Source organism: Labrus bergylta, chromosome 14, assembly GCF_963930695.1.
Source record: "Labrus bergylta chromosome 14, fLabBer1.1, whole genome shotgun sequence".
Classification (NCBI taxonomy): domain Eukaryota; kingdom Metazoa; phylum Chordata; class Actinopteri; order Labriformes; family Labridae; genus Labrus; species Labrus bergylta.
The window spans coordinates 16473409-16761766 of NC_089208.1; the positions used below are offsets into that span (position 1 = coordinate 16473409).

General features: G+C 38.8%; 1 protein-coding gene across 1 annotated transcript; it reads right to left on the bottom strand.

Annotated features, from left to right (window-relative positions):
- Positions 1-22050: 22050 nt before the first annotated feature.
- fstl4 (follistatin-like 4) lies at positions 22051-207873 on the bottom strand. Its single transcript, XM_065963116.1, has 16 exons — positions 207574-207873; positions 191428-191579; positions 182201-182234; positions 132413-132655; positions 88819-89009; positions 85278-85398; positions 54546-54712; positions 50403-50523; positions 47449-47610; positions 43222-43356; positions 42483-42509; positions 41143-41261; positions 38818-38967; positions 32986-33093; positions 26278-26387; positions 22051-26060 (listed from the first exon to the last, which is right to left on the bottom strand). Exons 2-16 carry the CDS (start codon positions 191569-191571, stop codon positions 25358-25360), a joined length of 2535 nt encoding a protein of 844 aa, XP_065819188.1. The 5' UTR covers positions 191572-191579; positions 207574-207873; the 3' UTR covers positions 22051-25357.
- Positions 207874-288358: the final 80485 nt, after the last annotated feature.

The following is a 288358-nucleotide window of genomic DNA, read 5'->3' on the forward strand; positions in this document are numbered from 1 at the left end:
TCTAGGAATACTCTCGCATTTGGCATTGGCAGAGTTACAAGAGAGCAGAATTATTCCTCCTTAAAATTCTACCTTACTTTCCAGTGAAATCCTTTGTAGTTGTAAGGTCTTGCCAAAAACGCCCTCGTATTCAAGGATTTAACTCCTGAGCACGTTTGGTCCTTATAAGTATAGAAAGACATGAACACACACGACACACACTCTCTCTACTCCATCTTTCCCTCACTCGATCAGCAGCTCCCCTCTCTTCTTCCCTTTGCAGGACATGTGTGAAAATGTTGAAAGCAGCCCCGCCAGGCCATTTGGATTGAGAAAAAACAAAAAGCATAATTCAGGAGAAAGCCCCCCCAAACACCAGGCTGCTCGACCTCACCAAGACCCCCCCCCCCCCAATGTAATTTAGAAATAGTTGAAAATGCAAAAATGCAGCTACACAGAAGTGTGACCACCCAATAAAATGTGGAAGGCAAGAGCGAGAGGCAGATGGAGAAAGAGAAGGTGCAAAGATATGCAGGCATGAAGATGGAGCATAAGAGAAGGAGAGAGGGAAAAACAAACAGTCATCGGTATGATTGAGCGTGCCTGTTGAACCAACAGATTTCTCTCTCTCTGTTCATTGTAAATACTGTACATTTTTCCAGTTAAGGCTTTTTATGAAGCATGGAAACTGTTGAATTAGGCTGCTCCTTATTGTTTTCTTTGCGTATTATACTGAAGCGGGATGCTTAGCTTACAAATAGTAAAATAGAAACATGATGCTAAGGGGTTCAGTGTAGACATGGCTAAACACGACATGTGGTGGAAGAAGAATGAAATGCTTTAAATCTTAAATTAGTAGTTTCCTATTATAAGAGATTTTGTTATGGACAATTTGAATCATTAATCAAAGAGAGCTCGAGTCAGCTGTCATATTTAGATAACTTTCTGTAATTGATTTTATTTTGTGCTTCGTCATTGAGAACGGGGCATATAGGAGCAACAGCTTAGTGGATGGTTTCAAGTGTCTAATACAAAACGTCTCTAAATCATTTATCATATAATTTCCATGTTGACTCATCATTTTCAGAGAGAGACGCTTTCTCTGTACTCTTATAGTGATTTATAACATTTCAGCTTTTGTCAACTGACTCTAAAAAGAATTCTCAAAATCAATACCAGACTAAATGACTTACGATGGACAATTTTCTGCAATGTAGTGAACCTGCAGGTGCCCTCTTTCTGGGTTTCATTTTTTCTGTTCGGAGTGATGCCCCGTCAGTCGCTCTTGTCCTGACCTTATCCTACGTGCTGATTTGACATTTCCTCTTAAAATGCCACAGATAGATCATGTGTGTGTAGAATGGGTGCAGGAAGACTGCTTTACAAAGAGTAATAAGTCTTGCAATACTGTGAGGCAAGCTGCTGGAAATCAGCTGTGTTCTAGTTTTAAGAGCGGCCTTATGTGTCAACACTGAATATAACTCGGGGAAAAATCCACACAGCTATGCAGATAATAGTTCATGGAGGCTGATAATCACTGTTGGACTTAAAGTCAAACGCCATGATGGGACTGTATGGTAATGGTATCTGTTGTATTCACAGTATTATTTTAGTTTATTAGAAAAGACACCAAAAGCAAGTCGTTAAAATCCTATATCAAACTGATTATGATATAATAATACAAAAATACCTACAATAAAATTATATGTTCCCCTCTTTTTATTTTGCTTCTATAATAAGAGATATTATTTTGATTTAAATGTATTAACTGCTGAAAGATTACAATTCTAATGCAAATGAAAAACTGATTTCTGAAACACTATGCGGTAATAATCATCTGTAATCAGGAGGCAGCTGCGTTTTGAAGATTACCTGTACCACTCTGTGAAACACACATTTTCATGGTGCAGTGAGTGTTTTCACGCACAGCAGGGGAGGTATAGAAACTTATGAAGCCCACAGAGATTTCATTCAATTTCCTCAATTTAGTCAGCTCTAATCTCAGAGACGGCAATCTCATCTAGAAAAGCAAAACAGGCTCCGCAGAAAAAACAAAAACAGCACGACGGCGCTCTTTTAAAGATCAAAGCAAAGATTAGCCGGTGCAGCTTTGTTGAATTTATACAAGTAACCTCAAATCCTCCGGTCTGTGTTATTTTTTCATTCGTTTTTTTTTCACATCAGCCTCAGTCTACAGTTGCAGATCCATGAGTGTTTGTTGACCTCGGCTCCTCTGGAGGTCCTTATGTGTGTTTGTACTTGTGGATGAGTGTGTGCAGTTTGAGTGTTCGAGAGAATATAGAGCGGAGGAGTGATGAGGGAGGGAGAGTAAGAGTGATGTGAAGTAGAGTATAACTTAATAGATATAAAGCTAAACAACCTTATTCAAAACCAAGCTAAAAGTGAGCGTAACTGGTCTTCTTTTGGCTTATTTTATCTCTGATATGCTGATGTAACTAGGTTTATTTAATTAAATTCAGTTCTGGCCAATAAAGACTTTGGTTCAACTTTTAAAGAAATCTAGTCTTTATTATAAATCCTTTTGACAAGTATTAAATAACAGCATTGGAGGGATCAACACAATAAATCTGTTTCTGTATCCATCTATCTAGCTATCCAGAAAGATTGTAGATAGATCTAATAAAGATATCGGTGAATATATCTACATTGAAATAAAATGTCTCCCTACAATTGGTGTCATTTATGGCCCAAAAAATCGTTCTAGCCCTAATTTAAACAGATGAAGCTATGAACAGAGCTGCACCAGCAATACATTCTTTTTAAAACAACAATGTACTGTTAAACATTTCTATGGGTCCAAGGATCCATGGGTTTCTTTGAATTTGGTTTGATTCAGAAACATAGTTACAACATCTTTAAATAAACCCATGAAGATCCACCTGTATAAAAAGTTTCACTCACACTTCAATCTTCCTGAAAATAGTAAAGCTAGGTCTTGTGCTAGTGTCTTGTCATCCAACTGCATGTGCCATTTACATGACCATGACTCAGATCTGTGGCTTTTGACACTTCAAAAGAGAAATAAAACCTCTGCTACTCTGTAAATTCACACTTTATAGTAGACGTGTCAATTGTCTAACACATGGTTGAAAACAAATTGGACACAAACTAATTGCTTGAAATGCATTAGTGTGTGTCTGAATGGAGTGTAACATTGGTAACAACGACTACTCTGTAAGCCTCGTAGCCCAACCAAACTTGATGTGTTTGAACTTGAACATTTTTTCAGGAATTGTATCTTGTATAGATGTTTCCCAATTTCCCAAATTCCCACACCTTTTCTTTCGCACACTTTTTTTCTCCCTCAAAATGCTTATTTTATTTTATCTAAAGTCTAATTTGGGCTCCCTTATGTGATGCAATGTGCAATGAATAATAGCATTGTAATCAGTAGATTAGATAACTACAAAATAGAAAGCGTCAATGACAGCGTTAATGTACATACAGCCTTTTAAGCACTGAAGTGGTACTTTCTTGACATCAGTGAGGATCACTTGCCAAACCAGGTCTATAACCCCCCTGTGGGGGTCTGAACAGAGGCAGACTTGGCAAAAAGGCTCAGAAGTGACTGCCAAGAGTTACCACACACACAGACACACACAGACACACACACACACACACACACACACAAACACACACACACACACACACACACACACACACACACACACACACACACAAGGCTTGCCAAACACTAGGGCCCTGGCATGAAGAGTGGCATGCTGTCTGTCTGTGGGTTTGGATCAGTCCCCTCTTTTTTATTCTAACCACTCTTGCTCTCTCCTCATCCTCTCCAAATCTCTACTTTCTTGGCCATGAAGCTATGCCACCTTGAGATAAAGAGGGATAGAGACGGAAAGAACATTGTAGGAGGTTCAGACATGGCCTATCAACTTTTCTCAACAGGGCTAATGGGACTGTTTTTTTGTTTTGTTTTACAAACTCATGCGTCTATGAATTCTGTATGCAATTTATAATTGTAATGCCAGACATTGATTATTAAAAAAATAAAAAGAATGATGATGTTGGGTCATGAAGGATCCACCAGATGGATCCTTCATTTACCACGGTTCTTCTTCTACCTGCTGCTGTAACATAATCGACCTTCAAATGTGCACTCTGAAGGTTGCAGCCCTTTGCAGCCCCCCCCCCCAACGGACCCTGGATAAATTCTCACAAAACCTCTGCTTGGGAAGAATAAAATGCTTACTTATATCAAGACCGTGTGAGTCATCTCTTATTTCTGTTTATGTGTTTTATAAAATTACCAGCTCCCTTGGATGTGCTGTAAATTGTTTTTTCCCCATCATCTTCCTTTTGATATTTAAATTGTGTTCTCTGAGTTCTTGCAACATTAGCTCGTCTCAACAACAGCAGTTGCCACACAGATGATTCAGTTAAACCTTTTACAGGCCCAAAGAAACCATCAGAGGAGGAAAATCAGATAACAGGCAGACAATTGCATTCATCATTCAAACTCCAAGACAAGGCAGATGACACCTGCGTTGCTTCTTTGATGTGAAAAGGTTTTTGTTGTCAGTTAAGGAATGATTTTCTGGCTGTATGAGTTAGAGATATCAAGGAGGGAGAAATTGAGACAGACCAGGGAAGGGATTTAGTGTCAAGCTGAGATCAAATCTCTCCCTGTATTTTAGGGCCTATGAGCTGTCAGAGAGAGGGGGCTGCACACAGGGGTGCCCCTGACCTGTTGGGGGTTCAGTGCCTTGCTTAAGGGTACCTCGGCAGCGCAGGGGAAGTGAACTGGCTCTTCTTGGGCAACCAATTCCCATACTGGTGAACCTCCAGTTCCCAACCCAAATGTAATTCAGTGTTCACTCACATTAGCAAAAACACCTATGCTGCTGAGATGGTGTTTTTTTTGTGTGCATTTTTTTTCCATTCTCAACAGCTGTCTTACATTGTTTTGCCATAACTCTGTAGAGATAAAGACAGTATTAGAATCAGAAATACTTTGTCAATCCTAGGGGGGAATTCGGATCCTAACTGTCTCTGCTGTCTGGTTGCTAACTGCACTCTTTAACAGCAGTTTACTTGAATGACTGTATTTTGGTTCAAATCGGATTCATTTGATTGTTCGGGGTAAAATTGGTCATTGGAAAGATGTTTTACATGCTTACAACTGCTACAGATGACAGATTTTCTGAGTTGCTGTTTGGGAGCAATTCATTCATTTCTGTCAGAACTGAAAGACAATTTCAACCAAAATCTTAAAAAAGTTTATCTGGAGAAAATTACTAACCCTGCCTTTGATTTTTGTGAAATCGTCTTCCCCCATCAGCCCTCCAATCATAGAAACTTTCTCTCTGTTTTCAGGAGCTCTTTTCTGAACAGCATCAAGCAACGAGGGCTGACTTCCTCCCTACCTGGCTGTTGTGGTGTCAGACTGGATAAGGAGACTCACCTGAGGGAGGTTTAGCAACTTCTTTGAGAGGATATCACGCAGAGAGAGTTTGCATCTGCAGAGAGTTCTACCAAAGCCCTGTGTGCTACCCAGAGATGTTTTCAAATCACTTTGGATCAAGTCAAGGAAATCAAACTGCTTTAAGATTTTTTTTTAGATCCCATCTTTAGAAATAGCATAATAACAACCGCCTACTGAGTATTAAGTGTTTATAACCAGTGAGATAAACAATGTGTTTATCAAAATGTTTTAAATTACACTTTTAAAAAGGTTAAAATGCTGTTGTTTAACATCTCTTCAGAGCTTTGTCTCTAAACTGTCAACAATGTAAAGATACAAAGATATTAAAATATAAGAAAAGCAGCAAGTTGTCAGTTTTAGAACCTGTAAAAAAGAAAAGGTAATATTATAAATGAAGTTTTAAAACAAATGCCGCCTACTGCTTTTCTCTGATTTCTTTTAAAGGAAACAGAAATGAAGCTTCATGATGTGAAGCCTTGGTAATAAATGTTATCCTGATAAAACCCAGTTAAAGGAAATATTGAAGAGGTGGTAAAGAAGGTGTTGTGTGAGGAAAGAGCAAAAAGTTAAGAAATGTCATCCTTAAACTGCTACAGAAATGGGACACGTGGGTTATTAATGAACTGACTTTACCTCATTGTCAAGAAAAATAACAAAAACCACCTTTAAAAGTATAGATTTGAAGAATACATAATGTCAGCTGTGTAAGGTGGGTGAGTGGAAATCATGCTGTATTGGTGTTGTGCGGTAACACACAAGTCAAATAAACCAAAAACAAAGTTGTGTTGTAAATGAGATCTCTCTCAGACTGAGTGTTGATGTAAGGCCGAGGCACACCGGCCATCTTCTCATTACCTCCCACCAAGTCTGCATCCTTTGAGACAGAAAGCAAGCATCAGTCAGTGCAGAGGGGCCATCACATTTCAATTACCAGTTTTTAGAATTAGCCAAAATATTTGAATACAAGCAGATACTTCAGCTTTTCTGTTTTGGATGTTGTGTTTTTTGTACTGCTTTGGGCTTGAATTTTGTGGAATAATTCAGAACAATAGGCATAAACTAGGTCAATTTTGAATAGCATTGTGTTTATATTTTTTTGCAGAAGGAAATGTATCAGTTTTTAAAAGTAACAGGCTGGAAGCTTCGACTATAATGAGAACTCCAGGTGAAGTTTGAAGACACACATTTGGGAGTATTTGGATTTTTCTCTGCAAACCCCTTCGAGGATCAGTCGGTCTTCTTCGATCATTTGGCCATCAGTCGTTTTGGCTCCTCTCTTGTGTGCTGTCAAACATTTGCTGAATTCTGGGCTTTCATTCTTCCCTCACTGTACCGTTGTGTATTATCCGTGTATATACAGTTGTTTCTTGGGTGTGTTCGGATACACTGTGGTTGTGTATGTATGTGTGAAGGTGTGCACTTGTTTTTGGAGATAATAGGTAAGTGTGTCGCTGTGAAAAGATGTGCAGCTGTGTTCCTGTTCACAGATGACTGCCTGTTTGTGTTTGTGCACTGTGTCCTGATGAGGTATTGACTGCTGTAGTCAAACCTCTGTAAGCTGACACATCCTATCTGTGGAAAGCTTCCAGGATCATAAGCCTCTGTAATTACAGAGCAGGCTTTACAACATGGATCGTCTTTGTAATAATTCAATTGCCGAGGTCAAAAGAAGAAAAGGTGCAAAACATGGCCGCAGCTCCTTCCAAGTTGATGCATTTTGATAGGAGTGCTAGTGTTCTATTTATGCACATAGCTTTTTTTGTTCTCAATTTTGAATGCATATCTTCACGTCAATTGAAAGTTGAAAGTAATATTTTAGTAATATCAATTTTGTAAGCTTTTCCATTACCTCTAAGGACAAGATGGCAGATGGTTTAAAACCAGGGGAACATAAGAAAATAGTTAAGATTAATATGGTCAATTCCAAAAACACAAATATTGCTGTAGTTGTTACTTTTTTACCCTCATTGAGGCTCTCTTCTGAGGCGACTGAGGCTCTGGATGTGGAGCTGGTCGTCCTCCATTTCTTCCTCACACTCTCTCCCTGCCTGCTCACCTGGGCTGGTGACAGATTCAATCTGTCCTTACACTGGGCTGTCCTGGCACACCAGTACGCTTGCTATTTATCTTGTCAGCACACATTCTTCACAGTTGTCCTATCTCTAACAGGCTGGATAAGTGTCTCTGTCCTTCCCCCCTCCATGGCAAAGTCTTGGATGGGATGGACATCATCCTTACAGTGCCCCATTTTGTTGTGTTCACGATTGTTTTGTTGTTGTCATCGATGTACGTTGATGTGTGTTTGATCTACTTTACTCATGGTAGGCTCTGACTTGCTTTTCTTCCCTGGATTTCTCAACTAAGTACCTGACCTACACACGGTATTCAGCTATTCAGACTAATCAGCAAACATTACCTAGTGATGGCTGGATAATTTGAAAAAGTTTCGTCAAAATAATCTAGCAATTTCTAACAAGACATAAAGAAAGCTTTGCGTAAATACCTGCTTGGCAAATTACGATAACAATAAATCCACTGAGCTCAAAAATAGTCACGAAATCAGATCCTCAAATCAATGTTTGTGTAAGAGTTAATACAAACCCTGTGTATTCTATAAATACTGAATATGTGACAGTCAATCACGACAATATTTCAGGCTGTCAGTTGAGCTGTCATTCTGATAAAAAGAAAAACTTCAGTGAAAAGCAAACTTGAATACAGAACTTGAGATTTTTTTTATTTTGAGCACAAACTTGAGAAATCTGTCTACCTGTGAAACTTACTTTTGAAGAACAGGCTAATGTGCAATCACAGAACACGCTGGATTAATTGATTGTCAGTGGGACTGTATCACCGCTGTGATACACTGGACAAATATAACCCTGTGTGACAAGAAGATTAGACTGTCATTGTTATTACTATTGTATATGTAGCTTGGTTCTATCATCCCTGTGAAGACTTGCAATACCATATAATCATCTGATACTATTAATAATACACTTTTCAGCAAGAAAGAAATTGACTGTGCTGTTGTCAGCAAAGTGTTTAGCAGCCGCACATTTTATCACATTGAAAATGCCGGATGTGTAACTCTGTTTTGAATGAGGTGATAATACTATTCCTGCTGAGCAATTTTCAAGTCTGTGATTACCTGTCAGAGCAGTTTGCGAGTAGCTGAGGTGGAGATGAAGGGACGTCCAATCAACTCACTTGTATACCGTAACATCAGCACACAGCTCTTGCGTTAGCAGTTGACTGAAAGATGAAGCAATTATCTTTGTCCACGCATCTGACAAAAAAATGTCAGGCCCACATATGTTCAGCTCTTCAACAGTGTTACTGAATTTATATCTAGCTCATGAAGCATCTGCACCTGGTGATACAATTGCTTCAAAACCAATACAACCAGTCACACTTTTGTTTTTTTCAATGAATCAAGTATAATTAGTCTGCTTAGTTGTTAAAAGTTTGAGCTTCACAATGCTGAAAGGTATATTTTTGTACTTCTTTCCCTGAGCTGGCGTGTGAAAAAGACTCAAGGGTGTAATTGCAGCCGAGTTCATTTTGAAGATTATACCTGCTTATGCTGAGTTGTCTGCACACAACATGTGGCAGAGATGATCTTGACAGGGAGCAGTGTCACAGCTTTTCTCAGCTGCTACACAGCTATCAACCAACAAGTCATACTTTTTTTTTTCTTTCTTTTTTGTCTGTGGAAGCTTTGGGTGCTTTTGTTGGAGAGCTTCTGACATATTCTGGGGTACTTAAGTACCACTTCATCCTCACTTTTTTTTAGACATGGTTGTTGACTGCTGCTGTGGAGAGTTACAAGTCGAGAGACATCATCCATTATCTACAGTTTTTAGTGCAACTCCGAACTTCACATTTCCTAGAAAGATAAAAAGAAGTGCAGAAATCTCTTGCAGCATTTGACACTTTATTTTCTTCATGTCACCTTAGTAGTGGTAGTAATATGTGTGAAATGTACTGTAACTGACAGCAAAGCTTTGGGGTATCTTGGTGCTTATTGTGAAGAAAAAAACATTGCTTTCTACTCTTCGCTCTACTACTGTACACCTTTTTCCATCTCTTATTTTGTTCTGATTTCCTTGATTAGAGATGTAATTATTGAAGATCCTTATATAAGTGGCTGTCAGACATTTGCGAGAATAACCTTTGTCACATTTTTTTCTTTTTAAATCTCCTTTCATGCTCTAAATCACTCAGGAATTAAACCCTCAAGTGTTTGTACAAAGCTTGAGTGAGTCAAGGTTTTTCCAAGCAGGCCTCTTGAGCTTACCTGCTTCATCTGCTCTGAGGTAAAGACTTTGGGGATATCAAAGTGCTACACCTCAGATGGCCCCCAATGCATTTTTTCTTCTAAAAATCCATTAGATGACATCGCCCTCCACCTGCATCCTCTCCTCAGTTGTCCTCTCTGTGGTTGTTGTTTCTGATTCGGTGAGGATAGATTAAAAAAAAAAAAAAAAACATTTAACAATTTCTTTTACCCTCAAATGGTGCCAACATGGGGCTTGTCTGCCATGCCATAGAAGCAAAGAGTTTAGTACTTTGTTCACAAGTCAGTGACACTAATTTGTTTATTTTTAACTGCCTTCATTCTGTTCTCTAACACTGTGTTTGGCATCCTTCTGTATTTTCTTTTTGTTTTTTCAACTGCACTTAGGATCTTAATGTTATTTTAATGTCAATTACAACTTTAGGGCCATTACAGAGGTCCAGCCAAGGGTTGGCAATGTAAAAATATAAATACTGTAAAAATGATTGATGAAGTCCTTTAAATTATAGACTTGTAGTACCTTTGGGCACAAGTCTAAGATCCAACAAACCATTGATTATTTTAGAGGGGCATGATTTACAGAAGAGACTCGACAGTCATGTTAGCAGCTCTTTTCAGGTACACAGTGATACTTTGAGCCTGATAATAGGCACTGGATTATCAGAATTGATTAGGAGGTACTGCTATGACTAGGGTCTACACAGATTTTCATAGCAATCTCTTCAACTGTCGTTAAGTATTTGAGTTGATTTGTTGGCTGACTTTGTAAGAGTTAAATAAGACTGGAATAAGTTCACTCTAGAGATATGGCAGTAAATATTAGTTTGCAAAAGTAGCTAATTAGTGTTAAACTTTATGTTGTTCTTACCCTTTAAGGAGAAGGCCAATAAATCTTCAACCTTTTCGCATAAAGCCTCTACAACAAGCCACAGCTAATTGTAGTCACTGCAGAGTCTAATGACAGTTAAGGCCTTTGCACACTTGAAACCCTGAAAACCTTCTTTTTTTTTTCCGGAAGAGACAAATGTCTCGTACTCATCACGCAGAGCGATTAAGCAGTGAAGTTGATTTCACGGTTCTTTCACTCCTTGAAAAAAAACATCAGGGTCTGTCCATGCTTTGGGGCTTTTTGCCTTTATTTAGACAGGGCAGTGGATAGAGTGGCAAATCAGGAGAGAGAGTGAGAACTGACATCCTGGAAAAAAAATGCAGGTCGCACTTTAACCTGGGCCGATTGCTTGGAGGACCCCTACTGTGATATTTTCTTAAATTGAAATGCACTTCTGGCCTGCGTACAATAAACGACCTCGTCTGACACAGACCTAGACGCAACAGTGACAGATGTTAAAAATACTCTTAAGATGGTTGTCATCACAATCTTGACTGCTAATGTAGAGGCATTATTATTTTTCATTCTGTTTTAAAACCTGATAAAAAAACTCCTCACAGGAGCATTTTCAGTTAGAACCAATTGCCTAAACCATCATCTCTCTTGGACAAAATCTATTAATGTGAGATCTATAAGTCCATGTCTGCAACTTAATTCTCTCCTGGTCTCTTCTTCTCATCCCATGAGGCTAAGACAGCTGGGAGAAAGCTCACTGTCAGCGCATCAGCAAAAACATTACTTTCATTAGGCCCCATTACATCACAACAGAAATCCTTGTTAAAATGTCATTTGCTAATTCCATTCAAAACTCATTTCCACCCAGCTGTCCCGGCAGGATTAACATGTCATTTATTGGGATGTGGAAGAAAATAAGCTCAAAGTTTATGAGCAAAAGTAAATGGAGAAGGGGGAAAGAGAGGGAGACAGGGGCTCAACATCCTATCCAGGCAACCTCCTAGGTTGGAAAATGAAGCCAATGCTGAAGTGCAACAAAATCTGATGTTCCTCAAGTGTCCACTTGAGACTGGCTGCAAAAGCAAAGGGTCCCCCATTATTGCAATATCGTATATTACAGCACCCATTAAGTAAACGATTACAGCCTGGTCGTTTGAAAAACACACTAAGTATCAATAGTTCCTTTCTTTATTGGTCAACACTGTAAGGGGTTCAATTTGTTTTATAACTCATCCATTTTCATAATTTATCCCAAGCGTTATTCATAAATATAAGAACTGAATTACTATTAGTGAACTAATAGTGAATTACTATTATGGCCCTGACACACCAAAGGGATCGTCGGTCCTAGTTGGACCGTCGGTGAGCAGTCGTTGCCCTAGTTTTTGCGGTGTGTCCGGCTCCTTCACTGCCAGACGGCTGGCCAAGGGCCTTTTTTCAGCCGTTTCTACGTTGAATCGACATCGGTGAAAGGAATCGCTCTGATTGGCTGTTCGGAGGTTTCATTTATTTCCAGCTCTCGACGCAGGTTTGGGTAAAGCCCCATGAGCATGCTGCTGTAGTATCCATGCTTTCACTCATTAGTGCGGTTTCTCCTTATTTGTCGCCTCCACCTCTTCTTTTCTTTTTTCACTAAAACACCAAGGACAACGCCAGTGCCAATTTTAACTTTTTATCAGACATTATTCTCGATTAGCATGCTACCTATTATATGAGTGGTGCCTGGCAACGGTGTGAAAATGGTCTTCTCATATCAAAACAACAGACTACCGCCACCTGCTGGCTTGGAGAGTTATTTCCTCTAATGCATGCGCAGAATGTACGTAGTGGTTGGCCGACGGCTGTAGTCTTTGCGATGTGTTCTAGTACAACTTTGTGGTTCTTTGCCGTCTGCTTGGTGCATCAGGGCCTTTACAAAGCATGATAAGATGAGCTTGACAAGAGTATTTATATTTCCTATTTGCGAAAAGTAGTGTTCTGTTGATATGTAAGTTAGGTGGATTGTGCTCAGTAGGGAAACATATTTATGGTGCTAGCTAGGAGTTATATCCATAAGCCAAGAGTGTGTCTGCTTCCAAATGAAGACTGTTGCAACTGCCATTTAAAGAAACGTTTTTTTTTTTTATAAATGGCATTTTAAAATGAATGATTTTCTGCTCTAAAAGTCTTGTCACCCTGATGTTCATGTCCCAGAGAACATCCAAGAGACAGAGAAATCCTCTGAAATAAAAAGAAGTGAGACTAAATGTCTACAGGGCTGTGCTTACAGCTCAGTGAGGCTGTAAAAAGACTGACAGTGTTTTCATCTACTGCTGCTGGAAGGCTTTCATCTCACATTGACAATGTAAAGATGCTGATGCTCACCAAGTTAAGTGCTTAACATGTTTGACATCATAGTTTAGAGTTCTAAGATGATACGTTTGCTAATTTACACAAAAAAGCACAATAGGGGATAATATGAATGTCATATATCTTTATAACTCAAAGTATTTTGAAAACCAGATTTGACCTTATGTTTGCGTTAGATAAAAAGCTAAGGAAATACTTAAGCTACAGTTCATCTTTAGGGGTAATAACTGTGCTTGTGAAATTTCAAGGTAAAGCATCCAGAAGTTTTTAGGGCAAGCTCAAAACCTTAAATGGTGCTCGAGAGAAAGTAGAGTGAACATTTAAGTAACAAGATCACTTCATCTTGGAACCATGAATATGTGTATCATTGTCTTTGCCAACCCCTTAATAGTGAGCTCTTACCCAGGATTACTGGAAACTTTGATTTGAAGAAGATCACTCAAGTCATTAAGATTCTTTCAGGGCCATGTAGGTCAGCAGTGTGTCTGCTAAATCACTGTTTTCCAGAATGTGAAAAAGTTGAGATGATGTTAAAGACGTTTGTAAGTGCAGTGTAATATTTCTGCCATTTCTTGTAAACTTATAAGCAGGTTGTTCTGAAGCATTGAACCCGTACTGCGCCCCAAAACTTGTAGAATTAAGATTTAACTGAAAATAAATAACTGTTACTGAGTAACTGATCTAAATAAAAAGATCACCTTTTTAACAAAGCCTTCTGCTTGTGCTTTTAGTTTCATTAGTTGCTTAGTTGATTAAATTTGTTTTTATTTATATTTTTTCTTCCTGTAGCACTTTGAGAGTTTTTTTGCAAAAATGTAAAGTGCGTTACAAATTAAATGTATTATTGTTATTATTATCATGATAATCCCAAATGACTTTTTTTAACTAATAACTAACTTTGTCTATTCTGGGCTTTAGGATGCTTTTGTGAATTTATTAGGATTTCAAGTAGCTCTGTGTGCTATAAACTGAGTGTGCCCACTCTCTCTCTCTCTCTCTCTCTCTCTCTCTCTCTCCTATGAAGCACACAGTAGACTGCTGTATGTAAAGAAGCTCTCTGTCTGGATGGCTGCCTATTGAAGTGGGATAAGCCAGAAGCTTCAGTTATTCCAAATAGGTTTGGGACTGCGCCACGGCGAAGCACATTTCTGAGTTTGTGCTATTCCTGAGTTTTTATCATGAAGTGAAAAGTACTCCTTCTTTAAGTTGTTTTTCATCAAACAATATATATATATATATATTTTTTAACTTTCACATAATAAACAAGTTATATCAAGGGTATTCCTGCTGAAGTACATAAAGTGCACTTTTTTTGTTGTTGAAACTTTTAAATAAGCCATTGATTATATAAACGTGCATAATATTCCTAATGCATAAAAGTACTTGCTCACAATATCTCCACTCATGCTGTATCTTAGGGTGCATACACACAAATTCAAGCAGCTGTTGACTAAAAATGATTGCTTGTTGTTTGAGATCTCATAACACATATTACAGAATGATTAAACAACCAGTGCAACACTCAAGTATTGACGTACATATCTTCTGCTTACATTTAATTGTCAACAACTTATTTTTATTATTTACACACACAGATATTGTTAAAAGGCAAAAAAACCATTTCATTCACAAAGCTTATTTGTATCTCTTAGATACTCTTTGTTTTGTGTACGGCGATTTAAGGTAATGGGTGTATTTACTTTGCAGTTATTATAAATGGCTCTTGACAGGAACATTATGTTCAAGCCTAAATGGAACGCTCTCATCAGAAGCACACATCAGCTCTTAGAAGGGAAATATGCACTTTAACAATCTCAGCCATTATGAAACAGAATCAAGGTGCTGGATTTGACAAACAACCCCTCTGCCTCTTCTACTAAAAGGACATAAAAGTGTTTTGTTTTCCCTGATTTAATAGCCATTACTTATCCATGCCTCTGCAGGCAGTCTTAAAGATAAACTGAACACTACAAACCCCTGGTAAGTAAGAAGCGGTGTTATGCAGGGCAGAAGGATTGCAGTCACTGGCTGCTCAGGTGTGTTAGTGTGAATTGTCAGTCGGCTCGGGGGCCCTGCATGAGGAGTGGAGCTCCTCTGCTGCTGATTATTCCATACTGAGCTGAATTATAGTGTATCTTTGCATGGAGACTCACAATGGCACAAAACAACATATCAATTATTCCCCTCTAAATCGGGAGTATCAGACTGGAGATCAGAGAAATGGAGGGGGGGGAGAGTTTTGAGTTTGGTTGGTGTCCAACTGAGGGATAAACATGCAGCTCTGTGCCTCTTTTAAGAAAATAAAAACAGGAATCAAAATCTTTACTTTTTTCTTTTTTACTTTTCCTCCCTGCTCTGCTCAAATAAATATTTTTGGAACACATTTGCATACCTAGTATTTTCTTGGGATAAATTACAACACATTTTGAGAAGATTTTTTTCCGCTGTATTTGAGCCCTCCTAGGATGGTTCTTCAGGTTGTGCTTTTATACATTTCCAAACATATTGATGAGACTGCTTTTTTAAATTCTGTCAATAACTGTGTCGTCAGGCACTAAAAACAAAAGTTTTCACTTCACTTAAAATATATGCTCTCCTGAGGTCACTGGATATTCCATCAATCTAGTTTCAATCAGTTTCAAGATGGGCTTCAGTTTTCACTTCAGCATTTTAATTATTTAATTTAATGGAGTTGAATTATTTCAATGTGAGCTTTAACTCTCTTAACTTTGAGTCTTCAGGTTCATATTGAACCATATTGAGGTTGGATATTCTCAAAGCACAGAGCTAAATTATGATTAAATAAGTATAAATGATGTTGTGCAGTGCAAGCTTTCAGATGATTTACATTGATCAATGAATGTCTTCTTTAACTAGTTATACTTCAAACATTAGAGAAGTTTTTTACAGCATTTGGAAATGTTTACATCTGTGCAGTAATGTAACTGCTGCAAATATCTTAAAGGTCACATATTATGCAAAAATACACTTTACCATGTTTTTTCTCTAGCCTGTCACCAAACCCCCCAATTACAAGACAAAGTCCACCCTCTCTGTCCTTTGCGGAGGAGAGGGTCCTGTTTTCAGATAATGTGTGCTCAAACTGGACATTTGGAGATTTTCCCTTCATGACATCAGGGCAGTAACCCTGCTCACAGCTAGGTGTTTGTTCTGCCATCTGAGTCTACCTTCTCACCATAAACATTTGGGCTCATTGCAGAGGGGGCGGGGACCAATAATGGGCCCTTAAACTGTCTATAGGCTATATAGCATATGCTGTAGCCTATATAGTAATATAGTATAGCATTTATGGTATAATATCGGCTGTATGGAGATACAAGACGGGGCGGGACGAAGAGAAATGCCGCTGCAGATTACAAAGGGTGCTATTACAGTGACAGGGACTTATCAGTGAGTGATCTGCTGATGTTTAAGCAGAACAAGTGCTGATATGTCTGTGCGCATATTCCACCGATTAAACAAGTAAAGCAGACTTAATTAGCAAGACGGGAAACCAAAGATAGAAGGCAACTACAGTTCAACATTCAGTGAAGTTGGATGCTCATCCAGCCACACAGCCACACAGACAATACAATAAAACCACACATTATCAACCCACGCACGACAACAAACTTTGTAAACAGTGTGACAGCAATGGCCTACCGTTCATACACCCACAAACAAAAGACCAGCACCTAAGCGTAGTCTCAAATAATGATGAAACAACTTACCAATTAAGTTTTCATCAGCACTGTTGCTTTCCTGCAGCTAGCTGGGTGCTCCTCGCTAACATATTTATTTGCTTGGCTAGTTTCGTTTACGTTAGTGGAGCTAGCAACGGGAGGAGACTTGCCAGGTTGAGTTGTTGAGGGTTGAGTTGTCAATGAGAAAACATTTTTTTATTTAGTTTTTTACACTTTTAATGTTACGAAAAACTGCGAGGTAAACATAAATAAAGCAGACAGACGACTAGGTTTTTAAAACTCCAGACAGCAGCGGGGGCCCAGCAAAGGGGGTGCTAAGAGGTGGAATCAATGACATTACAAACAGGCTACAGCACCCCGCTGGTGCTGTTTGCTGCCGAAGTTGAGAACCCCCTTGGCAGTGGAAGGGGGCCCCTCTCTGCTATACAAAATACATTGTGTGTCTTGATTGCGGCAAAAGAAAAGAGAGACTCAGACCTAGTCAAACTAACTTTATTTGAAAATTCAGCTAAATAACAAAAATGCATGTTAAATTTGGCTCAAAGTGGGCCCCTTAAGACAACAGTGGGCCCGGGGCGGCCGCACCTTCTGCCCCCACACTCGCTCCGCTACTGGGTATGGCGCAAGAAAGACCAAGCCACCAAAGCCCTTCCAGAGGGGCGTGGTCAGACACAGCTCACTTTCATTTAAAGCTACAGACACAGAAACAGCCTGTTCTTAGCAGGGCTGAAATAGCAGGGTTTCATAGCCATGCTAAAATATAGGATCAGAGTGGATTTTTGGCAAGAAACTTCACTAATATGTTTTGGGGAGCTCTGAGACTTATGTAATCTTGTTGGAAAGGAGGATAGTATGTGACCTTTAAGAATAAACTTACCTACTGTTTGTATAACGGGTCTACATAGCATTACTCAAACGCTGGTTTCACAAGGAATGTGTATCAATGGAAAAACATTTTTGCTCAAAAGTACAATAAAGAAATAGTTTAGAAAATAATAATAATGAAATGGTTTAACCCCATCACCTAAAACTACTAAGGATGTAGTTTCACCATACGCTTATCACAGTCTGTTCATCATAACCAACATCCCATCTCTACACTAATACCTGTCATTATTTCATGCAACTCCAGTGTAATGATAGTCATTTGGTCCTGCGGTGTCACAGCGTGTGACTGCACTATAAGCTTCTCTGTGACATTTTATATGCATGTTTTTTTTTCCATTACTTCAGCTCTAATGGTGGATATGTTCTTTACAATGAAACCTAGTTTACTTTACTTTCTACACCAGCATCAGCCTCTGAAAACACAATACATTTCAGTAGGGTAACTGCTCCTGAAAATGCATTGCTGGATTCATTGACTTTTTTTCTTTAGATTAAGTAGAAGTCATGTACCCTAAAGATCTCTACAAGGACATTGTACACCATATTTTTTCAATACACTGAGATTTTTGGTCCCCTTGGTAGAAAATAATGTATTATATTCTTCAAGCTTTGAACAGAAAAAAAACATCACCTGGGTATGCCTTCTTGTAGCTGTGGTGAATGATCCATTGATGAGATTTCTGACAGGAGCAGGCCTTTATCTTTGCTACTCAGTGAAGTGCTGTTCACTGTGAGAGGCACATTAATGATGGAAACATCACTTCTGATCCATAGTGTGTCAATAACCATAGCAACAATTGACAGAAAGAATAAAGTTTAAACATCCCCATGTCTGCACTCATTATACCACAGGGTTTTATTTTCAAATGCTGTCAGTGATACATGACAGGCTGTTCTGTTGCTGCATTAACCACAATTAGCCACAAGTATTAGTTACTGCCTTCAGTATCTCCAACTTTTCTGGATTTATCGGCTCACTGCTTTCCTCAGGACTAAATTATCTCAACCAATTTGGATGTTTTTCCATGAACAAGTATAACAAGGATGAATATGAATAGTTTTAATGATCACATGTTTATCCTCAAGCATCTCCATCTGGTCCAGTCTTTGAATAATACAGGTCTTAAAATGTGTATTTAATTCTAAAAGTGGCTGAGCATTGGTCCCAATAAAGTTTAATCAAAGAAGAAGAAGGTACCTGAAGGTATTATTGTCATTTCTATTGATAATCAGTCTTTCAAAATGCCCCTCACATTTTCTAAGAAAGGGGAACAAATCTAAATGGAGCAGGACAGCGTGCATACTGAGTGCATACCATAATAAGTACTGTAGTATTTTGGTTGAAATCGAAATGTTTTTATTTGCAGGTGGTTTGATTTAAATAGAAATAAATTCCCCTCTGCAGTTAGATGGCCTTTCTGCCATTATATGTCTGCTTTATTGCATTTTTATTTAACCAAAACCAAATTATTTCTCTAAAAGATGCCATACTCTAATCCTAACATTAATCCTGATTAAACCAAAACTGTGAAATTTCTAAAATGTCAATGAAATGTTATCTTTCTTTTGTGCCAGAAAAGTGACGCTGGCCTGTCTGGTTTTTGCTGTAATTACATTAAAAGACGTACTAATAATATAATCTATGAATCCACAACACAATATTTCTCTCAGTGATTGGATTCATTTAACAGCAGTTGTGGTCTGCTGTACATCATTAAAATTGTTACCTTGTTGGATTAGTGCATTGAAGACATATAGGTTTCGTCTAGTTTTGCAGTTTTGGTAGAATATATATATATATATAACAGTGACATATTATTTTTGACTATATTTACTTTGAAGGTGCAGAATTGAGTTCTATGACTCTCTTGACAGTTACTGTAAAGTACATGTATCAAACCTGACACATCTATTTCACCAGAGTGGAAAAAAACACACATTAGCAAGTCATATTTGACCCTGGTCTGCTGGACTGCTTTCCACTGGGTTTGATGCTACAGGTTAGTAACCCTGTTAGTCAGAGTGAGAATCTCCAAAATGAGCCTGCTGAGGCAATTTAAGCCTCACTGACCCTCATCTGCTGCTGGGGCACACACACAACCAAGCTCTCTCTGGATTTAATTCTCTTCACTGAAATCGAGAGTTTATCATATCATGGCTGTACGGAAGTCCAGGGTTACAAAACATGCATGACACAGATACCACAAAGTACTTATGTCACCAGGTAACAGGAACTTGTGGGATTCAGCTGTAATAAATTTGCTACATTAGCCAGCATTTTTATTTAAATAATTCCCATTTCTAGCCACTTAATCATCTGTTCTTTTAATTCAGAGGACTATTTGTGGCTGATTTACCTTGATTTACAGCCTTTTGAATGTTCCCTGAATAGAAGTAAAATGATTTAATCATAGTTTGCCCTGTAGGAGTTTGGTAAAAAAGACACTGAGGCTTGTAAGATACAATTAAACCTGATAGTAACAGATGTTACTTTTGTCCCAACTAGCAGGTACCTTTTTCCTTGTCTAGTTAGTGCACTAATTATGTGCGTTCTAATAAGGTTACAGTAAAATGATTGCACTAAATCACAATGTTATGATAGGATAAAACATCTCCAATGATTTTTTTTTTTAAACGGCTATTCAAGCTCTTGATCCCTGATCAGTTTTGCCTCAACCCATGTTTTGGAGACAGAGATTAGTCAGAATATGGGACTTTTATGTTGCATGAAGAAAAGTAGTCCAAACTCAAAATGTTATACTTGATCTATGATTTAGTCGTAGCCCTGAGCTGCTGTCGGCTCATATTAGCGTCGCATTGCTAAACAATTGTTTGTTGGCAGCTCTGAAGAAGTGGTTGTGGTGAATTGAAAAGTTGTTATGTTGTGGTTCGAGTTTTCTTCACACATTTCAGTGAGCTTTTCGGCCTCGGTCAGATTCACAGGAAATTGAAGCAGGTGTGAAAACAATGTAAAGTGTCTGTGTGATTAGATTCTCTCTTCTCACTGATCTTTGTCTTCAGGATCTCTTTTATTCTCTGCTCCACCCTTTTTGTCTCCTCAACACGGATGGATACAGTATTGACAGCGTCCCTCAGTGGAGCAGTGTTGTAAGTAATGGTCATGGATTGTTGGGAACAGAAAGCCAATTGATCAGATGAACTCATAAAGGAGTGAAGGCCGGCTCGATGCTGCTCATCAGTCTACTGAGAGCGTAAATGACGCTGGCTGAGACGTGGGCAGGGACGGGGGCGATGAATGTCACATCGCAGCCATTCGGGACTTGTCGCAAATGTCCAGTAATTTTCCACAAGCTAAAATTGTTACTCTGTTAAACCTTGTCAGCTGTAACAGGCTCAAGGTGCAGTGATGAGTGGGAGGCCTGTGATTTTGGAGGTCTTGTTTAAGGACTCTGATTGAATGCCATGAACTTCATCTTATTGAACCTTCCAACCAGGGGCGGCAGGAAATGATTGATATCTGAATTATTCTACTACTAATGTGTCTAAAAGAGAACTATTGATTAATGGGCCGTAAAAGTTACCAAAACCCTGAATTTGATATCTTCTGATGTCTTTTTTAAAAGCAGCAAAGAGACGCTTTTGAGCCATCGCTTCTAAAAAAAAAAATGGCTGAATATTGTAAATGATTATCAAACAGAAGGACATTGATTATTTTGTTGGAAAAAAGAAGTTCCAGCCCTAATCTCATGGGAAATTTTGTATTTGAGAACTTTTTAAAATATCAATAAAATTATTAGTTATATATGTTTATATGTTCTTTATTTTAATAATTTAAAACATTGATGAAAAAACATTCGTTTTTAATCCAATTTTAAAGTTTTCTAGCTAAGATATTCGGTCCATACTGCTAAACTGCAGATTTTAATGGAATTTTCTTAATGACTTCAGTGAATTCATAATCCATCAATCCGTTATCTAAACCACTTTTCCGGTTTGGGCACGCAGGGAGGCTGGAGCTGATCCCAGCTGTCATTGGGCGAGAGGCGGGGTACTGGACTTTTTGCCAGTAAATTACAGGGCTGACAAATAGAGACAGACAACAAGCCACACTCACATTCACACCTTTTAGAGTCATCAATTAGCCTAACGACTATGTCTTTGCACTGTGGGTAAAAGCTGGAGGGACGCATGCACATGCCAACTCTTTACAGAGAGGCCCTGTTGGCGGGGATACGAACTATGAACCCTACTCGTTGTGAGACAACAGCTCCAACCACCGTACCACCGTGCAGCTTTGAATTTATAACACCTATCTCAATTGTATTTTTTTTACAGCAGCTCTGTGTACAGTATAATATTGCAAAACTGGGGTATGACTTTGTACAGTTGCATGAAAACCTTCGTATTTGTGGACTTCTCATTTTGTGAAGACATGTGAAGAGTTACTTCAGAGGGCTATTATTGTTTTTCAAAGCAAAGACAAAAGTGGTATTTTGTGCATGTATATGTCCTGTGGTCATCAAACTAAAAGTGTGTAGCAATCAAAGACATAAGGCAACCATTGGTTTTTACAATATATTTAATTCGATTTTTTTTTTATTACAAAACAATTCCCTCATAAACCAGAACACACAAAATGCATAAAGAAAACTGTACAGTCAGTTGTCATGTCTGAACGTGTTCTAAACATGAACAATGTTATCTACAACAGTGGTTCTAGAAATGTCTATCACACCAAGCGGATCAGCTCTGCAGCCCCTTACTGTCAGGGTTAAAGGAGAGGTATGGAGAGAGGCATGTGACTCTGAAGGTAGATCCAAACAAACAACATGAGCTAGTCAATAATGTAGTTGTATCATCAGGTTGCAGGTACAGTCTCTTTGTTCTTTGCTCTCCTTGGCTCTAGTAGCAATGCGATACTGCTGAATTGACCTGAAGAGATAAGCTGACAGATGTGATAATGAGAGGGCAGAAAAGTGACTTTTTCACTAGTAACTGTGAACCATACGTGACAGTGAGTGATCACTGAGAGGTGGTAGATATTCGTTTTTTGAAGATCTATTTCATCACATGCATGTCTTGGACAGATTACTCACTTTCGGGCGTGGCTTTGGATAGGATAGTGACTTTAAGAAGCATCAGAGCTTGATATTTTCATTGATGCAGTGAGAAAACTGGGCTACCAATTAGCAAATGTCCATCCAATAAACATAAATATATATTAAGTATTATCTTTCTCTCCTCAGTGCAACAGTGGTCTAAGAAACATTATCATCATCTTTCATGCCAGAAAAGATCTTCATGGCAGATTAGCAGCAAATATCTAAATCACACACAACAATGACATTTCTGATTCACCTCTGTGTTAACTTTTTCTTTCCTTTTCATACACAGCTTGGTTTCTACCCTACACATTGCATTGCAATGAGGAGTTACAGGCACAACTACATTTGAGAGTGATTCGTATTCAAATCTGCTTCTGTTTTGTATATTTGTTTGTTGCATGAGCAGATATATATTTAGCTAAGACTTTAGCTGAATTTATAGCAGAACACTTTCCTCAAAGATTTTTTTTACATCCTTAATTCGGGCTTTCACATCTTGCTCTGTTTGTGGCCTCCAGGATCAAACTTAGATTTAAAGTCACATCAATGGGTTTGACACAAGGTTCAACAAGGAGTCGACAACTGTAACATCCTAAAGGCTGTGAGTATTTGTTCAGTGATAAGATAACCAATGTGGGAAAGATGTATCCTCTATCAAAGCAGAGGTCTAGCATGATTGCTAGCTGGCCTTCAGTCCTCCTTTTTTTGGTCAGTTTATTTTGACTGCTAATTTTGTTCTCAAAAATGGTCTTGGCAGACTTTTTGCTTCCTGCTTTTTTGCTCTGGGTGGAAAAGCTCGATTGAAAATAGTTCAACAAGTTAGATAGTGATTTTACCAAAACCCCCAGAATTTTGACAATATAAAGGCCTCTTCATATGTCGGGGTTAAATTGTAATCAAATGCTCTAATTTGACTATGGCCTGAAAATGAAGGCCTTTTGACTCGTTCAAACAGAGAGTCCAAGAGCTTTCTTGTGATTTTACATCTATTTGTACTTAAAGAGTAGTTTACATGTTCTTTATTGCTATGAATACAAATTAAAAGCAATTAAAATGATCCAGCTTTACAATAAGTAGCAGGCTTATATAACCAGAAATATTTGATTGAAGGAGAATACAATTATGCCTGCTATAGGAATACGCTTATTGAAAAATAGCTCTAGCTTTATTTTATTATATGGAGGAACAAAGGTAATTATGACGGCTGGATGTTAGGAGATGATCATCGTTAGGTGTAGTTTGAGGCCAAAAGGCAGAGAACATATTCAGCTATTGCCCCTAGACTGGCACCCATTATTACTCAATAACTAAGAGTCATCAAGGGTGTTTGGGCTTGGGCAAGCAATGTATTCATGTGCAGACCTCTGCACTGTTATCGAGGGCCAGAAATGTTTAAGAGACACTGAGGTTGAACTAATTACTGATGAGCGTTATGACATCTGCAGAGCAGCAGCCGCGTTGTCCTGCCCCTAATGGATTCCCATTACAGCGATGGTTCGTGGAAATGGCTAAAGAAAATGACACAGAACATGATTTAATCCCGGCGAGAACATATCTGCTAATTTAATAGACCAAGAGTTGCTGGTGTTTATTCGGTTACTGCGTCATGGCACATTCTCCCAAGTTTTTCAAACAACAAATATACCTTTGTTTTCATTAAAAGATGGCCGAGTGTTAAAAAAGTTATTGTCCAGAATGAAAATATTTTGTTGTGGATTAGACAGACTCAGAAGGTATGCTGATCATTGCCAGAAAAATCTACCTGCCTCTGAGCTTGATCTCGAAGCACAGCTCTCTGGGAGAATGAACAAATGCTCACAGCCAGTCAGACAGCGCGGTTGATGCCACTTTGGCGTGGCCTCAGCATGTGGGTCAGCCTGATTCAGAGTCATTACCCTGAGGGAATCTACTAAGTGGCATTTTCAAGCTCTGCAGCACACAGTTGTGCTGCAGGTACCAAATAAATGTGAGAGACAGCAGGGGAAAGATTTTACCTCTGCAAGAGACCGCAAGATGTGCTGCTCATTTCTGGTTAGGCCTCCTCTCGGAGCCAAAACATCCATTGTCAACGGCTAATGGAGCAAACGCGCTCTTTGGATAGACAATGTAAATAGAGGGTATTACACATGTGCATAAAGCCAACCTCAGCCGGCATGAGGTGAATGAAAGCTTTCAGAGGGAGGATACAGTACAATAACGGTGACAAAGGCGAGTAAACAGATGGGTCTGTAGCTGTTAAAAGGACTCAAAACACACATACACTAAAGGCAGACAGAACAGACGGGACAGTTTGTGGTGAGTATATGCAGCACTGGTGGAAACGACAAACATTGTTGAGATAAACAAAATCAGAAAGCTTTTTACTCTAAAAAAAGTGAGCATTGTGCATAGTTCATAGTTCAGTAATTACCCCTCTTCAGGTACCTATTTGATGTGATAACATGGAAGGAAGTGCAATAATGTACAATTCTGTATAGTAGAGTGCACATAGATCACTGTTGCACTGAACGGCATTGACACTTTCTCCCAATGGAAATATCACAACAGGGATTCTTTAAGTTTTCTCGATTACTCTATTTTTAAGTGTACTTTTGTTAAAATAAACCAAGACACGTTTCCCTCTTGCTCAGTCCCAGGGTTGAGTCCACAACTTATGTTCATATTAATCTTTACTATTGGTAATTTGGCCTGATCTTACCTTTTCTTTTTCACCATTTTTGACCCAAATCCTATGTATTTTTCTTTATTTTTTTTAATCTAAACTCATACCTCACCCACCCAGACAATTGTGTTCCCCCTCTTGATGTCTGATACCTCGCAGTGCGGCGTTCTCTGTTTGCCGTTCAGGACAAAGAGGGACTCGGCTGACGGCGTCACCAGGTACTGTCCAAACAAACCACCAGACACCACCACTCTGTTGGGGCCTCCCCAAGGCCAGGCTTGGAGGGCCAGGGGCTCTTTAAGGCTCTGGAGAACCTCGGTGTGGCCCGAGGATAGATCTGCAAAAAGAAGGTCTGTGCCTGAGCCTGAGGTTGCCACAACCACATGCTGGTTTGACTCTGTGAAAGAAGGCTGGAAGGCCAAATCTGAGACAGCTACAGGCTGGTCCAGTTCATGGTACAGACCCAGCTCCCCCTGGAACGACACTGTCTGTACTACCAGCGTGGATCTCTGCTGGTCAGGGGTCACGATGTAGCGACCATCTGGAGATACAAAAGGCTGCCCTGTTACATTGCGGTTCGGACCAATCACTGCGTCTGTCACACTGTCGATGAGGAGCTGGGGTGGGGCTTGCAGGTGGCTCTTGCTCTGGCACTGGATGAAGTAGAAGCCGCTCAGGTGTGTGTAGGCCATGCTGAGCGGGATGCAGCTGTAGTTCTTCAGGCTGATGGTCTTGACTCTGTGGAAGGTCTCCAGGTCGATTTTGTGCACCGCAGGTTCATTTTTGAGAAAGACAAATGCAAACCTACGGCGACAAAGTTCAAAGGAAAGGTTAATGGCTTTTCTAGATTTTGAGGGGTGGCAGTGATTAACACACATCGAGTGTCTCATTAACATTCTCATTTGCTCTTTTCTTGATTGCTTCATGAGGACAGCCATGAGCAGGCAATGAGGTCACCTGTTTTAAGATCAAAGGTTGCAGATTGTTGTGTGTGTGTGTGCGTATGTGAGTGCTGTCTTACCTCACGTGAGTGATGATGAGGTTGGTTGGAGGAATGAAGAAGTCGTTGACCCTTTGAAAAGTTGTGCGGATGGCATGATGCACTTCTCCCACACTTGCTTGAGGAATGACCTGTTACCAGTGACACGAAACAGCAAATATTTAATAAAATACAAAGATTTAAAAATATATTTACCATGATAGAGTTACTTCATACTTACTACATAAACATATATCCCTGCCAATAAACACAAAAAATGTACATTTTATATTATGGTTCCTATCTGAATGAACACCTTTTATCTTCTTGCTCTTTTCTGCACAAACTATATACCTGACCTAACACAGTAAAAATGTGTTTTACATGCATCCTCGTTGTTGCAAACACAGAAATTTTACAAAAGGATTTCTGTCAATTGTAAAAAATAATATATATAAAAGGAAAAAACCCGTAAATTATCTGTCGGACTGACTTTAATGAAGAAACTATCTATTGGTTTGCTTACTCATTGCCTGCCACAGAGGTGATCTGGGATATATATTATATCAGTAATTAAACCAAATAGTTATTAACAAAGATAAGATCTGCACTTCAGTGCTGAGAAGACTTCTTCATTCTGAAATTCTCATCAGGAAGGTGATTTCCAATTACAAAAAGTAGTATTACCAGCAAAACAACACAAAGTGAATATTTGTTGTACATTTTCAGGTATACTTCCACAAAAAAAAGATTGAAGATTACAGTAGGACAAGAGCAATTGGTTGTCAGATCTGACATTTATCAGAGATAATTCATTATTGGTGAACGTGCCAATCAGTAGCTAGAGATTGCAGCGCAGAAATGCCAATGTTAGCTTTTTCAGAGGTGACCCCCAACAAGGCAATAAAAAGTTTACAATTCAAGTGTACCAATTGTGAAGCAGACATACTGGTGTCCAAATGTTGTCCAAGTTATACCTCCAAACTTTTAGCTTCAAAAGAGTGCTCCTTACTTTGTGTGAATGGAATAAAGGCTCATATCTCAGCCGGAGCTGCGCTTGGTGACACACCCATACATCCTGGACAGATAAACATCTACTGTATATGCCTCCGGCTGAATGCTGGCCCTCCTCACGCCTCTGATAACGTATCTTATTCAGTGATGGTTGTCTCACTCACCACGATAAAAGGCCCATCTTTCACGTCAAACAGCTGGCACTGAATCAGCATGTTTGTAAAGTGCAGAGAGGGGAGTGCATACACTCTTGATGGGCTTTGATGCACTGCCTTGTCCATGACGCACGCTTCATCATGCATGCCGCAAGATTAGGTCACACTCAAGGACAAGTGAGGCGCTTTATGGGACTTGCACATGTCAGGCTGTGCATGTATTTAAGGCAACCAGTTTACTTTATGATCCTGCATCCACAGTACATCAGATTCTACACATTATATATTCCCGTGGAAACTTTTCTCTCTTGAAGTCGCTCTCTGTGTAGACAACTCTGCAAATGCAGCTTGAGCACATATAGAATAATGTTTTAAAAAGGACAGAACTAAGTGTAGATCTGTATTGATGTCTTTTCCTATGCCGCTAAAGCTGAACCCTCTGTCTGATGCCCAGTGGGGGGCCAGATGCCACACTCCTTTCTCAGATATATCAAATGCAAAGAAATAAAAATAGAGTTGCAGAGTTGTTACTCTTTCTCCACTGTTGCACTACTCCATAAAAGATCCTCCTCACTATCTCATCCATTTTTAACCAAGCAGATCCAGCTTTTCTTCACTGCTTGCAAGACATAAAAAGAATCCTCCTTAAGAAAAAAAAAGTCATTATAATAGTTGCAGAATACAATGACAGGAGTTAATGAGGTTCAGTGTAGTATACCTCATGTATTATTAGGCAGCCTTTGTGGTCTCCAGGGCTGCAGGTGTACTCAACTTAATGCCACAAGCGTCCCTTTGTCATCGCTCATCCTTGGATTTCATATCCACACACTCAGCAACAAGACCCAATTGAGTTCCACTCTGCTCAGGCCTCGCTTGCTGCCCTAATACCTGGGGGGGATTTGGCTCTGAGTAGCTTTTCTTTTTTATTCTTTTTTTTAATGACATCTTTCTACAGTGAATTGAAATGAGAGAAAGTGTCTCACATACTCTGATGCATTCACACCATTTAGGGAAATCAATACATCTTACAAAATGCTTTAATTCTGTCCTACATGTTACACGGTTAAAAAAATAGTGTCAATATATGTTAAGTATATATATAATAGACCCAGGAAGACACAACCTACATGAATTCTAAATGGATACTCTGTGTTACATTCCCTTAGACATCAATGTAAATGTATTAATGCAGGCTAAAGAAAGTCAGAGTGAGGAAAGAGAGATGTTTGCTTATATATTGCTTATAAGTAGATATTATTGTCCAAGGTTACATTTATTTAATTATTTTGAATGTCACACAATTGTCTAGATTGACACAGTTGTAACTTGTCAAGAACCAAAAGTTGACATCCAATCACTTAAGATTTGTAGTCTGTCTACCTGTGTCATGTATTTAAATGTTACCACAAAGTTCATTTGCATTTTCTGGAGCGTGAAAACGCAATAAACACTATTTTGGGGCGGCAGTAGCTCAGTCTGTATGGACTGGAAACAGAGGGACGCTTGTTCAAGTCCCAGTGATGACCAATCTGGAAGCTGGTCTGGTAGCATGTTTGGCCACTTCCCGAGTACTGCAGAGGTGCTCTTGAGCAAGGCACTGAACCCCCCAAAAGCTCTGGCGCACATGTAAATGTAGATACGGCTCGCAAAACATCTCAGACAGCGGGACTCGGGTGTCCAACTCATTGTAAACAGTCATGACCCAGAGTTATTTTCAGAGGACAAACTTGATTTCTGCTACATTTAAGTGTGAAAAATTGCACATTCTTCCTTAACCCAACAACAATCAGTTACTTAGTTCTTGCAGAGTTAGAAGTTGGTGAACTGTTGTCTGTTTAATGAATCAAATGTGCATTATCCTTAAAGTACCATCTGAATAGTTTAAAAGTTAATCTAGATAAATACATTGATACATTTGGAGTTAAGAGAAAGGACCATAAAACAGAAAAGACCAAATGAATTAGAAAAACAGGCTTTATGATGAAAGATCTTCATTATGAAAGGTTTAAAAGACTAAACTGTAATAGACAAAGATGATTCTGCCAGCCTTCACTGAATGTGTTGTTTCCTGTGGTGACAAATTGCTGTGGTAATAATGATTTAATTTATGATAATAGTAATCAGTCTTAAACATCTATTTGGCAATCCTCATAGAGAGATAAACGGGGAGAAAACAGATGGGAAGATCTGTGTGTGTGTGCACAGAGAAAAACAAAGTGCCCACGAGTAAAATGTCTTCTTGGCACGTAGACGCAGAGCGGACTGACAGTCTGAAAGGCCATGTCTCTCACTGCCCGCCAGAGAATCCACCATTTGTCTTCCCTAATGAATTGACAATCACACTCCCTCTGATGTTTACACAGAGATATTGAGCCATCCCAAAAGTTGGCTGCTTTAAATTACCACACACACACACACACATTCCCACAATCCTACAAGTACGTTTACACATCCTGAGCGTTTCAATTAGCATGCGAACACACACAGACCCACACTCATGCACATGTATGATCCGCTGAGGCAAAGCGCTGCCTCTGGTAGTGACCGGCTGCTGCTGAACAGGTCAATTACCTTTCAGTCCAAATGATAATGACATTATCAGACCATTTATTTGTGGTGTGATCCACGTGGGCACTAATCCATTATGCATTTTCCCTGCAATTGCATTTTTGAGTGATTCATGCCCTGTTCTCTAATTTTCCATTACTCCTCAACCACTGCAGAGATAGGAGGACATTAATAAGATGAAAAATATCAAAATGTGTTTTCTGCGATTCAGGCAGGAGCCTCAAAGAGAGCCATGTTACACAAAGCATGCTCCATGAACTCTGTTTAGAATTACACAAGTAGAGAATTGTTTTGTCTGTAAGAAAAAGAAGGGTTTTCACTGAATGTTCTGCTTTATTTGAGAGTAAAAGTCTCATAGAAGTTTAAAAATGACTCCAGCAGACACCCAGAGTGTGCAATGTACTGTCCCAAATACACAGACATAAATCCCCTGCTAGCACACCTACGCTCGGTAAAGGAATGCTGCACAAAGAGGGACTTGTATGCTTACACACGCACACACACACACACACACACACACACACACACACTACATGCCCATGCAGAATTTACAAACCTGTTGAAGGTTGTTAAAACCCCCACACAGAGGGTAGAATGTCTTTACTCATTTTTTTGTTGCCAGAACATAGAGACACCTTAATTTATAAATAATCCATCCTCACAGTTAAATATGTGTATTTTTTTTTATCTGGCATGTTTGATAGAACAACTTAAAATATGGAGGGTATTTTTAACACCTCCAAAGACACTGATTTATGGTTATATTTATTTAAAGCCTTTGAAAACAAGTCTTAAAATAATACATGTACATTTGTGGTATTTAAGCTGAAAGTCTCATGCAGTATTCACAAAAGTCTGAGTGTAAAATCAATGTTCATAAATACTACAAAGCTTGTTTAAAATGACTGTGGAGGTGTGGATTAGCAGATCATATTTGGTTGACATCTTTTATTTTGAAGGACATCTTTGTCATGATAAGTTCAATGCTGACATTAACAGTATGTTCATGTCATCTGAGACAGAATCAGGCAACACTTAACTATTGCAACTGTCAATATTCATCAGCAATGGGTGCTTTTGCTCGGTGTAAATAGCTCAGTAGTTGTCATGTGGCATGATTGGTTTATGGAATAAATTGCATAATATTTGTAAAACACATTAGATCTCAAAGAAACCTATTTCAAACTTGATAGAAAAGTAACTAGTAAAAGAAACTAAGATGAAAATAATTTGATTACAGATTGATAAAATAAGGTCCAATCTGTATTAAATGTCTGTATTATGTGTGCAGGGTCAAAAATACATACTGTAGTTAGAAGGATTTTGTTGACTCTGCTTTCCAGTGTTTTTTAAACCTCTAGTGTTTAAAACACCAAGGCAAACAGCGCCAACAAATGTATGCAATGAGTTAATATACTCCAAAGAACCTCTAAAGAAAGCAACATACATTTGAGAGCCTCCATCCCTGCACTCTGTGTAATGAATAGATCCAGCATATTATCATCAGTAAGAACTGAAAACAACATCTCACTTGATTGTAAAGGGATCATTCCCTCCAATGGGACAAAGCAGAACAATAAACATGTTTGTGTCTATTACAGAGATTGCAGTGGGATCCCTTGGTGGTGTTTCTCGAGGCAGTGTTGAGACAAAAACACACACATAAATACTGTCCCTTTAAAAACAGCATCATACCTCTCTCATGGGCACCAGCTTGGTTCCCCTCTCTCCTCCCCTTCACCTCCTCAACCCTGCATCCTCCCCATCCTCCCCTCTCCTCACCCAATCCCCCGAGGTGGATTAAATACAACCACACCTGTGATCATTTCTCATTTGTGAAGCCTCCAAACCCAGTGGTCTAAAGGGACACCAGGCACCAGCAGACTGTGCTGCAGCTGTGAATTGCTGTTTTTGCTGGCTTGGTAAATGCGCTAAAGCATTTATAGATTAGACGTTGTCAGATTAATACTTATCATGTAGAAAGGGACGGAGGTACACTAAGGAGCTCAATTAGTTATGTTACGCTTGTTTTCCTCGCATGTTTAACTTTGTACTGCTTATATAGATTATACTCTTCCAGGAAGACAATCGCTCATCAGAGTTTACATGTTCACAAACGGTAAAGGTCTGTGTAGGGCAGTTTAGATATACCACAATAATACAGATGGACAGTTTTCTGCTTGTAAAGCTGCCTTAGGCTTGTTTTTATGTACAGTAATCTACAGCTTTGAATACAATCATGACTGCAACAGAGAGAAACTTTCCTAGCTGGGGATTTTTCTGGCGGATATGTCAGTTAGGCCTTTCAGAGTAAAAGAAGAGATGACACAAAAAATATCAAATAAAATACCAAAGTGTCTGTAAAAGTAGCAAACAAGCATTCCAAGCAGCTCATGAATTGTCTTTTAGCTGTTTTGCTGTCTAGTGCAGCTTCAGGGCCTGTGTCCGTTGACGGCATACAAAACCAATGAAGTTCAACGTTTTCAGCATTGAATGTCCTGAGCTAAAACATGCCCATGGCGTCAGGTGTTTTTTGCTTTCATTTGAAAATAGTTCAACTTTTGGAACACTTCTGTGCTCGTCAACTTCAAGACATCTGATATCAGCTTTGTAAACAACAAAGGCGGAGAAGAAGCTATTCTGAGTGGTCCAATCTCCAGGTCTAGAGCTGCTTCTGATGCCAGTACAGGAATCCTTTACATGTTTTCTTTGTGATGTTTCCTTGAATAAAAGCAAATATAAAGCACACAGAGCGTTCTAAGAAAGACCTAATGGACACTTCTGAGGGAAGCAGAAGTTAACTTTGGTAACCTAGCAACAATAAGCACCGGTGAAAAGTGCTCTGAAAGTGAGGTCGTGAGCGCTGCCAGTGCACAAAGCGCTGTTAATGGACACAGACCTTTAAGACATTTTGCTTTTCTCTGCAGAGGAACCTCTACAATGAACTACACATAATCTAAACTGATATATAACCCAAGAGAGCATTTTATCCCAAAATACCACACACACTCACCTGAAGTGTTGGATGAGTTCTGTCCATATCCCCCCATGTTAGCACCCACACCTGGTCATGTGACTTGTCGTAGAGCATCTTTACTGGAAAAGGATCCGTTGCTACTGCCTAAAAGAGATGAAAAAAGTAGAGAAAAGATCATATTGAATGTTATACAGCTTAATATTTAGTGCTCTGTCCATGGTGCTGAAAAGTTACAAAAGATCACCTTATATTAGTGTAAAAAGGTCAAATACTTGGCTAGCATACTACATTTAGAAACTTCAAGTTAGACAGTCATAACAACAACAAACTTTGTCAAAGCAAAACATCTCAAAAACAATGAGCATGAACAAAATAAGAACATTTAGAACAATCATTTAGATTGAGTTATTTTACAAATGAACTAGAGGGAAACGTAAGTTGGTCAAAAATCACAACAAACCTATTTAAAGATATCAACACTGTTTGTAATGTAAAAAAAATAACAACAACAAACATCAGCAAATCAATCATGTATCTTTTTCAACCATGTATTAAAGCCCCATCAATCAATTATTGGTCAGGCTATTGGCCTGAATGATAATACACCTTAATATCAAGGCCTGGTAGCAGGAAGACAAATGATAAAGTCCTGGTTGGTCAACCCTCCCCAGTAAGCAAATGATCCCTCAAATGACAGTCCTCTTCTATCCTCATGTCTGGGTACAAGGGTGTTAAATTTGTCCGAGCCAATTTCTTCAAGTAATCTTTTTTTAAGTTTGGTTGTTGGGGTGCAAGCAGCAGCTTGGCCATAACAACCCCCCAACAATTTTTTATTACACCTGATTTGCAAATCAGCTGTGAATGCCAAAAATGGATAGAGTTTGAGATGCTGCAGTGATATCATGACTCTCATCAGTTAAAAGCCCAGAAATAATATAAAATATCTTGCTTATAATGTGACAGTGAAAATAAAAAGCAAGAAGATATCAGTCAGACAGTGAAAAGAGAGACGTGGGGGTGGGGTGTACTCAACCTCAGGCCTGCTGCAATGTCAACAACAAAGGATAAAACAATCCATTACCCTGCTTCTGGCTGGGTGGACAGAGAGCTGCTGACACCCTCACCAGTGGAGCGAGTCCACAGGCTCTGTGTTCAGTAATGGGAGGTCCAGCCCTCTGCTCTGCACTGGTCAGCCCAGTGCCAGCTCAGCATGTGTGTTTGTACAGTATGTAGAGACTGCAAGTGTGAGTTTGTCTTTGTGTGTGTTTAGCTTTCTACATGATGGGAGCAGAGGTAAAACTGAGGTCAGACCTCAATGCAGCTGACTAGGAGGCAATGGAATTGATTTTTTGTTTTTAACTCCAAACACACTGGAACTGTTGGAATTCAAGGAACTTATAATAAAGGTGATATTAATATTTACTTTTTTTTAAGCTGATCAAGTTTTGACATTTTATGTTTTAGGAGTGTTTGTTGTTGCTTGTTGCAGAAACAGATCTTAACTGTTAGACCAGGCAGTGATCGTTAAAATTACAGTCGGAAAAATCCCCAAATAAATAGATGTCACATTATAGAATGCAATATTCAGATGACAGGGTCCAGAAGAGAAACCTCAAAGTATTTCTTACAAAAATTGAATTTAAAATACACATAAGCCAGAGCACCAGTGGCCTAGTATTTAGTTTGCACACCCCATGAGGCTGTTGTCTTTGAAGTGGGCGGCCCAGGTTCAAATCTGACCTGTAGCTCCTTTCCAGAATGTAATTCCTTAATCTCTCTCCCTGATTTCCTACTCTATCTACTGTCCTGTTTCTCCAAAAAAAGGCTTTAAAAAAACTCAAAAAACAAATTAATAATAAAAATTAAAGGAAATAAATACTTTTCGAAATACACATGAGTCATGTTTATCATTCAGGCAACTGGAATATAATTTTGTTCCAAGGAACTTAACTACTTTAAAGCAACAAGAAGCTATTTTAGTGGAGCAACAAGAAAAGTTGATCAGAAACCTCAATGACAACTGCAGACCTCCGTCCTCCTATTTACTGCGGCATAAAAGAGACCACCAAAGTGACAACAAAACCAGAGGTCTTTGCCATCTGGCTTTCTTTTTAATTAGCTGGTGTGCAGTTTTTCTTCAGATCCAAAGGGAGGCTGAGCTAACAGGAGTCTGATGCATCCCAGTCAAGGTTAGATCCCTTTGTTGGAAAAGATGAAAAAGGAGTAATGTCTCTGTGTGCAATGACTTTAAAATCCATGAAAGCCTTCATTTTTTTGTGATTTGCTCTTTATATTTTTCTCTTAATATTTTAAGCCTTTTAATCTTTTGTCTTCTGGAGATCATGGTTGTGCAAGAATACTGACGGTGACACAAAAGTATGACGGAGTTGTAATGTGTAGAAGAAACGTTCCACCATTGGGAGCAAACGCATGCGATCATAATAATGGAGATAAATCATGTGATAATGTTCACAATCAGCAGTGTCTGCTTTTCTAGAATTTCAGATTCTAAATTTAAACTTTTGTACATTTCTCATTTGTTTTCGAGATGCAGCAACTATTTATGAAACTTGGATTTTTGTTACTGTCAAATGTTGATTTGGTTGAAAATCTCCTCAAATGTATCAAGTATCAAACCTCCTTTGACAAGGACTTCATTTTTACAGTCCAAATGTGACTGAAGACAAATAAGTTGGCTGAATTTAAAAACAGTAATTGTCTTGCTCTCTATTATTCAGACATAATCAGTGTTTGGAACTGTCCTTAACAGACCTTCCTTTGATCACTGGGTTTGGTGGCCTCTCGTGACAATAATGCAGCTCTCTGACTTCACTTAAAAAAAAATTTAAGGTATTTTGTTTGTTCTTTCCTTCTGTCAGGTGTATAAGTGCATTTATTGCAGCCTGCCATCTTCCCTATTTTTCTAAAGGCCATTGTTGAAAGGCAGCTACAAATGTCTTTGAAGAACCAAAAGCTTTGAGCTAAAAAAGAAAGAGAAGAAAAAGGAAAGGGAAGGATGCATTAACCTCCAGCTCCCTGAGGCCAGACAGGGTCTTCAAGAGAGAGAGGGAGAGAGGGAGAGAGAGAGAGAGAGAGAGAGAGAGAGAGAGAGAGAGAGAGAGAGAGAGAGAGAGCGAGAGAGAGGCAAGTTATTGACCAGTTCAACCAAATGTTTCCCTGCATAATTTTTCTAAATGCACAAAAACTGTACTGGTAAGTTTAGCCGATTTGAAAACAAGTCTTTGTCTTCAGCAACAATCTTTTGGTCAATACATGTCAATTAAATATTTGGCTGGCACCATGCACATTTTGAACGTTTTCTGCACCACTTTAAAATGATGATTTAGTATTGTGTCCTCTTTTGTGTCTTTGAATCTATTTTTAGTGTTCATCAGGTACATTTTCACACAGTGATGCATTCATTTAAAAACATGTGGACACAAGTTCTTGTGTTTCTGTTCTATTGTAGCCCTGCAGTATTCCTACAACTGTAGCTTCATAGAAGAAGAAGCCTCTGTTCATAGGATTTATTTTTTTATGAGGTAACTGGACTAACTTTCGCAACAACAAACAACAACAACAAAACAACAAAAAAAAAGATAATCAGAACAATCCAGAATGTGATTATTCTGTGACACGTGGTCATAGTAAGTTTGACTGAATCTTGAGTCTAATTCAGACAGACAGTCACCATGGTTACTCACTCTCACCTGCCTGCTGCACACTGAACAAGAGGAGAAAGAGCTGCTGGCTGAAAACACTTCAAGCAGCATGCATGGAAATAAATGATTGTACTGTTCACAATATTTTTCTGAACAACCGAGGTCCGGACCTCACTGATATTATCGCCTCTCTCCATTTTATGACGTTGTTTCATTCTCAATCCCGTTATCACAACAGGTTAGCTATGAGTGGAGAGGCTTGTTAGAAACTTGTAAAAACCAAGAGAGAGCTAAAAACACCAGCAGTTTAGACAACAGGATCATATCCCCCATTGCTGACTGTTTGACTCTCAGCAGACTATTTAGGATGACGTCTCTTGGTCGTTAAAAAGGTTTGTTGTGTCGCCATAGAAAGTTAAAACCTTAACTGTGCAAACATCTCAGGCAGTTCCATATAACTGAGAGGGATTTATTTTTACATACTACTCTTCAATTCGTTTTCATTTTCAGTCATAAATCTCGCTCTGCTGCAAGGCAAAAAGGGAGGGGGAGACGCGTCTGTGTGGGAGCATAGAACTGAATCAGATAGAATGAACACTGTAGCCTGATACTATGGTCACTCTGCTTTGGCAGATCATCAACACATTCTAATCTTTCACAATCTAAGATCATCTTATTGCACACTTCTAGTTGGGAGAACATCTTGTGTGGGTTCTTCCTTTTATTTTCTCAAATCCCATTCTTACTGTTTTTTTTCTAAAGTAATCTAATCTACAGTAATAAGTATTGGTTGAACTTTATACTGTGAGTACTATTGAGTCTGTTAAAATACATGGGGTAATCCATTAAACTGATTTTCAGACTTGTCTCAGTGTGTATCATTATCTAGCCTTCAGTTTCCTGTTACTTTAAACTGACACCAAGGTCAAGTTGGTCAGGTTTAAAATGACTTTTCTACCTGCTCACTGTCTCATTCTCCCTACTCAGACTTTCACTTATATCCCTTCTCCTCACTCGCCTCCTTCTCCTCCTTGAGTTAGGCCTATTTCCTCTCATCCTGAGCCGCGGTATAAATGATGTTGACCCTGGGAAAAACCCCTGAGGGATTCAGTCTCTAAACAGCCGTTACAGCCAAGATGAATGGCGAGTCAGCCAGTACCCACCTGGGCACCATATTGTTTCTAGCGCTTGAGGTGTATTTGATTTATTTTACCTTGCATGTGGTCTTCTTACGTTGCTGGTGTATTCGACACAACTTAACCACGCTGGTATAGCCTGGTGAGTTGTGCTAAACACACAATCATCCAAATGTTGGCTGCATACATTTCTACTCTCTAAATTCTGTTGTCTTAATTTTGTATGTGATTAAAGTTTAAATGAATCAAGCTTTTTTTCTACCATTCCCAGTTATACATGTTAGTGTAGTAAAGCTGCCCAATAATAGGTCAGATTTTATATAGAATATGTTTTGCCATCATAAATCATGAAGCGTAACCACAACAAGTGAAACCATTTAATCTTGAACAAGCTGTTTGGCCTAAGCTGCAATAGAGTGAGCTTCCTAAATCCATTGGAGACTAAAACAAAGCCAATAAAGGTCACCCCAAACTCCAATAAAGTAACATCCAGGTTCCAGCAGAAACGGCTGATGCTGGCAAATATGAGAAGCTGCCAACAGAATGTTTTATTTGCTGATCATTGTTTATGATGAGTTTTGCCAATGAATTCATTTTGCCAACCTGCAGAGATCTATCCTGGTGTGCTGGAATCATTCTTCAACACACTGTCATTTTCACTGACATGGAGAAGGTAATACTACAGCTGTGAAGCCTTGGGGGTTAGACAGGAGAGGAGTGCTGCAACACTGAATGGTTGAGGAATAAACCAAAATAAAGGATCTGTAAAAATTTGAGCCCGTACAGACGACTGGATCGATCAATCACACATCTCTAAGAGAATAAACACTCGAGATTGAACTCACTTAACAGTAATGGAAAAAGAAAACTTTTCCTCACATCTGTTTAAAGTGAACTTTCTCCTTGAACATTATTCAGACGGATGAACTTTCGTTAAAACTTTATCAATATGCAAAATGTTTCTTCAGAAGCCATATAATGTCAGTCACTAACTCATAGATGAATACTGTCAGTGATGTTCCACACACTTTGATGTTTCCCAACATCAGCCTTACACCGGCTCCACCCACCTGCACCACCTTCTGCGCCTGGATATCGACAACCAGCAGTCGGCTCAGGAGGGGCTGTGTCACGTAGATGTACTTTTCTCTGATGTTGACTGCTGAGGACCACACGCAGTGCTGAGGTGACACCCCCTCACCTTTAGGGCACATCTCCTCCTGCGAAGAACCCAACAGAGAACAGAGAGGATTATGGGAGGAGAAGGAGTGAGGGGAGAAGAGGAGGGAGGAAAAGGTTGGCATGACTCCCTGGTGTATCATACTGTGGGTTAGCAGAGGGAGGCATTTTCACCCCATCACCCCTCACCAGTAATAACTTTAAAGTTGAAGATTCATGATGTGATGAATGGAATATAATTGAATTTTTTTAAAACAATCTTGTTGAATAATTATTCAATGCAAACTGTAAGTGAAAACAAGCAGAATGAGTGATTCAGAGTTGTGTTTAACCTGACTTTAAATGTTGTCTCATCTAATTCATTCTTTTTTAAAAGATCATTCAGGGACAATTATGCGTTTAACTGACTGGAAATGTTTGAGGAGAGAGAATGGATGACAACAAATAAGGTCTCTTAGCTATTTACTTTAAATCCAGCAGGTACCATTTCACACTGTGGCCTTGCCTCAAGACCCTGTTTGATGTATAAATACTCAGTGTGTAAAGTTGCTTTGTCCGGTAAGAAGATAACTAAACCTGCAGCTATTGGTTCTATTAATTATGAATATCTGTTAATTATTTATTAAATCTCATGTTAAGTCCTTAAAATGTCGGAAACAAGTAGAAATTGCAACATTTCCTGAACCTAAAATGTTATGTTTTTCATTGATGTCTTGTTCTAGAGGAACTAAAGCCTGCAAATATGTCTATAGAAATAATCAATGATCGCAAATGTTAGTTATTGTTTTCTGTTAATCACCTACTCGGGTTAAAAACACATTTATTACAAAATCTAACATGAGACAAACAACATTTAGATGGTTAGAAAAAACAAACAAACAAGTTAAAATAGCAGTATTGCAACAGTGAAAAAATAAATACATTCAATTCAAGATAATGAAAGCAAGTGGCAAAGAGCAAAGTTGAAGTATTGATTTAACTTCAGCCTCAGGTTCAGGTTCAGGGGACTTTATTGTTCCTGTAGGTAGATTTGTTTCTCTCACTCACTGCCTGTAGCTGCGTGTAAGTGTGTTTGCTGCTGCCTTCCAGAAATACCACTTTAATTGAGTCTACTAATTATTATCTTTATTAAAATTTCCACTAGAAAACAGCCCCCCCCCTCTGTTAGAAATCAGCCTTCATATCAGTTTCATATGAAATATCAACACATACATATATCACAACTTATCCAAGTATCATATCGCCCCCACAGGCCCTGTAGCCCGCAGTCTTTGCTGACAAGACGTTTGTGCACTTACTCACTCTTACACACACACACACACACACAAACACAAATGTTGTGTTTCAAGAGTTACCACCTCCTCCCCACCTCCCCAAAGTGGAGAAAGTGCTGTTTACAGCAGGAACCGGCTAACACATGGCTTATTGAGTTTGTATTGATCTCTAATACAATTACAGGGTCCTGTAAAACCCAAATCCCTCAGAAGAAACAAGCAACTTTTACCATCTAAAGCCCATTGCTCTGAAAGAGGGATGTTCTCCAGTGGATTAAAAGCCTCAGGGTCTTTGGGATAAACTACGGACAGTGTACCGGTGAGAGAGCTGTTGACTAATAGACATGAGTAATCCCATTACAATAAGTGAGGAGAAGAGCCCACACTGACATCAGAGAGGGGAGGGAGTAAGGAAGGATGGTCATCATTTAGGTGCCGATTAGCCCAAACACTCGAACTAAAGACAGACAGACTGACCGACTGATCGAAGAAAAGAAAGGACTCTGTGATATATCTTAATGTCTGAGCTGTGATTTTAATAACTTCCATTATATTATAAACACCCAGTATTATTATGTATTACTGTCCAATGATGACTGATGACGGATAATGTGTTTTGTTATTCTGGTTTTGATGATGGTTTTATGGACGTTTTTATACATTCTCAGTTTCCTGTTGTTACCTGATGAACTCGTTAAATGTTTTTAATGTCGTTCACAGTGTTTGTTGTTTCTATTGTCTGAGTATATTTGCCTGTGTTCTAGATGTTATTTTTTCATATTTTTCTCACCTGGCTGCGAAACAAATTTCTTCTTGGGGACAATAAAGTTGAAGTTGATATTAACTATACTATTTATTTGTATTTAGTGCACAGAAAAAGTTCTATTTATATTGAATCTACTGCAATAATTTAGCCAAAACAAAGACTTTATATCCACTCACATAGGTAGCAACAATCCTCTCCGTCCGCTTCATGTGTCTGTGTATCTCACATTCGCTGGGCTGCAGAACAGTGATGCCTTCATCAGAAAACACGTAGAACATGTTTCCCACACTCAAACCTTGAAGACAAGACAGGAAGACAGGAAAATATTGACTGACATTCTTGAAAGCAAACAACAGAAACAAATTGCAAACAGCCGAAATGTCCCTCTCTTCATCTTATCTGACATATGTGATGGGCATTTCCATTTCCCTGGCTGGAAGAGAAACAGCAGGAATGCTGTTAGCATTTTATCACATTAGTGGGAGTGGACAGCGTGTAGCTGACAGCCATTCTGACAATGCCTACAAAGGGCTCAGTCAGCAATATGTTCTCAACATACCGTAGCGAGAGGGATCAAATGAAAGGCTCCGTCTGTATGAGGAAACATTTCACATTTTTTCTGCACTGTATGAACAGCTGCTGATGAGTTAGCAGGGATCACAGTCTGATGTTAAGATGAGGAACGAGCTGATAACGCTGTCAGGAACATCACATATGCAGAGATGATAAGTATGGGCTCGTATACACGCTTGGAGTATGCATAAACAAGAAGATGCATGAAGAGGCAAATCAAGCTGATGATGACTGATTTGCCAGGCTGTTATGACATCATATTTACACTTCGATATATGACAGAGAAAACATTCCAGAGAATGAGCAGTCCTCAACAATCTGATACACACTGTCAGGAAAACACATACATAAAAATGCAAAGATGCCAGATGTATGTATAAACTAACACATACTCCCACAATGAGTCAAAATCAACCTTTGAGCAGTGATCAACACTGACATGATCTGTTTCTCAGACTGTTTTTGTGCCATTTTTTCAATTAGAACAGCTGAAGAGAAACAGGAAATGCTTAGAGGAGAGAGCAGGGGACGACATGAAGCAAAGGGCCGAGGTCGGATTTGAACCCACCGCGTTGCAACGAGGACTTAGTCTCTGTACATAGGGCGCATGACATAACCGCAAGTCTATCAGCGCCCCATGTTTCTCAGACTAAAGTCTGAACCACCTTGCCTTTTATGGATTATGTGGTAAAAGTGATGATTTGATGACTCTTTTTTGAAAAACCACACCAGCTAAAGAGAGAAACACCTTGGGCGTGCAAGAGGGAAGCAGGATTTGAAGTTAACTTTTGCAGGAGAGAAAACAACTTTGAGATTCTTCTGGGCAGCTCAGCAAACATCTTTGAAAAGAGCTGAGATCCAGCTGCTGGACCTGAGGAGCTGCAAAACATTACTCCATGCTTCATGTTTAAAAAAATATCTTTTAATAAGTGTAATGTATTACCTTCTTCTCGCCACAGAATATTTGCAACTGCAGAGTCAGCCAACGAGCAATCGGAAGAGGTGGAGAAAAAGAGAGGGAGAACAATTAATTATCTACAGAGAAAAAAGACACATCTCCTCCAAGATAACAGAGGAGGTGATTTCTCACATGCCATTACAAACAAAACACATCTGACAGCTACAAAACGTTCGCCAGCATCTCTGACAGGATCATATTTCCTCTTAAATCAAGAGATCCCACTTGCCTTGAGGAAGGACAAGTCATCGATTATTCTGTTTAAAATCCAGTGGCCTGATATTCTCTTTCTAGGTACAGATGATTAACTCGTCAAAATGACGCAATGTAACGAAAGACCCGGTATCAAAGAAGCATAAAATATGTGATTAGATTGTTTAAACTTTGAAATGTAACGAGCTCGCCACAGATAATTGAGCGGAGCCTCATTTCACCACAGAGAGTCAGAAGAGAGCATAGAGGGCCTCCACTTAATATTTACAGTGTAAAGGTTAGACATTAGAATTGCTTCTCCATAGCCCTGTTCAATATATATATTTGTTTTAATGGAGAGCTCAATGCTCATGTAGATCAATGTTACAGAAACATGAAGATAAAGAAGGTCGTTCTTTTTTAGCTAAAAAAAAAAGTTAATTTCTAGGTCTCATTATCACAGAGATGAGGTTTATTTTTTGTGAATGTATCGTTTCATTATTAACTTTAAATTTGGATCACTATTACTTACGAGTTTTCTTGGCTGAGTCTTCAACAAACAGAGACGAGATATCCTCGTCCACTCCCACCTCGTTCTTGGCGATGCAGGTGTAGGCTCCGGTGTCCTCGTACCGCACACTGCCGATCAAGAGCTCACTCCCGTTTGCTACAAGAAGACAGGACAGAAGAAAATAAACTTAAGTGCTACTGTAACAGTTTAATGATGCTGCTTTATTTGAAAATAACATGAAAGATACACTTGAGACAGCTAATTGACGAGCTTCTGCAAAAATTCCAAATGTACTGATAATAAAAGGACTCACAACAAACTGGATTCTGACTCCTTCAGTACAGCTGGTTGAGTCAGACTTATTATCAACTTTAGGTAAACACAATCTATCTAGACCAGGCTGACGTACTGTAAACCTCTGAGAAAGAAATGCAGTGTCACTCAGAGGTCTATCATACATGATAGACTACATATTGTCAAAGTTGGTTAATCTTGTGTCATTAATTAAAAAGAGAAACATCAGGCAAATTCTATCATAGTGAAATAAATAAATCATGTAAACGCTGGACCAATAAGGTCTCTAATCTGTCGGGTTGGATGACATCACTGAGTTGAGGAGAATCATTGCATTTCTTTTTCTAACTAAGATGGCTGTACTTATGTGCAACAATCAGTTTAGTCTACTGTCATAGCATTCAAGAAACAGTCTCTATGTTGGCTGTACCTTCGACTGGATTTGGTAAAAAATGTAATTTAGCTTAGCAAACGCAACCTCAAGACTTTTTCAACTTGCAGAAACTTCACATTTGTTACTGAATAGTTTGCGGCCCTGTAAAACTTAATGACAGATATTCTGCTTTTCCTCCAACATTATCATGCATGCTTACCCATTTCAAGCATTGTACTGTGATATAGTCACGTTGTCTCACTGAGTGAAGTCTTGTTTCACACTTCTGTTCCCCACATACAGTACAAAGCTGCATTGTTTGCCTGGAGTGTCAGTGTTGATGCTGGCAGGAGGTGACAGGTGATGTTTAGACACAGAAGTCATGATCAGAGGCGGACTCTCTGATGTTTGCTGTAGCATGGAGCTCTGTGATGTACAGCTGCACTCTGATCCTTCTTGTACTGTACGTAGCGTTACCATGAGCACACCACACACTTAACAGCGTGTGTGGAGTGCACTGACGTGTGGTGCACTTTCAAGCCGTGTTGAATAAGAACATGAAATAACGTTTGCATTGCTTTCTGTACCTCTCTTGAAGCATCTATAGCCTTTTTGAACTTCAATAAAACATATTACATTCATACTCAGCCTCTCATCTCTCCATCATTGTCGCTTTCATACTGTTGGTGTTTGCTCTCCTGCAGAATATATATTTACTTAACAGTAATACTTTCCAGAGAGCCTGTTGTTCTCATTTTCTACATTGGAAACCATCCCTGCCGTCTGATTCACGCCCACTGACTTGTGAAATAACAATTACAGAAGTTGATGTAAAGCTTCTCGCATTAGTGAAATGTCTTCTTGGATTGCGATAATAATTCTCTTTTATCAGGGAAGGAAGTGTGTAATGCTTTGAAGTGAAATCTGCCTTGAAGCAGCCTTCTTAGAATGGGACACCACTTTAATTATGTCTAATTCGTAATTATGTTCTGATCAATTCTTATTGAAAACCACTGAATCAACCACTCATTTAATTAGCTTTTATATCTTCAATTTGTGACGATATAAATGACAGGAATGTTTTGTGGCATTGGTGTAGTCTGAAATTAAGACTGCAAGTTTTCATAATTCCAACTCATGGGTGTAATTCTGCAAGGGATGATGGGTAATATGCTAGGGGCTTAGGAGGTAATGGGGCCTTTTGCCTTAAGTGGCTTAACACAACTCCTATTCAATTTCAAATGTTACACTCTATCATATTTATGTCTATATAAAGCCTACTGTTTGTTATCATGTTAGCTATAAGGTATGGGGATATGTCAGTGTTGTTTTTTTACAGCTTTCATTCTCTGCCAAAAATAGGGTAAAGCCTCTTTGGAAAGTAAGGTTTCTAAATGGTTCTAAATCTACTCCAGTGCTGCCGATCTAACCAGATATGTTAAGAAGATTCACTGACTATCACTTGTGACGACCCCTTCACACTTGTAGGTGTTTCTGTGTTGCTGGTTTTTCTGTCTGTTGCAGGTTCCGGTCAAGGCGGGGTTGTAAATCAGGGGATGAGCTACACCTTACCTGGGCCTGCTGAGACCTCATATATTCCTCCTCTGCAGACGTCCTCTCTCTCCTCCCGTTCCCACAGCCTGTGTGAACATCGCGCTGCGGCTGTTTCTTTTTTGTTTGACAATTAATTGTTATTATATCGTAAAATACATTTTGGTGTTATTTTTTGATATACCGACTTCGACTCCTATTTTTGTTGTAGCCAGAGACAGGTTGTAACACACTGACCTGCTAACTTTGGTCTTTCACATTAGTACACTGTAGACAGCAAACATTTAAAGTCTTGCTGTGGTGTCTGTTGTCTGGTTAAGTATTAATATAATATTTTGAAGGTATATAACAAAAGTATTGTATATCTGTTATTGCAAGTTTACATTTTCTTTAAAGCAGGTAGAAATGTAAGCTAATTAATCTATTGATACATTCTCCTGGTATATTGCCGAGCTGAAAAAAAGTATAAAGAAATATCAAAGAATTTAGTGACTTTTTGTCCTGAGCTATCACCACTAGATTGATGCTACCTGTTAGCCACATAGTGTACAGGGATGGTCAACTAATTTGCAACCTCATGCATGATGTGTTTAATGAATCTGCATCAAACTTTCTATGTGCCTGAAGAGACTATTGACCGCAGTTTGGGTCAGTGCTCATGAAACTGTCTGTGCTCCCACTCGACTTACTAATAGTTGCCTTCATGATCCTAAAGATTATTTACTCTCTTGCCTGAGAGTTACTACAAAACAAATAAAATAAATGTAGCTCGCAGTTTTAAATTAATGTCTCCAAATGCAGCTTGCAGCCATCTGTTGACTTTAATAAACAATGAGTTTGATTGGAGTGAAAATGAACTAAAGGAATGTGCTGAGCCTTCCTACCATAATGCATTCTGGTCCGACAAATGATCCATAATGTCGCCTATCAAGTTAAACCTTCAGCTTTAAAGAGTTTTGCTGTTTATCAAAGTAAACAACAGGGTTGAGATCTACAACAGGCTGGAGAACAAGTTTCCATCCAGTCAGCAAAAAAGAGAAGCAGTTTCCCTCTTTACTGTTCAACTGTGGCTTACGATCAATACTTCTCACCACCAAATGTCAGTGTGTGTGGCTCAGGTTTTACAGAACCCAAATATGAGGATAGAGGCAACACTTTTACTGTGTCTTTATTACACTCCCGACATTAAATATGATATGTGGACGTGGAAATCGAATCAAAACCTCCTCTGTTTTTTCATCTCTGTTTGGAAGCATTGCTGAATAAAAAGGATAATCTACACCACTTTTCCACTCTGTTATTTCACTTTTCTTGGTATTTGGTGAAAGAAATCAAAAATGCAAGTATAACTCCTGCTCCTTGCCATTGCTTGCATTAGCTTGACAATGTGTAACCAATGGCACTGCAGTGTTTATGTGCTGGTGAACCTTGCAGAACCTCCCATGTTTGAGTGTCTGAGGGTTGATAACAGGCTATTACCACAGGTAATGACCCACACACAGCCAATAAACTCTCCCTTAATGAGAACTGGGCCATAAAAAGGAAAGTAGTGCTCCATTCTGCTCCTTCTCTCTTGATATTGAGAGTGTGTCCTTAAAAGCGGCCTTCCAGACTGGATAAGTAGCTGCCAACTCTTGACACACACACACACACACACAGTATATAACACTTCATTTTCTCTCCCTTAATCTCCCTTTTCAGTCACTACTCAAGAATAAGAAGGTTTATTTTGAAGACTGAAAGAGGTGAGCGCAATCTTGATTTCATCACTTTGGTTTTGAGTGTGAATTAATGGATAAGAATACTAAATACGTCTGCTGACAAGTGACATTGATGGAAGTTGGTTTGTCAGAGCATAAGCTTGAAAGTAACACTTATTTTCTTTGTCTACTCCCAGTTTCCATGTTTATAAAGTTGTCTGCAGTGTAGGAATAGTGCAGGACTCTTGGTATGTAACACTATGCAATTGAAAAACACTGCACCAACGAGATGTGACAAACAGTATCTGCTACACTTAAAACACCCCTCACCTATGAGAGAGAGCTGTTTGGAGGATCTGGGCTGCAGGTCCATGCCGTTCTTCAGCCAGAGCAGTTTGGGATTTGGAATGCCATCGGCGTGGCAGTGGAGGCTGGCAGATACACCGGGCTCCTGGGCCTGCGTCTCTGGATAGACCAGGATCACTGGAGGGACTGGACGCACAAACACAAACAAAAGCAAAGACACAAATATGGAGAGAAGAGAGAGAAACGAGTGAAAAAAAAAAACATAATTACACAGTGTTTCATGGTAGACAGTAACTCCGGGGGGAATATAACACAAACACCCACACACGCAGTGGGCAGAGAAGAATTTGTCTCACCCCAGCATGGAATATATTCACACATAACAAGAATCCAAGAGCTCTGGGGCTGCTTTATTACAGCTCGAGTCCTGCATGAAATAGATGTGGAGACGTATCTACCACTTACTAGCGCCTCCAGGGAGCAGACCGCAAATGAATGTGAAGGAATCGAGGTGGGGGGAAATGAAATATGAGGTAATAGTTTACATGAACAGGTAAGATGTCCTGTTTCTAGTTGTGATGCGGGGCACCCTCTCAAACCTCGAGGCCGCCATTAAATCCTCTCTTCGCCTGTTCAACCTGTAACCTTTCCCCTCAACCTTTATGCAATATTAATGTTGCAGCTGTTGCTTGCTACTTGCTTATTTATGTGTTGTTGTTGTTGTTGTTTTTTTTTCCCATAGATTTCTCCTTGACAAAGCTCACACATGATTAGTTTTAAGTTATTAGAAGCAATATTTTAATAATAAGCAGTGGTGAAATGTGAAAGAGGTATTTACTAAAGTTAAATACTGGAGTTTGTCAACTTAATATTTATTTTATTTTGGTTAAGACAGCTATTTCACATCAAGATTTTACTTCAAAACAAGATATTTTTTACAGAATGTAATGAACTGTTTAAAACAAACTAAATTAATTTGGCATTGAGAAATAAAATACGAATGCTCTCTGCCAAAACCCACTTCTCCAAAGAAAGTTGTTCTTGCAAAGATGGCTCACTGTCATCCTCATAAAGTCTCTGTGATGTATTTGTGTCCCTGTTTGCCTCTGTGAATGCACTTCTTAAGTTTATCTATCAGACAGCACTTTGCTCCTTTCTGTTTTCCTTTTTATTACAATGCATACACTTTACATTACACAAACATTATTGGTAACACAATGAGACCATAAAAGTATTACCATCACTACGACTACCTTGCTGACACTTGAACTGCAGTGATGTCTTTTCCTTCATCACAGTAAGAAGAGGAAGTTGTGTTAGTGGTGTTATTATTCTATCACAGCCCCATGCAGCCCATCCATTTAGCCTAATGTGTCACTTGGATTCCATCCATTTCACCCTTAACTCATCCATCCTATCTAACTGGATATACCTTAAAACCCTGACAGAAACATTTTGGTAATTGCACTCTCCTGATAACTCATCCCTCAGGACCAATATTCAGCCTCCATGACACCTTTCTATCACCCGCCCACTTGAGTTTAAGGCCTAAATTTAGGTGGTTGTTTTATTCAAGCAGCATTTCAGGCAAATGAATCTAGAGACTAGAATTCATTTCTCCAGTGTGTGCCGTACTGTTAAGAATGTAGAGAAATTAGTGCTGCATCTTTGATTTGTCACGTTACAAGTAGGAGGGCTTTTTAAACTTCGTCCTCCCTGGATTTCTTTGGAGAAAAGCCAAGTAATAACTCTGGAGTGTAAATGCAGGGGAGAGGAAGACCGTTATGTAGATGATTAATATGAGCAAGACAGTGCTTTGATAAGTTCAGGCTGCCAAAATCAGCATGAGTGGAAACTGTGTCTGCTGGTTTTCAGATAAGCTTAAGTAGCTTTTATCCACTGCAGTGAACAAAGTGAGTTCGCTCACAGCACCCATTAGATTTCAACCTCGTGTATGATGTAATTTTGAATGAAAAGAAATTCACTTTGATGCTGTGTTAAGACACTTGTTGTTATCCTGTGAAATACCAAAACAACACACTTCATGGAAGCTTTTCTCTGTACAATAACTTATTGTGTTGACACAAAACAAAAAGGGTAACTCAATTATGAAGTTTGTGATAATGAAAATGTGAGAATAAAAAATGTGTGCGTTAATGTTTAATTAATTATGGGACTAAAAGAAAATGAATGTTCAATTATTTTGTATAATGAATAATCGTTTTAGCCATTCTTCAAGCTACTAATGTCATACTATATCATTTTTGTACTGGTTTGAGATCATGATTTACTTTATGTGTGAATAGACGTACTTCCATCTGTTGGTTTTCTGAACTTCGGAGGAGATTTAGTTGACCTTGACTACTTTGTATTGATGACTTCTACACTACATTAAGATTGTAGAGACGTTGAACGTAGTGATTGTGCCGTTGCTGCTGTTGGTTCTGAACTTAAAGAAAGAGATCGAATTTAAATGTTGCATGCTTCTATAGAATTCTAATATTCTGTGGTTTGTACACTTTTTTGCTCATCATCATTTTTAATTTTATTCATCCTGTTTTTGTCTTCTTTTTCTCCCTCTATGAAGCACAGGGGTATTTCTGAATATCAAGAATCAAGAATCCACAACAGCCATTGTTTTCTTCAGCAGTGAAAATTAAATCATTAATCAAACTCATCTTATTCGGAATATGTATGATGCACATTACAGGAAACATAAGCCTTTCTGGAAGGGTTTGTTAAGTGAAACAGACAAAAATAAATTTGGAGTTACAGTCATATGACAATGTCAAACTCAATGCAACCATCTTTTGTTTCCAAACACTTAAATCACCAGTATGTTGCCTGACTATTTTCACTATAAGTATGAAGGCTATGAGAAAAGTCTCAGAATAACCAGAGAGCACAATAAAACAGAACTAAAGCATCTTTTTCCCACTTTTCCCACCACTGTATAAAAGAAATGAGACGCTACTGACCATTCACCTGCAGCACATGTGTCTGATAGAGGTCTTCATAGCCGTAAGCATGGCAACTGTAGTTCCCCATGTGTATGGTTGTCACCTTGGTAATATACAGGGAGCCATCATCTCCAAAGTCCTGTAGCACATGGAAAGAGAGGGAAGAAGAAAGTTTAGTCAAGATAGAAGAGGAGGGAGTGGTGGTGAAAAAAATCATGAGAGAGAAAGAAGAGAATGGGAAAAAAAGAGGAAGAACAAGTGTGTTTGTAGGAGAGGGACTAGTGGTGAAGGATGGGGGGCAGGAAAGAGCCACAGGGAGTGAGGGAGAGAGAAAGGCAGCCTGATAGAATACATAAGGACGCTTGGAGAGGGGATGCACACAACAGCAGGGAGTGATGGGAGAAGACAAGAGAGAGAAAAGAGTGATGTGAAAAGGAAGAGGGACCATGAATCAACGGTATCCCTGTTGAGCTGAAGCAGGCGTTGGGGAATTTGAGCCTCTCACCCTCATCACGCTGCCTCAGCCTGATAAATGGCAAGGGTTAAAAATATAAAGCCCATTAGGTTGATGAATGGAGCGGGTTGTTGTTGGTGCAGCGTGCGACAGTCACCAGGGGGTTCAAGCCACAGCTTAGGGCGGATTAAGGCATTAAATAGTTTGCTGTCCCACCAAGTGGCAGAGCAGATGTCCTGATGCGGCTCAGTCGTGACATGGAAACCACAAACGGCTGCTTTCTTTCTCAGAGCTTAAGAAATCTCCGTGACCCGGTGGAGAGTGTCTTAGTGACATGAGTGTGAAATGACTTTCATGGAAGTTTAGACAGCTTCTAATGTTCCAAATTTAAAGTTCAAAATACAAGAGCAAGGGCAATCACAAATGAACAGGTGATTTGTGATAAACCATAGGAGTATTATATGTCGAGTATATTTTCATGTGTAAAAGTGTTGGTTCCTTCTTCTCTGCTATGATAAAAGGTACCTCTAACCAATGAGTCATTGAAATGGAGAATTGAGAGAAGTGTTTTAATTCTTTGACTGATGTTTGATATCTCACAGGATAATCAAAATTGCTTAACATATACACTGTCTGCTTTGTGTAGGTGCTATACTGTAGTATAATGCGCATAATTCATGAAAGTTATAATATATCTCGTGTTTCTAAGTGAAGTATATAAATAAGAGAACCTCAGTAATAATTTCACTTCTGTTGGAAAGTGAATTGGCCAAAACTGGGGATATAATGTAGTATTGCCTTGTTTGCCTTTCACGTGTTCACTTTATGTTCACTTTATGAGATACTATATGGTATGAGAGTTTGGTTATCTGAATGCAACTCCATTCTTTAATTTATTAACTGAGCCTGCACTGTGTGTGGACGTCTGTTTTCTAGGTGTTTGTTAATGTTTTGGTTCATGAGGTGTAGAAGTGCTACAGAGACGGACCGAATTACAGGCTTTTATTTTAAACCAGGTTGAATTATACACTAATGTGGTGGAAAGACTAGTGGATAAATGATGCCTTAAGGTGGCCAGCAGCCATGATCAAATGAATAACATTCAAGTCCCTCAGTGAAGTTTCGCTTTGAAGATGCAAATTACAAAGCCTCCTCTGACCTATTCTCGAACACTGATTCTCAGAGCTTTTTTGTAACACTCAATATAACTGATGCAGTGAACATCAGCTTGCATAAACTTAAAAGCCTCATTAACTTTGTTAAGTGGCGAGATAAAAAAAAAAAAGAAGAGCTGTCCAGTTATTGTTTTTCATAAAGGAAATATACATTATTCATTTCATTTCTGAATGAGTCAGTTTCCAATCTCACACAGTCAACAACTACCTCCCTGATGGACAGTTTCAGCAGCAGCATAAGTAGTTTCAACAGATTATATTGCGGTTCTGTCTGCACCTGTTTGTAGTTCTGACTATCTTTTTTGCTCTCCTTCAATCAAACAGGTCTGAATCCATCAATATACAAGAGCAGTTCTATTTTTTGTGAAAAACTACTCCACTCAAAATGTAAAATACCCAGTTTGATTGAGAGTAAAAGAAGGAGAGAAAGACATAGAAACAGTGCAGGGGATTGAGAGGCTGGGCAGATACAGACAGGGGAAGAATAAGAAAGACTGGAAAAAGGGCAGAAAAATAAGACTGATTGTAATAGAGGTTCAGCTGTCAGGTTGAGGGGGAAAAAAGATGTTTCAGAGTGTAAAAAGATTTCAATCATCGGTGTACAAAACTTCTGAAAATCAAGCGTGTTTCCAATCAACACAGTTCAATAGAAGAAAACAGAGTGCTGACAGGCTGCTGACAGAAAAGTGAAGCCCTGTGATTGACTGATGACCTGTCCAGAGTGTACCCTGCCTCGCACTACGGCCCCCCACCTGCCTCTGAAGGACAACGGGTATAGCTAATAGAGAGACAGAGGACCCTCCCTCCGCTTACCCCGTCAAATATTTGACCTTTAGTTTTTAACGCCAACTTCAACAAAATGTTCAACAACAGGCTTAAAAACATGCATCTCCATTCTTTATTTATTTTGTTGTTTGTTTCCATCTTTACCATATTCTTCTCTTTATTTTGCTGCTTTTAGAACTTTCTTACAGTTTCATTGATTGGTGCATTATACCTTAATGGAGCTGCTGGATATTGGCAGACAGGTCATCTACTCTTGCTGCTTTCAGACATATAAAAACAGCTCAATTGTGATTTTCAAACTGCCTTATTAATTTATTATTGTGCATATTTTAAGTATAAGTACTGTACACATTACACCTTTTTTTCTTACTAAAAAACGCACAAATCCAAGCAATCAAAAATACATTTTATCCACCATTTACAGACTTTGCAAAGGTCTTTGTTCTTTCTGGAACTGACATCTGGTGTGCGCAGAAATTCATAAATTCATAAAGAAATGTCGTTTAAAACAAATTACTAATGTTATTTATTTTCTTTAATTTAGGGATTCTTTGTAACTGTGACAACAATAAACTCACGCAGATGGGGCTCCTCTTTCCTCTCTCCTTCCTCCACTCAGACCACTGCAGTCTGTGGAAATTCATTATGCACGGTCATGAGCCTGGGGGACCTCTGCTGCCACCACCTCCCCTCCAGTTTCCACCTCAACACTTGACATTGTTTATCGGCTCATCATCACAGCAGACCAACAAGGCCGCTCATTAACATGCAATTAGCGGATAGTGATCCGGAGGTGGGTAAGGTAAGGCCAGCGCTGTGCTGTCACCTGAGCAGATGTGACTGAACAGGAGCAGGGCCACGTAGTTCATTAAGCAGTGAGCAAACTCTAACTCTGCAGTTTCATGGGGAGTGCATTTAGGGGAGGAAAACTTTTCTTTATTGTCTGATCCTTGGATTTTTTTTTTTCTTTAAATACTGTCAGCTTTACTTTACTTTTCATGTTCCGTCTTGCCCTGGGCAAATCATGGTCTGTGGCCTCTGGCAGCTTTACACAAACCTGTCAGCTCCTGGGTTCTTCTAATGTCCACACACTTAAGTACATCTGATTATTAGTGTCCATCCATGCATCCATTATCTACTGAATAGCGCTTTTCCCCGTTCAAGGTCATGGGGGGGGGCTGAAGCCGATCCAAGCTGTCATTGGGCGAGAGGCGGGGTACAACCTGGACTAGTTGCCAGTCAATCACAGGGCTGACATGTAGAGACATATTACTAGCCACACTCACATTCACACCTACGGGCAATTTAGAGTCACCAATTGACCTAACTAGCATGTCTTTGGACTGTGGGAGAAAGATGGAGTACCCGGTGAGAACCCACGCATGCACGGGGAGAACATGCAAACTTCAAACAGAAAAATGAGAACAGAGCTCCCAACAATTTAAAACAGAAATAATATCTTCAGATTATTTTGTTTCAAATTGACTATAATTTGTTTTTGTGAGGAGCCGGACACTTCAGTCCCTTGCTGCTTGGAGGACAAGCCAACATACATGGTGCGTAACCTAACCACTAGGCCATCATCTCCTGAGGTCTGTGTGTCTTTTGTGACCAATGAAGATAATTTAATCATATTCATATTAATATGACTTGTCTACACATGATCTTAAGTTATCATAACCAGATGGATAAGGTACATGTTGCTTAAAAAAGTAGAAAAAACAACAACAGTATTAGAACACTTACATTGATATCCTCGAGGTCTAAGAAGTTAAGAATGATGCCGTTTCTCTTCCAGATGATTGGCGGGCGTAGTGTCCCCTGGATGGCACAGGTGAGGACAGCACTGAGGCCCACTGTTACTGTGGAGACGCTGATCTGCTGGTCCTCAGCCAGGCTCAGCTGCACCACCTCTGTTAGGATGAGAGCATGAAGAGAAATGATTGGTGTTGGTTCCAGAGAACAGATTCCACAGGAGCAAATGTGAGACGAGAATAGGATGATAAGATGAGTTAAAAAAGAAAAAGAAAAAAATGACTACTGAGATTGAGGGTGCTGATATAGTAGAACCAGGCTAAATACATTTCTAAGCAGCCATCTCATTACTAGTGGGCCGAGGAGATAAACACCTGTCCACTGGGGAATGATATCCAGGATGAAAAAAGAACCACGTGTCAGAGGACACACAGCTAGCCAAATATCATTCTTCTCATTAAGCGAAATTTATGATCATTGAAATGGCCATCCGAATCAATTCACCTTTACGGCAAATTAAGAATTACTCTTCACCGGTTCCCCTCGGCACAATAAATAGTATCTGTGGCCAAGCTGTGTGGTCACGCTAGAAATCTACAGCCACAGTGTGGGAACTTTGTCATCTGCTGAACATTTTTCTCATGTCAGTGTACATTTACAATGAGTCAAGTGTTTTAACTATCCATGTAGCGGTGTCTTGGCATCAGAGGGGGCCTTTTCAGCAGTTTGTGCCATATTTCCTCACAGTGATCGTTTGACCTTGCATTGCACTGCACTACATCACTTGTCTTTCTCCACTGCTTTATTTTGTGGTCTGTGCGTAAACTGAGTCCGTTTTAAATTAGGGTTTGTGTCAATCTGAGAAAGGAGTATCACATATTCCAGTGATGCAGAGTGAATGTGGATGTGGACCATGTGTGCACTGAAGTGCTAAATGTCAGTGTATGAACAAGGGTCAATATTGACTGGGGACAGGATATACCTGGATCAATAAATAAAGAGGCCCAGACTCCTGATAGAAATCTGAATGGAGCCATTGGAGCATTACAGCGTGCAAAATACACAGAAGGACATACAAACACACACACACAAACCAACACAGTCAATTAATGGACTAACACTAGTCAAGAACCGGCTTTTACTGAAACCTTTACAAAAAGGATATTGAAAAAGACAGAAAGAATAGGAAACAAGAGCAGGGAATGGTATCTGTAATTATGTTTGGATCTTCAACATACACAAATGTTAAACATTTTGTGATTTAGAAAGTAATCACTTATATTTTAAGGAAAAAAAACCTTGGAAAGCAACATAACAGAACATTAAGCAGACTAATTTGAATATCAAGAGAATTTCCCTGACACAACAACAACAACAACGACAGCAACAACAGGTGTTGTTCATTTATTTCAGATCCTTTGATAAGCAAAGCTGTGTATCATTAAATATGTGCCAAGTGTACAACACAGAGCTGTTCTGTGTCAGGATGAATTACAGCAACGTAAATTATTGTTTTGAGAAGCTAACATTAATTTTTACCATTTTCCCCTTCAACATGTTTGTGCTCTGGACCTTTTGAGTTTGCTGACATGTGCTTCCAATTCTCAGCACCCCAACTCCATCAGATCCATCTCTACCCATAATGGCATGAAAATGTATACGCAAATAAAGATCTAACAACAACAAACACTGGCTTTTATCAGAACTTGAAAACAGAAGGCCAGTATCCCAAAATTTTACTTCTACGCCCAGAAAGAGACAGTATTGAAATGTCAAAACAGATTTTAAGTAGACGGCTAACAGACTTTGAAATGTTTGTGGGGAACCTTCTGTCCGGTTCCAGACTTTGACAAATGCTGTTGTAAAGTACCCCTGGATATTAGCTGTCTGTTTGGCATAGCTCGCCAGGTGATAGATGTATCCGGGGTGACAGCTCAGTCTGTCAGTGATATTTCAGACTGCCTTGGGTACAGTATACTGCCAGATCCAACAAAGTTATAATTCAGCAGAGCGGTAATTTGGGTGGCAGAACAGCTTTGAGTGCCATGTGGACAGATGAGGGATGAAGGGCATTGATCTGACATGGCTTGGAGGACTGGTTTCAGGGTGGCACTGTGAATTTCAACCACATGACTGCTCACATTACATTTCATACAGAGCATGGAAGTAAGACTTGTACGGGCTGCCATGTCTTGACTGTTCAAACGGACATTTATACAACTCTTTTTTTGGTCTTGAAGTACAGATATAACTTTAGTTGTATGCTAATGAGGGCCATTTCTTCAAAGTTAAATCGGAGCAGTAATAACTGTATACAATAGACTCTGGTAGATGAAACAATGGCTGCTGTTAAGGATGATAATTTTAACTATAGTAGGACCCGGTTACCCGGTTTTTATCCCCCGGTTACGGCACAACCTCCGCACTGTTACGGTCTAAGTAAGTGACACATCCCCTGCACACAAGATGATGATTTTTCAGTGATATTTATGGGCTTGGTCTTGTCTCGTCTCGCCCTGCCTTGGTCTTCCTCTTGACTCGGTCTCGATCACTAAATGTCTTGGTCTTCTCTCGGTCTTGGAGCACTCTGGTCTCTGGTATGTCTTGGTGTTGGTTGGTGAGGTCTTCACTACAACACTACCAAATAAGGAAGTGGTGGTGCCTTAAAATTAGGACATAATCTTGAGTCAAAGATTTGACACATTAACAAAAAAAAAACAAGAGAATATTTCCGAGTCAAATAACTGTCATAACAAAGAAATAAAAGGTTAATATCAAAGTTATGAGTCATTTGTAGGCTTTGTGTTTTTGAATGAGTCATGTACAGTTCATGTTATATCGCCAGGTGAGTCTCAGACTCCACTGTTTTTAGCAGGTTTTTGGAGTGAATACCTTCATTTCTCTGTTGTGAAGCAGCACTGACAGCGGTGGAAAGATAACCTTCAGCTCTGAGCCCCTAATGCAGGGCTGTAACACGGCTTTCCACAAACTAAATCAAACAGGAAAAGCACAATCAATTCAAAACTGTTTGAATTTTTTGCAGGTGTTCTCTGCCAACCTCTTATACGAGGTCAGTCTAAACTTTCTGCTGATGTATTAGCCCTCAGTTTTAATGTCTGGCAGGAAAGGCCAGGGTAAAAAAAAACACCTAGCTTTGTGAAAGATGGAGCAGTGGTGAAATGAATCCTGACACCATGAAATTAATCCTGATGCCATCCAAACCCTACCCAGTGAGATTACAGTTAGGAGACCAAGCCAAAAAAATGCCCTTACTTTTTATTGGATGAAAAAAGCTGTGTAGTAAATAGTTAGAAAGTTGGCTGATTACAGTTGATATAATTTATTTTGGGAAACAGATGATGGGAGAGTCATTAGGGGACAAACAAATGGCAAATAATCTGCTGTTGCTGTATAATTAATAATAGCCATCACTTGACAGCAGATTGTTCCCAAAGTTTGAAAGCTTCCAGTCACGGTTAATGAGTTGAAGAGACTGATAATCACAAATAATAACTTCAGTATTATGTTGAGAGAAAGAACCTATTTTCCAATATTTTCTTTACAATGAGACAACACTGTTCCCCCTCCATTAACTTCTGGGGCTTATGGTGCTTATTTACCTGTGATAAAAGTACTAAAGTTATGATATATATAACTATAAAAACACAAAAAATATTAGAAAAAATATAAAACTGAAAATCTGTTTCAAATAGGCTTTTCGTTTAGACTGGGGTATGGTCTGTTCAGGACAGGATTTAACATACACATAGGCTCAGGTTTTTGGATTCTTTTTAAGTTGATGTTAGCTAACTAGTTAACGTATCCCATTGTATTTGAAAACAGTCAACTGAAATCATATAATCTAAATGACACATTAAGAATTTCATCTGTGTAAAAGCCTGAGTGCAAACACAACATATGGCCAGATGGATGACAGAGATAAGCCCCACCGAGAGTCAGTTGTTGGGGGTCTCCCAGAGAAAAGAAAGTCCCCTTGCGTGACAATTTCCATTGCGTTGAGCACAACGTGCCGTTTCTGTGCAGCTGTGTAGCTCTTTCTGACATTTGTTTTCACCTTGTGGAGTTTGCAATCCTGCTAGCTAAGCTACCGGTACAGCAGTTGAGCCCTCAGTCTGTACAGTAACATTGGTAGTAGGAAGGTACACACACCCACAGCTCAGAACCAATTCGCCTGGAGTCGCACTGTGCACCTCTGCTTGCCCTTGTCTTTATTTGAAGAGTGGTTTCCAAAAAAAACAGCCCTCCAGAAGCTTTATTTACTAAGCAGTATACAGTGTACCATGGTTCGCTTTAAATGCATGACCCAATGCGGGAGAAAAGATGTGAAATATGGGCACCACCAGCCTGGTCTGCATTGCTGTCTGCTGAGACCGTGTACCTGCTGCCTGAAGTTAAATGGCTGTATTGATTGTGTATCTTTCCTGAGGTGACAGTTTCCTGGGTTTTGGTACCAGCAGCACAATGTTTTTATATATTTTACCATGCTTAGTTTCAAACAGATGTTTTACTGAGAGCTAACATGGAGTTAACCCTATATGTTCCACCAGTTTCTATAACACGTATCATCTTTAAATCAACACTCAAAGTTGAGAGTCATATTGTGTTTGGAGGTTTGACAAAGGAGCAGGGGGGTGAGATAGGTTTGTCATTTATTAAGGTTACAGACATATAAGGTCACGTGGGAACTTGAATAACTGTTACTTCATAATGCTTTTTTGGTAAGATTTATATTTTATAACCTATTCGCTTGATGTTAGCATTGTGAACAGCATATTTATTTTATTCAGGTCAGTATTTGAGGATATTTTATTTATTAAGTGAATGAAACTGAGTTTTTTAGTTTAAGGAACACAAATGAACAAGGAACAGAAGTGCATATTTAAGGTTCAACGTTGAAATGTCTCTTTTTTTATTCTGTGTTTTATCTTGACATATTTAATTTATAAGGAACACATTAATGAGAAGAAGGACTAATTAGCACACTCTCCGGATGCTTCAGCGCCCGATTTAGTTTAAAACAATCCCAAGGAAAAACTTTCTTTTGCAAATTAGCAAGGCTATGATTGAATACAAATACTACATCTGCTCATTCCGTAGAAGATTCTGAACAACATTCAGTGACAGCTGTTGACACTTTTTGGGAAGTTCTTAAAGGGTATGAGCTTCGCAGCTTAGCCATAATAACTACATTCATGTTCAAATCAAAGACAGAGATTACTTCCACTTTGAGCAACATAAGAAGTGTTCAAACATCCTCTCTGGTTCTGTCCCAATTCCCACATGACCCAGACAAATTACACATCCACAAGCAGTGCCTGTTCTGCCCTGGCTTGCTGGGGAAGGTTGTCAGGACATTATCTAGCTAATGATTCCTGCAGCTTCCCCATCCTCCAAAAATAGCTTCAATGTGTAAGTTAGTAATTGTCTTTCAGGGGAATTCAGGAGCTCCACCGATTGATCAGCGCTGCTAACTGAGCTATGGGCAGGCTGACAGGGCCAACAGGGAGGATTCTGTATCCAGCTCTGGAGGGAAATACTGTATACTTAAAGTGAGGGAAGAAAGTAAAGAGAGATACAGGAAAAGTAGAGGGAGAAAGATGTAAATACAGAGACACAACAAAATATACTTAATAGAGGGAAATGGAGGCAAAATGTAAAAAAAACAAGCTTAAATGTGGGTGAGAAACAAAATAATAAAGGATGAGCAAACAACATGAGAGAAGACTATACCAACAACACGGTGAAATAAGAGAAGGAGTGCAAATGAGTGAGCATGTTAGACAGGAAGAAAGACTAATTTGATGCAGAGCACGTAGCAGATCTCGCAGGGAATAACTAATGTGGCGAGCTGAAGACCGTGGCTCAGAGAGATGTCCCCTTCCACTTTTAAACGACAAGCCTTTCGTGAGCCGGAGTAAGACATCAAGCCACAATGCAAAGGAGCAGAGCGCCATGACTTTTTTTTTTAGCAGGTAAGACAGATAACATCCTGACTGCAGCCTACAATAGAAGCAGGAAAGAGAGATAGGCATTAAGGTAAAGGGAGCAAAGAGGAGATAGAGAAATGATTGAAACAGAGTTACAGGTTGAGGAGTTGAATATAAGGAGTTTGATTCCTGGCCGAGAAGCACAGAAAAAACAAGCAACCAGCGAGAAAGAGATGAGTCACGTTTATCACGTCATTTAAAAACCATCGTTTCTTATAAAACAATGTTTCACCCTTTAAATGATTAAAAAGACTTTTGAACCAGCAGTTAAGTTTCCCCATCAGACTACTCCAAGTTTACATCTAGATGTCTTTTTGACCACTTCATACTCTAAATCATCAACCATCAACATCAACCACAGCTATCAACAACAAGTAGTTTAATGAGAGTGCACTCACCTCTACATTGAACCTGAAGCACAAGAAAGATCTAATTGAAGAGTTCCCAGTTTTAATCAGGATTTAAAGTCAAATTGTTTGCAGTTTTACATCCCAGGAGGAGAATTCAGCTATGTCACCAACTTGTTTTACCAGGAAAACTGGGTGCTGGTACTCTACATGTTAAGCATGCAAAGTATTTTTACATTCTGACTCAAGTATTTTATATCAAAGAAGTATTAATCTGAGACATGAATACAACATTTCTGCAGTTGTTTAGCTGTCTTTATCTCTATAAAGATGTACAGATAAGATGAGCATATAAGGTTAAGAGTGACTTCCAAATAATTTAATAGATTTGCTAAATAATGATCTCCTCGGTGGTAGGTTGGAGGAAAGTTAGTTTTTGTCAAACGGAGCCCGGATGTCTTATGTTAAATTGGATTGGCAGAGGCTGTGCTGTAAGCTTGTCAAAGATACTCATCACTTTGTACAGAAACTTGCCGAGCTGAAAAAACGTATTAGAATTTTAAATACATTTTGTACTTTTATTCTCTGTCGTCTTTACTACATCATTCACATAATAGTTTGATAGAAAGCCAGCTGGTGGTTGTCCTCTCTGTGTTTAACTGAATATTTTATTGTTCTTCTTGGATCTGTGTCTCTCTCAAGTTAATGGATGAGAAACTTTCAGTCACTCACATTACTTAATGTGGCAAATGTGCCTTCAGCAACAGACCCTGTAGCTGCAGAAATCTCTTCACAGAGCGGCCCTTTTGGGAAAACAACACTTTGCATGTCACGAAACATTCTGTTCTTAAGTTTCCTCAAATAACCCAAACCCTTTGATTTATATCCACAGGCTGTTTTATGCCTTGTGCTCTCTGAAGACTCCACAGTTATAGTTGTGAATTTGTCACAAAGCTTTAAACTTGACTGACAGCTAAACTGCACATTTAGATTGATCAGTCTTCAGTGACCTCTGACAGATGATGGCAGCCGATGTAAAAATATACGTTATCCGGTCAGATTAACTTGATCTGAAATGGGTTACCTAAGAAACTCTGGCAGGAAAACAATCATCGAAACCTTATTCATTGAACCTAAAAGGTGTATAGACACTATTACCAGCATGATTCATTTTTGAAATGTAAACAAATATATATTTTTATGTCACTAGCGACTGGTGTAAACTGTTGCAGGTACAGAAGGGGGTGAAATTTATAGAGTCTGGAATAAATGTTTGCATTAAATAAGTTTTCTTGTCAATAGTAATTAGAACAGTCTGTGATGGCCCAGCAAAGGAACATGGGTACACACTTGTTTATCAGGTGGTTTACTTGTGTGTGACCCATTATATTCTGATGACAATCATGTTGTATTCCAACCCCCCCTCGTCTAACACCTAAACCTTGTGCTCCTGTTTGGAAACACAAAATCCTTAACATTTTTAAAAACTTTTTAAACAGTTTTCTGCTGTTTTTAATGATGCCGCTAAATCTGAGTCTCCTCTTTGTTATAAAACCATGGTGAGTTTACTCCTCCTGCAAATGCATCTTGTTAACTGTTGCTCCGTTTTAAAGAATATGGTCTAAAGCTAAACATAAACCCTCATTAAATGACACCCATCAACAAGAATGCAGGAGAGCTGAATGAAAATGGAAAAAGATAGACCACAGGTATCCTTTGAAATTTAAAGGGAAAGGTGGAGCAGATACCTGAAAATAATTTCTCAACTTTTTTGGGGGGACAAAATACTGTTGAGAACATTTTAGAGAGGATTTCGAGGCCATTTCGAGGCTACAACATCCAGGCCATTGCAATCAGTAGCTTTGCCTCTGTAGTCCAAGCTCATTTTAAACATGCTGTATAGTGCAGACAGTTTTCAAGAAATCCAACTTGGACGACAGTCCTCTCCAATTACAGATCTATTTCCAAACTCCCTTTCCTTTCTAAAGTCTTGGATAAATTTGTTTTATTCCACTACAAACTTTTGTAGACACAAATGGCATCTTTGAAGTGTTCCAATCTGGTTTTAAAGCACTTCACAGCACTGACACAGCACTTTTTAAGTTTTTAATGATATTTTATTAACTGTTATTTTTATACTTTTAGATCTCACAGCGTCTTTCGACACTATACCAAAATACTCTAAATTTCTCGTCTGTAGCACTGGGCTGGAATTAAAAGTACCACTTTGGAGCGGATCAGATGGACCCATCTGACAGAAAGTTCTGTGTCTGCCTTGCTGATTTCACATCCTCTTCAGCCACTCTTCCATGTGGAGTCCCCTTAAAGCTCAATACTTGGCCCTTTTTTAATCTCCTTGACCATGCTTCCACCTGGGGTCCATTCCTAAAAAAGTATGGAATCTCTTTCGCTACAATATGCTACCTGCCCTTAAAAATCAAAGGAACTAACACTAACTAACACTTTTAGACCGTTTTAAAGACATCAAAGCTTGGATGGCATTGAATTTTCTTAAGCTCAATGACATCAAGACAGAGGTTGTCATTGTTGGACTGAACTGAGGATGCAACGAGGTAAAGTCCTCTTTTTTTACAATGATTTTGAGAAGGTTATGCATGCTTTTATCACAAGGCGTCTTGATCACTGTAATACACTATGTTGGTGTAAGCCAAGCCTCTCTTAATTGACCACAGCTGGTTCAGAACACTGCGGCTCTATTTGTGACTCGTTAATGGAAACATGAACACTTTCCCCCCCTTTTTCAGCTTCACCCCACTGGCTCCCTGTGCCTTTTAGGATTGGTTGTAAGATTTTATTATTAACATATATATCTATGAATGGGCTTGCTCCAACCTATCACTCAGACCTTTTAAAATCTCACCTTTTATCGCAGACACTCAGAACCACTGACTGTTCCATGGTCTAGGTTGAAGCTCAGGGGCGATGATCCTTTTCAGTCTCAGATCTAAAGCTCTGGATTGCTCTGCCTTAGCCGTGTTCGGCTCTCCCTCATGCTGCGTGTTCTTAAATCATACCTTCAAATGCACTTTTATGCCTTGGCTTTTGGCTTTGTCTGTCAGATGCCTTTTTTTTTCCTATTCTCTCCTTTGGTCTTAACACTTTTTCAGGGTCCTTTTGTTTTTACATTGGTCCTTGTGTTTTAATGTGTTCCATGGTTTATCTTTTTGATTGGAGAGCACTTTTATGTTTTTAAATGTGGATCAATAAGATATAATTGTGCTAATGCAAATTTAAGTGATGAACTGTATTGATGAAATTACCATATGGGCTCGTGATTTTCTAGCTAAACCACTGAATCAAATACCTCAAAATAAAGGTAGTACATCACATTGACAAAAAAAGATCCAATATTTCTATTAAGCAGATGTGCTCACTGATTTGCAACACTGCCCACATCGACTTTATATAACTGCAGATAATAAAGGGACAGCTTCCTCAAGATCAACTGTTTAGCTAAATTTGTTAATATACACATATTTGTAAAAAGCAGCAAATACACAGAAAATAACAAAACTATAGGCTCATTTCAAATATCTGATTTATAAAGAATCTGTACTCACACCAGATGTACCATGACATGACTGCCTGAGATAATGTCACAGTGAACACTATGACCCTGGTGGGTTTGTACAGTACATGAAGGGAGACAGGCCCCCCCGCTGGGAGCCCACAGTGTGTGCAAATGATCTCCAGTATGCCACTGTGCATTCAGTATGAGGGCTGCTCTCAGCAGGTGGGCTGCAGCCATTAGTAAATATATCATCCATGTTTCAAGCACGCTGACACACTGAATTAATGATATGTTGTACATCACATTCTGAATGAACCCATTTTTCTGAGTCAATCAATAACTGGGCACACTGCGACAGTCAATTCTATGCACACACTGTATATCAGCTCACTTTCCCGTTTTGCACATTCATACTGTTCATTTACTGTCCCTCACTCTTATCTTGTATGTACACACAAGCGATCCCCTCTTCTCTCTCTCTCTCTCTCTCTCTCTCTTTCCCACACACACACACACACACACACACACACACACACACACACACGCACACACGCGCTTATTCATATATACATAGAAGAAGTGAAGCCCTCTCTGAGAGTGCTGGGCTGGTGATTATTCATGGGAGGGAGATGGGGATGAGCAATCAGCGGCCGTCTCATTAATCACACTGGATCCAGACCCTTAATCTCCACTACAGGTACAGAGGAATCCTCTGCCGCTCATCATCGCCCTCCTCCTCTCCCTTACTCTGCCTCACTTTCTCCTCCATCCAATGTCTCATTTTCTCTCACATGCTTTGTTTGCATCCTTGGCTATTTCTTTCTGCCTTTGTCCTTCTCACAGTCGCTCACACTCATGATAACTCAATGACTCTCTGACTGCCTGTCAGTCTTACTTTCCATCTGTCCTTGGTTTAATTCATCCTCACTTTCTCTTCCTTGCTGTTCCCTTAAAAGATCCATCTTTTTTCGCTGTCTCTCTCTACGTTCTTGTAAAGGCATGATGGTGCTTCTTCTCAAGCAGGGACCCTTAACTAGGCAGAGACAAAGCCTTGTTTGGATCACAAAGAGAGGACTGAGAGGAAGCTATTGGAGGAGGACAGAAAAGAAGGAGTGTGTGCGTAGGAAGAAGTTTTTTTCCCCCAAACAATCTGTTCCAGGCTGTATTAACAAGCCAGGAGCAGCAATTTGGCAGGAGATCTGGCTCTGCTTCTGCATCGGTATCTGTATAAGCGTTTTAAAAAAGAAATAACAGCAGCAGGACCCTTTGTGCAATGCTCTGTGTTATGTAATGATTAGAAGTTCTAAACAACTTAATGTGTTGTTCTGCCGAGGAATTTAAATACAATAATCATTGGTTGTTATTCTAGCGAGTTCCTGATAATCCGGAAAAATTATACATTTCTTCAGTATGCTGTCTGAGTGGAGTTGATGTTTTCAAAAAATAAATTCAGAAATAAATAAACAAGACTCACTTAAAAATAAACCTTCTATTGTCAACAATATTTAGTTTGCAGAGATATCCACAGCTGTTTTCCTGGAACAGCACATTTCCAAGGCCATTAAAAGGGAACAATAGTCACCCCTGCAACACTAAATGACCAATTCTGCAAAAAAAACATGCTGCTCACAACAGAGCCAATTGCTGAGGTGGGTGCTGCTTAGCACCTGAGCGCATTGCTGGGCAACAGTGGATTTACAGAGGACGAGGCTCAATAATGAAGCGCCATCAGTCGGGTAATAACAGGGCAGAACTCTCTTTACTGTGTCATTCAGTCCTTGAGGGTGGAAGTAACCTGTTGGGGGAAATGAACAGATTAATTGCCTGTCTGGAGGGTTCATGGACATGTTTACTTTGGAAGTCGACCTCCAAACTGTCATCTTATTACTATGCACTCACTGTCATTTGTTGACTATAGCTGAGTCTGATGTTTGAAAAAGTCTGTCTAATGCCAAACTGTGAATTGCCACCAAAACTGTTAAAAGGAATCTTGCACCAAATCAGCTTATAAGCTTGTCACACCTCATGACTTCTCTCCAACAGCTTTTTCAATATTTCACGTAATATGACTCCTGAAGGACAAAGATACAGCGACCCTCTGGCATTATCAAATTGCATTGACTGAGATGAAAGAGAGCTTATAGCCTGTCATGTTTTTCTTGACATTTCTTTTAGTAGTGCTATACGACAGGCCTGTGCTTTCTTTCAGTCTTCTTTTGAAGACAGCTCTGTCCTTTCCAAATAATTTTCATGCACTGTAACTCAAAGGTTGTGTCACTGTATGAAAAAAGAGAGTCAATTTGTTTTGACTTTTACTTTCATAGAGAAAAGCTTGTAGCAACACCTTAAGAAATAAAAAGCTATCTGCCTTTAAACAAACTTGGGTAGGTATTAAAGTGTATACACACGCTTTTAACTAAAATGTTCCTTATTGCATGAGCAAGTTTTTTATTAATCCAGCCTGTTTTCTAGAGCAAAGGTCGTTTTCCATTGACTTGAACAAAACATGCAGTGGCTTGTATAACTTCACTGTCTGTTTCACACTCTATTAAAAGCATACCATCTTGAAAATAGGGTAAAAGATGTATGAAAATATATGATGCATTTTTGGTAAATCTCAAAGCTAGGCTTAGAAAATGTTATCTTTATCTTTTGGTGTGATAAAACGGATATTTTTAGTCTCAAAAGGCCAAAAAAGTCCTCCTGCTCCGAGAGGCTTAATGGAAACAAGCTGACAGTCTGGAGCTAATCTCCCATACTTCATTTGGCTGAATAAAGACCCAATTCATCAAAGAGTACTCTCATCTTGTGGTAGCAAAAGATCTCTGACAATCTGGATAATCTTTCATCTTTATGGAAACAAAGAGAGACCCCCTCCAAGAGGACACCCTCTCCTCTCTACATCCCACCAACTATATATTGCCGAGGCTTTTCCTGACGGGGTGTGCTAAGTGGTCTTTATCATTTTAAAGCCCTCTCAGCCTTTAGGGAGTTTGAGGGTAGGAGAGATTAGAGGCCTGCAGCAGACCTCTGCACTGCAGGAGCCGCAGCTTGACCCGACCTCAGGTTCCTCCGAGAGAAAGGCCGAATGCACAATGAGATTTACTGAATGTGTCTGTATGTGTGCTTCTCAGTAGATGTATCTGTACAGGACTGTGGTACAATGTGAATGTATGTATTGTCATCATGTCTCATGTGGAATTATCAAGTATTGGCAAATATTTTAGACACATGCCTTATTTTTCTTATATGAGGGCTTTTTTCCTACAGAAATAAGGTTCCAAGGTTCAAGACGTAAATGGACCCTTGAGTTGAAACTGTTGAGGTTGTAAGGGCATAACACTCTGTTCTTTTTCATGCGATAAGTTCAAGAGAGAGGTCACTGTTTGACGCAAATTAAAGTGAGCTAAAAAGAAATGCTAATGAGACAACGGACACAAAGACACAGGAAACCACAAGTTAAAAAAGAGAATGGTTTGGCTTTGACTGAGTCTTCAATGAAGCACTGGAATGAAGATATTTGCTCTGATTTAACATTGCACAAACACCATACTCTGTCAGAGCTAATGAGTGTTGTTTCACAGTGAGACACACTGCTGATCTAGCATTATGCTCCTGCAAATGCAATTGGATTTGTAAAAGATAAATATGCAGCTTTTCTAAGAAGTGTAAAACGTACATTGTCCTAGTCAAGCTCATGCGGTTAAATTATCTATTTTCAGAATAAGATTCCAGCGAGGCCATTAAGCAAAAAATGCTGTTCATTTATCCAACTTTGGTAGCAAAGGGAGGCCACTGTTTAATAAAGTACAGGAGATGAAGTGGTATGATAAATATCAACATCTGTACTATCAGTTAAATACACAGAGAAAAGTAAGAATAATTCTAAGTGGATATATAGTTGGAAATTGCAGCAAAAGGGCTTAACAACACCTCAGAGGCTTCTCATCACTTTAAAATCTGTAAATGTACTGCTCCAGTGCAATGTATAATCTAAGATAACTGTACACCTTGGTATCATTTCCGCAATCAAATACAATAATTTCTTCAGCACAGAATTGCTATGCACAAGAAGCAAGCAGAAGACTTTACAGTTCATCTAAACCATAGAAGAAATTACCTTAAATCAGATTTTAGTGAAAACACCAGTAGACTTAAAAGAGTACATATATGTGTTAAGTTGCACCTTTGAAAGAAAAGCACCTATGAAGTCTAAAATGCATTTTAGCATTTTACATACATGCTCACTGGGCCACTAAAAAACTCAAATGAGCCACACTGTGTGTAAACAGCCTGATAACGCAAACTGATCAAGGCAAAATGAAACGTACAGTGTGAAGGATTGTGACATCATTCCGACATCAGACTAAATATTATTAGATGAAAATATAGGCTATCAGATTGGGTCAGCTAGGCATGCATGCCTTTAGTGAAGACAGGACGAACACATGCATTTTGGGGATCTGCTATTTTAAATAGTATAAAAGCCTTTTATCACACTCATATTCAACCCATTTTATTTGAATTGAAAAAATGGCATTACCCTAATACGGCAGTCTTTAGTTTTCTATTTTTTGTAAAGTCATGGATGGGTCATACTGCATGCATACAGCAGGAAGACCTTGATGATAAATGGTTCAGGTACACCTGTGCATCAAAAGCAGAAATAAAGGCAGACATTTTTGGAAGATGTAATGTTTGACACATCTTTTTTTTTATTATTGAGCTGAGCAAGGTTTGCTGAGCATACATGTTCTTTATCAGCAATGATAAAGGTCTCATTTATGTGGCTCAGCATTTTTGCACCTGCAGGACTTGTCAGTGAAAACCAAAATACTTGGCTGCACGACACTAGACTGCATTTAGAAAAAAAAAAAAAATTCTTCTGACTATGTCTGATATAAATTCATCAGGAGGTAAAAACAGCTACTTGACTGATTCTTTGGGATTCTTTATCATCAGATGACAAGGGGTTATTTGGTCGGATGATGAATGGAAATGTTTTAGGTAAATATAGATGAGGGAAGTTGATTTATATTGTTTACTGTCAAGATGATTTCTGAGCGTTCCAGGAATCCAAGCCCATTTTACAGAGGTTAAACGAAAGATTTTGAACACTCCCCCTTTTTTTGGATGAAGTACTTCCAACCAGACTCTGTGATAACAACAGTAATGCTCTCATAATATAAACCTTTATTTATCTTAATTGTATGTTGCAGATAAAGTGATTTAGAACAATAAAGAGTCTTTGGATTGGCTCAGTCACTCCATATTCCAACATTACACCTTGATAAATATGGGCTGCTGAATTACCAGAAAAGTGAACTTAATAGGCATGGCAACATTGAATCATTACAACTACTTGTACAGGGTGTTTAAAATAGCTGCTGATGTCTTGATGACGTTGATTAATTGCTCCATATTTTCCCTCATATAACTCTCTCTCTCTCTCCCCCTACTGCTCAATGAACTATGGGAGAGAAAAAGGTTGTCTACACCATGCATACACTGCACTACTGAATTATTATAGATCCTCCAAGCATGACAGGGGTTTTGAAAATAATTATGAAAGTTTGAGGCCATATTTCTGCATTCTTAATGATTAAACAATGCGTGGGCAGCCCAGAGGCTAGAGGGTAGAACTGTTGGCTCAAAGTGAGAGGAACTTTGTTTTGATCCCCAAACTGGACCCTTTCCATAAGGATTTGACCTCTAGTATTAACTGAACTGTGTGTTTGCAGAAGATAGTATGCTAATGTCTATCCCATTAACATTGTAGGTAAGGAGAAATGCGACTTCAGGCCAAATACCAAACTGTACAGCTGTGGATGCTGCATTTCTGACATAGAAGTTCAGCTATGGCAGCTCAGTTTGTCCAAAACGTGTTATTACCTTGATGGCTCTTATCTGGTATTTGATCTCCATGCTTTGTACCTGACTGGACTGGAACGCGATCTGTCAGGAACTCTTTACAGTTTACAAAAGCAGCTCAGTTTCTGTCACCGACTTTGTTCAGACGTTGGACAAACAGCTAGCTGGATCTTTATCTTGAGGCACATGACTTGCTACAGCTTCTAAGGAAAGGGCTCTGTGAAAATATCGAGGAACAAATATCTGAAAGTTAGTGCAGAATCTTACGGAGAAGGGCTACACTTGCATTTAAGTTTGAAAACTGCATGTGTGAAGAGCAAAAACCCCAAACCAATATTACCCTTATTAATATTAAACTATTTTCATTGTCATTAAAAAAAAAATTGTGATGGGAAAGCTCAATATTTTAAGACTTTAAACAGGGTATTCAGCTATTTATGTTGTTAGAATACACCAGTATGGTGTATATCCACACTTTGATCACACAATTACTTAAAGGTGCACTATGGAGTTTTGGTAGAGAAATCTGAAAGTTGGCCAAATGTAATGATTCTGTGGTATATGTTCAAAACTCCATACACAACATGTCCTCAGAGGAATATTTGGTCACTGGAACACTGTTTGAAGATACTATGCTATATGAGAAGTTATGGTAATGGGCCCGCAACAGTGAAACCGTAACTCTCTGGGTAGCTTTTTAGCTGCAAACAGTGTTCCAGGGACCCTTTGAATATAGTTTGTGTGTATTTAGTTCAGAAAATATAGCATAGTAATGTTTCACTTCTCCCATTTTTAAATTTCCCTACCAAATCTACATAGTGCACCTATAAGTTAAATATACAGTTTGTTGTTGTTTTTGATAGACCACAAAGGAATAGATGTGTGTCTGTGTCTGTCAGTCTCCACAATCTGTTTATTGTCCATGTCTTCTTATTTAGACCTCAGTTTAAAGGAGACAGCTGCATTCATTTTATGTTTACCACTGGCTGTTCATATTCAAGTGACTTGTTTTTCACAGAACATATCTGTATATATCTGTCTGGCTGATTTGCTTGGACAGCACTGAAGACCCAACTACAGCAATCATCCCCTCTACAGCCCACTGCAATGCTGTATTCAAAATATCAAGGCATCAAACTAAAAAGCTGCTGAGTTTCTTTCTAGATTTTTGATGAGTACTACAACATCACATCAAGGTGTTCCACATGAGTGTAGCTTGTAGCTTGGATTTAGCCTGGCAAGCCAAAAAAAGAAGAAAAAAATCCCTGCATCATCTTGGTACAAAAAAGCCTTTGAGCTTTAACCCTGAAGCCTGCAGTGCATGTTGTTTTAGAAGACTGGGTTGAATAGGAGCTTGTTGCCAAAGGAGATGTTGAGTACTAACAATCCACTAGAAGCCTGAAACATTGAGGTGAGCTGCAGAGTTAGACCACACTCCTGAGACTTTGGGGATTTGGGATTTCTGTTCTTCCATCATCACCTTTTCTCACTTGTGCACACTTGCACTTCAAAACGGTTGACTCTTTCAGCTTTCAAAAGCTGGCAAAGCTGCTCTCACAAAGTCTACTGAACAAAAAACATTGGCTTTGGAAATTCTTTGGAAAACATTGAGTGCTATTGGCTGCTAGTCTGAGTGCTTATGTAATTCTTGCAAATCAGAAAAGTCCAGGAGCTTATCAACTTATCAAAACTTCTGTATAAAAACATCAACTTTTTTCTGGTTAAGTTTAATTTCTTTTCCATTAAACTGCCTTGACTTTCACCACAAAAGCTGCTGATTTGTGAAATGTTTGCATGAAAAACAAAAACTCAACCAAAAAAGTATTTCTTGCCAAAAACATCTTAACCTGCACTTTTAAAACAAGTGTATCAATTTACATACGACTTGATTTAAAGGGTCCAATCTGGAGTCAACTCAGTCAACACATGGCAAATAAGTCAAAAAGATAACGTCTCATTCACAAAACAAGTGCAAAGTGTTTAATGACCCCTTACTGGGCTGCAGAGCAAACAGCATCTCTGTGCACAGGGTAATGTATGTGTATTTATTTATTTTTTTGATACATTTATTTTTGGCATTTTTGTTCTTTTATTGGAGAGTAGGGGAAGTAGGGAAGTGGGGAAAGACATGCAGGAAAGGAGCGACAGGTCGGAATTGAACCTGGGCCGCACACTTTGAGGACCATATCTCCCTACACATGGAGCACGCAAACTAACCACTTGGCCACCGGCGCCCCACATTTAAAAAAAAAATCCTTGTGCAGTCATTTGGAGAATAATTGGCCCCTTTCTATGCAAATTGGCCTCATTGCAAAAATTGTCTAATTCACAAAAAGCGGCGCTAACAGCCACCCGCAGTTAAAGTGAAACAATTACCGTCTGCTGAGACCAGGTGGTAACAGCGCCGCAGTTTTTAAAAGAGATGTCACGTGCAAACTTTCTACTGATCAGAAAAACAATTCTGCCTCTGTAGTACTTGAAAATTAATTATCTGTAAATAAGGTCTGTTAAAATTACTTTGACACTATTATCAATACAAACAGGGATTAAATCAGTCCAGGGCTGTGTGTGGAGGTCCGGAGCTGTTATGTAACGTGAGTGTTTTTTTTTTTTTCCTTTAAAAGTTGCCCTTGTTTGCTGCATCCAGGGAAGACAATAGAAAAAATAACAAAAACAAAACTCCCAATCACATTATTCAAGTGGACGCTCAATAAACTTGAAAAAAATTAAATTCAGTCCCCTCTCATCATTTTTATTTGAACAAAATTGTTCTCAGTCAGAATGAGAGAGCAGCTCCCAGCTGTGGTGTAGTCGAGTCACCAAAACTCAAGTCCAAGTCAGGTCTCAAGTCCCCAGTGCTTAAGTCTGAGTCAAGTCAGGCCTCTGCCCTTCATTCTTCCTCTTTCCTCTTTCCTCCTCTCCCAGTCCCAGCTTTGTGCTCCTTTTTCCACTCCCCTTTCTCTGTTTTCCTCAGACTTTCTCAAACTTGTCATGTCTAATCTCTCACACCCTTTAAATCTCCCCCACAGTTTTACTGCTTCCCCATACTCTAATAAATGTGTTATTGTGTATAACCTCTTACATTTTTAGCTCCCTTCTTTTTCTACACAGAGTTTTTGATTCCATTGTACAATTTTTAGCCTTGACAAAACGTATTAAACAACAAATAATGCATAACCTTCTCTTCTCTATACCACCCCCCTCTTTGTCCTTCTCCTATCTTAACACTTGTGGCTTTCTCCGATATCCCATTTCTTCTTTGTCTAACTCGCTGGGTAAACATTTCTTCTTGCAGCTGCTCTTATTTTGATCAAGCACAGAATTTCATCCCTTTTGAATATGCAGAAACTGAAATTAAAATGCCTCAAGGTGTTTGTTTGGGTTTTGGATCAGTTTGTAAAATAACCCTTTCAGCTGGAAGCTGCCGCATCTGCATAATCCATTTGCACAGTCAAATAGTCACTCTCTTTAATTTTTGGTAAATGCTAAATGGACTTGAGCTTGTATAGTACTTTCCTAGTCCTCTGACTACTCAAAGAGCTCTGACACCGCAGGTCGCACCTACCCATTCACACACTGAAGGCCAATGCTGCTATGTAAAGTGACAAACTATTCCTATTCTTACACATTCATACGCCGCTGACGAAGCAGTGGGAGCAACTTGGGGTTAAGTCTCTTGCCTAAGGACACATTGAAATGTGGCTGCAGGAGCTGGGGATTGAAACCCCAACCCTCCAGTTAAGAGATGACTACACCAACTGAACTACAGCCACCCAATAATATCTGAGTGTTTATTTTATATAAGTTGAGCTTTTTAATGTCAGGACTAGCCCTTTTTTTTAAAGTTTCATTACCATCCGGACAAACTGACAGATGTTTGTCAGACAACAACACTCTGTGTAAGTGTATATGGGAAACATGTCTTACTTTCTCTCTACAACATGTTGTAACAGCAGAGCAATGAGGTGAGGTGATTATTGTACTCTAAACTTGTTGGGATGTTTTGTCTTCTATGAATCGGCTACTATATTCAGTTTTCTATTCCACAAGAAGCCCTCGTTTCCCTCTCTCTTTGCTGCTCTGTTTATCGCCTTTGTTCTGATTTCAAAGCTGATGAAGGTGGATGCTGGAGGGGATTGCGTCGAGGAGTTGAGAGGAGAAAAAGGAGGAAGAGCAGCATTCCCATGCAGGCACGCACCAACTTGGAGCCAAACACACATCCACGCGGATGCACGCTAGTTTGAAATTGCAGAAGGGCATTGAAATAACAAAAAGTGGGGGAGAAAAGGGGTATTGTTTCCACCAAAGAGCCAAGAGAAAGTGCAAATCAATGGAGGCATGATAATGAATTATTTCCTCGCCAGAGAGGGAGTTAGAGGAGAGAGATAAAAGCAGACCACATGCTGCGCCACTAACAGCCTGGGGGCCGCTGCCTGTGAATTATAGCGCGTTGGAACACACTTGCCGCCCTCGGGACCCATCGGTTGCAAAAGAAAGCAAGAGGGGAAAAAATAGAAATAAGAAAGCTGCAAGATTGGAGGGACGAGAAAAAAATGTCGGAAAGGGTAATAGGTCAAAGCAAAGCCCCTCAAGTCCCAGCAAAGCATGGATTCACATGTCTATGGCTAATTAGAGACGTAAAGATGGAATTAAAGTGCTGGTAATGAAAGAAGGATAGAAGACGGGGGTGGGGGGGGGGGGGGGGGGGGTCAACGGGGATTATTCAGCATGTGTAATTATGAGAGATATTATATCTGGTAGTACAGTGAGTGTGTCACGAATGAGAAGTCATGTCCAAATGATTTTTATATGATGTTCCAGATGTAGTGTGAGATTTTTCCAAGTGGGTTTTTATCCCATTACAACATGATCTGCACTTAGAAGACCCTTAACCTAGCCACTGTGAGACATACAGTCAAATGAATTACAAGTGCAATTTGTACTACACTGTGCCACTATTAACATACCCAAGGTAGATCATTTTCTTACTCCCTTTCTTTGTTATTTTTCAACAAAGACACCCTGCTGAGACAGTGTACATTTATGCTCTCCTTTTATAGACAGTCATTACAGCCGAAAATTGTGGTAAGTAAAAATAAAAACAAAGCACTTTAATATCATGTGCGCACACAATGATTTATAATATGATAATAATTAGTAGATGTGCCAAGACCCAATGTGGTGCTGCAATCTGCTTGCAAATGATTATCTGGATTGCAAAAGCAGTGCAACAGTATCCTCAACTGAACTTCTTGATTAATTTATACACTTTTAAAGAAGTAACTCTTACAGTTCTGTGCATCATCCATCTACCATATTAAAGACATTTTCCTTCATTCACTGTTGAAATCTAGATTTTGAAACTACTGATTTTCCTTCAACCTTGCCTCATCTACTTAATTTATTAATTTACCATATCTGCTAAAATGAGTTAAATGAGAATTGATACAAACACCTGTTGTTTTTTAAGTTATTTGAGGAAAAAAGCTATACTGCAGCTAAAGAGACAAAGGGCCTGATTGTAAAAAAAAGAATGTGCAAAAGAGAGAAAAAGATAGCATGCATCCACAAAACATGCACAAATGGTGAAATGCAAGCACACTGCACTGCCAAGCTGACAGTTTCCTGGTACGCCTGTCTCATTTGCATCCATGCACATTTTGAAATATTCAGAAATTTGGGGCAAAATGGACTGCTTCAAATGCAAATAACCTGCCTTGCAAATACCATCTAATTCACAAAGATGAGTGCTAAGTCCCACAATGGGGCTACTCTACGCCATTGATACCTGTGTATTAAATAGGTACAATTTCTCGTTCTCTTTTTTCTCTCTCTCCACTTAGTCAGTTCAACCAAAAAAGACAGCAAACTGCATTCACTCAGCTGGTGGTAACTGTTTCACAGTATTTATAAGAGATCATCACACACAAACTTTCCAGTAATCAGAAGAAAAAAGAATTCCACCTCTGTATGACTAAATAAATGATCTGTTAAAGTCTGTAAATATGACTTTGACATTCCGTTTATTTATAATAATAAAACATTTTTCTTTTCTTAGTTGCACTTAGTTGCTTTGTTCTAAACAGTGAAACTCATTTTACAATTTTTTCAAGTCTGGCATTAAAATAAGCCCTGAAAAAGTTCCCCCTCCCCCTTTAGCTCATCCCCTTTGTGTTGACAAAACAGCTTTGTCAGCACGACAGCTCATCTCCATGCTGAGTAGAGGTGCAGACGGCTTTTCTCCACATTCAGATGAGAAACAGGAAAAATCTGCATGCAACTTTGTGGGCGTGTTGGTGCTGAATTATAATTAGTGGAAATGATTTTGTAGATAGGGTGCAAAAACATTCTTAGCGAATCAGGCCCGTAATAAGTTTTGCCAGTTGAGATGATATAAAGGTTTAATTACCTCTTTTTCTAAAAATGTAACATGTTGCATTGTTTTGAGTTTTGTTTGGCCAACAGACGTTTGAAGTTTAAATGTGTAGTCAGTTAAAGTAATTTAGTTTTCTCTGCTATGAAACTCAAATAGGATTCTAAGGTACTGACAAATGAGAACATGACTTCATGCAAATTATGAAAACCACAGACCCATGACATTAATTATGAACTGATAGGACCCCAGGACGCCCTGTATTCTGGGTTTTTAGGGGCCGTTGATCATTCAGCTTACTGTTTGGCTATTTAGTTAAAACACAAAAGAAGGTGTACTAGGATCCGTCCATTATACTTCACTGACATACAAGGACATGAATAAATTGTATTTCATGTATTTTCCAGGTAAGCAACAAAGTAAATGACGCATTGGTTTGAGTGATTTTAATCTCGTATGATGTTTATAAAACATGGATGTCTGGATTAAGGGTTTCACTGAAAGGAGTTTATTTGGACCTCTGATGCTGTGCACTTTAAGATGAGTTGTACAATCATAAATTAAATTGATAGTCCACTGTCTGGAGCGATCCGTTGAGGGCAGCACTCATGTTTGTTCATTTAGATGCAGTAAATCATTGCTTCTTCGTGTTTAGAGGGTCTTAACAGAAACATTCTGAATGTCATCTTATGTTTCTCATTCTGTTTTTGTTGGACTCAACTTTACCCTACTTGTCCCCCACTACAGATTTGAACCTAACTGCAGTGTTTTCACTCAGATATAATATATACCTATATCTCACAATGTATTAAGTCCCATCCTTAATTGTCCATTGTGCACAGGGTTCATATTGCCCTGTACCATCCTCGCCTGCAGGGAATTAGCAGCAAGAGCTGTACTAAATAAATGATTTGGACATTAAACCCTGGCTGCAGTTGCCATGGCGACTCAGTGGGCATCTCTTATTGTTGTATTCAGAACAGACTGCTGGATGACCACTGGCTGTTAGCAGTTATGTAAGTAAATGAGCCTGACTGTATGTGAAATGCATATGCATGTGAACATAAGTGAGTAGATGAGTGCCTCTGTGTGTGATGTAATTAAGCAGAACCAATAATTAATTGGCTGCTTGGCCAGTATAGATTATAAATATTGGAGAGAAATATTGCATAGTAAGTGGCTAAATATTAGCAAAGTGCAGTTAAGATATATGAAAGTGTTGATACCTTTGTAAGAGAGGGTTATGTTTGTATTACCGAGAAGCTGTGGTCACTGTGGACTTAACATAACGCTGAACGGACAATGACACCTACTAGGCACTAATGCTTCTCAAGAAATGTATATTTAGTGGTTATAATAGATAGGGTAAACAGGCTAGTTAAGGTGTCAACTGTTTAAATGTTTCAGTTTCTGTCAGAAGCACAGTTATGGGACCTTAGGGCCTCACACCGGTTGGTCAAGTAGCTTAATGTCATCTAATGGTGAGGTGGCATGACCTATATTGGCATTTAAGGCAACATTATAGCATTAGGATGTTATTTGGGTGAATAAATGAATCAAACAAAGACAGAACTTTCAAGCATAATGAACTTAGTCCGTGTTGTGCGAGAGACCAAAAGTCAATGTTGAGTTTTTGCGATTGACAGTTGTTTTGTAACACGACTTAAAATTTTGTTAATATCTATACTTTTATTTAATCCCACAATCGTTTTCTCTGGGCCTTAATAAGTGGTTTAGGTGCTCAACCAAATTGCAAATATTTCATGAACAAATTTGGTCATTTCTAACTATAGCTGTACTGGCAAAGGCTTCGGTAATTTCCACTGGTTGTTGTCAAAAATAGATGCTTTTGCACCTTCTGGCCTAGTGGTAGGTGCAGATGCCCCTTATAAAGCATTGTTATGGTAGCAATAGCATACAGAGTAAAATAACAACTGAAGCAGGTGAGAGCATTTTAAAGCAGTGATAATAACAATGTTGCTCCTTTGTCGCTACCAACATATCACTGCCTCCCTCTCTCTATCTGCTACACCATTAGTTTACAGTCTGAAACAATCCCTCCCTGCTTTTTGTGCCATTACATTTCCCAAAAAGTCATATATTGAAAGATGCAAAATGCAGTTAACGTGTTGTTTTATTTCTAATGGGACAGACCAAAATATCTCCATACATCAAACAAATCACATGGAAAAGTTAACAAAAACAAACAGGTTCACACCTTTTTAACTGGGCATCAGTTTGTAAGGAAAAATCAATCAATCAGTGCAGCATGGAAGAAGTGCTACTGAGGCTTCAACAGTCCCTTGCCTGTTACTGCAGCTACCTGACTCTGGGTAATTACCCAGGACCAGAGAGCACATTTGGTTGGTGCCACAAAGCTCTGAATACACACACCAGCAATTAGGTGTACAAGTCCACTGTGCAGTAATGAGGCATTAGACACTGGCTAGGGGGATGGAAGAGAAAATAATGTAAAAATAAAAAGTATAGGCAAGAGAACAGTTAAGAGAATGCAGAAAGGTGGGTAGAAAACATAAAGGTGAGATCAAAAAGGGCGTGAGATGGAAGGCGCACAAATAGATTGTAGTGATACCATGGACAGGTTACAATAGGTAAAGGAAAACTTAGAGGTTCTTGTGTCGGTGCAGAGGGAACCTCTAAGACCAGTTCAAAGTCACTTTGTTGTTAAGAGTTTAGCTGAAGGTCTCTCACCCACTTGGCTGTCAAAGAACAACGGGCTCCTGTTGAAAAACTGATAACAGATCTCAGCAAGATCACTTGAGCGGATTAAGGGAAAACTTGAGAAACATGAAAGATCAAACCCTGTCAGGAGCTGCCAGCAACAGAAAGATATCATCTTGCTGCTGATGCATCATGGCTCTCGGAGAGCTTCAATGGGTATGTACGAGGAGTAATATGGAGGAATATTATTATAATTTATTTATACGTAATAAAAACTTGACTTTTCATATAATTGCTAATTAGAAAGTCAATGTGTTGTGTGATTCATCAAATGAAATAACAGCGCTCTGCAAGTTTTATTGCCTCTAGAAACTCTGAATATAATGCTAAATACAGAGTTACCTTTAGCCTTATGTTTATCTGTTTTTGTTTGCATGCAGACTGAGTGTTTGTAGGGTTCAGACATATCTTCATGTATATAGTAAACACTGTGAAATCACTCTTTAAAAGGAAGGCTTGGTAATTTTCGAAACTAGCATGATTTTGAAAGTAGCATTCCCTCAGTGCTCCGTCTAACCCACCCCCTTCCCTCTAAAAATATGCTGACACCTTTATTTAATATGCTTTCTTCTGTGTTTTTATTCTATGAAAACACATCATGTGGTTAGCAAGTTGATGACACATAATATAACAATACATGTGGTGCAAGCTGCTTTTATCAGCTTTTTTTACCATACTGGAACTTTGAAAAACTTTGAAAAATACTCCAGGAAATTACTATTTCACAATAAATACAAATGCATGCACTCGCAGAACATTTCAAATGCAGAGGTTAAGTTAAGTAAGGCCACACTTTCTTCTACTCGTCAGTGGACTAAAGCCCCTTTTACCTTTTGATTTAAAACAAAAATCATGGATTTAGTAGAAAAAAAAAGAATAATTTGAACTGGAATACTATAACTGTGAGCCTTGGTTAAATTAAATGATTGCTAATAATATAAGTCAGAAAAGCATCTGGTACTTTGCTGAATAATTTTTGAATCCCTGTGCTGTTTTCAAAATATTTTTTTTCGTGCCATAACTGTATTTATGGTCTATTATGTTATTAAAATAATGTTGCATGCAGGTTGTAAATAATAGTCTTCAACCTCTTACTTTTATGTGAAAGCAGCTGGTCTTTGTTTCTCCCAAGCAAACTGATTTTAACCATCTTATTTTCCTTCCCTTCTGTGTGTGCTCCTCCAAAATTTGGACATTTCACCAGCTGTCATTTCCCTTCCAAAGAAGAATTTCTTCACTTTTTTCCACCACTGGCTTTAATCTTACGCCACACTTTTTAGTGTCTCCACATGATACTCTCCTGTCTCCATCTGTAAATTTTCCTCTCTCTTCTCAGTCTTGCCTTCCCTCTCCTTCGCTACTTCGCTCTTGATTAATTAGCCCGTCCTGCTGAGTGGCCCTGCCAGGGCAGCTCACATCCCCATATAAATCCACTATTAACAAGATCCGTGAGAAACAAATAGACTCACAGTGGTGGAAGAGTTTTGTGAAAAATAAAGAGAATGTGCTTGCAGGGTACGGACTGCATGTGGGAGAAATATGGAGGAACAATGGGAACAAGTAAAAACCTGACCGATCCTAATTAGGTGCTCACCAGCTGTTTGTTTTGCAAAATAATGAAAACAGGACCACTGGCTCACTGTGGTCCAACTGAAGAACTAATGGTTGTGTTCTATATACACAAACAGGATCTAAAACCCTGCAGTTATTTACTCAGTGTAATCCTTCTTGACTTGACAAATTAATCAGATCACATAATCGGTTACCTTGACATCAGTTTTGAAGCAATAGAAATACTTTAATAAACAGTAATAGTGAAGACTTTATCTCTCTCACTCTATCTCTCTCTCTGTTTTTGAGCCTAACATGGGGTTATCAGTAAAGTCTATCTTTCAAGTTACAGCTGAACAACAGGTACACACGGGGAAGAGCGGGGGGAACTTGAGATTCTGGCTCTGGCTGCCCATCAATTTACTTCACGGTTGAGTTGTGGGGGCCAGAAGGGGACTTGTGGTAGGGTCGGTAGTATTGGGCCGTTGTCACTGCCTGGCTAGCTCGCCTAAATGCAGCCTTGGTCTGTTGAAGGTGACATTGCTGTTCTAGTTGCAATGTCAACTACAGGCCATAAGGTAGGTTATGTAACTTATCAGCAGGGCAAAGGGGCATTACTGGGATAAGAAGTTTCTTCATTGAGTGCTTACCCTTCGTTTAGGGCACAAGTATCTTGTGTTTAGCCCACCAACAAATCCCCAATAGTGTCTTTCTCTCAGAATTTACAAAGATAAAATAAATGATCTGGTTATTATACAATTCTCAGTGACATTGCACATGTGAGAATGGGACTGAGGTAAACCATAGCGACCTTGGTCAACATATTGTTTACCTATTGATCATTAAATGCTATTTGGTATGAGTTACAAACCTGTTTTGTTTTTGCTTTATCAAGATATCAGGATGTCATAGTGCAAAGATATGGGGTATTCAGACAACTCTGCATCATTGTTTGCTGAGTAGGCCTTGAGCCTATCTTGGTTCTACTAGCAACTGCATTAGACTTGAAATCATGTAATTTAAAAAGCCGAATTTCATAAATACATGGGAAAATTACATTCCAGTTCAATAACGCCAAAAAGCTGATCAATATTTTAGAGTTTTCATTTGTGCACAGTCTTCCATTTTCTAACTTTTTGTTGCTTTCTGATGCTCTTCTATCCGTATACCTTCTCGTCATAAGAACACGTGGTCTACAACAGAATATATCAATATTTTTTTACTGCACAGGTTGATCCGAACTCAAGAAACGGTGTAAAAGCTTATTTCATGAGCGTAGCTGTGATACCTGGCCCTGCACATTTACAAAAGGTTACTCATCATTCAGAATGCACATGCAGTCCATGTATCACCGTAGGGCAGCTTTATATACTACACATGTATCCACAAAGGAGCTCTGACCTTGTGTGACCGTATATATTACATCTGCAAGCCTCAGATATCTCTCAATAAGCCCCACTCACGTGTCAGCCTCTGTGCTAATGCCCCAACGCCTTTTTACCGAACTGGAAATAAGAATCGTCTCTGCTGCAGCATCCGTGATAAGAGGCAAATTCCTGCACATTCATTGTCGTTTAATTACAGTGGTTCTAATTCAGACTTAAAGGGCACATAAAACATCCATGCCCACACTATGCTGACACTGTAACCTATGTAAGGAAACAGAACCTTGTGAAACCAAATACCATTAGGAAACCACCGGGCTGATTTAAATCCATCAGGCTGTTATCTCTGTCCTGCAATATGCTCTAAAGCAAACAGAGGCTTAATTTTCCACTTCTGCTGCAGCATGAACCAAGGAGTCATCTTTTTCTGGCTTTAATTAACCTCAGAATTAAGGGTGTGCTTTGCATAATGGAAAAAAAAATACAGAAATATATTATGGAAATATATTAAAGCAAATAATTGCATAAACCAAATAGCAAATGTTCTCTGGGTCTGGCTTTGCATATGTTTCTTTTACTGGTAGTCTGACAGATCGAGCAATCTTTAGACACCACATAAGGCTGTCAGAGTTTTTCACCTAATTCTTATATATGACAATCTACCCAAAGATGAACCAATAACTAAAAACAACTAACAGATATTTTAAAACACAGCTCATACATGGAGTGTTAAAGTATTGTTCAATTAAATGAATTGATGCAGAATCTTTTTAGTGTACTCTTACTAAAACTCATTATACTAATAACTTGGATTTGGAGAGTGAAGGATGGGTAGAAATACTCCCCAATGCCTCTATAAAACAGACTGTGACCTCTCAGTCCTAGATGGTAGATTGCTTCTAAATAGCATATCTCTATCATTTTAGTTGGACCTATAAACATGTACGTACTGAATTCCTTTCCATCATCTTTTAACAATAGCTCCCCACTACACACTGTTGGTTTATCATTAATGGCAAGACCTAAAAATTAACGATTTTATCAAATTTGTAATGGTTGGATTATAACATCAGATGGAAACATGGATGTAAATGTGATTGCCTTTTCTAAAATATCTCCATATAACTAGTAGAGACAGTCTGTAATATTCAGTTATTATTCAGGATTGTAATTATAAATCTGCATTTTTGGAAGAAATTATTAGTTGTTCAAGTTCAATCTACTTAACAGAGGTGCCAAGGAGACAGCACAACGAGTCAGAGCAAGAAACAACCTGCTGGAATTGTTCAAGGTAGAATAAGTGTGGGGAAAAAAAATCAATAGGAATGCAATCATCTCAGGAGTATTCACCAAGCATATTCCCTTCGATTCACTTTGTGGTGAAAATATAAAACTAAAAGATTCGGGAGGCAACAGAGAATAGCTTTGTGGAGTGGTGTAGTTGTCAAGGTTTAAATGTTAAATAAAGGAAAGACAACAAAGGAGCCAAAACATCACAATTAGCGTTCCTTAACAGCTCAGATTCAGTGACTCGGAGCTACAAAAAATGAATGGAGTTGTGTTCTTGGGAAACAGTCAGAGGGATTTGCTACTTACATCAAAGTTGCAGAAAGAAAAAAGCAACACATAAAACATTAAAGTTTAAGTTATATGCTCTACAAAATAAATAAATAAAGGTTGCCCGAGCTTGAGACCAGATAGTTGGATAAGAGATAAATCCTCTCACATTATTTAGGTCTAATATTCTCATTCTATTTTCCAAGCTCATGAGCATTTTCTAAATTTCCACCCTGCTAAGCACACCTGTGATTCCTGGCTGCTCTGCTTCCCCCGACCACTCGCTAGTGAGAGCAATGACTGGACACACACAAACACACACATACACACACACGAAGACTCACCTGCCGTCACACACGTGAAAACTTACACCATCCGACACCATCAACATTATCCAGAAGAACAGATGCACCACTCAAAAACAATGACTCCCCCTTGGTGCAGCCCAACAGTTAACCTTGAGCTTCATCTAATCAATAGCATGTTTTATCGGTCTCAACCCATTCCTTCAACTGCTTGTCAAACATAAAATGCATTGACAATTACCTGCAGGCAAGCCTGCATGTAGGTAAACAGCATGCAATGTCTGTTCACTGCCCATCTGGAAGATTAGGGAAGTGTAACAGAATAATAGCAAGATGGTTCCCACTAAAACCAGTCATTAGGGGGCTGAATTAGTGGTGAGGTTTAATGGAGCTGCACAATCTGAGGGTAGAGCCTATATTGCCCCCCTGCCTCAGCGTATTACTTGAATTGGCCACAGTTTTTAACAATATATGATTCAGATGTATTTTTTTCTGAAAGTTTGAACTGAAAAACACAGTATACTGGAGAAGAGAAAAGACCAAAAAAAGTTGCAGCCGGTTACCATAGTGACCAACCTATCTGATGCTTCAGGGGCATTAGTGCTGTAATTGTTATTATTGGTCTTAATAAAGTTGAACCTGGCTCTCAGCTGCCGCTCAGCCTAAAGCCCAGAGGCTATTATGGCTGTACCAGATGCTATAATCATTGCTGGGTCTGGGCACATGGACTAGTGTGCAATTATCAATTTATCTGTACTGAAGCACTTTCAACCTAATGGTTGCTGTGGAGGGAAAGGCTGCCTTCAACGGGGAGGTGGTTAGAATGTCGTAAATAGCAAAGTGGTTGCTACTGTGATTGCACATTGCACAATTTTACATTTTTGAACAAGACAGCCTTTTAAAAAAGTGCATAGTTGTACAGGGATAAAATGATTAGGCACTTGACGTATTGAAGACTATAAAAGAAAGTAAGGATGAAGATGTTTATGTACTCAAACAAAGGGAATGGGAGAAGAGCAATAGAGCAATGTGAGGAAAGACTGAGGACTCACGGAAAGCTGTGTAGAATTCATGCAGGCTGAGATGCCCATCATTGTTGTAGTCATCATATCTCAGCAGGTCCTGCATGGTGCACTCCATCAGACTGTCCTCCAGATGCTCCTTCATAGAGATCTAAACACACACAAACACACACTGTGTTACCCATAATGAAACAGCACGAAGCCCAAAATCAGAATTGAGATGTTACAGAGAAATGCAGATAAAAAGGAATTCAAGATTCACAGGTATAACATCCTTGAAACCTCATTTACATATTGTGTCTGCCTTGCCTTTTTAAATTCAAGTGTCTGCTGAACAGAATACAATTATGCAAATACTGTATTATTGTAAATCTGACATTTGTTAATGGTAGATACCACATGCATTTAACATTTCAGTATCCCCCTAATGGAGTAACCTCAGTGTGTTTAATGAATATGCTCAGACTTTCTTAAGTACTGAAGCAGAATCACAGAAACCTCCCCACCACTAAAACTATACATTTGTCGACATTCTGGATTTTACATTTTAAAGTTACTGTGTAATAATTTGCATGTCATTTTTTATAGCGATGACAGCGATAAAACAGATCCCTCGTGTGAGCTTTAGTTTAAGTGTAACATGAAATAATCATTGGTTTACAAGAAATGGCGGAAGAAAAACCGACTTGAATGAAATTGGCAGGCTGAATACAGTTGCCATAATACTGTAAGTAGTGTTTGGAATGAGATTTTCCCTTCAACCTATAATTAGGACAGGATTTCCATCAGGACGAAAGTGCCACATGTAGATAAAAGCCAAGAATCAAGGGAACTGATTCACTCAGAGTTATTACATTCTGATTAAAATGGGTTGCTGAAATATGTTATCTTGGACGTTAGTGCTGTTTCTGATTTCTCACCATTTCAGCAACATCACCTCTGGTACTACTTATGCTTGAATATAATGCACCAGAGTGCATTCAAAGATGTTCTCCTGGGAAAATGCATCTCTCTTTCCCCCCATATCCCCCACCATTTGTCATTTATGAGCCCTCTCTTCCCATTAAGTGATGTGTCTTTCTCAGGGGAACATTCTTACAAAAGGGGGTATTAAGCAGGTTGGTGGTGGTGGGGGGGAGGGTGGTTTAAACAGAAAGCTTAGCTTGTGCACAATAACTACAGTTGCACTACATTGTATAAGAGTAAATCCTTCTTCTATTAGAAACAAGTAGGATACTGGAAGTTGAGCACTGTCCTCATGGATATCTAAATCGTTTTATTGAGGGCTCATTCTTAGTAGCAGTGGTCGATTAAGTTCATTTAGTTACAAATGTAAAAAATACAAATCATATTTGTCCTTGTATAAGGATAGAAATCAATGAAAAGCGAATGTGTTCATGCATGACTAGCAACAATGCATTCTTACAGGGAGGCCGAGAATAATGAATGTCTGGCCCTTATTAGAGGACATTTTAGGGATACTACCCCAGTGAATCATCATTTAAAAAATACTTCCAGCTCTGCTTGAGAACCATTTGCTCTCTACGTGATTGGGAACCTGTTTACATGCAATGTGGGACTGTCCAGGTGTAAAGTTATTTTGGTCTAGAGTATCACATGCACTGAAGTTACTGGAACAAGTATGTCTATGTCAGCTAATGTTTCACTCTTGAATATTGACTCCGTAATAAGTGTTACGAAATCTACTACTGTAAGGTCTGAAGGCCGCTAAAAAAGTTGTCAGTATAAAGGTTATTTCATTCATGGTAAATAGACCACTCAAAGCGCTTTTACACCATATGTCACACCCATTCACGCACTGATGGCTGTGTTTATCAGTATTAACTAATACATTGATACACGCCGCTGACGAAGCAGTGCGAACAACTTGTGGTTCTAGTGTCTTGCCCAAGGACACATCAGACACGTTCAGCTGGAGATTGGACTCCCAAACCTTCCGGTTCAGAGATGACAGATTCTACCACTGAACCACAGCTGATGATTGGACATCGTCTCCTTAGTTAGCCAGACATGCTAATTGAGTTGCAAGGAAATAATTCATACCATTTATATATTTTCATATTTTTGCGGCTCTTACTTTTTACATGTTGTTCAAAAAAATAGGATATTTTTTAATTTTTGTGTTTCAGGCCGAAATGCTAACACAACTTTTACAAGGTACTCATTGTGTTACTCCTTCAGCTATGATTTACAACAGAAATCAAAAAGCCTGCCAGCATGTTCATCTCCACAAATGGATTCTATACGGAGCTGCACATGTCGCACAGCAGATTAAGGGATGTGGCAAACTTTATTTTGCTCTTTTTGGGCCCTACAGCAGGCTTTGGCCATGTGTTCAGTGACACACTGATCCGTCCTTTGGGCATTTCAGCTAACTATTTCATAGCCAATGTACAGGACTTTACCCTCTAAGACTTTCTGTGACCAAAGATTTAAACTCAACTGGATAAAGTCTGGATGGATAACTGGAATTCATCTTTTAGCTCTTTGGAAACTGAATTTACAAATTCCTACAGAGTGTGTAGTCTACAGATTTCCAGGAAACTTGTCAGCATTAGTGAGTGCTGCTGGGATTGATCAAAATATTGTTGGATTTTGAAGTCTAGATCTTCCAGGAAAGTCATTTAATTATTTATTTCTGCTGCTAGAAATAGGCCAAGAATCACTCCATCTATTGAAATGTTGAAAGGCGACAAAGCATATTGTCATTTACATTAGACCCATAGTGAGTTGAAAAGACGCTAATCACAGTGGCATCTTTTATGTTATCTTTTAGTTCCACTTATTTATCATCAGCTTCTTCATAAGGTTATTTTCCCTCAGACTCAAACACAAGAAAGAACCACATCACAATTTTAATGTTTGACATTAAAAAGCATCTGACAATTTTATCTTCCTGATGAAGTCGAAGTTGGACACGGTCACTGCTTTCTGGCACAAATCCCTGACATAACAGCATTGCTTGGGAGGAGTCTAATTAACACCCATCTCTGATGCCCATTTCCTGACACCAGATGATGCCCGCAATAATTTCATTTCCTCACACCCTTCAAATGCCAATCTTTTAGTCCCCCCCCCCCCTACACACTGTTCCCCATCAGACCCTTGTGGGGAGTAAACATTTTTCATTGTCAAACAGGATGATTAAATGCTCCAGCCACATGTCACTCACCCAGTAACAACTCTGAAGGGGGGCTCACAAAGAAGACACAATCTAATCAACTGACGCAAAAACATGAGCAAGAATAGAATCACATCTTAACTCTTAATGATCTTATTCTTAGTCGAAGATTTGTCTTTCAATGGTGTGAGTCATACACTGCCTTAGTTGTCTTTAACTCGAATAAATAACATAGTTATGCCCTAAACTCTAGATGAAGTTGGGAATGTATTGTCTATATCTATTCCAAACGTAGATTGTGTTATGACACATCCAACAATCTAACATCCATTTCAAAAATGACAAGAACTTCTACTTTTTCAATCAGTCTTAACCAATAATTTGTCCATCAATACAGCGACCTGATAATTTATGCAGTTCGATACTCACCTTCTCCAGCTCATCACTGACCAGCCGGCCATCCTGGTCAACATCCAGGTATTTGAACATGGTATCCACCAGCGCTCTTTTCTCCTCCATGTCCCTCTGCTGGCTCTGCTCTCCAGCCTCCAGCACTTTGGGCTGCATATGCAACAGCATGCTCTTCAGCTTGTTGTACTCCGACATGGTGCATGCATTGCCTACAAGAGCAAACACACAGAAACACAAGAGACATTTGATTAACCTCAATTACTTAAGGAAAGTCTCTTTGGATTATAGCAGTTCATTGGATTGAATGTGTCTGTATGTTTTATAAAAAGAGGAAAGATAATGTGTATTTCTGTGCATGCATGTGTGTGTCCTTAAGTATTTACTAATTACAATGTTGTATTTTTTGTATGCATAATTTGTCAGCCAGCTTTTACTGTGCAGGGGGTCTAATTAATTAGTAACTAATCCTTGAATCCACATGAAACAACATAAAGGTAAACACCCTAATTTTAAACCTCTCATGCTTCTTGTCCTCCTTTGCTTTGGGATTAGAGCTGCTTCAGACCAGAATAGTCCTCTTTCCCCTGATTCTCTGGACTGCTCTGCCTGATGAGGATGTGGAGATGAAATGAGAGACCACAAACTAATCACGGGCAGCACTCGTGCTGTGTTATTTTTTCTTCACACTTGAAATAAATAATTATGCAAAACACGTCTGTCCCATGCTGTGGCGAACTTGAAACAAATGGAGGGCAGGCAAATAAGCAGCGGATACTAAGAGGGAAAGACACATTTTTTTTAACGTTTTCTCTTGTGTCCCTCTTTTGCTTTATCCGAGCCTCATGACAGCATGGAGCCCTGACTGGTGGGTGGGAGTCAGAAACATGGTGATGACAGAAATAAAAATATGAAAAAAGAAAACCCAATGAATAAATCATAAGGTACCGTCCTTGCTTGATCCCTGCAGAGCAGGAGCCCTCCCTCTGAGAGTACAGAAGAATTATCTTATTGCCTAATCTCATCACAACTCAACAACTATCAAAGCTAATGAATCCAAAGTGCCCGGACATGACGGACCAAAAAGAAACACTCCAGAAGTTGAGAGCCAGCATCTACTTTTAGTTCTAAATTCGTTGCAGTGGGGAGTGCTGTCTGAGCATATCTACTGCTGTTAGCAAAACTGTCACTGCAGATAAGTCAACAGGGGATCAGCTAAGTTACAGTAGACAGAAAAATGACTCCTGCTGTGGTGCTCAATGCTAAAGTGCTAATTAAAGATGCACATATTTTAATGCTTGTGCATATGTACAAGCAGAGGTGAACAAACAAAGGTTTCCTGGTGTGCATGTCTTCTTTTCTAAAGAAAGCTCAGGGTGACCCATGATTAAGTCCTGAACAACCTTTTAAAATGAACTTTTTATTGATATGAAAGTGCCTGGTCTGAGACAATGAGACAGGCTTAAGTTAAGACAAAAAAAATAATATTAAAGGTTTTCATTAGTCTATATGGACTGCTCTCCGTCTATTGTTTTTTCCCAAATTGGGAGACATTATTGAAAAATTATTAAAAAAGAGATTGGTGTTTGAATGACACAGCTTGAAAACTTAAGATGGATGCAACCCAAAAAAAAAAAACATGAATGTTGTACAGTGTTCCGCCTCCCATGTCACCAGGAGAGCTTTAATGTTTTAATGTACCATGGGTATTGTGCTTTCCCTTAATGTGACCAGATGTTTCCATCAGATTTAGACCCCAGTGGTGGGAGATTATTGATATGTTGGTCATTTTGGAAGGTGGTGAAATATGTCCGACTTTGTTCGTTAAATTGCATTTGATGGGATTCCTGCAGACTAGCCCTTCTGTAGCCATAAATGTAATATTAAATAAAAAATAAGGCAGTTTTCAATTTTTTAATACCATGAAAAGTCCAAAACAAACAAATCAGTCTTTTGCTTAATATCTTCCGTCTCTGCTACCATCTGTGACACTAAACCCTAATCCCAATCCCACTTATGGCTTTAATCATTATACATGTGTAAAAATACATGTTTTGATATTGTTCTTAATGGTTTCCAAAACTAGAGAAAAGTCAGTCAAACAGTAGTAAATCATAACTTTGTTGGGACTATTTCTAGCTTCTAATGAATACACATTTCATGTCATAGCTTGTGTGACTTGACATTTATCAAACTGTGGCAATGTTTGGCTTGGTTGTTGAGGTAAAAGCAAAAAAAATTAAGGAAGTCCTCAGTCCAACAAATCTCAGTTATCTCCTGGTAATTTCTTGGAGGAGTTCATGATGTTTGACATATAACCTACTCACAAAAAACCAAAGCCAATGCAACCTACAATGACACCCACATGCAAGTCTCGACATGCTACCCTTCAAAACACACCCACACGTCAGAGACAGGGTGCACTCTTCTCTACAAGCCAACAGTTAAGTCAAGGTCTTGGCAAAATCCCTGTTCAATGTTATTCCTGCAAGGGGAATGAGGCGTGAGGTGGATCAGACATGAGGGATCATCACCTAGCTGTCATCCCTGCTCCTGCCCGAGAAGGACAGAAACAAATTAACCCCACGCTGATTTACATCTTGTCATAGACGGAGAGAACAATCCTCTCTTTGCTCAGACTTACTCTGCCCCCACAAGAATCTATACTGAGGGGAAATTATTATGAGGAGATATTCCAAAGGAAATTTGACTGTGTCATATTAAAAAAGGGATATTTTGAGGCTGTTTAAAAAACGTCTGTAGGAGGAGACAATGTCCACCGGTGCTGCTTCTCTGACACAATTTGATTAAGGTCATAAATTACTTTGATGCCATTATTACTTCCTTATCTCTCAAGGTGCACCTTCTTTCCTCTGACCATTGTGAAAAAAGTCAATGTTTCACCTGGACTATACGGTGAATCACGCTGTCTTTCTTTTGTGGAGGGAATGTCCTTTGATTCTCGTTCTGCTGAGCGCAGCATCTGCGGCAGTGACAAAGAAATATCTGTCCGTATTACAGTGCATCCACCCCTGACTCTAACACTGTTTTATTGTTCTAGAGGGACTAGGACTCCCTTTATTGCCCGTTTGAAATGTTAGCTGCTTAAGTGAGTGATCCGAAGCTGCTCGCACCATGGACACCCAATGTCCCGGAGACAGAGCTTCTCCGCACTGCTCGGAGCAACCTCAGAACTCAAGAGTCTATAAATGTCAGGCAGAGGAAAACAAACAGAGAGTCGAGAAGCAGCGGAGAAAGTCCTGTCATGTGAGAGGGAAATGAGTGGTCCGAAGGATCAAAATGCAATTGATGAACATTTAAAGAATAGGGGAAAACTTTCAAAAGTAAGAAAAAAAAGTGAGGTTGAGACATGTGCATTTTCATGTGTGTAAAAAATGTTATCATTCCTTGTTGTGCTAAGTGGAACTGCTGTGATGCAGACAATGAACGTGTTGGCAGAGCTTGTATAATGCAATCCAGAGCACAAAAACATCTTTTTATGATTATTACTTTGAGGGTTATGTACTGTGAAATCGTGTTTTTTTTTACTTCAAGAACAAACAGGACTATCCAATTTAAAGACAAGAGAATAAAAGCAGAAATGTTCGAAATAATAGATGGAAAAAGTCGGAAATATGGACAGTCTGCACAGAGAATAATAACCAAAAACCAAAGCAGAGTAAAGAAAAGGGCTGGATAAATATATAGGATGTAGAATGCTGAGTCTATTTTGAGCAATGCCAAAGATATAGATAAATTACCAGAAATGTTTATTTTGTACCAGTCAAATGTATTACAAGATCTTATTCGCTTTACAATACCAAAAAAGTTGGCATTTTACTTTTGTTAACATCTCTTACTAAAGACAACTTGCTTTTAATTTGCTGTGCCACATTTTTCCTTCTCGGTCTTGCTTGACAAAAAGGCATTCTTGATAGCAGAGCGTGACTGGGTGGCTAGAGAGGAACCAAAAACTGATTGTTGCTGGTCTGCTGTCAAGTGTTGCTGCTGGAACAATTTGTTCAGGAATCTAGAGAAGTTCAAAAGGTACAAAGCAATCATACATCGACTGCAATTAAGGTGTGTATGACTCAAAGAAACTCAAACTTTCTCCTGTGCCTTTTGGATGAAATCTCAGCTCCACAGTTAAAAAGCACAGAGGTTGGTAAGGGAAACCCAAGACATAAATCCTCCATATAAGAAACTCCCTCCAATGCCCTCCAGGATGTGAAAGTGTTCTGTGTTAAATTTATGTCTGCCTGACCTCCCCTGGCTGAATTGATGGGATTATTTACTGCCATGGCGTCTCTGTGAAGCTAATATGGGATGTTGATGGACCTACCTTCCAGATAATTATGAATATGATGGACACCCCTTGCTCCTGGGGGCAGTAAGGTCTGCGAGAGCCGGGCAAATCTTGGAAGGGCGACACAAGTCACAGGAGAGCCCTGTGTTGCATAATCACTGTTGGCAGCTCTTTAAATCGGCTTACTGTGAGCTTCACAGTCCATCCAATATTTTGTCTGTGGTAGCTGTGATTTGAAACACTTAAAACTCTTTTCCTTAACATATTATATCTATACATTTTTTCTACCAATACAATAAATTGATAGCAATGAGAGTACATATTTTTATAAATGAATTAGATCTGGCTGTGCTCACAGATTTGCTGCCTTAGTTTGTTTTCTGTAAACAGAAATGATCGTGATTTTTTGATCAAGCAAAGAAAACTTTTAGACTTTTTGGTCATGGTAACGTTAATGATATATATTTTTGACAAACTGGTTGATCAAGTTAAAACAAGTTACAGGAAGGTTCAGATGAGAAAGATGCAAAGCCGTTATTGTAGATTTTACTTTGGTGATCATTGGCTGTCAGCTCTGACCTGTCAGGCGGCATTTGTTGTTGCCCTTTCACTATGAAGGCTACCTGGATGCTCACTAGTTGAACACTTTTACGATAAAGCAGCAGTAGTGGAAAACGTGATTTTGCATGCAATCACATAGTTTTGTTTGGACTTATTGAGGGTGTGCAGAAAATCTGAGTGAACTGAAGGCATGGCAGACTGCACAGTTGCATTGAAACCAACTTTAAAGACGGATACTGTAAGAAACACGATCAATGACAAAGTCAGAAAAAACACAAGATCCATGAATAGTATCACAAATGTGATTCAAAATAAAAAAAACCCCTAAGAGCAGTGATCAGTCAAAAAAGAAGACGCCTTTGTTTAAAAACCACAAAGCTCACGAGGAAGTACTCCACATGAATCAGAAGAGCATGTGGGAGAAGCTGCTGGAAGAGCAATAAAAAGCCCTATAGACATATATTTCCATGAATATGATAGCATGGCTCTAACAAGCTATTATTCCTAAACAGCTTGCACAGCATCCATCTACAAAGAACAGCAGGAGGAGGTTGGAGGAGGGACCGAGGGATTTTGCTGAAACATTGGTCAGCAGCAGCAGCAGCAGCAGCAGCAGAAGCATGAACGATGAGCAGATTTCGGGGTTTGAGCTGTCCATTATAAAGAAATCTCATGACTAAATGTGACTGGTTACCCGAGAAGTATGCTGATAAGACCATGCATATAATATCATGGTCAGTGTGATGGATAGAACTCCATTTGTGCTTCTAAATAAATATTCCTGCTGGTACTGTTTTCTGAAACGTATTATTTTAGCAGTTTGATGAATAATTGTGTATCAAAAAGAGTACAAAAGTGATGATTCATAGTTTAGAGTTACTCAGCATATACATAACTCAAACTGATTTGAAATGCCACCTCTAAATTCCGTGAGCTGTCTGCCGGTTTTGCCTCGCCATACATTCAGCGTCGTGGATCAGGGTGAGCTCAGGAAGTCTTATCAGAGTCTGTGCAGCTTGGCACTGACTAAATGAGAAACTCAATGCAACACCAAAGTTATTGGCAGAGCAGTGAAGGAGAAATAGTACAGTATAGCATCCACTTACTCCCTGCATGTCTGTCTGTCTGTCTGTCTGTAGGCCTATCTCAAACTGCACGTCAGCACTATACCCATCAGCCCTATATCTGCTCTTCTCTCTCTTTCTGAATCGGACTCTCTTTTACTCATACACACTCACTCTCAGAGACTCCCATCAGTCTGAGAAAAAATTAAACTTACAGAGATGTGCAGAGTTAAGTAGCTACACTAGCTCAAGCAACTGCTTTTTACCTTCTTTTGATGGGGTTCTCTCTGACCTGAGTTAAGCTGGATACTTTATTCATCTTTTTCAGGAAATGTAACACAAAAAACAAGTAGCCCATGGTTACAGATTCTTCTATAGTTTCTAAGTTGGATGTCCACACTGAAGAGCACCAGGGGGACACGTTCTTTTCAACAATTTGTTTTCAACACCCATGCAGAATGTCATGCATCATGCTTTTTGAACAATTATAATGGTTAATGGATGCTGCTAGTTTTCTTTGGATACTTTGTGTGCGTGTGAAGAAGCCTCCTGAGCCCACCTGTGTGTCTGCTCCTTTGTTATTACCTTTAAAATATTAACTAGTAGGATGTTGGTGGTCCCTCGTCCCATGGCAGGTGATCAACTTAGGAGGTAAACATGTTGAAGCCTTTCTTTGTGCTTAATTAGTTCTAATGAATCATTTAGTATAAAGAGCACTGAACAGATGTTCAGTGAATGGCAGGCTGTGAGTGACACACTAGATACTCTTTATATCAACTCTCTCTACCGCATATGTTACAGCACCTAAATAAGTCTTCATAGAAGGTGTTGTATATTGTTCACAGTGTTAGCGACCTTAATGACAACTGCAAATACAGAGGAAGCTGGTTTAAAAGCAGCAGGCAGCAAACAGATGAAATATTAGGACTGAAACATCAGCAGTACTCTTTATTAAGTCTTCTAGCATGGATGTTTCCTTGCCTTTATAAAGAAAGAACACTTAATTAGTCACACAAGTCCTTTGTGTGTGTGTGTGTTAGGGAGATGATTTCTTCCAATTTTGATCAAAAGAGTTGACTATAAAGAGCTGTGGATGTCTCAAGTGGTAGCTTACCCCTACAACAAAGTTTGTCTTTTTAAATGAAATTAAACTTTGTATGTTTCTATGTGGATTTATATCACATTGACTTACTGAAGTGTGGTGTACTGAACACATTTCTTTCTTGTATATCATGCAATGGATCGTGGGTTGGTGAAATCGTTACAGCATGAGATGGGATATGAAACATGCAAAGTCAATCCATCCAAAAATGATTTGGGGGAGTACTGATCATTTTTTCCAATTGCCTATGGTGTGACTCTTCAATGTACATGTCATTTATCTGGATCAATCATCAAAAAACGATAGAGGTTCACTGCCTTGAGAGAAAGTTTTCTTATCTGAAACTCAAGATTGCCAAAGCCAATACAAAAAAAGAGGAACCGAGTTGTGATCATTTTCATTGTTGTTGGTTTACGGCAGAGTGATCTTCTGTGTTGTAAACCAAGTAAATTAAACTATTAGAAGTCGAACACTGCAAACAGGGTGGCAACGTTCTTACAGTCAAAATAAAAAGTCAGTATTCTACATCTCAAATCACACAGTTTCCTGAAGAGGTCCTTTAATCTATACAGCATACCAAAAACTTGTTCATTGTTTTTCAACTTGCTGTCATAATGCTGGATGTAATTTTGCTTATTAACTTATTTCCAGCAGAAATGCACCATACCATAACTACAGCCAAAGCAATCTGGTAATTTCTGCTCTACATTTTTCACAGAAATTGCAGCCTAAACCAATCAGCCCTTAATGTGTGCAGTTTGTGCTGTTACAGCAGCAGCCTCCTGACTAATGGAGACTGAAGGGACTAATATGATGACCTGTAGGACCTATAGAGCAAATGAAAAAGAACAATTTGTTCAATACAGGTTCAAGAATAACAACGCACGCAATAATCACATCTAAATGTCACTGACAGAGCACACATATAGTTGTGCCTGCACATATAACCCTGGTGACATGGATTTTAACAAAACAAAATAATTACCAAGCCCTTATTCACATTAATAGATTGAGACTGGGAACATGTTAAGGTGTTGATTACATTTCTAAGTATCCATGCTCCCCCCTCCCCCAACACCTGCCGTCTAAGCTATACAGTAATCTCAGGACCTTTCATCGCCCCTGCTGAGGCTTGCAAGCTGCTGCCTGATGATCCCTCGAGTATACCCCTTTTAAATTGCCTGAATGTGGGGACTGGCAGCTACCACTGCCCTGGGCTGTATGTGGCCTAACTGAAACTCAGTGACGACAGAGAACCCTGCACTAACATCTGACATTAGCTAACGAAATACAGCAGTGACCTTGTGAGGAAAAGTTTCAGACACACACAGAGAATGGATGATTTTTTAACTTAACTCTAAGTTAAGGTTTCTCCTTTGCCAGAATACTGTGAAAAAGTGTTGGTTTTAGGTTAGAGAGAGTAAAGTTGGCTTTACTGTCTATGCCCTCAAAACATTAAATCATTGACACACATCAGTGATGGCTGTGGTGGCTGCGGTCATATCAATTTTTAATTGCTGCCTTAACTAACCCTACCAGTGTTATTACAATGTCCTGTAGCACATCTTTGAATTATTGCAGCAAGGTGACAATTGGATATGTGCAAAAACAAAACAGTTTGTCCGCTGTGACTGTTAGTTTAATTAATCAAAATCTTCTTGATTTTGTCATCTAAGTCTGTATTTTAGGCAGAGATGCTAACAATTCTTTAAATGATTTCCAAATGGCACTGATAAGGACAACATGAACAGTGCCTACAAAACAAACAACCCTTAATGCTCACACTTCCTTAAAGGTCACATATTATACTCCTTTTCAACAAGTTGAAATAAGTCTCAGAGCTCCCCCAAAACATGTCTGAAAAGTTTCTAGCCAAGAATCCACTGTGAACTTGTATTTATGTATGCCTATAAACTCCTCTATTTCAGCCCTGCTTGGAACAGACTGGTACTGCCCCTCTAGAAGGAGATGTGGCTTGAGCTTTCTTGCACCATGCCCTATTGTTTACAGTGAGAAGACAGACTCAAGGGGACAAAACAAACATCTAGCTGTGGAAAATCTCCAAACGGCCCGTTTTGGCACACATTTTCTGGAAAGTGGAGCAGGCAAAAGACAGAGAGGATGGACTTTTTTGACAGGCCATGCAGGGACACATATTTGTGTTTGAAAACTATGTCAAAGTGTTTTTAATTATAATGTATGTGACTTTTAAGCCTAGGATATTGTTGTAATCAAATCACACTAAAGTAAAACTTAGAACTTCCACAAAAAACAAGCAAAGATGAGAACAAAAAAAAAAAGGCTCAACGCTCTTCAAATGACAATCACTATGGAGAAATAATGAATATGGTGTCCTCTTGCCTTCAACTAGTTTGAGTATTTTTCTTCACATACGTATGTGCAGATCAATGCTGCAGAGGACTGACACTTGAAATGCAAGAAAGAGGAACAAGGGCAAGACAGGTGTAGGCTGAGAACAAGGTTTTTATTTTTTTCCTTTCCTCAAAGAGGAATCCCTTTTATCTAAGAGTGTTATCTTTCATCTAGATTCTGCCTCTGAACGCACATCCTTCAGAAGACTCCAAGGGTTCATCCTTTCTTTTCTACAGGTCATAACTTTGTATCAGTGGCAAAGGCTGAAGTATTTTGTGTGGGAGAGTCTTTTGACAGGCTTGGATTATGAACGAAAATGTAAAACTTTAACACCTCACTACACAACAAACGGATATTTCAAGTTCAGACAAGTTCACTTTTTCAGAAATGCCCTGTCGAAGTGGAAAAAAAAATGCCAAAATGTTGTGCCACTTGAAACTACTTTATGCACTTTATGGAATTATGCTATATTGAAGTGCTGGATTCTCTGACAACAATGCAGCAGCCAGTATGTCCTCCTCCTTAGTTTCGATTCCGGTACAGAATGTTTTTCCATTTTTTGTGACCAGAGAAGGTTGGTGGATTTCAGGCAACCGAACACTGCTGCTTTGGACGCCCCTTGGTTTGTCAGGCAAACGGCAAACGAAGAGCGATGGAAGCAGGCAAGTGAACTGGTTTCATTTATAACTGCCCTAAAAAGCCCTGGAATTTTTCGAATAAGCTCCACGACCATTAACGTGGTAAAACTAGAATAAATAGTGAAGATGCTTTTGATAAATGGAGAGAGGTTAGAGCACAGAAAGGTTTCTGGATAAACACTGCAGCTTTTGTGTCCGCCACATAGCATCTATGGAGGAGGGGGCGAGGGGAGACCGTGCTCGCCAATGTTTTGATTTTGTACTGAAGTACCCATTTTAAATGCTAGGTGTCAGACTTACATATTGCTCATTTAAGTCAATTATAGTAAAACCAGTTGAAAAATCGTTGTGTTAGCTCCTATCTGTCCTTTTTCCTAATGTTGTTTAATACAGATCTAATCCTTACGTCAGTGTCACGCTTGTTCACTCAGTGTGAATCTTTGCTGTAGAAACTGTTAACAAAGTTGAATCTTCTTTTTGTCAACATTTTTTTAAGGACGTGAAAAAAAAACAGGAATATTTGCACAGTATTAACACTATGTAAATAAGATTGCAGTAATGCTATCATATATTTGATGCTTATTTGCATGCAACCTTTCTTTAATTTTAACCAAATTGTCATTGTAAAGCCATCAAGTGTGATTTTCTCTGAATAAAAAGGAAATTAATTTGGCATCTGCTGTTTTCCCAAGAGGGGAGATGAATTGTTCAACAATATTTGATTCTCCGCAATCATGCAAAAGCAACAGTGCTTTCATTATCATCAGATGAAGCAAACATTGGGAGCTAATTTCGACTGCGATGACAACCTGCAATTACAATGAGTATGTTTCCCCCTGAGCTAATGAGAGACAATGCAATCAGATCATAATGGGGGTCATTTATTTGCCTCCCAATAATTACAGGGTACTCATTTGCTTGTAGGTACAAAAGGTTAAGATTCTATGTCCTCTCTTTTTATTCTCTAAATTTATTATGAGATCACAGTGGACCGCTGATTGAACCTTTAACTGAGGATGAAATGATGGTTCAGCTTTCCCTATATGTCTGTGTTGAATATATATATAATTTAAACATTCATTGTTGGTTTTCAAAAGAATATCTGCAGTGTTAACCAAGGCACGACCTTTAGAAAATGTCTATCATTATATTAAGCGGCTCAAAGGGCTTTGCTACTGTTAGGGTCAGCTTGAGGACTTTCTATAACAGTGAACAAAACCAACAGACACTTGATGAAGTAAAGAGGATACACTTACTTTTTTGACACAATGATCTTTCTTTAGCTAAACCTTAACAGGTCTGTTTGTGGTAAAAGCCTCATATATGTGGGATGTTGTGTGGGAACCCCTAAGTCTCCCAGAGTCTCTGGATTTATCCGCCAAACAACCCAAACTTGTACCCGTGACTTTCCATGCGCTAAAAGGATGACATACTTTCTTTCCAACTAATGAATTCACAGTTAAAGAAATAAATAGGTAGCACCTAAACGGATTGATGGGCAAAACAAAAAAGCCATACTCTTATTATGTGCATGTTATGAATTTAAAAACCTTGCATTGCTGAAAAGGTGAAAATCTAGTGTTTCTTATTTGGTTTGGAATGTGTATGAAAATGATGGAGATCATGCTGACTCCGCTGTGATGATTGTATCACTTTCTATACAAATCAAAGATTCAGCAAAACATATCAATTCCTTTCACAGCATTTACCATTTGCTGCTGGGATGTTCAAATATTTCTGTACTGTAGTGCAACCCACAATGGTAAAAATAAGTATAATCACAAAACCAAAGCCTTTCTGCTGTTGTGTTGAGACCATGTTGTGTTTCATGTCCTAGAAGAAAAGATAAATCAATCTTTAAGAAGTCAGAGTGCATTTGACTGCACATCAAAATGTTTTCCACCCCCCAAGGTACATACTTGCAGCAGAGGACTGATATTGACTCATTAGAGGTTTACAACTGGAGTCCTCCTCTGTGCCAGCAGGTAGAAACAGCAGCATAGCAGGCCATTAACCAGAAAACAGAACTAATGAAGGGGGAAATTAACAAAACACAAACAAATAACACATGTTCTTCTGAATTCCCTGCCTGGCTTCTGTTGATATGGCTTTTCCTGTTTGCATGTCGCCCGCTCAGTTCATTATGTGAAGCTATTTGGGTCACACACATCTGCTGCCGTTGGGGGAAATCCTCAAAAATGAAAGGGGGAGAAAAAAATACAAGGAATGTGATTTGTCAAAGTTGAAGTTTACAAGGTTTTATGAGTTGACCTGGATGGACGATGAGATATTCAGATCTTTCTGCCTCAAGACTATTCATAGAAATGAGCACAGTGCAAATAACAAACAGGTGAATTTATCATTTATGGGGAAGGGTTGTTAAAAAAAACATGTACCCCATTACAACTCTGTGTCCCTTCAGAGAATTGCTTCTAGAAAGAAACTATGACTTTGGTCTGGTTGTAAATGGTATTTGTTCTTTTTTCCCCTCATTCAACGCTATTCTGTGCTCTTCATAAATTCATAGTGTCCCTATCAGGGATCAAGGGCTTTACAACATCACAATTTCAGAATTGCAGGAGCCAGTCCTTCAGTCAGCAGCTTGTCAACCAGAATGACATGTTTCAAAGCCCCAGATCTACAGCTATTTAAATACCCATTGGCTTCCCGGCCCCTTAGGATCCTGTGCCAAGCCTCCATATTCCTCCCCTCGTGCCAAAGACTGTCACTCAAAACACGCAAATCAAGGAAGACCTGTCTCTGAGATCTGACGTGTTGATTTGTTTCACGGCATGCCGTGCCATGCCATGAATTTCTCAAAGAAGTTTCTACTTCAGTCCACTTGTTTTTTTTTTTTTTTGTCACATTTCACGGGATACATGAGGAGATATCTGAGACAAAGAAAAGTAAGACACAATGGGGTTAACCCTATCCATGATGTAAAAATGAACACATGGGAAGGTTAATAGTGTAATAGTGAGTGAGTGAGTGAGTGAGTGAGTGAGTGAGTGAGTGACATGCTCTGCATAGCTGAATGAATAAATGAATGCAAACAATATGCATGCCAATGAGCTCTTTTCAGAATCAGTGCTGTGAGGTTAAATCAGATAAACCTGCTTTGGTACATTTTTGGATAATTGGCTGAAAAAGAATATGAAAGAAATGGGATCATTAATGATTAAAATGTGAGGAAGCAGGGGAGCAGATTCAGGCCAGTGGGTCACATGTACAGTACAGTACGGTGTAACAGTGTACCCCAGAGTCCTCCTGCTTACAGCTGTGACTAATCTGAGAACATTCAGGGAAACATAGTTCATCCCTGTTCTTTCTTTAATTACCTAAGCCCCCCTGTGCATGATGAGTTATACTCAATATGAGAGCAAAGCACTCATTCTGTAACACTAATTCCATGGTACAAGGTCTGTTCTTCAAAATGAATTGTACCAGTTGAAAAGATGTCCCCTTAGACTCTACTTTGTTGTGATATAGCCTATAAAAGGTATAAACAACTAATTAGATAATAGTGATCGATTGATTGTATTGCTACGTGTAGCCTTGTGTTAGCTTGTTTCACTCTCAGTTTTCCTTCACTTTGTATTTACTGATACTCTCCTTCCTCCTTCCTTGGAGGATGCTTAGATACTACCACTGAACACTACTTTGGTTTAAGTACTTTACTTTGAATATATATGAACATTTTGCCAACTTTTTCAACATTTACATTAACTTAAAACTTTGAACGCCATGCCTTTTCTTGTAATGGGGTGTTGCTACATCTTGGTATTTATGTAGAAGATTAGAGCTTCTGCTGCCACTTTGTGCAGGACTCGAGGGATACAAGTTATTTTCATGTTATATCACCAAACACACTCAGAGTAATTAAACCATAAATTCACCTCTCTCTGAACCTACGGTATGACTACAGGCAGAGAGAAACTATGGAGAGAGGTCTCATTAAAAGCTCTTACAGTAGCTCAAATACACTGCAGCAGCAGGGAGCCATCTTTGTTTTGGAGCTTCTTTGCTGTCCACAAACAGAGTCATGATGTGCTTTTTTACAACAAACAGTGTTTACAGTGTCTCTGGAGCTTTTTCATCATCTGGAATAATTAATCGACAGGGAGCAATTAATGAATAATGAAAAGGAAAAGCAGAGCAATTACTTTCCCAAACAGCAGATTAACTGCTTTAATCTCGAGGGTTGGACAAGAGAAGTACATATAGATAATTATCTGGTAAAAGCCTGAATAAGACAAGTACTATATTTATTTTTAAGGCTTTGCAATTCTGTGAAGTTTCTGACAAAGTTAGATGATTTAGCTAATAAAATCAAGTGCTAAAGACATAGATATCATGTGTGGGTGATTAGTAGACTTGATCATACACTTGGACAGGGCCATTATTAAAAAGCAAAACAGGTAAACGTTTTCCCCCCAGTTCTAATTAATGCAAATTAATACCTGTGTAAGCTTTTCTTTCTCAGCAGCCTCCATCTTGATATTACTGTAATTATACCCCCAAACTGCTTTAAGGCGCTGCCACACATTTGATCCAATTTGCATCATTTCCTTCACAGACAGACATTCATAGATTATGTTAATCCAGCACTCACAGCCGATTCTTGGGTGTTCTCAGCAGCTCTAATCAAATTAGTCTCAATCAGACAAGCTTTAAATTGCACGTGTCAATACAAATGAAAAGGTTCCTATTTAGTGTATTCTTGCCTCAAATACATGAACTCAATTCAATTAATTGATTAATGATTTTAATGACACTCTAAAGACGTCAATCATTATTATGTTCTGTATCCAGGCTTTCTTTTTTACATGAAAGGTTTCCCAGGTTAAGAAAGTGATTTCACGTTCTTCCATCAGATTGAAAATGACTTTGCAGATGAGGTTTTTAACTATTCAATATAAATGAAAGACGAGAAGTTCACAGTTGGACAGACTAAATATTTTAAGTGTAGAGTAAAAAATTTGGCAAAAGATGATGTTAGATGAAGCAAAGGAAGTGGGGGAAAAGAGTTGTGGAGTTCAACCAAGTTAGAGAATCCAATTTCCTTAGATCAAAAAAAAGAGAAAATCTTGCTGACACCAGTTTAAAACTAATTGGCAGTACTCTGCCTTCTGAACCATGTTTTACATGAGATGTGAAGTCGAATGAGAAATTTAGTTTCATATCAATTTAACTTCCTGCAGAGAAGCCCTTCAGCCTTCTAAATGAGTGGATTTGCTAACAGTGCTAGCTGAGGTAAAACACAGTAATAACACTGTGGAAGATGTACCAAGTCTCACCTGATTAGAACTGACAGTCACACACACACACACACAGACACACACACACACACACACACACACACAGACACACACACACACACACACACACACACACACACACACACACACACACACACACACATTGCCAGGGTTAAGATCAAGGGGAGATAATGTTGTCAGAGGTGTTTAAGAACAGGGACAGGTTATCAGACTAACCTGAAACTGACCTCTTAAAATACTGCAGCTGTCTGTGTAACACGCACATGTCAATAAACGTGATATCCCTCACCACTGTCTGTACATTGTAAGGACTGTGTCCATGTTATCCTTGCTCTATCACCCTTTGACAGTTGTTAAGCCGCCACATTTTCTATTGTGTCGACAAACTCTCCAAGGAATAATCATCTGCAACAAGAAGTGAGGAATTTGCAGATTATGCAGCGTTTTGTGTGAACTGAATATAAGAGCTGGTTGTAAGCAGGAGCAGAAAGAACCATCATTAGGATGAAACAGACTGAGAGTGGTGGGCTTTACAAAGTACAGTAAATACAGAGTCTTAGAATTGTATTTAACCATTCATTAAACAAATCATCTGAAACGTGCTAAATTATATGGGAAACTGTGTAAATAAAGTAAGGGAGTCAACAACTGACTGTCAAATCAAAGAGCCTAAAGAAAGTTCAATTTGATGGTATTACAAAAATATTTATTATGAACCGGGTGGTAATCCATAGAAAAGGGGAATTTCAGCTTCTCCTTTTCTTCTTTTTAGTTACTAAATTTTAAAAACATTTTTATAATAAACAAGCTCAACACATATTAAAAACTGAACAAGAGCTGAGGTTCTCTTTCCACCCCTCTTATAGCCCATATCATTCTCACACTTTCTTTTATTTTGTTTAGTGAGAGAAAATAGTTTCAGCTCACCGGTCAGGAATTTAATCTGAGATTAAATTGTGTCAGGCAACCCCTGTGTCAGTGAAAGGATTTTAATGTTGACCCTAATCCAAAGCAGCTTTAAAATTACATGGTCTGCACATTGCTGATCAGTGAATGATCATCTTGATTCTAGTTGATTGATCATATTGGGCTTTTAATTCATTTATTTGCTGTCCTCAGAGCAGATGGGAGTCGATACGATAGCTCAAATTGTGTGTGCTTTGTCTTACAGTGACAATTGAGATTGCTGCATTAAATGATCGCGATTGATTGTAACATAAAAGGAATACTGGTTTTAAAATAGTTGGGAGAATGAAGATAGAGGAGTCAGTCCATTCTTACTAAAACATTTTTTTTTTCCTTCCCCCCTTCTAGTTTTAGAGCTCACTCTTCCCTGATTCATGTTGTCTGTCCCGCTGTGTCCAACTTTCTTGGCTAAGGACTCCTCCGTGCTTCTGTATAATGACACTTCACTTCCCTGCCTGGTCTGAGCAAACAGTTCCATTGGCTGAGTAGCATTACTTGTGATGATTCCAAATCAATATATTGGTCTGTGACTTTCCGGACTGCTGAAATCATACTCAATACTCTTAAGGTCAGGAAAAGGTTGAACGTTTAACCCCAAAAAGCATCAAATTCTGCTTTTTTTTTAAAACAGAAACGCTCGTCAAATAACCCTAGGTCCAGATAGATGTCACCAGTGTCCAGATTCAGACCATGGTCCACCATTTGGTGATGCCAGTAAAGAAAGAACAACAAAACCTCTTGTTCTTACACATTCAAACGTTTTGTGACATTGAAAATTAACCCAAGTCAAAATGTGTCTTATCACCAAAACATACTAAAATGTCCTTTGTTGCCTGCAGTACAAAGGCCTTTATTTTGGTTGTATTTAGCCAATTAAGCTGTCACAGCTGTCTACACCTGTTTTTTTTTTTAAACTAATTTCACCAAAATCATGTTTCACATTACCTCTAATTACTTTTCACAGTTTGCTGTTAACTTTTTACGACTCATTTCCCACCTTCCAGGCAACTATTGTGGGTGTAAGTCACTCCTCACTCTTCATTACATTTTTTCCCCTCAGTGATAAATGATCATTGTCTAGTAATTATCCTCCCAGGGACTGTATCAACTGACCTTTGCTAATTCTAAAAACACAGACAAACTAACAATGGAAGAATCAAGCACAAAAGACAAACTGATGCATCGGTCCACCAAGTAGCTAGTTCAATAATGTACTTGACAAGCACATTTATTCACGCCAGGATCACAGACTTGACCTTAAACACCTGTTACAAATTTCACCACTTCCCTAAATGTACAGCTTCTCCTGACTGTAGAGAAGGGCTAACATATGCATGGTTAATATGCCGTTCAAGAGGGGGCGTTATGATGTATGGCTGTGATGATGAGAATCTTAGCTGAGTGGAAATGCAGTGATTAAGTCACAACATTACCTTGGTTTTATAATCAAACTGCTCAAAGATGTTCAGAGAGTGCAAAAGAATAAAGGTCTTAGAAAACAGGTTTGCTGGTGTGAATCTCAAGCCTGCCTGGGAAAATCTGGGAAGGATACTGCAATGAGAAAGAGATTGCAACAAGAAGGTTTCTTAGGTGTGAGTTCCCTGGAGAGAGCAGGAAAAAAAATGGGTTTGTTGCAGAACTAACCATGCTCTTCAACCCGTACTGTCAAGGTGTCCTTGTACAAGGTGCTTAAACACCAACCTGTTTCACTGGTGTGACTGAGATTGTTGCGAGCAGAAGGAGAGTGTAAGAATATAATAAGGTTAAAAACAAAAAATTGCGCTGGGGTCCAAAAGCCAACAAAGCAAGAGAAGAAGGCTATTAAAAAGACGTCACTTACTGTATGTGTACACCACCATTTATAGAACCCCTTTATGGTCCCTCAAAAAGTGTTCCTGCTATACAATAGTTAGATGTTTGACTAAAACGTTATTTTCATTCAGTTTACGCAATGTATCATAAATATAATTCATAAGATATCTAGATAATACAATAGGTACACAATCAGGATTCGATTACCAGCACAAAAGTAAAGGTGTCCTTAAATGTCATCAAAGGAGGACAAAAAAAAGAGAGTTTTAATAAATGTGTTGTCAAAATGGAAATATGCAACAGTGTTTTGGGACATGGCCTAAATCAGGTAGATAATAAATCATCTTTTGTTTGTTTGATTTTGATGGAGTGCCACTTTAACAGATGAAAGACAGAAGACGGTATGAATCAGAATTATGAAAACAGACTCACAAACACAAACAGATGCACACAAAAGCACACACACACACACACACACACACACACACGCAAGCAATCTATCTATCTAGCCATCTATTTGTCCCATATTCTGCCTCTTCCCATCCATAATTTCCCTTGCTGAAGTGTGTGTGATTTTTTTACTCTTGGAGTGATTCAGTGCTTCTCCATGTTTAGGCATTTGCCTGCTGCTACTGCAGCCACTTTATAACTCAATCAGGTTGAAAAACACTTCTATTTTTCATTGTTTCTCTGCGTGGTCATCTCCTTGTTCTTTCCTTCCTACACTTCCATTCCTGACTCCTTCTTTCCTCCCTTCATTATTTCTACGTCCTGCTTCCCCTCCCCCAAATTCCATCTGTGTGCTTTAGTGACCAGTCTGCTAGCAGAGTAATTCTCGGTGGCTTTTTGTAAATAATGCAAGTTATTCACAAACACATCACTGTACATACACATACACACACACACTACTCTAACCCTTCAGGGAATCACACAGCTGTCTGGGCACCTGGTGATCCATTCCAAATGATTCCTGTTGTCATGCCAAAGATCTAATTTACAGCCCAGGTAAATACTTTTCATTTCCACTTTGTTGGGGAAACTGACATCAATCTTGGGTTAATTGTTTGTATCCTGAGACATTTTTTAGTGACCGTCTGTTTCTTGGGTTATAGAACAACTGTGTGATTGTGAAAGCCTGAAATATTACTCAGCTTACAATGATAACCCTGAAACCTGAAACAACAAGACATGTCTGTTGTCAAATAACTTTGTTAAGATCCGTTTGACCATCATTCATAGAGAGCATGACATCATCTGTAAAATGTTTTCATTTTTAATTTTGGAGAAGGGGATATCAGTGTTACAATAGCCTTATCCTACCTCAAATTTAAGGAGAGAAAGACTTCTGATATGACAGCTAGTCTCCCAAAAATAGTTAAAGTAATCATGATTTGATGTTAGTCAGCTTTTGTGCAATAAAATGTATCATTCTTTGGTCAGAGGGTGGATTTCAGGGAAACAGAGAGACAGACAGGTATACCTTGATTAAAAAGCTTGCTAGTTTGTCAAAACTAAAGTCTATTAAAACTAAAGTGTAAACTAAAATGTAAACATAGTGTGTGAGTGAAGTGTAACAGGAGTCAGAATCCTCCCAAAGACATGAATCCTTTCCTGAGTATACCCTGCATGCCTCACTCGATTGAACCAGCTCTATTCATGCTTTTGTTAAAAAAAAATAGGGCAGTGTCTACTAGTACCGGATTTAGTGTCATGGTTCTGTTCAAGTCCATTCAAGTGGCAAAGGAGGTCCATCTATTTGCATCAAAAAAAACTTGGGCTCAATCACTGCTCCTTATAAATAGCAGGGACCCGGACTGGTTTATGTTCGCACTGGATGGTCTTGAGCATTCAACAAATACTTGAAGAATGGGTCCTCTACTCCTCCATATGGGTGCTTAGCTATTAAAATGTATATGTGCATTGCTTCGGTAATGTCTTTGACCCTCTCTGCTTTCACATGCAGATGCAGCAGGGCACAATGTTTGACACCTGTTTTCTTTTGCCTAGCTACGGTGATTGGCAAATCTGGGTGATGCTGTCTTGGGTGTGAATACTGACATGTGTGATTGCCTTTTTTTCTCCACTAAGACATATTTGTAGTGTGATTGCATGTGCTGAACCATGGCTTCTGTACCATGACTATTGAATGAATGAATACACATACCGTCACACCCCTAGTTGATAGCCATGCATTTTGGGAGGAGGCCATGTGCATCGCATGTTCTTCTTCAGTGCAGGAATCTGAATTTTAAATGAGGCATTGTGATTGATGAGCAGTATTCATGAATGCAAGGTTTTCCTCTAAAATTACCATATAATTGCCATGAATATATTCAGATTGATCTGTCCAAGAATCACAGATCTAACATCTTCCCAGGCAACATTAATACTAAATGTCTTTTAAAAACACTTTCAAGCTTTTTTTTCAATGCACATTTCAGGCACAAGATCGTCAGCCTGTTAAAGAGAGGGGGGTACCTTTTGACCTGGGAGCAATGCACCAATAGTTAAAACTTTGCAAAGAGGCCATGATAATGAGAGTTTCCTGACACCCACTTGAAAAATTCTGTAATAATAACGTTGACAGGTTAATTATTTTTCCAAAAAGAGCAATCTGCAAACATAATCAGTGTCAGCTTGTGGTCACAGTCATTCTGAGGAAGTCACTTCAAAAACATTGTATTCTATAGTTACTCTGCATGGTGCATTCATATCATTTTGATGATTTTCTATTCTTCTGTTTTACATATTAGGACATTTGAAAGTAAAAACAAAAGTAGGGATTCAATATGACTAGTTCAAGAGATGATTAAAAACAATAAATAAGAAAAATTGACTCATTATGTTGACCTTCCTCCAGTGCCAACATGATGATGAACTTATTAAACAGCAGCAAAAAAGAGCTACAGAAAGGAAGAAGCTTCATCAGGAGCAAATGAAAGTGTGAAGAGGAAAATGGTTATTGGTTGGATTTGGCTTCCACTGGTTATGGTGATATCAGCCTAATTTTGGATTAAGACTTCAGTTTAGAATTGAGCTTCATTGGAGTTGGAAGGTCATTTCATCAATGGGTACCATCAGGGATGACAGCAGGGCTTTGTGCTGATGCAAAGGCTGAGTTCCCAGTAGTAACAGCAGTTAAATTCGAGGGCAGCAACATACCAATAACAACCACCAGCAAGCTCACAATTTACATTTAGAGAATGACTTAAAGGGCATGTTTAATGAGCTTCAGAAATTCCAGAATGCTTATCTTTTTATTGTGGTTCATTAAGACAGGTGGAAACAACTTGGATGACACTAAATGCTTGTAGTGAGTCAATAAAAACTGCAGGTTTTGGTCTTGGTCCAACCTGGACCACATTAAGAAAATAATTCCACGGTGCTCAGTTCATGACTCTGATCTCAGCTCTAGTTTTGTAAAGTTGCTACGACAACAAATTGAAGTCAAAGTATCCAAAGATCATGATTCTGTTTCTTTTCTTTTCCTTTCCTTTACAACAAGTGCAGACAACTCATCAAACTGAGTTATTTTTCAGGGATGGAATCAGAAGGTGCAGATGTTATAGTTTCTTTATGCATCTTCCTAGAGCTTGGAGAAATAAATCCATGTACTTTGAGAAGGACAAGGTGAATAGAACGGTCCCAGCTGCCATCTCTCGCTGAAGTCTGCCAACATTAGATGAGTACAAATACATTTGCCAAAGTAGCTTTACTTTGAAAACTTCCCAATCTAGATGACACATGAGTCAAAAAGTAACATTAAACCAAAACTATTACTGAACCTGTCGCTGCATAATGTCTTTTCCTCAAACAGTAATTCTAATGAAAGCCTTTTAAATGTCACATTGACTATAATTTCTGAGACAAAACTGCAGAGAAGGTCTGAAAAGAATATAAGTGCACACTCTACTTAAAGTGAAATGCCTGTAATATATAGTAAAAGGGATTCATCTTAGTTAAAAAAAAATCCATGACATCAGATCCAAGGAAAAAATGCATGAAAATAGTACAGAACTCAGATGTGATGGTTTCAACACAAAAACACGCCTACACACACCTGAACTACACAAAGGCTTAGAACATCAAAGTCAAGTCTCAGTGTTTTCATCATGTGGAGAGCCAGCTGCTATCCTATAACACCACCACTGCTCTTTGTTCATAGAACACACAGTGTTGAGATGAGGAGGAAACTGGGAGGAATATTAAGACAACAGCATCCTTCAAAAAATATCCCTTTGAATGAGTCATTTTTTGATGTAATACCAAGGGATAGTCGAGTGGTTAAGAGCCCTTCCCAGAAAAAAAAAAAAAAAAAGGTTTCCCTGCTGACCAAAGATTAAATCCTCCCAAGGCTTTGTCTGTTTGCTACGTCTCCTAAGTCTGAATACATAATACTTCATTTAAAAAACACAAAAGGTACTAATTCACAATAAAAAACAACACAAAGAATTGATTATTCGTGATATTCGAGGTAAACTCAATGCAGGGGATCAACAAAAGAAATTCACAATTCACTCCATTATCTTGGTGTGATATTGGATTATTGTGGTTTCCAGCTGTTTATTATGCAGGACTGCTTAAAATGGAGAATGGTTCAACGGTTAATCTTTGGCTGTGTACGCCAAATACATCACTATTCATTCATCTTTGTTGTGTATTTTTTTATTGTCACTTTTTTTTTTCCACAGTAAAATAATCCTATTCATTGTCTTTCTGAACTCTAAAAATTAGAAGCCGCTATTGTTCGAAGTCTTCTCACTTCATTGCTCACTGTAACAAAAACCCAAAACACTGAAATTATGAGCACACCTGCACACAGACATGAACATTACATCTCAAAGCTGAGAAGCCAACACAATAAAGCACAAATACATCTTGTAAAAAGAAAAAAGGGAAATAGATTTTTTTAGAGTTTCATCACTTCTATAAGTCTTGTCTGGAGATTTGACATTCAAACCTTTCAAACATGGTAAAAGATTTTTTATGTACTAGAGAATCTGTGAAGGATCAATTTAAAAAAGCCGGCCGTCCACATATCTAACATTTATGTGACTGTTTTTTTGCATCACCCTGTAACTATATATTGCTGAAAGTTGAGATTTATCATATCATTGGCATATAGAAGTTAATAGTGAATAAATATTACTGCATCCTCTTCACTGGGCATTAGCTATCGACTACACAGGAACACAAATCACACGAATGCATTCAGCACCCCTCTTGGAAACAAACCCACCCAGAATATGAAGGAAGCAGCCCTTTGGAAAACATGCATATACAAACAGGATCTCTCTCTCACACACACACTCACACACACACACACACACACACACACACACACACACACACACACACACAAAAAAAAGTTAACCTAGACCATCCAGAATAACGCTTTGCAAATATTGTCCCTGTGCTCCATCGCCTTGCCAGAGGGTGTAACATGATGAACAGTGTTTGCCTGGTTGGAGCCGTCATCAGCTACCTGGGGAAGTATTCAAAGGTCTGTGAGGCCGCGTCCTACAGTCCTACCTGCTCTTTGGGAAGGAACATCCTCAGGCGGAAACAGAGACTGCTTCCTTTTCCACCCAACCGGAAATCTATTCATCAACTGCTGTAATGAGCTCCAATACCTCTGTGCCTACTCTACATTTAGATGAGTGCAGAGGTAGTTTAGTTTATCTCAAACTTCTCTGACTTAATTTTAGTACATTTTGCCTTGTTTTCATTAGAAACGGTATCTTTTGTATTTAATCTAAGGCTAAATATGAATGTGACACATCCTTCATTCTGTAATGTTTATCATAACCTCAATATTGTTGTAAGAAATAAATAACTGCTTTTGGTCCTCTGGCTTGAAAAAGGACCTTTATCAATGTTCTTAAACCATTTACTTTCATCATTATTGCACAAAACACTGTTCATCCTGCAACTTTAGTTCCTATTACTTCGAAAATACATTTTGAATGTCTCTATTTCTACTTTCGAGGGCTTCTAAAACTCCTTACATTGCATAGCTTTATCATAATCTATTTGATCTACATTGCAGAAATAATTTAACTTCTTTAGCATATCCTCAATGCGCTGCACACTTTCTCTCTTGCTCTGTTCTTCCCTTCAGCCTACATCCGCATTTTTAATGCAGTGTTCCATACAATAATTTGCCATTTCAGAGGGGAAATTAACATTCCTTACATGATGACAAGCTTGGCATTTTGTGGTAATTGATGCTTTAGGGAGGGTAATGGAGGAGTCAAGAAATGTGTGGAAGTCCCCACAGACATTAAGCAGGAGCACTTAGCGTTGTCTCATGTTTGCAAATACAGTCCGACATACTGTATAATGTTTATACTCGTATTTCTAACTCTTTCTCCCATACACCAGTTGTATGTAGAAAGTTCAAATTAAAATGCAAGGTGTTGCTTCCTTTTTGTCCTTTGCATCTGTTCCCATAGCAACAAACCCTAGTAGTTAAGGAGTGTGTTAGTTGTTAGATATCTTCCCCAAGAAGGGGAGCTCTTAGACTCTGTGCCTACTTATAGCAGCAGTTTTTCATTCTATACAACTATTAATACGACCTATATCTATACGACCCTTAATGCATGTTACCTACACCAGTGGTTGCTGTGTATCGACGTCACAGTGTCAGTCTTAACCATACCAAATTACTCATAATCATAACCTAGGTTAAATAATTAGCTAATATTCACTGGATTGATCTGCATAATTTTCTAATCTGTGTATTTTTTTTTTGTTTTAAACAGTAAGCTCTGGTAGGGGGCCTTTACCCCCTAAACTGATCTGTATTTTTTTAAAGGTTAAATAAAGCACATCTTGGGTCCAGTCCATTTGTTTCAAATAGTATGCTTCAGATAATAAACCTGATTCATTTTCTGAATTTTCTGCATCGCGACCTTGTGGTTATAATGACAAGGACAGATCAAGGTCACGAGCTCATAACCTTATTTTCCAATGCAACTCTCCAAAAAGAGAAAAAATGATAATTAGTGTATGATATTCATGTGTCAAGACTCTTGTCCATTAAAATATCCAATTTTATCCAATAAGGTGAGAGCCCCTGATTCTGACAGCCAGCAGATCTAAGGTTCACACCAGCGGGAGAGCCGCTCCCTCGACCACGGCCTCTCTGAGAGGGGGTCCACTGGAAGTCAAAGGCAGGGCTTTAGGATGCTCTTGGCTTGGCTGATCAAAGATCGGGGGCTAAGGGGGGTCTGCAGGCCCTCAGCAGGGGAGGTGAATGGTTACGTGATTGCATTTTGGGGAGGTTTCAAGGTCTTAATCGGTGAAGAATCACACTGTCTACATTCTGCAATGAAGGCATTGTGAAAGCCTGGGAACTATCGTCTCTGTGATAATCAGAGGATGTTCTTAAATAAGCTGTGAATATTCCCTATTTTAGTTTTCTGAAACACATGACATCTTTGATATTGCATGACAGAGGACCAAGGGGGTGAAATTGAATATTGGAAGCTGTCCAGTTTCTTTTGTTTACATTTAATTTTATAGACAGGGCAAACACCATCTCCAGAGGTTGAGGTGATACTTTGTCAACGGCATTTTCCAAGGCTAAGGCTGAACATCTATTTGCAATGATTTGAATCATTTTAGACATTTCACAGTTATTCTGGATTGATACATGCAAATGTTTTTAGAATTACACACAGTGACTCTCCAACTCTTGCACCTTTTTAATGATATGCTATTAACCAAACACAAGATCATGCAAATTACATGTCCTGAATCATATTTCAAACACTGACATGACTCAGAGATCACGCTGTTATCATTAATATCATTAATGTCCAACAATTGTGGGAGAAATTCAAAAGAACTAAGGGAGGTGCTACAAAGCCACGGTGCCGTCCTTCAGTGTATCATATAAAATGGTAACTGATAAGGAGTCTGGAGAGGGCTTAAAGCTTTACCTCTATTAGTTGTTTAGCCTAAGAAAGACTGACAGCAAGCTGTCAGGCAGAGCCGCACTTCCCACACACATAAATCTGACAAATGTCACCAGCAGTTTAATACAACCACTCTGCCATGTAGCTGGGCTTAACAGGGTCTGGTTTTTATTTTAGTAAGAGATTTCATGGAAAAAAAAAGGTTGTTCAAAGGTTGCCTCTGTCTTTTATCTCTTCCTGAGTAATTGGTTTAGAAAATGAGTTTGTCCACAGCCCAGGTTAATTGGAATTAAACAAAAATATATGGAATGGTGCAGCGCTCTTGCTGTTAGATTAACTGGGTCTATTAATGTCTGCCGAGGTAATCGCATTAGAAAAATGTGTGTATTAGAGCAAGTGTGTGCAAGCCCTGATATGCAGATGGGTGTTTTCTCTGCCGGCTGCGGGTATCCGTGTGAGCATATCAGTTTAGTTTAACCCATTCTGCACAAGGTCAGTGCAAACATGCAATTAGCTTTAGGACAGAGGACATCATCACCTAATTTTTCTTGGTACTATCTGATGTCTAGTCATGTCTAATGTCTATCACACGTGCTTTCTCCAGAGAGCCGTGAAATATATGACCTGTTAATGTGATACGAAGAGCTCATTTAAACCGCAAAAACAGGAAGTGTGCTAAAGTGTATGGAGTCCTCGCTCAGAGAGCATGTGATAAATTAATCACACCAGATGCTCACATTTATTTCTGATGCCCCTACCTTCTTGTAAATCCCTAATTAACACTGTTGATCCTTGTGTGTTGCTAAATTAAATCAGAGGAGATCTAAGGGATGATTCACAGCTTGTTATTGACAATGGCTTCAATTAATTGAGTGCTCCAGAAGCATCCATCCTACCTCAGTGGCAAGTACCTGTTTGAGTAATTAAGCATTGTGCATTCAGTCAGTTGGACAGCTCCCCTCCTGACTGCGTCCTAGGTGAGTAATATATACTGTCTGCGGTGTAAAAGTTGGGTTCCTGCCTTTGAAAAGATATACTGAGAAGATGGAGCCCTAAAAAAATCTCAAACTTTTTATGCAAAACTTTTAAAAAAAATACACACAATCTAAATGCAGTTTTTAGGTTTATTCTTTTACTGGCTAGCTACACTTTCCATTACACCAATAAACAAACAAAATGGACCCAGTGTATTTTTTTCCTATTTTCATAAACTACACAGTTCTAAGAAGACATTTATTTTCATAAAACTAAGCACTGAAATGGATTTATAAGATTTCAATCAATAAATTTGAGAATGGCTTTCATCTGCTGCTTGTCATATTATAAATTCATCCATGTTGCATCGACTGCTCACAGCCCATCCCTAGGTAATAATCTAAGGTCCAGTTTCAGCAATCAATGTTAAATCTTTGATATGTTATAGTGAAGAAAAGCCGTACAAAGTTAACATATGCTTATACAAAATGTTTTACACGAGAGCTATTCACATGCACATTCAGTAAAAAAAACAAAAAACATTTTACACGACTGAAAGACAGAAATATTTGATGTTAATGTCAAAAAATGATTTTCTGCAGCTGTGAGCCATTTGCAAAGGCAACACAGTGGCCTGAATCGCCATCACAACCTCAGGAGACTGAAAGTGACTCTTTGTGTTCGACAGATTATTGCAGGCTGGTTTGAGGACAGATTGGGATGTAACACGGGGACTGTCACATTAAGCTGGGTTGGAACATGAGGGAAGGAGAGAGCACTCGATGCACTGGATCGCCTTCAGGGTGTCCGAGGATGAAATTGAAAAGGGAAGCTGAGGTCACAGGAAAGAAGAGACTAAGAGAAAAGATCAGTCATGAAAGTGTATAGATTAAATACTTCAGAATAAGAGTATAGATCGGAGTAAAGGGCGACAAAAGTAGAGACCTCCGAGACAGAGTGGATGCAAAAGAGGAGAGGGACAATTCAAAGAAAGGAACATTTTCTTGAGGCAGATTGAGGTTTTAGTAACACAAACATTTCTCAGAGGAAGAGCTGCTCTAAGGCCAGAAACATGCTCAATGGGTGAAGCGAGACTTTCAGTTTTTCTGGATGAGTAGTGTTGGACTGAAGCCTGATTCAAAAGGCACAGGAGGAAAACCCGGAACCCTCAATAAATGAAGGAACAAGTTGACCAGAGTTCCTACCTAACAAATCAAGTTGTAAGCTTATTTATGATCCTAAACACAGCCATAAAACAAATGTATTGAGAGAGAAGAAGGACTGTGGTGGGACGGCAGGGTAAAGACAAGAGACGAAGAGATAAAACAAGAACATGGACAAGCAGGATGGGGGCCTCAGGGATGAAAAGTGAAGTGGATGAGTGAATAACTAGTGAGGACAGAAGGAGGGCAGAGTGGGGAAAAGTGGAGGATTAAGGAAGGGAGCAGAGGGGAGAGGAGGAGAGGAAAGAGTGGAGGGCTTGGAGCGCTAGGTTGGAGCTCCGGGGAGTAAAGAGGATGAGCGAGACATGGGTATAGCTGTAGGGATGGTTGCTCCATTGCTCCGTTTGTGCTAGAAAGAAAGCAGTGATGGTAGTCAGTGTGTGAGCTCTCAGGGGTCTACACTCCAATGTGTGTGTGCGTTTGTGTGTGTGTCGGTCACAGGAGGAAGAGCCTGTTTGCCCTGTCATTGAGGCTCCCAGGCCTACCACCAGTGTTCCATGGCAAAAGGCCCTGCAGGAAAAAAAGCTGCATTTGGGATTTTTTTCTTCCACGTGTATTTAGTGTGTGTGTGTTAGTGAGAGCGTTTTTCTGAGTTTGTTTGCATTTTTTCCAAGACTCCTGTTGTAGCAGCACTTCAAAAGCAATTACTGCAGCTAAAGTAGGCAGTGTTTGTTTACTATGAAAGTGATCTGCCACTCAGGATTTCAATTATCATCCTCTCAGCCTGTGAACCTGTGCTCATACGCAGAGCGAAAGACAGCCAGAGAGAAGAATAACAGCCGTCGTCTCACAAAGACAAGGAAGCAGACACTAGCCTTGGCCACAATGGATATGACTTCATTTAACCACATGGGACAAGCTTTAAAACATTTTGAGTTTTCTTGTAGATATGTTGCTATTATCTGCCAGGAGAGTTGATTTCATTGTCTGAGCTAAAAAGACAAGTAACCAAATACATACAATGAAAAAGAATGTATATAGAAATGAGATGACATACTTAATCACTTAGAATGTGTCTGCCCATACAACGTTAGAAAAATGTGTTTACAGTTAGAACTGATGTTTTCTGATATTTAGGAAGAGGGGCGTGTCCAGACTTTTTGGACTGGGGTCACCCTACTGGGGTAACTGATTTTGGCAGGGGTCGTCTGTTTATTCTTTGTGTGCGCACAAAAGAATAAAGAGCCTTTATTTAATCCCTTCTGTCTGCACTAATCACATCCACTAAGTAACACAAGGTAATGGCAACATGTACATCTTTCAAACTTAATTCTCCAAGGAATTAAAAGACAAATGTGCATCCAAAATCCTAATATTATAATATAAAACAGTATTTTGAAAATTGCAAACAAACATTGGCACACTGAAAACTGTGTTGCAACACAGCCTGAATGTTGGATTTCCATGAGATACAATTTATGCTGTTAATAGTTCCAATCAATGTGCTTAATATACCCGTCACACTTAAACTGAAACTCACTACACTTACTATAAACTATTGCAATTCTAAACATATATATTTAAATGTTTTATCCAAAAATAAGCTTATGGTGTTGTATGGTCTTATTGCGTATTCAGATTATGAAGCACTTAGAAAAAGTATTAGATGCAGGATTTAAAAAAAACAAACATTCCATGAGTGTTAACTTGACCCAACACATTGTAGAGGAAATCATTTGATGAGATATCTCAAACGACAGATAGCAGTTGATTTATCCCCAGAAGATCAGGCCATTGAGATACATTTTTATGTGTTCTCTGATGACTAACCTACATTAAAAGTGTTTAAATGTATTCTGTTAAATAAAATAAATAAAGCAGCATCTGTACAAGCAAATGATGTAACTCTCAGATTTGTTTTAGTTTACTACAGTCAAGGGCAATAAACACCATTTTCAATACATTGATTGTAAACCACACAAACATTCCTCATTAAAAGTGAGAATAGTAACTTTTTGACTTGGTGCACTAGAAGTAGGGCACAACTTTACAAAATGTAACGATGCCAATTAGCAGTTTAGCTATTAATTAAAAACACACAGGCGAAGACACACACACACAAAGATATTAGCCCAGATCTGTGTCTTTAGTCTTATCCAAGGGCCTGCTGCAAACAAATTATTTTACATTGAGATGTGTGGAAACAGGAGTAGTCGTTTGGTGATTAGAGAGTCGTTAGTTACAGTAAGGTCACAGGGTTTGACCACTTGAGCAGACAAATGTTCTACAAAGTGGCCTTTACTGAGATGTGGAGCCTCTAATCACTTCCTTGACAAATGCTTAGAATGTAGAAAATGAACGCAGATGAGTGAACAGCGAGAGGGGGGAAGTAAACAAACGGCAGCATTAGTATCATGAGTAATAAGTATCCCTTGCCTTCCATCCAGCTGTAAGTAATTCACTTGAATTGCAGTGACTAATTCATATGAAATAGTATCCATCAGAGGAACGATCTTACATCGGCGTGCAGCCCACTTGAATAATGCTACTGTTTTGCATAATAATGAGCAAGGCCAGGGATCACACTTCAGTCCCCACAAGCTAAATATCTAATGCTACATAAAGAATGGACACGATATGGGCTGCACAGGGTGAATACGAAAGTCAAGTCAAGTCTCTGCAAAATACCATGGCTTTTATAAACCCAACCGTCACGTTATTACTCATGTGCCATAAGGGGTTTCATCTGGATGTTAAATTCTGATCGCTGACTTACCCAAACACAAGAATTGTCATACAACAAAAAATCCATCTCACTCATCACCAGTGACCCAGAAGTGTGTTTGTTAGTAGAGACAAACTTCCCTCTGCTTCTGGCCATCCACCTTTGGGCAGTGAGTCCTGAGTCAATACAAGGGTCTTTAATCGCTGCTGCCTCTATACAACAACAACAACAACAACAACACAATGCCACATCTGGGTACAGAGTAAATGAATCACCACTACACAGGTTTAATGTTTGAAGGTCACATATTATGCAAAATGCAATTTCAAACACTAATATGTGTCCCTAGTCTATGAGAAAAGTCCATCCTCTCTTGTCTTTTGCCTGCTCTCATTTTCAGGAAAGCCCACCGCTCTTTTGCATTTAAAGCTATAGACACAGAAACTGCCTGTTCTGAGCAGGGGTTTATATGCATACTAAAATACAGGAGTGTTTTTTTTCACAAGAAACTTCATAGACATGTTTTGGGGAGCTCTGAGATTTATTTAAACGTGTATAATATGTGACCTTTAAATGTTATCCGAAGTAAGTTTCAGCTCTAAGATTTTTTTTTTATATATGCTTTTAAAGTTTTGAGAGCAAAGTTGTTGCAATGAAATTCCAAACCAGCTTCAACAAGTGTGAGAGAAATTGAGTTCTACCTGTAAATAAGAATTAAATACTGGTCCAATTTATCTGTTGGCAGTTGTTGTTACAAAAAAAATATTGATTTCAAATAAAATATTATTGTTGTGTCCATAAGTAGTTGGGGCTGTCAAAAAATAAGCATGAGTAATGAAGGACATTAAAAGTCATGCTCTGGCATTTGTAATTTATGTCATAGATCTATAAATAGAAAATAAAACCCTTTTCCAAAAGGGAAATATAAACCAAACAGCACTTTTAGATGAACTTAATGACAGTATTTCCAATCTTCGTATTTGGAAAAAGCTTTGATGATGCCCGTATAAAAGAAGTGCATATTTTATTCTTACCTACCCTTGTAAGGTACATAAAATATAAAGAGCTTGTGAAATATAGCCTGTAAGAACCCAAGACAATAAAATCTGGCCCTCAGGTACAAACACTGAATTTAATTAAAGGGTAAATTGTAAATTACAGAAGCTGAATTGGCAGCATTGATGTGCATCATGCCAGCAGGCACAGAATGAGCACTGGGACTGTGACCAGATGGAGTGGCACCTCAAGAGAAAGCAACTAGCTCCCGCTAGCATCAGTGACACCTGTAGCATACGCGTTAAAACAAAAAGGTCAGCAGCGTTCATCCATAATGCTCCAACTCTCTGAGGAAACAATGGGGGATGAGCTTGAAAACAATAACACGGACTGATAACTTCCCTGAGGCAGCTGTTGGGATCGTAACTCCCTTTGGGTCTTAGAGTTACAGCTCACTCCATAGTCAGCAACTTATGGGAGAACGGTGAATCGATGATGCAAATAGGCCCTGTGGTGCCGAGATGCTGTAGTTGCTAATGATGAGTGCCAAGGGCACAATGTCACTCAATTTACTGGAGCTATATGGTATGAGCTTCTCGTGTCAATAGCATGAATCAACCCTGAAAAAATAAATGAATGACTGTTCCTCCCACGGGAGGATATCATGTGAACCTACTTTCTTTACAGTATTTTTTTTTTAACCATTGTTGTAAAATTCAACTAAATTGTTCATAGACACAAACACCGTGTCAGCAATTCCAACCTGCTGTTTACTGGGCACAGCCAAGGCCACATAAAGACTCTCTCATTAAAGATGGTCTCTGATGTTGCTCGATGGTACTGTGTTATAAGCCATTAAATCAACCATTCATGTCAGAACACTGACCTTTGTCAAATGGGAAGAGACAGCATTTAGAGCCTTTTTGTATGAGCAATGAATAAAAAAAACACATTAAATGTGCGCTCACTCAAGGAAACAGCTTGTTGTTTTTAGAAGTCAAGAAACAAGATGGGGACTTCACCTGATAGCCCATCATATTAAGTTGCCAATAATAAAGGATTATTTCATTTAAAAAAGTTCCAGCTTAAAGAAAATAGAAGTCCTTGTAATGCACCAAGTTTTTAATGTCGCTTACAAGGGGGGGTCATTTTTTTGCTAAACTGGTAGTAGCAGATGGCTAGCTATCAATGGTTTTGCTCAAGGTTTCTGCCTGTTGAAAGAAAGTTTTTCCTTTCCACTGACTTTAAGTGCTCAATAGAATAAATGTTAGGGTACAGTAAATCATATTTACAAGGTATGGACATGCTTTGTATGTTTCTTGAATAAAAACGGATTGATTCATTGATTAAAACCCCTGCAGCTTGGAATCTCTTGCAGGAGGATTTGTGTCTGTGCCGCTTGTCTTGGCTAGTAAAAACTGAGACTCTTAATATGTGTGTAATATGTAGAATTTTTACACTGAAATGTATTTAAATAAAATATTGACTTAACCTATGTTATACATTTTTTGGTGAGTACTTACATGACCTCTAATATTTCCTACAGTTCTCAAAGAAATCCTTCATTATATAGTTGACACTGTTTCTTTTGTGGCAGACCCAGCATGACAGGCATGACATTGTTTATTGTTGGCCATTGCCGTGGAAACACAGGCTGTTATGTCAAAGACCGCTGCATAAGGAAGCAAAAACTGTTGTTGTAAGTGATGCTTTGATAAAAACTTCATGTACATTTTACTTGGATACATTAGCTTGTTGGTAAAAAATATTATTTTCCTTAAGTCTGTTACACCCGTTCATCTTGACTATGGTCAACTCAGAGTTCATTAGTTGTGAAAAAAAGTGTTTTAAGTGTAAGCAGTTCAAGCAGCTTGGTTTAATAAAGGGCTCAGAGGGAAGATGGGTATTCCTCGGATTGATCATTCAGTCAGAGAATTGAGAAATCAGAGGCTACAGCACAGCACACTGAGCTGCACTGGTTGTCAATCTGAGCTCATTCTTTGCCCTCTGGTCAAACTCTTCAGCTGACAGAGAGGAAATATAAAATCTGACAGCTCACATTACACAGGACGGTGGAGGGACTGTTCAAATTCAACATCAGGAGGGAGGCAGGCAGAGACGCAGTAAAAACTGACTGAGCTGAGCAGGAAACATAAAGCAGAATGTACCCAGCAAAGACAAACTTTATGAGAACGGCCGAGTGTCGTTTAACTTGACTCCCAATGTGAACAACCGCTGGCCCTGCACAAAGACACGAAAGCAAATCACCCAGACTTTGGTTTAAAAATGCAGACCATGATTTGAGGCTCTCAAAATCCAAATTGCCAAATGATTAGTAAGTGCATAAATAGCTGTGAGGATGGATGAAGTCTTATCTTTGGAATTGTACTGATTATAAAATTGATTTGCTGATTATTCTGCTCTCCTTTCATTATCGTACGCTTTCCATGGCTGTCTTTGCAATGACTGGCTCGGTAAAAAAATACAAATCAAAGGGTTGGGGGGAGTTTCTCTGGCAATATTCACAAGTAGTTATTTATTCAGCTTAAGTACATGTTCTATTTTAAAGTTTTAAAGGTCTCCATAACAACCACTTGAATCCAGACATGTTTCAGTGTTAGGAAGGCGGCTCCCTCTCATTCATGCTTCAGCTACTTTACTTTGATCTTTTTACTTTATACAAGTTATGATTGGAAATTCATTTTACCTCGAAGTTTATCTATAGTTGTTAGTTTTTTTTTTTTTTACAAGGCTTCAGGCAGTTACCTACATTACCTAAAGGCACCTGACATTTGAGTCATTTCTGTCTCTACTCTTGCTGTGTATATTCTGTGTAATATTAATAACATTGAATAAAAAATTGCAAAGAGGCTGGTTGGCTAAAACACATTTTATCACACGAAATAGAAAGAATACACTGAATACAAAGCAGCACAATTACAGTAAATCCAACCATAGTGGCAGTAAAAAAATAGAAGCAAAATACAGTTTTTAACATGTAAAATTGATAAGGAGTGAACACTCAGAGCTTGCTTGCTAGTGTGTGTGTGTTTGAGTGTTTTGTCAGGGACGTATAGTGTTGTATGTTTTTTTTCTACCCAGGGTCACTTTGCCTGGAGGTGGTGCTTGTATTTTTTTATATTTTCTTCCGGCTCAGACTCAACTTAAGCTCTGAACCAATTTAATACAGAAGCGGGGAATGTAGAGGGAAGCTTGACAGAGTCACTCAAATCCCCATCTGCACCATATTGGGAGCATAGTGAGGGAAAAATGAGGGCGAAATATAGAGGAGAAGAAAGTGGTCTAAAAGGGGGTTAGAAGGGGGAGCAGAGGGAAGGAGAGGGTGAGACATGTGTTCCATATTGTACGAAAGTCGATGGGCTGCATGGAAAACATGAAATGCATTAAGTGGGTTGTGTACAAAATACAATAAGAGATGTTAATCATCTCACTTTTCAAAGCTTGCAAAAACACATTTGATAAGCAGAAGTTCACTTGGGTCTAGATTCACTGAAAGCCAGATGTATTCTACTTTTATGCAGCCATTAAACTGATGAAAGGAAGGTGACGGGCCAAATGTGTGCGTTTGTCACTTTCTAATTTCTCAGTCGTTCAGATGCTTTTGCCAAAAGCTTTTAAAGAGAGGTATTACAAACAGTGATAAAAGGAAACCATGGGGATGAAAAGCTCCAAAAATGATGCCGTACCACCTGTTAATTAGACAAGAAGCGAGACAAAATGCCAAATTGGCTTGCTGCAAACAAAGTTACCATGAGGGATCTGTTAATTACCTCAACAACAGTGAAACGGAGGGCACAAGAGTGTGTGGGTTGGTAAGAGATAGAGAGAGAGGTATAAAGAAAATGAACTCCAAATAGCTCTGCAATTTGAATGTATTAAGTCATAGCTCACATTTAGATTCTTAATAAAGCTGTTTTCACCAAGCTGGGCAACATGCGGCAAAAACCTAAAAGCTGTGCACCCGATCCAATGGGCCTATTGTGGTGCTGAAGCGTACAGCTCTCCACTGAAAGGAAAAGTGAAAGGCAATACCAATATTATGACAAGCATGTCAAAATCTCTCAGGCACGAATAAACATTTTCTTTCAGAAGAGATTATTTGTTTTTGTCAAGGCAGAACTGCTGTCTTCATTCCTGTTTGTGAGTAATTTGCCTTGTCTGAGTGTGTGTGCAAACCAAGAAAAGGATGAGTAGGCAGTCTATGTTAGAGAGGTGAAGAATAAACGAACAAAGAGAAGTGTGTGCCGTAACAGAAGAGAGCTACAGGGATGTGAGTATCACGACAAAAAAGCGAGCTGCAGTTTCAATTATTTGATACATTTAAGATGCAGCTAAGAAAATCTTCAAGGCCTTTAAAAGGGTTCATGAATCAAAAGGGATTTAGGAAAAAAAACTCATTTACAAACACTCTGTTCTAACAGAAACTCACTATGTCTGCTGTATTGGTCAGAAATCAGAAACTGGTTTGGCTTCACCATCACTCGGAGATTAGAGATTGCTAATTATTTGCAGTCATCAGCACAATGGCCAAGTTTGTTTATACAAGACATGACAAAGGATGCCAAATAAGATTTGAATTCTGTGGCTATCTACTGTTGCCATTTGGATCAATTTTCATTGTGTTATGTTCTGTGTGACAATTCAATTGGTACAAAATATCACTTACTGCTGACATCAAGCAATGGGAAAATAAAGGCCTACAGTTTGACTGTATATTGATTCTTTGATGGTTTTAACTTAATATCAAATATTTCATACTTTAGTGAAGCCCTGCATTAGTACATATTTATGATCCTTATTGTCTTTTAAGCTGATATAATATACTGTATAGTATGTTGTTATGATTGTGGGCGGCAGTAGCTCAGTCTGTAGGGACTTAGACTGGAACCGGAGGGTTCGCCGGTTAGTGCCTGAGCACTGCCGAGGTGCCCTTGAGCCAAGGCACCAAACCCCCTCCCCACCACCAGCTCAGTAGCGCCCGCTGTGGGCAGCTCCGTCACTCTGACATCTCTCCATTAGTGCATGTCCATAGGCTCCTGTTTGTGCATGTGTGTGTTGCATGACTTACAGAGTGTAAAAACTGAAATTTCCCCTTGCAGGGATCAATAAAGTAAATCTTAATCTTCAATCTTGTGAGCCGTAATTTGTATTTTAGGCTGATTGGCTTGCTGTGTTTTCCTTTTTTGGTAAATAAGTGTACCAGACCCAGGAGCTGATTGGTCAATCAGTTTCCTGCTCCTACCAATCGTACACTGCGGAGAGGGTTTTCCCTCTACAAGAGCAGGAACATGGCGTCGCTGCGGCGCAGGGGGAACCGCATCTTCTTGGCTTCCCAAACGGCCACGCAACGTTTTCTTTGATCTGTTCTCAGTTCGTTTTATGTTAGAAGGGCGGTGAATATTTAACCCCTTGCTCTAACTAAGTGAAGAATATTGACTAAATTATTGACATAGTGTTGTAAACAAAATGTTTCTCTGCACTATGTAGTGGATCAGTACAGCCCATAATAAGGATTAGGAATTGTAATTGTGGCACTAATTTTTAAAGAGGATAATTAAATATTTCAAAGGTTATAATGTGTTTTGCTGCAATCATTACATGTAACTTTGCATTAATTTCATGATTTGGAGCACCACGCACCATCCAGTACTTTTCTATCTCATTATCCTAAATTAACTCTTCTTTGTTGAAATATCAAACCAGATGTAACCTGTTTAACACAGACTGCTGCTTTATTCATGGCTGAGAAGATCGTTGTTTTGGTGCAGTATCCTTGACAGTGTCCCAAAATTACCACAGCGGTTGGGTGGGGTGGGGTGTGGGAGTGGGGATGGAGGTGGGGGGCATCGCTGACCGAAGAGAGCTTTCTATTTTCATAGGGGAGACTGATGTTTATGAGGCAGGGGACCAGAGCCAGACCAGGGGACATCTCTATCTGGGACAGGGCATCCATTTCAAACAGCAATACGTCCACAGTAATGAATCTGGGGGGAGGAACTCGGCTTAATGAGTTGAGACCATGTGACCACTGAGGAGAGAAAAAGTGGAGAAAGGCATTGGAAGGGAGGGGTAAACACAGAAAGAAAGATGGGGACAGCTGGAATGCTCGTTAATAAAAGCAATGTAACACATAAAGGCCTGTCAGGGGAGTACTGCAGGGTGTAAGGTGTGTGTTTGTGTAAGCGTGGATGTGTCACGCCATGGTAGTCCAGCCCAGCTTTAGTCCTTCTTAACCTAACAAAGAGTTAGACGGCAACTTCTCATCAAATTTCATGACCTGCACAACTTTACACCCCTACTGAAACACTTCAGAACAATTGTGAGTATTTATGTAACGTGTCATTGTGATGTACACTGAATAGTGTCTCATTAGGAGGCAGGGCAGTGAACGAAGGCAATTTATCATGAATTGAGGACTCCCCACAAGTCCAGCATTCAATTTACAACAAAGATTCAAAAAACGGAGAACAAGAAGCATCCTGTAGAGTTCAGCCCTCTTTGAAAAGACCAATGTGTCACTGCTGTTCACCTGACAGCCTTATTGTGAAGAGAAAGAGACAATTTAGTCCCACAAAAGTAGCCTGTAATACAATTAATGTCTCATCATTGACTCAGTTTTGTGTGAGTGTTTCTCCTTGTCAGTTTGTCTGCGAGCATAGAACAGAAAACACTGAAAATCAACTACCTACACGATCTATCTGGAAGTGTGAGTGTTTACTCAGATTTAAATGAAGGCAGCTATTCGTCAGAGTAAATTTTTCTATTTAAAATCATCTGTTATGTTCTTTTTAAGTCTTCTTGTATGTATAAATACAACCAGACAACGACATTTAGTTTTGACAAACAGAAATCGAGCTCAAAAGCATGCACTTGTAAATGCAGTATGCAAATAAGTGTATTTAATTGTAGTGTTTATATCACAGTTAAGACAACTACAGTATTGAGAAAACAAAGAGCATAGAGAAAAATGTTTGGCATGACTGTAGAAGTCCACAAATCATCATTTTGAATCTTTTGAAGCATTGGCACAGAGGAGTGTGAAACAGAAACAGAGATCATGAACAACCTGCAAGCGCCCACTCATAGATGTTCTACGCATCTTGCTGTGACCGGTCTTTGTGTACACAGCTATAGCTTCTGGGTTCCACTTCACAGCATAGTTGACCCTGGTTATGGGAGCTGAGTGTTTGTGTGACTTAATGGATGACCTCAGTCACAGAAGGGGGTGGCAGAAGGTTAGCAACAGTAAGACGGAGGGAAGAGGAACTGTGAGGTGACAGAGAACGGCAGGTTTGATGGCTCATGCAATAGACACAGCTGCCACAGAAGAAAGTGGGATGTTAAAGAGAAATCAGAATGTTTGCGGAGGTTTTGAAAGTCAGAAACATGACAAACATTGATACAAGATGGGAGGCTACAATATAGAATATAATCTAAGCTTTATTTTAAGTAAAACAAATATGAAACAGATTGGATGGCCAGACTGGGTCAGTTCATATCTGAAGCACACTCAAGGGAGACTCATGACTAATTTCTGTCTGGGCGGATGGCAACTCATCACCCCACTGATCTTGGGCGTCACCAGCAGTATGACCAAATATCAGCAGCACGGCACTTGTCCCTAATGAAGTTGCCATAGATGGATGCTTTAAAGACCCCCTGCTGAGATCCTTACATGACCCAGTGGAAACAGATGTCTCTTTGGTCGGCCTTTGCCGAAGCTTCCTGCTCATCAGAAAGATGAAAGCAATTAATCATCCGTGTTAGTTCTCTTTCAAATGGCTTCAGAAGGATGCGGTCGTACTCAAAGCCAGGGTCAAAAGGGGGTTGAGAAGGGAGAGAAAACATCTGTGCTTGTGATAATAATTTCACGTGTTAGCAGTGATTGGTTGCAGACTGAAATGACCTTCTACAACTATAGCTAGTTTATTAACAGATAGAAGAGTTTCAACATTTGTATGTCTAGCTTAGCCTTTTTAATGCATTTTAAGCCAAGAGGTTTCTTTTTTTTTATTAGATGTTAAGGGTTTGGCTGAAAAAACAACAACTAGAGTTATTAATGGGACATTGAATAAATGTTTTTTTGATAATTTAGGGAAAAAAAAGTGGAAAAGTCACTGTATCCTTCTAAAAAGCATTATCATGGGGCGCCTGTAGCCTAGTGGTTAGTGTGTGCTCCATGTATGAAGGCTATAGTCCTCCAAGCGGGCAGCCCGGGTTCGAATACAAACCGTGGCTCCTTTCCTGCATGTCATTCCCACTGTCCTATCTCAAAATAAAGGCACAAAAGCCGCCAAATAAACCTTTAAAAAAAAAAAAAAAAAAAAAAAGCATTATCATTTTGAGGGCATGAACTATTTGGTGAAATAAGAGTGACATTCATCAAATAGTTCAAAAAAGGCAGACGACACCCTCAAGGAAAAGCCGTTTTATGTCTTTTGGCAATTAGGATCTAAATGGGTAATAAGGTTTGAGTGCAGCTGGCATATCAGTCTTTTTTATTGACCATGTGCCCCCTCTGAAACCATTGAAAGGTCGAATATCTTTCAACTTTGAAGCTGTTTATCAATTCACCATTCTAAAGCAGACGTGATGACTTTGACTTGTGTGAGCAAGTGCAGTTTCTATCTTAGACTCTTAGCAGTGTCTCTTTAAGCTTAAGCTCGCTGAGTGTGATGTAAAAAGTGTGGTAATGAAAACAGAATTCCATTTATTGAAAAGGTACCACAATAAAATCCATTCTATCCTGTTTTGGTTTCAACTATTTTGCTCTTTGACTCGTGTGAAATAGTTCACAATAGATTTGTGAATGAGGCATTTTATCAGAGTTTCCTTTTCTTTGACTGAAATTCTAATGCGAATTTAGTATTTACACTCAATTGAAAGTCACGATGGATTACAGTGTCACCTTCAAGGACTACGTATGGCTACAAAGACGCTAGTGACAGGGCATAACAAAGTGCCTCATTCCAAGTCATCCCCAATAATCTCTCCTGTCTGTCACACACCTCAAATCCAAACACTTACAGTGTACCTGTACTATCAGCCTACAGCCTTACTTTCGGCTGTATCACAAATAATTCATGTGTCCTATAAGAGTGCTTAATTCCTTTGCTTTTACACCTATGTTTACCTCTACCTCTAGTTATTGGGATTTGTCACATCAGTCACAGTATGCAGATGTTCTTTGTCTTCAGACCTATGTCAGATGTCCTAAGTGACCTGGTTCTGAAACTGTGACAGCGGAAGTTGTGATTATTAAAACCATTAAATCAACTCAAAAACTATAGAGGGGAAACAGCAAGTTTCCTCTCTTTGCCAAAGTGGACAGTTTTGGACTAGCTTTGCACAGTGAATCTCAAGAGTTCAGAAATTATGGGGCAAAAGCTTGCATAAGAACTTGCCAAATTCAGAACAGCAACTTTGGTCATATAGCCCCGAGCTGAGGGAAATTGGCTTTCACAGCACAGATTTTAGGTTTATCAAACTCAAAAGCAAAATACCCCCCCCCCCCCCAAAAAAAAAAAAGGAATCCCAAAATGATTTTGGCCTTGTGGCTTAATGCATAGCTGAAGGACCAAAGAGATACATTTTCATCTAAGGGTCTCGTATTTGTCTGAGAGTAAACACATTTTCCTTATCCAGTACTTGAAAAGCTCTAGGCATCCAAAAGTGGGCTCTACAATTTAAAATCAAAACAAACAAAAATAACACCAGAAAGAACATTATTACGGGAGAGAATCGATGTGTTCATAAGTAGGCGGAGGAGGAGGAGGAGAAAACATCAGTCAATCCAGCCTTTTAACAAGGTGTTCCAAAGAGATACACACAGGATTAAAAAAAAGAAAAACACCAACCATTGTGCTAACTGTGGCATGTTTTCAGTTATTATATGGAGACTTGTTTAATAATTACACAGAGCAACAGCACGGAAAAGAACTTGAATTGAGGTAATACGCAGTAATGTTGTCTCAAACAGTGGCAGATAATTATATATTGATGAGTTACGCAGAGTTCAAACCAGAATGGGTTATCATTTTCACAAGTTTCAAGAATCAGATAACGCAACAAAGTGCAATGAAGCCAAATAAAAACATAGCCACTGCCTCACCCCCTTTCTCTCTTCCATCTATACAAAATGTTTCTAGCAGAATATTGTGAGAAACATGTGTCAAACAAGTCTTTGTACTCAGGTGCAATAATTAAATCTCAATTACACACAAACGTGCGCACACAATGCACGTAATCGCTAACATTTCTCGTCTCCTGCTGGTTTTGCATTCAGACTTCTCTTTAAGTTTAAGCCTAATGTGTCAACTGAACATCCCTAATGTGGATTAGCTATGCATGGTGGTGGCTGCCAGGACTCCTTCCCTTCATAATGTGATACACCTCAAAGTTCTGCCATTTGTGCCATTTGTGCCATATGTGCGCGTTTTGCCCCTGCACCAACATGAAACCAAGCTCTCTTTATAAGAAGACGATTTGAAGAACTTGCTAACAGGTACGTTTATACAGGCATGCATGCTTGCAGTGTGTCAGGATGAAAGCAGCTGGCAAACATTTAGAATAATGTTTGTGTATGTGAGTTCTTCAAATAAGTAGGAGACCGCCTGACCCGTTTGCCTTTAAATCGAAGTCATGATGAAGCGACTGGACTGTTTGTTGTGTAAAACTGCTGACTGTTCATGCTTGGAGTGCACTTTTACTAATGAGTGATAGGCAAGGTGTGGAGATTTGAATGATTTAGTTGAGAGAACTAGAGATCCACTGTAACCTAGTGGTGATTTGTGCTCGCCAGGATATTGATACAGCTGGAGCAGTGGTGTGTCGGAGTATCGCTGAAGTTAGACATTTATAACCACGTTAGCACTGCATACAATTTGATTCATGAAACAGAAACGTCAGCTCTTGGTTGAAATCACAGCATGCACACTCCTCATTCCAGAGTCACAATTTGACTGATCATTGAATTAGCTGAAGGATAAAGTGAAACATGATTTAGATGACAGAGTCTTTGGATTACTTAGTACTTTAAGTATGTTTGCTGACTTGAGCTGAATGTGTTGTTTTATCAGTATGGCAGAGCACACAGAAGAGATGAACACAGCAGCTGATAAGATTGTTTACTGTGTTTCGATCTCATTGCTTAGCTATTTTGTCTCAGACTGGACCCTGAGCTACAGCCTTCAGGGCCATGCTATAAATGAATTCATTTTTTCATGTCCATAGTTGGCTGATAGAAACAGCACGATCTTAACAGTTATTGATGCGCCTGGCAACAGCTACACAGCTAGAATGTGTTACAAAACAATATACTATGTTTGTTTGTACATCTGTATTTCTGTTGAAATGTTTCAACATGGAATCAAAGTCAAAGCCCCACTGCTACCTTAAAAGTGCTTTAAAGTGTGCCTTGCAGGTATTACTAAATGAGTGAGAAACATCTTCAACCACAATAAACAGTCTCTAAGCAGCATTGTTGTCTTTCACTATACAACCTTAACCAAAAGTACAACGTCAATTTGTGTGATTAAGGGAAAACCGTCCCTTGTAGGCGTGACACTCGATCTCAGTAAAATGGAAATATAACTATTTTCTGTTAATAAGCAAATGGAACCTCAAGCAATGGTTTCCTTTTTTTGCAATATAAGTGGTAAAAAAATAAATATACAGAATGAAAGACGGTGTGGAGTAACAGTTAAGTGGTACCTTTAAAGAAGCAGTCCTTGCTGTGCACCACATAGATCCGTCTCCTCTCCAGGCAGGCGGTGCGGTACACCTCACAGTGGTTCTCGTAGAACCTGCCGTCCGAGCCACACACCGGCACAAAGGAGGGCCGGCATTTTTCCTGGCAAACACACTCAGCACGGCCAGTTTCTGCCATCAGCACACACTGTCGACCCCGTCCACAGTAGGTCCTCCGACAGGGGCCTCCGTCCGTGTCAGAAAGGGCTGAAAGACAAAAAAATGGTTTGTTTAGCACCTGAGCAGGAGTGGAAAAGTTCATAATATCTTACAAAGTGAGAACAACTTTATACAGTATATCCACAATATAACTTGTCCTTTTTATTCAATGAAACAATGACAGGCACAAGATAAAGATCAGTCCATGTTGCACACTTAAGAAGAAAAAACAGCCATCTCATCACAAATTTTGGGTTAAGAGGGGACAGTTGTGTGTCCTCAAACCTCCAGACAGTCATTGGAGACCGATCTCTTACCAAGAAAGAAAAGTCTTGCTGCACGATAAGCACAGAGCAATTTTAATATAAAACTGCCCCCACAACAGAAAACAGTTGGCCCTGATTGCCACCTGAGCAGGACATGGTTTCGCAGTAAAATCGGTCAAACTCAGTTTGATTGTCAGTGTGCTCCGCACACGTCAATACTGATGCATCCTGTTCTTTAAAAAAATTAATAAAATTATAAAAACATTTTGATAGATTTTTTTATCCCATTAAATGTACATGCACATATAAAAGATTAACAACAAACTAGAAATAAGAAAAATTAATCTGTATGCACCGTAAATTAAAAAAAGAACTGAACCCATGCCCAACACCTCCTGTTATGATCGCAGTTATAACACAGTGCTAACAAGGAGCAGCATTTTATATTAAGATGATCTACCTCCATAGAAATCATACAGACAGATGTCCTCATTAACACGTCTCAGTAACTTATTCACACATCTGTACACAAACATACCTGAGAGTGAAAGTGCACCCAAATGCACACACTCACAGTTCATCAGCTGCATGACAACGCTCACACGCGCACGCACGCGCGCACGCACACACACACACACACAGGTACATAAAGAGGCATGCACAAATGCACACGCCAGCACGACCATCATCACCACTCACTGCCCAGTACTCCTCTTCTCTTTCTCCTGATTTAATCTATTTGCACCTAAAGTGAGTCAAAAATTTGCTGATGTAGCCGGACCCTCAGCCTTGGATTGATCTTTTCTGACTCCATGAGCTTGACCAGAATCCCCCCCTCCCTGTTTTGAGCTGAGGGTTGGATTTATTAGACCCACGTACCTGGGGATTTAGAGTAAAAAAACTCCATGTTAAGGCAGGCTGAGCAGAGCATTTGTTGCCTCTCAATCAGATCTTGTGAATGTCAGTTCTATTAAATGAGACAAAAAATGTAGTAGAAAACCTGAACCTAATTTAAAAATCTTTCGTACCACTGTGGGAAAGCTAAACTCAAGCCCTATAATACCCACCCACATAATATCAAAATGATTGGCAGAAGCTCAGTTTGTTTGACTAAAGATTAAAGATTTATGTGGAATCTGTATACAAATACATACATAGTAACATGCAAACACGTTTATAAAATGATAAAAGAACAGATACATTTTGCATCTCTAAGGACACAATAAATTCACCCATTCCCAACCCCTGAACATAGACACACAACAATATCAGTGCTGTTACAGAATACTTAAAAATGTCAAACTCAAAACAGAAATAATTGCATTTCAGAGTTTGTCCTTCAAAAAGCATTTTCCTGCTATCAAACAAAGGGGATTTCAGTCGAAAAGCAGATCTTCCGCCCTTATTGACCCAGTGAAGTTCAAGTGCTGTTTTCTTCTCAAGCATTCTGTCCTTTTATCATCTTTGATATTAATAAGCTCTTAAATTTGCCGTGGTTTCCATGGCAAATATAAGAGCTGGTGGCCATAGCAATCTGAGAATCTAATTGCACCACATGAATAAACTTGATATCAAGGTAGTGAGAAAACAACACAAAAAGAATGGCGCACTGTTATTCAAAGAGCTAAAGAGGAAACTAAGCCTGTAAACGAAAGTCTAAAGGCTCTTCCCTTAACTTTGCATTTCAGATACGGGACACTCCGAAGGCTGTTTTGCTATTAAAAGGAAATGAATACATATCCCAAAAGGCACTTGTCTGGCCATTGTGTGGACGCTGTTGTAAAGGTTGAGTCGGTTAAGATGCTGAGAGGGGGTCAGTTCTATTATCCCTCCGTAGGATAAGGTTAAAACCATACTGGCTTAACTTAAAAGAGCCCAGTCCGGCCTTTTATAATCAAACTGCTGAAAACAGAAATTGAATTTGCCTGGAGTATAATCATATCTCAACTCTCAGCATATTCAATAATAGAGGTAATGCGCTGTTGTCGGAGGACAAAACTTCCATAATCACATAAAGGCAATTCCAGAGCAGACACACACAGAGGCTCATCAGAGCAGACTCAAGAAAAAAGGAATACAACCATTGCAACCTTTCTCCCTTTGAGATGTCAGCATGCATACACGCATACTGTGCACTCTCGTGTTCATTCTCTTTTAAATACAAAACGTCTGTGCTCGCAAACACAAGCGGTACATTGTCAAATACAAACACTGGAGATACGTCTTGAACAATAAGCTCTTCTAATCATTTTCAGTAAAAAAATAATAATATTAATAATCAATTAACTGTAAGTGATTGATATTTTCATTTTCTTCATGTAGCTTCCTTCATTAATTTAGCTTCTAATCTCTGTAATATCAACACTTTTCAAAGCTTTAAGTTTTTGAACTTTTAGTAGACTAACCATACTTTTAAAAAAATAAGAAATTGTTGTTTTGTTGGTTTAAAATGTTTCCAAGCCTCAATCCTAATTATTTTTCTACATGTGAGGAGGGGGCAACTCTGCTGGTTGAAAAAAGAAAAATTGGTAACACTTTACAATAAGGGTACATAAATTAACATTAGTTAAGGCATTATTAAGCATCTAATGGTTACTAACAGTTAACTAATGTGTCTAGTAATCATTTATTAAGGGTGTTCATGTTAACTACGGTATTAATTAATACATTATTTAATCCTTATTAAGGATGCTATTAACATTAGTTAATGCAGTAATAAGCCTTAATTAACAGCAAATTCATACAATAATGAACTTTAAGAAACCCTTAAGAGATGTCTCTTGTTAACATTAATTAAGGGTTTACATGTTAATTAAGCCTATTAACTAATATTACTAAGTGCTTGATAAAGATGTTCATTTAGATGCATGTCTTGAGGTTCACAGCTAAGTCATAGCATTAAGACAAAAGTGTTTGTTTTTATTAATGTTTATTTAAGGTTAATGACTGTTCACTTACTTATCCATCCTCCAACTGGTGACTTATTTTTGGTAAAGGTTGAGATCAGTGGACCACACAATGGTCTTCATCTAGACGATAGATTGTTCCTTTAGCTTCATAGACGTTCTTAACTCACATGCCTAACCTATCATTATTGTTGATGTTATATAAACATTACATGATTAACCATTTATTGATGCTCTGAATAAGCATTACTTAACCATAATTAACCATTTATTAATGCTCTGGATAAGCATTACTAAACCATTAATAAAAATAAGAGAAAAAGCAGGGGATGCTTTGGAGCCTTGCTGCAAATGAAATATAATCACTATATACGATATAGAAAGTTGTTATCAAACTATTCATACAAATATGGACACTTCAAACTCCACGGAAACAAAGAACCAGCCAAGAATGCCAAACTCAAGACTTCAAAGCAGAAGTCAAAGTCTAAGACATTATTTGTATCTAAGTTAAATACATTTTGGAGACCGGTCGGTTTGAAATTATGACAAGTGTCAGCAATGAATAAATACACACAGCCCATAGATATGAAGCATTAACGTTTTCTTTTCTATAATTAAGTTTAAAAATCTGCGAAAGGAAGCTTTGGGGTTAAGGGTTGGCCAGGTAACTACTCCCTGATGAGTGGTGATAGTGGGGAAGTAATGACACCCTCAACTCCTTTTTTTATCCAGTGTACTAATTGTTTTGCATGTCTCTGCAAAGCATCTGTGGGAAATGCAAAATAGCGCAGCTCCCTTGCGACCTTGCTGTTCATGTCAAGGTCGGGGACGATTACAAGATCGTTTGTATTCTCCGAGCGTGGGAGATTAAACGCTTAGCAACATCCGTCCAGCGGCAGTAACCCACCGGTAGTTGTTCTTCCTTCTTCATCCTCTTTTTTTCCTCCCTTCTTGCCTCCCTCTTTCTCCCCCCCCCCCCTGCCCTTTCCCTTTCTGTTCAAAGAAAGGAGTACATGAACACTAGCTACTCAAACAACAGAGACAATAGCATACAAAGTTACATCTACAATACACAAGCTGTGTGACATTTAGCAAAGTCCAAACGCTCCCGTTCATCCTCACTGTAAGTCCTTTGTTTTGTGTCTCTTGGACCGTGTTGGCTTCAATTGTGGCTTGCTTAAGAGGCTAAAAGTGCTGTTTGATAATCCTCCTTGTCTAAGCTGCCGGCACAGTGCTTATGAATGGCTCTTACAAGTTCAGAGGCCCTGTGGTACCAGGAAAAGACCAGGCTGACTGTCCAGACTAGAAGTCTTGCATTCTGTAACTCCAGTTTCTTTGTACTTTATTCTTTTTCCCATTCATTTTGCTGTGCATATGTATACTCCCTCCGTGTGTCTTTTGGTCAATTCCACTCTGGTGCTGAGCTCTACTGGGCTTCAGGGAAATTGAGACCAGTATAGTCCACTATAATCAGAGATTTCAGAACATGTTTTGCAATAAGTAACAATGTTGATAGTTGCATGGGGGACATGAGGGATTTGTCTTAAGTGCTAAGACCATTTCGCCTTATCTTTCTGACATTTTTCAACAGAGAATAAAGACAAGTTTTGCCTTTTCATTCTCTTTTATGCAAGCCCTAAGTGGATGAGAGCATAACTAGAGGCGCAGCACGATCGAGAGTCTGCCTGACTGGCTGTCTATTCACTTGTTCAGGAGGAGAAGCTACAATCTTGTCAGCCTCAGCCCTCACTGTGTTATTGTGACGAAGCCTTCGGTAATTTGAAATCAGTGCATCCAGAGGCATACAATCTGTATGCAGGCAATCACAAGTGCATTGTATGATGTGTGGCTCGGAGAGAGAGAGAGAGAGAACAAGCGAGAAAGAGAGGCAGAGAGAGAGACAGACAGAGAGAGAGAGTCAATATATATTACTTCACTCTAAGCAAAGCGTTGTCTAAACCCTTGCTCTATTTAGCATCTAAAATATGCCTCGATATATTTACACCTGAGGCTACATTCTCAAGCTCTCTAAATCCCTTTAACATTTAAAGGCATACACAACAAACTTTATTTATTCTGTGTATAATCCAGCTCCACAGAGGGGTAGTTTGTTGTTTTTGATACGTTCTCCTCTGAGATACAGAGGGACACCGTTGAGCTTCTTGCTAATTAGAATGGAAGAACATTTACCCTAGCTGGTGATATGGGACCCGCTGCCTGCAGCACAACCATGTTATGAACCGCCGTGATCCATGGAAACATGAAAGCTGGAGTCACATACCCTTAAGGATACCAGCCGGTGACATTTACAGAAATAAGAGGATGTTTTTTTTTTCCTAGTAGTGTACTTTTGTTAATCGCAGTTCAGCCCCAAAAGTGTCCTTGTCTCGTCATTTCATTTCACTTGTGTAAATAAAGTTGTTGCACATCTTTGTGTATGCATAGTGCCGATGTCTAAGGAGTACTTGTGTTTATGTATAGGTTGTTTTGAAGCCCAGGACAAACTCTGTCACATCTGCTGATCTCACAGTCAATTCTATTTGCTCTGAAGCAGCTGTAGATAATTAAATTCAGAGACGCGCCGTCAAACACTGTCTCCCCTGTGCCGTGCAGTTGAACAAAGCGCTTCTGACATGCATGCTGAGCTGGAATATCAATGGACAACAGCAGCCCTTGGTGCTAGGTGAGATATGCTGTGGCATACACATAGATAAGAATTAACTGTCCATTTGTTTGCTGCATTGTACCCAAAATGATGTCGTTCCTCCAAGGAAACAAACTAGAATAAAAATAACCAGAGATTGGACACACTGCACTATGTGGACACAAAGCTTTGCTTGGTTTTTAAAAGGAAACTTTTAACTCTTCCACCCAAAACATAAGTTTTGTCTTTTTTTGTTAAAGAATTGTTCAAAGTCAGAACAGACACTGATTTGCACATTATACGACCCTTAGATAGTACAAAGTTCATTTATATATATAAAGATATATAAAAGATCTGAAAAAGATCACCAAAATATACTGAAATAATAATAAACCTGGACTAAAGTGCCCAACTAAAAGAGCAACAATCTAAGACAAGGACATTTTTTAAAACCTGTCGTTTAGACATCCCTCATATTTCTAATTTCATCTGGACACCAGAGATGACAACAGCAGCTCCTGTACATGAAGTAACCTGAGAAGATAATTATATTTAATATAAACTTTGTTCTAGAGCCATTTCTCTTCATTAAGTGTTCCGAATTACCCATTACCTCCATGACCTCTTTTTAATGGCTTAATGACAGGTTAGCCAGTCCCTTAGATGTTCACTGCTGCAGACTGAATGGACGGAGAAAGAAGCCATTTAAAGATAGTCAGTAGCTTTTGACTAAAAAAAGTAATGCCACTCAATCGTTACTTTTGGGCCTCCAAACATGTGTGGTGGTGGCTGTGTCTGCAGAGACCCTGTCCTTTGTCTGTATTTGGATGGTTTTTTTTGACACGGGACATTTCTTGGCTGATATGAGAATACAAAATGTTACTGTCGACTGGCGTCTGGGATGTGACCTACTCATTCTCTTATGTGTATGAAAGCATACACAGCCAGACACACAACTTACACACTGATAAAATCGGGCTTCCAAAAAAAGGTAGGACCAAACGTAGTTGAGGATAGCTATTAAGAATCCTATTGGTCCCACATTGGGAGCCTTGATGCGTAGGGGCTTTTTTTTTTTTTTTTTTTCAAACCAAAGCTATGGGATAGAAGGCTGAGTGTTTAAGTAAAGATAAAAAGCTAAGACATTAGATAGGAGCTCATCTTAGAGCCGTTACTCATTCACATTCAGGCTGTCTCATGGACAGCCTTGCATCAGAAGTTTTCCTGGACACATGTACAGGTAGGCACTGGGATTGAACTTGAACACAGTGGACCTAATTTGGACTGGAAACTCCTCCAGTAACCAAGGAGGAGATTGAAACAGTTCCTTAGGACAGGGACTTATTGAATGATTTCCTTAGCTTATAGTGCCACCACCACTTAGCAGAAAATATGTGGAAGAAAGGGATGAACAGTTGGATGAATTGTTAAACAGACGATCTGAACTTGCTGTGTGCCACAGTTACAGAGAATATTCATGTTCATATGAACATTTATTTTCTCAAACTAAGGCCACAAAACAATCATCTTCCTTTCTGTTTTTTTTTTTTAATTATGATAAGTTTAAACACGCATATAACTGCTTATTTTGGATACATGTCAAGTCCATTATTAACACATTCTGACTTTGTTTCCTCCCATGTCTTGATGTTTCCCTTTTTCTCTGCCTGGCCCTTCAAAATTATTGATTGTAAAGCATTTCAATTGATTAAGTAATCAAGTGAATCGAGGCACTAGAAGCTGCTGGTGTTTATGAGGTCCTGCTGTGTCTTAGGATACGATATTATACTGCTACCTCTTCTTCAAAATAGGAGAGTCAAAGAAGGAATTTACTTCATACCTTTTACTACAATGACAATGTACTACAATTTTACATTCCTCTTATTGGTTAAGCAGGCAAGAATGGGCTTCATGTTTATTCTAAGTATGCTGCTGTATTAAATATAAGAACCCTTTTATGGAGATGATAATAAGCATAGTTGAACAACAGAAAACTGAGGACTGGGATAGAGAAAATGTTACAGAACAAAGAGAGTTAAAAGACAGTTATATAAAAAGCAAACACACAAATGAGTGGTTACATTTCTTTGACACCCAGCATTGGAGCAGGGAAGAGAGGGAGGCCGGCTTTTCCTCAAGAGAGCAGGGATTTTCAGAGTATATCTCAGACAAAACGTCACAGGGCTCATCTATCTGCTTCAGCTGATAGGTCTGTATTGATCTTCTGATCCCCGTGTATCTGAAGCCGCTCCACCAAGAGGCTAAGCTCTCTTGAAAGAGCAACCTGGGAGAGCCCTGCTGCTGTTACTGCTACTGTGGGGCTCCCACATGATCTACTACACACCAGACTAGTGGGGGATTCATGGGTTAAATTTTTGTTTTGGACTGGTTAGAGGAAAAGTCATGGAACAGGGCATGCCCAGAGAAAGAATCAGAATCAGAAGAGAATTGGAGGGAATACAGTGCATTTTTAGAAGCCTTCACAAAAACTGAAGCGGATAAGTTAGGGCGATTATCCAAATATTATTTTTATATTCTGCAGCTGTATGTTAAAAAATCTTCTAGCTCAACCCCTACTCCAACTTGTCCTGCATTGTTGTTGTTTTCCGATCAGCTCAACCCTCATGCTAGCCATAAACTACACTCTGGTTCATGTAAATATTCATTCATGCATTTCTATGTCAGGGTTGTTTTTTGGACTAGAGCAAACCCAATTAATTCCTGAGCCAAGCACAACTAAATAAATAAAATACTACGGATGGATTTATTTCAGTCATTACATCTAAGGATGAGTGTTGATGCAGGAAAACAGCTCATTCTGATGTCAAGATGAAGCAACATGTTTTCTCTGGGTAACCTGTGGAGCGACTGCCTACAGGGTATGAAATATGAGCACGAAATAAAGGAAAAGTAAAATCAAAGGAGGCATAAAGTAAAACAGAGTTGGTGAACCATGTGGGAGTATAAAGCTTTGACAGCGTGGAGAAACGACTGTGAGACCAAACAGAACTGGAATTCACAGTAAGCAGCCGTCTCAGTAAGCTCTTATTCACATTGTATTTGGTATGACTGGTGTGTGTTTCTCACTCTGTGGGCTGGGCAAGCAAAGAGACTTGTAATGTTTTAGGAAGGTGGAATGGCCTCCCCGATAATACAATTTTAAAGCAGCCTTGGCCTTTCTCTACTTAGTAAGAATGGAAAAAAATAACTGTAAAAAACATTGTTTGGTTAAACATTCTGAAAAACTAGGTGAGCTCAAGTCAGGGATGTCTGCAAATTTGATGAAAGAACGTTTGCAATCATTTTTATTGTAACTCTAAAAGCTACAATGGACTGTGATTATTAATGTGTTTGAACTTTTACTTCAAATGGTTGAAACAGTTTGTAACCACTTCAATCCTGCAGAATGGTCTGTTTATTTGTATTATATGCTCATTTAAAATGACATTTGAAAGAAAACATTACTCTTCTAAAAAACATGTTTAAAGGGGACATGTTATAAAAAAATCCACTTTACAATGTTTTTGAACATATATTTTGGTAACCTGAGTGTCTACTGACCCACAAAATATAAAATTAACCCACCCAGTCCTTTGTTGGTGGTCTGCATAAGTCTTACAACACAGAGAAAAATGCTCCGTTTCAAATGTGCTCTCCTTGTGACATCACAGTGGGATTCTGGTAACAAAAAATACCCCCTCCCCTGTGTTGTCTCCAACAGTCATGCTTTTCCCAGGGGACATGTTAACAAGATTCCATGGAAGCTCAAAGCTGAACTCGTCTGCACGTCCTGTTGAAGAGAGAGGGGGAGTGAGGGGAACTCATTGAATTTAAAGAGACACACACCAAAACGGAGCGTTCTGAGAGAGCTGGTTTATACAGGGTCACAAACCTCCTCTGGTGCATGATTCATGTTATATTTTGACCAAAGCACAGCACAGATGTTTCATTTATACCACAGGGGACTGTTTGAAAACGTGGAAAAGGGGTATAATATGTCCTCTTTAATGAAATTCTTTATTGGATTCAGGACTAAATTAAATTACATGTTAATATGTATGTAAGAAAAATGTTTTTTAGCATCCATATTAATCAATTCAAGCATTCTCAGAACAGTAATTTACACAAAATATAAATTAACCTGGGTGTCATGCCTTGTGCGTGAAACATTTTTACCAAGGTGCTGGAAGCGCACCATCTGCTCCTCCTCAAGAGGGATCAAAGTTCTAGAGTGTACTTTGTTGTTTTTAGTTGACTTTGTGTAGGTGTGCATGAAAGGATGTCTTAAGTGTTCACATTCCTGCATGTGTCTGTAGTAAAAAAAAGTTCACTGAAATAAAAAAGGCACCAGTATAGCCGCATTTGATTGATGTCAAAGAAACAGAGAAGCTTGTTCACACCATCTGGTATATTATTAATTGCAGGTTTACCCCTGTTGCAGATACGACAACTAAGGCTACTACAACACTTAGAGCAAGAGCATCAGTCCTCTCCAGCTGCCACGCTCATTTTTTCACATTAATGCCAGCAGGGCAAAGGATGAAATAAGCACTCTTTTTTTTCCTGCAGGTTTAGGTGAATGTGGAGAATATATTCTCAACTGCAAGAAAAAAAAATCCCCACACATCCCATGAGTTTGTAGACTACAAATTGAAAGTGAAACAAAACAATAGTAATGTTTCCTTAAAACAAGTCTTTGGAGTCATTTTCATGTGTGTGTGATAGGAAATGGGCAGTCCAGTCTGTGTTTATGTTTATTTTCTCTTATTAAGAAATGCACTTTTTTCATAGCTACCTAACCTTTCCATATCATGGTCCCTCTACGCTCCATCCCTGTTTATTATCAACAACATCGTAATTCCTTCCATCCATCATCGGCATCACCTCGCTTTCACCTCCACCTATTTATCTCTCTATTTATACATCTCTCAACAGTATATACTGTATTTCTGCTGACTCCACACCTGCAACTTCCCTCTCCACAGGGCTCTGGGAGAACAGAGACCAAGTGCCCTCCGATGGCCTCGCTCCCACAGCTGAGATGACTAATAGCCCCCGCAGGGCAAGAGGCCACAGAGGTGAGGAGCAAAGGTAAGCGAGAAAGAGCGGGGGGGAAGATCAAGAGGTCACGCTGTCTGACACGGCTTATAAAGGCCTTCCTCTTTTGGGTGGGCTTTGGCAGCCTAATGCTATACTCACTCAGAGATAGTGTTGTGCATGAAATCCTTTGTGTCCATTTAAAGAATCGTTATCAAACAGCACTGAGTCCTCTGATAAAGAGAATTGATGCTCTCTATGCTGTGTTAAAAAGCACTGCAGCAAAACCTGCGTACATGACTCTCTTTTGTTCGTAAGACAGACTGATGGGTTCATATCGTGGTGATAATACATTTTCTGTCTTACCGTGGCTTTTCTGTACAAATAGGGCAGACAAAATGACAGAGCAGTGGTAAGTAGGAGGCTGATTGAAATGGAGAGAATTGTATTCTGGGGGATCGATTTCTTCGAGAGACAAATACACAGTCATTGTTCTTGAGTGGATTTACAGCAGAGGGACATTGCATGTGGAATAACAACATGTACAATGTTAATGGTGATCTTCATAAAGGACCGAGTTTGTGACCCCTGATGCGTTTTTTCTTCAACAAAGGAGTTAATCTGCTGTATGTTGAAATCAAACTTTGCAGATGTTAACCCATGTTTGTTATAGGTTATTTTTGCATTGGGTAAGCACCTTTAGGTTTTCTTTAGGTGACTGGCTGCCTTATCAGAAAGGACTTCTTCTTCTTGTCTGTTCACAGCAGTTATAAAAGAGAGGGATGATTGGAGTTTGCTGCAATATGTTTTTGGACACAATGCTGTTGCTGAAAACTGGAAATATTTGTTCACATTGCGCAATGCAGCAAGAGTATGATTTAGATAAAGAAGGAAACAACAGAAATCTGGTTAAGTTTGAATATAGAGGGTTTGGATTGTAATCATTTTAAAGCAGTTGCAGTAGTTGACAGAAACAGACGTCAAAGTAAAGCATTAGACCAGTTTCACAACCCTAACCTTCCAATCAGGTTTTAATGAGCATTATAACTATTGGTCTCACTAATTATTTTGATTCCATACACTGTCTTCAATGGACACAATGCCAAAGAATTATGAACGGACCACAGTGTTCCTTGACAACATACAGTGTGTACATCGAGTGTTGTAGTACTCGAAATCGGTCTTGGTCTCAAGACCGTTGTCGAGACCACTTTTTGAAGGTCTTGGTCTCGTCTCGTAATCAGAAGCATTTTTACTTGGTCTTGTCTCGAACTGGGCGAACTTTAAATCAAGACCAGTAAAAGACCACCACTGATAGGCTATTTGTCCACGTCATTACTGAGATTAGAAGGAAAACGCCCCTTTCTAAAAGAATAATTCACTTTAATTGATTCATTATTTGATTTTTATCCCCCAGTTACAGCACTCACTTAGACTGCTACCTTCCTGGTGTTGCAGTCTAAGTGAGTGATCTGCCCCCTGCACACAAGATGCTGATTTGGTTTAGGGTTCTGTGATATGTATGGTCTTGGTCTTGTCTCAGTCTCGCCCTGCCTTGTTCTTGGCTCGGTCTCGATCCCTAAATGTCTCGGTCTTGTCTCGGTCTCGGACCACTCTGGCCTCAGGTATGCTTGGTCTTGGCTACTTTAGTCTTGCCTACATCACTACAGCACATGCACTTGAAAAGGACAATAAATAGGCTTACACAGGAAACACTAAGGACAGGTTTTTTTGCACATCATACTCTTCTGCAGTCTTTTTTCCCTTAATTATAATGCCTTCTGAATAAATACCATACTTTTCCACCATAAATCATGGACAGTAGAATTGCCAATACAAGTACTTTTTCCCAAGGACATTGGGTTTGTAGTTTGAAGGTTTTCAAAAGCTTATATGAGGGTAAAAAAATAAATAAGTTTCACATCTACAATAAGAACAAAAGATAAAGACTCTGTGGCTGAAAAATACATCATGTTGGAGACAACCATTTGCATAAGATTAGAATTATCAAGGGAAACTCCGTCTTGGCAGACATGAAGATTCACACAAGATTAAAATCCCACATGATGTGCGCCATTATTACAAATCACTGGACGCCTCAGAGGTAATATAGTCCTGTGTGAATGCAGCTTCTCACTTCCCCTCATCACCAGCTTTCAGCACACACAGAGACTGCTGAATGAGATGAGGGGACACAAAAAGCTAAATAACAGAGTGAGAAATATGTGCAGATATAGATGCAGTACACCCCCCCTATTTTTGTGATTTATTGTGATGGCATGAATAAACAATGAATACATCCAGTACTGCTAACTGACTGCTGAAGTCTTATTTATTGATTTACATACATATTTATTTTTTCCGTCAAATATATTTGCAGAGAAAACAAACAATGTTTGGCAAGTTTTTGTCTTTGTTTGCAGAGATGCAGTCAAGTACAGCAGGAGAGTGAATGCACAGCACCATTGTGATCTATGTGTTGATGCAGCTGCAGTGCTAATACTAGAACACCTTGTCTATACACTAAACAGGGGCGATAAAAAACAACTACAGAGAGCAGCTGAAGAACTTGGCAAGAACTCATGCACAATTACTGCTGCAGCATTATTTTTCGATGGTAATGGTATTGGACTGTGGTCACAATAAACCTGACAATATAAAAACAAGTGGGACTCTCTTGTTTGCACTTACCTTGCTGCTATATTGTAATAAATATGTTTACTGACTTGTGACACAGAATATTCAATCGCCTGCAGCTTTTCACTCCTAAGGACTCAAGCCCTCTTACGCAGACACAGCATGTGTCCTTATATAAATCTCCATCAGCAACAATGGTGTAACCTTCGATTTTCCAATCTAGCCTTGCTGAAACACAAACGCGCACAGTGAATAATGTGGGAGGTTTTCATAGTGTTGTGCACCCAGTAATAACACAACATACTGGATATAACACATTGTTCTATGTTTAATCCTCATGCCTGATATAATGACACATGGAAGAGTCAAAAATGATATTGCCTGAGCAATGAGTCAGACATAGATAATAAGAGGTTTTCAAACTGATCTAATTAAGCACAGATGAATGTGGCTCAGTAAAACTAAGGTGTGGGTGTTACAAAGTCATTTAAAGAGACAAAAATGACTCATTTCAAGTAAAGAAGGGACATTAACCTACGATTGCATCTGCACAGAGCCAAATAAAATGAAATATGTGTCTAGAAATGTAATAAATTCAGGTGGCTTCTGAAGGAGTTCAGGGAGAGTAATCTCAGAAATAAATAAGAGATGTGAAACTTGCTTTTTGGTCCTGATGAGACTGGAGAAGGTATACAGACTCTTTCCAGTGAGAGGATGATAGGAGAAAGATGAAGAGATAGAGAAGGATGGAGATGATACAGATAAAACAAAAGGTGTGAGATAGAGAGTGAAGTTTAAAGGGGGAATCTGGAGGGCTGTATAAGTCCTTTCCTTTCTAAGACTTTCTCTGTGATACAGAAATAAAAGGTTAAGACAAAAACAATGACACCCACAGTGCTGGACAAATTGCTATATGCTTTCAGATTTCATTATTTTCTTTCAACACGGAAGTCCTGGAGAAGTCAACCTCTTTTGCTTAATGAATCACTGTGTTACTGAAAAACTCAACCCTTTATGGAAGCATGAATGCTACCAGCATGAACTATTGCCAAAAGATATGTAACTGGAACTAAAAGTATGTTAAAAGACTGTTCCTGCATAAAGAACAAAAAAAATGGAGAACAAAAATAAAAACATGAATAAACGTGTAAAGAACTAATCCAAATTGCAAAAATATGGCTGGTAGCCTAGTGGTTAGTGCGGTTGCCCCATGTAGGGAGGCTAAAGTCCTCCAAGCGAGCAGCCCGGGTTCAAATCCGACCTGTGGCTCCTTTCCCGCAGGTCATTACTCACAATCTCACTCTCCCCGTTTTCTGACTCTATCCACTGTCCTGTCTCTAAAAATAAATAAAATAAAGGCAATAAAAGCCCAGAGTAAACCTCTAAATTAACATGTAAATAAAATAAATAGCAGGAACATACTGCACCACAGACTTTAGACCAGGTTTTAAGTGGTCTGACGATGTAGTTTTCTGCATCGTCAAGTTAGGAACGCACCACTTTACGCCTAACCACGCCTCATTTTAAAACTAACACAACCCTGGGCACTAACAGGAGTGTAAGAACATTCACTATTTATTTTATATTACGTGAGTGCTGGGCATAAAAAGGCAATGTGAAAATAGGAAAATATAAAAGACACCTGCACTATGGGCCACGGCAATGTGCGGCAGGTGTACCATAGGGCCCTTAGTCCTTGTGACCTTCTTTGACAGAAATATGGCTCTCATGCAAAACTTTGACAAATTCATCCCAAATGGAAATTGGAAGCATTTTTAAGATGATTGACTTTAAGCAGCATTTTTACATTTATAACAATGGTATCCATTTCCTTCCTGATGCTTTTTAAGTGAATAGTGATATTTCTAGCTATTAGTAACCCAGAATACACCTGATTAAGACAATCCTTAACCAGACAGTTGAAGGCAGAACCGTGACCAGAAAAGCCTAGAATTAGAAGTACTGAATAATATATTACCCCATTTCCCTCTCATACAACTGACAGGTTGAATGTTTAAATGATGATTTGCCTCAAGGTACCCATGAGGCATCACAGAGAAAGATAGTCTGATATATATTTTTTTCTTTTGGGATTTCAATCATCAGGAGAAAAAGAGGATATGCTAAGATGGAATCACACACACCCATAAACACACCAGACACAAGCACAACAACAAAAAAAGCTAGTGAATAAATAAAAGTGAACAACTGCCATCTGAAATGGCTCTGAGTGAGCTCTGCCCAGTGAGAGACGCTCGGAGAGCGATCTCATCAGTGCTCCTGTCGAGTCCGCTCAGTAGTCAGGAGAGCTGGCGTGGTGTTGACAGCTGGCTGTCATTACTCAAAAAGTGAGGGCCAACAGCAGGACAGGAGGAAGAAAAAGCAAACAAAGGAAGGGAACAAAGAAGATGGGATGAGATGAGGTTTCTGAGGAAAATCCAATAAAAAAACACAGGGACAAAGAGGAAGAAAGGGAGATGGCAAATGTCAAGTACAGTGACCTCTTAACCTACTAGATTTGGGCCATAACCAAATTCCCTAAAGCTTTCATCAGGCTGGGATCATTTTTTGGCAGTTCAGTTTTTTGTTATTTTCCAATCCCTCTAAATTTGAGCATTTGTCTTTGCCTTGACTATTTCTGCTTCCAAATCCAGCTTTATTACTTTATTCCTTTGTAAGTGAACAAGATATTTAAGACCTTATAGTAGATATAACATAGAATAAATACAAAATAATGTTGCATTGTTTGATCATATTTTTTTTGTTTATATTGCTTGTTTTAGCTCTCTATAAAGGTATTGTACACATGTTACAAGTTCTCTCAAAATACCTTAATTATATATATATTGGATATAAAAATCAATCTGAAAGCAAGAATCAAAAAAGGATCTGCACACTATAGAGCAACTCCCAGCAACTTCAATTGCAAAAGCAGATCTTCTTCAGGCTTTGTCAATTTGAGATGTCAAAGCTGGACAGGCAATATAAAGGCAAAAACACATTCAACTTACAGGTGAGTGTGATCTGCGTGATTGAGAGTCAACCTGCTCTCCAGTTGGACCAATCAGAAGCAGATCTGGACAACAATGTCTGATACGCCCGTACTGTATGTGGGACAAAGCATGCCACCATGAAAAGAGCAAAAACCATTAGATATAATTAGTATCACGCCTAGTCCACACGTTTTTAAACAGAGGTTTTCTTCCTACGTTTAAAAAAATCCTGTCCTCTCAAATTCTCAAAAACCATCTTTGTCCACATGAAAACACAAAATGCACTGTTATGGCTCTCACGACCATGCCACGACAAAAACGATTTCCTTGACATGCTAACATTTTCTCACCATTTCTTTGCGATGACCACTTCAAAGTCGCCCATTCAGGTGCCTCTTCTTGTCAACACAGTGTGAGAGCAGTTAACACCAGCACTTGTCTGCCATTGCAATAACCTCAGCCAGAAACTGACATCAAACAGAGGAGAAACCAGAGCATTGTCACATTACGTTAGCTATTTTTTCCCCGTCAACACCTTAGACGGAGTTTCTGAATAATCTCACCCTGGAAGGAGTTTTCTAAAAGGTTGTTTTCATGGACCTAAGATGCAGTTCGCGTTTGTAAGAATGGCCAAAACACACAGAAAAAGCTACATTTTCATAAATACACGCCTACGTGTGGACTAGGCCTTAGATACAGCACATCAGCAGCTAAGCTACATATAGACTGTACTTAGCAAATCACATAAATAATCCAGAATAGACAATAGAAAATCCTATATAGAAAATGCATGACATTTTTTTTTTAAATAGAACACAGTCATTTGGCCAATTGGCCGGATTATCTTTGTTGACATTATTTCTATGTACTGGAAATAGATCTAGGATGAAATGTATCGTCTGCTTTTTTTTTATAAGATCCAGAGAAATCCCCATTGTGCCAAACTGGTTGACCTTGATGAAGGTACACTCCTTGTTAGTACCTTTTGAAAGGACTTAATAACTGCTGTACTTTTTATTGTGTAAAGAAAAAAGCAAATCTGAAGCAAGTCTGCACATCTTTGAAGCCCCTGTTTTCATCTCTTAACAACTTGTAAGTCACGTTACTGTACTTTACTGCATTAGTCATCATCGGGATCTTCTTACTTTCAGATGGCATGAAGAACCCTTGACTTCTGACTTTGAAATACACACCATTATGAATTTGTCACGTAACACAAAGAGAAGAGAGAATGAAACAAAGGATGATGAGGAGACAGAGATGAGACAGAGCAGGGTTGAAAGAGGAGTGACACAGGTCAGAGGTGGGAGGAAAAGGGGGATCATAATCAGAGGGGAGGAGGCGATGAATTTAAAAAACACTGGAAAGAGTAAGAAACAAAGAGAGGGCGGAAGGGGAAAGATAAGAGGTCGGTATACAGGAAGAAGACAGAGAGTGATGAGAGAAGACAAGAGGATAGGCAAAGAAAGGATGGCGAGAGAGGCGGGGAGAGCAGGGAGAAAGTGGACAAGGGATGAGTAACTGGAGGGCTGCTGGTAAAATGAATGAAGGCCAAATATCTGAGGGACCACCACTGAGCGGGCAATGTGCGTGTGTGTGTGTGTAAGTCTGTGCGGGTGTTTTGACCATGTTTTTGAGTACGAGGCAGACAATGAGGGGACGAAAGAGTGAGAGAAGAAAAATAAAGAAAGAGAGATAAAGGTGAACAGAGACAGTGAGGGAGGTGGATCTTTGTCCAATGTGTTGAGGATTAGGGATTTAGGGTTTGTTGGAACAGAATTATGCCTCCTGCCCGGAGATGTGGGTATTCTTTGAATCCGAGCTGGACTTGCTTTTATCGGTAGAATTTGAAGGAGGGAGCACAGTGAACAAAGGGAACAAATTAAATATGAGTTGTGACAAGCTGGGTGGTGTTGTGTGTGGTTAAACTCAGATACTGTACTTAGATATTGGACAGTGTGAAAACACACAACAGATAGTTTAAACAAACTTAAAAGTTAAAAACAAAGTACAAAACACCTTTACTTTTTTTGCCCCTGTATTTTTTCCATATTTGCTGTGAAGACAAAAATGAGGCCAAATCAGGCTTTTTTAAAAACCTGGCGCTTGTGTGTTGAGTTCACTGAGGGGGCAAGATGGGAACATTCAGCTTCAATCAGATCACAATCTATAATAGATGGCCATGTAAATATCTTATGAGGAGGAGCTATGGAGAAAATTACTCTGTGCCCGAGCAACACACACACAAACACGAGGACATACATATGCACACAAACACACACACACACACACACACACATACACACGAAGAACAACAAGTGCAGACAGCTGGACCACACACAGCAGACATCCCTCACTGTCATGCACAGAATAAAAGTGTATTTATCTAATATTCATGCTGTATCTTAATGGATCTTTTGTGTGAAAGCTGTCTTGTTTTTGCTGTTGCTCAGCAAAACTGGAGTGTGCTCATAAAACAAGATGTCCCTGTTAGAACTAAATACATAAATAACAGTTTTCTTTATAAGTTATTTTATGAAAAATTAAACACCATCCTGCAACACAAAAAAAAGGTACTTGTGCTAAAACAACAGAGAGGAATAAGGAAGAGTTGGCTTATCCGGTGCTTAACATTCTTCTTGTAAAAGAAGACTCTTTTATAGAATTAACTAAACTAAATGGAAGCATTTTTCTCCAATTCCAAAGGACAGTAGCTTGGAATTAAAGGCCTAAAGATCTATCTCGACGTGCTAAGAGCTGTACACAGATTTGCTGTGTGCTTGTACGTTAGGCAGACGAGATATTTAGGGGGGTTGTAAGATTACCTTTTTGATTTTTCAAGTAGACACCGCAGTCCAATACTTTTCAACAGGGAGAGACAGAAGTTTCAATAGTTGTTTCAATGCATTTGTAGAAAAGTTCGGCAATGTCTGTGACACAAAGAGAATCCTCAAAAAGGTTAATTCAATTGTATAATTAGTTAGTTGGTTGGACATCATGCTCTCACATTTCAGTTAAATCGTAGTGGTTGTTTCCCTCTGCTCTGTTTGTATTTGATGTCGTTTTCTTAAACAAACATGGACAATAGCAGTCACAATATATCAAAACGGTATTTATAGAGCAAATGCACACCCTCACACACTGTCTATCTATCTATCTATCTAGTCACTTACAAACCCATTACTTATAACACTGAAGTTTTCCTTTCAGTCTGCTTTGTGCTGTCTGGGTGCTGATGATATTATGAGTCCAGATGCATTGTGAAGCCCTGTGAGTCCCCACAGGGGACCACTAAAAGCAAACCCTGACCCTGTTGATGATCAATAATTCAGCATAAATCAGGGTTAGAAAAAGTGCAGCGCCAAACGACACATCATTTCTACAGCATGCCGAAGAGACGACGGTCTCCGCCATCATAAAGTTTGCATAAGGCCCAAGCCTCCATGTAAGCTGTCCGCTAGGCTTAACATTAGCTCCATTACTGTTAAAAAAGGATGATGGGAGGAGCATAAGGGAGGAGAGTGGTGGTGGTGAGTCATCAACCATTTCTGAGTCTCTTCTGAGGTCTGCCTGCCTGACATGGAGAAAATAGAGCTGGATGCCGCTAATTGTGGGTATAGGAAGCTGTCGTTGGCCGGCAGCCCAGCTGGCCGACTACTGCAAAAACAGTCAGCCATGTAAGTGTCTGGCCAAACTTAATACTTCAAAAGAGAGGGTGTGTGTTGAGGAGTCTGACAATGATGGACTGATGAAAAGGGGGAGAAATCTGATAAAGACAAGGGTGCAACAAAATAAATAAAAATAAATCATTACCAAATAGACAGAATCGACTCTAAGTCCTGATTATCACATCTCTGGACTATATATACTGTATATATATATTTTTTTTTCAATTTTTTGGTTTATCAGAAATCAATGGCATGAAAATAAATCCATCTTTTTTTTTTTTTTTTTAATTAAAAGGTCCACCTATTAACAATGATTAAATTTAAATGAAACCACAGGGTTTTTATAGCATTATACCATTGATCAAGTTAGTTATCAAGTGATTCCATACATCAAAATCATCGGACATGAGGAGGATCACAGTGGTGCTCTACAATGATGATCAGTAAACTGTGATATGTTTATAAATAGTAGTAACAGTTGTAGGAGCACGATAGCATCCTGTCAGCAAAAGGTGTGCTCACATTTATTCATTAAGCATTTAATTAAAGAACAAGGTTTGCTGCAAAATATAGAAAAGGATACACAAAGACTCCTGTGTTTTTGACTACATTAACAAGCAATATCCTCTAAAAGGCAAATTATTGAAAGTAGGAAAAAAAAAAAGCGGATTTGGGATGAGTTTAAATGAAATCGGATTTAAGTTGACCTCTGAAGTGATTTGCATTAAACAGGTGACTCCGATTTGCATTTTTATGGAGTTCCCATGGCCTTCTTTTGCCCTTAACTCTCTTTGAACAGGCGAGGCTGGAGATAGGGATGTTAATTATGGACCGCAAGGACCACAATGGGAATGATCTCAATGGCTTTACTGTGTTATCCAAGATAGGTTTTAATTGAATTATGGACATGATGGTGGTAACAGTGAGGAGGGGAATGCTGAACATGGTGTTCCTTTTCTTTCTTTTTTTTACACAAATTAAACTCATCAATTATACTGACAAAGTTTGGTTTGTTTTCAGAAGAATGCAATCATCCAGATTCAATCATTTCTGATTGAACGTACTGAATAAATGTGTTTTTTGGAGTTCATACAGAAGTCATTCCCTTCTGACATAAGTGCAATATACACAAATTAACCTCAAAGAAATATCTATTAGTATTTCTTAAATCAAAAAGGCTATAAACATAGACTAACTCAAGTTGATTTATAGAAAAGAATAATAAAAAAAAAAAAACACCTCCCTGTTCTGCAAGCAGTCAAGTCAGTGCTGACTAAAATGTTTAAAACAACACCACTCCATTGTTTACTGGTTATACTTTATCAGATCAAATCAAATATAATTTAATAATAATACTTGGATCAAACAGTTTTTTTGTACCTTTAAGCCACCTCAAGTGTCATGTTGAATTTAATGTGGCTGACAAATTTGTTGCAATTTCTTTTGATTAATATTCCTAAATGAATATTCATTACTGCATGTCCCTAGAAAGGCTTCACAACTGAAAGCAGCAAATAGATCCCCTCTTCAGCTCCAGTTTTTTCAGTGGTTTTCATCCAATATTCCCTGTCATTTTTATAGGACAGTTTTTTTTTCTCTCTGCTGTTTGCAGGGTAAAAAGGATCCTCAAAGGAAATCTGTGATAACAATGCAAATGAGTTAGAGGACAGTCTGAAGGCACCAAATTAGAAAAGCATTTAATTTCCACAAATGCTGTCAGATGATGATCATTTCTATTTCCATGCTAGTCACATTTAAAAGGACAAAAGAGAGGGAAAATGATTTCTAGTCCTTGCACTGTTGGTGTACTGTATGTTCAACATTCAAGTCTGGGGAACAGACACACACACCATCATACATACACACATACATATTTAAACATTGCAAAAACTGACATAAACAAAAACCATGACACTTAATAAGACTACAAAACATCCGAAAACACAGTTGCAGCTATACAGTACAGTACAGACTTCCATATGGGGAATGCAGAGCAACTCACAGATTTTCATTTCACACAACCACAGAGCCCCTAAGCCCCCTGGCATAGGCACAGAGAGCAGTCCCAGAGGACAATTCTGGCAGGAAAGAATGAGGATTCCAGGGGTAAACAACAACACATCACATGGCACTTTATAATGTCCTTTTTCTCTCTCCTTCCCCTCACAGTGTCTGGAATTTTCTGCCAATTCTCAGCCTATAGAAAATGTACATGTATGTTGTGTTTTTGCGCATCTTTCCCTTTTCAGTGCACGGCTTTCCCCATTCCCTTTATGTCTTTCAGTCTTTTTATTGGCCTCACAACAGATACTACAGATGCCACATGAATAAAGTGGAGGATACTGGAATATAATTCATGCATGCTTACAGATATTAATTGTTTCCTCTACATCAGCAGGCGAGAACACAAACAGCATGAAATGGGAGAAGGCTCTCATAGTTGAAAAATGACTCAGTATTTTGAATTGAATAAGTGACGGGACACTCAATTTGGATTAGGAGGTAAACGAATGATTGCTGTTGATTGATGCTGGCAGTTTAATTGACTCTGTTGGAGGGAGTGCAACCAATAAAAAGAATCCGGGACAGGATGATTTAAATCACAAAAATGCCAACCTATCTGCCGTGTCTACCTACTCTTACTTCTGTATAACTCGAGCCCCTTAGGGCTCACTTAGACTAGGCAGACTACAGTCCAGTTCATTTGAGTAGTGTGAGTGCTCCGATCCAGGCTCAATTACGGTACACTTCCTTGGCTCTGGCACGCTTTGAAGAGGTGTGCTTTGGCACGTTGCAGATCATGCACAAGCATGCGGGTACACAACGTTGACAGCCTTCATTATCGAGAAATCCTGGAGTGTTCTGGCTGTATCTGACTAAACTTACTCAAAATAAGTCAGTAAAATATCTGTCTTGTTCTCCGTATAATTCTCCGATGTACAGATATGGCGTCCCTTTTTTTTAATGTTTTCTCGAGTCCGCCTGTCTTGTAAACTAAGCATGCTTCATGATCACGTAAAGCCTTGCATGTGTTGTATTACTATGTTATGTAAAAGAGGTAACCATGCTCAGGCCTGGTTAGTCCTGGGGCAGTGTGAGTGCAGGCCAGCGGGGGAATGGGGAGGGAGGACAATCGTGCTTAAGCAAGGTACGGGACAACTTTGCTAGTGTAACTGCTTATTACCTATTTTCCAGGCTTTTCCTTTGGCACAGAATACGAATAAGACACTAATGCCTCCTTCATAGTTTAACAACCACTGATGTGTAGAACTGCTTCAATACAAACTAAAATCTCTCTCTCTCTCTCTCTCTGTGGCTAATATATAGAATTTATGAAGCTAGCTGGTTGTGTTGCAAGTTTCATGCCATCTTAATACAGTGAGGAACATTTGTTCTCAAGCTGGTGGGCAGGCCTCCCATGGGTCTGACACGGCTAGGGGGAAATTATCTGGCATGCATCAAAGATGTCTGAGTCTCATTCATGAGGGAACAATTACAAAGGAAGAGTGCTCTCATACTGGATTCAGATGAGATAGATTTATTTTTTCCAGACAGCAAAATGACTTGAAGTACTAGATGAACAGATCTTTCAAAGAGAAGAGACAAAATAAAACAGGTAATTGATATTCAACGCCTTCAAAACCTTGCTCTCACATTTGATACATACATGATTCAGTAGCAGACTGCGGTTTCTTTTGTGTCTTAAACTCTGTCTCCATCTGAATGATCTGTGAAAGTGAACTGTAAGACAAATATCACAAAATATCAAACTGTCTCTCAAATTCTCTGCCTGTTTTTTTTGTTCTTTTTTTTTTTTAAGTTAAGGACTATAACTTTTCACCTTTGAAAATTCTGACTCAGACGAGGACTTGAGTACAGGAGATGGCCTTTAGAATAACCATGAATCATTTCAGAATCCTCCCACAGGTGGGTTATTGCAACATTAATCAAAAAGGCAGATATATAAAGAGAGACAGAGCTGCACAAATTACAATTTAGAGATTAAATCATGTCCTTTTTCAGAGTGATTTACAAAAAGAAAGTAGGGTTTATTGTCTTCTCAAGGGCATATGGCTACTGATAGCTTCCTTTTCGGCTTTAGCAGGGACAGAAAAAATGTAACCTTTCATATATGGGACAATATCTGCTTTATACCACACTGCCATCCCATAAGGAAAACTGGCACACAAGGAGGGAGATGGACATATCTGTGCTTAATGAAATGTAACATTATAACATTCTGGAGCCCACACTTTAAACCATAGACACACACTTAATTTAACTAATCAATGGAAGGTGTTCACATTATACAAGCAAAATATTCACAGCCCCACAAGAAATCACATCTGCTCTCCCAAGTATTAGCTCATAAGCAAAAACTACACAAATACATGATACAATAAAGGTAATCTAAGTAGAGAACTCATTTATAACAGTGTTGAGAATTCACAGATTCATAGACACTATCAGCTCAACTTGCACATTTACATTTTATTTCTCCCTTTGTTATATATATATAAGGCTTCCCCTCATTCTAAACGTCATTACCTAATTGCATCAAGACACCTACACATAAATCACAATGCCATACATATGCAGGAACAAATAATTGGAATGTTCAATTACAGAATATGAACACAGACACACACACACACACACACACACACACACACACACACACACACACACACACACACACACACACACACACACACACACACACACACACACACACAAACATACAGTCACATGCATGAGTTTAATAACTTCTCTCTCTCCAACAGTATAATTTCTGTCGCAGGCTGACTCCCGTTTTTCTTTTTTTTTTTTTTTTTTAATACAATGTCCATCGCATCCATGGAGGATAATTAAGTGACTCCCAGCACTTCTGCTCCTCATAATGGCTAATCAAAAGATCATTAGTAACAGTATATGCTTGGCTTGTGTTATTTATTATGCCGTTCTGCTTCTTATTAAAAATTCTGGTGGGATCATGATTGATGCCGGGGTTCCACCATGTATGCACGCTTCCTCGCCGGCTCGGTGGTAACAATTGGTGTGTGTCATTTCAGCCAGTCAACGATCTCAGCTGCAAAGGAAATTGCTTTCAAGTCATGGTTAGCCATCAGCATTGGCACATTATGAAACCTCAAGGTTGATTTTCAGCCACAGGACAGAAAACAACTTTTCCTCTCACAGCGGGGACATTCGTTTTTTAGTGCTGGTATAAATGTGCTTTATTTTTCTGTTGCTACATTCATGACCTCTCCATAATGTGGTTTCTGTGTTAGCTCTGTTTTCCTTTACTGAATTGCAAACATTTAACTTTTTTAAAGCACTTGGGATGTGCATAGGAAGTCATTTTCAAATTCGAGAACTTCCATGAAATTGTTATAGAGTACTGAAGGAAGCATTGCTCTGCCAACAACACATTAATGCAGTTGTCATGGACACAAGCACAAACAGCCCCCCACTCCACAGAAGCTTCTCTAAAAGAGGTGGCTACGATTTCTGCAGGTTAGCCTTTCATCACAGCTGAGTGTTTGTGAAAGAGCAGTCGTCATCTCACAGTTCTGAATGAAAGGGTCCGAAATTTCACCTCACTGACTTCATACATTTTCATAAGCACTGTGGATGATTTCAACAATGGTAGCTACAACTCTGAATCACCCACATGCTCAGCCTCAACGAAAGCTTCATACTTCTACAAGGCTTCTCAGGAGCATATCTCAAAATCACCCCTTCTTTTCTCCACAACTTGACAACTTGATATGCCACCGAAGACTACTAGCCAATTGTTTGTTTCCTCCAATCTCTCTTTGAGGATTTTAAATGCTTTCACAGCTGAGGTAGGGTCACCATTGGTCACCATTAGTCCTGTCATTTGAGAAGGAGTGAGGTCTGACTAAAGAATCAGAGTTTGCATAACATAAAATGTATCAAATTAGCTACATGGATCTGTTGAGATATTTGTTCAGTGTGAAAGATTAGGAAGGCTTTATCTAGTGGCTTTCAAGGTTTTTTTTCCCATTATCCTGAATATAATACTCCGGAGGGTCTGATGGAGTAAATATGGCCTCAGTTTTCCGTGATACATGGAGTTGCAAGACGCTGCTCTGATGGAGGATTTGAATTTTCCATTAAAAATAATTAACAATAAGACTAGAAAAAATGTGTCCCTGGCAGAAAATTATTTAAATCCCTTTTTGCCAAGTTGTTCCTCCCAACATGTATTGTCTGAGTAGAAAAACTTCACCTATGGTATTTTAACAGTTCCATCGGAAAGAAAAGAGAGAGAAACTACAATCACACCAGCAATTCTGAAAAAGGTAAATGGCCAACCAAATCACCATGACATTTCATGCTGCTACTCTTTCTCTGATCCGCAGAGCCGCCCTGCTGTATGAAAGCCAATGGAGATGGATGGGTCTGCCTGTCCCTGAACAATACAGGATGCAGTCAACCATACAACTAGTGATAAAAGCTGATGTTATCACCCTCCAGAATTTTTCCCCTGGGTGAATCTTTCCAATGCTGACTTCTTCTCTCGCACCCAAGACTACTTCCATGTACTTTTTACGTATATACACTAAAAAAAAACAGCACTCTCCCTAGCAATTTTCCCCTGAATGATGACGGCATAAGGAAAATGTCAAAGGTAGTGGAAGATTTTCTTTCACCTCTAAGAGCAACATACATAAGTCACTTTAGGTATACCCAGAGAAAAGTGGCTTAGATATACCATACATCTTTTTACTTGTGGATTCTTTTCTGAACTTTTCACTGGATGCCTAAAACATAGTTCAAAACCAGTTATATCCCTCTGGGATTAATAAAGTATTTCTGATTCTGAACCAGAGTACCTTAGTGGGAGTGGCCTGAGGTGCTGTGCATTCTGGGATTTGGTGTCTTTCATCCACATGAGCCAAAAAGACACTTTCTGCCTTTTCTCGGCCAAGAAGGCACCAACTTCAAAATTTATTTCACATTTCTACTACATATATGACCCAATGTCAATACAGATTCATGTTTCAATGGGTGAAGTATCCCTTTAAGTCATTTACCATTTTGACAATGTCACTCGTACCTAAGTCCTAAAAAATGATAGACCATGATTTTCACGTTTTCCTATCAACTAGGAGCTGTGAGCCTGCTGTCAATCTATTTCCTGTCTGGACCTTTATGTTGTTTTTAAAAGGGTTAAAGGGAAACATGTGTTTTGGCAATAATATTTATTAAGTGCAACCCAGGATTTTACACACTTGCTTTTTTAAAGAATCACATGCCACATTAAGGTTGAGTTCTGTTTGAAATTGAAGGCTGTATAAAAGTATGACAACACAGAGTAATTGCATCGACACATGAACAGACATTTTGGTGCCATATGTGAGATAAGCCCCTTTGGGTTCAATGACTTGATCTTAATACAGGAAAAATAGAGGATAGAGTGTGTTTATGAGACATAAATTGCCATGAGTGTAATTCGATTTTTAGAGAGATATATGATTTTTATCCCTTGGGAAAATTACATTCACATATGTTACCGCAGGGATGAAACAACCCAGGGTAACCGGGAGCAGTATGCCTGAGGCAGGTAGACTCAGTGTGTGGCTCAAGGACACCTTTATGAAAGAGAACACTGGCAGTCTTTTTTAAATTCTAGCTTTATTCTTGTTCAAAAGATTGTCACAAGTGGATAAGAAATAATGAAATATGTACGAATGTGTATTAGATTCCTCCATAATTTAGGGCTGTTGCATCTTGCATTGATTCATCTTTTTACATGCTGTATCTTGTGAAAATGTATCATTGCTCTTGAATTGATATGTGGAGTAAATTCAACCAATACTTTTCCTGTTTCGTTTCAATAGTAAAAGAAGTGGACCCATCGCATACCCAACCCTAACCCTACTGCAAAAATAGAACAAAAATACGAGATCGGGGGAAAGCTCTAATGGGAAAAAATAAATCAGTGTAAGGAACCAGAATGATAATCTATGAGTAAGATTCTTGAGGATATATTTAGGAAGAGCTGTTGCTTAAAACTGGTCAACAACAAAAACTAAACTATAGTAACTGCTGGCAATAGTGCCATGAGCAGAAACAGAATTATTTACACATTTATGCTAATATAACTGAAGACTTCCATCTTGTCCTGCAGCCATCATATAGAGGCAAATAGAAGTCTTGTCTCTTGTGCATTAACTTCAAAATCTATGGCCTGTTTCAGCCCATTAAGGGAAGCAACTCTTGCTACACAGTATCTCCTGAGGTAGCTAAATACGATGCACAGCACATCAGGGAGTGTATGTTTCATAGATCAGCAGTCTGGGCCCTGTAGTGTTAACCCTCTCTCTGCTAGGCGATGGTTCTTTTTGTGGGTCAAACTGTATAGTCGTCATTAAATTTTTATTGCATAGGCACGTGTCTTGGGTCCTAAACTGGAAAACATTGTACTGATTGTTAGGTATCAAGCAGCTCAGTCCAAAATATAGGTCTAGAAAAAAAATACAATTCTACTAAGATTACAAGTGCTCTCTGGGTGGTACCAATACCATTTTTTTAAAATTTATTTTAATGAATGAACATTATGTGAATGTAAGAGCTCAGTTGCTTGTCATGCCCAATCTCTCAGCTTCTTGTTTATTTTGTTTACACATGAATACATTCACCATACCATAGCCTATAGTTTTCAGCAGCTGCAGTAACGAGCCAATCACACGGCTCATTCAATTGAAAATGTCCTGCGGTGACTATTTTAGATCTTATCAAAACTGTTCCAGTCAAACAATACATGAATTTGATCCATTTTATACTACATGATACTGGGTATAGTATGGCATACTAAATCCAGCCACATTTATCACCATGTGGTATGTGATCAAGCTTTACAGTATCTCAATTTTAACACTATATTTTCTTTCATCTATTCCCTGTCATCATTAAAACAAAATGATGTATAAATAATTTTGAAAAACATACTGTCTTATTTATCTCTTTTCCCTCAAGCTGATATAACCCGGCTAATGGGGATGGCACTCTTTAAATAATCAATAGTCCGTGAGCCTGGGCATACTTTGAATTGAAAATGAGTATTCCAAGTGTTCATTTCCAGTGTTTGTTTAAGCCAAGCCTTCTCCTCTCACTCCCCGCCATGGCTAGCTGCACACCTGGTAATGAAACCCAGCAATAAGTAATGCTGTGTAAGCAGATAGAGAAGAGCTGGAAATACAAATAGGATCAGCAGTGAAATTGATTATAAATGGGAAACGGGCCGCTCTCAGGCACCAGTGAAGCCAAACATTGCCAGCATTATTAAGCTAAATTATTGACAGAGTCAGAGACTGTGGCTGATGGTTAAAGAAATAGGACAGAAGGAAAAATACAGTCTGTGTACAGTGTGTTTAAAATGGTGATTGCATGAAGGCTAACAGCCAAAAAATCAACAACATACAAATCATACTCATAAATGTTATCTGAACTTTGAGTAGAGTATGAAATGGTTTGAAAGAAAACATGACTGACTGATTAAGCCTGCCAGGAGGTTTCAAATCATCCATTTTTCACCTGAGAGCACGGCTAATAAATCACAGGGAGTTCACACAAATTCCCCCAATTACTATATTTTTTCCTTTTGACCCGAGCACTTGATGCTTCTCCAATACAGCTCTTTTCTGAAAACCTTTAATTCTCGTCAGATCCTAGTTCAATCAGCTTTCCTGAGACCAGTAAAAACATTTATAGCCTTTTGGTGCCTCCAGGTATTTCAGGAGATCAAAGGTGAGCCAACAGTGCTGCAGCTCCACAGGAAACCCAACCATTATCATTATAGTACCGTCTAATCAGGATTTGACCGTCATCAAAAATGATCAATCACCCTCAATCATGACTTATGATTGCTGCTGATTAGGGGTAAAGCCAGCCAATCAGCTGCTCTTGGAAATCAAGATTGCTGGATGGCTTTTGCCTCCTTTGACCTTAAAATGTTTTAACCCTCTTAACTCCCAGACAAGACACCACATGGACACAATGCCATCCATATATGTGCATCAGAAAAAACACTTTTCTTTCAATATTTTTGACAAAAAAAGGATGTCTCACAGAAATGTGATAACAGAAGTAGCCACATATTTGTCCTTCAAGCCAAAGAGTAGTTGTTTGAGAGAGTGAAAGAGACGCTGTAACAATGAGCAGGAGCGAGAGAGAGAGAGGAGGAGAGAGAGAGGCAGTGACAACGAAAGCAATTAATGAAAACAAAGCCCCAATTCCCTGATGCCTTTGAATCGTCCACTTTCCTGATATGTCTCTGCTTTGCTATGCCGTGCATATACTCTCCACAGCTACCATCATGGCTATAAATATCACTTATCACGCTAACTGACTTCTCTCTTGAGAGGGAGGGAGCGAGCAGGAGAATAAAGGGGACCAAAAATACAGGCCCAGGTATGATTGCTTGCCAAGACAAATGGCATCCATCAACTGTAGCTGAGCACCATATTCATCCACGATTGGAATCCAGCCATGCATACACAGGCAGTGAGGGAGGTATAGGGAGGGAGATGATAGAGCTGGTCTCTTTTTGTCATACTGGTCTAAAAACTTAATGCCAATTGCAAATTATTTTTTACTTATGAAGCTTGTGATGCTTTAAGGAGTTTTTTTTTTTACTTTTACACTTCAAAACTTTTTAACAGCTCTTGTGAATTTGGGATTAAATAAACACAGGCAGGGTGTTGATTTTAAGACTCTCAAAAGTTAAATAAAAATTGATAATTATCTTGTGTAGCTGAGCCCTCGCTGTTTTGATTAATGCAAGTGGTGAAAGAGCCAGAGGCATGATGTACATGTGTGTGCACTGGCATTCTGTAAGTGATAATGAGTGTGAGGGAGTCTTTACCCTTCAACACACACACATAGGCAGCATGAGCATACTTGCACTAACGTTCAGCAGGTGTTGTGCATCTTTTTGCGTGTCACTCTATTAACTGTAGCAGAGGCTGCTCTCGGGCTACTCTACCATGGAGAACAAAATCTCTCAGCAAAGGTCTACCCAGCATGGCTCAGCACAGCACAACACAGCACGACCTGGCAACGCTGCTGGGCCCTAAAGGTAAGCATGGATCTGCATGAGTCCTGCAATTAAACCCAGCTGTAAATCTGGCTTCAGCCTCTGCATCACATGTAGCCATCAGCAGGGGATTGAGCTCCATCCAAGGCTTTGTCCTCATCCTCACGTAGCTGTCCGCCTCACATTTATACTGTACCACTGAAAAAAATATTCTCTGTTGTTTCATTGCACTTCACTGTTTGCATATTTCTAACATAAAGTGAGGACAAATTAAGGGACACGTATCTCTGTTTTTATGTGTATACACACATATTTGTAAAATCATTTCCATTAATTATTTAGTGGTTATGGCATCATTTATGTTTACATGGACATGGACCTGGTTTTGATCTAGTTTTTAAAGAATCTTATCTTTGTTTTTGTGCATGTAAACATCATATCACAAATTCAGTAACCAGAATAAACCATTATGCCATATCTGAAATGTGAAGTCCATGTAAACCTACTCATGCCTTTAAATGTCTGTTCCTTATTTTCTTTCAAGATGAAACCAGCTTTGTATCCAAACAGGAAGTCAAGCAACTTTTGCTTAAGACAGTACAAAAATACAAAATAATAGCACTTTAAAAAAAAAAGCAAAATAATGGAAATTCAAACGTGATTATTAATGCCAGTAATCATGCTTAATAAATACATTATTTAATAAAATGAATAATAAATGAATAAAAGTTAAATTATGAATAGCAACTTAATAAAAAATCAAAATACTCTGAACTTTAGCTTTGTAGTTTCCTGAATATGGGATATGTCTTGTAAAAACTTTGTGGAAGTCCTGTATAGAGTGAATTTTGCTTGGCTGCATATACAAAAACATTGCTATCACTATAATTGTTATGAACAGTATATTCATTTTCGTATTGCTTTGATTTGATGACTGTCAAAACTTTCACATGTAAAAAAAAATACTAATAAATAAATATCTCTATACCATATGGGCCTTATTACCTGTAAGCCCTCCACAGAATAGATCTGATGAAGACTGATGGAAAACTGGGAATCAGGACTTTGGATGCACTTCCCTGTGATTTAGCTAAGCCAAAGTAACCTAAGGGCACTGAATGAGTCTTACATCGTTTGTTCTCCTTTCAGGGAAGACTCACTATGAACTTCTATGAGTCTTTAAGGTGCCTTTGGGGGTTATCCTCAGAGTTAGACGAGAGTATGTTGTAGACCAAATCCAATCGAGATCAATACAGCTTGGCTGTAGAGCTGAAGGCAGTAGTGAGCTGTACTCTACTCTCATCTGTGGCCAGAAAGCCATCATTATCATGGACCTGTGGATGTTTTCTCAAAAGTACTAAGCAATGTAGAATCACAAAATACACACTAAGAACTACTTTTTTAATGTTTAATGCTAAAATGTTGAAAATGGATCTGTCTTTCCAATGTCTTGATGCCTTAAACTATGTTTTAGACACAATATATATTATTTATTGTACATAAGTGATATTTTAGAGTGCTTCCACTTCTGTACACAAAGATAGAAACGGTACATTTGGGAAGGAAGAACTTCACTGGCTTGGCAAAGCACGCTGACCTGAACACTCATTGAACAGCCAGAACTAATTACCCAACATCAGTGCCTCTTCACTCTTTTGGCTGTAACTCTTTTATAGCTTATTGTGAGGACTGTAATTGTAAGGTTCATAAAATGTTCAACGAGATGTAAAAGTTTTTTTTAAATGTAAACTTGAATGATTGTCTTTATTTGCCAGGTACCAAAAATAACCTCAAACAGAGAAACAAGCATTTCCCAACAACATCAATCTTTAAAAAAAAAGGTTTGAAAGTTTGCTGGTTACTCATGTCTTCCACAGAGAACATGAAACATTTAGTCAGAAATAGAGATACTTAAAGTGAGTCTTCATTGGTATTGAACAAAGCTAGCAGATATGTTTCTGATAGATTCTATTCCATACTTGATATCAAAGGTGACGGCTTGCATAGTAATTTGTAAATCTATGAGAAAAACTGATACTGGCCCAAATCCTTATGAATACTAAGTATGAAAACAGCCTAGATGTGAATACAGACGTATTCCACAATCCCAGATAAGAATAGCTTTGTTTGAATAAAACAAGCATTTCTTATTCCTAAATGCAAATAAAGGAAGATGACAAATGTAATTCTATTATCTTCTCAGCTCATGACATCACTATCTTCCTCCTGTAGGCAAATATTTAAAACATTTGTACGTGTATTGAAAGATTATGTTTGTGTAGGTTGGGCAATCTGACTGCAAAACCACTGAGTGTGGTCCAACTCTTTTTTTTCTTTGTTCATCTAAAAAAAAACATTCAAATATCCTTTTAATGATACATGAATGTAATTACATCTCTCAGAGCATTTGGCCTAATATGCCAAATGAATGGGGAAGCAGAATGATGAGAACACAGCAGGCCTTCATTAGCCTCAACCACGCTCACAATACAGCTTCCTTTTTTTTTCTTTTTTTTTTGCAGAGCCGTGATGTTATTGCTTCAAGTTAAAAACAACTTCAGTCTGGTGCAAATAAATTGCTTCAGATTAATTTTGGCTCCCTGATTTTAATAGGGGTCACAATTTAATGTGTCTATCAAACGCAGGAAAAAACATGAAGTATGGAGTCATTTAGCTCTCTGTCACACCACACACCACTCAAACACTTCAACATTGGAGTGGAAAGCAGCCCTGTAGAATGACTCCTACTTTTGAAGTGGAGGGTTTCTGTGAGTCAGTGATGACAGCATGGGGTGGTCATCTAATGTCATAATCCTGTGATTTTCACGGCTGTCAACTTGTTAAAGCAGGATTATAGACACAGAGGCAGCAACATAGTCATTCTGCACTGGCTGTAGGGTACCACACTCAAATGCTCCATCATTCCCTTAGTGCCCTGGAGCAGCAAACTGCAGCTCAACATACTTAGATGAAATAAAGACCTACATGGAGGAAGGGGTTGGGTGGGTGGGGTTACCCATGCAGCAAAACACTTTTAACTTCATATTCAACTTCCTTTTTCCTCTGCATGATGAATTAAATCACAATGACCAGTAAAGTGGAACCTCATTATCCACATTTCAAATGACCTAATTGAATATGCATTATGAATCAAATAGGCGTACATTATGCAATGACACTGAAGAACAATATAATATTACCTGAGGGCTATAATATTAATTGTCAAGCTTTTTCCTGTACCTGCGCCAGTCTTCTGTGTCAAAAATAAGCCAGTTCATTCAAAGGGCAAGGGCTTGCTTAATTGTGCGCACGCATTCAGTGTTCATGTCAATAGATGTGAATATGTGCAATATATCTCAATATAATACAACAGCTCAGGATACCTTTAAAAAGTGTACTAAGTTGGTTTTATTCTAATGTGTGTAAATGTAGTTATGTACTCTTTCTTGAGAGTAGCTCAACAGATTTTAGAATCAACAAAGAAAAGAATCATGTCTGACAGAGATGAATATAAAATAACAAGCATCAGTACAAGTAGACACGTGTAGGTATAGATTCAAGCAAATTCAATACAAACGGCAGAAAAAAAAAAAAATTGAATGTAAGGTAATAAAATATGTAAGAGAAATGATGTGGTCACAGTCTTCCTCCCTTCTATCGTTAAATATTCTGCTGACATCATTCTTGATCCAGCTCAGCAGGTCTCGGGGGCCAACTAAAGAGAGATTCATGTATTTTAAAGCGGTTCAACGGCCTGTCTCCATACCTGTGCACTCACACATACAAGACCACACTGAGCTACATACAGGGACATAGACAGTAACATGTCTATGTGTGAATAATTTTATTTCACATGAAGACAAAAATTAGAAGAAAAATAAACCTATTCAGAGAGGATTATAAATACTTATTTCCCCCAAATGTCTATATTGAAACAGACTGAACAATGTACCTGTATAAAGATTAAATTAATGTCTGAAGAGAGTTTTATGGACTGTAGGTACACAAAGCTGAAACTTCAGTACTTAAAAATAAAGTCTGAGTGTTTTCAGTCTGACTCTGTATCTTTGCATCCACATGCACCCTCTGGGTTAATGTATGTACTGGTAACAAAAGAATTGGGAGATAAAAAAGCCAGAAAGAGAAAGCCAAACAACAAAAAAGAACAGTCGGTAAAGAACAGGGAACTGAGAGTCGGAGCTTCAGAATAACAAAGCGAAAGGTTGATTGTCTGCGGTTTCTGCTGCTATTATGAATGCAAAAGCTATCATCAGAGACACCTGAAAATGACAGTAAACTGTGATTAGGGTCAGGGCTTTGAAACACCTACTCTGAATAATAAAGGCCTGTGGAATAAGTTTTGACTTCCTACTGACTGAAGCGTGGGTTGTCTTGTGTGGGTATGAAACCTTTGTGAATTAATTCTATCCTATTGCTGCTTATTATGCTCTCAATTTATAAAAGATGGAAATCCTGCAGTCTGTCTGTATAAGGGTTTGGTTTGTCATGAACTCACTGAGTTTAAAGTACAAGAGCTGATGCAGTGAATTATGTCAAACATCCCAACTAACAAAGCCAAAACCAGTCATACTAACAAGATATGAGCAGATCAAACAGCCAACGTAAATGCAAGAAAAAGGGGACTGGCTGACTTACAAGTTGGACTTGCCCCAAAAGATTGGAGAAAAGGTACAGGGTTCTAAGTACACTTAGAATAGAAATTAAAACGAGTTTGATTCCCATTGTTTGAAGTTACTTTGCATTTAAGAACTTGAGAACACTTAATTTAACCGTACGGCACAGATATAAACTCACGCAGTAATACGACTTTTATGTTGCATTTGTAAAATAAAAGCTTATTTTCAGTCTTTAACAAGCACTACACTAATTAATGCCTCCTTCTGCATGAGCACATTTTACTCTACCAAGCCCTTATCTTAGAGTTTCCCTTTAATGGACACCTACACTGTAGTTGCTGCTTATGGTATCATTAGTTCATAAGAAGATTATACATGGAGAACTCTTTGAATGGCTTTGTAAATGTAGAACATAGACATGCATGGTAAAGCATTAATAAGTGCTCTACAATAGCTTAAAAAGGCCAACGATCTACTGAGAAAGACTTCAAGTGATAACACCACAATGCTACAGAATATATCTAATGAGGCAGGTGATTGCTGGGTGGCTTGAAGTTGTGAGTCTGTGATTAACGTTTCTTTAATTAGTGTTACCAGAAAGCAACGTTAGGTTGATTACTCCGATCCCTGCCCTCTCTCAGCCATCTGAGAAATTTGTTATTTCTCACCTCCCCCTCGGAATGACAGCTGAATTATCACTTAGCTCACTGAGAGACAGATCCATCCGACACCATGCTAGCCACAACCAGCTCCATCTGATTTCACACTAAACTTACTGCGCCTGCTTAGTATGGCAAGTAGCAATTTTATTACAGACCTCTCTCTCTCTCTCTCTCCATCTCCCTCTCTTTCTTTTCACTGATGTCCTTAACCAATGACACCCTAATGCATTCACTGCCCTACTTCAGTTGGCCCAGGGTGTAGTTGCTGATGCATTTAGGGTGAAGAGCATCTCCTCAGGGTCCTGGCGGTCGCTCACACACCTGGGAGGCTGCCCCACTATTGCACATACTATTTGCAAAAATTGCTCCATTTGTACATGAATATGAAATACCTTTCCTGAATATGACTGGAAACCATATTTATCCCCTAAGAGAGCTTTAGTGTGGGGGATATCTTACTCTTCATCAAAATTGGCTCTTCAATTCATTGTTGCCAATGGTGTGAGGGACGTTTGAGGAATTTTCTGTGTGGGTGAATTTGTAACAAACAACCAAATTTCCATTTGCTGATGAAAGACTTGAACTGTTCAGTAGATTTCAAATGGGCTTGGACAGTTGATGGGGAAAACAGAAAATACGTTAATACCATAGAATTGCACACACTGCAACACTGCAAATGCTGTGTACTTTTTATCTATAAATGAACTGATCAATCAGTGACTTTTACAATTTCCCTACTTAAATCACAAGATGTACGATATCTGCTCATTATAGGACTTTAATTCACTGACTGTAGATTTTGTAAATAAATGCACACGTTAAAGGCAGGCACTTTCCCTAAGCATCAATAATTAAGGAGTTATAAAGATTACAAAAGCTAAAATTAAATCTATTCGGACATAGATTTGGCAAGAAAAAATGGCTGATTCCATTTTTTTTGCTATTTTTTAGACACTATAAAGCCACTGTCCACTGAAATTATCTTTTAATAAAGGTTGATGTGATTTAACATCTGCATCATTGATGTAGAAGTATATTCAGCGGTAATAACGTTTCTAAGATCATTGATCAATATGTTGCACAAAGTGAATTATAAAAGAAAAAGGAATCAGCACATACTGTATGTATAATACAAGTGCTGGAGGAGCACATGGGAGATGTCAGATGGCACAAACAGTTTGTAGATAGAAGTGAACATGTGCATTGTTACAAAATGCTCATCATTCAGTAGTTTACTGCAATGTTTTCTGAAGGTGAAGGTATGAACCAGCCTTGTCATTGGCTAGTACTTGTTGCTTTTCTTGTTTGGTTGAGTAAGATTATCAGGGTAAGCCAATCAAAGGCAAAGTAGGAAGGGTCTATGTATCGCTAATGCCGTTCTGTGAAAAAAATGCAATATGTGGTTTACCTGCCTGCCCTGTTGGTTCAAATTAAAACAAAATAAGACCTTAAGTGGTTATTAAACTAACAAAGGCAGGAAGGAAAAGAAGGAAAACGTTGTGTACCGACAAGAATAGTAATTCTAATCTCATTAAGCACAGAGCTGAAAACACGCTTCTACCATAGTAGTCATATTGTGAGTTGTTTCCTCTCAAACTGCCAAAGGCATTACCAATAATATGTACATTAAAATGAGTATTGAAGCATAAAAAGAAATGCTACTTTCCCAAGTAACTAGTTACTTCTATAATGTAGTCAGTAAGAAAATCAGTTACTTTGTAGTAACTAACTCTTACTAGTTACTAATTTTCAGTAACTGGTCCATGGTGGTGAGACATACGGCAACTTACTGTCAAAAAGTCGACAGTATAAAAAAGAAACCAAAGTGTAGACAGTGAACCATGAGAAGAAGAGCAAGTGAAGCAAATCTAAAATATTTCACCTAAACCACAAACCTAGATCAGACAACTGTGAAAGGTAAAGTGCTGTTTCTTACAGCTACTAGAAAAAAAAACCCTTGTAGACCTCGTTATCCTGACATTCAATATGTAGAAGATCTGGATTTGTTTGCTAAACCTCCTGCGAAACCTCCTGTCAATGGTGGTGAAGATACAGTAGCAATGTAACCCAGTACAGTAGTACTGTTTATGATAAAATAAATAGAATTGTCATCATCATTTTGGCGGATTCAACTTTTTTTTTTTACATGAATTATATGAAGATGTAAAGTTAGTTCTAACCAACACTTTAACGTTCATGTGCTAAAAACACGTCTGGAACAGTTTCCACGCTGGAAAGAAAACTGTCAATTGATGACAAAGTTAATCCCCTGCCTGACCTCAAGACACTAGAGTTCCCAACTTTCAGTTAAATTCAAAATAGCACAGCTCTGTCAGGGCCCAAAGAGTCACTCACTAGGAGAGGTTTAATAATCTGCATTATAATTCATTTGCTCATTACAGCAGTTATCAGCGAAATGGCAGAGCTGAAGCAAGACCTTTGACAAGACATTCAACCTTTCCAGCCTTTTGGAAATGAAGGGAAATTTGATAATATGAAGTGATATATTGATCTGACAAAATAATTAATCTTTTGATATTGACAAATTTAAATTATCCACCACCTTTGACCTGTCCTCCTTTCCCCCAGAACCCATGACCTCTTCACATTATGTATGCATGACTCTAGTTACCATCTTGGACACTGCCTCTCAGGCTCACTTTGAGATGAGAAACAGTTTTTTAATATTTTCTATTATTGCAGGTGCTCCACGGTTTCCTCCCCCAGTGGCTGGCTGCCCGAGCCATTTTACATATAAATTTGTTGAAAAATAAATTATTCAGTGATTAAATTGCTAAGAAAGTGGCAAACATTTTTGAGAACAGGCAACCCACCTGCCCAGCCACGGGTGCTGTTCCCTCACTGACTTGTTTTTTAAATTACATTTACGGTAGATTCTCATTAATCTTCATGCATTTCCAGGGGCTTCAGGGATCATAACAATGTGTAAAAATAGAATCCTGTATATGACAGTGATCACACAATCCTGAGAGTGTATGAGGCTATTTCCGGAGACGTTTCTCAGTGGGATATGGGTATACAGTAGTTTGTCGAGATCACAATATCTGAGACAGCCGCCGCAGTGCTTTTATGTGCTGTCTTGTCGCTGACAGAAAAGGAGGGGGTGCGGACAAAGAGCTTGTGAAAAACCTCAAATTGCATATTGAATTCTAAAAAGCTCCCCATCAAAGGCAGAATCCTGGCAGAGCTCACTCACTCCCACTGCCAAAACCTGGACAATCATAATTGCTTGTCATATTTGGGAAAATGATCTAGGAAATACAAATACTCTATTCATTTCTTTTTACTATACACAAAACCCATTTGATTCAGTCCCTTCTCACTCCATCCAGATGAGGTGCACTGGAGTGATCTCTGACTTGGCTACTTACTGACTCACTATTTTAAATAGTGCCTTATTTATTACATCTAAGCCCCAGCTTTCCAATCTTCACAGGAGTGTCTCAAATTCATGTTTTCAATTCAACATATCATCAAAGCAATGAAAAGCACAATTTGACAATACACCAATTGAGATCTTTCCAGTTATCTGTCAAACTGTCTTTACTGCATTCTATTTGTGTAATCACATTATAGATCAGTAAAGTTAAAATAAGTGAATTGACAATCTCACTGTAACGTTCCTAAATTTAATTAATCAGACATAAATGATTTTTTTTTTCAGCCTGATGAGGTTTGAATGGTTGCCATTTACATACACAGTTGTGATTTGCCAGCATTTTCTATTTCATTGAAAATGTGTCTACATCGTCTCCACAAATTTATTCTAAATAATCAAAAAAAACAACAACAGTTTTTTGTGGCTATTTTATGGAACTCTGGAGTTTAAGGAAGCCAGCTGATGAAATGCATGGGTCACATATTGAGTGGAGACAGCCATTACACTAAGGTCACACTTAGGTCACCGCTTCAGACACTGAACCTTTTTCCAGATGGTAAAACAGGGTAAAGCTAAAGAGAAATTGCAGAGAGATGACGCTTGGACAGATAGAGGCTGCCACTGTGGACAAGCCTGCACAGACAGGGGCAGTACCAGGAGCACAGGAACAAATAAGAGAGTCTACACAGACAAGCAAATGGGTACACTGTGAGGACTGACTTCAGCAGCCATACCCAAGGGTCTACAAATAGGAATGACTGATGTGAGGCTATGTGAGCTGGCATTTTCACCTTCCAGGCCTGAGTATGTGGTTGTAATGATAAATACTTTGAGAAAATAATTTAAAAACAGAAGGCTATATGAAAACTAACAATGAGTTCACAATCAAGCCTTTCCTCACCCTGCTTGTGTGAAGAAGGGCCGACAGCACATGAACTGGCTTTGTAATGAGGCGGGAGCTTTTCTTTACATGAATGGGCTTTGAGTGAGCGAACACTCAAATATCCGTCAGAGGAAATTCATTTTGAGTATGAGGATGGACCATTACGTCCATTATGTGTAATGATCTCTGAGTCAGGTAACCGCAGAAGGCTGACTGAAATCCTTTAACTAAAGAGCATATATGCATACTGAGGGATGAACTCTTCATTTTGTACTTGCTGTGCCCTTCCCCTGAGCATCCTGCTTGTACAATCAATTGTTCATTTATTTTCTGCCTGATAGCAACTGGCTCCTCAGATGACCTGCTGCCTGCAAACCTCACAGTCCACTACATGGCGGTCACAATGACAAGCAACCATTTATTGAGCTACAATACCATGTCGCTACCAAACAGAAGAGCAAAGATGGCCGTGTGAGGGTTCCTCAAAACAGCCTACCTTCTCTGGTCAAAACAAAAACAAACCATTACCAACTTCACCTACAACACAGAAGGAGGTCATACTGTCTGCTGCGTTGTTTTCAGAGAAAAGCAAATTCATGTGCTTTGTATGTTTTAAAAATGTAGATTGTTTCAGATCTAAATTGATCTTGTATGTCCCCGTCTGGAAACATAGGATAGCAGACACTGAGCAGAAAAGTGCTTGTTCAGTGCCTATAAGGTGTCTTTAAAAGGATCTGATCAATTATTTTGGTGTAGTTAGAAGTCTGCAACAATAAAAGAATGCAACTTAATTAGGAATACATCAGGAATAGTTCACAAATAGATGGTATTCTCAAAAAATATTCTGTAAAACAGAATAACTGCAGTGGGTGTTAATCAAAACGAGATAGGGAGAAGGATTTTAAGAGTGAGTGTGTTTACTGAGTTGTAGAAATGTGACCTGACAGCAGCGTATTATTATTTCCACTCCCCTGGGTGTAAGCTCACCTTGTCTTCTGCAAAGTGCTTCTGAGGACCTTGCTGTTTGAGATTCAAATCATAATAACTTATTCTCAAACTCTAGCAGGCATATACTGTAGGTACTGTATATAATGTACGTGTGTATGTGTGTGTGTGTGTTAGAGGTGGGAAAGACGACAAGAGCAGAAAGAGCGAGCTAGGGAAAAAGAAAGAGCTGAGTGCAGAGGCATATAATCTGAATTCAAAAGCAATCATTTTTGTTCTCAGCTCATAAAGCCGTCTGCTGGTGATGGGTAAGGCAGTAAAAACCAGGGGGATGAAGGTAAAGAATGGATCTGACGGTTTGCAGTGATGCTTTCGCTAACAAAGCAGCAGATGGTATCATCCAGGAGTTGACCTCCTGTGGGTTATATGGTATGTTAAGGTGCGGAGTCTAAGTAATTTAATCGCGCAAAATGGTATACATGGAAATTGTATTCTTTTGTTTGAACAGAAACCTCTTGATAATCAGACAACAGTTACATTTGTTGCACTTAAAATATTTGTTCATTGAAAAATGGAAAATCATCCATCCTTCCATTATTTATATCGCTTTTCCCATTTGGGGTCGAGGGGAGCTGGAGTCAATCCCAGCTGACAGTGGGCGAGAGGCGGGGTACACCTTGGACTGATCGCCAGTCAATCACATGGGGCGAACATGCAAACTCCACAAATAGAGACCCTGTCTGAAGGGGATTCAAACCTGGAACCCACTTGCTGTGAGGCAACAGCGCAAACCCCTGCACCAACGTGTAGCCAAAAGGAAAATCAATCAGTTGGGAAACAAATAATGTAATTTAATCTTCAGCTTGAGAAACTGAAGAATGCATTTCTAAAAAAGTGCTTAAGGATTGATCAATAAACACTGATAAATAGCAGCCCTATGGACCTTATGGGCCAACTTATATAGTACATGCTTATGCCTGGCACCAGGTACTTCACATGTTAACTGTGAGAGGGTAGGCTAAAGAAAGAAAAAAACTGTTTATATTATCAGGAGAACACCACACGTCATCAAGTAATTCATACACTCATTTTGAGTGTAAAAAAGTGTGGCCATGGGATCAAGAAAGGTAACTATAAAAGACCAGTTAGAGTTTGGGGTAAAAAAAACAACCTGTAGAACATGTGCAATACTGTTGTCCCTTTGGTGGTATCCTTACAGCTATTGCTGTAACTGCTCTCTTGTATCACAAAGGGAAGCATAATGATGTGGAGATGTAACTTAAGCTCATTAAAAGAACACAAAAAACTGTGCTCATCTTTCAGCATGAACGTTTTCTTTGCTGCTGGTTCTTTCTGTTGTCTTTTTTTTTTTTTTTAGCACTGCCTGTGTCCTTTCAGTTCCCTTTACTACAGCAGGTGTGTGTTTGTGTGTCCAAAAAAGGCCTAGTGGTGCAGCCTGCTCCAGTCAGAGGAAAGTGTTATTCAGAGTGCCACTGTCAGTCCCTCTTAGTCCCTGGAGAGGCTGTGTGCCCTCCTTAAGCCCTTCAGCGCTATCTGCAGGCATGCTCAACATGGAGCTTACCCTGCTGCTACAATCCCCTTTGTCTTTGACTTTCAGACTTCTTGGCCAAAATTATCACCGCATGAAACTTCAGCTGACTATGAATTAGATCAGAAAAAGAAATGAGACATAATTCCCGAGCCGATCAAATTAAGTTTCACGACGATGTGGAAATTGTGAGATTTATGGCGCAAATCATAACTTTGCTTGAAGGTATTCTAATTTTGTAACCAGGTCTATAAAAAGGTGGGCCTGATTTCAGCAGCGCCGGTTTCATTTTGCTCTTTTGATTAAGTCGTCAATGAACTTTTCGCTTGGTAATCTTTATTGCTCGGAAGCTTAATGAAATCACATTTCACAGAGATTTATGATGTGACTGAGAGAGTGACTTACAACTTTCAGCTGTGAGAATGTATTCTTTTTTGCACATTCTAATTATGCACATTGTCTCTGGGAAAATAATCGACAACTGGCAGATTCTTACACGATAGTTCCCTGCGAGACAAATGTAGGGAGAGGGAAATGTATTGCAGAAAACATGAGTAAGCACAGAGATACTTTATAGACAGCTCGATTTGCTCATATTGATCAAGTCTCAGAAAGAGAAATAAACGTGTAAATTAAGAGATCAGTTAAAAGTGAGACCTACAGTTCAGCATAGTGTATCTGATGACATTACAGTGTTCTTTTAGTTTACATTTCTTCTGCAAGTGAAGGATTCAAGACTGATAAATTGTAAACTTGGGTGGATTTGTTTCTCAGCTAGCGATTTAATCATTTCCTTCTCAACCTTGAATACAGTTAGAGGGTATAGCATTCCACCTTCTCTATGCATTGAAAAGTAGAATCCCTTAAACTCTATCACTCTATCAAAACTATACATCTGATCTGCCATCTTTTTTCCTCATAACATCTTCTCGAATACTTTTGTGCAAATCTGCAAACCTTATAAGATTAACTACACCTTACTGTGTGATGTTATTCATCAGCTCATGTTTTACATGATGATAGAATACCATGGGATTCATTCAGAGAGTAAACAGACTTTCTAAAGATTAGTATGCACCACCTATAATAACACCATCTGTATAATGTCCAACTTGTCAAATACGACTTTTATGAATAAATAAATAACCAAATGTTTTGGTGCAAAAACAAAAATATCAATGAGTTAGCTATTGTTTGTCTGCACTAACCCTTGTTTTATTAGACCTACTCCTCTGATCTTTCCATAATCAAATCTGAGGCTTTGACTTATTGTGTGTGTATGGTCTGTTTAGTGTTGCCAGATATATTTTATTCATGGAGTTTTCTTTCGAGAAGACTTTTTGGCTAAAAGATTAATCATTTTTGGAGTCCATTGGAAAAAATGAAATGTATATGTAATTGTTCTGGTTTTGTTGGCGGGGGGGGGGGTGTTATTCTTTCATTATAGGACATAGGGCTGGATATAGGAGAGAGAGAAAATGGGCGATGACATTAGGGAAAGGAGCCACAGGTTGGCCCAAACCAACTGCTAGGCCATCGGCGCCCCACCAATATATTTATAATAAAACTATTGAATTGTCATTATGTCTTTTTCTTCTGCTTTTTTTTTTGGGGGGGGGGGGGTAAACCTTTAACAAAACCTTTAACAAAACACACGAGCCATGTGAGCGTCTAAGATACAAAAAGTAAATGTGCCACAACCTTCTGTTAATTTCAGAAAGGATTCTAAAAAATATATTCTCATCATTGACTGAAGCAGGAAGGCAAACTTTGTTACAGTCAGTATGCCGTAGGTCACAGAATGCTAAATGAAAGACAATTGAAGTCTTCTCCCTAATTGAGTAATTAGAGCCAGGAGATGACTACCAATCTACCAAACATATTTCTTTCCCCACCCCCAGTTCACTCCAGCTTCTCTAAGCCCCCTCCACTAACTTCTACCCTCCTCCCAGTTTCCTCCTCAGTCATTTACTGCTTATTAGAGAGTCTCTCTGTCAACCTTGTCCCATCTAATTCTCACCCAATTACAATCTAAATGAACCACAGGACTGCTTAACTTGCTTTGCCTCTTCCCATTGCCTCCTCCTATTGTTTAATTTGTGACGGCAACAAACTCTGATTAGGCCTTTGCAAAGGTTCATAAATTAAGCACTCATGGCTGAATTAATCACCACTCGCTTGGTAGATAAATGGACATTATTCATTTTTTTCCATATGGATCCAACCAACAAAGCTCTGTAAAGAAACTGCTTACTTTCCAGACCATAGCATTTTAACTAGCCAGTAAAATGTCAATTTTGTTTGTGTCTGAGCAAGCTAAAAACCTTCATATGCAATGCTTGCACTTAAGAAATATTCACCATAAGCATCTGCCTTCCAGAGGTAAAACTGGGCCAATTTGATGAATGTCACCGTCTCAAAATGAGGAGCATAGACACCCTAGTATAATGTTTGCCAAAAGGGGATAGCGGGTGAGTGAAAATAAGGCTGGAAAATTTGTAAGGGGAGTCAAATGAGGTAGAGCAGAAGATAGAGCCATAACAAAGGATTTACAAAATAGAGAGTAAGGAGGGAAAGGTAAAATAAAATAATGAAAAATCAAAAGTGGGATAAGCAATCAGAAACTGGCAGTGAAAAAAGAAACAATCCTAAGGAGCTACACTGATCATCATCCAAGAGAGAGCTGAGCATAACAAGAAAATGAAATGCAATTGCCTGATTTGACGGTGGATCTAGTTTAGTATACAAACAGGCTGCGGATAATTAGTCTCAAGAGTAAATCAGCGTACGCTAAGTGGGAAGAAAAGCTCACGGTATGATACCGGCTGTCCTTAAATGACAAGCAGAAATATTTCATTATTGGCTAGAGATCTTCAACATATCCTCACTTTTTCACAATGTTAATTTTATCCCTTGTTAATATGGTCATATTGACATATTTCTTTCAAAATACCAGATACATAAATCAGGTCAACAATTTACTATGCTCCTAGTGAAATGTAATCTAAAAATCATTTCACTAAATAGCGGTGGCTGTGATGGTTTACTGATGAATGGGGAAAAACTGTTGCGCAATCAGTCATGTCGTTTAGCTAGATTTAAAGCCATTCAGAAATGGAACATAAAGCGCCAACCACTGTCAACACCTTGTTAATACAGTTTAGTCAAACCTGCTCAGATTATGTGGGTGAGACCTCGGAGTGAGGCTTATGAATATCAGGTGTTAGAAATATTCCCCTGCATTTTACTGATTCCCTATTTCAGAGTCTTTCACTAAGCAATACTCCTCGGCACTTATGTTTCTGTTCACTCATATACAGAAAGAGAAAAACATTATGGATAGGAAGCAGACGAATATTCTATCACAAAAGGCCATCGACAATATCTTATTTGTCACATGCAATCACATAAAATGTAAAAACAGTTAAATATAATAAATAGGATGAGACCACTGATTGGCGAAACACATACTACTCATACATAGACATCAACACATGCTATGTACTTTCCTGTCCATGCTCTTAATAGTAAAGAGTCATACGACACAGCACTACAGACAGAAAACATTACAGCCTAAAATATCTCCTAATACAAAAAATATCCAAAGAGTTATATTGTTTTGTTTCAGTACCAATTTGAATTATTCTAGATGGCTTCATATATAATATTTATACTGATTTCAGAGAATGAAGAGACTGCCCTCTTACCTCATGGCCAATGTCATATTGGCCTATGAGCTCTGACATGGCCATGATGGATACCAATATTAAATAAGTGGGGGAAAAAAAACATGACAAAAGCTACAATATATCTTTTTTATTATAGCCTTTAATACTAGAGCTCGGTAAATTATTATTCAGTGTTTCTGAATGCATTCTAACTGTTCTCAGAGTCCCAGTAGGGACTATTTGGTTCAATGCTGACGCTTCCAAAACACACTGCTGATGTTAAAGAAGTGGCTGTCAGTCCTTGTATATATTGTAATGAGTCATTATGAGAACTAAATCACATTGTGTGAAATTGTAACATGTTCTAAAAGAGGAAAAAAGAAGTTGAAAGTTGCAGATTTGAATACCTATTGTTTTCTAGACAATGACAGAAAATAAGACACGTTCCTCGCTCAACAGTTCAATGGTTTAGGATGAATGATTTTACAGAGTCAGATAGGCCTACTATAGATAAACCTTCAAATTCTCAACACAAGAATAAACACATAGCAAAAGGGAAATTTTGATGACCCCAAGTTGACCATGTAGCACTGCATCTGTGCACAAGATGAACTTATTTTGTCACTTGGACCTTGAGCTCGGGAAGACAGATATTAAAATTACAAGGGCAAAGTATATGTGAAATCAAAGCCATGACCTTCAATCCATTGTTTCCCTCTGGTGTTCCCATAAACTTCCTGTGACTGCATGCTAAATATGCTTCTGCCAACATGTGTTTATTTGCTACTGTTCAACAACAGTGCCTCCACATTCAGCAAGCTTCTGTAAAATGCTTACAGCTTATAGAGATGTGTTTTTGCATTTTGCTTCTGGGACAGAGCTACCCCTCTCTCTACTGTTTGTTTTCATCAGCTTGCCCCTTCAATGTCGTTTGTCTTTTTTTTTCTTACATGCACATAAGTCTGAGTAAACATCTGTGAGCAGAGCTAGAGTATGATGGAAATGCCTGTACCAGAAACACCTCCCAGCGTTTCTTTCATCAGCACGTGTGATTCTGCAGCAGAATTGTAAGAAGAAGGTGAGGGAAGCTCACATAGCTGGAAAAGCAATTATCACCTAGAAAGCTACCTGTCTGCACAAAATACAGTGTAAGAAATCAACTCGCAAACATCCTAAAGGTAAAAAAAAGAAAGAAAAGAGAACACATGCCGCACTGGATGCTGAATAATAAACATTAGCAAGAGAAATCCTCTAGGTCATGTTTAGGTCGAATAGAAGCAGGCACAGAGAACTTTGTGCTGCAAGCTGAGAAAACAGCTCTTTCCTGAGGAGATGACAACAACACATCATAATAGGGCCTAATGCTTACAGAGCCAGTCACTTGTCAAATAGGACGCAGTCAACCATAGAAATAATGCTGTTACAGTAACTTACACACATCTACTCAATCTAACTGTCAATGCACTACAATGCAGCAAAACACACAGTGGACCAAGCTTAGAAAACAGGAAACCTATGAATACAAAGGCCATACACATAATGGTTATGTCCAAAGTAGCGACATGATCATACATTTCACAGCATAGCCCATATTTAAACTGAGACAATTTCACCAGGGTTAGGGTTAGGGATAAAACCGAAGTATTGTGAACAAACGTGGCTAGTTACCAGAAATGTCATGTAGCCTCACAGTGAGGCAAGAAAAACAAAAACATGTAGCTGTTTCAACCAAAGACAGGATCTGTATTCAGACATCGGTTGTCCTTGAAAACAATAACAACATTGTTTCAGGATTTCTGTGACAATGTTGATTATTAAAAAAAAAAAAACTATAGGTAGACATGGCCAAATTTCAAAATTACTAGCATCCAACTTTATATTCATTGAACTTAGTATAGTACTGTATCATCAGTATTTCCATCCTATTGTGATTGATCTTCTATACAGGAGATCAACTGCCAAAGCAATCACTGCAGTGTAAAACCATCTATGAGGCCTGCATCGAACAAACATTACTTTATCATCTCAGACAGGAAGCTGAGGATGTTTGACAGCTGAGTAATTATTCACCGGACTAATTTTTCAGATCAAAGAGGGCTTGTCACTAGCAATGAGTGATTTCAGATTCAAACTATTTTTCGTTGTATTTTTTGAGGAGATGGAAGAGATGGCAGTACATTATGGAGTTGATTCTGAAAACAGAACAGAGCTATTTCCTCAGATGAATAGTAAATTAAGCACACTGATGACTCTGAGTACCAACGCTGGATAGTTGATTATATATTAGCATCCACTAACAACTGAAATCCTTTCAAAATGACATCTACAATGCTTTTAAACACTGCCCTGAGGATGGCTGAGCAATAAACCCGATTCAGGGATTAGTTAGATTGTTCAGACTGTCACACTTATTTCATCATCAGACGTCTCTTCCATTACTGGCCGCACTGTCCCTTTTATGGAAACCATTTCAATTTGAATCATTTCCCAGCAGCATCTCCCAGCAATAAGAAAACAAAAGTGCACGCCATAATAACAGAAGAAAAAAAAAACATTTTTGTCATTGGAGCACAACATGGCATATTTTGAAAAATGCTGTTTGGTTTGAACACAGTGAGTGTACTCACATTGATCGATGTTGCCGTCCGCTTTCCCCTTCTCCTGCGAACACAGAGCACACACAAAAGTGGTTATTACAGGCTTGGAAGCGTGAGACAAAAACAGCACTTTCTCCAGCTTTTTTGCGCACCATCCGTTACTGTGTCTTTTAGCCTTTTCTGGGTTCTGAAAAAGACGATGAGAAAGAAAGCAAAAGTGAAGTAACAGAGAGACAATGAAGAGTGAGAAAGGAAGGAATGACAGCACAGTAACAAAAAGTCCTTTAAAAAGTCACCTCCTAGAATCAATTCAGTCACCTTAATTGAAAACCGGCTGCAAGGTGGCAGGTGACATACTGTTTACGCTGAAATATTTGTCGGGATGTCAAACAACTGATACAGGATGAACACAGATTTAATTGTCAGTCCAAACTGAGAATGAGGGTGAGATGTGGCTTCACATTTATCTTAATACATTTCAGTTTCCGTCGTGGCTTGATTAAGGCTTCAGTAGTGTTTGGAAAGCTGCATAACTTCAGAGGAAAGGTCACAGCAGGGAGCATGGTTGCCTGGTCTGCGGTTTTCCTGCAAAAATTGGGCTACTTTTGAAGTGTGGCTGTGGGTTGAATATTTTGTCTGCGGCTGAGGTAGTCCTGTTTTGCATGCAAATTACATGAATATTATGTATTTATAAAACTTCATATTTGATTATTTAACTTCAGCTCTTTCAGCTCTTGCATACATGAGCGTGGGAGATGCACACAAACTCATCTCAAATTCACCACCCCCCACTGTCTCCATCATTGACAATATATACAGTAAATGTCAGAATGTTTACATAGTCCATGATCTGGATTCTAACTCTCCTTGTTATCAAAGCTCATCTGGTAAATGGACTTGAGCTTGTATAGCGCTTTTCTAGACTTCTGAGTACTCAAAGCACTTTTACAGTGCAGGCCACACCCAATCATTCACACACTGACGGCAGAGGTTGCTATGTGGTGGCTGCAGGAGCAGGGGTTTTCAATCCCGACCTTCAGGTTGAGCAACAACCGGCTCTACCGCTAAGCCACAGCCACAGCCCCCCCCCCCCCCCCCCCAAATATCTATAACCAAGGCTAATGTTGTGAAGCTGAATTTCAGCAGCATCATTTCTCCTACTTTGTAAAAAGTAGAGTGGATATCTTGGATTGTGAGCACTACAAGTGAGGGAAACTAACCTTGACAGAGCTAGATAGCCTTTGCAATATTTCTTATTCAAGGGAAGGTTGAAAGTTGAAGTCGCTGTGACAATAATTGCAAACAAGAATGAGATTAGCTTTTCAGTTCTTACTCATACATGCATTAGCATGATTTGTACAATCTGTTATTTCATTTGTATCTGCCATAAAAAACAACAGATTAACATTGCACATTGTTATCTGGCCTTAAATTCCGTATCTGTGCACGGAAAAGGCGAGTAGCCTTGCAAAATGAAACAAAGTGTTGAGGATTTTGGAAACTATAGGAGAGTTGTCCTGTAGAAGTGAAAAGGGGAAGGCACGTCTGGATACGAAGATAACAAAAGACATCATTATATGGCAGATTGAGGTCAAAATAGGACTTTAAAACTTGAGAAAGGGTTCTCTTCGTTTCTGGCATTATGAATTAATAATAATATGAACAGAAAGTGAAAAACTTGTATGTTTGCATCCAGCATTAAGAACAACTGAAACTCAAAGGACATAGAGTGTTGTCTTTGCTGTGATCTTTAGTAGGAGTACAGCTGACCAGTGTATGAATGAGTGAATTGGTGTGCACAGACTGTTGGAATTTGAGTGTGCATGCTGTGCTTGTTAGCCACTGATCAAGTGTGCTTGTTACAGCACTAGAGCATGTGGCTCTGCATAAATGTATCTGAACTTGAGATGCAATTTAATGTACAGATGCGAAAACAAAGGATCGACACAGTGTTTTAAAATAGAACATGAGAGAGCCTTCAGAAGAAGCCAATATGTGGCAACATTTCAAGTGTTTTGACATTCTGCATTCTTGTCCCTCAGTGTGGTATGTCTCCAGTAATGAGGCTCAGTGATAAAACATGTGTGCGTCTGCAAGGCCCTCTTGGCTTCCCAGGAGAATGAGAGCTTCACGAGAAACCAGCAGTTTTAGTGCCTCCTGTCACTGCCTCTCTTCATCTCTATCCCTTTTTCTTTTCTGCCATCTGTCCATCTTAATTGCAGACGTGCTTTCTCATGATGGCAGGAAAAAATTGAGTGTGCTCATCAGCACCGCCTTCCATCATCTCGAGTGCCACTGTTTGATCAATTGATTAGAGAATCAAACCAAGCATGGAGGTGAAAGAAAGGCTATGTGCTTCTTTCTAAAAATACGGTCCTCTCTTGTCCATGACTCCCCACAGTTCTTTTCATCACTCTTCTCTTTCCCTTTCCATTAAGCTTTAGGGACTTTTAAGGAAAATTTTCAATTTTGTGATAACTGTCACAAGGCAAGACTCCTAACTCTTACATACCGTTTACAGGAGGCAGTTTATATTCTTCTTTTGCAATGCAACCCTTTCAATTGCTGGAGACATGTAAATACGTATCAAGAGAATGTTATCTGAGCAGAGAGGACAAAGTCACTGAGTTTCAATTAGGAGGGATCAGAAGGTTTTGTTATTGTGGTAAAGGCTACTTCAACATAGGAGTGGGTTTTAACTGTCCAGTGCCGTTAGGGTTTGTAAATTGATCATGAAAACAGTTGGGATGCTGAAAGACATACACAAAAGGGACAAAGGAGAATGAATACCTTCTAACCACTCACCCAACCCTTGAACAGTTTGTGCTACTCAAAAACCATCAAATGGCTTTACATTTCAAGAATGATTACATTAAGTCATACTAATAAATACGAGAGTAAAAATCAAAAATATGTTAACTACTGAACAGGAAGTCATTTGCAACCAAAGGGAAATTTCTCCCCAAAAAGTTGGTCAGCTAATGAATTACCATTAGACTGTGCAGCTTTGCTAACTTAGCATTAGCCAACAATTTGCAACCCTCCAGATACACCCTCTCATCCTTATATTATCATTTCTAAATATTTTTTTAAATACATGTCAATTAAGTATTATTACCTGGGGGTTGTGGTGTCACTTGACAAGCATTGATAAACTGAGATTTTTACTCCTACAAAAAGCTTCACATACTAAAGAAGCAGTAATGGTGCCGTGTAGCAAATCAAAATATAATGCTGGTGTGTGGTGCTATTTATATCACTGGCTCTTTCTTTCTTTCAAGTCGCACATTTTATTGGATTTGACGTAGCAATAGAGTTCAACGGCATAATCCTAATACGATTGCTGAAGTGTTTCGATTACTAGTACAAACAAATCATTCTGTGCGTCTCGCCTCCATCTTTGATGCCATTTAAACACCCCAACAAAACAAGAATGTGACATTGATGCCACAGAGTCTGACATATTGTGGCAATGCAATTTAAACAGCAGGGCAATTTAAGCTGTGCCTCTTATGAAGTCAGCTTGAATATGCTGTTTCCTTGCTCTCTCTTATACATGTTTCTATGCAGGCTCTCGTCTTCAAGGACCCATATGTTATTTGGTGCACACTTACTCTCTCATCAACTCTCTCTGAGTCTTCATTCCAGTCAACAACAACACTCTGCAAAATGTAACTGCCTGTAGGCTCACACTGCTGTGGATACGTCTTTAAAGCATCAGCTTACGTTATTGTCTTACATGTGAAGCATACTGACATTTTGTACCTTTTATAAGATAAAGCCGGATTAGGACATAGAGGCAGCCCGATGAGGAACAGGGAGGGGAAGTTGAATCCATTAATGTCTTTCTTTTCACAAGAGTTCATCCATCTACATTCAATAGTTATTCCCCTCTGTCCGTTGCTTAGAGAAAAGGGACCTGTCTTACGTAACAGTAATTCATCAGAGCACAAACAAGCTACTTAATGAACTAAATGAAAAGGAGCCAAATGGGAAAAAAAGGAACTGGCAATGAACCTACTGTAAGTAGTAATACCTTCACAAGCATAACTCTGATGAGTCCAAAAATAGAACTGAAGCCTTGCAAATTGAAGCTTTTATCCCGGCATCATTAGCTGGAGTGGTTTCTTGTTTCCAGTGATGCTCACCGCTGGCACGATCTGTTCTCTAAACATTTTCATTTATTCAAAGTTGTCCCTCGCTTCTCGAGACAGAATCATAAACAACAAAAGTTCTACATCAGGAGAAGATCAGAAACAAGAGCACCACTCAATGAAGTGTTTCACCGTCTACAAGTTAACAGAACTCTATCCCTCCATGCCGCCTGACTCCTGCTACTAACTGAAAGTCAACCATTGCACATGTTCTGTCTGTCTGACAGGATTCTTTCAGCTTTGAGTATACGGTTTCCAGAGGCCGCCACATAAGGGGAAACTGAGTCTGAAGGAGTGTAATGAAATAAAATAAAATAAAAGTCTCTGGGTACAAGTCATAATGAAATTGTGAATGTGGCAGGGAGTAGCTTTTGCAACCGAAAATCAAAAACACAACCAAGAACATGCCCCCAAAGAGAGAAGGCCATTTCATTCTCTTTTTCTTTCATCCTTTCTGCAGTTGATATTCACTCAATGCATTACTTCTTTTCTTTGTAGTTGTTTTGAAATCATTCAACTACTTCACTCCTTTATGTTGTCATAGAAACCACTTCCAAACCAAGTTATAACCTCGCTGTCAAATAAATGAAAACTGACCTGTTCATCTGAGCTGAGCATGCTGCCATGATTTATAATCAAGCTGATTACAAAATGTCAACTTCTGGAGTGAACTCTACTGACAAAATGTATCTTTACAGAGCATTTGTTTCATGAAAAAAATATTTGTGAATCACATGTTGTTTATAGAACACATAAGGTTGCAATCCACTTTAAACAGTTAGCCTATACATATTGTAGCTCGTGTTTTAAGATGTAATTATTCACTTTAGTTTCTACAAAAGTTGATCACTTAAAGAGGACATATTATACCCTTTTTCCACCTTTTCAAACAGTCCCCTGTGGTCTATGCAACTTCTGTGCTGTGCTTTGGTCAAAATATAACCAATCAAGCACCAGAGGAGGTTTGTGACCCTGTTTAAACTAGCTCTCTCAGAATGCTCCGTTTTGGTGTGTGTGTCTCTTTAAATGCAATGAGCCACCCCTGTTTTTTCCTGGTAGATACCACTCCTTCACTAGCGGGAATATAAATGGCTGGCTCAAAAGTTTTGCTCTAGGCTGGGGGTGGAGTCAGTAGTCGGAGATACCAGGGGAGGGGAGGGTATTTTTTTTTTACCAGGATCCCAATGTGACATCACAAGTATAGCAAATTGGAAACGGAGTACTTTTCTCTGTGTTGTAAGACTTATGCAGACTACAAACAAAGGACTGGATGGGTTTATTTCACATTTTGTGGGACGGTAGACTCAAATATATGTTCAGAAACACTGCAAAAGTGGGTGTTTCATAATATGTCACCTTTAATTTATATGGATTTAATAAAGGATACGAACTGATTCAGATTTATTGATAAAACTCAATAATAGAATAAGGTTCAGCATATATTTAATCAATATTTGATAAAAAATGCTTTGAAAACGCAGCTCTAACTGCAGCCCCTCAAAGCCTCTACGCTGTCGCTGCCAGCAAAGGGATGCCAACATGCAGCACAGGATAATCCTACTTTTTAATCTGCAGTCCAATATTTCATATTCCGAAAGTTATAGCTGAAATCAACCTGCCCCAGCATCCTGTGCATTGTTTTACATTGATTAGTTTTCATTTTCTTGAAAATGTGTCCCTAAAAAATAAACCAAGAACTCCTGCACACTGTAACTGTACTAAAGCCGCCACCAGCCCAGTTTGGGTTTGTCAACAGACACACAGTTTTCATCTGCATTTTTGTCTTTATTTTTTACTTTATTTCATTCAGTCTATTAGTCCCCAGAGTAACTGTGTTGTTGGTTTTTATGAGGAAATTTCAGTAACAGAAAGAAAAGAATCCAGCATTACTTATTCATTATTAAAGGCTTTGAGAATTCATTCTGTATAATCATGTGGTTGCACTGATTCACAGGTTGTAACCCAGGAGCTCTCTTTAAATGCTGGTGCCAAATGACAGCTTTTTAAGTCCTATTCTGGCCACATGGAAGGAAGGAGAAAGCCTGGGAATTTTTTTTTCTTTTTTTTTTGGTGCCTAGGGATTTCAAAAGGACTGAACCACCAGGGCAAAATTACATCCCAGATCCGGAAGCCAATTTGGCAAAGCCCAAAGTGAGTCACACATTGAACAGACCAGGGGGTGTGCTTGCTTCATTTGACAAAGAATAAGGATGACCGCAGGGATGTGTTGTGTGTGTCCGTCTGTTTGTGCATACGTTTTTTGATAACCTGCTCGGGCTTTATACTTCTGTTATGCAGAGAAGATGTGTTTAAGGTGTTCATTGTTGCTGGCAAGGACCCATTTCTTCACAGGGCTAGTTTTTCTCTCCTCTATTTAGCTTTGATAGATGCTGCCAGGAAAGCATCTTATGAAGAAACTAGCGAAAATAGAAGATTATGCAATAGCTAAAAACTGTTCAACTTGATGGACAAACACAATCTTAAATAAATAAATGAACCACAATCAGAGGATAGATGTGAGGTTACTTTGTCGTTTTGCTGCCTTTAGCATAAAATAATCATAATAATCAATATAATTTTATTTGTATCGCACTTTAAAATCATGGGTTTGAAAATGCTTTGACATGTGTAGAATACATACATGAGAACAAAGCACAAGAACCCACAACAGAAAAAAACAAAACAACAAGGCAACCAACAGATGAAACACCCAACCAACATAAGGAACTACCATAAAGATCAAATCAAACAGTGCACACATTTTAGATGTACATCACAGTTGTCAAAATCAAGGCCTGCACATCTTGCCAGGAGAACATTTATATCAGGTCTGTGAGATATCATCTCAGTGTGTTAAACCTTCAGCTTTAGGGAGAGGATAGTGTGGTAACAGACATGTAAGATGAAGTGAGAGCCAAGCTGTGCCAATGGGAGACTCAGATGCAGCAAGCAAACTTTGGTCAACTTGGGTCAACTACAAACAAGGTTCCCACTGCTCCCCTGGCTTACTCAAGTCCAGATAAGATTTTGTTTGTTTTTTTTGTGAGTCACAGCCTTTTATAATTAATGTTTTCCTTCCATTATTTATGATTACGGTTTTACATAACTGTTGTATTGTTGCTTTACAGGACCTTTGGCTCTGAACGATGATAGAGAGACATTTAGATCTAGCTAATTTAGCCAGGCACATAACAATGAAATACACAGTATTGTTTACAAGCCTTAGATAGAGACAATGAGTAAAGAACTTCACTTCCCTTCCTCTGTAAATACAATACATGGGCACACTGTTAAGTTACACATACTGTAATGCTGATAAGAAACAGCATTGACTACTCTTTAACAGCCATCTACAACTATGTGCACACAATCCCTGATAAATACCACTTTTATAAAGTAACAACCCATACCCACACAGCAACTCTCAAAGGCTAAAGAACTCCTGGGCTCTGTTAGTTTTTAGAGGGTCTTAACACAAATGAAAGTCATTTAAAAAAGGGTAATGCCTGGTTTTAATTTGTTGAAATCGGTTGGCATGGTTAAAATGAAAACTCTTCAGGCTTTGTTTGTTCTCACTCATTAATGTTTAGCCTGACTGGCATTGGCTTTGTTATGATACTTTCATTCATGATAAGGTTCAGTGGCCTTAACCATTACGTTTAAAAAGCAGATGAGTGGGGTGCCGGTAGCCTGTTGGGCTGTATCCCCATATAGAGGCTATACAGTCCTCCAAGTGGAATCAAATTAGACCTGTTGCTCCTTTCCTGCATGTTATTACACACTCTCTCTGTCTCCCTCAATTCTGACTCTATCCAGTGTCCTATCTCTTGAAGGTGACAAATGCTTTAATCATCTTTAATGTTAAAGAGAGCGAGACGTCTCTTTCAACGCCGCCTACAAGACCTGTATAACACTTAAACAGTTCCGTGTAGTCTGTCACCTAAAAAGTGTTTAATTACAACAGACAGAAGCTGTCCCTTTCATGCAAACATCAACATTATTTATTTTTTGACTGTAATGATCTTATTAAAGTACCGTATTACAAGCAATATGAACTAGCCGAAGCAGAGATGAACACATAACTTACAAGTCCGAGTCAAGTCACTTATTGTTTAATAAATAATAAAGTAAAGAAAATACATAAAATATATTTAGTATGAATAGAGGGGTAACTTAAATGGATATAGGCTTCTTTTACTTAAGCTAACTACTATTATAAGCCATGCAATCCGAACTGTGAAGGTTAATTAAACAAGTAAAGGCTAACTTCACTATCGTCTTCATTACGTGTAATTCAAATCAACAGGGAAACAAAGAAAATATATGTTTGGAGACAGTTTAAGGTCAAGGACTATTCAATTCTTTATCCTACATATTCTCTCCTTCAGCTATGGCCAAACAATGTTTTTGACTTTGTGACTTTCACAGAGTAATTGCTAACCTCGCATTCACACAGTCTGCCAATTTCTCTACCTGTCAATTTCCTCTTCTTTTAAGAAGGGAGGAGAAAAAGGGAAGTGATAAGGACTAAAAATTACTGCATCAAACAGTCGGTAGCAACCCTACCCTTCGCCAATTATCATATTTTCCCTGGAACTTCCCCTCAATGATTAAATTAATCTAAAGTCCCCACCAGATAAGAAAAAGACTTCTTCAACTATGTTACTTTGTAAACAAAATCTTGTTAATGGCTGTCAACCATCTAACTCATGTTATTACAACGGATGGACTACTGACTGGACCAAGCATCAACAAAGTTAACACCCATGGGTAATGCCATCATACAATCAGATGGATGCATGTTTACCTGACACCTACGTTTATTTAAATAATGGCTGGTGTCATCAAGTACGTAATCTGCAACTTGAAACACTTGGGAAAGTAACCAATTGCATACAGCTAGGTACTTTCTAATTTACCTTATTTGATGATGATGGCGTGAAATATGAATATTTCAGGGATACGAAACTGGAGATTTAGGCCAGCCACACTGCTCTAGATTTCAACTTTGTTTTGAGGATATTGTTAAACAGTTAAAGACAGGAAAGGCTGCCATGTTGGAAGAAGAAGTTTGTAAATGTGGAACTTTGGAAGGATATTTACCGTGGAGTGTTGTTCCTTAGAGGAGCTTTGTGACATTCTGGCTGTATCCACGTTGCTCCATCTTTTGTGTCCTTCAGCCAGCCAGCACCCTGAGGTTCCCAGCAGAGCGGCCACAACAACAGCCCAAACACCCAGGCAGCCCATGAGTGTACCTGGGTGGAAAAATGTAAAACACAATAAACACAAAGTCTTTAGAGTCACTCTGTTATAAACACTTCCAACAAAATATATTCCACACCCATGTCCGTCTTTATTTGAGGTGAATGAAATCATTCACAGTTGGCAACCTTGAGCACTGAATTAAATTGTAACATTGAAACACTTTAAAGTTAAGATGTAGTTTATTTTCTATAAATATAGTCACTAGCATCTGATCTGATATTGTTCCATATTACAATAGTGTCAATAAGATTATTTCTTCTAACAGGCGTCTTTATTTTAGAGTGAATGCAGAACAAACACCTGAAATGATGTTCATGCATGCACACAGACACGATGGGACAAATTATGTACACTCACCTACACTCATCAGGAACACACTCACAGTAACACACGGCATAATACGGCTATGTAAACATCAAAGCCCACACTGATGGGGATAATTATCTTTATTACAAAGGACACAAAGAATCTTTTGATGTCAACAAAGAGACAAGCCTCTGAAGTCACAAATGGTGGAGTGTGTCATGGGAGCTTTAAAATATAAACTGAGAGGATCAATTTCACTGCTGTGACACATACAAGCTTATTCACTCGGTTACATACACACATACAAAAAGCACAAACAAAGACAATGAAACCCTCCTTAAATAGAAACGGATAAATAAATAAACAAAGCATCACGACTAGTGTTGTGGATGACAGAGAAAAGAAAAAAAAACAACCTCAAGCAGCTACAGCCTCAGGTTTTTTCTTCTTTTTTTTAATTAATTACTGCTTCCTTTGGGAAATTATCTTTTAAAAATGCTAGCAGCCATTTAATAATTAAAGGTTAAGCTGTTTTCAATAAGGTATCATAGTAAACTAGCATAAGATCACATTTTAATTCTGGGCAAATACTTTGATAATAAGTCAAACTTACATTAAAATAAAACCCTATAAAAGACAATTTGGTACTCTCTGATAAAGTCACAATTAATAGATGAATACAGCCTATCAAAAAGGAGTTTTAAATGCAGTACCACACTGTTTATATTGCATAATAGTTTTGTGTCCCACCCTCTTAATTTCCAATATCTTTGTATTGGCTTTTAGCTCTAATGAGAAAAATTCATTGGTTAGCATCAGAGCTCTGATTTCTGGTTAGCCTCATTGGTTGATTCCATTCCTTGTGGTTTTGTTGTGTGACACGACACTTTGTTATATATGTGCTTTGTACTTTAAGGTAATGTGTTTCTTGCTTTTATTAAGGTCTTTTACTTTATCATGTGGCTTTATTGTGTGTTTAACTGCAGAACTAGTAAGAGAACAAATTCCAGTTAGGGGGTCATAAAGTTTGCATCTGAACCAAATCAAGGGCACAAAAACACATGATGTATCTCAAACAGTGCAGCTGTTTGTGGCGTTCAATGTCTGCAGCAGCTCTTTACAAGAATATTGAATATCACCTTGACCTGACAAACCCTGGTCATGCTATCTCAAATTTTTGTGTGTGTTTATTTTCATCACTATTTGTGCTTTTCAAACATGTTATTCTTTGACTTATTCATTTTCGTAACATTAAGATGCATGAGAAGTTTAAAACGTTGCCCTATCACCAGAAGTATATATTGTTTATATGTGTTAGATACAAGTAACAATAACACGATGTAAAAGCCCCCCAATCCTGCGTGCATAAAAAGTCTTAAAACCACATTGATTTTGTTAAGGCTTATTGGAAGTAGTGGGACAGACAGATTCGTTATCATTTGCATAGCAGAAGTTATGGAGCGACATACACAGCCTTCATAGGGACTTGTCTATGAGGCCTTCTATGATAGTTACGAACTAGCTCTGTTCACTGAGTACAGTCAGTGTATCAGATGTTATATCTGTAAGCAAGAAACCAACACCCTGAGCCAAAGTTAACCAAATTCTCCTTAGAGTCGAGATGATCATTCTCAGAGTATTTGTGCAAAAGAGAAGATCCATTTCAATGAACAACTAGTCACATGATCAATTATTAAAATGAAAATATGGATAAGTGCAAGTAAAGGTATAATTACAACAATGTTCAGCAATGTGGACATAGTGTATATAAAGTAACATTGGATGCATGAAGAATGTCACCCTGTTAATGTTGTACTACAGTATTATTGAGTATTTATCTTCTAAATAAATTGATATTATATTAATCAATCCTATCTCATACACTCTTTATATGTGACGAATCTCAATTTAGTCTGCTTACTCTGAGCTACTATTAGTTGTATCTTGCCAAGTGTTTTTTTTTCCAATGGCATTTACAACCAACTCAGGCTGCTCGATGTGGTTGAAAGCTCAAAAAAAGATGTGTAGACTACGACCTCTTTGGACCTTCCAGTTTAAATGATTTGGTCCTTTGTGCCCAGTGGTTTAAACAAAAAATCCGTTCTGCAAGGCAACAAGAGTGCAGACAAACAATATATGACCCTGGAATTTAGTGAATTAAATAGAATGCATTTAAAATGTAACAAAAACTACAATAACAGTGTACCCATTTGTACAAAAGTATACCTAGTTACTTTCTACCCCAGCTAACCATGCAGAGAATCACATACTGTAGGCCCTGTCAATATAAACACCAGTCATCGAGGAACCGCCAGCATCATTCAGTTAGCTAGCCTGAGGCTAATGGGCCCTCACTGATGAGAGCTCACCCTTGTGAAATTAAACACCAAATGAGATCTGCCAGTCACTGTCTTAATGTGCTGCCTATAGCCCCCTGGCATTGGCCCACACACAGCTACACACATTTATACATCAGTGCACACTGACAGACACACACACTGACACAAACAAAGCACTGGTGGTGTGGATTGAATGGTCAATTTTTGAATTCATCAGCACGGAGAGAGTCAATGAGGAAGCTATTATTTGACCAGCATATTAAGAAGCTTAAAGAGACAGACTCTCTTAAAGCACTGCACATTTTTGCAGTTTTGCTCCGAGCATACTTCTTCAATGTAAGATTTGTCTTGTAATAGGCTCAGTGTGCTGAATGTTAAATACCATCTACTCCATATTTTTCATGTGTTTGTTTTCATATCTCTTTCTCCAGAACGACATTTTAGGACAGAGACCTGCAGTGTCTTGTAGAGCCGCCAGGCAGTTGTTTCCTTTTCAAGAAATTGGTAAGAAGACTTTTTTTTAATTATGAACTCAACCAGCTGGATATAAGTTGAAACACTGGCTTTCACCAATTGATTTTATGACATGAGAAAACAGACACATCCAATTTAGAATTTAGATGCATATTTGTACAAATCAAGGACAATTATTTATTGACTTGAAAATGATTACAACCAATAGCTACCAGAATGCACTTGATACTGCACTGTGATAATGTCAGTGTCAAGAAAGTGTGCAATAAGAAATAATAAAACTTTTGACTACAGAACCATAATTTAGATGTCTTTAGTCGTTTGAAATGCTCACAGTATAACAACTGAAGCCTTCCTGTGCTACTATAACTCTGAGGTAGCTAAATACCTTTAATGTGCATTGCAGGGGCACAATAAAGAGCCATCTGCAAGCCATCACATTTTAAAATAAGGCATTCCATGGAAGGCTGCATCACACCCTTAAGACGTACCAGCTTTGTTCAGCCAGGAGCTGCTTTGTTTCTAGGTCAAGGTAAAATATTCATTTTCACCTTCTGCTTCATTTTACATGGCTTTAAGGATTTCTTAATGGATGCATGAACACATGGAAAACACAAATTAATTATTTTCACTAAAGGGGCAAAGTCTGGTATGATGAAGCAAAAATGGGATTATTAGATTGTGTCTAAGAGCTGCAAAGAAACATTAGAAGGTTTCATGTTTGGAACAATGGTCACCATATACATTATTGTATTAATTTGTGAATATTCTAGCCTTTTTCTGGGTGGTTTAATATAATTTTTCACCACTTACAGATGTCTCGGTTTAGAATTATATTTATGCAAATTTACCAATATTCTTGAGATGCTTTGTTGTTATTATATAACATGGAGAACCTAATGATTTGGATGGTATTCCTGCATAATAATTAACTTCTGATTAATATCATATCTAAATAATGCCCTTGACAGTTTTGTCCAAACTGCTTTTGTAACTGTCATATGATCTACAAAATTCTTCATCCAACTCTTTTATGCAAAGAAAAAATAGTTTTTTCATGTTTTAAATTGTATCCATACGCTTTAGTGATGCTGTTCTTTTCTAATGTATAAGTCATATGAGGGGGGTCAGATCATCAAAATATCGCATTCTGAACAATGCAGTATAGCACTGTTTTTTACCTCCTCGGAGCCATCAATCAACATTGTACATGTTTTTTTGAAAGCATGGCGATGACCAACTGTTAACAGTTTTCATAATAACAACGGAGCTTTCCTGAGAGTAACAAAAGTAGTCATGCTTACCCAAAACCAAGACCTTTCTTAGACCTATACCGAGCTAAGTGAAATGTGCAGACCTAACCAAACCTTGGCCAGAGAATTGTCATATTATATAGGTGACATATCTTGATAGTGTTTCAAAATGGTTTAAAAGGGAACTGACCGGCAAGCCTATCCTGCCTATAGGGGTGTCAGATCAGATAATTCCGCTGAGGTTTGATCTAGACATAGTTACTTTAAACACCAGCAGTCAAGCCAACCTAGATTATAAAGACAATGCATTGCATCCATTCAATCTATTATACCAAAACATCATCATAAGGTTTGGTACAAACTTGAAAATCAAGTCATGGTTACGAACACTGATTTGTTATGACTGATCTTAAATAACATGATACAATCCCATTTCTTTTTAATCATGAGACCAAGATTACAAATAAAACTGGCACGTTAATGAAGATTGCGTGCAGCCCTGCAGCCTCTCTTTGTAACAGCAGCAGGAAAAAGCCTTTGGCTGTGCTTTAAGACAAACTCCTGGATCAGACTGAGCTTTCCTCTCTGCTTTCTGTCCCAGCTCTGAGCTCCAGGTACCGTAGCTTTGCTGTCACAAGTTACAAATGACACATGCAGTTCCATTATGACAATACGTCTGAGCTCAGCATGCTTCCTCCCTGCAACTTGCTGAATGCTTAAGATTATAGAGGAAATGAAACGACATCTACAAGCGCTAAACAACACATACTGAGGCCGTATAGTTTTTAGTTCACCATCTTCAAGTACAATCACTGAAAAATTTGTATTCAACCTTTTTTTTAAGCAGAAATACATTGAGCTGGATTTTAGAAGGCACCTCTAATCAAGACAGAAGCTTAGAAAAAGTCATTTCTTATAAGAAAAATCACTGTTTTAATGTTGTGCATTTTGGCATCCTACTACCCTTAAAAATCAGAAAGCTAAGATTTGCTGCTGTCAATCATTTTTCAAAAAATCGGTGTCATTGGTTTCCCCAAATGGTGCTTGTCCCATTTTAGAACAAACTGCTCTACACTCATTTTTTTCAGTACTGTCACAAACTGATGCTACTTTTCTGTAAAATCTCTGCTATCATACAACATCTGCCAGCCTATCAGCCTGCACTCAGGTTTCAAACAGCCCCTTTCCGCAGACAGATGTCTATGCAGCATGAAATAGAGCCACCAAGGGGAATCGCCTTTGCCCAAAATGTTTTCACAACGCTTGGATGCTGCTCTGTCTATATTCCATTCTTGTTCCTGTGTGGTTGGGTAGAGAAACTGAGGAACCCAGGAGTGTCAATCTAGTCTGTCAGCCATGCATCAGGATCACACGCTAACCCTGGTTATCTTCCAGACACTCCAGGTGAACTGGATACATATCCTTTTAGGTTTCTTCCCCCTTTTATTTATTTATATTATGACAAGAAATGTGATAAATCCCAGGATGCTCTTGGGCAGTGTTTCCTGAAGAGAATTTATACAGCAGAGTAACCCAGAGAGATAAGGTTATGAACTGTCATTCAGTGTAATGTTAAAGGCTCATAAGTACTGCCACTTAGAAAGCAGACAGGGAGGTGACAGCCCTCCCAGTTAAAGGCTGACAGTTCATTTCAGCCCACCATGCAGGTGGCTGACTGTGAAAGCAGTTTCACTCAGACTAGTTGGAACTAATTAAGAAAGAAAAGATCTCATTAATGATGATTGCAGTATAAGGACTACAAATGGAATAACAGGACATTTTTCAGCCTTTATCAGTCTGGTTAGGGTTACTTAAGCTCTCCTCCTGTTCACTTCCTGATAATTGCCCCTAGGCTCAAACCCATGGCTATGTCTCAGATCCTATTTCTGACCTAACAACTGCCTCCAACAACAAAAATACATGTCAAAATAAATTAATTCATAATCATTCCCTTTGTTTATTCAACTTAATTCTTAAAGGACAATGCCTGTGTGTGTGTGTATGGAGATGTAGGCTGTTAAAGCTGAATGAGTCAGTGTTTTCTAATCCTCAATGATCTAATGATAATGAGTAATGTAAAATGTGCCCCTTTCCAGAGCCAGTTTTCTCTTTTAACATCTCTTATTTTAGCAACAGGCAGCCAGCGAAAACAAAAGGAACTCTGAAAAAAACAACATTCCACTACTTGTTCTGCAGCAAACCACAGACAAGTTTGCTACCAGCTGCTGGCCTAAATTGAGTATTAATCAGCTGTCAGAGCAATATAGAGCTGTCAGGACTACAAGTAATGGATTTATCAGTCAGTTTGCCAAAATACAACTGGCAATTAACACTGAGGTTACTTTGGCATTCATTTACAAAAGCTTCAGTGTGAAAGTATAATGTCTGATCTGTTCTGCTGGGCGAAAAAAGAATAAATGTAACGTGTGCTTGAATGTTTCATGAAATACAAAAAAAAAGCATCAAAGCTTGAGTTCATCTCCACTGCACTCTGACCTCTGTCTGAAATAAAGTATTTTGATCAAAATAAAAAGTTGAAACAGCTGAAAGGCACTGTGGTTTTAAGGAGCTTTTCACTAAAGGGTTCAATTCTGCAATTTTCTGGGACAATGTTAATTTTCTCAGCTACTTTGTATTTTGATGTTAGTGTAAGATGTTGAGCGTAAGAACTTTTATTTGATAGATCTTTATTTTTCTCAGGTTGAGGTTTTTGATTCAATGCTAACTTCATTTGTATTTACATTTTGTGGGGCGCTGGTGGCACAGTGGTTGGTGCACGCGACCCATGTATGGAGGCTGTGGTCCTCCAAGCAGGCGGCCTGGGTTCAAATCCCTCCTGTGGCTCTTTTCCCGCATGTTGCTCCATACTCTCTCTACCTGATTTCCAACTCTTTCCACTGTCCTATCTCTCCATTAAAAGCCCAAAAATGCATCTTCAAAAAAAATAACATTTACATTTTGTACTTTGAATACAATTATCAGAGTAACTGTTTGATATGCTGCACTTTGCCTTTAAGGGTTGCTCATGCTTACGGTTTGTGAAGTGATGTGATGTGAAGTGATGTATCACTGTTGTTCTTGTTGGGTCTGTGTATTTTTATTATCAACATCACCCCAAGAAACGGTGTTACATCAGGAAAGGGTTAAACTAGCTCAACAACACGGAGGATATACCTGGATTAAAGCAACATCCCCAAAAAAAAAAACTGTGGTTTGAAAAAAAAGTCTGCTGTGATGATGACTTTTACTGTCTTGCAGTAATTGGTCCTAAACATGCAAAACATTAGAACAGTCCTTAAATGAAAGGGGAGAAAACTAGTAGGGGAAATTTGTAGAGGAAAATAGACACAATTAAACTCTATCAGAAGCCACAAGGACACACACAGGGACTAACAAAGAGAAAATAATGTGAGCAACAACGAGGACGCCTTTAAAGCAATTAGAGTATGAGACAGAAAAGCATATGGCAGTCGTAGATATAAAATGAATGCCAGAAACTGCACGTGCCATTTCAGATTGTGGAAACAACGTAGCGTTAGAGAGAAAAAGAACGAGCCGGCCTCACAGAAATATGAACAGAGACCTTCGAAAGAACCAAATGTAGGTTTGTGCTTTACTTAAACCAAAGATACTTGTCAGCGTGTGTGAGCTCAGAATTAATTATAGTCTGACATTCTCTCTTTGCTTCTTCGCGTGTGTGGAGGAGATAGAACTTAGGGCTGTTCGTTTAGGAGTAATAAGAGCTCATCTCAAGACTCAGAGAATAAGGGTAAAAAAAAAAAAATCAGAGGCAGCTTCTTTCTGTTTCTTCTCTTCACCTTTCTTACTCATCACTGATGATGACATTTAGCTTTTCTCCTGCTTGTCACAGACATACTAAAAGCCCTCAAAATGGTTTAATTTGTTATATTCCCCCGCTGGCTACATGCTACAGCAAAAAGAAAATCAGGAGGATGTGCAGTGCCACAACAGGGTGGTCTGCATGGATAGTTGGACTGTGTGTGCTAATTATAGAGCGGTGGTAAGTGTTAGCAAACAACACAAAAGAGTTTTGATTTGGTAGTGAAGAGAGAAACTCTTCCAAAGTACAAATCAGTGCTGAGAGGCAGTGATTTGTACTTTGGAAGAGGTTGAAAAATGTTGTTTGTATTTAGCCATGACTGACTGATGAACCTCGTGAAAGCCATAAATAATTGGAGGCACATTCATGGCTGCATCAGCCTGAAATAAAAAAAAAATATGTATGAAAAGGCAAATGTCTTATTTGTGATTTCACATTCGTGTCAAATAAATCCCCTTTGTCGTTTTACTCTTAAAGTTTATGTACAAGAAAAGTCAAAGTGCAGGCAAGTAAACATGAATTGCCCTGAAGAATCCCACCAACTTTCTGAAGAAATTCAAGGTTGACACTACTTTCTTTCACTACAAATATGTACACCAAAGAAGCTATCTGTTAAAGCTCACAGAGGGCTTTTTTTTGCTTCAGAGTGTGCCTTGGTGACATGCCCACTCGCCTAGCCCTGGCAGTTACTAGTGTTTGTCCTACTGCAGCTCAAAAGTTTGAAATCAAATCAGAGATGTGATTTTTGCAGTTCAAATAACACCACGGTTGTGCCCAACAGGTTTATCCCAACAAGTGAACCAACAAGGAACATTTCAAGCCTTACTTGTAACTAAAACCCCTGAATGTGTCAGTTCTTCACCATGCTGTCATGTCACTCCCCATTCAGGATGCCTTCAGGTAGAAAGGGGAGGAGCTAGTTAGTTTGATGTCTGGCACCTGGCCAGGCAGGCTGGGTAGGGGTTATTTAAGCTTGCTACTCAGGCTCTCTCTCTCTCTCTCTCTCTCTCTCTCTCTCTTGAAATCACCAACTTTGGTATATTGTTGCTGTTTTGCAGCCACCGCACCACATCATTGCAATCACTACTGATTTACAGAAAGCATGTCACTGGATTCAATAAATCATAGTTTAAAACTCTTGCCTGCCTCTTTGTCCAGCTCACTGAGCCTGGGCTATGACCATTACAAATATGTGTGTGTGAAAAGATGTATGTAGAATGTGATACGGCTTGCTTTAATCTAATATCAAGGCAATTTGACGGATTTATTGTCTCAGTGGAGCTCTCTCGCTCTCTGATAAACTCAAATGGCAGCTTGGAGACATTGTCAGTCCCTTAGAGAGAAGCCTGAGGTAAGTTCCAAATTGCAGCACTTTGTGAAGATGTTATTATTGTCTGTAACTAGAGCACTGCACTCGTGCATTGTCACCTATGGACCATGTGGGTCATTGTACTTTCTAAATGTGTTAATGTTCAAAATAGACCCTTCATTTCTCAAACTTGCTAGCTCGACTTAGTGCTAAAAATGACATACTGTTCTTTTAAAGTGGGCTGCATGTAAACTGCATCTAGTAAGCCTCTGTATGACTGACAAGAATAGGGTCATATAGATTCACCAATCAAATTCAGATGTCCTGGATCTGTAACAATTTGAGAAGAACCACTTGATGGGCCAATTTCTAGAGTTATGACCCCGTTTACTGAGGGTCTGCTGCTTGTTCTAACTACTATGCTCAATGTTTTTCATCCCCCAAGCATAGGAGGAGTTTGGACTTCAAGTTTGGGAGTTCACAAAAGGTGAAGGAAAATTAATGTGTATAACAGAGTCAGAGAGATGCATTATGGTGCGAATAAAGCCTACCACAGAAACCTAACTTAAACAAACCGTAAAGGCTGATAATAAAGTGGTGCAGATTTCCAGCTGTTATTGTTTCTCCAGAGATGAGCCTTGCAGGTGCTAACCCTGTGCAAATGCTAAAATTCTCCCCTACTGTGCTCCAGAGCAAACTCTGTGGATTTCATTGCAGGATGTGTCTAATAAACAAACCCTAATGCTGAAAGCCACGCAAAGCAAGTGTAAAAAAAAAATATGACTGTCTTTTGAGATTTGTTTGTGAATGTGCTGCAGCATTTATAAGGTCTGTCGTGCTCAGGCTCCACCTCTGGATGTCATAAAAATAAATGATCTGTAAATAAAGTCTGTAAATGCCACTATGACATCAACAATTATGATCATAATCAGGAGTTGAATTAATCCCTGGCTTTCTGAGGATTAACCCTGGCACATACGGGCACATTCTCCCCACATGTGTTGAAGAGCCGCTGCGCATGACGGGGATGAATAGTTTTTAATCTAGATGAGATGCCCTTGCTGGTATGATAGAGGGAGGAAGCTTTGTTACAAACTGTGGTACTCAGATCACATTTATCTGGTACGAAGTGTCTCCTCCCCTCCCAGCTCATCATCCTGTGGAAAAATAGATCTCCCTCAGGAGTGACATGGCACAGCGCAGCTGAGAGTAAAGTTTTGGACTGCTCATCTTCACAATCAGAAGCAAAGTAAGATCAAACTGAACAGAAAAGGACAACTAAATGGCATGTTTGCGCTTTGATATGCTTTGTAAATTGGAAAATAAGAAGGAGCAAAAGAGCCCGTCTGATTCAAGAGCTACAGCCTTTGTACATTGAGGTGCGTGAACTAACCGCTAGGTCCCCAGCACCCCGTATATTTATAATTTATAAAGAATGAATGTGTTGATATTTGGTTTTGTTGCCACAGCACATGATCTTTTCAGTCAGGATGTTCAATTTAAATAAGGCCAAACAACACATTTATTCAGTGTATTATTTAACATTAAAACATTGTAGAATCATGTAAAAGTTCACTTTTAATATAAAGACTCGAGCATTAGAGCTCATTCCTGACCTTGACAGAATATGTGACAGTTTATCTAAACTCAAAGACTTTTACAGTGCGTATTGGAGCTGATCTTTAATTCTTTAAAGCTTGTACTTTATTCCCGTAGAGTTACTGCGTCTCAGATGTCTTTTCTTCTTGTGCGTAACAAAAAAAAGCATTTTCATCTTTAAAAAGGTAATCGCTAATGAGTGAGGCTTGAAATCATTCCTTCTACTTGAAATGTTGAATATTTGTGTGTGAAGTGGAGAAATTAGACTGTGATATGTGAAGCAACAATTCAAGACAACCTTGAATCACACCGCTTCTCCCAGTGTGACATAAGAAGAAAAACTCAGAGCAAGAGCACCACGGAGAGGAGTGACTGCATAAAAGGGACAGGCAGATGGCTGACTAAATTCACTGCAGAAAACAGATATGCTAGGTGACCTTTCCTTAACCCCTCTACGCATTTCTCCCTCTGTGCTGACTCTTTCGTCAGGCCTCTCTGTTCAGGCGGAGCAGGAAGAGAGCTCTGTTTGCTCAAAGCCGCGCCACTGATGCTCCGCGCTCAGCTGCGGTGTTCATATGGGATGCTGCCGTAAAGGTCATTTTTTAGAAGTTCAACATAAGTGATCGGAATTTCAAGTGAACTGTGATGCCAACATTTTGTGGCGCTCTTCAGGGAGTACAGCGGAGTTATCCGGTGATGTGTCTCTGGAATAAAAAGAATTCAGATGCTAATGATGCGAGCTTTTGGTCCTCCTCAATTTCAGAGTCATTCATATTAAGTGCTTCTCATTGTCAAAGGTCTGATGTTAATCATGAAAAAAAAATTAGGAATACGATTTTGTTTGAGTGTCAGTGTGCCCACTCTCAAACCCAGGAGAAAGACTTTCATCAGTTCAATTTCAAACTAATCTCGTCAGCCCCATCAGAACGGGAGTGTGAAGCCAATAAGAGTGTGACTCACCATCTGTAATGCATTTTCTTGTTTTTACAATTGTTTGGAAGCACCACACATTACATTTATTTGAAAAAATGGTTTGCAAAGCCAAACAAATCAAAGTCACTAGGCATAAAAAAACAAAACAAAAAAGATGCGGGGAAGGAAGCGGGTTCGGTTCACCCGAGGGGAAGGCTTTGTGGTGTGGAAATAAATCTTGCTCCTGATTAGATGAGCTCTGCATGGGGTTCAGGCGATGTGATGCCAATGATTTAAATTGTTCACAAGCAGGGCATTGTAATTGATACGGAACATTTAATTTAGTCTACTTAAGCGTTACATGAAATTGTCATCCAGGGCTCTTTTCAGTTCTATTGTTCAGTGCCTGCAGTGCCTCCTAATATAGGAGAAAAAGGGCAGGTCAAGTGTACTCTTTGTGTAGGCGAAAACAGAACCATTGATATACCGCTGGGAACATATGCATGTGAATTATCCACCTGAAACTCTACATTTTTACCACAAGTATAATAACTGATGTGTTCTGGATGTTGGTCTGTCCATATGTGCTTTAAAGATATACAGTTGTTTAAAATACCACCCTTTTTGGAAGTCTTTGTTCAGAAACAACAGCTGTGACCGACAAAATTAGACTTTTTCCTGCATCATGTTCAAGCTCCAATAGACCTAAATGTACCAACGAAAAAATACAAGTTTTTTGCTGTCTTCTTATTGCTGGACCTTAGTAAGGAAACTTTCAAACAATCTTTACACACACACACACACACACACACACACACGGTAAGGCGTACCAATACTACACCGTAGTACTGCAAGAAAGTTGTTCCATTTGCAATACCTCAAATAGTTAGATTCATGTTTTTCTTGCTCTTGCTATGTATTGAAGCAGGAAAGGCAGGCAGTGAATATTTTTCTACATCTATCTCCAGCACACAGGCTTCTATTTCTTTTTTCAGCGTTTAGCATCTGTGAGCAGCTGAGAAGTCAAGTGTGCAAGTGGGTAGAGAGACTGCGCTTTTACCAAAACGACCTGTTTTTAGCCTCTCCTGTCACTGAGTACTCACTCAGCTGAAATGTCCCGGAGCAAGACACTAAACTCCTCTCTGCTGTTCTGTCGCTGAGTCACACCTCTGACCTCTCACAAGCGAAGCCTCTCTTAAGATTAATAATGTACCACATTTATCATATTATTGAATAATGTATTTCTTGTTTTAGCTTGTTTTGGTCTAGCTTTAACACTCAAAGTCACTCCAACAAATTATTACAGAAACTCAAAATACAATCAGCTTAACACGTGAAAACAAAGGCAGTAGTGACACTGTTCATTGGAGAGGGAAAGCTGACTACAGCTTATGTTCCAACAGTGTCACTCAGAAAGTCAATTACATGCTTATGTTGATATGTGTAAATCCTTGTCTGGAGACATGGCTAAATAGATTGCTGCTCTGAGAATAGCCGATCATGCAAGACCAGAGGAGAATGGAAATTATTTTCTCAACCTGGTTACACACGGAGGATTTTTTTTTTGCTATCTTGAAATTGTGTGCATTATTCAACCAACATGCATGACAAACTGCACACATGCATTCATGCACATTTTGGAGGCTAGCAGGAAGGGAGCACCCCAGCAGCCATTCTCAACTCTAATGAGTAGAATGGTACACTGATGTTTTGTCTGTGTGTGTGTTTGTGCAAAGGGTGATGTGCCTACAGCGTGTCTTCGCCGTCAATCTGTAAGTGTGTGACTCATCCCACTATTAGGCTGTCTCTGAAGCCCAACAAGCAGCCATAATCTGCTGGACACTGCGCGGTAATGGCTGTCTGCGAGACAGCTAATAAATTAGACACCAGATTGCAAACTGCAAAAAGCCCGGCTGAGTCACTAGTCTAGGCTGTATCATTATTTCTCAACCGGCTGACAGTGACCGCATGGTGCGTTGCAGAACTGCTCTGACATGATGGTGCCACCGGAAAAACCAAAATGGACTCTGACCTCCGTAACCCCTAGGTTATATATTGTATATGTGGAATAAATTAAATACACTGTATGTTTTTGTTTAGCAGTATTTAAAGCTCCTGTAAGGTTATTTTTAGCAGGCTATGAAACAAATTGAAATCAAAACGGATGAGTTTATTTGACCTGCAAAACAAATGCAACCAACAGCAAGAAGATTTTTATTTATTTATTCCTATTACCAATGCCAGGAGGTTGGTGCAGATTAGGTGATTTACAGCATGCAGCTAATTAAGCCTTTGTTTACATTTCCCAAGGCAAAGATAGCCAGTTAGTGATTCTTTTGACTGTAAAAGAAAACAGAATTATTTTTTTAATACAAAACTTATGTGAATAGAATTGGATCAGCATAGAGATGAGAGGTACTGCCACAGCATCTAACAGGGGGTCACCAAAATGGAAAAATATAAAATCACCACACATTTCACCCCTGTTTTTTTTTTTTTTTTTGAGTGTGCTAAAGGAAGCCAAATTATTCCATGAAAATCTATTGTATTCCAGAAATCATGGTATTTTGGATGTCAGCGTGCTTGCTATGTTTATTGTCCCCAGCAAAGAATGACTAGTCTCGTGTCCTAAGGCTGTATAAAATGTAAGAGTATAGAAACAGGATTCAGCAGTTTGAAAAAAGTCCAGATGAGAACTGCTGCCATTAATATATTGATCCAGCTCTCTGCATGTGCTTGCCTGTGGTGTTTGCATGTGTCTGTGTGTTTCTGTGAGACTGGAGAGTTGGACGTGTTGTTGGCCCAGCACAAAGCTGAAGGGCTGAAGATTTACAACCGGTTTTTCACAGATATCAGAGTGATGAATGGCCATAATTCTGCTGCTGGATGTTTGCTACGTATCTGGTTCCAGGTAAGGAGGAAATCCAACAAAGCAACCAAAAAAAAAAAAAGACAGAGTCCAGAGAGTGGAGTATAGGGGAGGAGGAGGAGGCAGGAGCGTTTTCAGCACCATGGAGAGCTCCGGTGCAATATAAAAACGCTACATCACGGCAGCGTGCGCGCAAACCAATCCTCATTTCCCACTCCGCTGGCCGTCACGGAGGCTTTGCTGCCGCTGTGCCAGCTTCTTTCCTGACACTGAGAGGATTCTCCCATGAGAGCGCGCTGAAGCAGCTCATTAGACCCAATCAGATAAGGAAATCTCGTCTTGTTTAGGAATGTCTCTCCAGACATGTTCTCGAGACTTTTCGTTGGATGCTGGTGAGGGAGGTTCTTATAAAACACTGGTCTTTAAAAGATGAGGATGTCCCGGCATACAGCCTAATAAATTGTCAGCCGGTAAAGGAGGAGCGGGTGTAGGGGTGGGAGGTGTAGGGACCTGGAATGCGTGCCAGAGAGCCCGAGGAGGGATGTGCGTGTCTCACTGTGTTATTATTTCGGTCCCTCTCTGCTTGCTTGAGCAAACCTGGCAGAGGTTTCCTACTTGAACCGTTAATCAAACACTGCCCTTTTGTACGTTAGTCCCTTTACTGTACTGTGAGGTTACCAAAGCTGGCATCTCGTCATATTCCATGATTAATCACACCCAGACAATAGGCATAGACATAACAGGCAGAGTGGTTAAACAGTGTCAGAGATTGCCATTGACATCGCCCTGCATGTGCTACAATCCTGCACCTCACGCATGTATTTCAGGCTGTAAATTCTGCCTCTATATTATTGATGCATTTCTCCTCCGCTACTCACAAACTTATTCAAAATTAAAGCACGCCACTGCCACCCTCTTCACAGTTTCGCACCACTCACACTTCAAATGCAAACAGTCACGATAGAGAAGCGTCATGCACCAAAAACAATCAAACTTGTACAAAAAAAAAAATGATAATGAAAAAGCCTATAAGCAACATTGAAGCCCTCGTTGCGCATCAGTAAATACTTCCTCCACCTTACCTGTGGTATTCCGAGGCAAAAGGAAAGGAAATTTGAGCAAATATGCCACAGATTTCCTCGCAGCACGCGTCCAAACTGCACTCCTTTAGCTCCACTCCTCTCCTCCTCCGCTCAGCAAGGCTTAAAGGCTTCAGATTAATTGCAGGCTGGTGTATCAGTAGTTATAGGTAGTAGCGAGTCCCAACTCTCAGCAGCAGCATCAGCAGCAGTGGTGGTTTGCCATCCTACGGCTGGGTCCGGCTGGTTTCCTCTCCGCGCTCCACTCCTGCTCTGCCCTATTTCAACTCCTCTCACTCCGCTCCGCTCCTGACGTCAGCCGCTGCGCGCCGAATGCGGGGAGGCTGCATCTGCAGATTCATCTCACTGGAAAAGCGACACCTGTGTTTGCGTGTGCATTCATGCATGTCTGTTTGTGTAAGTTTGTGAACATTAAAATTATACAGCTTGTCTTCATGGTGATACTTGACTTGATTTATTCTCTAATTTCGGGATTGAAAAGTAGGAGCCTATACTTGATTTAAATTGAATCCCAAAATTTCAGTTGGGTGAATTTATTTAGGTTTGGATTAAATTTACACATTATTATTATTATTATTATTATTTTTAACAAAGTCGCACTAAAAAAGAAAGTTTAAAAAGAATGTGTATTGAGACATTTTATATTGTATTTTATATGCGGCTTTTCCCGTCATTGTTGGCACAGTGATCTTCTGATAATAAATACATAAGTGCTGGGTAGGGCATACTGCTAAACATATTTCAGAAAATGCAAACGGTGGTTATGCAATGCACAAATCAGCATGTGTTGTCCCTTTAAACCAAGATAAAGATGGAAATGTTGCTAAGCCACGCACACGTGAACATGGAGACAGATGTTGAGCATGTTGTTGGATTCACCCAGCGAGACCGTCAAACAGTCAAATGTTGTCAAAAGTAGCATTATGCATATTTTATTTTGTTTTTCACAGATTTTTCTCCACTCAGACCCTAAAGGTTCCTGACAAACACTAAATGCACCCATTGCTAATCAGCAAGGATGTGCATGGGCACCCAACTATTCTCTCTCTATGTGTTCTTCTCTTTCCCCCTTAAGCATGATATTAAAGTGGGAAGAGGTTTAACTGCGCATGGCATAATTAGGCCCACATACTGTAACTCCAAAAAGACACGAGAATGGTGGCGTCCACATCAAATTTGCATGTGGCACTAAAACATTTATACTCAATGTAACATTTATCAAGACAATGGAGAGGAAAAAGAGGGCTGGAGCAAATGAGGTGGTGGGGGTAGAAGAGAATAAGAGAAGACTAAAGAAAGGAACTTAAGTCATGAAGTTGCAATATTTGATTCCTTATGTAGACCTCGAGCTAGAGAAAGTGCAAATGAAAATAGATTGACAAAATGAAACACACATGCTCATTTTACACATTTAAGTCTAGATGAGAGCATTACCTGCACTAACAGGTGATGACTGATGGAAAAAGACCATGTTGCACAATGCTACACAATCTGCCTTTTACATTTAAATGAATTTAATTGTCATGCATCTTTGATATGACCCAATTTTGTTGAATATTATTTCGTCTCTGTCTGCAATAAATAAAACATTTTTTTTTCTTTTTCAAATGAGGGAAGTCAGTTTACAGCATGGTAGGGGGTTGAAGCAGACTGAGTCAAGGAGTTGTTTCCAATGAACTGCAACATCTTGTGTATCCAAAGACATGCACAAGTAATGTAAGTGCAATCATAAAACAGAAATAAACTTTGATTAAACATTCTCTTCTAAATTAGAACATTTCTCTGTATTTGTTTTAGTGTTAGTATCTAAGCAACCTCCCAGTACAACTAACAAGGCTACATTTTCTGAAGAGGTTGTTTTGTTTCTTAGGTGTTGAGCATAGCTGTTACTAGTTGACTGCTAAGATGCTTCTATACCTTATGGTTATTGGGTTGGTTCAAAGATTTAATTTGGTTGCCATTCTGTGGCAACATTTGGGTGTTACATGATAACTGCTATATTGCTGTGGTTGTTGGGGCTTTTTTTTATGTTTTACTCATGTCGGCTCCAGTTAGAGACCTCAATGTTAAAACCTCAATGCCTATTTTTCTTAAAGTCAAAACAAAAATAAGTTGTAGTTTGCTGCATTGTATGAAATGAAGCTAGGCAACAACAAACCTGGATCCCAACACCAATCGTCTGACAATGATAAAGTTTCTTGGAGACAACCACAACAAAGCTTTAGCCAAGCAACAACAGTATCCCACGTAGACCAAAAAATAATGTTGACACATTATTTTATCATTTTTCTAATCTGTAAGGAGCTTCGACTTGTAGCAGTGTCCATAACTCATTAAAGGTCAGTTCGATTCAGTAGCAAACTGATATCTCAGATCTGTTCTAGTAAAGTATCCCTGGTGTCTTCTCAGAGCACAAGTTTGCACGTTTCAGCAGATCAGAGTGTCACTGAGTTTAAACATTTTCCCCCAATGTTCAGGGTCTGTTTGCTTTTCTGATTCTGTCTCTAGTGATTAAATGAAGCAAGGAAAAGAATGATTGAGACATTCGTTTATTCATTCTGGTACATCAGTTTTATTATCCATGAAAAATACAGCATACCTTTATTTGACTGAGAACAAGGCCAAACTTTGTATTTCTGAATAAATAATCAGAAATCTGAGTTGTTGTTACACTATTTTCATGAGGTGTTACAGAGCTTCAAAAATGAATGCAAACAGTGTGGAAAAATACAATGAAAACATTTAAAAATGAAATGATTTAAGATAGCAGACTTCTGATGCCAAGCAAGTACATCAATCAGCAGTCCATTGTTGAAAATTTTGATTTACAACTTCACATCAACATATACTGTAGCAGTAAAAGCGAACACACATAACTTAAACATTTCAAACAATGCACCTTGGATATATTTTTAAAGGCATATTGCCTCCGCTGTCTGTTGCATTTTCTTAAATGCTTATTTCTGGAATGACTTGTGTGAATTTCTATACACATTTTCCACTCCAACAGCCAAGTTCTACCCACTTCATTCTTGAGTCAAAGGTCAACAGTCAAGGTCACTTGCATGCATCAGAACTCTTTTTGACCATTACTCCAAATTCCTGCACGAATTCTGGAGAGGAAAAATCATGACCCAAGGGGTCAAAGAACCACTTCCCCTTACATCAAAATGTCTTGAAGAGACACGTTCTTGGCTGTTATTCATCAGAACCAGAGAGGAGCAGAGGGAACAACGTGAATTGGTGACGCTAGTCTTGAGTGAAAATCTAAACACTGTGTGGATTGTATAAATGGTCTGTGCTGCTGTGTTAGTAACCACCTTGACAGAAATGGATATAAACAACAAAAATTACAAATTACCCTACTGTATGTATTCTAAGTGTAAAATACTTGTGTAATATCCTGTGATTTCTAATCTGGCAACAGAAGATATACATTATTAATAATCCAGAGATGGGAAATTCAATTTTACACTGGTATTTGTCCATGCTACACACACACATGCACAAACAGGATCTTAAACAAGCACTAATGGAGAGATGTCAGAGTGAGGGGACTGCCCATAGTGAGTGCTCCTGAGCTGGTGGGTTATGTGCCTTGCTCAAGGGTACGTTGGCAGTGCTCAGGAAGTGAACTGGCACCTCTCCAGCTACCAGGCCAACCAGGGACTTGAACTGGCGACCCTCTGGTTCCCAATCCAAATCCCTACAGACTGGGATACTGCCGCCCCAAATTACATGGGTCACATCACACACCAAATGCACTTAAACAACAATTGTCCCAGATACTGTCAGTATCAAACAATTGTGATTTAAGTTCTTGTGCTTTCATATCCTCACTGTAATGTATATCAATTTGTTACACGCTGCACGCTGCATACAAAGAATGCAATACCTTAATGTAACACATTTACACTATACCTCATAAGGTGCCAACACACACACACACACATTCCTTCACCTAGGTTTTTTGCCACTGCTGAGAATATGTTCAAATCCATGTTATTGACAAATGCATATCTCTGTGATACATCTGTAAAACCAACATCTCTCTGAGTAAAGCAGAGACCATCTCAGACTGCTGCAGGTGTACCCTGAGTGGCAAATCAATCACACCTAAATGGTGCAAATATGAATCGACTCCTGAGGGCCGCATATAGAGGACAGTCTGTGCATGGCATTTCAAGATAAACATTACAAGCTTCTTACCCTCGTAGCTATACCACAATCTGGACAAACCTGAGTTTCAGACCAGCATGTGAAGATTCAGCAGGGCAGCAGTCCCCATTATCTCTGCCGTAGTTTGCTCAGGAGAGTTTGTACCAGCAGTCATACCTCAGAAACATAGCATCTTCTCGCCGCAACCTTAAAGGCACTCAGGCATGTGTCAGCACTAAAAGGTCTCTCTTACATAGCTGCTCCCTCAGAGACAGAGACACTAGGAGATATAGCCATAACTCTTCTTTATGCCCTTTTCTTCCAGCTCACAACTGCGGGTATTGATGTGATTCACACTCATACACGTCTACATCACTTACAGTAAAGGAACTCTTATGCCTGACCTTATCTGAACTGAAAACATAATATTTGGTTTTATTTTTGAGGTTGATTGCATATACAGATTATTACAGTTCATTTCTAATGCTTCTTCAAATTTGACAATCGAAAATAGAAAGATGTAGGTATGTCATAATGTCAATGTAAGGCTCTGCATTCATAGTGGCAACTAAAATTAAGCAAAGCCCTGTTACACTACAGAACAAAAAGTTACATTGGAAATAACAGATAATGAAATTAGATTTTAATAACAACGCTTGTGGTTTTTCTTGTTTTTTTTCAACAGTTGGAATGGAACAATCATCAACACGTGTGTAAAAATGCAAAAGCACACAATACAGTCACATATAGGCCCAAAACAAACTTGGCTTTATTTAGGAAAAACTAACTCAAGCATGTAAGTAACATGTAATGTCACTATCTTTCCCGAGATTTATTTTTTTTGGTGCTTTTTGTGTCTTTATTGGAGAAACAGGACAGTGGGTAGAGTCGGACATTGGGGAGCGAGAGAATGGGGAATGACATGCGGGAAAGAATCCACAGCTCGGATTCGAACTCGGGCCACGCTTTGAGGACTACAGCTGAACTAACCACAAGCCCTCACGTGCCCCCATGTAACATCAAAAGAAGACCACTGATCTGTTGTTTCCCAGCCAGAATCCCAACAAGCCTTTGTTTCATGGATAAAAGTTGTGTGTTCCCCCAACCCCACACAGTGAGCAGACCAACTCACACTACATCACTTCATTCATAACACATCAAATTTGAGGACTGAGGCTGCAAATAACAATAGACCAGGACTCAACACACTAAGAACACTATGATGCTCTTGTAAATAAACTAAAAATAAAAGCAACCTCTTGTAAAATGTTCTCATTTTAATAGTTTCTAATGTAACAACAAACTCAGAGTAGCCTTATAGTGCACAATCATTTTTGTGCTCCCCAAGCAGTATGAAAACAACACTCACAAGCACCCTCATGAACAAGTCTCTGCACATTCACATGCTGTCACACACACAGGCATAAACAACAGTAACTTCATCCTGTACTTTATTGAATAGAGCCGTCAGAGCAGCCAGTGCTGTATCAGCTGCAGTACTGTTGTTCAAAGAAACGAGCTGCCACCGCAGAACGAGAGAGAGAGAGAGAGGGAAAGAGAGAGAGAGAGAGCCTCCAGCCACAGGGCTTCTCTCATAGACCAACCAGTGCTTCTCATTTGTTATGCAGCCTCTCTCTCTGTTACTTTCCCTCTTTCTCCCTCTCTTTCTCTCTGTGTCACGCTGTCCTTCTTCTCCCTCTTGTAATGCACAAACAGGGGTACACACACAGAAGTGCATACCAGCTCCTGTATACATTGAAACACACTCAGACACTTGCACAGAGCTACACTTCTTACTTTTGTTCCCATGCCCACACACACACACGCACTCTCACACACACACCTTGTATAATGGTCTTTGTTTCCTCCTCCTGCCCACCTCCAATTTGATGGCAGCGAGGCCTCCAGGTTCCCCAGATGACCATTGAGATAGAGCTAACAGATGAAAGCAGCAGTAAGACGCTGGCGGTAATGGTGCTACAGCTCCGGCTTACAGCCCATATTTCTCCCTGATGACTGTGCCGCCCGGCTTCCCTCTGACACCTGCAGGAGTGAGCTGCTGGGAGGAGCTGTTAGTATTACAGAGGCAGGGACACATAGAGAGCGGGGAAACAGGAGCTTGTATGCAGCATGGACAAATGTGAAGTAATGCTTTCAAGGACATAAATTACTTTTAATAAGTTGATGCACTTTCAGCTCATGTAGTTTCCCATTTTTGTTATGTGATGTGAGAAACAACTGTGCATGTACCGTAGCGTATAGAAAGGGCTGCAAACAGGGCCAAATGTGCTCTTACAGAACTCCAAAAAGTGATTTATGGCAATGGAAGACTAAGAGCAAAACGCAGACTAGAACCAATCAGAGTAAAATAAAAGAATTATATTATTAGTGTTCCTGGTAATGTTCATAATGGGACTTTTAAAAAAAAAAACTATTAGTATGAAAGGGTTCAGAAAAGAGGGAGGATTATGTTTTTTTGGGTTTGTTTATTTTTCATGATAAAAGGGAAGTTTATGTTAATAAGGGTAAGAGAGGGTCTGCAGAGGATCTGTACCTTTTTAAATCATACTATAAGAAAGAAGACCGGGCCTGGATTCAACAGTGATTGACATGAGTGTTATCTCACCAAAGAGCATGCCAGAAGGAAATTCACTTTTTTTTTTTGCTTTGCTATATTTGTTTGGTGGGTTTTTGTTCAGAAAGAGTGAAATATGTGTGTGTTTACAGGTAGGTCTGTTTGTATCTCTTTCTATTCTTTACTGATCAAGAGGTATAATGGCTCTTCTTCCTGGTCAGGACACGTTTGTGCAGAAACAATGACTTGGAATGTTTTTTTTTTTTTTTTTTTAAATAGGAGGGTTTCTATCTTTCACAGCAATGCTAAGAAGTTAGGCATCAGGGCTGCTCTCTATCTGTCCTTTTTTATCAGACAGCTTTCACACTCTCACTGTCACATACCACACACATTACCCTGTTTGCACATTTTGGTGTTTCAGCCCCCATTAACCCAGAAAGGCTGTAAATCCTCATCCTCATCCTCCCTCTTTTTCTTGTTGTCTACAGGGGTTTTTGTTCCATGCCAACAGCCAGAAAAGCATCTAGTTTGTTACATGTTTCAAAATGTGTTGCCTCATATTTATTGAACTGCGACAAATTCAGGTGAAATATTTTGAAAAGTTTTTGTTAAGGTTCATCGGCTGTTCATGAACAGGTTGAGATGAGGAGGTGGTGGCATCACTGTGGCGATACAATGCTTAGCAGATTTGCATGATATTTTTATAAAAGCAATCACAAAACATGCCAGACATTCGTAGGATTACAGATAGAAAGGTTTACCACGTTTTCAACCTTAGGGTGTTTAATATTGACACTTAGCCACTATACCCTCTTTTGTGTTTCTCAAGGTAAAATCTGTTTTCAAGGACTGCTTTGTTTTGTTCCATCACGTTCAAAATGAAACAGTCGTGTGTTTGGGTAAATTCAGGCTAAAGCACTACTTGGGTAAGCCTACAAAACACTGAATGGTGTTAGTTAAGTCATATCACAATGCTTACTTTTTGTTTTACATGGGACTCACTGCATGTTGGACCGCCTGAGCAGTTGCTCTGAGTGCCTAATATTGCTGCAGGAGTGTTTAAGTTGGAATTAATAGAAAGCCTTGTGCATCTCATACAGATGCTAAAGGGTTCCTTGTGCATATGTATGAGACACAGAGGAGCAAGGGGATTACATGGGTTATATACGAATTATAGAGCATTACTTTTCTTAGGTATCAAGTACAATCAGGGAATACAAACAGCCTGAAGAAAAGCATATCAGAAACGCAACTTCTCTGTCACAGAAATATATGATATTATCTGATTAGCCTGTTCTTTACCTTGTCCTTCTGGCTCAAAAGCAGAACAATAAGTTGCTTTGCTCTTAAATTTAGTCATCATAACAAGAATCACACAGGACTCAAAGTTCTTTACATTTCCTTTTTGTTAATGGCTTTTCGGTTATTGGAATATACCTGCAGAACCTGAGACTCATTGCATCATTTCCCATTGTAGAAAGCAATGGCACCGTCACAAGTAACACTATCTAATGAAGAAGATTTCCCAGTGTAACATACATTTCTAAGCGCCACAGTCATGCCAGACAGCTGAAATAACAGGGTCACTCTTAAGATTATGAGTCCCACTGGCGTCTTACTGCGTTTCTGTCATTTAGCAGCGTAATTCCCAGTCAGGGACGATCTGCCTGCAGGGATTTGGCACATGAATGTTAGATCATAATCCCAGACAGAGAGTGCAGAGCATGGCAAAGGATGAAAAAACATTGAAAACAGACTTGGAGCAGAGGGTGATGGTGTGAAGGAAAGGGGAAATCAACGTGTGTTGTCATTGTGTTGATTCATTTGAGTATTTTTGTTTTTTTCTTGTTTCAATCTGCACTTTTTAAAAAGGGCAAAGGCAAATAAATCTTCAGTCCCAAACTGCAAGCATGCACAGACTGGATATGGTGTATGTGTAAGAATGTACGTGAGTGTTTTCTGTTTGCAAAAATATTCACAACTATTGACAGTTATTAGTTTTATTTGAAATTATGACCATAACTTTAATGTTATGTTATGTTTAATGTCATTTGGGGTCATTTTAAACTGAAACAGTCAGGAGAGAGGACATGCAGGGAGGGCTCTTAAGATTTCAGATGACTTATTCATGGTTTGAAGGGAGGTCTGCCTTAAAATGTAAAGAGTCAGCAGGGATTACAAAACTGCACTAATGATCAATACAGTGAAAGAATTATGAAAGCGTAAGTGAATAATCTCTGCCACAGGCTAAAACAAATTAAATGAAAAGCTGGCGGTACAACAAGGATTAGAATTAAAAAAGACTAACAGTCATAAGGGCCCCGTAGCTCATAAGGGATCAAAAGTTCAGACAGATAACTAGAGGCCAGTCCTTAAAAAGCTTTGAAAGAAATCAATAAAATGCTAAAATCAATTCACAAACTGGCAGGCAACCAATTTTGCATGCTTTAGAGAGGCTCCACTGCCTTTTTTTTGTCTCATTTCCAATATTTAGGGAGCTTATTGGAAAGATGATGAATGGTACCAAAAGCCGAGCCTCCTTTTCTAAAATAATGAGGTTTAATATAATGTTAATGTAATAGCTCGTTCACTGTACTGCAGGAGCTGCCAGAGATCAGGGTCAGCTCAAAGCCAGACGATTCCTGCCAACGTCAGGCTTTGAGCCAGTTGCTCCAGCTGCAGCAAAAAACCAGCAGCAACATTGGCAGGATGGCTTCTGAGAACTGAAACTCCACCAAGTTCATGAGAAACGATTTTCATTCTGCATATTTACACAATAAAAGTATTAACTTCTCTTTAAAGGTTAGAAACCAAGACTGCAGAAGCAGGTTTTATCACAGTCGTGATTTCCTGCTTTAGAACTTCTGATGTGTGAAACTAAAGTACAAAAGTTATGTGTGTGAATAAAAGGCTCTGCAAGATATGATCTTAAAAATAATTGAGCTTTGGCAAGATCCTTAAAAGAAGAAATATGAAGAGTTTGAGAAGAATAAACCTCAGAGAGCTGGTGGCCTGATGGTTGTGGTCCTTTGGGCGGGTGGCCTGGGTTCGGGTCCGGCCTGTGGCTCCTTTCTCGTTTGTCGTTACCCACTCTCTCTCTCCCCCTGATTTCTGACTCTGTCCACTGTCCTGTCTCTGGAATAGAGGAACAGAGAGCCCAAAATGAATCTTTAAATAAAACATATTGATCATGCTAGCTGTGTTGCAAACATACAAAGATAGTAAATTGTGATAATGGCTGATTAAATCCAGAAATCACCTCTGAACTACCAACAGAGCTAAATCTCTGACCAAACAAAATGTTTTGTTGAACTGCCCATTTTTGCTCACTGTCATTCAGCTTTTCCCCCTTTTTAGGAAGTAATCAGTGTTTGGCAAATTTATTATAATAAAAATCAGAAAAAAAGAAAACGTGATAAATATGAATTCCAAAAATAAATGACCAGTTACCATTAAAGATGAAACAAGGATGGTATTAATAACCGTCTGAACAAACTGTAATCTATATCCAAGTGGGAAGAGTTTTTCTGTAAAGGTGTGGCAATCTCTCCTCCTAAAAGTGGAACTTTTTGTGTGGTAAACATCGACATTCTCTTGTAATTGTGGCATTGTCTTGGTTTCATATCAAACTTCAGATTTGAAAAAAGAAAAAAAATGACGGTGCATGTTTTGTTCCTTTACTCCTATACACATTAAGACTACTTGGTTTCTTACATCATTCCTAAATGTTCCCCCTGAGAATGCAGAAGCTCCTCTATTACCTACTTCCTTTGTAAGAGGTCTACAATTACACCCCTCTTAATCTCAGCCCAGTTATATTTACTGTTTACAGTATGAATATACAATCCTGTTTTTTTTTTCCCAGATTGAAAAGGAAACCAAATCATCCAACCAAGAGAAGCAATAGTTTTTGCATCAGCGGCAGGAAGGGATTATAAATGACTGTTGTCCCTGCCAAAGCTGGAGCCCGATCAATACTGTAGATGTGAATATTCGTCATTATGTTGGACAGAGAGCCAGCTCTGCACAGTGGGAAAGCGCCCGGTCACTCCCTCATTGTAATTAATATGATAAAATGAAAAGCAACTGTTTGGCTTTCACTTGTTGTTTAATATCATTTGCAAGACCCAATCTGAAGGAACCAAATGACATCAGATGCCTTCGATGGGGTGCGACAGCCACAACACGTCTGTTCTGCATCGGTGGTGTGCTTTAAGTCAAATCAATTAGATGGATTTGTCGTTAACGAAACAGACTTTATAACTCTCTGGAGACTTGGCATTTTGAAGGTTCAAGGAAAGGTGAAAAGCGTAAAGTGTAGAGTAGACATTATCAAATGTCTAGAACTGTTTCAAATCACCTGGATCACGTGACATTCCAGAGCCTTCCTGCAGTGTGTAAACAAGACACTCAATGACGGCTGCTAAAGCCACAGCTATAGTTTACTCTTTTTGCCACTGCTGTGAGACTTTCTTGGATTCTTGAATACAAAGAAGCCATTTCTAATGTTTTATACACCTGTGCTTTTAATACTGTGAAAAAGTCCAAATGTTTGCAAAGAAAAAAAACCCCTGAAAACATATTCTTATCTGACTCAAGGGGAATTAAACTATCATCCAAAATTCTATATGCAGAAGATAAAGATGAAGTAAGGGGCATGTTTATCCGAGAGCTCCGATATGGAGGAATGGGACTGGTAAGGAAAGTAGAAGGTAATTTATGCATAGTGGGTATTCTTAAAACTGCATCTATCTCATCTATCATTGGTGCTCCAATGAGGGAGTCCAACAGTGTAATTACCCAGTGTGAGAAAGAGGACACAATTCTCTCAAAGAAAATAAAAAATGTATCTAATGAAATGCCTCATAACAGCTTTGATTCTTTATTTTGCAATTAAGAGTAGAAGAGAACGATTTGTACTTTTTCACTTCAGCCTTGAATTCCACTTTCAGCCGTTTGATGAATAACCTCCCAGGTTTAGTTGCTTTAGCGCTTAACTATGAAGTGTTGGACTGAAGTCGATGTTGAAGTGTTGTGGACCTTAAGTGTTATTCACAATTTCAATGAACTCATGAGCGTTAGTTTTCCGGTGCGAACAGGTACAACAAAAGTAAGTGTTGGAAACACTAGAGATGGCCAACAGCGTGGTGTGAACACACTCACACATCCATGTGGAGAGGTCTTTGTAAGTCATCATGGTATGAATAATGAATGTGTGGAAGTTTAAACAACACTACTATGATAAAAAAAAAAAAAAAAAATCAGCTATTTCATCTTAAAGCTTACTGTAAATGCACTACTATAGGTAATACTAAAAGTATTAAGATATTCTTAAAAATATATATTTTTTTTAAATGTTTGAAGTATTATGGGGCCATTTTTCCCTTAAATGGACAGGACAGCTGATGAGAGAAAGGAAATATTGGGAGGAGAGAGTCTGAGACAACATACAGTGAAAAGATAAGGTCGGATTCGAACCAATGGCGCTGCAAAGAGGAATATAGCCTCTGCACATAGGGCGCACACATAAACCACTGAGCCAAAGTTGAACCCCACCGCTGAACAAATGTAGCCATTAAAAGCATTTAAATGCCATATCCCATCTACATATCATTGATGGGAAATTCAAAAGTAAGAACAGACAAGGATTAACACATCTTGTGATGCTTATGGTTGTGTGGCACGTGTAAGCACTATTTCCATTATAACACCCTGAATAATGGATCATGTTGTCAGGCGTTCCTGCTGTTTGTGATAAGAACAGAACGAGACACATAAACAACTCATTCTGAATATAACCTTAACAGATACGAGCTTTTATCCAGAATATTTTGTTCTCGTAAACAAGTCCCATGTCATCTCCGTCAGTGTCTCAGAATTTTGGTTTGCACCACGCTGTCTGTTCTCAGTCTCTATTTCAGGAACAAAGGCAGACCTCCGTGAAAGAAGTAGAAGAAGAGGAGAGAGTGACGTAGGAAGAGAAAGCGAGAGAGAGACACAGAGAGTGTGTGAACATGAACATCACGCCCTTGCGTCCCTGCTCGCACATGTTCTTGTTTGTGTTTCCCCCTCTCGTCTTGAATTTTTGAACAAGGTTATGTGTTAGTCATAGCTTGTGAGTCTCAAAAAGGGCCCTCAGCACTCTCACCCATCACATTTGGGTATAATGTCACAATATCTGTCTCACCTCGTCTATCATGCTTGCTGCGTGCCGTAATCCATCCTAAGCAACCTGTGAAGAGACGCCTGCACACCCTGAAACTGTTTATGATCATTCCACTCTGACTTCTGATAAGCAATAATCTCAGGTTTCACTTTATGTGCAACATTTCAGGAATCTCTCCTAAGGATTGATGGCCAGATAAAGTCCCTCCCATTAACTTTATGTTGACACGTTCAGGCCCTGCAGCAATCAGTAAATCTAACCTTACATATCTATCAGCAGCAAGCATCTTGTCAAAAGTGTCCTTGAGCTTCTGGGTCTCTGAATGAAAGTTAGAAAGAAATTGAAGAATTCTTGCAAATGTAAAAAGAAAAAAAAGTGCTTTTCACAATTTCCATTTCAGGGTCATTCCAACCCCTTCTTTTAATCACTTCTTCCTCTGCTTCATTTATACCTCTCCCTTCATTAATGAAGCACATTTAATAGGTTAATTTAATAAAAGATCAGCACTTTGGTTCATATTGAAATGGTTAGTCTATTACGAGGCCGGGGCAGCTGTGCAGTAAGTGTGTTATCCACTCTGCTGTAAAATGAAGGATTTCATCTAACAGCAGTGGTTGGTCGCTCCCTGAAAATGGCCCTCCATGGGTGGGTACACTTTCTGTTGGTGTGATGGACTGAAAGCCCAATGACACCTTCCTCACATACACGGACACTAGAAACATTGATCCACTGATTATGTGTGTTTGTGGAAAATCTGCCTTTGCCCACCATTTTAGATGTACTTTATGGCACCACACTTCCCTATTGTTGCACAACGCTTCAAGCAACTTTCTATCTTATTAACAAGAAGCATGTTCAAAAAGTAGAAAAAAACACTTTAGAGATTTTGAAAGAACTGGTGAGAATTGTTTGACCATAGAAAATCATTGTTCTGAATATTTTTTTTAAATGAAGAAATTTCATGAGGTGTGAAAGAACATTTAAGCAACTAAATTAAGATTTAACAACTTGTGCTTAAAGGGAAAGAAGGATTTAAAGCAGATTGAAGTGGATAGAAAAAATGTGAGATGTCTGAAGATGTGTATGTGTGTGTTTTTGTGGAAGGTAGGAGTTTCATTAAGTTTATTATGAATGGTAAATGGCTGATAGACTTGAGCACTTTTCTAGTCTTGTGGCTCCTGAAAGCGCTTTACACCTCAGGTCACACCTTCCCATTAACATCCATTCACACTGATACGTAGATGGCTGCTTTGTAAAGTGACCATCCCATTCATATCACATTCATACACCACAAAAGGGAGCAACTTGGGGTTTAGCGTCTTGCCCAAGGAAACATGGGACATGTGGCTGCAGGAGCTGAGGATTGAACCCCCGACATTCTGATTGAAAGATGGCCTTGTCTACCACTGAACCACACCCGCCCATACAGTATGTGGTACAAGTAATAGGAATGACGATGTGATGATGATGATGATGATGTGATTTGAATGCAGATGTGTCTTGTGACTTATATTTTATTAATAAGCATCAACATATTCTCAGATAACATATAATACTCTCCTGTGAAAGTATTTCTATTTGTGTTCATGATACTGGGCTGAACATTTATAAAAGGAATATTAAAGAAATGAAAACAGAAACTAACAATCATGTAAAGAACTAATCCCACTATAGTTACACGATACAGACAAAATATTGCCCAATATTTTTCTGAAAGAAAAGGGAGCCGGTAAACAACAATAAAAAATTAAAAAAACGTCATGTAATGTCTTTACACATTATTTTTTGTCCTTTACTTGTTTCTAAAATCCCTTGGTTTCTACTAAATATTTTTTTTTAAATTTATATTATCCTTAGTCTTAAATGAATGGACAGTTCTCCTCACCTGCTCTCTTTCTCTACACACACACACACACACTCTCTACTGTCTCTCCAAGCTGCTACAGACTGCAGTGTATTCCAGGCAGAGACAGATGAGAAGCCGTCTATTGCACCGTGTCTCTCTCCATCATTGAAAGTGTACAATCCCATCAAGAGTCGGAAGGGGAGCTGTGGGGATGGTGGGGGGTTGGGGGAGTGGGCTGCAGGTTTATAACACACACATACACACACAAATAGACACAGACACAGTCTTAGCATAGCCTGTATATCAGCAACATGTCTCATATCTCTGCTGTATCTGTGGAGTAAAGCAGAGCAGCTCTTTAAATCTCACACAGGTTATTCTCTCTCTATCGGAGATTGGACATCAGCCTGTGTGAGAGGATTTAAAAAAAAAAAATTTATAACCCCTATCCTTCCCTTACCCGTGTGCTGTGTTATATCTTATACCATGTGCTGCAGAATGCTGCACACTGTGTCATATAAAAGGAACAGGTTTAAGATTATATGACAAAAAGAAGGAGCTGTGGAAGAAAATAGTCTCTTGTAACCAGGACTGAAATTCTTGCACATTTTTGTGGAGGCAGTGATAAAAGTATGCGTTATCACTCTCACATTGTCCTGGAAGAAAGAAGAAAGGAAAAAAAATGAGGGCGCTATTTCTACAAGAAACCCACAATTTGTACCATACCCAAGCAAATTACAATCATCGAGAGAAAATAAATGCAATCTGGACTCAACTTTTTGATGGTGTATCACTAACAGTGGAGAAAATTAAATAACTACAGCTCATATTATCCCGCTAAGGGTTTGCTTGAATAGATTAGATTAGAAAGCCTTTTCTGTCATTATTAGTACAACATGATTGGGAAATGCGTTATCCTTAAAATGTTCCCCACTCTCTCCTCCCAACAATTCAAGGTAATTCAAAGAAAACACACATTTAAGTTTGCACAATATGAACAATATTGCACAGATTGTAAAGCTAGGATCACAGATCAAGTTTGTAATGTCCATGTCTGACAACCCCCAGTTAAATTAAAACACATTGTTAAGTCAGTAGTTTGTTAGGAATAGATACTTCATTTTTGACTGAACTTTCACATTTTTGCAACAACCCTCCAGTGCACAATTCTTCCTGGATTGGTTTTGAACATTACAATTCAATCAAACAATATGCTTTTGGCCAATTCATGGAGAAGGAGCTGCTGCTGCACAAAAAGGCAAAAAAAAAAAAGGCCAAATAAAAGAATAGTGATTATTCATTTTTTTAAGCAAAAAATTGTTTAACAAACAATGCGGACTCAATGACTACTATGGTGTTTTTTCCATATCACTCAAGGCTGTATCAAGAAATGTAATTTGCTCAGCTGTCAAGGAAATGGGGAGCTTTGAGAGCTTTACTCCTTGAGTACCATGCTGTTGGTGAAAGCTCCAGACACAAACAAGGCAGTTGATCTTGTTATGTTTTGCAAAACTATCTCTTCAATGGCCAAGGATGACATTAGAAATGCAGAAGGTACACTGCTCAAGCCATTTTCATTTTTGAAGATAAAAAAAAAACCATGTATAACAGTTTTAGTTTTATAAGTCTGCTGCTGAATTATGAAACCAGGCATGGCTTTTTCCCCCTTAAAATATTCTTAAAATGTGTCTGATAATTTATGTAGGATTTGTTGCAGATAGATGGAGATTGCAGTGTAAAGAACATAGGACAAATGTAATTGCTGTTTAGTCACTATTTGTTGAAAATCAAAAAAAGAAAAAGAAAAGATCACTCAAACCAATTTTTCATAAGACAGCCATGAATCATGATTGCTTTATACAAAATTATATGACAGCAATCAATGTCGCTCTGTTGATGGATAACCAGAGTGAGAGAGGAAACTCTCATCTCCAGAAGGCAATAAAATTAAAACTAAAGTCGTTAAGTTGTGATAAATGACGAGACAGCATAGAGCTTGCTGGGAAGACGTTCACGTGCCCACTCTTCTGCCTCTCACACAGTACTCAGGTTTATTTGCAGAGTAAAGCAGCCAGCTGGCTCGCTTGATACGGCTCTAAACCTGTGTCAGCTGCACCGTCGACATAAATCTCCGCGGCCACTCTTTGAGGTAATAGCAACCAGAGATGAGTCCCACAGGTGAAGCATCACCAGTGAGAGACTGATCCACGGGGAGTCGTTTTTTTTTAGTTGGCAGTTAACATTGACACACAAGGGATGAGGGAAGAGAAGATAACAAAAGCGTTCATTGTCTTGGGAAGGGAGAATGAGGAGGGATGGGTGGATGAGATGGAGACAAAGTGAAAGCAGCCAAAAAAGAGAATGGACAGAGGATGGCAAGGAAAGGAGAGAGAAAAGTAGGTCTTTAGTCAAGTTTTGATCTCAAGGCTACAAAGCAAAAACAGGGGGTTACAGGGGTTAATCTTCAGAGAACAATTCTTTAAATTTCTAGTAAATGACATATAAATGAGATATTATAATAAAATGACAGAATATGGTTAGCTTCTTCAGCGAGAGGACAGAGGCTGAATTCAGGGGTGTACTGAACTCCTTCCTCGAGTCTCATAGATAAAATCACTTGATAATAGATGACTCAATCAAGGGAAAAAACACCTGCCACACCCTTTCAGCGCAGTGGGAGGGTTCTGAAACAACGAGGGACTGGAATTACCTTGGGGCACCCCTGAACAACAAGCTCGACACTTCAGAAACTTCTTTACTAAAAGGACCAGAGCACACTTTGCATTATACAGAAGATTTTAACTAGGGGTGACCCTGAAAAGGGATTTACATATTCAAACCTGATTGGTCAGATTTTGCCTATTGTTAACTTTCACAACTTCCTTCATGAGTAATTAAAAAAAAAAAAAATTTCTTCAAGAAATGTCATCATCAAAAAGTGAAAGAAATGGAAATAGTACAGGTAATATGGTGGAGATGTGAAAGTATTGCTGTAGCTACAAGGAAAATAAAGAAAACCAAAGTGTTTTATACCTTTTCATATTGATATGATCCAATAAAACGCATTAGAGATAAGACACAGAGACGACTGATATGATTTCTAGACTTCTGGTAGACTGAAAAAACTCTATGGCTCACATTAAAATATTCCTCTTGTGTGCTCTGAAATCTGATTTCTCATTTCCTCCCGTCATGCACATTACTCTCTCATACTTTAAAATTGACAGTAAACATCTTGTTTCCCATCTGTCGGCGCATGGCTAATCCAGACTGCATGCTGTCTGTTTGAGGTGTGAGATACTTGTTGGATCTACAAAGAAAATCCAATGTTTACATCACTCTTATATGTTGATTTGACACACAGTCATTTACTCTTTGTTGTTAAATTGACCAAATGCTTCACTGTCCACCTCGATATGATTGGATCTTAACGCTGTTCTGAGTGTGTATACTTTGATGTTCTGCATTTTATAGCAGGACAAACCTACAGGCAGGTTCAAAGCTCTGTAGCTATATCGCCAGGCAGAAAATGTAGAACCCAAGCGCAGAGGATTACAGTCAGACATGCAAATTATTGGGGATATGTTGACTTTCAGGCAGGTGTGGGAGTCAAAAAGGCAGACAAAGAATCAGGCAGGTCTCAAGGTACAACATTTAAAACAAATACATAAACCAAGAATGCAGCAAAGCAACACGGTGGAGTGAAACAGATCAACTTCAATTGAAACAGGCCAAAAGTTCAGCATATAAAGGAATAAGCATGATATATTGAAGTTGAGACAGTTGAGTGGGCTGGGAAGGTCAGGACACTGAGGTGCTGGTTGTGTGATGATAAATTAAGAAAGATAGGTTTGAAGGTATTGCGTGAAGAACTGGAAGAAGTGTCACAGTTCAGTGTGTAAAACAAGGGAGGTGGACCCAAGGGCAGAAACCAAAAATTATTTAATCAAACAAAAAGGCCAAAGGCAACAAAAACTTACTTAAAAAAGTTCAACAAAAAACACAAAGATCATAAACAGGAAGCCACAGAAGCACACGAGCAAAAACTGACATGCCAACGAACGACATACAAACTACATACAATGAACTGACATGGAAGGGAAGAAACACAGAGACTAAATAGACACAGGGGTAATCAAACACAGGTGAGACTAACAAGACACAGGTGAGGACAATCACACTGGGAAACACACAGAGGCAGGAATACAAGAAACACTGAGGACAACTACAAACTAAATCATGAAACACTAAAGACACCCAGAACTCAAGAATAATAAATGACAAAACAAAACAGAAAACACTGAAGACAAAACTAGGAAACACACGAGGGAAAAACCAGCAACACTAGGGAACATTAACACAAGGGAAACAAGCAACACTGGGATAAAACAGGGAAACTCAAATACAAAACCAAATCATGACAAGAAGTGGACTTTGGGATTGATGAAAATGACTGTTGAGGGACAGGGAGATTGTATGTGACTCCTACTGATTTCAAGTAGACATTGACTGCTCCGTTAACCCAACTCCTTCAAAGGCTAACATATATTAATAGCTCATCTCTATTTAAAGGTTCTGCTCTTCTCAACCAGACATTAGTATCTGAAGTTCTTTGATTTCCTATTGTCCGGGTATAATCATCCACAAGTGTTTCTGCAGACACTGGCTCTATACAGGACAACAGTCTGTCTGGAAGGCAAAAAGGGCAAATTGCAAATGTCAACAACAGTATCTGCATGTACTGTAAATAGCTAAAACTATCAACTCCAAATCTATTCTCGCTTCCCAAAGATCTGGTGAAACTGTAAAGAAAACCAACGCATGGAAAAGGAAGTCATAGCTGGAAGCCCTTTATCTCCAACCATGGGCAAAAATGTAAGCCTTGGGAAGTCGTCTCAAGAGGTGGGTCATTAGAAGAAAGCTGATGGGTTAATAGATGGTTGGTCTCAAGTTATGGGGAAGGTCCTGCCAACAAACAATCAGTCAACTTGCCCGGTTTTGTTACCATATTCTACACTATAACAGAAACTAAAAAACTAAAGTAAAAAAAAAATAGCTTTTCTGTTTCAAAGTTTCATGGCAATTCTTCTGAAGTATACTCTAATGTTCCAGTATGAACCAACGTAGTAAGCTGCTGTTTGCAAAAAATGTATTAGGCTTAATTTCTTCTGTTTCATAAGAAGGAAGAAAAATCAGAAAAAAAAGGATTGGGATCCACTTATGGACAGCACTTAGAATACAGATGCAGTTCATGTGAAAGGGGACTTTCTGAAGTTTTGTCTTGAGATAGTGTGTCCGTGTGTGTTTTTAAAGAGGAACATTAATCTGTTTTAAGGGAAACGTTAGCCTACAGTGTGAGACTCAATTAGTGGGAAGTAAATAGGGGACAGTTACTGGTTTCCGGCTATGGACTCACCAGGTGAATTCAAATGAAAGCAACAATGATTAGTTGAAGGAGAAATGTAACCACAGGGAACGTTTGAGAGGGACTGAGGCAAATAAAGTCTGGAGATGCAATATGCAAACACTAATGAAAATTCAACTGCATACTAGAGTTGAGTTCACGAAGAAAGTCATTTACGTAGAAAGTAATTTAACGTTGCGATGAGTGATTTTCTAACACCCAAACATATTACCGCTGATGACTTCCTTCAGCCAAGAAATTATGGAATTAGAACCTCAGATGGCCACCGCTTGGCTCAGAAATCATCCAGCTCTCCAGCATTCAATGCAGTGGGGTATTTTCTGATGCTGGAAACTGTTTGTGGGAATCACTGTAGCATGGGATGACCTTGGGATGGGGAGGAATCGCATCATTTCCTCTACAACAATGAGATGAGATGGTGCTCACCTTAAGCTCAGCTGGTGTCCTTAAGCACCCTCTCCTCTTCCATGAGAAACTCCCACAAGCACTTGATATTTGGAGGTCCAAAGTGACCTTCCATCCTGTTTGGCAGCACAATATCGCTGTGGCTCCAAACGCAATCAGTGGATTCTTTCAGGCTCCAGCTGCTACGATAAAAGCTCCCTCACCTGAATATATTAGGGGGTCAGAGAATGTCCTGCTGCAAGGCCACAGAGGTTGAAACACAGTGACCTCATCAGTGTGTTTTGTGTAGATTGTTTTTCACGATGAATTACAATAATTACTTTATCTTAGAGAGGTTGGGGCAAATGCGGTGATTTCGGGACACAGCTGAATAGTCTTATGATTAGGACAAAATAAACTCTACAATTGAACAAGTGAAAGACTGGAGATAAGACAAGAGATTGAACAAATTAGAGACAACTTTTGCTTCAACAAATAATTACAAAACCAGATGTTTTGGGGGACTGATTTACATGCACATAGTATCTCTATCTTTTAAAAGTGTAAAATATTCAGAGAGCAGAATTAAACTCGCATTTGTGAGGGAAATTATTATAATCTTTCAACCCTAAGTAATCCAACTGATATCACATTAAGTATTTTTGAGGTCAAATATATGAAACTTGTTTTCTTTTGCAATTAAAGTGATTTTACTTGTTGGAATTACATAACACAAAAAAAGACTAAGTAAATAAATTTAACCAAAGAGTGTGGATATTTTTTGCCCGTCTTACTCAACAGATGTGACACTCGTAGGAACTATTTCATGTTGGTTAATCTGCAAACTCTAAGCAGATAATTAGTAATGCTAGCCATGGACAGTGTTGTGCAAGTTCACACTTCAAAGGAGTTATCTTAAAGTTCAGGCCACACAGATTAAAATGAACTGGTTAATGTACAAAGTTCCCAATTTTGAATTTTGAACTAAATTCACAGTCCACAAAAGTTAACTAGTTCATGTTAATTTACTCTTTTTTTCAGCTGCACCTAGCTCTCTTTCAGGAGCGCTTCCTTTCCATCCCGTTCACTCGCAAGTTTTGACCAAATTAGGCACATAAATTATTAAAATAACTTTTTTTTTTTTTTTTTTTAAATCAAAGGTTCAAATCTATACAGGAAAGGGCTACATTCTGTTCCAATGTATAAGTGATCCAGACAAAAATACTGAATAAATGATATGTATGGAAAGAGCGGGTAGTCTTATCATAGACACAATAAATAAATAAAAATAAATAACGGTTGAGCCCTTGCATTGAAAAACAATACCAGTGTTGTGTTAGTAAAGTGTTACTGTACTCTACATTTCAGGCATTGGAATTTGTACATGCCAGATAATACAATGCTCAATAAATCTTAGTACCTCAGAATGTGAGCAGTTAATTACTGTTTCACGTCTTCCTTCAAGAGGTGAAAATTGAACCATTCAATTCAGTGTTAAAAAAAAAGAAGAGAAAGTTCAATGAACTCGCTCTTTTAGCACATTCAGTCACACCACTAGTGATAGATTTATCTCTTAGTTGCTCAGCAGCAAGCTAAGGTGTAAAACAGTACCTGTATCTGTATTACTTTTTTTGGTTCATGATTTTGTCTCAAAGGCCAAATGATGAACAGGGCAGACACAGAAAATCAAACAAAAATAGTTTAGTTTAATAGTTTAATTTCCTCATCGTTAAAGAGCATCAAGAAAATCTTTTGCTGACACAAAGCAGCTACAGTATAATGATCTAATGTTAACATAAAGCTGCAACTATTTGTGAATGTGGAAATTATGATATAAAAAACTGGTATATAAAATGCCATGCACTCTTCACTTTATGAAACTTAATTTGAAATATCACTGTATAAGCTTTAATGTGCATCGTTACATCACTCCACCTTGTGCATTTAGTCATAAAGTGTTATAGTGCTCCCCTATAGTGTCTGAGTAAAATATCTGCCTCTCAGTAACTTTGCAGTCAGACTCAAACCCTTCTCACAATGTGTGTGTGTGTGTGTGTGTGTGTGTGTGTGTGTGTGTGTGTGTGTGTGTGTGTGTCACAGTGTTACTAACTGCGTCAAAACAACGTCACAGCTACCAAAGTGTTTTGAATAATGCTGCTGTGAAGTGCTATCCAAGGTGCTTTCATCATTACCTTGAGTCTCTCAGCTGAGGCTGCCTAATTAGAAGTGAGTTTGGAAAAAAACAGAGTCACAATACAGCAAAACCAGACCTGTCTCATACATTAAAAGAAGGTAAATTGATTCCTGACCTGTTAAAAAAAAGAAGTATGTATCATAATGGTCCTCCAGGTGGAGGAGGATTTCGGATCTTGGTAACATGATAACAAACTTTTGATGAAGGGAGTTGCTGTTGCATCACTTCATATCAGACAGAGGTGATGAAAACCACATCACGGAATGACAATGATGCTGGACAAGAGGCTGAATGTACGCTGAGAGCAAACAACATCTGCATTGGTTAAACAACATTCTGTCATACCGCTGACTGAGGAATATATGGAGAAGTAGGATGACAGCCACATCTAAGGCCAGAGACTATGCTAACTGACCACCTGATACAGCATGACCTAAGGCACTGGTTCCTAAACTTTGCAGCTTGGCCCCCCAATGGTGCCAGAGACTGGGGACCCCCACTGTCCCTGGAGATGATTAAGGCATGACCACACGCTAATAGAGCTTTCCAAACACTGGTAACACAAAAGAATACAACAGCCTAAAGAACATACTTTTATTTAGTAATATCTTGTAAGAAAGGCTCGAAGCAAAATACAAGTTGTGAAAAACAATTGTCATTAGATACAGGTATGTGAATCTTTGTCTGTAAGAGCTGCATACACACGGTGTATTTTGGCTTTTTGCCTTTATTTGATGAAACAGTTGAAGCTCAACAGGAAATATATGGATAAAGAGTGAGGATCATACGTGTGACCAGTGCCACGAGGACTGTATATAGCCTCTGTGTATAGTGCATCTGCACGACCAACTGAACTAAAGTAGCTCTCTGCAAACTTACATGTAAAGGATTTACACATAACTTTCATTTCAGAATAAATTTCACTAAATGAAATGGTTCATTTTTAAAAATCTTTACAATAATGTGTTAAATATGGAATTTCAAACCATTAACATTTCATTATTTTTTTATTTTTTGGAAGGCATCTAAAAAAAACCCTCATGTTGTGTCCTGACCCCCCACTTTTGGAACCAATGATATAAGGCACTACACACTCCTCTTTGTCAGACTTTTGGGGGGCCGTGTCAGGCAAAGTCTGTAATTTTCCAAAATGGACAATCTGAACTTTGAAAACCACTTCACAGTGTGGTTTGTCAACTGTGCAGAGGTGAGAAAAGCTTCTGGATATGACTGTTTCTCTATTTCAGGAGTGATTGTCAGAAAAAGGAACACTGTTGAACTCGTTAAAAATCATATCACTTGTCCTCCACAGAGAGCTTTCACTCAGGCTTTGAGTGTGGCTGTACAGATCATCTATAACACTTTAGAGTTTGTATCATGAGGACAGACAGCATCTCTGACTTCTTTCTTTATGTATAAGCTGGTGATTTACAGTATATAGAAACACTGTCTCAATTTCATTCTCTCCCTCTATCCCACTTTTTTTTGTTTGTTAATAATTTTTTATTATTTTAAGAATAATAAACATCATAAACAAATAAAAGGCAACAATTGAAGAGAGGAATACAAGAATAAAAGCCAGTTAATATATAAAAGCATAACAGCACAAGGGCTTATATCTACATTATATTAACAAGCATTGAGTGCCACAGAAAATAAAGGTACACAAATTGAAATGCATTTGGGGGAACTCTACATTTTGCAGCTATTCGCAATTCAATTAGTTCATATGTAGCATGTACTTTTGCGGATTGATGAGTCCTGTGTATATAGCATGACCCACGGCAGAATGATTGTGTGTAGCCTTCATGCAGCACTGAATGGCTTTTGAATCTTTTCAGTTTTAAGAGCTTACTTTTATCGATTGCAGTCTAAGGGGTTAGATAAGATCTTACAACTTGCTGGCTGATTCCAATGCAGGACTTTGAACGAAGCAGCTACATTTGTAGCCCTCTCCAACAAGGATCGATATGAGAATCAGATGAAGAATCACTTTATTCACAGAGCGCACGAGAGCAGGATGGATTTGTCTTTGTAAAATGAGCGCAGCATACTCGCGAGGGAAGATAAATGCATGCAGACAAAACAGGTATGAGGGCACATATCGAGTGCAAAGGTGCAGAAAATACATATATAGTCCATCAACTATGGACAGCTATGAAAATACATGTTCCATTCATTATTTCCCAGCCGCCTGGCAGCATATTATATGAGTGCAGGAGTAGAGGAAAGGTCCATTGGTTCAGTGGTTTCACACTAAATCAAAACACTGAGTAAACATGAAATTATAAGCAGCAAATAAAACTGTTACTGATTCTGAAGAGTGTCAAGATGAATGAAGCCTGAGGTCACACAAACTCGCACAGACGTTGAGAGTCATGACTCTTCTCAGCAGTGAGCTTTCCTATTACTGCAGTCCGGTCTCAAGGCCACTTAGCTCTAATTACTGCACCCTGATGGCACGGCCAATCACTAGCAGGTTAATTGTTTGATCCTTGCCATATGTACAGCCTGCCGTCATGTTAATCCACATCTACCACACATGCACAAGAGGAGCACCCGACACAGCCCGAGAAGGGGGTCTGTCTTGGTAATGAGCATAGAAGTGTGTCAAGGTGAGTGAAGATGAACTAGTTGTGAAGTGTTACAGAAAAATTAAGATATTCAAATGTAGTGGAATAGTAGGGTTTTTAAATGAGTAAAACTTGTTCGGAGAATCAATCAATAGGAAAAATGTGGATAAGAAATAGGCCTAATCTTCTGCTGACTTTGAACTGTAGCAAAGATCGACAGCAAAGCTCCCACTTAACGACTGTACAAGTTTGATCAACTTGCCTGATTGATACAGCAAACTACATACAAACAAAGGTTTAAGGCATGAATTTGGGTGACATTTTATGCATATTGACTCTCCCTGCAACCAAATTTACCTACAGGTACAAATAAAGTAACCTGAACCTCAACTTGATTTAGAGAAAACCTTTCTAAATTACTGTACAACTTTTCTGTACTTAAAAGAAGCATGGTGCAAAGGCCAAATTAGCTTCCAACCCGTGTCCCTCCGTTTTATATAAATCTTCCACTCATAATGTTTTTAAGCACATCAACGCAAAGTCATAGTTTTCACCTTGATTTCTCTAAAGATTATGATGCACTTGACTCTTTTACTCTGACTTTAGAGAACCAACAGAGCACATTCATTAAAACACCAACCAAATGAAGGATGTTGCTCCATTCTAAGCAGAGAGAAGGTGTCCTTCTGTCCAAAGATGGTGGAGTAGGGTCATTGGTATCATTACAAAGTAGATTACATACACACACACATCCAAAAACACACACACACCAAAAACCCACACACTGTCTCAAATAGCCTTGCCTTGATGGAAAACAGCACATCCGGGGGGAAAGGACAGATATTACACGGATCATTAGCCTCAAATATAAAAAAGGGAGCATCACAGCAGCCTAATGACGCTTTGATAAGCTCTGTTCTGGAAGTAAACATAATCTGTTGACTTTCAATTCTTTTGTCACACCACCAATGATAGCTGAAGCAGAATGAAGCATTTTGCTGTGAACGGGCTGCTGTCGTGCAGAGCAAGGCAATGTGGGACCATCTTGAAGAAAATAATAGCTTGTAGGGATGAGAAAATCAACATGTAAATACCTTTTTGTTTTTGTAATATTTTCTAGATGACGATGCCAGCCAAGTATTTACAGCTGCTGCTCATCTGGCTTGACATCAATGCCTGCTGTCTTGCAGTCTTTCCATTACTGTTGATCACTGAGTCTCTGTGACTCATAACGCCTTCTGGCAGCACCCACAGTATTTACCGCTCAGGATTTACAGACACCTGTGAATTAATGCTGCATTACTGAGATGCTGACAGAAATTCCCCCCTTTTTCCTTAGAGGCAAAAAAAAAAATACAGAGAGGCCCATTAAGAGTAAAGTTGCAAAGTCTAAGTCAAGGCTTTCAAGATGAACATTTCAATATGCAGAAAAGGCCATCCTGCAGTGCTGCGCTGAAAACGTACCCCTTAACACTCTCATCTGTTTTCTGCTTTACATTTCCATTAATAGAACACCTATCGGGGTACACGAAGGTGAAAAATAAACCTAATGTGTACATTTGCATCTGCATTTGTTAGTGCTTTCAATTAGTTAATGGAAAACATTAGTAGAGAAAAGCGCTGCACTTCAGCAACTTAAGTAGTTTGAGGTGCACAACACCATTAAAGTCCCCATGGGAAAGTAGAATAACTCAGTGTTTATTTCCATACATCGTACATTAGTGTACGTGTCAGGAGTTGCCAAGAATCATGGTCTTTCATATTGATTTCTTCGTTTGCAGACAAGAAGTCAAGGGTCCATTTTGAGCTTCTCCCATGAGAAAACACATACTGTAGGGAGGTGCTGAATAAACTGTGCACCAACACCAACAGATAAATTAGAAGATGTCTCTTTCTTGGGTTCAAATCAAATTGAATAACAACGACCCACACAAAAATCATTAATATTTAATTGGCTCTTTCTAAAACCGAGGAATTGACCCAGAGGCTCAGACGACAGATGATATTGGGAAGTCACAAAGGATTTGGTTTCCGTTTCATTTATATGTGCAAGAATAGCTTTTGTTGTTTTAGAGTCTTTTTAAACCATCTATTTATTTGTATATTTATACCTACTATCTTTGTTTAGAGGTCACGACCTGTCACTTTAGTCCAACCCCAAAATGTACAATGTTCAGGGCCACAATTTACAAAATGAATATCATCCTGTATTGAAGAAAACTTGAAACTAAATATTTAGACCATTTCATTCCCGTGATAATGTTTGCTGAGGTAAAACATTGAATGAGAAGTAAGTTCATTTTCTTAAAGACTTCTGCACAGTTGAACGTTGGCTTTACTTTTCTGACCCAGAAGCTGTGTCACCATCTTACACAGTTGATGGCTGAGAGGTATCTGATTGGTGTTGAGCTTAGGTGCTCTTAAGGAAGAACAATTACCCAGCTTTATCCTAGTTACTAGCAGTAAAGCATCTTTAGTATAGTACCATAGTGCCCCTTCCTGGTTATTTTGTGCCCGAAGTAAAGGAATGTGAGAAAGATTGCTGCTTAACATAAGTCTTAGTCCATCCATCCTAAATTAAGAAATAGAGGGCTGTCATGAACAAAAGAGTTTTTCACTTGACAAGACTTGAGGTTATAAAGTCCTCAACTATATTACTTTTAGTGCAGATAGTATTCATTATTTAGTCCATACTGCTAACAGTATATGAGTTATACAACTGAATATTTGAAAACCTCTCCACCAAGGCAAAATATAATTGTTTTGCTTTCCAATCATTTTATATATAACCGTTTATATATAACCCCGTTCAGCTCATTATTTAAAATGCAAATCATCCACAGAATCGTTTTAAATTCATCAAGAAAACTGCCGAGTGTTGAGGCCATGCTTACAATAGGAGAGGGTCAACTCAGGCACTGGCTAATCTTTGGTTCCTCTGTATTCATTTTCTTCATCACTCAAATCCTCAACAGCATTTAGAAAGCAATCCTCGCCCAGAGCAGTGTTTACTTTGCACACAATCTAGAGAGTGTGGTGAGCAGCAAGAAGTCACAGGAGTACAGACAGCCCTTCTACATATTCAGAACCCTGTTCTGCCTTTGGAGAGGCCCCATGAATCCTAAAACTAGACCTATGTGCACCGGGTGTGTAAGTAATGTATGTGTTGATCCACAAAAATGCTAATAAGGTCATATGGGGTTAGGACTCTGTGAAGCTGTTTTGAGGGTTTACACTCTGAAATTCATAGTTTCGGGCAATTCAATACGCAATTCAATTTTGTTTGTTGGTAAGTCATACATACATGGTACTTATCAGTGAAGAAATACTTCAACTTCAAACTTTGTTTGGAACTTCAGTTGGGTAAAAAGCATCAGTGCGTACAGTTGACATAAGTGACAGCACAGCACAAAAACAAACCACACACATCACATTCTACATCCAAAGTGCAATCAAAGAGTACTCTGAAAGCTGAGTAGAAATGAATGATCATAGATACAGTGGTATTTCTTTCCTGTAATTCCACAGCGGTAACAGGTTTTGATTGATTGGAATTAATGAAACCTGTATTGCCCCTAGGGGAATTTGTCTTGCACCAAGAGCATGATAACATAAAAGAGACAAAAGACCTCAACACCTATACTTCACTTTCATATTTGTTTTCTTTAGATGGACTTACTTTGCTTTGCACTGTACTATAATGGAACAAAAATACACTCAAAATATCATTAGCTAATGACTAATGATGTTAATATATAGATCTAAAAGGTAAGCACCGACTGAATGTGATATTAACGTGAGCAACAAACAATTTTATTAAAAATTACACCATGGATTTTTGTAACTTGTTATTAAAAAGTCACAATTTAACCCCTAAGGCCTTAAAGACGAAACAACAGACCAGCAGATGGAAAATAACTTTTTTTCCACAATTTTTTTATGAGATGGACAACGTGTATATACTAAGCGCTTATGTTAGAAAATTCCCCTGCAAAGTTCAACAGTGTGTCATGTTAGCCAGTAAAAAGGAAGCAGAAGTGTTTTGGTCTTTAGGGAATACAACACTCAAATGTGCTGGCAAGAGGTCAGAAGTTGGACAACTATTTATTTGTATTTGTTCCTGCCCAAATCCTCTTGTTGCAATCATTATAGCAAACTAAAACAGCAAGCATTACGTTTTCATTAACCTGGTAAAGGTTTAAGGGTAGTATGTGTTATACACAGAAGAGAATAAGAGTCCTTATTAGACTGAAGACTTCTTGTTATGTCGATTATTCATACACCTAATTCAACAAATTTGATATATATGGTATTGATTCATGATATTTTCCTCTTGGAATTTTTATTTTACACATTCCACTTATTCATAGAAATCCGGCACTTGCATCCCATGCACAGTGTTTTCAGAGCCCCGTTAAATTCTTAAATTTATCTGCATTCGCAAGTGACAAGTGTATATAAAAATAGAGTCCACCTTTACAACATGTGAATAAGAAGACAAACAGGGAAGCTGAAGAAGCACAAATTTGACAGACAGATACAACACAAATCAAAAGGTATCTGCATGGGTTTTACACCACTAAAGTGTTTAAAGAGTATTTGATTTATCTGTAGTTCAGGTGACCTTTTGAACCAGAGCCATCATCATCAATAGATGATACAGTCTTTGAAATACAATTTGTGAATGATAGGGATAAGTTGTCTTGTAAAGTAGGACGCCTTTCACTCCCTGTGTTTCTGTCCAAAGTCAAAGCTGCAGCCCTGCACCGCCTCACTGCTCAGTCTATGCCTCAGTTAACCTGGACTGTGTTCTACACGCCCTGAGGCATGCTGTCAAAAAACCTTGCCTGATGACAACCTGACAACTCCATCCATCTTATTTACCCGCTGGACAGCGCAGATTTGCTGTGGCAATCAATAATGCTCACAATTAGTTTCCCTCCTGGGGGCAGAGGCAGAAAAGAGCTACATGAGGGGGGGTTGCAGGGGTTGGCCAGCAGTCCCTGACACAGCTGGACTGAGTTTACGTGTGGCCCGGGTCCATGCCAGCCACATGTCCTGACATTAGCCAACATCTCTTGGGAGGCACTGACATTTCCATATGTCCAGTAGGATGGAAGTTGTTGTGTGTGTGGCACGGTGCGTCTGCAGGCATGCATGTCTGTGAGAGTGTGTGTTTTTTCTCCACAATATGTGAGTGCTCAAGTGCATTGTTTTGTTTTTCACCTTGGCTTAGTGACCTGGAAAATCTCCTCCAAAGGGCAGTGAGACGCTGAGGAGGACTCTCCAGAGGAAGCTGATGGATCTATATCAAGCCGTAAAAATAGATAACTGTCATTCGTCACCGGGGTGTCTGGGAGTTAACCCTGACCAACAGGACTTGGCCACACATAGCAGCTAGGAGCATACAAGTCCCAGCATGCTTCAGTGTCATTCTGATGCCCTCACCATCCTGGCATGAAAGCAGGCAGGTGATTGATATCAGTTTTTTTCCCTTTCAGACGCTCTCTTTATGTGATAAAAGGGATTAGATCAGGACTAACATGGGGAGGAATTTAAGTAATTCATTACTAAGAGCTGGAAATATATGCTAAATGGGATCTTTCAATCAGAAATGACTGAGATGATTGTCCTCTGTAGCCTTCTGGCTGATGATATGTCAGTTGTGCACATTTACAGATTTATTAAAAAACTATTTAAAGCAAAGTTAAAACAAGAGTGTACAAGTAAAAGCTAACTCGTAAAAAATCTTAAGAACTCCAAAAAAATAAGAACAGTGCCTCTCCTCTGAATAAAATGGATGGATGGTATCTGCTGAGGGTCAAAATGAGTCTGTCTTTATTGGTGATCAGAAACACCTTCAATATCTTTTCCTTTTTCAACTTGTCTCTCTGCCTCGTTTCCTGTATTGCACACTTGGCTCAGGTACCCATTATGATGTTTCACTGCAAACCCATTACCTCTCTTCAACCTCCTACAGTGAGCGCCCACGCTCCTTAACTCATCCAAATGCTTATCTGGCAAAAGGACGACACATCAAAAAAGCCACAATCCTCTTTTATGTTTTTAGAAATTATTAATGTTGCTAAACCCTTTTTACAATCCTAAGAGAATGGTAAATACATATTCGATTTCCCTAGAGGGGCAGGGAAGAAAGTCTGCACAAGCAAGCAGCTCTGCAGGAGTGCCACGGTGAAAAATGTATTAACTCAGCATTACAACAAAAAAAAACGCTAAACAAATAAAAGATGTACCCTCCTTTTAATAAATGAGGCATCAGCATTGAAAAAACCTGAGCAAAACTGTTTCTCAAGGCAGAGGCAGTACTTCAGGCAGGATCGAGAATGTGCTGGTTTGTAGTATTTTAAAAAATAAGTCTAATTCATGTTCACTACAAAAATAAAGTGTTTCTTTATTGTTGTTCAAAAGAACACATTTCCCTTTGAGTGCCCCACTAAAAGAAAATGTAAAGATGACTGAAAAAGTAGGGTATTCTTCAAAAATAGCTGAAAGGCATAACCTAAAAAAATGAAGTTGTGTCTGTTAAACTGTCCAACTTGGATATCTCATCAACCTGGATGTCCTTGAAGGTTAAAGACAGGGGTCCCAGCAGCCGGTGGTGCCATTAAATCACTGCGTGTCAGTGTTAAACTTTGATCATGACAAATAATGGTGTTTTCATGTGAGCCCACGCATTGGACATCAATAAAGGCTAATGGCGTGTCAGCTCTATTAATGGATTACTGCACAGAGCTCATAAAAACACAATATCCCATCAAGTCTAAAGGCCCTAATGATCCCACAGTGTCTAGTAAAGTCACTGTGGGTCCCGTCCCCTGATGGATATCAACTCTTAGCCCATTTCATCTTACTGCTGTTTAAGAGGACCGAGGATGTAAAGGGAAGACAAGCCAGCGTGATTTCACGCTATGCAAGACAGGAGGCTCCGGCTGTAGTCTTAAGGGTGATAAAAATGAACCTAATGTTGAAATGGTAGAAAAGGCGAAGTAGAATATGTTGGGTTTTTTTGTGATGTGAAGGAAAATTGTGGTTTTAAACCATGTCTTTATTTAAATCATACCAATCTTGCTCAAAAGGAGAGTTTAACATTTGAGAAATTCCCTAATTTGGAGTTATATGAAAAATAATCAGTGCTGCCATGTTGGTAAAATAAAAGGCTACTGATTCTCTTTGATAAAGTTTTAGCCTGGAGGCAGGAGGAAACAGCTACCTTTGCATTGTCTAAAGGTTATTCACATTTTCCAATGCCCCCTTCTAAAGGTCACTTGTGATATCTCATTTAAACATAATGTTTGTCTGCACACAAGAACAAATTAAAAAGAGGACATCTCTTCTCATCTCCTATCACTAAATCAGGTCATTGTTATTGTGATATTCTTCTTTATTCAGTATTTTAGAGGTTAAAGGTTATGGATGGCCCTGCGTAATGTTGGTTTCTGAAAATCATCAGATTACTGAGTTATTCTTGAACTTAATTAATTTGATCCTCCCTGTTGACCGCTTCTAAAGGCATCAGAGACTTGTGGACAGCTATAAATGCTTCTGTACGCTCCCTTCATGTAAAGCATCCTGGCAGGTAGAAAACACCATCTGACAAAGTATACGGTGTTAGAAAAGTGTTGAAACGTACAATTACATTGGTGCCGGTATTTAAATTGCTGTGCATTTCTCCAGGAGTTTGTAGACAGGGTACAAATTCTTGGGAAAAAAAACTTCTACATGCATTAACAAACTTGTAGTTATACAGACATGCACACCAAGATTATGTGTACGTGCACGTTTGCATTTTGTGACAGCAGCATGAATAAACAGCTTAAAGCCTCTTAGGCTGTGGAGCTTGATGCTCTTAGAACTCTGAACTGAATCCAGCTGACTTATTCCTTGGATAGGCTAATCTCTTTTTTTATTTGAGGGGGGGGCTGTTGCTGCTCACTTTAAAGCTTTCTTAAAATATCTGTAAAGTATCCTGTTTGTCACCCTTTAATGTAAGGAAGCATGAAAAATCACTGGCTGATCCTCATTGTTGCACCCTGCAGGTCACATTACTGTTGGTCTGCTGGACTTTATAGCCTATAGATATTTAATGATGATCGTTCAAATATCTGCTTGTGATGAATTTCACTTTGCTGTATTTTATTTTCAGTTATAGGTCATGTTCACTCTCCGCCTCACTTTTTCCACTCCCAAGGCTGAGGATAAGGATGAGGAAGTTACCAAAGGCTTTGTTCACACTGCAAGAAATCAGATTTGTTTCTCAAATCTGATCTTCATCTCACTGTGCCGCTCCGCTAGCTGCAGCATGTATTCAGCTCAGCCACACTGACGCACTTGAGTTACTCTGGTTTTCATGTCATCATTGTGCGAGATGCTGGTGACGCAAATGATAAATCCAACTTGTACAAAAAAAACCCCGTCCTCTCCAAGATACATGTGTCAAAACATTCAGGGCACATGTAAAGGGGGTTTTCATGTGTTCTTCAAAAGTATTTAATTTTTTGCCTCCCAGACATAAAAAAAAAAAAAATCAATCTGGATGCAATTGTATTGTGCGATTAAAAAATGAATTGGTCTGGCAGTCAGAACGAGGTGTAAGTGTTTACATATGTGTAATAGCTGTTGTTGTTTTGCAGTGTAAAATGTTGTCTATATACAATAGATATAAATGATGCAGGTGCTAAATTAAGTATGACATCATCCTATAGGGTTTTCCAAAACAGTGATTGACTTCCAGCATCCCAATTTTTTTTATCCTCATAAGTCACAAATTACAAATTTTTCTTATGTTGACACCAACAGAAATCCCAATACTCACTATAACGGACACATAATTATATTACTTCATTAAACCTCTGCAATTTCCACTTCACAGTGTTTAAAAGTCACTTTAAACATGGCAAGAACATGGCAAGAGCATGGCAAGAACATGGCAAGAACATGGCAAGAGCATGGCAAGAACATGGCAAGAACATGGCAAAAACATGGCACTCATTTAGAGAGTGTGTTTATTGGGCATCCAAAGTACTCTTTTCCCACCACATCTGTTTTCTTTCTCCTCCTGCAGGTGCAGAGTAATTACACAAACACATCTGACAACACTGTAAAGAACCAGGAACTATGAAGGACTTCAAACTACCCCCCAACATTTTAAGACCTCTGTGAAAAAACTTTAAGTCCATGATTATAAATGAAAGTCTATATCTAAGGAGCCTTTTGACAATAAAAAAAAAATGGTAATAATTTATACCTTTAGGTTCAAGACATGCATCAAATCTAGGAGTCCATAATTGTGTCTCTTTAAACATTGATGCATTATAGTACAAACACACCTCTTTGTGTCCTTAAAATAGTGGTCACATTTAGGGAGGATGTAATTTACTGGTTTCCACACAGTTGGATTATGGACAGAAGAGTACTTATGCAGGTGGTGTATATACATTTTAAAAAATAGCCTTTTCCTCCGCCCACCTGGGTCGATCTACCTGCTTTGCAGTAATCGGCGTGCACAGCGCCACTCACCAGCGGTCAAATCCTTTTATCAGTCCCTATGATTACAGACTTATCTGATCATTATTAATTTAACCAGAAACACCTCCCTGCCCCTCCCGCTTCCTGCTCCAGCCAGTCTCACTGCTCCAGCCAGTCTCACTGCTCCAGCCAGTCTCACTTCTCCTGTTGCTGCTGTTGTTGCATCTCATGGAGAAAACCCAACTGGGGATTTAGACTGCTGTCCATAAATGTTAGCCTAAATGACAATTAGCGTTCTGTTTATGTCATGTGTGCATTCTACATGCACAAAGGCCTCTAGCCACAGTGGTAAACATGTGTTATGACAACCTCCCGTGCTTGTTTCTCGGGGAGCCGCAGACAAGGCCGTTCCATTCATCCACCAGTGTCAGCTAATTATTTCTGGCCCCCTGTTGTTCAACACGTTCAGTCTCTCCCTGGGCGGCCCTCCTGCTGCGCTACACTCCGAGTCTTCCCCCGACATGTTCTCATTAGAGACGCCGGCTACGCTCCCCGTCTTTGTGTTGTCTCCTCAACTCTCTCTTACTTTCTACCAGTCTTTTTTTTTTGTTTTGTTTTTTTTATCTCCCTCTGTTTGTTTCTTTCTCTCAGTTTTCTTAGAGTGCCTCTACAAACACTCTGTTAAATAAAGATTCCACTCCAGGCAGAACAAACCCAAAATTCAATCAGAGGTGTATACACAAGCCTGACTAATGCCTGCAACGCCACACTCTCAGAATTTGTTCACAAAGCCCATGCAGATATGCACACGCATAGGCAGGACCTCATTAACACGCAAACAAATGCACACACACGCATGAAGAAGTTGGACTCTTGAAGTATTTCCCACAGTGTATTTATTTAATGTGTATTTTAGTTTACAGTGTTGTTTTTGCCAAATACTACCCTGGTGCTTTATGGTTTTTTTTACATTGATAATTCTCTGGGTGCTAATTAAAAGGGGAAATTAACATTAATTAAGTTAAAACACTGTTAATCATTTTACCTCCTAATGCCTATAATTTAATGAATATTTATTTTATTAATGCAGACAGCAGATAACTAAACAATACATACTCTATATTATGTATTGTTGGTGACATAATTGATCTATGTAATATTGCAGAGAGGGATGTAAAATAATTTGTGGGTTTATTATAATCCTGCCTGAGGCTGATTGCCTGAAGCCCTATCTAATTTGCTGAAGGCTTTCCTTTATAGCTGCAATTTCCATACAGGTTTTTATACCGTTGACTTGTTTAATATTTTGGTTCTTTCGTCACAAATGTTACGCACATCTAAACGTGTACATAATCAGCCTAGCTTAGCATAACAACAGTCAGGGATTGTGAACAGTTCGCCTTACAAAAATGAAAACCATTAACATCTCCAAAAGTCACAGAAACATATTTTTGTTTATTCAACCCGTAGATATACTAGAATATAGGTATGTTACTATTTCTCAGAGGATAACAGCAGGTTACAGGGACTGCATTAAGCATGAAGAAGTCTTGTCATCTGTGAGATTGCCAGGTTTTAATGCATTTATCTAGCAAACACTGTTAAAACTGTAGAAGCTTATGGTAGGTACTAGGTGGAATGGAATTGTTAGCGCCTGTGTCCGCTTACAACGACTTTTGTGCTGGCTGTGCACATGACCTCAGTTTCAGAGCGCTTCTCACCGGCGCCTATTGTTTTTATGTTACCCCCACTTCCCTCGCTAATGTCTGTTTGGTGTGTTTGAGATAGCCCAGTGTGCTTATTATTTGTGTTTATTTAAGTATAAATCACCAAGAAATTTGAAATTGCATCCTTGAAAAAACGAGTCCAATTAGTTTCTCTTCTGCCATTGATGTTGATAAAGCTGATATCAGAAGTCCCGCCCTTCCTTCTGATTGGTCAGTGAGGTATAAGTGACATTGACGTGCGTGGCGCTGTTCAAAAAGTTGAACTGTTTTGAAATTGAGAGCCCAGTGAGCCCCAGCTACACAAAGGTGTTGACACTGAGGGCGTTTTAGTGCTCATGATGCTGAGTGCTGATCTACATTAGTTTTGTATTGAAATGGGCGTTGCCAGTGCAAAAGGTTTCATTTGTGGACACAGGCCTTTAGCAGTCAGGAAATGATCTAGACACAATTTTCTCTTGAAATCACATTGTTTTTTTTTCCAACATTTGTGTTCATATACAAATGATTAGAAGAAACACCTGAGGCGTGTAGATACAGTCGACACCACAGGCATGAAATTGAATCAAAACAAGAAGGATTCCAAAAGTTATCAACAGAAGAAATATAACCTTTAAATACAAATGAACCTACAGGATGAATCCTGATCAAGACAGCAGCATTAAAAGTATAGAATGAAAAGGGACAGGGGGATGAACTGAAAGAGAGATGACTTATTCAAAGCAACAGCAGCTCTGTGCAGATCATCTGCAGCCACTCTGTCTTTGAACTCAGTAAGAGACATCGGGTGTGAGATATCTTGCAGGCGTTTCTGTGGAGAGGTTTCAGAAAAGAAAAGCTTTTAGTTTTTTTTTTTCCTCATCCATGATAAACCTTCAGGGGCAGTAAAAAGAACAATGGATGTGTTCGAGGCTTTAGATGTTTTTTTGTGTGTGTTGCTTATCAGTATCTGAAATATTTAGATGCAATAAGAATAAGGATTTAGCAATAAGATTGTGGTAATGTATTCATCATAAAAACTGTGATACATTTTGATCTGTACCCGTGAAGCATTATGAAGCCTTTAGACTGAGTGGTTTGGAAAACATTTTAGTGAACTCCATAACCAAAGTCAAAGCTTTGAGCTACATGCCAGTCTCTGTTAGTTTCCTAGGTGATGGTAAATGTACAGAAGGAATTTGTGATGTTAATAAGAACCATAAATGTTTGTGTTCCACGTGGGAGGCTTGCTATCCACATGCACTTGGGGAGGAGTGGGGGGGTGCATACATTATATGTAACCTCTCATAATGAATTTACAAAATCTTCATTCAACAGGATGAATCAGGAAAAGCTAAGATGTCATTGAAAGTTGAATTATTCAATAAACTGTATACATTAGACTTCAAATAATGGAATCCAACAAATCTCCGAGGAGTTTGGATTCACTTTTGATAATTTTTGTATTTCTGTTTTCCATGTTGTACCAAAACATCTACCTCTGTGAGCAATTTAAAACCTCATAGCGATGATTGCCATGATGCAACATTTCATCATACTTTTCCCCAGAAGTCTCACAGGCCATATATTCCATATTTATAGATATTTAAAGGAGAATCCAAGGTATGAGAGATATTTACACTAACAACCATCGCTTGCATATTAATTAGGTAGTGATATCTGATGAGCGGTAAATACTGCAGGGATGGGTGAAATAAACAGGACTTACAGGAGACAGGGTTGAGTTCTGGTCTAAAACAATGAGTAAAGTGGTCTATGTTTGCAATGTTGACTTTTCAAGTTTTGGTAATTTGTTGTGTTATGTTATTTGGTACAATTTGATAACATTGAAACTCTTACTTCCATAGTTTTTTCTTAATCTAACCAATTCATTATGAAGCTTAACTATGGCCATATTGTGACCATTACTCAAAGTATATAAATGACGTGTAAATTATTGTTTAAATGTCAAAAAATGTGAAGTCTGTGATGGTTTTGTATTTTTAAACCTAGCCTGATTTTTCATAGTATTTATAACTGAATGACTTTTTTAATTCGGTTAACCAGATGTCTCGTATTGCTAGCTTGACTGTGTAGCCCTACAAACACCAAGTGTGGCCCATATCGAAATATTTAGAGCAACAGACCAAGCAGACGTGTTTTTGACGATTCTGTAGGGAGAATGAATTGACCAATCTTTCAATTATTCTTGCTTCTTCCCATAAAGAATAGCTAGATCAGGGTTGTGATTGCTGCAAGTTTATCAGATTTCCCCCATGGCCCACACAGGCAACCTGGGAGTAGAGACCCTTCAGTCCTACCCTGAGGTCTTTCTTCAACCTGGTCATGCTTAAAGAAACTGACTTAGTTGGGATCCTTTGTGCAGTGTGAGGAGTCTACTCTGCAGAGATACTTCATTCTATCTGCTTGTTGCCCCAAAGTCATTGTTTCCATCATTACCAGGAAGCTTGTTGCCTCACCGGGGACGAGATTAGGGTGAGACTTTGACTGAACTCGCGCTCTTAGACTGAGAGTCCTCATGAAGGTGAGCCTGCAGGCACAGGGAGATTTGGTCTGATTAGCTGTGCTTTTTTGAAGACACAGCATACAACACCTTATTCACACACACAAAGCACACACACACACACACACACACACACACACACACACATACACACACACACACACACACACACTCACCCACACGCACACACTTTTCTCTTCCATGTTATGAGAGCCATAGGGCTCTGCCATAATTCATGTGGATAAATGGAATGTTTAAACAGAGCAATATTTGATTTAGTGTAGATGGAGGTTTCGACAGCACAGATAACGCCATCTGCAGGCATTCTCTCGCTTCCATCAGTCATCATTACATGCCTTTTCATGACAGATCATATTCCAGGGGACAAAACAAGATGTGCACTAAGAGATTAGGCCAGAGAGTTTGCGGTTATCTGGGAAAATAAAAAGATTCTGCACACAAAAAAAGATTCTGGTTTTCATCGAGAGGAAATTGTACATCTGCTTTTGCTAAATTTGTTTACAGCTGTGGCGCTCAGAATTACACAATAATGCATGATGGGGTGTGCTGAGACACATCTGTATTTGTATAGTAAAGCAGGGTTTGTTAAAGCTTTCTTGCTACAGTTATCATAAAAGATGAGAACAGATGTAATCAAGTTAAAAATGAATATTGAATAAAAAGTGAGTCATGTTGATTTACTATTTGCAGATTAATAATTATGAAACATACCTCCTCATAATGTAACTTATTCTGTTTCTCTCTCTCTCTCGCACATTATTTTTTTATTTTAAACTCAACTTTTAAAAAAGGTCTGGATGATAAGTCTAGTTTCAAGCTCCAAAATGTTCCGTTCCTGCACGCCAACTTTTAAGCATCATTTTGTGTCCTTTCTGCACAACTTGATGATTATGATCTAGTCTTTTTATACTTTGTGTTTTTTTTTCAAATTTCCTTTAGAGTCATACACATGCTCACACAATGATGAATGCATTCATTTGAAATCTTTCAAAAACATGTGGACAAGATAATTGTAGTGTTTCTGCACTTTGCTAAAGTGCTCATGATGGATAGGCCGGATCTTTGTAATATAGCAATAAGTAAGGTCTTTTACCTGCTTTTTGTAACATAACAATGATAAGGTCTTTTTACCTGCTCTTTTGTAATGTTAACAGACAAAGAGTAATGTCTTTTACCTGCTTTTTGTAAAGTGTCTCGAGATAACACTTGTTATGAGTTGACGCTATACAAATAAAAATTGATTGATTGATTGACTGTTCTAGCCATGCAGAATTGTTTTCAGTTTCTTTATACGAGTAGCCCATGTATAGCTGTTATATAATTTAGTATGACATCATTTTGTTTTGTTTATGCACTTGTCAGAATGGCAAACAATTTGAAAATGTTATCAAGATGGAGTGAAACTAAGAGTGAGCAGAATCACATCGACAGAAAGCAGCTGCAAAAAATGACCACAAAAATAAATATCAACATTTGCATTTTTGTATTTCGGGCGCTGCACTGCAAGAAATGCATTCAAATAGACTTAACAGCTGAGAGACCTCTCTGGTCCCCTGCAGAGTACACACACCTATGACATGCAAGGGGTTCAGTGTGAGGGAGATCAATCACCTACAAGTTCATTGGTCTTAAAAGCCAATGGAAGAACTAAGTCTCTTCAGAGTCACTTTTCAACAAGATGTTTGCATTATGTCATCTTTTGATTTGTAATGCAACATATGCTTCCACATTGCTAGTGCACTACAGTGCGTTAACTGAGTAGCTGTGATCTTCAATAATATGCCTCTCTTGTCATCTCAGTCAAAAGCAATCTGCTTGCCCTATGTGTGCGCTGTGAATCACAGGTTGAAGTAGTGTTCGTCTGATCCTGTGCTTCATTCACACAGCAGTAAGTGTGAACTGAAGAAAACTGTCAGTCTCGTGCACATCACCCAGTCATATCCAGAAAATACAAAAATCACATGGTCAGTGTTCCTCATAATGGTATGTGCCCTTTGCAAGATCCGCACATCACATAAAGCATTATTACACTAGATTGCATTAGATTGATTTTTGATTCTGAGGAATCTTTTCTGCCATTTTTGTAAATGTTAAGTGCCTGTAAGGAAAATATTTCAATGTTTAAAAAGAAAACGCCCGCCGTTCCCTGCTCTCTCATTTCACTCTGTGAAGCACCTCCTAATTAATGACAGACCGAACATGCACACAAACTGTTGTCACTGTAAACTGTCTGTTTCTCTCAGCTAGTTATGTCAGCCTCAGAGGACAGTAACACTGAATGCTGATCAATATATATTGTACATCCTAAAACAGTTTAAAGGAGCAGCTGTTGTGTGTTCAGCTCCATTGAGGTGGGGAGAGGTGGAGAGAGCTGCCGCCACACCAGCTACTTTGTGTTTTGTACATTTGTTAGTATGTTTAAATCACCATGCAACCAGTGGATTAATTACCTTCTGCAACACTGTCTAAGTATTGGTATCAATAGTGTTCATAACAAATGGCTGAGACAGAGTGATGCAAAATGTCCCAGTGCTGTTGTACTCTATATCAGCACTCATGACATTTCTCGTGTCCAATCAGATAACTTTGTCGCAATTAACTGGAGGGAGTAATTCGTACAACAATTTCATCACTGGAACGATACCCTTTTAACTTGAACGGCTCCTTTGTCTTAATGTAGGTCAACAGCTAGCTATCTAGCAATTTTCACAGTTACATTTCACATCTTGAGTGTTTTTGAAATACAGTTTTTCTGCAGCTGAACTCTAATGCCAGCTAGTTTCTGACCTTTGCCTTATGTTACAGTTTGACATGGCAACGTTAGACACAGAAGCTAAAGCTGATGTTTAATTTTTTCCCCAAAATGTGCTTAGGTTAGCTTGCTGATATTGCTCCCTTTAATTTCCGCTTTTAGCTAAATGACTAGCTAATATCTGATTTCCCCACTTGGAGTAATTATGTAAAAGTTCTACCTAGCTAGATGTGGCATTGGCTTGGCTTGGCATTTTATTTCCAATATCATATTAACCAATACTGTGCCAAGAATTGTAGGATTACAGTTCATGGAAGGGTCTGTGCTTTCCAGGGATCACTTAACGCATTGGAGTAAAAGTTGATGCACCCATGTTGTGTGTTTTTTCCCCAGGATATTTGTTTTTTTACAATATAAGGTACAGCTAACACCCTTCAGTTACAATTTTTACATTTACAACATGGTTTTGAACCTAATATCTTTCACGGGATCTTTATGTCTGGTGTTATAAAGTAAAAAGTGAGGTCTGCCTGCAGCAGCTACAAACTACTCACCTGACAGGAACGTCAATATATTAGAAAGTAATAAAATGTTTACCTTTCTGCGTGCATTTAAACTTTGGATTTTAACATGCTTTTTCTGTTGATCTTTTTTATCATCAGCACATGTATTAGTGACTGCAACAAGTCAAATCTTCAAACCCCAGGGGTTGTTAACTTGGCAAATAGCAGCGAATCAGAAATAGATTAGGCAGTTCAATGAAAATGAGTTACATATATTTCACAGAGCAACAAAATAAATGGTTGAACCCACTGAGCTTCAAGGATTGATGATTATTATGTTTGAACCTCAGGGTGGAATTTTTTCACAAGCCAATACCCATATTTTAGAAACTCTACCCCGAAGAAGTAGAATCTTACAGTATAGCACTGTTGCATAATACATGTGAGAGGAAACCCAACAAATGCATTTTCATCTTTGCATGACAGAAGGCAAAATCACATGGAAGCTAATGGTGTAAAACATGACGGACAATGTGTGAGAAAGCATCTAAAAGCCTCAGTGCATGTGAACGAAAGTGCTGTGCAATTCATACAGGCGAGGCCTTTTAGACTGGAATAACATGCATCTCTTACTCTATTCATTCCCTACATCTGTGTTAAGGGAGTCATTATACTTTTATGTAAAACACACACATACATACAGAACCCAACAGACAGTCAGATAGAGATACAGAAAAAAACTAAAACAAATCACACACATGGAAGCACATCAGATACAAGCACACACATCTACACAAATGGAAAGAAAGTCAGAGACAGTTTTGATCATACTGCACACACACAGAGACACACTCTCACACACACACACACACACCTTCTAAGTGCTTACTGACTCAGACAGTCTGTGTAACAGCCTGCTTGCTTCCAGCCAGAGCTCATCTCGCCGGAGCTGCTTGCTCACCTCTAAATGAGTGCTGTCAAGCGGAGCCACAGTGACGCCTGCCACCTCTAATTGGCAGTGCATTAACAATCAAATCAGGCTAATTAGCCGGAGCACGGTAAGGAGGAATAATATTCTAGCTGTGTGTGATTGTGGCACATGGCTACTCTGCCATTGATGTACCATTTGCATATTCCAATTTCCAAGGGAACAATAGAAGCAAATTAGACGACTGGAGGAGTAAGAGAAGAAGAGATCAAATATTGAAAGAAGGAGAGAGGACAAGAGAGAAAGTAACTATACTGTATGCTATTATTCTGTATAATAGTATAAACAGATATATGAGACAAAATCTTTACACCTGCAGTCTACTTGCCATATTTAACCACACACATGCACTTCTTATTTGAGAGCAAATGCAAAAATTAAAGGCTATGCTGCGACCGTGGCTCAGTTGGTAGAGTTGGTCGACTGCAGCAACATGTCCGATGTGTCTTTGGGCAAGACACTTAACCCTGAATAGCTCCCGCTGCTTTGTCAGCGTCGTATGCATTTGTGTATGAATGAGATTAGTTACTTCACTTTACATAGCATTCTCTACCATCAGTTTGTGAATGTGTAGGTGTGACATGCGGTGTAAAAGCGCTTTGAGCAGTCAGAAGACTGGAAAATCGCTATACAAGCTCAAGTCCATTTACCATTATCATATACTTGTATATATTTATACAACAGTTTAAAGTTAAGATAGAGAACTTTGTGGCTGAATACAAGGCTTTTCATGTGAACAAAATTAGCATGATAGAAAACACCAAGAAAATAGAAGGTTGCTTACCACTGCTCAAAAAAAAATTGTCTAATATTCTAAAGAATATTTTCCCAATTAAGGACCTCAGCAACTCAAAGAATATTTCAGGAAAAAAATACAACATTCTACAATTCTACTACATTCTAACATTAAATATTACCGTATTTAAAGGTTCTGCACACTTGTTTCACTTAATTTTGTTATGAACTCTGCTTGTCATGCTAGGGCACTATACTCAAGCAATATTGAACTACTGTATCTATGTATTTACTCTGTATTAAATGTGGGTTGCATCAGTATTTGTTTTGTTTTTTCTGGCTTTAATGCATGTTTACAATTTTTGACTATAATAGTGAAACCACAGGTGTTAGGATTAACTATAGAAACGGCTCTGTTCTGAAGTTAACGGCCACTTGAGATAAGCAGGGTTGTGTGTGCTTTGCATACACTATCCCTGATCACTTAAAGAAACATTGATTGTCCACACTACATAAAAAGTCCATCCTTAAACAGGCTCAGGGGAGCCATGGCATTGGTTTTAAAAAGAGGGAGCAGCCTGAAGACGGTTGAGCAGAGAGCAGAATGAGTAATGAACAGAAAAAGACATTAACATGAGTAACAGGATAGACTACAGTCTCTGTGAGTGAGAGATTCAAATGTGTCAGCCATTAGTCAAAGCCATAATAGTGTTTGTGTGCGTTTGGTGTTTGTATACCGGTATGTGTGTGCTCCACAGATGTTTCTAGAATTGTAAGTACAACTTACTTCTTTCTATGCATGTGTATAATATGTATGTGTTTGTGTGTGTGTGCGGTTGTTATGCAGAAATGTGTGCATCTTTGCAATGGTGTTTACAGTGATGCAAATGCTGATGCTGCTTTAGCCATGCACACACACACACACATGCACATCACCTTGCTAGGACATTTACAACAAGATGGATAAATGGTCCCTTCCTGTAAAAACACACATGTTGAATCAAGTACTTACTGAAAACACTCCTGCATAAACTCACACTCACAAATGCACATCCTCATGTGCTTATATATGAAATAGGAAATACACACACACACACACACACTAGAACACACACATAATTTATACCAGGCCTCTCGCTGTGCCCATGATGGATGAGATGTTTGCATTGATGTTATACGTCACATTTTCTGCCCTCCATTTTATTCGTGTTTGGCCTGTAAACTGTGAGAAGCTGTGCCTTTAAATGAATAATTAGAGGGCTGTAATGCACTGCTTTGTTTTATTTGTTTACCCCTTAAGAGTCTTATAAAAATGCTGGATGGGATGGGTGGACAAGAGGGAGACAGGGAGAGGGGAATAGATAGGGGGGAGACAGGGAGGAATGGATGGATGGATGGATGATAATAGAAAATAGAACCTGATTCACCATTAGCTCATCAAGTCATTGCAGTTGACATGTAGTGCACAGAAATTGATTGATTTCCACATCAAACAGAAATGGACTAAATGAAGCATTGATTTGCAAACATTGTAATTAAAGGTTTGAAAAGTATTGCTCATAGTGACCAATCAGTAAAATATTGATTTATATCTCTCTCGGCACACTGTTTTTATTTTTTATAATCGAGCCTTACTGTTAGTCTTGCTCTTGCAAGCTCAATCTTATCCAAGTTATTTTTAGGTCAGAGCAGTCAGCTTTCGGACCGTTGAACAAGCAAAGAGTACATACTTCACTCCGGAGTTCAGAGAAAGACAAGAGTGGACATTGATTTGGGGAACAAAAAAAACAGCTAAGCTCCAGGGTCTTCACAATGGTTCAAATCAAGATACATTATCAAGAATAGAAACAAACTGAAACAAACTTAAATTAAACAAATGTATATATGGACGTGAGATCAAACGTCAGTGCCAATACATTACAGGTCTAGTTGACAAGTTCACCATATCCACTCAATGGGTGGTAATATGAAAAAGTTCATTTCTGCTGCATCAAAATAGCCACACACAAAAAAAACACTTATGGCAGGTCTACTTTGGGATGGTGCATGCTAATAGATCTTTGATTGACAGATTTGGATCCAGTGCAGCCGCTGTTAGTGCCATTTTTATAGTGCAAACCTCAGCTGGACCTACACCTTACACAAGCTTTTATTGTAGGGGCAGGTAAAATTGTAAATCTTTCCAAGGGAATGTGCAGTTAGTGCAAGAGCATATTTTATGAACAATCTTTATGACACCTTTATACGTGCCAAAACTGAACTATAAGAAAATAAAATTAGGTTAAAAAATGTGTCGAAGGAAATTGGTGGGCTGTAAAGATTGCATAGTGTCGCTTTATTTTCCATGCAACACAAAAATTTGACAGGTGTAATATTTCCCAACAGGCAGAGTATATGGTGCCAACAACTTTCTGGTCACTGATCTACAATTTACTGCATTGCTACAAAATTATAATGTAAATCTAGTTGAAGACAGATTCTTGTAATCAGGTGTTCTGCTTCTGTAATTATTTGAATTGACGTCCAAATATGACAAATCTGTCCATTGAGGCAGCTATTACTTGACAAGCTTGATTTACATCTCACACACACACTAACTAGAATCTGGATACACTCATGATATTGGAACCACATTCAATGAACTCCCATTGTATTTCATCTCCACTTTGATAAATTGATAAATTGATAAAGCTGAGAAGAAGTGAATAGACCATCATTTGGCTGAATGTCAGCATTAGCTGTACTTTATTGTGCTCACTGTTCTGCAAACCAAGGCCTCCCTGCTTCAGCTGAAAGCACAGAAAATCATAATTGTTTGTGTCACATTATGAAATCAGCGCTCCATTCTCAGAGATGACAGTATAAATTAAGCTGTCACAACAGTTTCATGACTGTCCAATCAGTGCAGTCATGGCTGTTGGGATATGAATTACAGTAATGACTGAACCCATTTGTATGTAAAATTAGAAAGGAGAAAAAACATATTAGTGAGAGAAAGAAAGAGCAGGCAGTTTTACTGATTGATACGTATTTGGCATTATGTGATGCGCAGTAATCATAAATGTTTGATTGTTTGGGTGGTAAATCCAGTACCCATGTACGTCTCCTCAAAATACCCCATGAAGAAACGTGACATAGCAGTTGGCTAGTGGTTCTCAACTAATGTTGTTATCACCTTTTCTGTAAAACAATAGGTCATAGAGGAGAGAAACGTCAAACTTAATCAATTAATGTCTATATGTTTCATTCAACATGTTACTGAATTAAAGCCAAATACCTATTTCCTGTTTAAGTGACAGTGCTCGCTTATTATTAAATAAATAAGAGACAACAAAGGTGGACAACAGGTTCAACGAACCTGCAACAGACCCAACGATTTCAGCTCAGGGATAACATGCAGCACATTCAGAAACGATCAAAATACAAAAGAAATATGAAAAAAACAAGTATGTTAATATTGCTACTGCCTTTAATTCTATACTGTTAGAGGGATATTTGCACCAAACATCATCCTGGCCCTACCTCCACAACTGGCAGGTGTTTAATCAGGGGCGCTGCTGTTCACTGGCTTACATTCTACTTTTATGTTCTTTGTTTTTTACATTAAAAACATCAATTAATTGCATGTATGGCAATAATACTTGGCAATAATGTTATTTCCAATTATTGCCAAGTATGTTACTTAACCCCAAATTGCTCCCGCTGCTGCATGGGCGGCGTATGCATGTGTATGAATGGGATTCATTACTTCTGATGGCCACTTCACATAGCAACCTCTACCATCAGTGTGTGAAAGGTGTGACAGTGTGACATGCGGTGTAAATGTGGTTTTAGTAGTCTGGACTAGAAAAACGCTATGCTGTACAAGCTCAAGTACATTTACCATTTAATCTTGTTTTTGATTCTGAAAAGTCCAAAACAAAGGAAACAATTGGGACCAGCTGGGGGATGTGGTGCATATACGTATGTACATGATGCCAAGTCTAAACACAGCTGCCAATCCAACCTTTTTAGTGGAAGTGCTCCAGGCGTGTAGGGGCGCTTATTGAACAGGTGAACTGTTTCACTGTTCAACATTATTTATGTGAAGAGAGTTGCAGGTCCCTTGCCCTTGTCACCCACCATACACCATACTAAGCAACCAGGGCTCAGCTAAGTTTAACAAAATAATAACACTAACTTTGCACCAAGAGATGCTGAAAGACAGACTTATTCAGCTCCAAAACCAGTATGTTCACAATACAGTAGGTGTTTCTTCAAGATAGAGGAATACAAAATGTACAAAATAAGTCTATTCAAAAGGTCTGGACTTGTATAGGACCTTTTGAAACTACACACAGTCCCTTCTAATGCTTTTAAATTGTACTATATAATCCAATGTATGTGTACGTGTCAGAGTAACATATTGTTCCTTCAAAGCCTTTTTTCCCTGAAAACACCCGACATACAAAGTGAGATATTTTGGGGAAGGTGCTGAAGCTGGTTATTCAAAGATATTTATAAACATCCCGTTATGAAACTTTCAAAAATTATAGAAAATAAACACAGATGTATTCACATAAGAAGATGCAATGGCATCTTTTTGTTAATTTATTTTATAAGTTGGTCATTACTGGATGTAAGCGGAAATGAGATATGATTTGAATTATGACCAATTTATTAAATAATGGCTGTAGCTTTTTCAAAGAAAATTAATGTTCAATCAATTTCTGTGACAAATCTTCTGCCTACAAACACAAGTACACACACACAGACACATCACCATTTTTAATTTGCGCAAATTCTTAACTTCACATGCTAATCAAGGAATGTGTTTACTGTCATTACCATCGCTCGCCTGCACAGCGTTGAGCTCGTCAGCACAATTAGCAACATGAGAGTAATCACAGCTCTCCACCTCAGCCTGCACAGCTGTGAGTGGAGAGAACACTGAACACAATTAACAACACCTAAATCCAATTAGCAGACAATGAAAGGTAACACAACCTGATGGTGCTAGTTAACCACAGAAGGGCTCAGTGCTGATAGCGTGTTAGCACAGAGGAAAGGTGGGGGGAGGAAACAAGAGGACGTTTGGTCTGTTGAGAGGAGATGATTGAGGTGGGAGTTTTGTTTTAAATACAACTGCAAATGTTATTTTCATCATTTTTTTTCGAAGCACGTTAAAAATATATATCTTACCAACCTCAACCAAAAGTTGAGAGTGCAAAAACAAAAGCATCGTGCCCTCTAGTTTCACATAATCTCAGACATGCTAAAATAAAATTCAGGTTTGTGTTCTGATCCCGGGTGTGAAATGCTGTTGACACAGGATGGGATGAATTGAAATGATTGTGTCACCTCTTTACTGGATCCTTAATTTCCATTTTTAAGCGGAACCTACTCGCCAGACCGAAACACTAACTTAAGCTTCTTAAGTTAAATGTGTTATGTTTGGTTGCATAAGTACATTTAATTTGCTTTAATTTGCTATCATCACACAGACATTCAGTATATAGTTAACAGAGTTATCTCCCTACAGACATCCGATTAGGCAGTACAAGGTATTTTCATATTTCAAATAACTTAATTGCAATTGTTAAATTTTTTACAATTTAGTTATTTTTATAAATACATTAATTGAAAGTTTTTAAATAAATAATATTTGGGCAAATACTTTAAAAATGTATCCTGTAATCTAATTTACAGTTTCAATGTTTTTTGTATTTTAAAATAATTCTTAAAGTTATCGTTGATTGCGCTTCCTAATCTTTATCTGTGATACAATCTTTAACTGCAGTTATCAGAGAGACATTGTGGAGTAGAGAGTTAATTTATTCCCTCTGAACTGTAACATAATATAAACTACATTTAATTGAAATACTGAAAAGCATTAAATATTGGGCGACAGAACACTATGAAACTAATGTCACTTCATTCTGGTAAAGGAGGACTCAGAGGGCAGAGCAAACATCTGTGGGAGTGTCACATACCTGTGGGAGAGGTTACTTCCCTTTGTGATGTCATGAAGGGAAACAAACGGCCTGTTTGAGAAAACATTCTCTGAAAAAGTGGAGCAGGCAAAAAAAGGAGAGGATAGATTTTTCTCATAATAGGGGGGTTTGTAGACAAACTAGGGTGTAAGAAAAACATGGTAAAGTGTATTTTGCATAACGTGACCTTTATATATGGAGCAAAAGAATCTTGAGAATCTGCAGATCAAATGGAGTTTAGTAACTTGATCCACCACTGAGGGACTTCATACTGTAGGAGAAGACTACAGGTTTTAATTTTACTCTACATTTAAGCACAATATAATATACATTAAAGGTATACTTCACCTGTTGAAACATGAATCTGTATTGACATTAGGTCATATATGTGATAGAAATGTGAAATACATTTTGAAGTTGGTGCCTTCTTGGCCGAGAAAAGGCAGAAAGTGTCTTTTTGGCTCATGTGGACGAAAGACACCAAATCCCAGAATGCACAGCACTGCAGGCCACTCCTACTAAGGTCAGGTTTACAGACATATTTACTTCAACACATAAGGCTGTTTCCTCAACTGATTCCAAGATTTCTTCCAGAAGGAATTAGCATCTTGGAAATTCCTGGCAGAAAACAGACTCTATGTCTGTGTCCATAGGCAAATAGTGAGAGCACCGACACTACCAGTCCACCCCACCTCGAGCCGGCCCCAGCTCCTCATCCTCACCGCCGGCGACAGACAGGCCTTATGTCTCGGCTGCTGAGCCGGCAGCAGTCGGCGGCGGCACGCAATATAGCAATATAGCAATATAGCCTGTTGACAGGCCGGTTTTGTTTCTCAGCTGCTGTGGCCAGCGGCAGCCACGATACAAGACCGGCCTGTTGGCAGTAACCATCTCGCCGCTATATTTATATTTTTTCGCCATTATCAGCTTTGTCCATAGAGCCTGTTAGCATAGCTTCCAAGCAATATGGCGGACGTTAAGTTTTGATTCTGGGAGTGAGTTCCCACCCACTGATCTGTGATAGGTCTGTAGCTTCAGTGGTTGAAAATATGAGGAACTAGCGTTTTAGTTTCACCCTGCTAACCGCAACAGCTTCCAATGACGCAAAATTGGATTTTTGCATCATTGGAAGCTCCTTTTCAGACTTAGAAATACAACTATTTCCCATCTATGGGGAAAATGAGGGTGGGATGCACAACCATTCAAAAAGACTACCTGGTTTCTAATGATACAAAGCTTAATGCAAATGGGTGAAGTATCCCTTTAAATATTATTGAGAAACTTATAGATTGAGTAAGTGACACAAAATATAATATAACATAAATTGTATATACAAATATATTTGCACAATAACATGACAACTACCCACTACTTTAGTGTAATGTAGTATGCCAATACTTCTGACTGAACAGAATTTGTCACTAGTATGAGTGTATTAGACATAAAATAAGATATTTCAGAGTATTTCAGAGTCATAACCACACATGTATCTATAGCACACAAATCTGGAGTATGTGTTTTGTTTAAAAAGCTGAACTTGTAGTGTTTCTTTAAATGCAGTTGTTTCTGAATGTGTGTGTGCGTGTGTGTTTTTTTTTTTATTGGTTTTCTTTGTGTATTTGAAGCGTGTTTGGTGATAATGCAGTTGTTTCGGCTTTTTGGAGCATGTTTGTATATTTGCAACACATTGGTTTCAGCCAATGTTTGCATTCTCTTTTAAATTTGCATTGTTTCTGAATATCCTGCACATTGCTCTTCATGTAAATCATTTCAGCTGTTGCTGAGCCTATACACTATTCGGCTACCGTACATATCCCACACATGGACAATCCATTAACATTGAAAAAAAATGAACATCCAGACACTCAGCATGGGCTTTGAGCATTTAGACAATGCAGCTCTGCAATTTCTGTGTGAAACAGTCTCAGTTCAGGTGTTGTGATAGGTAGAAGCTGCTGTGGTTATTGTATGAAAAATGTGGGTATTGCGACAAGGAGGGGGATATGATGGGAGGGAAGATGACACGATGTCTGAAGAGGGAGGAGATAATGAAGGTCCATAAGAAGTGATGTAGGAAAAGGCAAAGATAGAGAAGATAATACAAGAGAATAAGAGAGGAGTGCACCAGGAAAGGTGGCCAGGTAATTAGCTAGAAAGAGAGAAATTCAGTTTTCAATGAACAAAGAGGAGAGAGGTAGAAGGGATCGTAGGGTTCGTGATAATGAGCCGCAGGCTGGAGGGTTTTATAATCACCATCTTGTGGAGAAAGGTGGCTTTGAATTGTTTAACGCTACAATCTCAAATGTTTATTCATAGAATTCATCATACCGTAAAAAAATAAATAAAAAGTAATTTTACGATAAACAGTATGTCCTCTTTGTATCCAAAATGTACGTAGGTACATCTGTACATATCAATCTATGTACGTATCTATCCATACGTTTCTATGTACATATCTATCCATCTATCTTTCAATGAATCAATCTATGTATGTATCTATCTATCTAGCTTTGGACATCATCAGAAACAGTCATGGCTGACTCATCTACTAACCAATGCTCATTCAGTTTTCATGTTAAAATTTTACTCTAGCTATTTTGATATATATTAAATGAAATATTTTAGAAAAGCATAAGTAAGAAAAGATATAACATATATATCATACACTGTACCTACAAATATATTTGTATAATAATATAACAAATCCCCATTAGTTTGTAGCTCAAAAGAACAGATTAAGGTGGAATCTTGGGGGTTGTTGAAGTGTTCACTCATATGTGTCAGGCTATCAAATACGTACTATTTAAATACACAATCGTTTTTATAAAGCTGAGGTAGAAAATTGAGTTTCATACCTTGTAAAAGGCCTCCTCCCCGTCAAACACACAAACATCAACAAACACACAAACCATCTCTTCTTACACTTAACATCAGGCCATGGTGCTTCATCTCTACATGGTCTAATAGTATTGTTATGATCCCTGCTGTGCATACACACAGAGTCTTATCTAATCCCTTTTAGTCATTGGATATGGATATGTCCAGTCAAGGAAATCTGTATAGAAATGCATGCTGTGGACACCAGATCGCCTATGTGTACACACACCATTTCCTCCATCCTCAGCCTCAGGCTCTGCTCTTTAATCACATTTCCAGAGAAAGGAGGCTGGAAACAGGAGGAGCATTTATCTGCAGCAGATGTCTGATAAATGCCCACGTCTGTACTCTGTTGTTCTGAAGGAAAAGGATCCGTGTTTGTGTGGGATGTCACATGTAAGGCGTGCTCAACATGGCTGACCGGGGACTAGGAAAGAGCAGAATTGGTTTGCTATGGTTCCAAGTGCAATAAATCAAGCTATGAAGTGTTAGGCCTTATTTAAGGTGCAGCCTGCTACATGTAACGTTTGACATTTTTAAGCCTTACAGGCCTACCAGGAAGGCCCACAGCCTCTGGACCAGCCTCTTTATGAAGTGACTGTCCATTTCCTGTTGTAAAGTCAACTGTAAGAAAACAAAGAAAGACTAACCAAAAACAATGACATATGAAGTAGACATCCAACAACTCCAAAGATATTACAAATAACTGAAAAAGGGGAGGAAAACTAAAATCAGTACAGCCCATTTGTGTCTGGAAGTCTTGCACATCTGCAGTGGGAGGCATTTTCTCTGATTGTGTACACACGTGTATTGTTGGATGATTTGTCCATAGGCTACTTAGAATTACCCAAGGAGTATTAAATGATACAATAGGTTTCATTCTAATTCATCATTCTAAATATTTGTGTTTATTTGGCCTTCAGTTCTTCATGGCTGGGTCACTGATCTCCCTTAGAACCCCTTCTAAAAATAGGAAATCAGGAGAGAGAGTGGGAATGATGTGCGGGAAAAGAGCAACAGGTCTGACCCTAAGCTGGGCAGCCGAGGACCACAGACTTTGTACAAGGTGTGCAACTCAACCTCTAGTCCATCTGCGCCACCAGTTTTGATTTTGAACTATGTTTTTTTTCTTTTTGCCCTTAGGCCAAAAAAAATGGGCAAGAGAGAAGGGGGATGACATGCAATACATGGTTGCAGGTCTGAGACAAACCAGCAACCAATGAGATGAGGACTTTGCCTCTGTGTATGAAGCAAGTAGTGCACTGAAAAATCTTTAAAATGTTTCTTTGAAAATATTTCCAGATGCTTTGTTTTCCTCCACTGCCCTTTGTTTTCTTTCAAATCACATGATTTTTATGACTTGCCTTTCACAATTTGCTGCCTTTGTGAAGCACTTGGGTAAAAAGCATACCTACATTTTTGCAGTCTTTAATTAGGGGTTGGGTTTGGCTTAATATGTTTGTCCTCACCAAAGGTCCTCATGTGACTGTACAGATTATCTCTCATCAGAGCTTTCAACTTTGACAGCCATTGACACTGTTCACTATTAACTATGACCTTCTGATGAATCTCTATGACCATAGCCATGTAGCCAAAGAACACTAGGCCAGGTTAGAACATGCTGATCAATGCCATTATAGAATGCAAAGACAATCCAGTCATATGTGTGTAGATACTTTGTTTTCATGAAATATAGCATGTGTGGTGCTTATTGTAGATGACAGCCTGAATACAGCAGTCACAATGCCACCATCAGAGGATATGTGGGACAAGCTGAGAGTTACGTTCACACCAGGGAATGATGAACACATAATTAGCATGACGCTGACTCAGTAATTGTTTCTGTTGTATCAAGGTCATGTAACTAATGAGCATGAGAGTGTGTATTTGTGTGAGTGTAGAAAGAGACAGACAGAGAGAGAGAGACACACACACACACACACACACACACACACACACACACACACACACACACACACACACACACACACACACACACACACACACACACACACACACACACACACACACACACACACACTTACAGTTTACAGTGCTGAGGTGCTTTTATACTACTGAGGAAGACCATTTGGGAGGTGGAAACAAGATGTATTGGCAGGAAGAAAAAGAAAAACTAGAGAAAGAAAATTTATTCAGAGAATAAGAAAAAGCTCCCAATAAAAAGAGCATTTGGGGAAAGTTCTCGTCAAAAGAGTTGAGCAGCGGGCGTCTAATGGCCCTGCATGTCTGTTCTGTGATATAATGGCCAGCCACACAGACAGTGGGATAGAGAGGGAGGAGGAGAGACAGCCAACACATGTCAGCTAAATCTAGCCCAGATGGGACCAAACACTATACCTCCTCAGCAAAGCACAGCATGGGGCCTGATGGGAGGTAAAGAAGAAGATAATGAGAGAATTTAAAAAAGGACAGGCATGGAAAAGGAAGAGAGGGAATACGAGTATGTGGCAAGAAAGAGGGGGGGGGGGGGAAGAGAAAAATGTAATGAGGCAATATTGGGAGGGAAAATGTGTCAAGTTGTGGACTTCCTTCTGCCTTAGTGATGCCAAGTGAAGATTCAGGAATGCCACACTGACAGGCTGCTCAACAGTCTCTTCAATCTGTTTTACAAATCTGGGGTCAATTAATTTTTCCATTGTTAAATAGGTCCAACAAATAACTCAAATGTACTCAGGTGCTGTTTATTTTGGTGGTGTAATCCAAAGTGTTTTACCCTGAGGTGATTTGTATCAAAAAAGGACGATGTCAGGGAAAGAAATTGTTTTTTTTAATTCATTGCTATGAGAAATAAATTGACAGGTCAAGCCTTTTATTAAAATGTTTAAACTTGTTGTGAGAACAATTTGGTTAGGGAGCCTTTTTTCTGTTCATTCTCAAAGTGCAAACATTAAAACACTTTCTAATTATTGTTTTATACATCCTGCACTCATACAAAGACTTGGATTTTATTCTGAACATTTCATTTTTAATCTAGTTACCGGAATGATCTGTTGTCATACACCCTATGCACCCTCTGCGCTTGTTGGCACCTGTGTCCAATCTTGAATCTGTTTCAACTCTTACTGATGTTTATTTGTCCTCTCTAGACCCTTGCCTTGCTTGTGTTGTGCTTATTCTTTCGTGTATGTTGCTTTGGACCAAAGCGTCTGCGTAATGAAATTGCAAGATAAGTCCATTCAGCAGCCATTTACCAGTTTAATGTGCGGAATAAAAACTGAGAAGAGGCTGAAAATACTGAGTCTGTTCATTGAGAGACAAACTGACATATTCAAGCAAACTTAATTTACTCACAAAATGTTCATTTGTATCTTACAGTAGTAACAAGTGTTATATAGTTCATTTGATGTGTGGGAAATTTGATTTGATGATTTTTAATTGTAAGCAACTCAAGCAGGATGGCTGTTTAAGAGAAGGGTTTATAAATCAATTATGTATAAATGAACATCAAGTATGCATGGTGTATAGGTCAAAAACAGAGTAGAGACTATAAGGCATGATTTATTTATGGATGATGTGCCTGTGCCTCTAAAGGAAAGAATGGGACAAAACCCCCAAAATGAAAGAGAATAAAATCCTCATCACTGATGTTTTGTTGAATCTTTATGAAAATTGGGTGATACAGACAAACACAAGTTTATATGCAATCAAACCAAAAGAGGTTTTTGACAAAGAGGTAACAGGGTTTCTAGTAATATTTGTAAAATCAACAACTTGAACAGATCATTTTTATTCTTATAACTGGTTAGAACAGAAAGACGCATTGGATTGAAATCCACCCCTTTTTTTTTTTGCCAGCACATCAAATATCTGAACACAATCTATAATTCATAATGCAGACACACGTCTGTGATGCTGTTTTCTTTTCCGCACGCGTTGTCTTTCATTTTCTTCTCTTACAACCCAGGAAAAATGTTTACTCTCTGAAAATCCCTCTGCAATTGTTTTACAGCAGGAAGAAAACAAAGACGATGATGCACAGGGAACATTTTGTCTCTCTTTCTCGCCTGAGAAGCAGCATGGCAGCCACGCAGAGGAACACTTGTCAGTGACTGCTTGTCAGCCTGTAATATCCCTGATTAAAAGTCTGTCTATGCCAGCTGTGGCACACTGACGTGGACCAAAACAAGCAGACACATAAGACCTTGAAGCAAGCATCGGGTTTTGGCCCAAAACTGGACTGTGCTCCTCATGAGGAACAGTACATTTTGTGAATACTAAAGATTGTTTTAATGAACACACAGTCAGTCTGATCATGCTGCAAACATTGTGTGCATGTATCACACTCATTTAAAAAAACAAGCTAAAGGCTGACTGAAAAATGGATCAAAATGTACCTATAATATATATGTCTGGCATTTGTGTGTGTGCTCTTTGAATCTCTCCACATTTTATTAGAGAGGCAAGATGAGTCAGACCTATGGCTATGAGGAGGGGGTATGTGACATGGGTATATGACTATAAGAAAAAAGAGGAGAGGGTGTAAGGACCAAGAAACCAAGGCAATTTGAATTGTGATTTACAGTGAACCGTTTAACTTTGGGGCACTTTTGAGTTCTTTCAAACTTTTAGAGCATCAGGCAAGGCAGGTTTAGGCCCAAGTCCTGCAATGTGAAGCTATGCCTTTTAGTACTGGAAGGATTTATCACTCAGTGGATGACCATTTTATCGGTCCTTTAAATATTTAGCCAACCAATCACTCTTTGTTGTGAAATTCTAATGTAAGATGTATTGCTGCATTTGGATTTCTACCTTTGTTTTTTTTTACAAATATGGTTAATAGACTTTATGATTGATTAAGAAATTAATAATCAGACTCTCAGCTGCTTACCTATTAAATTTAGTAACCCAAACATTATTCCTGCTTCAAGTTAGTTAATCAACTCCACAAATGCCTCACAAATCTATGAGTCCATCCTCAGCTACAGGTTTTGATATTTTGTTGTCCAAAGGGAGAATATGAATCCTTACCTTCGCAACACAAGCTTTGGAGTCTGGTTATATATAGTCTTATAGTCTGATGTGTATCAATTCGGGGCCATATTTTGCATAATATTTGTTAACCTTAATACCAAAATAAGCAAATCTCTTCAGATTAATTGGTTTGACAATCAGAGCCTGTGATTGGTCGATGGTAAGATACCAGATGAAAATGTGAAACTAATTTTAAAAAGCAGGGAGGTGCCAAAAAAATAGATTATTTCTAAACAGACATAAATTCAACCAAGAAGTCAAGAAAATAACTGTAGTAATAATTAAAATAAAATTACACTGGCACAGATGTTTCACGGTAGAGGTCAAGGGTCAAAATGAAAACCTTCATCACCTATTAAATACAAGACTTTTTGTTACCTAACTTTGCAGCAAATCTGGTGCTTTTTCCGCTGTGAAAAACTGATTTTGATTCCCTCAAAGCTCTGAACCTGAACTGTGCTCCTATCACACAATTTCATGGCCAATGAGTTACTCTCACAAACAGGCCCACACCTCCTTAATATTTCATATATTCCATTTTATCTTTACTTTGACCTTTTTATTTGAAGTTTCTGCCAAAACCCAAGGACTTCTACTTGTGTGCTCCACCACCAAGATGTGATCATTTTAAAACTTTAGCCATAAAATCAGCAAACTACCAAAAGTACCAATGGGCCATGTGGTGGATTAACTTAAACATGACCTGCTCTGAGCTGATCAGTAGACATAATGAGTTGCATTTCTTCTGTAGTAGGAACATTGAGTTTATATATAATGTGGAAATGATGTGATATTATTGTACACAATTACTGCTGAATGTATTTGTATAAACTTAAGCTCATCAATTCATGAGATATTAGATATTTTAGAAGAAATTGTCCTTTACTGAAGTCTGCCGCCCTCTTTAGGTAACTCCTCCTGTCTACTGCCCTTCTGATGGCAGGGGGGGACATTTTCTTTGCATAGACATAAACAATGGACCCTCAGAATGATATAAATCTGGGTCAAACCTTAATCTTAGTCCAAGTGGAATGAAACGCCTCATGAATGATGCAGTTGAGTTACTGTAGAGTCAGGCCTTACTGTACATATACTGAGCGACACATAGTAATTGTTTGCTCCTGTGTGTCTGGAGGGAGTCTCTTTTGTACCTTGGACCATGTCTCTGTGTGTTTGCGCATTCATGTGCATTCTCTTTTTCTTCCTGAGAGCAAGTTTGGCAGCAAAAACCTGAGAAATATAACTGATTTTATCACAATAGCCTTTAAAAAAAAAAATTCTATACAGAACAACTTTTCAAAATGCTTAGATGAAGCTGATGTTTAAAAAGAGTTCAACTAGCTCTCAATCTCGTAGTGTTGTCAGACATGTCCAAGCAGCGGCTCATCATTAAGTATATAGTTAGAAAATGTTATTAGAACAACACACTTTGTAAAATGTACTAATCAACCTTTTTTTCTGTCTTCCAGTTCCTGCAGTGTTGTCGCCACCGTGAAATTGCCAGGCAACCAGTGGAGAGAAGTTGAGGTCATAGTGTCCACTGAAGAATAAGTCACAACTCGCCTCTTGCATTTTACACTTCATGATCTCTTCATAATGTTTTTACAAAGTGTCTCTATTTGCATCTGTATGACACATAGTTGCTGTTTCCTTGTGTCTGTGTCATAGACTATAAATAATAGTGGACCAAGCCTGAGTGACGTCGCCCATTGGTTACTGAAGGGGGCTTTGGGAGCCTGTCAATGGCGGTCGACATGCTGGAAATGATGCCTAACTTTCAATCAACCTATCAACAGGCAAAGTGCTGGAGCTGAGGCGGGATTTAAGCCTCCTGAATAACAGCTACACCGCGCCCGCTATGTGTGCCTTATCATGTATTACTCTTATTCTTCATCAAATCAAAACAGATAAGTTATACATGTGAAAAAAAAAATGTGTGGGGAGTGTATCTCAGCATGGGTGTACATCTCAGCGATGGACACGATCCAAACAAGTGAATATTACGGACACTGGTGTAGTGGTATAAAAAATAGTTTGTCCCTGGATTTGTAAATAAAGCAGAGACAAAGAAACCATCATATCAATGAATAACTGATATCATTTATGGTCATTTTACAGGCCAAAAAGGGTGCACAATATTCTGGTGATGAAACTCTCAGGATTGACCCTTCAATATGTCTGACAAGAAAGCCTTCGTCCTAACGATGCACTCTTGTCATTCCTGACATTAGGGTGATGCACTTTAACGCAAACAAGAATTCCTGGACTGCATCTGGAGAGGTTAAATCCCCTCAGTCTGTTCTCTCTGTTATCTATCAGACTTTCTTGCAGGCTGGACTGAGCCGGATAGAGAGAGACAAGAACAGGGCTCTGTGGAGGTGTGACATATCAAAGAGATTAAGATTAAAATCTCACTTCATCCCTCCCCCTGGTTACAGAGGGGCAACAATTCACAGAGCAGCCGCAAGAGAGTATGCATTAATAAAGACAAAGAACAAACAAGGAACAGTTATAAGAATTGCAAGGGGGGAATTTTATGAGAAATCTTTGAGAATTTCTGTGAAATGTGATACACTTAATCCCAGCTTCAACAGTGACAGATTCCAAGTGAAAAAGCTGGGAAAAATTCCTTTGTGGCATTAAGGAAACTCTTAATTCTCAAATTCAGAAGAATATCAGACAGAGCCTAAAACAATGAGCAGCAGGAAGGATAAAGGTGCTTGAAAAAGGTACCTGAAGATACCTAAAATTCAATAGTCATTGGATCTCACTGTGCGACTGACTAAGACTTCCATCACAGTAATTATCTCTCTCCGTATGTCTACGCTGTGGCTGGCAGCTTGTTGACTATTAACAGTGCAAAGTAAAAAGGAAATGAGGCAAAATAGCATTAGACATGAATAATTGATAAGCGTAATTATCTGAGACCTGTGCATGCTGTTAGTGGTAATTTAAGTAATTTGCAAATAGACAACTCTTGGTGGTCACTCATTTAGCCTCTTTGTTCAGGGATACTGTGTTAAAGTCATTGATAACATTTTTAAATGTCACATGAGGGTTTTTGATGACAAACGGACATAATTGGTTGAATCAAGATATATCTTTTAACGTGGCAATTATGTTTTTTGTATTGTAGTAAGAAATGCTGAAATATTGCACAGACATTAAATAACAGACTTTGCTCTCAAAAAATAATAAATAGATGGTTGTTTTTACTGATTATGACTTTTATTGATTTCTGTTTTTGGTCTGCATGGAATCTGCACTTGTGCCCACTGCTTCCAAGAAAAGGGCCACATCTTCGTAGTGTAACATGGACCTTATGTTTCATTCCTCACTTGGTTTTGGTGAACAAACTGCAAATGATTGAGTTTGTTATCACTCCGTAACAAAATCTATTGGGCGCGGTTACAAAGTGTGTCTTACTCTTAGCCGTATTGAAATGCTGATGGACATGTTTTCCCCTCTACTGTAGATGTACAACCTCTCTGTCTGCTGTATATGTATATGTATTTTATAGAATTCCAAAAAAAAATTCGCTGGAAGAAATGCACAAGAGGAATCTGCACTATTATATTCTAAAATTCTACAATTCTACTACAATTCACTTGTAAAAATCTGAAGAAGTAAATGACTATGTAGCCTGAAAAGGAAGAAAACATATTTTATCTCCTGACACTAAGATTCATGTCTCTCTTCAGGGTGCTTTGAAAATGTTTTGTTTCTTTATTAAAACCCATTATTATTGGACTAAATCTCCCCTGAACATGAGCTGGGACAACATTGATTTTTTCTTAAATTTGAACGTTGTGTAAACTCTCTGTGCAGTTTTGAATTAATTAAAGGCGAAACCTGCTGCACATACTTCCACATGCATACTCAATGGGGATCAATAGACAGATTGTCTGATATACATTTGTTTTTTTCAATTTAAGTTGTGACTTTAAATGGAAGGAAATGCTCAGACAGAGAGCCACAGATAGTCCACTAAGCGGGACATTCATTGAAAGTCTGGTTCTCTTTTTTAATAGTGACTGAAAGGTCTCGCAGAGAGCTTGTTTTCCTGAGTCTACACTCTTGTATGACCTCTATCTCAGTTGTACAGTAAAGCAGGACTCCTTCTCATTCATAATTCATATGAGGACACAGAGTCTATCCTGCTCTCTGAGGACACACGAGCTGACTAATAAAAACTGATATTTAAAAATGAAAGTTCATTTCTGCGATGAGGATTAATGACCATCCCAGTGGTGGCCACTTATGAGTACATGGAAACTCAACAATGAGTTCAGAAACGTCTCACAAGGCAGTTTTAGTTTTTCAGTCTCTTTTTTAAAATATATCTTTTGATGTGTGTTCTTATTATATTCAATTATATGACATGAGATATCATTAATTTTCCATTATGGGACATAAAGATGTGTCAATGTGTTTGCCTTCTTTGAACACACAGTGTGCTTTCCATCTGGGAAATCCAATCTGTGAACCTCAGGAAGAGATTAATTACCTGTGGAAGTCCGTACGCCTCACCTGCTTTCATCCGAACACATCCAGTTAATTCTACGGCGGGCGAGCCTGGCTGAAGCCCAGATCATTATCTAACTATCCATTCAGCTGTGTCACAGTCTTATTTAAAGAAATGGCCCTTATTGAACCTCTGGCTCCGCTCCAGTTCACTTGTCAAGAGTCAAACTCGGAGAGAAGAAAGCAGCTCAGCAGCTGTGTTTATGGTTGCAGCCGCACTACAAATCTGCTTTACAAATCTGCTCTCAAGTGGAGGGCTCCAAGCGGGAGATCAACAGAGCACTAAGTGTTTATATGCTGAAACAAGTTGTTTGAAAAAAGGCTCCTAATATGACACATTTACTACTTGTGGGACTTTTGTGAAGTCATTATTCTGAAGTTTACATTGTCAAGCAGTTCTCGGTGGTATAGAGGGGGATACACATGTACTCACTAATGCACACTAACACACTATATATAACCAAAGAAGCAAACTTCATGATGTGGTGGCCCCAAGTGGTAGTAGGAGGTATCAGATTATTAAAGATTTTTCCACAAAATACATACATCTTTTTCTTTTTATTGATTATGGTGTAAAAATACATCTTTATCTTTTCTGTTTTGGGTCAGACTCAGCAAGCATTAGAAACAGCTTCCTGAATTGTCTTTTTTTAAACCTGTCGAGTTCAGCCTCTTGGTAAGGAGCTGTATGTTAACGACATCTTGTCTTTAGCACAATCAAAATCTGTGCAATATAATATGGGGCTACATGTTCTGCATTTAAGCAAGTTTCATTCACAAAAGTACTAGGAAAAAAACCCTGTTGAGCTTCAAACCCTGCTTTGTGGAAGATGGAGGGAAACATAAGACATTTTGTAGTGCAGCATAAAGTTCAATATGGGGACTAGAACAATCTGCAGATATTGCAAGAGCTGTCAACACTCTGTCACCACGAGGCAAGGGGAAGGCAAGGATGTTTATTGCGAAGCATCTTGCAAGAACTAGAGTGCACTCAGAAAAAAGGCGGTAATGCGGGAAGGTGTTTTAGAATGATCAAAATGGAAGAACAACACTGAAGTCAAACAGACTGAATCACGCTGGTCCTGTTATTGGAGATGCAACAATTCAAGAGATTTAAGCAACTGAGTAATTGTTAGGCTTGAAGTCTTTTTATGATGCCTCACTGCACACAGCAACACAGGCATACATGCTGTTCCTTTTTGTGTAGATAAAAAGTCAGATTTCAAGATGAGGAAAGAGCAACACACAGCAGCACTAATTGTTGCCACTTTCCGTTGTTGCTGAATGCCACCAAAGCCAGCCTAAATACTGTCTCTACAAAACACTTATTTGATATCTTTTTACATATTTTTGAAATAATATTTATCTATAATCATTATTTGTATTTTTGATGATTTTCAGCAACATTTCTAGACCACGCAATGAGACCACATGAAAAACATTTTAATTAAATTAGTTTTAGTTTTAATTAACTATTGTGTTTTTGCCACTTTAAAAGTTGTTGGGTTTTTTTTCGAACAAATGCGTCTTGCATAAGGCCAAATGTGTGTCGTGTAAAGAAAGCACTTGATAAATAAAAACCTGGAAGTAAGATCAATACCAAAGGCAAGGCAAGGCAACATAGAAACAACGCTATGTTAAATCCCTGTGATCTCGCTGACCTCTGGGCTACATTGACAGTTGACGGACCTGTAAATAAAACCCTCAAAACACTTCCCCCCCCCCAGTGACCTCTTAATGTGTATCAGATCATAAAATTCACAACTGTACACCATGTTCTTTAAACAGCCTTAGTGTTTACCCCGTGGCAATTACCCCCCCTACACACACACACATACAACAAATTCTCATTCACCTCCAAAGTGACTCATTAACTTAGTATTGATTGGGCCCTGCTGGGACAACGGTGGGCCATGTTCTTGCTGTCAGAAACCAGCATGATAAGAGAGCGATAGAAGAGGAAAGAGGCACATGAACAAAGAGAGGAAGAGCATGGGGAAATGAAGTGATATACTGCAAATAAGACTGACAAGAAAGAAAAAAAGTTGAAAAGATTTTGGATAGATAATTAGGGGCCGGTTATGCTGAGCGTTTTGGAAGGTCTCTATGAATAGAAGCCTATCGAGACATGTTATATATTTTTGTGTGAATGTTTATGTAGGCCTGTTTTTGCTGCTGAAAAGTGTTGTGAACACAGAAGTGCCAACGACTGCAGTATTTCCAATGGCCACTTGAGGCTGGCTTCAATAGTAAGCCCATTGTTGTCTGTTAGCTTCCTGTGGTTCAGAACGAATAGACTAAAAGCAACACAAAACTGCAACAGTTTTCAACAACACTCATTCAAATTCTAACATAATGACCAAAGAATTTACACTTGACTTCAGGTTTACAGGTTTACAGTTATTTTATTATCTTTATATTCGTTTCTGCTTTTTCTGTTGTGTCTGCAAGTACAACTTACTTGGATGTTGTTGTGCTTGTGTGAATGGATTTAAACCAAGACTCACTTTTATTGGCACAGTGCCAGCCTTCCTGAATAGTTTCTGAGAATCACACAAAGGAAAACAAGAAGAATACCTTTTTCTGCAGTGAATGTCAAAATGTTTGTCATGCTGTAGCTTAAAACATTTTTTTGTTTACTGAGCTCTATCCGCTGCTGTTCATGTGTGTCCCTCAAAGAAGCAAGCGAGTGTGAAATTAAAGTACTCATAGTTTCAGGTAACACCATTGTCTGAATTTAGCTGCCAGTGAGGAATCAGGTTCAGTGGTAAATTATCATTAAAATCATAATAGATGAAGATTTTGTTTTGCATTGAGTTTAATGATAATGAGATAAAACTGTGGAACAACAAAGAAAAATTACAAATTCAAGGGAATAACTTTGTGGTAGTGCAGATGTTTTTTTATTAAAAGCCAATTTTGGTGTGATTGCTCCTATAAATACATGCTATAAACATGAACTACATTTATATTATACTAATCTAGTTTAGGATTTGATCCATTCGTTTATTGTTCGATCTGGTCCTGTGGCTCCAGGGTAGTTACTGTATATAACCTTTAAACAAAGCTTCAAATGGGTTTGTGTTTTTTAGACAATATAGCTTCATCTGTGTCTTACTGGCAAAGGTAGGGAGAAGTGTTTCCTCTCATTGGCAAAGAAGATAGGACTCGGAAGAACTTCACTACGCAACACAGAAAGAAAACTAGAGACTGCTTTGGGTGGCGGATAAGGCTTTGGGGGTGGCAGTAGCTCAATCTGTAGGGATTTGGGCTGGGAACCGGAGGGTCACTGGCTCAAGTCCCAGTGCGGACCAAATCTGGAAGTTGTTATTTTATAGCTGAACCTTGACAAATGTGTCAGTTCTTGAGTGAAGAGGCTGTCTTTGGTCTGAATACCCAGAGTACGAAGGTCATGGTTTGCATGCTCAATGCTCCCCTTAAACACAGTTTAGGATTAAAATATTGCAGAAAGAAAAAACTCGATTAATGTTGACATACTAAGCAATAGTCTGACTCAAGAATCCATGCCTACATACTCAAACCTACAAACATGCAATCCTCCGCTCTTCCCCTTTCCCGCTCTTGGTTCTGTGACAGGCACTCGTTCTTGCTCTCAATCATCAGCTCTTCGTAATAGGAAGGACAAATTTGTTTGTTTGCTCCTAAGCTCCTCTACACTCTTCATTATTGCAGCCTTTTGCTTGAGTGGCTGTGCAGACACTCTGGATTGGCTCCAGCCCTAGACCTCACTAGCCCAATCTCCCCCACATGATTGAATAGGCTAAGCCTTATCTCCCCCCTGTCAATATCATATACCCGCCGGTGCTAAGCGATTGCCTTTCTCCCCATGTAGATGCTTGTCAAATTGAACGAGGGCCCAGGTATATTGATTGGGTGATAACAGAGGTGGCAATTGAGAGGTGGGGGACTCCTTTGGGGAGGCCACTGGGTCCTTGAGAAGCTTGGTATACTGTGTGTGTGCCTGTTAACATCTCTGCATTTTTTTTATGTGTCTCTGTGTGCATGCAAGGACAAATACTTTCACAGCAACTCCATGGACACAGAACATTGCATGTGCATTTGTTCACAGGCCCATTTGTTTTTCCATTAGTGCAGCTTATTCACCATGCAGCCTCTAATATGCCTGATCAAAATATGTCTGTATCATCTGTTCTCCCTAGAAGCTCCTTATACTGTAGCCCTCTCATCTCTGCCTGACAGAGGTGCCTGCTGAGATGCCAGACAGTAATCATGGTGTGTTTTTGTGAAGAATATCTAATGTGTCTCTGTAGTCTTCACATCTTTTCCCAAAGATGACTGGAAAGAGAATAACTGCAGAATTGTACTATTTCAGTGAGTCTCTTTGTGCTTCAGATTTCAAACTAAAGCCATCTTAAAAACAGCGAGGCCCAACGTGCAAACTAATGTCTGTAGAGCAGAATGTGTAATAGACAAATGTAGTTATTTTGTGGACGTGTGGTTAACATCAACCAGGGTTGTTTTTGCATAGTTTTCTTGCATAGTTTTCTTTGCATCATAACTTACAGGAAAGGTATACTTGTGCTCACATATGTAACTTAATTAGTTGGCAATCTTGCTAAAACTGGGCCCAAAATATGGGCATCCAGAAATTGGACTGATCCTAAACAAGCAATAAGTGAAATCTGTTTAACTCACTCCATCTGCACTCTGGGCTCACTCTTACATTAAGATTCTAACTTTTTTTTGTACAGGAAATCAGTAAAAGAACAACAGGTCAGGTTTAAACCACAAATGAATTCTGATGAGCAGAAATTTAGAAACTTCTCCTCTTAAAGTTATTTGGGTGAAATAATAATAATACATTAGACTTTTATAGTGCTTTTCTGAATACTCAAAGATGCTTAACAAAGAACAATAACAAAACCAAACAGTGAAAACAATACAACGAAGTAATAGTCTATAAGAGAAGGAGGATAAGAATATAATTTGTTAGTGGTTGTAGGCGATGTTGAAAAAGTGAGTTTGTAGGGATTTCTTGAAAGTGGACAGTGAGGAAGCGTCTCTGATGTTTTTTGGGAGGCAGTCCTGGCCCCCAGGCCTGAGAGTGTGCCCGTGGAGGATCTCAGACAGGAATGGGACGTGGTAGGTGATAATAATGAGTTTGAAGTGGATACGCTGGGGGATGGGGAGCCAGTGGATGTTATGAAGTACGGGGTGATGCGTTCTCGGGAGTGTGTGAGAAGATGAGCAGCAGAGTTCTATATATGTTGTATTTTCTTGAGTGTTTTGGATCTTTTGATATCACGACCACAGACCCACCCGCTCTTCCCTTTCCCCTTGAGGTATCAGAAAACCATTTCCCTTTTAACAGTCTCAATTCAAAATGAAATTCTCAGTAATACAAATCACAACAATAAAAAGTTAAGCACTTAGCCTTCTAGTTTTATCTTCTGACAGCACTCTGCTATCATTACTGTGCAATCCACTTTTTTTTTTTTGACGAAACAATACTTCTATCTCATGAAGCCTCTCTTTTCAACCTCCAACTGTTCCGTCAGTGTCTCATTAGCTGACTTACCTGACACACTCACCACAGGGCAAAAATAGATTTTCATCTCTGGTACAATATCAACTGTGAAAATCAGAGCTTCAGAAAAAGAAAAAACTTTGAAAAGTGCCTCTTTCATTTGCTTACCCCTAGAGATAACACCGTGTCGACAATATATCATTTAAATGTGAGGTCACGTAAGGGTTTTCCTGTGACTGAAAATCTATCTTTTTTTACTGCAGCAATTAAGAGACTTCCTGAAGTAAAAGCAAAATATTTCTACCTTGAAATGACTTCAAGTTGAAACTGGAAATGTTACAAAAATACATTTTCTTTCACGACAGTCATTGTAATTTCTCCAAACTGATCAGTAAAAATGCAAGAATTGACTCATATTTTACTTTCCCAAGGAACTCCAAATCAAAGAAGCATGTTTTTCCATCACAATTATGTGGAATATTTGAATTAATAAAGGACAGATGACATAGAGGCTGGCGGGGAATCATGTGAATTTTCTTTGATACTCTACCCCACAACCCCCAAGGAAAATGAACTCCAAGTTAAACGTAGTCATGAGGAACGGGTGAAACAGATCTGAGGTAGAGAATATATTCACTGACGATGTATACGAGTAAGCAGCACATACAGCTACAGAACAGCAGCTTTCAGTAGTTTCCTTATGCAGCAGTCTTTGGCGTAACATCCGCTGTTTCCCTGGCAACGATAAACATGTTGTGTCTGTCATGGCGGCTATCTCCACCACAACAAGACACATCCTGTTACAACTATAGAATTAACGATTTCTCTGGCTTTGATAACTGTTGGAAATATTTACAGTAATATACTGTAAGTACTCAACAAAAAATACATGCAATAAGGATTAAGTCCATTTTTTATTAATCTAGATATTTTAATGTAATCATTGTAATACAATTCTACATAATATAACTTTAAGTGCATAATGCTGAAACCAGACAAAGTCTATCCTTTGTGTTGATCTTAATTATTCCACTACAAGTCAACATGAATACAACAAATACCTTTGTAAACCAAATGTAGAGATTTTACAAATAAATCTTTTGCAACGGTCCTAAGCAATTAGCAGAAAAGAAAGGAGAGTGTTTCTACCTGAAACAAATAAGGAGACCAGATCGATTGAGATATACTTCAGAGCGACAGATGAGGAGTGGAGATGAGGAGGTGAATGTACACCAGCCAATTTGATGATTTCTCAAAATGAGAGACCAGTTTCATTAAAAAAGTCCTCTTGCATCCATCCATCATGTTTAAACAGCAATCTATCAGATTGAAAAATAAATTAAAAGTTGCAAATTAAATCAGTCATCAGTTGGGGTCCGAAGATCCATGGAATGCCAAAAGCCTTCGACTGTTACATTTGAGTGTATGATGTTGTTAAATAAGCATATGGCAATGTTATGTTGTTTCTGTACATGCTAATGAAACAACAAGGTGCTTTATTGTTCTTGAATGAGTTGGTGCATTTGTAAAGCTGGTACTATAAACCAATATAAATCAGGTCAATGTCTATAAAAAGTATAGAAAACTGTCCTGACTGTCCGTTATAGTTTGCTGACAGATGCTCAGGTTGTTAGTGAAAGTAAATCAGTACAATGTGCAGAAAACTACAATATCCATGGATGTTATTACTGAACAGTGTGTTCACTGAATGCATGACGAGGCCGGAGGTACAAGCTGCAGAGAACTGCATCTGGAATTGATGCATCTTTTTGCAATGATCATTTCACCTGACTCAGTGAATGTGAAAATGAATGTGCCTCGAGTCCATACAGGGAACTATTTACCTTACATTGGTATCAAATTGCACAAGATTATGTCTAGATGGTCACACAACAAAACTGTTCTGACTGGCCATTAAAACCTCTCAATTAATGTTGAATACCCCTCAATGCAGGTAGAAAGCCTGCAAATTGTTCATTCATTAGTTGCTTGCAGCGCAGTTTAGTGGAACCTAATTAAGATTGAAGCAGTGTGGGTAATTAAGTGCTGTTTTGAAGTGTGATAATCAAAACCTTGATGCACATTTTACATGAAGCATCAGCAGGTTAAAGTTTGTTGGAGCTGGTCATGTTACAGTACAACTCTGCCTCTGTGTTTTTTTCCCTCCAAAGCATCGTGTAGCTGTGCAGCCAACAGATCACTGAAAAATCACACTAGTATTGCTTTCTATTATACAGAACAACCAAAAAACTGATTTTGACATTTCATAAGATCCAATCATACTGACGACTCTGCAGGACAGCGCGATAAAAGGTAAACTGTAAATAAAGGAACATCTGTGAGACTCTTCGTAGTGTTTCCCCCCCCACGGATAAAACCTGGAGTGTTATTTCACAGAAAGCTTTTGTTCTGTGCAGACAAAAGCCCTTTTTTTTTTTATCACTGACACTTATTTCTTAATACATTTCAAGTGGCAAGCAGTAATTGTCTTATAGTTTTACACCATGAACAGCACAGATTGCCTGTACGTCTTTCATCCAAGTTACTTAGTTCATGTCCTAATTGGAGAAAAATCAAACAACTGACTAAGGAAAGTCACCAAATAAATATAAACTTACATCCTTCCAATTGGTCACCCTTGAGCAAGGCACTTAATGCTGAATAATTGTGGCCCAGCTTCTTCATTGCCAGCACCTCAAAATTCTGCTCAAATGAGGTTGCCCCCAGGTGGGAAGGAAGGAATGAATGTAAAACAGGATGAAGCAAAAAAGGGGGAGCATAGTCAGCAAACTACTTCTTCTGAATTAAGGTTAAAAAGTGCAGAGGGCAGCCAAACAAGTGAACTGGACTTGTGCCCGGCTACCCCAACATCAAATCTTGTTTCCGTATAGGAGACAGACAAGAAACAGTAATGACAGTGTTTTAAGATTTAGCCTCCTTAACTTAGAGCTGTGACTTCGATTTGTGCTTTTGCTTGTGATTAATGCACATGAAAAGATCAAGTGGGGTACAGATTCTGTTGTTATAATTACAACTCCTTTATATTCTTCTTGTGAAAACATGTCAAAAGGATAAGAACAAATATGACAGTTTAGTTCAACTTACATCCCCCATGCTAAGTCCCAGTGCTTCTGACAGACAGTATCTTTTCATCAAACAGTCTAATAATGTCCCTGCCATTACCGAGTCAAAATATTGGAGAACAATCACCGCCTGTCTGGAAACTATGGTATCAGCTCGACAAGATCCGTGCACGTTGTCCTTTTATCATTATTCTAAAGCAGAAAAGCAATAACCCTTCCTCTGCTTGTTAAAATTCAATTTCATTGTAAATCGAAACACTTCACCTTTTCTCCTCAGTGGAGATACAGGCAGATATTAAAATGTTTCTGTTTGCAAGCGGAGACCGTCTGAACAATAAAGTTTCGATTTTCATTTGAGTGAGAAGCACAACATTTCGTCTTAAGTTAGCAATCAAATGTGAATGTGGATACGGTGGATTTTATTATCTGGTTGCCATGTTTTCCTCTAGAAAATGAAACATTCGCCAAAAATCTGTCTTTCTCATCTTCTTCTTTGCTCTTCTCTGTTATCCCACTTTCCTTTTTTGTTCCTCATAAAGCTCTTGCCTAAAGGCTCCTTTTTTTGGCATTACCATCAGTCTATTACCTGCTTGCAAGAAAACTAAAACATGGGCAGCAGGAGAAAGATTTAAAGAAAGGATGAAACTTGAGAGCTTTAATAAAGCAGGTGGAGGGGAATGGTCATATGGAAACTGCAAGTAGTAAAAAGAAATAGCAGAGGACACAACAAAAAGAACGACAGATAGAGAGGGAAAGGATGGCATGAAAAAGAAAGAGGAAGGACAATCAAGAGACTCCTCCCAGGGTTAATAGAAAGGCTCCTGTGTAAATGAGTGCACAGTGCCGGGGCAGCTACCTGAAAAGAGAAGAAGAGGAAAAGAAAAGGAAAAGGGAGGGTGAATCAATGTAACAAACAAAGTGAAAGAAGGAGCCATGCACTATTAATGAGAACCCATTTTGCCTGATGGGGGGAAAAGACAGAAAAGAAAGGTCAGTGAATTGCCAGGCTGGGGTGGTTTGCTGCAGATACACACCAGAAACACTGATGAGTGTCGTATGAGAGGGAACATTGACCCGCATAGCCTGCGGGCATATCCGAGCTAGCGCTGTGCAGAAATTATGGCTTAGATTGGAGACGGAGACAGGCGGGGAGGGACGGAAGTGAGCAAGGACATATGGGTCATTGCGGCAGCAGATAGCAGACGCTGCGTGCTGTAGCTGGCCCTTTATTCAGTGCTATGATTGTCAGGTGAAGGTACAGGGATGCTGAGAACTGCTGAGGGAGGAGGAACTGCCATCTTGAAGTTTTCATGTACAGCATATTGAAATAGATGAATCATCACCACATGGCGCCATTTAATGGGAAACTGTAAAAAGAGAGAAATGCGAAAACAATGAGGCAACACTGAAGGGGAAATGATCACCTGTACCTGTAACCTCTCTTTGCTTTCCTATAGGCATTAGGCCAGGTTTATTTTCTAAACTGCTATGGCCCCTACCTTTGGGTGACTATAGTCAAAGTGAACAGACATGCAAAAAAATTCAGTTTCATTCATTGTGTATTGCAATTTGCCGGTCGGCTGTTCAGAGCAAGCTTGGATACATGGAAGGTGCAGACCATACAGGCGATGCAACTTTTTTAAAAAGCTTTTCCCATCAATATGTCAAAATCATCCATTTCAGGAAAACGTTATATTCTTAAGTACATCAACCTAGTTGGGTGCAAGTTGGTTTAAAAGAGTCCTCAATTTAGGAAAACAAGAAACCAGGTCAGGCCTCGTGAGGAGAAAAAAAAACTAAATGCTTGTTTGTGAATCAAGCTATAATTACATTTCTGATGTCCTGGAATTCTGGATATCTACATGCTGATTTGCGACAGTGTCAAGCCGATTGTTTGCTGAAGTTGAATTTTCTGATCCACCACAGATTGTAGGCTGCAAATGCATGCAGATATCTGTTTCTATTTATAAATATATGGTTGGCAGATTACCAAAGATTGGAGTCGGGGATTGCATTCCTCTCACTTTTGCTCTCCATACAGATTGTTTTGCCTGCATACTTCAAAGACTGCATATATATACATGATTTGTCGATACTCAGACTACAAATGTACTTACAAACAGAAGCCAGAATACGTCCCATAAAAATCTAGACCCTCGATTAAAGCATCTACACTTTTATGCAGAATCTGTAAATAGATTTCAATCTCAAGATGAATCACACAAGATTGAGAATCCTTAACCTCAGACCTTTTCTTTTCAGTTACCCCCACACCTTTATTTCTTACTGTTGTTCCCTGAGTGATGGACCAACTGCTCATCCCTCTTCTACTCTGCATTGCATTTTATATGCCAGCTGTTGGTTAAAATCTGCTCTATAATTGCTCTTTAATGAAATCAAGTAGTTACTCCAATATCACTAATAGCCTGACAAATGTTCAAAACAACACCCCGAACCCTACCACAACATTGATAATTATCTGAAAAAAAATATTTTTCATTCAAAAACAGAAGTGCATATCTCTGTAGAAGAGATATAACCAAGCAGTACTCTTAACAAGACAGCAGGCCTTGAAAGATTATTTTCGGTCACCCTTGAAAGAATCATATTCTTAATTTCACACAATTAAAATCGACAATAGAAGAGTGAGGTAACTCTTCCGTTTAAAGGTTTCTCATGTACTCCGGCCATGTTCATAGAAATCTTGTCACTTTCACATTCTGTGACCATGTAAAAAAGTTTAATCTTTATCCTTAACTCTCGTATTTGCACAGGAAATGGTGTTAAAGGATGCTAATACCGCTGAGGTAAGCGGCTCACATTTGAATAGATCCTGGAGATAAGATCAGGGATTGGATTGGAAGGATTATATGTTATTATCCTGACCTGTTTTTATTGATGGGAACTGAGAAAAGTGTGTGAGTGGCAGATCCCTGCCGCAGGTCTCCCTGAATAATAAAATATGATTGTTACGTTGGCGGAGAGTTAAAGGACTTGTGCTAAAAGGGAAAATCCTGTTGTCTCGGCCAGGTAAAAGGGAAGCTTTTAAAACATATTATCCCTAACAATGGATCCACCCAGGGCCATATGTGATACAAGAGAAGGATTACTCGGACTTGAAAGATATCACAGCCTTTCTCTGTAAGGGAACCACATACTATTCTCTCCTCCCAGGCCTCTCATATTCAATAAGCCCACTTCTGGGGAATGAGATGTGAAATTGCCTGTTATCAATATAAGGCCCCTTGGTAAAAGGCATTTTCAAATTCCTCTCAATTGGATTGTTCCACCATTCATTTCTGGAGCCTGAGTTAATGACCATTATGAATGCAGAGCTCGACAGTGACCATGACTGCAAGAAGGTGTTTAATAGGCCTGCAGGGAGAGCCAGGTAAAAGTAATCCAGGACTATCCATGTGAGAGAAAGGACGTGGTTTGGTCATTTAGAGGGAGTTTCACAGAGACGGGAATAGGAACAAGCAGGGCTGGAATACGGAAAGAACAATGGCAAAAAAAGAGAATTAGGTGTTTCAAATTTTGTCCATAGTGCAGTTTATGGCAAGAAACTTTTTGTTTTGTTATGAAGATATTAAGAGACGATTCAGGTTTTTCCACGATTTTATTTGAATTGGTTTGGTTTTGGCCTTTAGAAGAAGGAGTGTTATTCTCCATGGCACTTTTAAACAGATAGAAGATTAGTTAGAATCACCAAAATCTAACTTTTTTAGACCGTTAACACAAAAAACATTCCAAAAATGTAGTAAAACTCAAAATAGTCTTGAAATTAACTAAATGTAATCCATGGGATTATCATAAATAGACATGAATTTAGCTTTTTTGTAAAAACTCAACAACTTATAAAAATGTCAGTTCATGGTGCAGATTGGAAAAGGGCATTAGTTTAGAAGGGTTTAGGCACCATTTGGTTAGGTTTAGAATACAACTTTGGCTTGTGTGTCACTGGAAACAAAGGGTTCTAGGATGAACGTCCCAAAGTAGATTTTGTTGATCTATTTATCATATCACCAGATATCCCAAAGGCCGTCTGGCATTTTAAAACATGGTGCAAAAACTTTTAATTGAAACATTTGTTTTTACAAAAATACTATGAAAAATCTGTGTCCATGTCCAAAAATCCTATAGAATACATTTCATGACAGTCAGAATGCAGACTTTTTATACTGGCTGTTGCTGATACACAATGTGGAAATGATTCGCTCAGCCCAGAAATGGCCAAATAATTGCTTAATTAGTGGCATCTTGATAGCTGGATGGTTACGATTCATATTAACTGCATTTCAATCAATTGTGGCCGTGGGATACTGGCTGCGTATTGTTCCCTGCTCTCTGTCTTGGTTATATCAAATCCTATGAATGGTGACAATAGCAGATTAAAAAAAAAAAATTCAGTTAGATGCCAGAATTTGTACCCTCATTTATTGGCTTCAGCTTCAAATGTGGGGATTTCTGATGGGTTTCTCAAAATATATTTAACTGCAAATCTGAAAGTACCTTCAAAGCAGTTCCTCTGCTTGTTATGATGATTCAGGCTATTGCATTTAATGTCAATATCCCAATGTTCAACAGTATCAGCTCTTTAATAAAACTTAATACATTTAAATCATAGAAATAATCCAGTTCCTTGCCTCCTACTTCCATTTACTCTGCTGATATTTCATTGCTCATTCAAAGAAAATGCCTTATTCCTCAGTAATTTGGAACAGACTAACTTCCTTCCGTCATAAAATAAATGTGTCCATGACTACAGTCATTGTGAAGGATGAGCAAAACAATATAAAAAAAAAAAGATGTTAAACCCCAGAGCGAAGAGGACAAGGGGAAACAGATAATGAATAAATTAAACTGAGGCAGCTGACAAATGAACAACGGCAAGAAAAACATCAGGAGCTCAGATAAGAAGGACTGCATTTATGAGATGAAATTAATGAAATGTTTATGTGTGGAGGGCTTTAAACGGACAGAGAGGAATAATAATTCATTATGTCGCCTCGAGCTCGCCCCCACATAATCAAGACTATTAAAACAAGGGGATATAACATTCAAAATGAGTTGTTTTTTTTTGTTGTTGACCATGGGGTTGAGATGAAAGCACACGGTTACACCAGCTCTTCATGCTTTAGAAAAAAAAAACACTTGCTAAAGCACAACTCGTATTTTTATTAAAATAAATGAGGAAAATTCAATATTACCGTGTTTTAACTGAGAGGCAATCCTTAATACTTACTCCCCGGAATTATAACAAAGACCACTATGGTGGTACTGCCCTGCCACTGCATGATATGTTTTCCACTACCCACCTTCCACGACTGTTTTTGCTGATTACACATAGAAGGAGTTCTATGTCTGGGAAATTGAGCCTTCCCTGTAAGACATTAAAAGCAGCTTGTTTTTTAGTTTGAAGATGTTGGGTTTTTTTTCACATATTTTTTTTTTAAACACATTAAAGTCAGCCTGACACCAAACATTCATCACGTCATGTTGCTTTTCATATCACAGTCTTAACGTCATGCATTTAAAAAATGTTAACATAAATTTCAACAATTAACTAATAGTGCCTTTTCGTTTTGCTCAATTCTACTTTAGTGAGAACAATTAGCTTGTGTCTCTGATGCGTAGAAGCCGCTGATAGATGGATGTATTGTACACAGCAATAAACACAGATTATCCTCCACCTGCAGCCTTGGCACTTGATTTCGTTTAAGGTCAATGCAATGACCTGTGCTCTAACAGGTAAGTGGAGGTGCAGGGGATGAGTACTTTTATAGCCTTCAAGGAGAGATGAGGGAACTGAAGGCCTGATCAAAAAAGCATTCACAAAAGCATCTTTTGCAACAGCTATTGTGCAAATGAGTCAAAAAGACTGTCCTATTCACAAAGTAAAACAAAGAGTTAATGTGCTGCAGAGCAAGCAGCGTCTCTGCCCTCTGTATGTGGAAAAAAATGTTGCTGTTTGCAGACATTTTAATGAGCCATTACCAGGGGTGGGCAGTAACAAAGAACATTTACATGAGAACTGTCCTTAAGATGAGTATCTGTACTTTATTAGAGTATCATTTTGGGGGGGGAACTCGTTACTTTTTCTCCACTATATTTCTAAGAATGTTCTTGTTACTCGCTACAGAGACGTGAAAAAAGCAAATGCAGTTTTAGCAGCAGCAAGACTAAGAATATGATTCACGATTAGATAGTTCTAGAGTCTGTTTAAAAAATGTGTCTCACTTTATAAAGCCTGGCCGACATTTTCCCTGCTCATCGGGTATTTATTTTTTGGTTGCTCTGTGGTTGTTCATTGTATTTTGTTTCTGCAAATCTGGAAATCTGAAGCATGTGAGTTTAAAAAAAGTGTAAATAATGTTTTCAAGGGGGGACCAGTAGCCTACTGGTTAGTGCGCATGATCCATGTACGGATGCTGTGGTCCTCCAAACGGGCGGCCAGGGTTCGAATCCAGCTTCTGGCTCCTTTCCTGCATGTCATTCCACACTCTCTCTCTCTCCCTGATTTCTGACTCTATCCACTGTCCTGTCTCTCAAATAAAAGCATAAAAAGCCCAAAAACAAACATTACATAGTAGAATTTCAACTTATGTATTCATGAAAAAACGCCCTCATTGAAAATACAACAACGTTTTGAGATTATTATTTTAAACATGTAGTTTTTAAAACATATTTTTTAAAAGCAAGCACTCCAATACTTTAACTTAAGTAAATCCACTGAGCAACTTGAACCTGTATTGGAATAATATTTGACCAGGAGTATCTATACCTTGACTCAAGTCATGAAGTTGAGTACTTTGTGCACCACTGTCCATTATGCAGGGCAGGGATCAGTGTTTATTATCTAGAGCTCACTTCAAGCTTTTATAAAAAATGAAACTTGTATCACAACCAACAAGAATCAACTTCACAATAAACTGGTAAGACGTGTCCTCTCGCCATCCAGCCAATCATGTGTACAGAAATGTGCTCAGTGTGGATGAGATTGCATAGCGCAGCACTTCGCCGAAGGAGGTGAGCTGACGGATCGTCTCCACAATCAGATGCAAAACAAGAGCAAACTGCACACAGCAGATCAACTTTTTTGGTATGTTTGTGCTTTAATATCATTAGGGCAATATGCTTAGTGAATTGGACCTTGACACAGAGCAGATAACAGAGTAATTGATTCACTTTCATGGAGCTGTTAGCGGCTGCAATCTACTCTTAGTGAATTCCCCTTTCAATCTCCACAGACAGCCAAAAATTCTACCTACTCCAATTTTTTGCTCGCTTCAGAGTCTGATCTCTTCTCTCTCTGTAGAAATTTGTCCTCAAGTCCTCTGGTGCCCCCCAGGAGAGGCAGGCCTCACATTTTGAAAACCGCTGACATATAGAAATGACACATATTAAAAAAGCAGTTAGATATTGAGGAATGAAACATAAAATATGATCAATTAGCAGCTCTTGCACCGCCTCTCTGTCTGCAGCACATTTCATTCCCCCTAACCCCACAGAATACTGTATGATTTTCTTTGTAAAGGGGTTACATCTTAATTAAAATGTGATTTCTTAACTTCTGTCTGAGTGAGACGATGCATCTGTCAAAAGATTCAAAGTGGGGGGTTTTTCTTGGCATGCCTGTGCTCTTTCTCAAGACGGAGATGCAGTTGCACAATGGACTCTGCAGTAGTCGTTGAGATGTAGTTGAGTTTCGGTGAGTTAAATTCCTCCTGGAGGTGGTGGCATTTATCTGTCAGCGTGACCACACAGCTTGCTCTCTAGTATTCCACGCAGCTCGACAGATTGATTCGCCTCAGTCCTGCTTGGCTTTGGCAGATCCTCAAACTGCATCATTTGGCACAAACAAAATCCAGTTTTCTGCGTTACTCAATAGTTGATTCAGGTGCATCATTTAAATTCAACGGAGAGAGAGACTGCCATCTGGTCATATCTGCCACGTTATATAACCTATTTTTTTTTTCCCCCTGAAGTTTTCAATCATTTTATGTGTCACACTGCTGCTGGCATTTCAGAAATACGGAGGATAATGCCACAGCTTGTTTGCTCCTTGCTTTATGGCAATGTCCTAAATAACCTTAGAGAGTAAGTTTATTACAAACGGTATGTGTGCAACCTGCTGCTATTAATTCACATTACATGCCTCCAGTAGGATTGTGAGTTCAAGAAGTTCCATTGAAGGAAGAGAAGGTATTTCCCAAACATGGACTTGGACATTCTCACCTACATGGACTGTTTAAAAATCAACATAGCCACCATGATGTCATCCTTCTTTGTGGTTGCTGTTCTCCAAGTGTTTTTTTAGGAGCCAAAAGAGAAAATATTCAAAGAGACAGAGCAGCACTGTGCTCCTTGTCCCGGTCTGTGCTCTTAACACAATCATCCACCCTCCCCCTGATGCTTTTCAGTTATCTCATCTGATAGGTTGCACGGCCCACACATTGACACAGCATTCAGTGAGAGCGTGATGTGCCTGTGGCTGAGGGTCGAGGAGAAAACATAATTCCTTTATTGTGTTGTGTATCAATCAACTCAGATCTCAGGCTGGCACGAGGCTTTGTCTGCTCTGAAGTTTGATTTGCACATATTGATTCAAATCGTGATAACAATTGTGTGTATACCTGTTCTGTCTCAGAGCAAAATCGTTTTGTTGTTTTTTACCAGAATGTAAACATGTTGATTTCTGCTGTAAAAACTGACATTTTTGAATGTGGTGTGTATTTGACTTCTGGGTCTTTCAAGCAGACACTTGAGGAACTGCAGTTGTTTGCGCTTCCACATTGGCTTAATCATTCAACACCCGCAGTTGCTGATTGTGTGAAACAGCCATCATCAATGATAATAGACACAGCATTAGGCTGCTTTCATGTCATTTGAGTAGAATGGAAAGATCAATAAACCGCACATAATAAGTGTACTACCAGAAGCTTGGACACAACATTAACAGTATTATCAATAATACAGTATACTATATTATTATAATACTGTAAGCTAGGGCACACCTACTAATAGAAGGGAATTTCTTTATTTTTTTACTATGTTCCACATTTTAGAATAATAGTTGATATGAAAACAATAAAAATATAAAAACACTTTTGTTTTGAAAAGAAATGCATACATACGTAGGCATCAACATCACTATTTATGTATAAGAAATGAAAGTCAAACATTTAAGCAAAGGCCTTTAGATCAAAATGTATATGAGAAAATAATGTGCATGCATTTAAATCAGGTGTGTACAAACTTTTGACTGGTAGTGTCAAACTTCATATTTCAGAAGCTGTAAACCCTTGTACACAAACCATAAAATAAAAGTTACTGTTTTTGGGGTCCAAATTAGGCATGCAGAGTAATCCAGAAGACTTCAGACAGAAAGGCTCAGGTCTGATGAGCAGGTGGTGAAAATATGCAAAAGAGACAAATGGGCAGAATGGGTGGCCAGAGAATTAAGGTAAGAGCACAATCAAAATCTGGCAAAGAGTGAATAAGAATGGAAAGGTGTTTTAATTGCGGAGCTGATGAGAAATTGGAAACAGGTTTTACTGTAGAAGGAAGGGAGATGGGGATGGCAGGAGAAAGAGATTACTGCAGGAAGTAGTGATTTTAATGATTGTTAAGGACAAGACAGTTGGTATATGGCAAGGAAAGAAAGCAGAAAGGAAAACGTGGGACTAAGAGTTGGCTGGTTGCAACAGTAAGACGTCTTCACAGTAACAAGTGCATAATGCAGCCAGGAGGCTGACTGGTTGCTTGTAATTACAG

What these genes read in the sequence shown, in the direction of transcription:
- fstl4 (XM_065963116.1), bottom strand. Translation starts at nt 191,571, where the DNA reads ATGGGCTGCCTGGGTGTTTGGGCTGTTGTTGTGGCCGCTCTGCTGGGA. An exon ending in TATTCTGTGGCGAGAAGAAG is followed by an intron (nt 41,262 to 42,482) that starts GTAATACATTAC and finishes CTTGTCTTCAAG; the next exon opens with GTTTGAGTGTGGGAAACATG. An exon ending in AGAGGATTGTTGCTACCTAT is followed by an intron (nt 38,968 to 41,142) that starts GTGAGTGGATAT and finishes GGTTCTTCGCAG; the next exon opens with GAGGAGATGTGCCCTAAAGG.